The sequence below is a fragment of the Sceloporus occidentalis genome, unplaced genomic scaffold, assembly GCF_023333645.1.
Source record: "Sceloporus occidentalis isolate IW3139 unplaced genomic scaffold, rSceOcc1.0.p SCAF_6, whole genome shotgun sequence".
In the NCBI taxonomy this organism is placed as follows: domain Eukaryota; kingdom Metazoa; phylum Chordata; class Lepidosauria; order Squamata; family Phrynosomatidae; genus Sceloporus; species Sceloporus occidentalis.
This window is the reverse complement of record NW_028316986.1, coordinates 82,151,529-82,430,348: the sequence shown is the minus strand read 5'-3', so window position 1 is coordinate 82,430,348 and position 278,820 is coordinate 82,151,529. Positions and strand designations below refer to the sequence as shown.

The 278,820-nt window shown below is 41.4% G+C and overlaps 7 protein-coding genes across 16 annotated transcripts; 2 read left to right on the top strand and 5 right to left on the bottom strand.

Annotated features, from left to right (window-relative positions):
- Window positions 1-5,055: 5,055 nt before the first annotated feature.
- PPIL4 (peptidylprolyl isomerase like 4) lies at window positions 5,056-31,767 on the bottom strand. Of its 2 annotated transcripts, none has more exons than XM_089530215.1 (13): window positions 31,639-31,765; window positions 29,504-29,571; window positions 29,159-29,223; window positions 28,030-28,147; window positions 26,457-26,599; window positions 25,780-25,876; window positions 24,251-24,367; window positions 22,178-22,302; window positions 20,652-20,718; window positions 19,275-19,386; window positions 14,656-14,752; window positions 11,246-11,381; window positions 5,056-6,760 (listed from the first exon to the last, which is right to left on the bottom strand). In XM_089530215.1, the coding sequence occupies exons 1-13, from the start codon at window positions 31,706-31,708 to the stop codon at window positions 6,533-6,535; spliced, it is 1,443 nt and encodes a 480-aa protein (XP_089386341.1). In that variant the 5' UTR covers window positions 31,709-31,765; the 3' UTR covers window positions 5,056-6,532. The 2 variants fall into 2 exon arrangements, with proteins under 2 accessions (XP_089386341.1, XP_089386342.1); XM_089530216.1 differs by having other exon boundaries at window positions 6,677-6,763; window positions 31,639-31,767.
- Window positions 31,768-39,022: 7,255 nt separating this feature from the next.
- On the top strand, window positions 39,023-52,252 carry GINM1 (glycosylated integral membrane protein 1). Its single transcript, XM_089530213.1, is given in 8 exon segments — window positions 39,023-39,258; window positions 42,802-42,861; window positions 44,284-44,380; window positions 45,729-45,868; window positions 49,895-50,051; window positions 50,335-50,468; window positions 52,095-52,208; window positions 52,211-52,252. Coding segments are annotated over 8 exon segments (885 nt in total). The 5' UTR covers window positions 39,023-39,117.
- A 7,856-nt stretch (window positions 52,253-60,108) lies between these two features.
- KATNA1 (katanin catalytic subunit A1) lies at window positions 60,109-93,538 on the bottom strand. Of its 4 annotated transcripts, XM_089530211.1 has the most exons (12): window positions 92,474-92,997; window positions 90,207-90,317; window positions 87,926-88,099; window positions 85,196-85,353; window positions 84,081-84,264; window positions 81,437-81,558; window positions 69,301-69,406; window positions 68,632-68,790; window positions 66,644-66,770; window positions 63,989-64,123; window positions 63,225-63,351; window positions 60,109-60,462 (listed from the first exon to the last, which is right to left on the bottom strand). In XM_089530211.1, the coding sequence occupies exons 3-12, from the start codon at window positions 88,094-88,096 to the stop codon at window positions 60,264-60,266; spliced, it is 1,488 nt and encodes a 495-aa protein (XP_089386337.1). In that variant the 5' UTR covers window positions 88,097-88,099; window positions 90,207-90,317; window positions 92,474-92,997; the 3' UTR covers window positions 60,109-60,263. The 4 variants fall into 4 exon arrangements, with proteins under 4 accessions (XP_089386337.1, XP_089386335.1, XP_089386338.1 ...); XM_089530209.1 differs by lacking the exons at window positions 90,207-90,317; window positions 92,474-92,997 and adding an exon at window positions 93,379-93,538; XM_089530212.1 differs by lacking the exon at window positions 90,207-90,317.
- A 6,672-nt stretch (window positions 93,539-100,210) lies between these two features.
- LATS1 (large tumor suppressor kinase 1) lies at window positions 100,211-133,674 on the bottom strand. 3 transcript variants are annotated; one of them, XM_089530206.1, is made up of 8 exons: window positions 133,360-133,674; window positions 120,922-121,400; window positions 119,306-119,456; window positions 115,207-116,693; window positions 109,950-110,532; window positions 109,089-109,271; window positions 108,296-108,402; window positions 100,211-105,485 (listed from the first exon to the last, which is right to left on the bottom strand). In XM_089530206.1, the coding sequence occupies exons 2-8, from the start codon at window positions 121,378-121,380 to the stop codon at window positions 104,979-104,981; spliced, it is 3,477 nt and encodes a 1,158-aa protein (XP_089386332.1). In that variant the 5' UTR covers window positions 121,381-121,400; window positions 133,360-133,674; the 3' UTR covers window positions 100,211-104,978. The 3 variants fall into 3 exon arrangements, with proteins under 3 accessions (XP_089386332.1, XP_089386333.1, XP_089386334.1); XM_089530207.1 differs by having other exon boundaries at window positions 133,376-133,674; XM_089530208.1 differs by lacking the exon at window positions 109,089-109,271.
- Window positions 133,675-138,397: 4,723 nt separating this feature from the next.
- On the bottom strand, window positions 138,398-149,230 carry NUP43 (nucleoporin 43). Of its 2 annotated transcripts, none has more exons than XM_089530201.1 (8): window positions 149,052-149,230; window positions 146,719-146,841; window positions 146,462-146,539; window positions 144,955-145,123; window positions 142,494-142,629; window positions 142,202-142,353; window positions 140,050-140,172; window positions 138,398-139,128 (listed from the first exon to the last, which is right to left on the bottom strand). In XM_089530201.1, the coding sequence occupies exons 1-8, from the start codon at window positions 149,169-149,171 to the stop codon at window positions 138,929-138,931; spliced, it is 1,101 nt and encodes a 366-aa protein (XP_089386327.1). In that variant the 5' UTR covers window positions 149,172-149,230; the 3' UTR covers window positions 138,398-138,928. The 2 variants fall into 2 exon arrangements, with proteins under 2 accessions (XP_089386327.1, XP_089386328.1); XM_089530202.1 differs by having other exon boundaries at window positions 149,136-149,221.
- Window positions 149,231-151,845: 2,615 nt separating this feature from the next.
- Window positions 151,846-185,639, top strand: PCMT1 (protein-L-isoaspartate (D-aspartate) O-methyltransferase). 3 transcript variants are annotated; one of them, XM_089530204.1, is made up of 9 exons: window positions 152,371-152,393; window positions 153,754-153,860; window positions 159,269-159,373; window positions 165,478-165,509; window positions 171,147-171,251; window positions 174,282-174,402; window positions 176,109-176,194; window positions 176,711-176,933; window positions 184,861-185,639. In XM_089530204.1, exons 1-8 carry the CDS (start codon window positions 152,386-152,388, stop codon window positions 176,888-176,890), a joined length of 744 nt encoding a protein of 247 aa, XP_089386330.1. In that variant the 5' UTR covers window positions 152,371-152,385; the 3' UTR covers window positions 176,891-176,933; window positions 184,861-185,639. The 3 variants fall into 3 exon arrangements, with proteins under 3 accessions (XP_089386331.1, XP_089386330.1, XP_089386329.1); XM_089530203.1 differs by lacking the exon at window positions 152,371-152,393 and adding an exon at window positions 153,316-153,380; XM_089530205.1 differs by lacking the exons at window positions 152,371-152,393; window positions 153,754-153,860 and adding an exon at window positions 151,846-152,014.
- Window positions 185,640-188,525: 2,886 nt separating this feature from the next.
- On the bottom strand, window positions 188,526-217,007 carry LOC149311009 (low-density lipoprotein receptor-related protein 11-like). The gene is made up of 8 exons (XM_089530199.1): window positions 216,265-217,007; window positions 212,083-212,240; window positions 207,763-207,904; window positions 206,525-206,650; window positions 202,045-202,248; window positions 198,421-198,591; window positions 194,202-194,303; window positions 188,526-191,625 (listed from the first exon to the last, which is right to left on the bottom strand). Exons 1-8 carry the CDS (start codon window positions 216,851-216,853, stop codon window positions 191,471-191,473), a joined length of 1,647 nt encoding a protein of 548 aa, XP_089386325.1. The 5' UTR covers window positions 216,854-217,007; the 3' UTR covers window positions 188,526-191,470.
- Between the last annotated feature and the right edge of the window lie 61,813 nt (window positions 217,008-278,820).

Genomic DNA, 278,820 nt, shown 5'->3' with positions numbered 1-278,820 from the left:
TGTGGGTGTCATTCACTTTCGTTGAGCACGGCTGGGTTGTACTGATTTTTTTCTCTCTTAGTGCAGTCACTGCTCTTGTAATTGGAAGAGTACTGAGCATGAGACAGGACACAGACCACGACTTTTGTGGCAAATTTGGGGCACAGCAGATTCTAACAAGTGCCTCTACATGTCATACATTTATTGACCACAAAATTCCAGCACTGTGTGGGGAAACAATTGAAAGCTGATATTCAAAGCCACATTTAGCCTTCAAAAAACAATGGTAACTTGAGGAAACTTACTGATTATGTCTCTCTGAAGCCTTTCTCACCATTCTGACCAGCAGTTGCACTCTGACAGCAAAATGCCTGTAATGACCACTAGAAGAGGGTCTATTTGGAAATTTGGAAATATCCCTGTCCCAGTTCTTGCTTTTACAACTTCTACAATAAATAGACACTATTCTCAGCACAAACCAAAGACACTTAACAGGAGTGAGAATAATAGCAGTTGGTGCTACAGTTTGTTGAAAAATTATATCAAACGGCAGCATGACAGGGTTAGGACAAAGCTACTTTACACTACTTACTTTGGTTTTGCATGATTAATTTTTCTACTTTAAATAGCATCAGAAGGTCTGTTTTCACAGGGATCACAGAGTGGGAGTAAAGAGTTTTACAAAGGCATTCTCCCATTTGCAGCACTCCTAGTCCCAATGTGCTCTCTCCCCTGGCTGCCATTTGTTTGAAAGGCAAGCTGTAAGTGGTGCCAATGAGTCACTGGAGCTCTCTAGACCAGCAACCTGGGGACCTCTGCAAGTAAGTGACTGTGTTCTAAGGACTATTGAGAGGGTTGATTCCTTGTCCACCATTTCTCCCCCCTTTCCCATGTATTGGCTACTGCTAAAAGAATAAGATAAGAGTTAAGAACAACAGTTGTTTAGCCATGCTAAAGCACCTGCACAAATCAGACAGAAAATGCAACCTCCGTAACCTTTATTCTGCAAAATGGTTTGCTTCTTTGAGCTGACTGATGTGGTTTCCTTCTGGTCTCTGTGTTTACAGCATAAAACCTGAGCAGGAAGAGTTCTCAGCCTGTTTAGCACTGTATTGGCTTCTCTTTTACAGGCATCCTCATAACAATGGCTGAGTGCAGCTTTGTAAGAGGGATGTGCTGAATATGTCCACTTTTGCTCTAGCACTCAAAGACATTTTTAAAAAGTAGGCCAGAGGAGAAAAAAGTCATCATTTGACATTTTACTAGCCTTGGAGGTAAAATAGGGGTTGGGCTCTCAAAGCAATACACTCCATTCCCTTTGCCAAAACTATTATTTTACTTTGTGGACAGACTCTTTTGTAAATGGGGAGCATACTGCCAAATTCTTAAACATGGCATTCTCTGCTGAAAGGAAGTAAACCTATCAGTTTCAAACTACAGTGCAATTGTGCCTTCTTGGGTACAGGAATAGGGGTTGCACATGCTTGAGTGATAAACAACAATCATTTACCTATGTCTAGCAAACAGGCATCCTGGGTTTAACAAAACATATGCCTCTTCCTTCTATGCCAGGCAAACATAGGATGTGGAATGGAAGAAGGTATCAACCAGGTCAGAGATGGGAAACCTGTGACATCCAGTTGCTGCTGTACTGCTTTGCCTATCATCCCTCACCATTATCTAGGCTGGTTATTATCAATGGGAGCTGCAATGCAGCTTAATCTGTAAGGTTCCCTACCGTGCACTGGGCATGTCAGAGTAGGGGAGTGCCTAATCTATGTCTGTCCAGTATAGTTGAGAAGACCTGTCCATAGGCCTATGTGTAATCTAGATGCTTGCACACAAGAAAAAATGGAACTGGCAACAGATGTGGAACTCTTACTCTTTTCCTTCTTTATTTAAAGCAGAGTTTCTAAGGATTTCTAACCCTTATGGCTACAATCATATAAGCACAAACATGCATGATATAGTGCCCCCATGCCTGGTACCATATGGCGAAAACTGGATGAGGGGGTGGGGGAATGGTTTCAGTGCCCAGCCTAATTTCCTGTACTCTACCATGACTAGCAAAAGCAGAATATGTGATACAAAATCAAGCACAGATATAAATGTCTTTCCTGTGCATGACTGATGCAGGTTGCAGAATTATATTCTCTTGAGATGTAATTAATTACAATATTTAATCCATAAAACTACCTAAAATCATCAACAGAAGCCCCTTCTCATTTGCTGACCATCCTAGCTGGTTAGATTGGTGAGCAGACGGGATGGAGACTTTCCCATACTGGCTCCTCAATGCTGGATTTATCTACTGCATTTGTATGTATTTTGGAAAATATTGAAATGTCATGTGTTTCCATTGCATTTTTCTTAACTCTTGGGATCCTGGTCATATTTTAATCCCTTTAAATTGAATTATATTTGATTGTACAATTACAGTTTCTAGTATGCTGCCATGGCATATTCTTAAAGGTAGCTTTAAAATAATGTGCAGAAGCATAACTGCAGCTCATTTACTTATCTTTACACCGATATGAACACACATTAATTAGAGTGCCTAATGCCTAACCAGTTTCCAGCACACCTCACACTCAGATAGAGCCCAGATGGAGGAGAAAAATAACAACAGGAGTGACTGGATTCCTGATAGGATGCACTATACAGTACATTTTGCAACAGGGCCCTGATTTTTTAGTTTTAAATAGAAACCTTTTGCCAAAATCTTCTGGGCTCTTTAAAAAATATGTAAAAGAGGCAGAGTGTGACAGACAGACCATTGTGTTTTAAAAGCAGCTCCATGACTGCTACTGGAAGCATTTTAAAATAGCTTCTCAGCAAATGAGCTGTCCAGTGGGGTGGTTGTGCCTAGTTTAACCTCTTCCTTTCACTTCCATTCTTTCCCAAGTCCTTGAATTCTCTGTCACTAAGTTCCCAATATCCTTTGGGCCATATCCTCCTGTCACCCACCCACCTACCCACCCCGATCTTCATGGCCCTATAAAAACATGTTGTTATCCAAATATCTGCAGATATTGTTGTTGTGCATGAGTGCCATCACTTTCGTGAACATGGCGAAACTTGAGTTTGTACAAGTACTAAAAGATACTGCATGCAATGTTATAGGTCAAATCCAATTCCAGATGGATGGAAGTTTTGATATCTATATTCAATAGCAAGAAGCTCTCATTTGAGTCAAAGGTATTAGCTGAACAGCATACACATGTGGATACTAGGTCTGAGCCCTTGTTTAAATTAAGTCCTGCTATTCTCACCCACCTAACTACCCTTGCTGAAATGGGTTACAACAAATTGTACTCACAGAAAGCCTTCCTTTAGTGGCCGCAAACATACCACACTGGCTGGGCCATTGCTGTTATCCAGCAGCTCACACAGCAAGCTGTAGTGCACTGGAATTTTATTCTCTCAAGGAAGTGAAACCTGTTTTTTTAAGGCACAGTATTATTGATGTCAACTGAAAGTGCAATGTGCAAATTACAGCTTATTTCCTGGGAATAGTTTTACTTCCGTAATTGGCTAGGTCATACAATTTAACTAATTAAACTTTGGTTTTTACAAAAGCGGGAGGAGAAACACTGTGTCAGCAAAAAGCCATTGCCATGTAATGATAAGCACAGATAATATTTACAAAGGTAGTTTTATCTTTTATTGGAACACTTATTATTGTTGGCGTATGCAAGCTTTAGCTTTAAACAGAAGTCTTTATAGTTTTCCAGCATTTGTTTAATGTAATTGGTAAGTGTTCTGTTTTCTTTCAGTGATTTGAGAGGACTTATGATCCAGATTTAGCCATGTGCAACCTTTCAGCATTCACTTAAAAAAAAAAAACTGGCCACAACTTGCATTACATGCTCCTTGACACAGAAAGCATAAGGCCACATGAGAAGTGGTAGAAGCTCACTGTGCAGTCCTATTGATAACATGCTCACTGTGCAGTCCTATTTTTAACAGCCACACAGTGGAAACAGATGAGTGGTCAGATAGCTCAACTGTTTCACGGTGTTGCAGATCTTTCACTTGGAGATACAAATATTTCAGTAAACAGAATTAAAATTCACTCATCCCTCCCAACTCCAAGTGTTGGGGTGATTAGAAACTAAACTGGTTGTAATGAGAAGCATACTAGATCTTTTGTAACTTCCTCCATAGCAGACTATAGCAAATTTGTACAGTCAGATAAAATGATTTGGCCAAATTCAATTTAATGCTGGTGGAGCAAAAAAAAAAAAAAAAAAGCCTCTTTTTGTACCTAGGCAGGATTGGGATAGTCAGATGCAAAAGAGGAGGATGCAGTGCAGTGGCTGGGAGCTTCCTGGCACTCCTTATGAATTAGCCATCTGGTCTTCTTGGGAAGTGTGAAGCATAGTGGCATTGCTAGACCCTGGCGACTGTTTTGCAATGCAGATGCAGATCACAGGCTTTTTTAGCTGCTGAACTACAGTAAAACTGTTTCAGTACTAAAAATCTTAAATTTAATTCTGTTTCTAATACTGGCCAGAATTCATGAAGACCAATACAAAAGTTAAAAATGCATATGTATCCAGGAGTGAATATGTGGGGTCCATGAAAGTCTCTCAATCCTCACCAACTAGTTAGCAACTGCTACAAGTTAAGGGGGTCTGTTCCTGTTGATCAGGAAGCAACTAATTGATGTTCTTACCCTTGCCTCACACAAGCAATCTCCAGCACCGTGTGTGTGTGTGTGTGTGTGTGTGTGAGAGAGAGAGAGAGAGAAAGAGAGAGAGAGATAGGGACCCTACTTCTCACTGTTGTTTCAGGGGACTGCTTACAGGATAGGGTGGAAACATCAGTCAGCTGCTACCTGTTCAACAGAGGAACTCACAGTAACTGCTATCTGGTAGATGGGGATTTGAAAGGTCGGGCTGGAAGACACTACCTAGCTACATAACAAAGGTGGTTACACATTTGTAACTGCCTTAGTGAATTCTGGCCATTATACATGCTTACTCTCTCAAGCTGAGTTCTGTGAAAACTTGGAAACATTGCAGAGAACTGATAACTCAGACATCAATATCATTACAAATTATTTTCCTTTCACCCAGTTCTTTATTAAGAAAGAATAATCTGCAAAACATGAGATCATATGGAAGGACTTTCAGATGAAAAACAAAGGAAGCACTTTTCACAAAAATGGCAACAACCCTTTCTCAGTATTGTATAAAACACAGTATTTCAAGCACAGGCAAAAATCACTTGCCAGTTACTAGTATCTGGAAAGGATGTCCTTAACACAAAAATAAATAGCTAAAATCATTTAACACAACTTTTGGGAGAACCTGTGTATATATCATTGCTTTGTAGTTTTCACATGTTAACAAGTGGACCATACGGTGTCTACTCAAAACATCTGGAGATGCAGCAAACTGATGTCAGTCCATTCCTGCAGTATTTCATATGTAGGGTTGTGGTTTAAATAAGCATTTCCTTTTCTGCTGGTATACTGTCTGCTTTCAGAAATCAGCTCTTTCAACACAGAGTCTTGCTTTTTGAATCTAGGCTTCTATCAATGGATGGGTATAGTTAGATTTTGAAAGTATTAGCAGCAAGCTAAAAAGCCATATGCTAATGTATATTCCTATGTTGGCCTGTTTTTTTAATTAAGCATTTATATTGTTACAAAACATACTTTGTGAGATATTTTTACCATGCTGTTTTGTTTTGTTTTTTGTTGTACTTTCCCAGTTCATATGCATTACAGCATGTCAACTGGGACTTTTTAGATGCAGTGCAAAATCCCAGTGAAACTTCTATTCTCATCTGGACTTTGCTTGGAGTTATTATTTGCCCTACAATAAATATGAAGTGAGAATACCTCTTTAAAAATACAGAAAACTATTCCACTAAGAACTGAGAGATATAGCAAATACATGGGCATATGTCTGAGTTACAAATTTTATATTATGAAGGACTGCCTTTACAAGAAGGGCCCAAAATAGCAAAACAATGTAGAACCACTTTATACTTGGTTATCATTTCTGGACAGGAAATCTAATGTACCCTCTCTATGCATTCTCTGTGCTATGATGAATGCACATAGCTGTTTCAATATGCATGTACACAATGGAAAGATCCAGATGGCAGTAATTTCCTATATCAAAATAAGTATACCTTACTTTAGTTAAATGCAGTTTCCTCTGCATATGATGACAGAATAGGAAATTCATCATGCCTTACAGTAAACAGGTCAATTCAATGCCTTCTACAATTAAAGGCTGACATTAGGTAAGATTCCTTTTTGGTGGTAGTGATGGGTGACAGCTATAATAACCAGAACACTGCAAATTTCTCATCACTGTTCAAGTAGGGACTTGAATTCCTTGACTCTGTAACTTGCTATAACTCAAATGAAAAAAATGAAAAACAAGATTTTTTAAACTTCAAACTCTATTAGCCTCCACACAATAAGATGTCCTCCTATGAGCCTGAGAAGGAAATGTCATCAGAAGACAGAACCTGAAGTCTTTGGGGGGCTATACGTCAGAGAAATACTAGGGAAGAGTTTCTTTATTCCCTTTCATCTGTATTTGGATTTGTCCTTCTCTCTGGTCTTCTTAGGGCTTCTGGATTTCCTCCTTTCCTCATGTTCTCTTTCCCAAGGCTCCTCATGATGTTTATCTTTGGACTTCTTATAGCGGTTGTCTCTGTTCCGTGACTGGCTACGACTACGGCTCCGATGTCTCTCTCGCTTGTCACTTTTTCTTTTCTCTCTACTGCTTTCTTCCTTGTGCCTCCGATCAGGATCCTACTATGAAAAATGGGAATCAAGATGTTATTTGCACATTACATGAAGCGTTGTAAGGATTTACTTAAAAGGTGTAGGAACAGTTCCAATGCTTCATGTCATAACTAGATATTTCTATGTTGATCCTAGAGACTATGCCAATTAATGGGAAGAGTGTGCAAGCTTACAAATTTCTCAAGAATTAATTTACTTTAAGAATAAGGAAACAATTAACTGTACACTGATATGAAAGGAAAGTTTCTATTTTCATGGTATTTTTTACCAATAATGTGAAGTTCCTGAATAGATCCAGAAACATGCAAGAATATTTGTTTTTCCAAAGGTAAAAGTCAGAAGCATTTAGAATTATCAATGGTTACTGCTATCCTTTCTAATAATGTTAAATGTTAGATGCTATGGCTTAATAGAAACTAGAAGTCAGTTCATCTAATTAAGGACAAGTAATCCTAATTCAGAGAGAATTACAGGTGGAGAAGCCTTGTCAGAGCAATAAACCTTGTCTTCATTGCATGGCTGTTCTTGTTCTAACATCAGGGACCTAGTAAGGAGAGGCCCTGAATTAATAGCCATTCTGTTCTTCCACTATGCCCTAAAAAAAGGCAGAAAAGGCTATCCAAGCCCTGGAGCAGCTGTAGTTATTTCTTCTCCCACTGAAATACAGTAGATGAATATAAGAAAGGGTATATAAATACAGGGGAGTGGGTAAAAAAGAAATGGGGAGGAGTGCAGAACCCATGTATTTTGTTCTGGCTAACAGGATTAAGGAACTGGTGGTTTGCTCCTTACAGAACATCCTCCACACAATCTCCAGAGCTTCTCTCTGTGAGTATATAATGAAGGCCCAGAAGTAGGCAAACAGGTTAAATGGTTCTCTGAACAGGAAAAAAAAATCAGTTTTCGGGAAGTGTGTAAGAATAAAAACCTTGTTGACTAATGAAATTGTATAAATTTTCCATATTCAGCTGCTTTTATGTAACCTGTATTTCTTATTCAGATATATTAACTTGCTATAGTTGACAGTGTTTCACTGTTCTTTGTATTAACTGACTGGGGACATAATGAAGCCATGCAGGACAGTATTAATGCTGTAAAATAAATGCAAAGGTAAATCAAAACAGGGATACCTCAGAATCAAATGCAGGCATATTCAGAGCCTACAATGTGCAGGGCCTGCGACAACATTAGCATAACCTTAAATATTCCATTACAAAAGGTTTTGTTTTTTTAGCAGTCCTTAATGGAGCCCCTTCAAAACAGAGCCAAGTGGATTGCAGAGGGCTCCAATCAGTCAAAATTTATCTGCCCAATTGAGAGAATTCACTTTTTTGGAATAACGTAATCAATTCTGTTTGGACGTCCAATGGTGGTCCATAAGCCCCCACCCTCCGCCAAAATGGATTTTTGTGGAAAGGAGAACAGCATATTTTCACTTAGACCACTTTTTAATATAACCCATTATTGTGAATTTACAACTGAACTGAGTTAGTTGCATTGTTCATCTATTTTTGAACACCATGTTTTTGAACTCTCAACAGAAGCACCACTTAGTTTAGCAAGAACCAAAACTGTGTAACTGTATAACAAGTTATTTCCAAAACATAACATCACTCTTCCTTACATAGGCATGGGACCTCCCTATCATCATTTTTCCATCTCTTATCTTATGTATGATATGTATGCATCAATATTCATGAAATTTTACCTCAAGCTTTTTCTGACATGTTTACTTTTCGTGCAAGATCAGCCTGATAATTTGAAATAGGCTACTTTTTAAAAAATGGTTGGCTGTGTTTTAAATCTTGTACAAAAAGCTGTTGGTTTTGGAGCTGTGACTAGTACTTGCTATTTTGATTTGATACTTTACTTTATTTCTGATGTATATTGAATGCATAACTATTACTTTCTTATCCTCCCCCATTTTCTGTGCATGTCTACTTATTGCTTAACTAATTTTTGTTTAATGAATTTGTGTTGGATACTTATAAATGTGCATATATGTGTGTTCAGGGACTTTATATGCTGATCTAAAATACCTTTTCACTCAAATCCATCTACAACAAAAGTGCTAATCTAAGCTTTAAAATAAATTTCTAATAAACTAAGAAATGTATTTCATGAATACAGTAATGCACAGAAATATCAAAAATGGCTGGAGAAGGATAAAAATAGATGATACAAAATAAAAACAGGATTTAAAAAAAAACAGATTTTCTTCTTATAATAACCAACTTAATGTAAAATAATTTGGATATAAGAACCTTAGCCCTAGGGTTAATGTCTGAATCAGAGAGATTGTTAAGTATTCTTTTCTAGGTTAAAAAAAGCAGTTGATACTTAAATATTAATTTTTACTCTACCAACTGACCATGGATCTTTATATGATTCAGAGGAAAGTACTAACCCAAACACCAGCTACTCCTCATCTTTATTTCCTCCACAGAACCTCCAGCCCCTTTAGATCCACTTGAATTTCCATGATTTTTATATCCTGTCCCCTATCAAAGTAAATCTATTTACTTGAACAATAAAACTTAGTGAACAATAAAAATCATAGATATTGCACTGCTGTGGGGAGAAAGAGGTGTGAGAACTAGAAGGCAAAAGGAGGGGAGCCAGCTGACTAGCTCCTGCTGCTACTTCTTCTCTAGGTCAGTGGTCCCCAAACCCTTTAAGAGATTTTGGATTTCAGCTCCCAGACACCGCAGCCATATTGACCAACAGTCTAGAATTCTGGGAAGTGAAGTCCAAAATCCCTTAAACAGCACAGTTTGGGGAACACTGCTCTACAAGGACTCCTGAAACACAATTGTGAGCTGCTTCTTTACAAAACCAAAATCATGATGCAGCTGTTCTCAGCAGGAATTATCATCCCACTGCCAACCCAACTGTGCCTCTGCCTTGGCTGGTGAAATATAAACTGGACTATTGTGAGAATAAGCCCATTACAGTAGGATCGCTGCCAAAGGGATATGTGGTTCCCCTTTGGGGAAACCATGTCTGTCTCCCTACTCCACAGAGGGTCACATTTTCATGGGAAAGGGAACAGCAACAGTTAGTGGATATTCTCAACTTCTTCAATTCAAATTACTTGATAGCCTTGGCAATATCCCCCTGCATTGAAAATGCTGCTGATGGATGCCAAGTCAGTGAAGGTAAAGCAACTGCTATCAATCAATAAAACCAGCTGTGGACTAAACTTCCTGCTTTGATTATATTATTCCTCAAAGAAGAATTTCTGGGGCTAAGGCAGCCCACAGTTGTTCCTAAGACAAAAAACTGGACCATTTGAACATGTCCACATCTCTTGACATGCAGTTGCTCATCTAAGACTGAATGGGAAGGGGCACAGAAAGAGATATGATCTCCTAGTAAGTAGAAAGAAAATCGCAAAGGCCCAAGGGTGGATATGTGAGGACCACTACATCATGCTGGATTTGTTGATATGTAAATGAACAATTAGATAGCTAAGAGAAATAACTGAGAGTAGTCACTGACACTCAGGCACAAAGGAAGTCAAACAAGTAAGATCAAGTGTCATTTTTGAACTCTCCTTCATGGAAAAAAGCTTACATTCAGCATAGACAGTGTTCTTTGGCTGACTCCCTGAAAAAAGATGGCTACTCACAATGTGTAGGTGGGGAACAGTCATAAAGTCATAAACTGAAATCCTGACTGGGCTGCAACATGGAGATCTGGGATTAATCTTAAGCACTGCTGACTAATTCACATGCAAACATACAGTCTTGAATTTATCCCAAAAAAGAGAAACAAGAAGACTTAAATATCTGTTAGTATAATATAGGTAGCTTCCAGAAGCATGGCATGTGAAGAAAACTTTAAGAACTGTGCAACAAATAAACTTAACAGTATATCTATTGTGAAAAGTGACAAGCACCAGGTGCATTCTGACCATAGCTTCACTGACAAATGTCTGCTCTGGCAGCTTGACATATAAAATGAAAGCTTGTACAAAGTTGAAGCTTTCAAAGGGGAGTCTCTGTGCAGAGCTCCTGAAATGCAGATGGGAGAGAGCAAGGGTAGCTGTGCAGAACAAAAGAAATATACTGGGGAGAACTTTATGCGTTTTTCAGAGGACCATTGTCGGGACACAGTATGGAGAAACAAAATGGTTTCCAGTTGGCAAAAGTCACCATAGTTAAAGCCAACGTGATGGAAAATAGCAACATTTCCAGTCGCAAGCCCACATGAAGGTGGGATAGGGAACCAAGTATGAATATTCAGTGAGATGTAGGAAGCTATGCACACATGAAGGCAGCAAAGCAAAGAATCAGTAGAGACAAGAGCAGAGTAATATATGAATGGACACTGGGGAAATGTTTTGTTAGAATATTCTTGGTATTGGTATGGACAATAACATGCTTTTAAGCAAGCTGGGAAAAACACTCATCCTCTCTGTCAAATGTTTTCTTGACATAGTAAATCATTAAAACATATTCTTAGGCTGAAAGAGCAAGAATCCAGCACCTTTGATTTTTTGGTCCTCTTCTCACCCTCATCATTGTCATCTGAATGGTGGTGTTTCTTCCTCTTCTTGTCAGAGTGCCTATGACTTGTTTTGGCTTCTGGCTCTGCTTCTTCCAATATAAGGTCATATTTTGAGCTGTAGTAGTGAGTTAAGGAAAGTGTAGTAATAATAAATAAATAAATAAATAAATAAAACTTTTATTTGTATCCCACTTTTCTGTGACAAGACAATCAAAGCGGCTCAGAACACATTAAAATCCACATTTACAAAATTATGTCCCAAATTCCCCCCTTTAAAACAGGATTAAACATGTTACAATTAAAATATCCATTAAAAACAATAAAAAATACAATGAGGACAGAGTGGTGGGCTAATACATGATGTGGGGGGCAGTCATTCTGTGGCTGGGCGCTTTTATTCAGGAAAGGCCTGCCGGAAGAGATCCGTCTTGACAGCTTTTTTAAAGGAAGCAATTACTGGGTATGTCAGAGGAGAGTACCAGGGAATTCCTGATGCATTCAGTATGGCATTCCTCACAAGATAGAAGCTATAACAAGACAGCTAAATTCAACAGAATCAGTTGTTTTGCTGCACTAGCAGGTATACATGTGAATGTATAAGATTCTGAAGAATGAAACTAAAAACATAATACAGTTGTCCCTCCATATTCACTAGCGTTAGGGGAACAAGACCTGAATATGGAAAAACCACAAATAACAAAAACACTTTTTTACCTGAGAGGACACCTCTCTAGGAATCTCTAGGTCTTCCAGTGCAACTCTGTGGTCAATGTCCAATATACACTGATCATAGAATGGCACTGGAGTAGCTACAAATGGTCTTTCAGTGCAATGTTTAGTTAAAGTTTACCAGAGTTGCACTGGAGGACCTAGACAGTCCTAGAGAACATATTAATGAAATCCGTGAATATTCAAATCCACAAATATGGAGGGATGACTGTAGTTTATTTCAATGCATTGCTGCATTTATCCTTCTCCATGTTAAAACTAGTGAATGTTTTAAAAATCCATTTTATACATATCAGTGTAATTTGAGTGAAGCATGATTTTTCAAAGGAACAGTTTAATCCTGATGAGCAGTTTAAACCTTATGATGGCTAGTTGCTGAGAAACACTTCTGCATGTTGATGGTGGTGGCAATCCACCATCCTTTGTGGTACAGCTAGCCTGTCCACAAAGGCAATCCCTAGAAGTACAGTCAGGAGTTTGAGAGATACAACCATTAGAGCCACCTGATCCACAGAGGAAGCAAAATACAACTAGCATTTGTGGTGGGGGACTCTCAGCATATGTAAACATTTCTTCTTCCAGTGTCAACCTCTTTCATTGCAAGTACACCTGATGGAAGGAGTTGTTCTCTTTCTCATCCCAAAAGGTTTCACTGAGACACTGAGATGAGCTCTTGTGTTTAAGACAAGAAACAACAAAAACCTGTAGAATGCACTTTTCAAAATCTTCTATATCAAACGTGGAGTGCAGATAAATACACTAACATTTTACATATATATTCCCAAACATTGTATAGCAATGAGAGTTTACATGCCCAGACTATCAGCCTCAGACAAGAAGTTACTGAAATCAGACAATATTTGCTAAATCCTGGGCAGTGGGCACCATGGTTCTGCCCAGTGCTATGCAACATATTTATCAACGACTTGGATGAAAGAATAGAGGGAATGCTTATCACGTTTGCAGATGATACCAAATTAGGAGTAGGTAATACTTCAGAGAAGATCAACATTCAAAATGGCATTTATAGATTAGAAAGCTGGCCCAAAACTAACAAAATGAATTTCACCACAGAGAAATGTAAGGTACTGCACTTAGGCAGAAAAAATGAAATGAACAGATATAGCATGGGGGACACCTGGCTTAATGAGACTACATATGAAAGGCATCTAGGAGTCCTAGTAGACCACAAGTTGAACATGAGTCAACAGTGTTATGCAACAGCTAAAAAGGCCAATGCAATTCTAGGCTGTATCAACAGAAACATAGGCCCAATACAGATGGGCGCTATGCGCTGGCCTGGGGCCAATTTAAGGGCTCGGGAGAGCAGAGCATCCCCACACTCCTGAGCCCTACTGCACTCTCCCAGCGCCATTTTTGCACATGTGCCTTCTGACGGTGCATGCACCGATGACGTGCATTGTGCACCTCATCCAAACGGTGTGGCACGCAATGGACGTCACCGCACCACTCCAGGGTGCTAATGGCACCTTGGCACCGGTAGAAAAAGGAGCTGTGTTTTGCAGCTCCTTTTTCTGAGCGTATTGTTGCCGCAATGTGCAGTCACCATGGCAATGATGCGTGGGATAAAGGGGCAGCCTCTGTCCACCCCTTTCCCCCCCCCCCGTCTGTCCAGCCCCATAGTGTCTAGATCAAGGGAAGTAATAGTGACACTCTATTCTGCTTTGGTCAGGCCTCACCTGGAATATTATGTCCAGTTCTGGGCATCACAATTCAAAAAGGATGTTGACAAGCTGGAGCACGTCCAGAGGAGGGTAAACAAAATGGTGAAGGGTTTGGAAACCATGTCTTCTGAGGGGGGACTTAGGGAGCTGGGCATGTTTAGCATGTAGAAGAGAAGGTTAAGCGATTATAAGATATTTTAAATATTTGTTTTATTTAAATTTTTTATTTTATTTTAAATGTTTTATTTGAATATTTGTTTAAGTATTTGAAGGGGTGTCATATCGAGGATGAAGCAAGCTTGTTTTCTGCTGGTCAAGAGAACAGGACATGGAACAATGCATGCAAACTACAGGAAAAGTGATTCCACCTAAACATTAGGAAGAACTTCTTGACAGTAAGAGCTGTTTGACAGTGGAACACACTCCCTCGGAGAGTGGTGGAGTCTCCTTCTATGGAGGTTTTTAAACAGAGGTTGGATGGCCATCCGTCAGGGATGCTTTGATTGTGAGTTGCTGCATAGCAGGGGGTTGGACTGGATGGCCCTTGTGGTCTCTTTGAACTCTGTGATTCTATGATTCTGTGAAATCTATACTTCCAACATGGAGATAAAATACTTTTAACAATCAGGTGGCCAGAGTTCTGTCTGTTCTGATGCTCCTATCCCAAAAACATTTTCTAGTTATGTTGTGCAAAAAATAGATATTATTATTATTATTATTATTATTATTATTATTATTATTAAAGTTTATTTATAAAGTACCCGAGGTTTTACACGGCACTTTACAAAGTCATACCAAAATATAGATAAGGACCTTCCTACGGCATATAATATAAAATCAAAAGTAGCAAAATACAATCCAGAAGTTCTGAAAGATATTGTATACATCCAGATTTCAGCTTTTTTATTATAATAAAAATGTAATCTAGAAAAATAGTTCTAACACAAAACACAAACATTTAGTTCTGAAGGATACTCTTGTTTAGGCTTTGCCTTCTCCTTGAGACTCAGTTTAGAAGTTTTGTCACAATCTTTTTCATATTCTTTGAAATCATCTTTTGTGTACTTCCCACCTGTTTATAAGAGGAGATATTGATCTTGAACATGAATCCAAATAGGACACAAAGATAGAACCCACTCTAAAGCAAAACCTTAACATCAGTTTTGTAACCACTGCATAAGTCTTTCTGTATCTTCCAGGAGAGATATGACATGTTGACCTCAGAAAAACAGTTTCTAGAACAAATACAGTACAAGCTGCAATGTTTATAACAGTGATACCATACGTAAGGATTGCTATATTCAAATCATATAAAATGAGCCATTACATTGCAGATTCTGATGAGATGGGTTCCATAGGAAGATTGGGCAGTAACCAATACTGGGCTTCTGCTCCTGGAACAAAAAGAATCAGGAGGGTGGCAACCTCCCCTTCTCACTACAGTTCTGCCAGCAAGCCCAAAACCTGCTGTGGCAGAACTGGGAAACCTTCCAGAATCTGCTTTTGCGCTGCTCAAGGAGCTGATGCGGGGAGAGAAGTTCTGTCACACTAGTGATGCAGCAATCATGAAGCTAGATTTCAGTAATGGCAGGAAAAAGCTCGCCTTTTCTCTTGCCATCCACGCCCAAGAGATTAGCAATGTAGCTAGTCTAAATCAGGTCAGATTCCAGTTGCCTTTTTTTCTCCTACTTTAAAATAATGCAGCAGAAGGAAGCTAAAAGTTGCAGGTGAACCAGTTCTTGGCATTCCACAGTGCCTCATCAAGAGTAGCCCTCCAATAATATTGATTTTTAATCAGTACTGCAAATGATTACTTATTATTATTATTATTATTATTATTATTATTAAACGTTATTTATGGAGCGCTGTAAGTTTACAGAATGCTGTACATGAAATATAATAAAATGGACCTGCCACTGGCATATATTCTAGAAAATAGAATAGAATAGCAAATTGATACACAATATCATTCAATAAATATATACAAATAAGAGATTAAAATAAAACATCAAATAACAATCAGCTAATGTCTGAGAATGCTTCCCTGGACAGAACTGTCTTTATCTCAGTTTGTCATAAAAAAACATTGTCATGGATGTCATACATATGCTATATAACCTAATAGATGACAGACAGAGCATCACCCACATTCAAGTGTATGACCGTATTATACCATAGTGTAGTAAGGCTGCAAATTAACTGGAAGCATCCATACTTTATCCATATTGTGTGTTTGACACCAGAATAATTTACTTTCTAAATTCTTAACAGCAAAATTTAATGCTTGTGATGTTTCAATGACAGTAGCTCAACATGTTGCTTAAAAACAGAATTCAGTGGCTGAAATGCTTTTGAAGATCTAGTATTGTATATTGCAAGAACAGGGCACTTCTGCAAAACTGGGAGAGGGAAAAAAGTCTTTGTCATCACCATTGAGAGGCAAAGCTCCTGGCTCCTGAGCAGCCTACTTTGCAGTACTAGCTTCCAGATCCGTCTGCAAAGCCAGGGTATTCTGGAAAGGCCAGCGTGGAAAATTACCTCTGCCACAATAAGCTGCCAAAATAGCCTTTTCAGAAGCCAACACCCTCTCATCAGTAGTGATGAAAATTTCTTCTCCCTTTACTTGTTGCTCCTGTGCATGAAACTTTTTAAAGTCCTGCTACATAGGGCCTAAATACCCTAAAGGCACCAGATCTCATCTGATCTTGGAAGCTAAGCAGGCTCAGCCTGATTAGTACTTGGATGGGAGACAGCCAATGAACACCATGTGCTGTAGGCTAAATGAAAGGAAGGAACTGGCAACACCACCTCTCAGTATTCCTTGCCTACGGAAACACTATGAAAAATTCATGGGGTCGCCATACGTCAACAGGCGACTTGAAGGCACACACAAAAACACAGCTTGTTGGTGGAGTGTGCTAACAGAATCTCAGCCAAACCTTCAAGTAAGTGCTGCCACCTATGGTTCAAATTGGCACATCAATACTAGTGACTGGAATGGCCAAAACACCAAGTAAAAAAGTAGTGTAATGGGAAGAATATGGAGACATGTAAACTACTTGCATTAATAACATTTAGCAGCTGAAATTCTGGGTATATGCTCTCAGATCTAACAAATATTTCAGCAAGAATGATAACTAGCACTTTACCAGGCCATCGGAATGCCTGTAGAAAATAACACCAAAGCCGTGGTTGTAATACTATTTAACAACACTCCCTGAAGGCAATAGGAGATACGCAAACAACATATAGTAATACCCCTTAGCAGTGTAGCTATAGAAAAGAACAGACTACAAAATCTGCAGGAACTGGAGAGCTCCAATGTTATAGAACACTGCATTTCTTCCTCCTGGGACTCATGTCCAGGAAGGCCTGCAGTTATTCCTCCCTGCATGTCTCTTGCCAAGGGATATATATATATGGGTCTTGCTCTACAAGTGGGCTGAGAATACTTTTTGCCTATAAAATGAGTTGTTGTTGTTTGTTGCTGTGTGGCTTCACATAGTTTCCAACTCATGCAGACTCTAAGACGAACCTATTATGGGATTTTCTGGGCAAGATTTGTTCAGAGGGTGTGTGCCTTTGCTTTCCTCTGAGGCTGAGAGAGTGTGACTTGCCTAAGATCACCTAGTGGGTTTTCATGGAATTTTGGAAATTCCGTGATTTTTAAACCATGCCTTGTACTCTTTAAAACCAATTATCTGTGGAAAAAACTTTTTCAGCATTTTGAAGCTTCTTAACCTCTATCCATATTTTAGGGGATCTTGCTATCTGGTAGGAAGCGCTATAACACTTCCACTTGAATTATTTGTTTACAGCTCATAAATAACTTTAGAAGGCCATCAAAGCCTTTTCTTATTTAGGCAATGGACAATGAATCTTTTTGTTTGTTTCATTCCCCCCCCCCCCACAAAAAAAAAAGAAACATTTGTCAAAGGGGAAAATACTACAACTGCATTTTCAATTTTATTGCATTTGCTGTCAAGATGCAAGCAGAAAACATACATCAAATAAACACATAACCACAATTAGAGCAGCAGCCTCAGCTAACTTGCCCAAATCCCAAAGAACCAAGTTCAGATGAGGTAGAATCAGAAACTACAGTAACAAACAAGGAGATCATAAGGTCAACAGGGTGATCCACAGATAAACTAAGCATGATTTTTATTCACAGTAATGCCAGGAATTAGCCATCCATTAAGCGAACTCTAAACACTCAAGAGTCATGAGGCAATTCTTATTTATTTAGCCTATTATCTAGAGAAGCCAGAAAGCTCTTCTGCTGTTGCCTCTGAAAAACTCTAAGCCTTTCATGATGTGTACAGAGAAAAAGAAAGGGAAGGCTTCCCAAAAAGAACAAACTGATTCTCTCATTTATCCATCTTGTATTTATTACCAATTATTACAAAATCAATCTGTTAATCTTAAAGTTACCACAAGAACCCCCCTTCCCCTTGTATATTGTATTGAAACAGATTAGCCTTGCTATCTGAAAATGAAAGCCTTCTTGTTTTAGAAGCATTATGAAAATGAACAGAAAAATTCTCAGCTTGTAGAAAATGCTTGTTTCTGCTCAGACAATTCTCTGTTTACCATGTGACAGCTCATTCTTCCCTTCTGATGAAGGAGATGGTCCAATAGTGTCCTCAGAAAATATGTTTTGGAACTCCCTATCTTCCTTAGCAGTCTTTATTGTCCCTTTTATTTCTTAGGGGAAGAGGGCTGATGCAATTAATTGCAAATCAGGTGAGGAATTCCCTTATCAAGATATACCAACATGGGGTAATCTAGGCTAAAATGTTCTGAGGAATTTCCTTATAACTCTACCAACTTTGTGGAAGCACCCTGTATTGACAGATCAGAACGAGGAGAGAATAGGAGACAGGAGAAATCCCTTGCCCTTTTCCCTGTCAGACAGGAACATGGGCAACTTCATGCTTCATTGCAAGGAGAAGGACTAAGGGGATTATTACACGGGAGGCTTACCATGGGTTAAACACCAGCAAAACGCTCCAGAAGCGTGGAGGTGTAATAGCTGGTTGAGCATTCTGAAGTGTCACTGAAGCATCCCCTCACTCTTGCGTCAGCACAATGTTCACGGAGCAGCCATTTCTTCAATAATGGGAACTTTCGTTATGAAGAAATGGCTGCTCCATGGAGGCTTTGAGGATGGGAGAGGAGTCAGGGAGTGTCACAAGCATGACCAGCCATTAAGCCTTCATGCTTCTGGAGCATTTTACTGGTGTTTAACCCGCATTAAGCTCGGGTGTGATAATCTCCTAAATATCAGAAAATCAGTGAGATTCAAAGTGGGGGAGTCTCCTTCTTTGGAGGTAGAGAGAGAGAGAGAGAGAGAGAGAGCGCGCACCTGGACAGCAATGAGACTTACCCCACTATTATATGAATCTTTCCTGAAGTCTGAGGTACTTGCTACTATCCACTTTCAGAAGAAATGTCTTTACTGGTTGCCAACAGTAAAGAGTTAGTATTTCAAGTAAGTGAACTTAGATATGAGCTAAATACTGGTGCTTGTGTACATTTAATGAAACTGTAATAAAGCAGTTAAAGACATGGCATGTAAAATAAAAAGTTACCTTTTCCTTTCCATTTAATCTTTGCAACCGATTGGCTAAAATCCACATGTATTCTCCTGTCATCTATTAATACATTATCCATCTTAAAGTAAGCTTTCTCACAGTCTTCCTCCTGGTGTGAATTTCAAGGAAAAAGTATAAGTTCAAGTTAGAAAATATCTTAACAGTTTCCATTCTAATACGAATGGAAAAAGGAACTGCTATAAACAAAGGAGTCCAATAAAGTCTTCCTCCATACAACCAAAGGATTCCAGGACATTTCAGTACCAACTCCATAATGATTTTCTTAAGTTGATTTCTGTATGGAACGGTAATTTCTGCCTACCAGATATCCCACCACCACCACTGTTCTCCATTATCATTTATCATCATCATTTCTCTAATTTGTTATTTAAATTTTGATATATAAAAACACTGGTAGTTGCAACCCCTGAAAGGGTCCCTGAGTTTGCTCTTCTCTGCTTTGTTTGTTGGTGGGAGAGAGCTGGTTGTGTCTGCAGCACCCGATATTCCAGAAAAATAGACATCTGTCACTTCAGACAGCTGACTGGCTTTTAAAGTCAGTTTCACAATCACCTGCAGTTATGGCAATAGTACTACGGTCACAAACAAGAATATGAAGCAGTACGTAGAGATCTTGTAGCACCTTTGAGACTAACTGAAAGAAATTGGCAGCATGAGCTTTCATAGACTACAGTCTACTTCCTCAAATGCATCTGGTGGAGTGAAACAGACTAACACGGCTATATCTTTGAAGAATATGAAGTAGTTATGATGTCCCAAGTCTAACTTAGGACATCGTGACTGACAGGGTGCCAGCCAAAACAACAACAACTACTACTGCCACTGTTACTACTACTACTACTACTACTTATTATTATTATTATTATTATTATTATTATTACTGAGAGTCTATTCTTCCCACAAATTAACTTTCAGCCTGTTTCTGACTTCTGATTTACATCTTGAATGTATTCTTCCAGGATACTGAACCATGTAATCAAGCAATCAAAATGGATCTGTGTGTAAATGGGCCACCTCTATACTAAGAATATAATGACATTTTCATTGGCCAAACTCCTTGCAAGGTGAACGTATCACCAGACTTTCCAGAAGCTCCTCTACTGTTTGTAAAGAACATACATTTGAGTCATAGGCTCCCTAATAAATTTTAAACCAATGCACTTGACTAGTTTCAATCGGTAAACACAAAAGGTCAAAACAAAGTTTTATTATGGAGTACTGGGGGTATTCCAGGAATTTATGTTGATGTTTGGAATGTCTTTCAGGTAAGGTGGTATATAAATTTTATTCAAAAGAGGAACAAGTAGTGCTATATAAACTAATGAACAGCAATGCATTTTCAAGGCCACATACCTTCTCAAATTCAATGAATGCATAGCAGAGGGATTCACCCGTTTTCCAATCTCGAATTACTTCACAACTGAAAAAATAGAATATTTCCTTCTGAATATTGAAAAGCAATAACAACTGTTCAACAGATACTGTTAGGAAGTAAAATGGCTAAGAAACTGCTTTAACAAAACTCTAAGGAAACAACCTGCACCCATTCACATAGATTGCTTTCATATTAGTGGTCAAAGAAAGGGGTCCCGTTCTACAGCATAAATCTGGACATGGATCTCTCCCACAAAACATCTGAAGATGAAATATGAAAGCATAACTCATATAACATGTGACAAAATTGACGGGTACTAAGAAATTCCAGATAGTATTCACATCTTTAACAATGTTAGTTATGTGTACTCAGTACTCTCATTCCACTCTTATATAAGTGACTTGTGGGTTGAGAAATTAAGTTAAGAAATGATTTTAGATACACTAGTTGAGTAGGCAAAGATCACAGGGGCTAGCCTTGGAAATATTAGACAGAAAGTATATAGCACTAAGCTTTTAAAATATTGCCAAATTAATACTTGCTCCTAAATACAGCACTGTATTTTCTGCTTAGAAGTACAATTATTTGGTATGCAAAAGAAAGGTGTGTTACACTCTACATTCTTCTAATATACAGCAGCCCTTTTCCCTTATGCGGGGGATCCATTACGGATCCCCCCGTGTAAGAGGAAATCCGCATTTGCTTGCGCCCCATTTCAAACAACAGAGTGCATGCTCGCAGCGCAAGGGAATGTGCGCACCCAATTGTCATGTGGCTTCAGCGTAAACTCGAAGCCGCGTATAGTGTGCCCATGTATGGCGCAGGCACATTGTATTCTGATTCAAAGCTTTGTTCTATTGGAAGAAGAAAATTATCTGGCTCAAGAGGACCTCTCCTAAGAGTTCAGTACTGGAAGTGGAATTCTACTCAGTGGTTCACTAGCTAGAGATGAATTTTGAAGTCTAGTATTACATTACAATGAGACACATTTGTCTCAAAAGATTAAACCACAAGTGGGGGTGGGGAGATATACAGAAAAGAAAAAAGGACTCTGAAAAGATGCCACTACAATAGACCTTGTAGTGTCTGTCTCTCTTCTATAATGATGGTACAACAGATGAAAAATGCAAGCACATCAAGTGCTATTGCCTATCCATGAAAATAAGTTTTTTGTGGGTTTTTCGGGCTATGTGGCCATGTCCTAGAAGATTTTCTTCCTGACAACAGGAAGAAAATCTTCTAGAACATGGCCACATAGCCCGAAAAACCCACAAAAAAACTATGGATACCGGCCATGAAAGCCTTCGACTTCATATCCATGAAAATGTTTTTGATTTTCAGCTACCAGCACCAGCCATCTCTGTTCAATCTTGTTCATTCCCAAGAGTCAAGTGTTGAAACAAAATATTTATGACTGGAAAAAATGTAAACAAGCCAATCTTGAAAAAGAAGGATTTTAAACAGATTTGCTAACTTCTTTCTTGTGCAGATTTTTTATAACTACCTTTTTATTGACCCAAACCGGGAAAATATAATTTCAAGATCTTCATCGGTTGTTACAGGATTAAGTTTACAGACAAAAAGAACATTTTCTGGTGGTTTGATATCTGCATCGGGCAAGTCTCCAACCTGAAGTATAAAAAAATGATACAAGTTGGTATATGAGGTCTACTTTATGCAGAAACTGGCAATTCACATTTATAATCCAAGACATGGTTGTATAATATACAAATTTTTAAAGGTTGTTCAGAAGTGTATAGTGCAAATATAACAACTGTCTATCATTATGCTGCAGCTCTAAAGATAAACAAAATGAGAAATTTTGTTTTATACCCTTTTAAATCATCACTGATCTCACGTTCCAAATGATAAGGTGCTGGAAGACAGTTACTCTAGTGAACTTGTAGCTCAAAAGTAAGGCAAAACTGTTCTTGTTATTTGAGAATGTTATAACATCTAAACCAATATAAGAGGTAGGCAAGCTGATGTCCTACAGACACCTTGCACAATTCTGATAAGCCTCAACCAGCATGGCCAATGGTCAGAGATCATGAGTTATGGACACATTTGCCTTTCCTCCTCCTCTGCAGCCCTTGTCTGCTCCTCTGGAGAAAACCCAGCGGTAGTGGAGACTCAGGGTCAAGCTTTCGCCCTTACTCCTCTGCTGTCCCCTGGCCTTCTCCTCTGGAGAAAGACCAGCTGCAGAGGAGGCTTGGGGGCATGCATTTGCCCTTCCTCTCCCTCTGCAGCCCAGCTCTTTCCCGGGAGAAAGCCAGGTGGCAGAGGAGCCTCGAAGTCCCTATGGGCTGCCTGAAATCCTTTGGAGGGTTGCAAGCAGCCCATGGGCTGTATGTTGTGCAGGCCTGCTCTACTGCATGCTCACTAATCCTCACTATATGCTCACTAATTCTTATGTTTTTGAAGTTCAACATATGAGCCTGCCTGACTTTTAAGTTCCTGAGGGAGAGATTTCTCAGACTCTCAGCCCATATTTGATGAGGACATGGAAGAAAGTCTTCTTGGTGCCTATCCCAGACTGTGGAATTCTCTCCTACAGGAATCTACATTGGCTCTCTTTCCACCTCTTTCTTTCCACTGAAGGTGAAGACCATTTTGTTTGCCCAGACCTTCGAGTGTTGACTGTCTGTCACATTAGGTCTTTAATTGAGAAGTACTGTGTCATAATAATAACAGTAATGATAAAAATACAAGTTAATTGTCTTTTAAAAACTGTTTAATGTAATATGTATATGATTGTTTGTTTAATTGTTTTAATCTTTTGTATTACCCAATGTTTGAGCTGTATTTGTTTTAAAATACTGTGGGATACCTTTGGAGCTACAGTGGGAGAAAGGAGGGGGTAGAAATTAAATAAATATACAAACATTTTATGCTTTAAAACGGATATGGGCTATAGCAGAATTAACACAGGTGCTACAGACTTACAAAATCCTAATTTGTCTTATAAAATGTGCAGTTATGAACAAAATCATCTGACCTCTTATATTTGACATATGAGGAACAAGCTAAAGGAACCAGCCTCACAAGCTGCCATCCCAGACACAGAAGGAGTATAAAAGAATGGTGGATATGACCAGGAATCCACTTTGGGGAATAAGAATAGGGACTTACGTTAACACTCTACATCTCCTCCTGATGAGCGGTCATGCATAAAATGAATTGTCAATCAGTGCACTGATTCAGCCATAGCTATACTTTTAAAAGGTACTTTATTCATGCCTAGCTACACCAATCCATAAATGAGCATATAAATTTGCACGTGAAGTTCCTGTTCCAATAACAATACATCTGTTGAAACCAGTTTATAATTGTGTATCTCCTTAAAATTATCTGGGCATGAAACTGTTAAATTTATATAGATAAAAACTCCCATTTATCTTTCCCTCTCATTACAAGATGAGGTACTTGTTGCTGAGAGACAAGAGATGTGATAAAAATTACACAGTGAGTCAGGATTTCAATTTAGATCCATTTAACATGAAATCCTGAGCACATGAAGCAAAGCAGGTGCACATCTCGGAGCATTACTTTGGGTGAATAAGCCAAACATACTCACCATTTCCAAAAGAATAGCTTGTGTTTTTGCCTCTTTCTCTGCTAGAATTTCTTCCACTTCATCAACAGACCTTCCTTTGAAGTCATCAAGTTCCTCATCAGCTCCTATTCTTCCACTCTGTCTTACATTAAAATAAATAAAGACAACAACTATTTAACACAACTCATATATCTTGTCACTGGTTTTCCCCAATCAATTAATAACTTAAGAAGACATAGCTAAATAAAACAGCAGAAAAGTAAGTGAATATACCAAAATGCTAGGAAGGGCAGTCATACAGATATACTTTAGAATAAGTGTAAATGCACTTCATTTTAATCAGATACCTACACAGTAAAGTGGACAAAACTGTGCTTCAACCCCATAAATATTACACTGTTGATAATCCATGCACTGTTTATTTGTTTCATTTCATTTATATCCTGCCATGCTCCTTACACAGGACACAGGGCTGCTAACATTGAATTGAAAACAAAGTACAGGTAAAGAATACCCCTATTAATACAAAAGTTTTAAAAAATTAAACAATTGTATTAAAAGCATTGAGTTAAAACAGTTTAAAAGATAAAACAACACTACCATTTAAAGTCCCTTCTACTACATTAATTATGAGCCAATTCTCACTTTCCACTTGCAACCAGCTTCTGATTTATGCTTCCCCTCCTCCCACAAAAAGTCTGTCAAAGAGGAAAAGACAGAAGAGGTGTAGGCTGCCTTTTGACTGATAACACTAAACCAAGAGTGGGCAACTGTGAGAGGCATTAGCAGCCCACCTTGGAGGACCACATCTTCCAACCACACACTCACAAAAAATCATGGGTCTTATCGTACAGGCCCCTGGAATGGGCCTGGTGTGTTACAAAAGAGGATGTGATGGGAACAGAAGGAGGCATAGAACACAGTTTACTGCACAGGAGAATGCCGCCACTGGAAGTTCCCATCGCGTTCCAGATGCGTCCCAGAGTGGGCGATTTTCAGGAATGCTTCTAAAGAGTTCCTGAAAATTGCCTCCTGGCGGACGCATCAATAATGCAATGGAAACTTTCGGCAGCGATGGTGATTTCCTGTGAGGTAAACTGTATTCTATGCCGCCTTCCATTCCCATTACACTCCCTTTTGTAACGCACCAGGCCTGTTCCAGGGGCCTGTGCGATAAACTCCCATGTGTCAGTATAGGTTTAGGTTTTTCTCATGGATAATGCATACTGGAAACAACAATATAAGGACCTTCTAGATAAAGCTCCCTTCATTTAAAAGGTCCTTATCTTGTCATTTCCAGGATTATCAGTTATCTAAATAGTATCAGCACAAGATAATTTTTGATCCCTCCACCTTCATAATGAAAAAAAATACTCTTAAACATCTGAAAAGGCAGACAGGTAGACTGACAACCAATTCTTCTTCCATCTTTGGTGTTACATCTCTGTCTCTCATGGGAAATGATATGGACATGCACTTAAGCTTTCTCTTCCCTTCTCCCCTCACCTTCCCTCCCCTCGGTATCACAAGATGTTAATAGCAACACTCACATCCAACTGTTCCTTTGTAGGCTCTGGTGAATGATCTGGTATTGTCAAGCCAGGGGGATCATCAAATGGATCATCTAAGATCACTGTATGGTTTACTCTAAATAGGAAATATAAGAAGTGTATATTCATTTTATTATCACATCACCTTTTATTTATGAAGCAGATACATTTGTTGACATATTAAAAAAAACACCCATCCACCCATCATCAAATAAACTATAAGCAAATATAGGCAAATTAACTGGGAAGGGTGCAAGTCACTCACAAACAGAACTTTACTATGCAATTTATTGCAGTAAGTTCATGACAGGCAAAAGAAAATACTTAATGAAAAACACATAATTAATGTATGGAATTCACTAAAATGCAGAGTTGACCACTGTTTCAAGGACTTTGAAAAGTAAGTTCAAAGGTACAGATCAATCCAAATTTTTAAGCATGATAACCAAAGGAAAGTTCAGAATGAAAAGAAGTGTGCAGATACAGGTTCCTGGAAGGAAAATGTGGGAAAACCTATAGCCTCCCATGTCTTACTACTGGACTTCCCAGATGCAACTGGCAGACCACTAAGAGGAACAGCATGCTGGATGCAATGCTGGACTTTAATTTGTTCAAGTGGAAACTTCTGACATCTTGTTACTTTGTGTGGCTTTCTATATTTTACAATAAAGTCAAACCTGATGTCTTGATAGGGAACAAAATCCTTGTCAACGAAGGCCTCATTAATTTTCATCAAGACATCCATGCCTTCTGTTATTTCACCAAACACTGTATGCACGCCATCTAGGTAATCTAAGTTTTCACCTGTAGTAATAAGAAACTAAAGACAGAAATATGTTTTAGAATTAGGAGAATGGAGAAGACCTCCATGTAATTTATATTTCATTTGGGATCAATTTGCTTATTTTCTTGACAAGCACTAGAGGCAATACACTGTGGTAGTATATTAATCTTTTGGACATTAATTTTATAGATTTTATTCACTGCTTTATCACTGCATTTTTCTTATGGTTTGTCACACACTATCCACAATCTCAGAGGAGCTAATATAAAAATGTTGTAAAATGTTATAAATTTAGTCTTTGGCACATTCTGTGTGTTCTTAGCAACTTTCAATAAAACAGCCCATTGCTGCTGTGGTCTGTAAGAGAGAAGAAGAACTGAATAACAGAGAATAACACTGGCTATTATTCACAGTGAGTGGAGTTATATGTTTTTGACACAGCTAAATGACACTTATCAAAATATACTTAATCTGAAGAAACCTGTCAATTCTCCATAGCATCAGAAATAGTATTACTACTCCCTTCATACATACTAACTGTTTAGCTGTTGCAGCACACCCACACCCACACAGCAGTCATTCAGTGGCTGGTGAGAAGTGGAGGGGAGAAATCAGAAAAGAATCTGGCTATGTCTCCATAGCCTCCTTCAGAACAATGACATCTTCTGCTGAGATCCCCTGGGTCCTGCAGAGATCCTGGCAGATGATGTAATCATTGTGTGTCTGGCTATGGAGACTCAGTCTAATGCTTCTCCACTGAATGGCCATGGGGGAAGAGGCTATCACAGATCTCCATTAGCCACTGAATCATCACAACAAAACAGTGAGTTGAGAGGGCTAGATCACTGCAGAGGGAGGAAGAGAATAGCAATCCCTGAAATTACTCTAGTCTTCCACTAGAATTTGTCATTAATAGGATGCCAGCCTAAGAATGTCAAAAGGCAATATAATGTTGCAGATTAGAACTGTGATGTCATTTGCTCTTGAGAGCTACACATTTTTTCACAATTATCTACCAGTAATTCTCATTTACAGTCCACGGTTCAGATCACTCAAATGCATAATCAAACATCTACAACCACGTTTGGAAAATAGCATGGACTCTGGCAGGCCTTTATTTCCTTACAGACAGCCTTCTAATTTCCTAACTCATCTAACAAGAGGAAACAAACAAGCTTCATTTATATATCGCTTCATACCATCTAAGCAGTGTCTAAGCGGTTTACAACTGTAAGCTAATTTCCCCCCAACAATCTGGGTACTCATTTTAGGTTTTGAACTCGCAACCTTGTGGTTTAGAGTGAGTGGCTGCAGTACAGGCATTTAACCACTGCGCCACCAGGGCTCCTATGTTAAGAGGACAGTTAACATAGATGGAAATACAGGGACAAGACTCTGGTACCAAAGAGAAACTTTCAGCTTCCATTCATCATAATGTTTTATTTATCACAATAATGTGGACTTACCTGAGATCCGTGCTGGTCACTGCCATTGTTCACCATTGACACTGTCCCTTTTTTCTTGTGTTTAATTCTTGGCACTTTTTCTGCTTCAAAAAATCTAGCTTGGTCCCCATATAATTTGCTGGAACATACACATGGAGATTAACAGTTATAAAACTGTTGAAAAGTTATATTCTACCAATGAGAAATAAAATAAAATTTGCTGACTTTGGAACATTTATAGCTACATGTTGTGAACATCTACCCATACGATCATTTTTCAAGTTATTGCTCAATTTCTGCACTAAGCAAAGAGATTTGTTTTTAGCCACTCTTCAAATATTCCTGGTTGGATCTTGAATTTGTGGACAGAATCGCACTTTTGATCAACAGAGGACTTCTGATTTTGTGGAGCATTTCCACTAGTAGAGAGGCAGCCATTTCTGACTGCTCCATCACCACCACACACATTTGTAACTGAACACATGTCAACTCATATACAAGGCCTAGGACAATTCTTCATGGAAAGAGCAGATGGAAAACTGCCATTCGATGTGCTGAGGCATGTGGAAAGTGGCTGCTTTTGGAATGCATCCTCCTTCCTTACCCCCCTTCCTTTTAAATGAAGTGGGTTTTTTTCCCCAGGAGTGGGGTGAGATGGTTTGGGGGAGTTGGTGGGAAATGGCCTCTGGTCCCTCTGAAGTTCTCCACTTCTGTTTTGATGAAACTAATGTAACTCATCAAGTACAAAGAACTTCTTGTTTTCAGGGGAAACGCTAGGACAGCCCAGTTGAAATATACCAGTGCTTCATATGAAACTTAGGTCCAAAACACACTGCAGAAATAATCCAATTTGAGACCTTGGTTCAATGCTAAGGAATTCTGGAAACTGTAGCTTTTTTGAGACATTTATCCTTCTTTGCCAGAGAGCTTTGGTGCCACAATAAACTACAGTTCTCAGAATTCCCTAGCACTGAGCCATGGCAGATAAAGTGGTCTTAAACTGGATTATTTCTACAGTGTGTTTTGGACCTTAGTTAACTAATGGATAGCCAAAACAAATGCACATTTAAAACGGTCAAAATCCCATTGCAATGAAAGGGACTTGTTTCTAACTAGATATGCACATGATCAGAGCTTAAATGACACTCACCAAAAGATGGATTCACCTCCACGGCCAGTTCCCTGTGGGTCTCCAGTTTGTACAATAAAGTCTCTCTGAAACAGTATAAGATATAAAGGTACCCTTATATTATTTATCAATATCAACTGGATGTTCCTTTTTGCAATGCATTTCACAGTCTTCATTGTTTGCCCTGATAATAACTGTACTGTGCTATTATTCTCATTTCATAAATGAAGTGACAAGCAGAGAGGGGCACACACACATATCTCCTACTGTCATTTTCAATATTCATATTTATAACACATTTATGATACATATTTTAAAAGGATTGTTCCTTAAATGCCTAGGAGAAAAAAAGTTTAAAATGCTTACCTGTATGTTATGTATAAGGCAGTAATTGTAGTACTTGATCTTGCATAGTTTCAGAAAATTTAGACATGCTGTAAAAAAATTAAAACAATTGAAATGTGTTGTATGTTCCTAAGAAAAATTCGTCCCAATTAATTTCTTTAAAAAGTGGTGTCAAACTAGATTATTTCTGCAGTGTGGATGCAGTCTGAATACAGCAAGGTTGAATATGCAAGGCCTGACTGCATGGTGCAGTGTCAAGCCATGCTGCTGGGTATTATTTTTGGTTTCTTCCTCAGCATGTATGCACACTATCACCACCTGTGATGTCCAAGTACCTCCCATGTCCACCCAGAGGCCATTCCATTGGATGGCTGCCCTTCTGTCCACAAAGTGAAAGATACAATGCTCCACCCGTACAAGGAATTGGGGAACTGGACTGTGATTGATACATTGGTAAAGTACAATCATCAAGGCCCCCCACACTTGTCCCCTTCACCCCATCCCTGGTGTTGGACTGCCTGGTCTGTGTATGTTATTACATCCATTGGAGTTGTTGCACTTTCACCTGTTTGCTTTGCTGCAGCCTCTCACTCGCATCAAGATGTTTATATGCAGCAGGGAAGATGCACATTTTCTGAGCTAAGCCGGAGTATGCTTCTTTTTCACTCTGGTTTTAGCACTGGAGGTGGCTTCATTTCACTTTCCACCTGTTCTGGAAGCGTGCGCCATATAAATGTCGGAAGCTGCTTTATTTTGTCCTTCTGTTTCTACCCAGTAGTTTTTCCTACTGGGTAGATAAGCCCTGAGGAAGGGCCAAAACACACTGGAGAAATAATCCAGTTTGAGACCTCTTTAACTGCCCAGGCTCAGTGCTAGGGAATCCTGGGAATTGTAGTTTGCTGTTGTGGCACCAGAGCTCTCTGACAGAGAAAGCTAAATGCCTCACAACACTACAGTTCCCAGGATTCCCTGGCCTTGAGCCAGGGCTGTTGAAGCAGTCCCAATCTGGATTATTTCTCCAGTGTGTTTTGGCCCATAGTCTACAATTACAATCAGCCCTCCTTATCCACGGATTCTTTATCCATGGATTCAACCACCCATGGCTTGAAAACATTTTAAAATCCAAACAAACAAATTTTACTATTGTCATTTTATACAAGGGACGTCATTTTACTTGTCCATTGTATTTAATGGGACTTGAGCATCCATGGATTTTGGTGTCCGTGGGGGGTCCTGGATACCAAGGGCCCTCTGTATACCCCCTGACAACTGACCATACTGTCTATAGGGCCAACGGGGGCCATAAAAGAGGGGCAGGTTTGCAGCTGGGCCTGTCCAGAAGGAATCCCCTCCTCCTCCTCCATGACAGAATCAGACAGTTGGAATTTGCCAGTTGAGAGATGGGAGTTTATCTCGTATATATCCTGGAAAAACCGCGTAGTTATGCGTAACGGTTTCACACATTGCACAATATGTGCCATTAAAGTGGTCCCAAAGAAGCATTAACATGCATCTTTTTAGTTTTGGGATTTTGGTGAGAACGCACTTCCGACATTGCTTGCGATAACCATTCATGCAACTGCACACCACTTCCCCTTTGTTTGCGCTTTAATGTCTCTAAATGCGCTTCAGTCTCTCTTTAATGCCAGAATGGCCCTGGTGTGATAAGCTCCACAGTCAGCTTGAAGGGGGAAGTGGCGGCGGAGTCTGTCTAAGGCTGCATCCGCACTGGAGAAATAATAACCTGGCTTGGCACCGCTTTAACTGCCCTGGCTCAGGGCTATGGGATTCTGGGAGATGGAGTTTGTTGTGGGGCCCAGAGCGGAGCTCTGCTCCCAGAATTCCATAGCCTTGAGCCAGAAAAGAATTAAAACGGTGCCAAACTGGGTTAATTCTCCAGTCTGGACGCACCCCAAGAATGGATCCCAAATGGACTGGATCCAAAACAACCCAGTTTGAGACTGCTTTAACTGCCTTGGTTCAGTGCTAGGGAATCATGGGGACTGTAGTCTCTTGTGGCTCCCCCACCACCAGAGCTCTCTCTGGCAGAGAAGGCTCAGCGTCTCCAAGCACTGCAGTTCCTAGGGCTCCCTGACACGAGTGGGCGCCGGGGAAGGCCTCCGGGGAGGGCAGGGCAGGGCAGGGCCGAGGCTCACCTCTGGGCCTCTCCTCGGCGTACAAGTCCACCACCAGGTCCCCCAGAGTGGTCTCCAGCAGCACCGCCATGGCGCCCGCCGCCTCGCTTCCCGCCCAGATCACTAGGGACTTCTTCCCCCGGAAGGAAGGAAGGAGGGAAGCCGCCGCCCCCTCCCTCGCAATCCCAGCATCCCTTTCTCTCCTCACATGCTTCCGCACTGCTGAAATAACCCGGTTTCGCAGCGCATAGTGAGCAGCTGGGCGGGAAGCCGCTCTGGGGGATTTGTACTCGAGGAGAGGCCGAGAGGCCGAGAGGCGAGGCTTCCCCGGCCTCCATTCGAGGCGCAGTCCAGGGCTCCATCCGCACTTCATCTGCTCTGAGGCCGCTTTAACTGCCCTGGCTCAGGGCTAGGGAATCCTGGGAACCGTACTGTTTGGCAGACATTGAGCTTTCTCTGTCAGAGAAACTCTGCTGGTGGTGTAATAATAAACTAGAGCCCCCATGATTCCCTAGCACTGAGCCATGGCAGTTAAAGCAGTCTCAAACTAGGATGTTTTGGATCCATGCTTGGGCTGCATCCACACTGGAGAGTTAACCCGGTTTGGTGCCGCTTTAACTCTTTTGGCTCAAGGCCAGTGGGGGAGTTGGAAGAGACCCCAAGGGCCCTGATCCAGTCCAACCCCCTTCTGCCATGCAGGAACTCTCAATCAAAGCATCCTTTGTGACAATGGCCATCCAGCCTCTGTTTAAAGACCTCCAAGGAGGGGGACTCCACCACTCTCTGAGGGAGGAGTGTGTTCCACTGTCAAACACCCCTCACTGTCAGGACCATCTCCCAAATGTTGAGGTGGAATCTCTCTTCCTGAAGCTTGAATCCATTGCTCCATGTCCTAGTCTCTGGAGTGGCAGAAAACAAGCTTGCTCATTGTGACACCCCTTCAAATACGGCTCTTCTCCAGGCTAAACATACACAGCTCCTCCAAGATCCTCTGTCCTCCACTGCCCTGCTTAGGTCCTGCAAAACTCACACCCAGGACCCCCTTAATAGAGTCCATGCACCTGGCATGTGGCCTTCCTCTCTTCCTACTTCCCTCCAGCTTCCCAGCACTATCGTCTTTCCCAATGAGTCCTTCCTTCTCAAGATGTGTCCAAAGTCATCTAAAAAGTCCTGTCCTCTTGGCTTCTAGGGAGGTTTCTGACTTGATCCGTCTTCTGTTTGTTCATCCTTTTGGCCCTCCGCGGGATCCTCAGCACTCTTCTCCAGCGCCACATCTCCAAGGCATTGGGTTTCTTCCTATCTTGTTTCTTTTCTCTTTTTTTTTAAAGTTTTTTTTATTGTCAAAACATCAACATCAACCTAGACATCAGCCTAAAACATCACAAACATAACATTCATAGACAATCTTAGACATCCGTTGACATAAACCATGTCCATCCCACATGAAACTAATGTAATCTAAAATCCTCCCTGATTTCAGGAGCCTCTTAAAAGAAAACAATAACAAATATGGATCTTCTACTTCATACACTTTGGTTGGTTTCCTAAGTACCTCTGTCTCATTTATAGGTTGATCCCTTAAAGACTGATAAGATTCCATAGGTATTTCATCTCTCTGCATCCTTCACCTTGTCAAACTCATTGCCAGTAGCATTGGATTATAAGACATCATGTTCCTTACATTAATTTGTCTGGATATAGTACTGTACATCTACATTTTATATATCATATTTATGTTGAATTCAAGTATTTATACATTCTACCCAAATCTTTGTCAAATTTTTCACCTGCTATGTTTCCCAAAAAAGATGTTAATTTCTCATTTTCCATACAGTCGTATATCTTCATTTTCCATTCTTGTATGTCAGAGATCTCAGTTTCTTTCCACCTTTGTGCATATATGATTCTGGCTGACGAGATCATATAGAATAATATTTTTCCAAATTTCCTTTCATGATTATTATCTACTATCTTGTTTCTTCATTGTCCAGCTTTCACAATAATAATGACAAGAAGAAGTGGGGTTTTGAGCAGGCTAGATGGCACGTCATAAGAGTTTATCACACAAAGGAGATTGAGAGTTTGTCCTGCGAATAGCCCGGAAAAATCATGTAATTACAATAAAACCTACCATTAAAGTGATCCCAAAGAAGCATTAATGCATATCTTTTTACTTACAGGATTTCAGCAACAGTGCATTTCCGATATTGCTTTATTTGCACAATTGCATATGATAATCATGTGAGCAATTACTCACCATTTTTTGTTTATTTGAGAGATGCTTTAAATGGGCTTTAATCTCTCTTTAATACCAAAATTAGCGAACAGTATTATTTTTCATGAAGTGTCTAGCCACTCCTTACAGGCAGCATACAAGTTAGGAGACTCACAAGGATCTTAATCTTACAGTGGTAGTTCATAGAATTATACTAGAGTTGGAAGAGACCAACCTCCTGCCATGCAGGAACTCACAATCAAAGCACACACACACACCGATAGATGGCCATCCAGCCTCTGTTTAAAGACCTCCAGAGAAGGAGACTCCAAAGAAGAAGACTCCACCACTGTCAAACAGCTCTTACCGTCAGGAAGTTCCTCCTAATGTTGAGGTGGAATCTCCTTTCCTATAGCTTGATTCCATTGCTCTGGGTCCTATTCTCTGGAGCAGCAGAAACCAAGCTTGCTGCCTCCTCAATATGACACCCCTACAAATATTCAAACAAGGCTACCATATCACCTCTTAACCTTCTCTTCTCCAGGCTAAATGATCCAATGTTTGAGGGGAGCATGAGGACAAAACCAGAGAGCAAGGCTGCATCAGCACTGCAGAAGTATTGGCCGCCCCTCTGGCCACAAAATGAAACGTACAAACGTATGATGCTCCATCCATACAGGGCATTGGAGTGCAAGTAATACATTGCTAAATCACAATCATCAAGGCCCTCCATACCTCTCCCTTTCACCCCATCCCACGCATTGGACTGTCTGGTTTGTGTATATTGTAATTACTGTACATCCATTGGAGTTGTCACACTTTCATTTGTTTGCTTTGCTGCAGCCTCGCACTCGCATCGAGATGTTTATATGCAACAGGGAAGATGCACATTTTCTGAGCTAAGCCGGAGTATGCTTCTTTTTTACTCTGGTTTTAACACTGGAGGTGGCTTCATTTCACTTTCCACCTGTTTTGGAAGTGTGTGTCATAGCCTTTAAAGCATCTGGAAGCTGCTTTATTTTGCCCTTCTGTTTTTCCTACTAGGTAGATAAGCCCTGAGGTAGTCTACAACTACAAACAGCCCTCCTTATCCACAGATTCTTTATCCATGGATTCAACCACCCACAGGTTGAAAACATTTTTTTAATCCAAAAAAACTAAATCTTCCTGTTGCCATTTTCTACAAGGGACACCATTTTGCTTGTCCATTGTATGTAATGAGACTTGAGCAGCCATGGATTTTGCTGTCCATGGGGGGTCCTGGATACCAAGGGCCCTCCACAGATACCAAGGGCCCTCTGTATAACCCCTGACAACCCTGAAATAACCCTAAAAGCCAAGATGATCAAATTGAGTCTGTTATACTTTGGCTGCATCGTGAAAAGGCAGGGCTCATTAGAAAAGACAATAGTGCTGGGAAAGGTAGTAGAAAGAGAGGAAGGCCGCACTCCACATGGGTAGATTCAATTAGGTCACAGGCCTGAATTTGCAGGACCTGTCACCTGAGCAGAGCAGTGGAGGACAGGGGTTTTTGGAGATGTCTTATCCACAGGGTCTCCATGGGTCAGGGCCAACTCGAGAGTAGTTAACAACAGCAACAACACTTGCAGCAGCTGAGGAGTGGTTTGCGTGGCCAGAGGATTTTTAGTTGAAAATCGGAGTCAGTCTTTACTTTCCCCATTTGCAGTTGTGGAGGGGGAGCTCAAGTAAGATGCTTGCTTTCAGTCACCACCACTAGAGGGGAATAATGGGCTATACTGGCATTGCCAGGACCTTTTAAATCAAGGATGGAAGATTGCTGTATCAGGGTTCGATTGCCTGCTCTAGTATAAAAAACTCACTGGCTGACCTTGGGCAAGTCACACTCTCTCAGCCACAGAGGATGGCAATGGCAAACCCCCTCTGAAGAAATTTTCCAAGAAAACCCTATGGTAGACTCACCTTAGTGTAGCCATGAGTCAAAAGTGACTTGGAGGCACACAACAACAACAATGAAGATGAGGAGCCCAACACCATTTGAGACCATCTATGCTACTGATGAACAGCTCTTACAGTCAAGACGTCCTTCCTAATGCTTAGGTGGAATCTCTTTTCTTGTAATTGGATCCTATTTGAATATAAATGGGTTCAAGAGCAAATCAAGCCTGAACTTTCATTAGAAACCAAGATGACTCAATTGAGACTGTCATACTTTGGACATATGATTCATTAGAAAAGATGATAATGCGTGGTAAAGAAGAAGGCAATAGGAAAAAAGGAAGGCTGTATTATAAGTGGGTAGACTCAACCAAGGAGGGCATGGTTGCCTTGAGTTTGCAAGACCTGAGCAGGACAGCTGAGGACTCTTATCATTCCTAGGTGAATGGCAACTTCATGACAAATAACAATGCAGAATCCTGAGCCAGAATGCTCTTCTACTACCTCCCTCCCCAAATTACAAACCCCAGGTTTCTTTAAGATGCTGCAGGCCATGGAAGTTGAAGTAAACTCAAGAGTACTACAATTGTGTAAGGCTCCCGGTCTATCTCCTTTGGAAAAGGACAATCTTCATTTACACACACAGAAAGAACTTTATTTTCTGGCTTTTTATTATCCGAGAACAGGCCAAGCTGATGGGATGTCATGGCCGGCATCCATAGTTTTTTGTGGGTTTTTTGGGCTATGTGGCCATGTTCTAGAAGAGCTTATTCCTGACGTTCCGTCTCTGAAGATGCCAGCCAGCGATGTCAGGAATAAACTCTTCTAGAACATGGCCACATAGCCCAAAAAACCCACAAAAAACTAAGGCCAAGCTGACCTGGCAAAGCATGTGATGGGACCTGCATAGGTCTTGTTTCAGAGCATGGTTTGTGTGTATTAGAGAGAGCACTGCTAAGACTCTGTATATTATTGTTGTTATTATTATACCATTATTTTGCTTTGCAAAACTGTATTTATGTATTGGAAGTTTAGAATAATACCTCGTGCATTTGCTTATTGTGTTTTGTGAGTTTGGGTCAGGTTTACTGTCAGCATTGGACATTCCCACCTCCTCCTCCCATCCATACAAAGGGTCTTTGCACTGTTCTGTGGGAACAGCACAAAATCCAACGTCCACAAGTGGGCGATGTGATAATGTTAAGACCAATGTAAAGTAAATACATTTAGGTTGTGCACATTATATTGTAATTTAAAGGTGTAATTTTTAAATTTGCTAGTTGTTTATGTCACTACTGGTGCCATTACATTCAGTGATATACAGGAATTATGATTTATGAGTAACATTAGTACAAAAAATAACACTAAGGATTCTGTATCGTCTACTATGGGAGGAGATCCATGGGTTGTCACCAACCCTAATGTCACCAAGTGTGTCGTGATCTGGGAGCACCTTCTTTTTCTAACATATAAACTTAGAAAAATAAAGTATGTACTTGATATATACCTGTATCCATGTATAATTTACGTCTTGTATGTTTGCTTTTAATATAACACTGTGGGTCTCCCATTATGAAATAAAGCTCTCTCATGGTATGTAGCCCATGCTCTCTCTGATGTCAGAGCTACCATGTTTTGTCATTAAAGGTAACAAATTATTCAACAAATGTATTGGTAGCACCCTGTGGAATCATGGGATTTGTAGTTTGGTGAGGTGTTCAGCCTGGCTTGTCAGAGAGGTTTTTGATGCCTCACTAAACTACAAAGCCTAGAATTCTGTAGGATAGAGATATGGCAGTTAAAATGGTCTCAAACTGTTTTAGTTCTGCAGTGCGGTTGCATCCTTGGTAAACAGCAATGTGTGATGAAATTCCCACAACCATTAAGACTGTGAGAGTCTTCTCCAGTTTTATTTTACTCTGGCAATGGTTGCATAGGTTTGCAGTGTCAAATGTTGCTTGCTTTACAGTACCAGGTATTTGTATGGAGTTTCCAGTATGGATTTCTAAAGCCACAGGGATGATGGCTTTGAAGGACAAGGCAGATGGACTGAATCAGGGAGATGTCCTAACTGCAAGGGACCACAAATGAAGGACTGACCAGTAAAATGTAGTGCACATTACCCAATAAAAGCTAAAAACACTACTATAAATATATAAATCATATTTCCTAGTCATGGTCCAAATGATGGACATTTTGGAATTCCTGCTGGACAGAAGATTAAAATGTAGAGCATGTCCTGGAAAAGGAGGACCTGTGGTCACCCTCGCCCTAAACACAAGGAAGGGCAGAGCACCACAAAAATGGTAGGACATTCAGGAAAAATGGAGGACAGGGCCAAACAAAAGCTAAAGACACTCATAGAAATAACATTCATGCTTCTTAGTTCTACTCTAAATGGAGGACATTTTGGATTCCCTCCTGGACTGAAGGAGCTTGAAATGTAGGGCATGTCCTGGAAAAGGAGGACCTCTGGTCACCTAGGTCCTCACCACAAGGGAGGACAAAGCACCACAAAATGTAGGACATTAAAAATATAGGGCATGACCAAATAAAAGCCAAAAACACTCATAGAAATGTAAATCCATGCTTCTTAGTCCTGCTCAAAATGGAGGACATTTTGGAATCCCTCCCAAACAGAAGGCTGAAATGTCGGGCAGATCCTGGGGGAAAAGAGGACCTCTGGTCACCCTGAGGTAAAAGCCCTCCTAGAAATGTCAGCCCATGCTTCTTAGCCATGCTCAAAATGGAGGGCATTTGGGAACTGGCCCTGGACAGGGAGACTGAAATGTAGGCCAGGTCCTAGGAAAAGGAGGACAGCTGGTCAACTTGAGGTAGAAACACAGCTAGCAATGTTAGCCCATGCTCCTCAGTATGGAGACGAGGGCCCTTATGGCGCCTTTGAGACTCACTGAAAGAAAGAGGTTGGCAGCAGGAGTTTTCTTAGGAAGGCGCCCGACGGAGGGAAAAGGGGGCGGCCTCTTCAAAAAGACCCTCCTAGAAATGCCAACCCATGCCTCTTGGCCCTGCTCAAAATGGAGGACGTTGGGGGCTCCTAGTCCTGGAGAGAAGGGGGCAGGTCCCGGCCGGGGAAAGGAGGAGGCCGTTCCTGCCTGGCCCCTCTGCTGCTGCCTGACTAGGCGGGCCTCCATTGTGACCAGGAGGAGGGGGCCTCCCTTCGCACCCCTCCATCTCGCCCCCTTTCCCCCAGGAGGAGGAGGAGGAGGGAGGCCCAGCGACAGCACCCTCCTTCCCTCCTTCCTTCCTTCCTTCTCCCGCCTCCGCCAGGCTCCTCCTCCTCCCTGCTTCCCTCTGGCTGATTGTGATGTTGTTCCACTCCTTAGTCTTAACCCCGGCTGGCTCCCAAGATGGAGGCGGCGGTGCCAGGGCCAGGGCCAGTGGCGAGGGGGCCTGGCGGGGCCCTGTGGCTGTTGTCGGGGCTCCTTCTCCTGATGGCCCCCCGCCCTCTGGACGCCCAGGAGACCCCCACCGACGCCGTCCTCAGCCAGGTAGCTAGCGGGGCCCGGGAGACGGAGGCCCCTCCAGGACGCCCAGGGAGCCTCTCCCAGCCCCCAGGCAGAGGGAGAGAGGCAGGGAGCCCTTAAAGCAGCCCCCAGAAACATGGAGAGAGGGGCGAAGAAGGGGGAGCCCCTTGGGGCCTCTCCAGGGCCCTTTGCGAGGCTGGGGGAGAGAGGGCTTCCTGGTGGCTTCTGCCCACGCCTTGCATCAAACGCTGACCAGAAGGAAAGACAGTCAAATCAGGAGAAGACAATAGGATTAATCTATATGGCTTCCTATACCTTGGAGATTATATATATATGAACCACATAGGATTGGTCTGTATGGTCTCCTTCCTTATGGCTATGTATCCGAATTCAACCTGCAGGGAATAGGGATGTGTCCAGCCTATCCCTCTGTTACAGTAGATGGCTTGGCATTTTGTGGTACCTTGCCAAGTGCCCTGAGAAGTCTGAGCATGATGTACCAGAGCTATACATATGACCGCATGATGTTAAAGTATGCAGACGAGTGACATGACCTTTCTACACATAGGGATGCTTTGCCTGTTAATGTTTTTATTTATGCAGATTTGCATAGTGCTGTGTGGCGCCAGGCCTTGCGTGGCTTGAATTCTGAACAAAGTACAGTGGGGCTATATACCTGCGGTGTGTAGACAGGTGTGTAGGACAGGGATTGAGTGCCTTATGCCATAAGCGTAGTGCCAGAGCAAGTTGCCCTCTTCAGTAGATCAAGGGAAGCACATCAACATTGCCAAAACTATCTGTGACTATCATCTGATCTACCTCCTCTTGGACTAGAGCCTAAACCTTTTAGCCACCTTTCTCTAGTTGTCACTAGGCTTCTTGCCTGGTTGACTGTAGTTAGCATTTAGCTTAACCAGATAGTCATGTTGAGAATTAACTGAATGTTGTGGCCCAACATCTGTCCACTCTCTCTGTAAAGGAGATAGCTAGCAAACTCTTTTGTTGTTGGTAATAAATTGCTCTCTTTGTCCATCATTGATCCTTGGCTTGGCATCTTGGAGAAGCAACTAAAAAAGGTTCAGGCAACATTTCTCTCCTGGCGTATGTTCCTTCTAACTTGCTGGACCTGTAGGAGTTAATGGAGAGTGGGAACTGTTGTCCAGCGTGGCATCACCTCCGCTAATTCCACAAGAGCAAATTTTGCACATCTTTTTCTTTCATGCGCTGTAAAAGCTTGACATATCAGAGGGGTTTATTTGGTCAGTAGAACCTACTATACTTTCAGAGTATAGTGTTTTAAGAAACAGCTCATTCTGAAAAACTGTTGGAAGGAATAAAAAAAATGAAAGGCCAAATTTTTTTAAACTGAAGAAATGGCATGCACACTTATTTGCTTTTGAGGCAATCCTCCTACATATCCACTGTTTCACAATCTCTGCATCTTTCCAAATAACTTACGCAACACAGAATTTCCCGCTGTTGCAGAGCGGGAATAGACTTCACAGCTGCCCTCTCCTTCCCCTCTCCCTTGTTGACATGAGGCTGGCCATGCTTTGCCTTTAAGTCAGAAAGGAAACATTGTGGAATCTAATACACAGAATTATAATGCAAAGGCACAGGGAGCTTTGGTTAAATAAAGTGTAACCAGGAAACACTTTCACCTAATCATGTAGCATATGTAGAATGTACTTGGCAGTGAATTCTAGGAAGTCACAAGGGAAAGAGACCAGTCACCACTGATGCACACATGCACAGCTTGTAAAAGTTACTGTATTGGACTAATGCTTCCAGAATCCTCCCGGCATACCATGGGAGTTACGATCCAAAAAAGTAACTTCCACAAGCTCTAAATAAATTTAGTGTTTTTTAGTGTTTTAGTGCCACATTACAAAAGAATGTAATGTGGCACCTACTGGTAATACAGTGCTGATATTTTCCTCAAGTGTTCCTGTACTCCTTTCTGGTATTTTTTAAACACCTTCTGTGAAAAATTTCATTTAAGTGAAGAGGACCACAAATGTCTGAATGTTGCTGTTTCTTTAAACAAATCTCCTACACAAGGAGAACTTCATGCCCATAACACAGTGTTGTCCACAGTAGAATTTATGTCTCATCTATGTTTATTTTCTATTAAATTGAGCATAATATAATAATGGATATAGCCCATTTTTGAGATGTAAACTTATTCAAAGCAACTGAAATGTCAAAACTGGTTAATGAATCTGGTAATGTTTCAGATGCCACAGGTCTCCTTGACATATAAGTCTGCAACAGACTAATATAGGCACCTCTTTCAGAAGTAGTTAAATGTCTCAAAGGTGCTACAAGATCTCACTACGTACTGATTCCACAGACTAACACGGCTATATCATTGTATAACTTTTGTTATCATTGGAAAATTAAATGTGTAAAAACAATCACAGTGTGATGTCACATAAACGTCTTGCGAAAAATAAAAAGTACTGTATAGGAAAATAAACATGGTTTAGATCCAAACTTTGTTTCCTCTTCCTCTTCTAGCATCCAGAGCCACCTGCCATGCTTTTATAATCTTGTATCAGCAGGATTGATCTGAGTACTTCATTTCCCCTAGTTTATGGCTATATTCAAAATGAATGGACCAGACTCTGTGTGAGGAGAGAAACCTGTGATTAGTCTCCTAATACATATTTTTAAACAGAAAAGCAGTGTGGGACTAGGTGTGTGGGAATACTATGGATTTTACTGCCGGAACAGGAATGGAACAAGGAACATTCTGTTTAATCATTTCCTTGCGGATTATTTTTGTGATCAGGTTCCTACCTGAAGCTAATTTCTCAAACATTGAGAGCCTCTAGTTGGGTGAAAAGATAGCTTGAAGATAAGGTGACTTTGTTTGCAAACATGACCCACTGGGATGAAAGAGCTAGAGTTCTGACATCCCAAGATAAACTTTGGGTTCTCCCAAATGACACACAGCACCAAGTGACTTTCTCTGTGAGATGTCCAAGCACTGTTTCTGACCCACAGCTACATATGGACCTCTTTAGCAGGGATACGAAACCTCACACTGAGTCTGGTCCTCCTGGAGGGAAAACCCCATCTCTTCCCCCAGGACATATTCTTGCAGTTTCCAAATTTGTACTGTTCTTGCCCCTACTCTAAAAGGTTAAAATGCTTCTCCTGTGGTTTAAGTCACTGGCCATGCCCAACACTGGTTTGCAGAACTCCAGTAACTTTTCTTAATTTGAATTCAATTTTTGGGCTCCCAACCTTTGATCACCCATCCTGAGCCCCTTTCACACTATACAACTATAGCACTATGGTACTTTAATTGCCATGGCTGCTTCCAGTGGAATCCTGGAGTTTGTAGTTCGGTGAGGCACCAGAGCTCTCTGGCTGAGGATTCTAAATGCCCCTTCCTTGACTACAAATCCCATTATTCCATAGAATGTAACTATGACAGTTAAAGTGGAATAACAGCACTAAAATTTCATAGTATGGAAGGAACCCTTGTCTTCTTTGTGACTCCTTATCAAGAAATCTATATAACATTTCTTTCACAACTCTTTCCTTATACTCCTGCAGGAAAGCATCAAAATTACCGTTAATATGCTGGGAGACAATGGGAATATTCAGGAAGAACAGGTATGTCAGACTTCCTGTATTTGCTTTAGCACACCCTACTTTATTTCTAAATTGTGGTTCCTCAGTAAAAAATGAATAATTATTAGGCTTGTGCTGAACATTGTAATAGTCCAAAGTTGACTTCTGTTGAGCTTCCAGCAGGCACCAAACTATATTTTCATATGGCCATTGACTTTAAAACTGGTCTAGCAATTGACTTTTAGGACTGCTTTAAATCTGTTCTTAAAGAAAATCAGGTGGAATCCCATACACACATATCTTGTTATATAGCCATGGTAGTTACATAGCTAGGTGGTGAATCCTGGTTGAACCTCCATCCCTCCCCACTTACTGGTCATTAACCACAGAGATCAATAAGGTCTTTTCCCCTGCCATACCCTCATGTCAGTGATCTTTGCTGTGACAGGCAGCAACAGGGTCCATGTCACAATCTCCATTTGCAGCAAAGACTGCTTACAAGAGGAAGGAGATGAGGATATTGGGCAGTTTCTTCCAAAGTGACAGGGGAACAGACCCCTTTTGAACACAGTGGCTTTTGTCTTGTAAGTGGGGATCAGGGCACTTTTACAATCCCTGTGTGTTCCATAAATGAGAGCAGAAGGGATACATAGGGACTGTGAAGCTGAAATAATCATGGGTGTGTAACTCTTGGTAACTACCCAATAGGATTCCAGCCATTAGCTTTTGTTGTTGTTTTTTAGAAAAGATAATCTGCTTTTTTCATTCTGTTTAAACAAAAAACCTGTTTCATCCACTTTTTCTTGTGTACTGCTTTTAGAGTTGTGGAAGTTAGAAAAGCAATAAATAAGTTAAATAAATACTTTATAAATCTTTGCAAGAGTCTTGCAATAGCTCTAAACTAGGCATTCCTTTGAACGAATAGTTGTATACATGCTGTCTTATAGTTGGATACATACTCTCCCATAGTATCTTGCGTAGCCTATAAAGGCTAGATGGTATCTTTTTTGTCACTTTGCACAAAAGCAGCTGATATTATTATTATTATTATTATTATTATTATACAATTTTTCAACCACAATGTTTTTAAAAAGCAGTTCATAATAATACAATTAGATTTATATTATCTCATGGGAGGGCTTTTTCAGTGGCTGCTCCCAGGTGCTGGAACACACTTCCTGGAGGTTAGATTGAATAGGTGTGTGTGCTTGAGGCGTGCGCACAGCACCACATGCAGGAGCATGCGTCCATTTTAACTGATGGGTTTTGAATATTTGTGAGAGGGTCCAGAACGAATCACCCGCAAATTGGGAGGGATGACTGTGTAATTAAAATGCACTCAGTAGATAAGTTCTTAATTTTATACCCAAATTCTGACTATTGCTGCCATTATTGTGTAAAATAAAGAAAATTTACACTTCCTCTTGCTTTTCAAAATGTACATGAGTCTCTTGTTTTCTTTAGGTTGTCCTTAATATCACCTATGTTAATGGACAGGTGTATGTAAATGATTTTCCACTGAGAACAGGAGTTGCACGGATAAAATGTCAGACTTTAATATGTAAGTATTGCTCAATTCCTGGTTGCTTTAGTGCAGTTTGCAGCTCATGAAAAAGTAGTAAAATAAGTATGTGGCTTTATATTCTCTGCACGTTATGTTATGTTAGAAAAAATTAATCATTGATACCAGGATTAATATGTTTTAAACAGAGGAAAGTCAAAAGTGAATGTCTTTTTTGGTTCTCATTTACAGTGCTCACATATTCTGTCCATAACAAAACATAAATTGAGTTCAGATCCTACATTTATAGAAGTCTTTAGCAAGGTTCCTGTTCAGTTAATTTATTTGTAGAAGGCAAAGCATTTGTGCAAGAGAATGGGCAGTATAAATGCAAGGATGTGACTCCACCCTGATAAGTCCTGTCTGTCTCCTCTTTTAAGCTGGCATATGTTCAAATTTGTTGCTGTAGAGGAAAGAATAATACAGGCTTGTGAGAGTAGTCTGCAAAACACTTTTTTTCTTGAAGTTTTCTCAGTTTAAACTGTATCTATTTATGCTAGGACTGAAGGTTTTCTTGAAAGGATTGAAGTATTAATCAATAATTGCTGTTGCTATTCACAGGAAAAATGTTATTGCTTCCTTTGCATTCATTTACCTTGCATTGAACAGAAACATCCCAATCTGTGTGCGCAGGCAGCATTGTATATAATTAATGAAGCCAGAGCAATTACATGCCATTGAGGAACTTTTCATGAATAGTCTCCCGATATTCCAGTTATAGCTGGTATTGTTAGCTTCTGAGATCATCCCCTCTTTATGATCACCTCTTCTCTAAACGATCTGCTAATGTGTTTTTGAAATTGGCTTTTGAAAACCTAAAACATTATGCATTAATAACAAAACATGGATTCCTTCAGGGAGACCAGTGAATGGATCATAATTGTGTCCATTGGCTACAACAATTTCTGTTGCCAGGGACTGCCAATCAGTGGTTCAGGACCACCACTTTGAATAGCACTACAATAGAGAACATTATGTTTTCCCCCACTCCCACATATAGAGTATCATGCCTACTTAGGCCCTGTACAGACCAGCATTTTGGCCCGGCTGTGGGGTGGAGTCGGGGTGTAGCATCTCCATGAAGGGAGGAAAAGCCCCATTGTGTAATGTCAGATCCCAAGATGGACATATGGAGAAAATGTTTATTTGGATCCACTAAAGCTTCTGCAGGTCATTGGGTTCTTTGACCATTTCTCTTCAAAGCAACAAGCAGTGTCTCCATACCACATTGCCTTCTTGTGCCAGATGTCGTCTGCCATTCATCAGTCACCTTTTTGTGTGTGACTCGTTTTTAGAGATAATGTCTCTCCACATGACCCCTATTTCATACAGAATTGTTTATTCATAGTGGTGAATGGAAACTCAGATGAGCAGCGATTAGGAACTGTAAGTGTTCGCATTATGGTCCATGCATGGCCAATGGCATCCAGCTCCAACTTGCAGTTGATTGTTGTTCAGGAGGAAGTGACAGAAATTGATGGGAAGCAGGTAAAGTATATTTCATTATACTATTGTATTTGCTGCCTTGGTAATAAATTCTCTGGAGCCTGTTTCACCTTCAGTGTGAACATGCAGCTTAGTTCTCTGCCTTGGCTACCAAACCATTTATTGTGCTGTCTGCCTGTCTGTCTACATATGCTACTACATACTTTGTTTGAATGTAGACCCTTGTGTCCTTAATATATTTTATTTTTTAATCAACAATTTACCGTAGGTATAAGTCAGCCTCATGTATAAGTCGAGGGCAGGTTTTGGGGGCAAAATTATGGATTTTAATATCACTCGTGGATAAATCGACGGTAAAATTAGGGGCATGTAACAAAGGATGTAAAGGATAAAGCAAAGGAAAACTATGCCAAATAACATAAAATTCTAGGAGGCATAAATGTACTTACATTAAAGGTTAGATGGATGAGAATACAGAGAGGGGTCAGTAGTTTCAGGTCAGATTATACTCTTGCCTTTCACCAGGACATGTTTCCTTTTTAAATAAGAGTTAAAGTGCAGTACTTACATTAAACGTGGATAAGTTGACTCAGTTTTTTTGGGGTCAATTTTTTGACTAAAATTTGTAGACTTGTACATGAGTATATACAGTAATTAAGTAATTGAAAGAAGATGGCACACAACCTTTCAACTGCCTTACAAGGATTTCTATATTCATATGGGCAATGGTTCAACAGAGCTGTTGATTCTTGGATCTCTTTTCATCAATTGTAGTTGTTTAGTGAAGGAGTTCTGCAGTAAATGATCCACATTTTGAACAGGAAGAAAGATTTCTGCTGGATGATGGTATCTGCTTGGTTTTGCGAGCATTTAACAGAAACAAATGTTTTAATTCTTCATCTAACATTTCCTCTGTGTGGAGCTTGGAAATGTTAGTGTTAATGTTGATTGGCTGCCATTAATATTAATTCAAAGATCAATTCATTATCATTGTTTTAATAAAAAAATGAAATTTATATAATAATGAAATATATATATATATATATATATATATATATAATGAAATTAATGAAATGTTAATTGTTGATAATGTGTTAGTATCATTTACTTTAAATTTTTAAAAATCAATTGAAATTACTAAAAATATCCACCCCACAATTACCCCTGCTTTGAGAAACAAACTTAAACAATATTAAACATATTTACTGACTCTATTGATGTCATTGCTGTCTAAAATTTAAATGACATCTTTTAAAATTGCTTTTAATATTTTTAACAAAATAGGAGTAACATGTTGTAACATGTAAGAAATATATATCCAAGCTCTGGTTATTTGTTGACCATCAAGCCACCCATGACTCTCTGGGAGGAAGGGAGTAAATGTAGAATAATGTATAAATATAGTAAAATAATCTTTGCAGGTTGGATTACTGAATATGAAGTAGCTTCTCTTGAGTGGAAGTATAATGTAAGGTTGGATTTTATGATATAAATAATGAATTGTTAATAAATTATGCAAGTGAGGCTTGCAATTCCCATTACGATGTAACTATCATTTTCATAGAACTTTTGACATTCTTAAAAACAGATGCATTCAGTATGGAGCACAATACATGTATACTCGGTGTTAGAAGTGATTTCCGGAATATACCTCTTTTCAGCTGTAATTAAATTTTACTAGCAAAGCCACTGCTGTACTAAATGAAACGGTTATTGTAATCAAAAACTCAAAAAAGCATTTCCTCCTACTTTCCCTTCCTTCCTCTATCTCCTGATTGCAAAGATAATTCAAAACGGCACTCTACAACAAGAAGAAAAATCTACTGATGTGAAAGACTCAGAATCCATTGTTCTGAAAATTAGTTTCAATAACTTTTTGACTTGCTTAGGATGCATCACAGCATGGGAGAACCTGCTATGCCCAATTGTGTATTATGTTTAAAGTTTACCAGTTATACAGTAATGGTGTGTTGTGCTACTTTTTAGCACTCCCATTGTTTAATGCAAGACATTCAGACAAGTGCAGGGAACTAAGTGTAATCCCACAAGGAAGCAGTAATTAAACTCCTTAGTTAAGTCACCAAGTGTCTCATTTCAAATTTTCAGTGAACCAATAATTGTTGATTTTGCTGTTACCAGTATTCCAAGTTCAAAACTTGGAAGCCTACTAAAGTGACAAGTTTATGGCAGGAACAGCATTTTAATATCTTCCTCTTCATTAACAAATCTCTGCATTTTATTTAAGGCCCAGATAGTAGCATTCTGGCTGGGAAACACTCCTCTCCCATTTTACAATTTGTACTTTAGCTTTGCAAAAGTAAGCTTCAGACTAGTGGTAATAAATAATTGCTATATAAAAATAATTAATATGTGACGATGTTCTAATTTTTGTTCCAGTAGTTAGTCAATGAACACTCTTGTGTGGCATCCCTTCTGCCATTGCTCTTTCATGTGGCTCTTGATTCTTTTTCTTCTCATTTTAGAGGAAACCATCCAGCATCTTAAACATAACTAGCTGAAGCTGAAACAACAACAAAAATAGCCACTCATTACCACATTTATTTAGAAACCACTCTTTGATCCAGTCATTTACTTCCAGTTAAATGCGCTTCATAGAATTCATAAACTTCTTCATTTCACAATAAAGGCTATAGTTTTATGAAGCATGAGTCACCACTCGCGTCCATCATTGTAGTTCAGTTGGCTTCTGTAAAATGCATTGAAGGCTACAAGCCACAAACTACATAAAGACTGAACAGTAGAATTGCAAATGAGATTTGCTGTAAAGTCTAAAGCAAGACATGTTTGGACAGATGTCCTAGTTATACCGCAGGAAAATGAGAAGCTGCCTTAGACTGTGTCAGAGTTAGACCATGAGTCTAGCCCAATATTGTCAACTCTGACTGACAGCAGTGGCTGTCCAGGGTTTCATTTTGGATTCTTTCCCAGCCCTACCTGGAGTACTAATCAGATTCACCTTATTCAGTTTCCAAAATCACAGGAGATTAAGTGTAATATGGTAGTGCCGTGTTGGTTATGACAACCAAGGAATATTCTCTTGAGGCTATAGTGAAAAAGCTTGCAGGGGAATAAGCTGAGTACATGGTGACAGCTAGCACCTGCTGCTGTCCAGTGAGACCAGATTTGGAGGATTGGGCAAAGATGCTACTTAGTTATGTAACTAATTTTTAGTTATGTCTCTCTTAATGGTTAAGTGGTATTTACGAGAGCCAGCATGGTACTGGTTTTAGTGTTGGACTCAGACACTGAGATACCAGGGTTTGAACTCTCACACAGCCATGTAAACCCACTGGGTGACCTTGGGCAAGTCACACTTTCTCAACCCCAGAGGAAGTCAAAGGCAAACCCCCTCTGAACAAATCTTGCCAAGAAAGCCCTGTGATAGGATTATCTTAAGAGTCACCATAAGTCACAAATGATATGAAGGCATGTAACAAGCATCCTTGATTATTACCCTGTTGTTATTATTATCTTCACTCACAAAAAGTGGGAACTGAGTTCTTCCACTGAAACTGATAATTCAACCCATGCCACTGTGGAAATTCACATTTGATGCAGAATTCAGCTAGATTTTTTTCCCTTTCATTATTCCACCCCCCCCCCCACACACACACACAATTCTCTGAGTTAGCACTTCACTGTTTGTTTTTCTTTCCTTATGCTCATCCAAATAGAGAACAGATTTTTAGCCTGTTTATGATGGAAGGGAATAGTACACTTCTCTGATAATGAATATTTGAAGAAACAATTAAAAGAGAAGTAGTAGTGGTGTAGGTGAAACGAGGTTGGTGACAGAGGAGAAGGAGAATGGGTTGTTCTTCAGGAAAGGATATTATATCACTTCTCCTTCTCTTTTAATCGCGTCTCCAAATGGGACTGGACAAAAAATTAAAATTGCCTGTTTCTTTGTTAAATCAAACCAGCTTCTCATCTTCAAATTATATACACCTTATATATACTTCCTCTTTGTTTTCATCACCTCAGAACAGCCTCCATCACTTGTTCTCCAAAGGGGTTGCTCATATCATTAACATTTCTCTTTTGCAGGTTCAGCAAGATGAAGTGACTGAAATAGACATATTGGTAAAAGATGTACAAGTCCTTAGGCATACAAATTACACTGTTCCTCTGAAAGAAAGCATGCTGTATTCTATCCCCAGGGACAATGATGTCTTATTTACACTTCCAAACATAGCAGGAAAAGGTATCTGGTTATGTTTATCATCAACATCTTGGTTTCTCTTATAGAGGTGGTTATTATAATTCAAATTTATTTTCTGCTCTTGGATTTTACGTTTTCCTGTAATGCTTCTTAGACTCTATGTACCAGAAGGGTGAAAATTTAATCACTTAATTATTTTTACAAATGGGGATGGGGTGTCAGGCTAATTTCTGACCATTCAGTGGTTTTAAATCAATGCAGTGCTGGATAATAAAAGCATAAAACAGAACATAACAATCCCCTGTCCTTTTAAATTTTTCTTAAGCAGATATTGAAAGTCCATTACAAACAACCAGTCACTACCTTCTGAGACAAGTAGAAACTACAATAGATGAAGAAACTGTGCATGGCAAATTGCCAGAGACACCTCTAAGAACAGATCCTCCATCATCCTACAAGGTATATTTTCTGTCACTGTCCTTCTTTTGGTGAAATGGAACACTTGCAGACCCTTCAGGTGGCTAAAAGATGCAGGAGGGAGAAAATAGGAGTACTTAGTACTGTTGGTACACTGTCTGATACCAAGTCAGATCATTGTTTTTTCTAGCTCAGTTCCATGTACAGACAGGAGATGGCCCAAAACATATCCCACACCTTAAAATATCATGGATTGAACCTGGCATGTTTTGTATACAAATCATGTTAACTCATGCTGATTTGCAGGAGGGAAATCGGTCACTCTTGATTTTAGAATATTTTCCTGCAAGAATAGCACTTTCTCCAAATTAGTAAGGAAGGCCAAGGACTGCATGTGGCACCTCTTAAATGCTAGAAATGGACAGTGAGTCAGAAGTATAAACCATGAAAAAAATACTGAAAGTACACTGAAAAGCAGAAAACAATGAAGAGAGAAACTCCACGTTCTATGAGTTGGTCAAAATACTGAATAAACAGCTGATCATCTCAGCATGTGGAGCTTGTCTCCTCACTGTTGTCTGCAGAAGCCCTCAGCTGGAGTTTAGAATGGCAGGTGCTTGGATTGCATATTCTGATTTCTCAGGACACAAAAGTCTTCCAGTCTCCTTTTACACATTTAGCTGAATTTCCTGAAGGTTGTGGACCTGACCTGTAGACATGTTCCTTCTCTTTCCTATTCCATGTGGCCATTGAACATACAAAGGGAAGGAAAGTGAATGGGCTCATGCTTCTTTGCTTGATCTCAGGGCTGGAATCATGCAACCCTTAAAATTGTCATTTCCAACATTCCTTACTATTGGCTGTGATGGCAAGGGCTGATGGGACTTGTAGTCCAACATCTGGAAGGCTGCATTTTTTACACCCCTACTCCAGTAGAAAACAGGGTAGAAATTTGATAACCAAGAAAATGGAGAACTAACCCAACAATCAAAAGTATCCTAATAAAAATTGTAAGCAAAGAGCACTGATTCCAAGTGAAATCTTGGATGTTTGTACAGCGCACCTGTGTCATACGCGGGTGCGCCTTACGCGGCTTGAGCATACACGCTCAAGCCGCGGGGCGCGCACGGGGCGGAAGGGGCGGCACATCCCATTCAATTGAATGGACGCGTGCGCCCGTTGCGCCCCGTGCCGCCCGCTGCCGTGCACGAGCCCCATTGTTTACAATGGAACTTGAGCATAGGCAGAATTCGCCTTATGCGGAGGGATCCGGAACAGATCCCCGCGTAAGGCGAGGACCCACTGTATTCTCGATGTTGGCATATCTTCTTGTTACACCAGTGTATATACTTTTAAGGTAATTGTGGAAGGAGATATCCAGTACCTCCTTGTATAGCTACCACTCTGTGCAAAACCCAGCTCATGAGCAACTGCCAGTGGCTTGGGGGGACATTTTTACATGCTTGGGACCCATGTAGCCTGCAGCAGACCCTTCCAAAATGCTTCGGTTTTGTTGTCCAAAGCAAGGTATATGGTGCTTTGCAAAATGCAATTTAATTAAAGGGAATGAGTTGGGGAGGTTGCAGACGTAGCCTTGGAAGGAGACAGATATTTCCCACCTGTGATTATAAATGTTGAACTTCAGTGGCAGTTTTGTTACTCCTTCAGGTAATGTGCCAGTGGGTGGAAGACCTGAGGAAAGAGCTGTGCAAATTCTGGCTTAAATCCTTCCCAGTGTTCTTTAACTTTATGGAAGTCGTTGTGGTGGGAGTTATAGGAGCAGCTTTAATCCTAAAAGTCTTAACATTTTTCTGTCCTGCATGTGATCCCAGGTAAGTACCTTATTATATTCCTATATATTCCTCTAGAAGCAAACCTATTTCTGGGATATGTGTTTGATTTTGTTTATTAACAAATGCAGAATACTTCCTCTGCTACAAATGTTATGAAGCACATTGCAGTTTTGTAAATGTAGTTCTGCCAAGATTATTGCTATCGTAAGTGGGAAAGGAAATTGAATGTAAGTGTACTTTAATATTTTAAGGTCATTTTTCTGTGTGTTCTAAATGTGTCTGTCTTATTCTTGTGTCTTCATAGTTCCAGAGACACAGTAGAAGAAAATAGCAAGGGTGGTAACTGGTAAAAGAAAAGCAGGAAGCAAAAGAAAGGAACTTCCATGTACATAGGCAAAACGATATTAAAACACCATATACTTCACAAATTTGTGTAAATACAAACAGAATAAACCAATACAATATTTCTATAAGCTTAACAAATGTATGAAAAAACTTGGGATGTTGTCTGAATTAATCAACCAGAAATGGAAAGGAATAACTAAGTTCTTATTCATTTAAGATAACCAAGGATGCATCTGCGCTGCAGAAATAATCCAGTTTGACAGCACTTTAACTGCCATGGCTCAAGGCTATGCATTTCTGGAAATTGTAGTTTGTTGTGGCACCAGAGCTTTCTGACAGAGAAGGCTAAATGTCTCACAAAATTACAGTTCTCAGAATTCCATAGCAAAGAGACATGGCAGCTACCGTGCTGTCAATCTGGATTATTTCTGCATTGCAGATGCAGCCCAAAACACAATCAAATGGTCCGAAACACGTCCAGTTTATAAAAGAATCTTAAGACAAATTTGTTAAGATTCACCTTCATTTTAGCTTTCAGTGGGGGTAGAATTCTAAGACATAGCCATGTTAGGCTGGAATATCAGTATCCAAAGGGATCTTGCAACACATTTGAGACTGTGGTAAAGAAGCTATAACATGCTAAATACTACAGTTTCATTGACACAGTTAGTCCCTTTGTATACATTCATTTTAAGAGAAGTTTCTGAACGTAATTCTGCTCACACAATTCCTGTTGGGAGGCAATCCTTGTTTAGCTCCCTTCCTACTGCTGCGCCTATCACTGTTCCAGAGGACCCTTTTTCCCTGAGAGAAAGTAGGGCCATAGGCCAGACAGACTTCAGGCTTTTGGCATCTATTGTTTCCTAGAATGCAGAAGTCTACAAACAAGAGCCAAACACCAAATGATACTTCAGTAAGCTATCTACTGAACCCCATTAACTGCAGTGGCATATATACAAATATAGATGTGAGTCTCCAGAGGGAAGAGATTGTGATGCAACACTCCAGAACTGTCCAGCAGAGTTGAACAAAAACCTGGTCAAAATTACTACTTGTGGCTTGGTACCGAGGCTGAGACACAGCAGTTAGCACTAGCTAGGACTAGAAGTTTTGCCCCCTTGAAATCTGTGTTCTCATTCAAGTACAGTAGTCAGAAGCCCTTGGGATCAACTACAAATCATCCACAGAGTTATTGGTAAATTCCAATCTACCTTTGGCCGGCCCCTTATCAAAGGGGAAAATCAGTAAAAGACAGCATCCCTCATGTCACTAATTCCTTTGCTAGATCAGAAGCCTTACGTACATGGAAAGAGTTCTTCAAATGTGGAAGGGAGATTCTCAATCCCACTTGGTTGTATCTTTCAAAACAAGCAGCTTAGTTTTATTGAAGATATGCACACAATGTATCTCTCTATATAGAGGGTTATCTTGCCTGCTTCTTTTGGAAAAAGTATACACTCGGCCCCCGGGTTACGAAATTAATTCGTTCCACCGCCATTTTCGTAACCCGGAAGGCTTCGTAAGCCGAAAAAGCCATAGGCGCTAATGGGGAAAAGCCGCGATTCCGTGCAAAATAGCGCCGAAAAGCACCAAAATTTTATTCGCAACCCGGAATAACCTTCGTAACCCGGAAATATTTTTTATTATTTTTTTTTTCGTAACCCGGAAATTTCGTATCGCGGCGCATTCGTATCCCGGGGTAAGAGTGTAATTGTGTGACTGCAGGCTGCACCTGGCCACCAGAATCTCTCCTGCCAATCACAATTTCTAGCCAAAAGTAGGCCGTTTTTCACTTACATGTTATGTGACACCATCCTGCACTTTAAGACCCAAATAGCATGTATTGTGAAACAGATGACCTGCTTTTTTTAAAAATGGATGCATTTGGCTGTATATGGAAAACTGGGTGTTTGTACTCCAGATCCTGCAGTTGCATGCCACATGCTATAAGACAGTTTTAGTATATTCCACGTTGAAAACTGTGTTCAAGAGGATTTTTTAAAAATGTATTTAACATCTTCAAGTAAACAGGATTAAAAATTTTGCAGCTTCACTTTTTGCATCTTTAAAATTCATGTTTCAGTATTCTAATTATTTAATCTTTATATTGGTATTTAAAATAGTTTGGCTAACTGCTTTCATTATTTTCTTGACAAAATTTGAAGGTTTTATAAAATTTTCAGAACCTTTTAGCTAAGTTCATGCAGATAGTTTTACTATAACTTTAAATTGTATTTAATATATCCATTCTTCACCTGTTAATCAAAAAAGACTTAAGAGTGGCCTGATACGATGAATAAAACAGAGCATGTCCTTAGGCTTACATTGTAAAACTTGTGACACACAAGGAAAAGGGACTGGGGAGAAAGATGGTCAGTGGGGGCAAACTAAGCCACCAGTTTTCAGTTAGAAAATATATGACCAATTGCCTACATATAGTTCAGATAGATAGCTCAGCACAACATAAGTCCACATGCAGATATTTATTCTATGATGAGTTGATGTAGGATTGAGGCATTTCATGTCTGAAGCTTAGACTTTAATGACAACTTCTCTTCTTTAGGGGAGTCCTTCAGCTTGATGTCAACGTCATACCTGTGGCTGCAATCAGTTTACTTCCAGAAATGCCAGAGAAGACAGACATAGAGGAGAAATGTATTTAAAAACACCATTGTTGCAATTGACTAAGTTTGTTCACCTAATATTTGGCACTTGATTCTTAATATATTGTGTACCTTTCCCTATATTAAGCCTATGAACTATCAGTACTTCAGGATACTTAAGTATGACGCCCAAATTAAATCATATTTCTTTTTATTGCAATCATTCTTGACAAAAGACAGAAAAGGTAACTGTTTCCTTATAAAAGGACTTCAGTAAGCTTTTAACTTCTGTGAAGTAATTTCTCTATTCCTATATACAGTTAATCATCCCAATTACAGTGGCTGCATAAGCCTGCCATGCCAATCCAAATAACCTCTGCTTTGAAATATTCCGAGAGAAAGATGATTCCACATAAATGTGATTTAACATAACAGCCTTAAACTCAACATAGCAACAGAAAGTAATTAGGTCCTGTCAACACTGGATTTTGCTAAAATGCGAACAGGATTACGCACATTTGTGACAAAAAAGAGAGCTAGTTGAGGCCTGCTGTCCTTAAGTGTGCCTTATGGGAGAAGTCAACCGAAGAGCTTTCATTCTGCTCCTTAAAATAAATGAATTATTAAATACTTTGCTACTTTTGTTCCAAACAGCTATCTGACCTTACCAGCACTTTATTCACACATCTAAAATAAGGCCTCTCTGCACTAAATTGTTGCAAGTGTTTCTAAAACTGTGTTTCTTGAAGTTGCAGTGCAATATAAATGTATTTCAACCAAGAGCACAATAAAAAGATGTTGGTTTACTAGGAACGGTTTTACATACAGATTTGTACAAGCACAACTTTACAATAAATCCTTACCTGTTGAAACTGGAGATTCCTTTCTGAATGTGGAGTAGGATTAATGCCTGCAAAATTGTTGTAAGTAGTATGTATTGGAGTGGGTACTTAATTTCACAGCAATTTTTGACCAGTAATGGAGAACATGCAGACCTGAAGTTGTTAGACTACAGCTTCCATCTTCCCTAGCTAGAAGAGCCAATGGCAATATAATGGGGCTTGCAGCTGAACATTTGAAGGATCACAATATTTTTAAATAATCACCCCAGAATAGCAAGGATTATAAAATATAAAAGTCACAGCATCAGATAGCAACCTAAAGCCTCAGCAACAGATTCAAAGCTGGTTTGGGGAACATTTTTAAAAGGCCAAAAATGGCATGAAGAAGTATCTACTGGTAAGTGTGTAAAACTTTTTAAAGCCCTAGGAAAATCAAGATTTACCTCAGATAAAGAAGAGACCAGAATTCTATATTACGGTTTACATTACATACCTTTATGCATACTTAGCTACATAGCAGAGATGCTAAGAAGCATATTAGGGAATTGCAAAGCAAGTGTTCTGATATGCATTGGCATTCCCTAAGCCATGGGTCGGCAACCTCTGGCCCGCGGGCCGGATTCGGCCTGCGGGCGCCTTTCCGCCGGCCCCCGGTCCCTCCTGCCGCCGAAATCGCCGCCGATTTCGGTGGCTTCGGCCGCCATTTTGTCCTTCAAAATGGCGGCGCCCATTAAGAGGCCCGCTGTGGCAGCCGGAGCCCTGAAACGGGGCTCCAGGAGCCGCACCAGAGCTCTGGGAGGCCCGTTGCCGTCGCTGGGGCCCTCCAGGAGGGCTCCAGCGGCGGCAGCGGGCCCCTGGGAGGCCAGTTGCCGTCGCTGGGCCCTCCAGGAGGGCTCCTGTGACAGCAGCGGGCCTCCCAGAGGCCCGTTGCCTTCGCTGGGGTCCTCTAGGAGGGCTCCGACAGCGTCAGCGGGCCTCCCAGAGGCCCGTTGCCTTCGCTGGGGTCCTCCAGGAGGGCTCCAGGGCGGCAGCGGGCCCCTGGGAGGCCAGTTGCCGTCGCTGGGCCCTCCAGGAGGGCTCCGACGGTGGCAGCAGGCCCCTGGGAGGCCAGTTGCCGTCGCTGGGGCCCTCCAGGAGGGCTCCTATGATGGCAGCGGGCCTCCCAGAGGCCCGTTGCCTTCGCTGGGGTCCTCTAGGAGGGCTCCGACAGCGTCAGCGGGCCTCCCAGAGGCCCGTTGCCTTCGCTGGGGTCCTCCAGGAGGGCTCCGGCGGCGGCAGCGGGCCCCTGGGAGGCCAGTTGCCATCGCTGGGCCCTCCAGGAGGGCTCCGATGGCGGCAGCGGGCCCCTGGGAGGCCAGTTGCCGTCGCTGGGGCCCTCCAGGAGGGCTCCTGTAACGGCAGCCGGCCTCCCAGAGGCCCGTTGCCTTCGCTGGGGTCCTCTAGGAGGGCTCCGACAGTGTCAGCGGGCCTCCCAGAGGCCTGTTGCCTTCGCTGGGGTCCTCCAGGAGGGCTCCGGCGGCGGCAGCGGGCCCCTGGGAGGCCAGTTGCCGTCGCTGGGCCCTCCAGGAGGGCTCCGACGGCGGCAGTGGGCCCCTGGGAGGCCAGTTGCCGTCGCTGGGGCCCTCCAGGAGGGCTCCGGCGGCAGCAGCGGGCCCCTGGGAGGCCAGTTGCCATCGCAGGGGCCCTCCAGGAGGGCTCCGACGACAGCAGCGGGCCCCTGCCAGGTCCCTGCCAGGTCTTTCCCGGCCTCTGAGGGCCTGGGCCCCGTCAGGGGCCAGCAAAGAGGAGGTGGCCTGGCACCTGGGGGTGGAAGCTCCGCCCCAGAGGGTGGAGGCTCCACCCCCGGCACGCGCCCCCGCCCCTGGGGGTGGAGGCTCCACCCCCGGCACGCGCCCCCGCTCCTGGGGGTGGAAGCTCCACCCCCCCGGCTTCGGCCCCCCAGTTGTCTGAGGGACAGCAACCTAGCTACCGGCTCAAAAAGGTTGCCTACTCTGCCCTAAGCTGTGTCCAATTGAGCATCCTTTCTAGTGTGTATATACATACACACACACACACAGAACATATATTCATGCTCCCCACAGATTCACTTCTGCAAATGGATGGAGCCTGTCCATTTGTTGAAGAGTGAATGTTGGTCCAACTTATCCACTCCATTTATCAAGTGTCATTTAGTTTTTATAATGGTACACTTACAGCTAAATGCCCAAGTATTCAGCATCTTAACACTGATTTTAGTGGGATTCTTACCTAATGTATGATGTGTTAGAGAGAAAAAGCAACAACAAATAAAGGTCCTTGATGGATCAGAGCAAACACACATCTGGTTCCCATGTTCTCATTTCCATAACAGTCAACCAAATGCAAGGCTTGCAGGTAACAGCTTTTCCCATTCTTGCACACAGCTGATTTTCAGCAGCATACTGCTGTCGTTGTTGGGGTCCATTGATAGACCTGATCCATGTAAAGCTTTTTAATCCCTGCTTAAAGCCATATAATCCTGTAGCCATAAACACATCTTTTGGCAGTAAATTCTCTAAGGACTTCCATGCATGCTAAGTAGTTATTTCCTTTTGTTTTTGTACCTGTCCCTCCTAATACTAGAAGTGGCAGTTATACAATTACATGGAGAGGTAGTAGACTAGTGCCTACCCATTGTCACTGAATTACCCCTATACTATTAGAATGGAGGGAAAAATACCTTTATTCATTTTTGCCTTACTACATAGTTGTATAAAACTTCTTGCACCACACCTTCATTGGAAAACTTTTCCTAAACTGCAACATGTTATAAAGATTTTTTTTTCACAGAAAAGTTCCCTAATACTGATTAACTTGGTGGTCCCTTTTTTGTATCTTTACTAACTATATATTTTTAATGGTCAACAAGAATCATTACATTCATTCTTAATGTAGTCAAACATATCTAGTACACAATTTATTTCTTACATAAGTCAAACTTGCATTTGTGGAACTTAAGCTTTTAGCACAGCTGGGTTGGCAAATGTGGGAGGCGATGGGGCTGAATTAGCCCCCAGGAGATCTTGTCGCGCCATCCGCAACTACACCCCCAATTTTTTGTGTGCCTTCAACTGCCCTCTAGTGGGCATAGGGAATATTTTCATCATGTACTCAGGACCTCCCTTGCCATTTTGGGTCTAGGAGAGGTCCTTTTTTTTAAACAACAGAAAATAAACAGAAGTCACCTCCATTTTTTAAAGAAAGGTCTCTTCCAAGCTTAAAATTGTGACTGCTGGAGAGCTGCAAGCAGCCCACTGGTTATACTTTGCCAGCCTAATCTACAGCTTTGACTCTGCTTAATCATTTGGGAATCATTTTGAATTTGCAGTACCATTACTGCAATCTGTGGTATACAAATTCACATTTTTAGAAGTACTCCCTTTGAAATCAAATGCAACTACGTCAGATTTTGACAAATGTCCACTTGCATTTTTAATTTTATAGCACTATGTGCCTGATTTATTCAACACTTAATTTTGCAGACACCTGGGCAGCACTTCGGATTAAATCCAAGTTCATCTCCCTTTGCCACAATTTGGTGACCAACTACCTTTCATGTTACACGAAAGAACTGTCGTGAGCTTCCCTTATTAGAGTGCTTACTACATCAACTCAGCACTTTAGTCCATTATTTGCTCACTTGGCAGAAATACCCACTTTGCCCCATCAAGGGGAGAACACACTGAGTATAAGCCACACAAAACTAAGCATACTGTAGCTGGGTAACAGATATGAGAGATCTTTTTTCCCCCATGATAAAACACTGTTGTGAGACGATTTCTTACCACAGACTGGCTAGAGGGTGAAAGACATTTTGATCTGCAGCAAAGAGATTTTGATGTAAGAATTTCATAAAACATCTCTTGAAATTGCAACCAGTGAAAAAAATGGAAAGTTTTGGCACATGCTGAAACTTCAACAAACAAGTAAATAGAAATAAAGCTTATGTGGTAAGGCTGCCAGAACCTATTCAATTTATCTAGTAAGCATCTTGCAAACAAAAGGCTTTTTTAAAGTTCAACAACATTTTAAAATTCAGTTGTACAGTGGGGACAACTGGTCCAAGAGGAAAAAAGTGAGCTGCAGGTTAAAAAATTAACTTTATTATTAAGTGTATTGCTTTTTGGTGTAATTACAAAAGTTAAAAAAATAGTACTCAGTGCCCAGGAGCACTACTTTTTCATTACTTCTGGAATTGTTTGAAGACCTGAGGCAGCTTTCTCAAGCTAGGAAGGCTTAGCATGATCCAAATTCAAATATCCATTTCTCATATTTTTCTATGTCCACAGCAGAGACTGATTTTGAAACTTTCTTTAAAGCCATTTCAAAATCTTCCATTGTTGTTGGCATATGCATTTCATCTCTGGAAAGATTTCTGATTTCTTCTGGTGTCAGACCTTCAATACGTCTTCTCATAGCCATTAGTGAAGCATCCCTGTTGATATGAAAGTGTTGCTTTAATGAGAATATATAATGCCAAACAACTGCTTATTAGCAGTTATAGATGAACACTTGGAATGATCAAAAAATCAAATCAGGTAATCAGGAAAGTAGCTGTTCTAATTTTCAACACATGACCGGAAGCCTGAAGATGGCTATGCTATGGGTTCAGTGTGCTAAATCAAGTTACCAAAGTAAATGCAATTTTTTTGAAGTTCATGCTTAACGTACAATTTTACTTTGCAGAAATCAAACACAGAAATCATAGGGATTATTATAAGGTTTCTAGGTTCTCCCTTTTGAACCAACCATCAGCAGAAAGTCAAAACTGTTTTTAGGCAGAAAGAAGAATTCAGCATCTTGCTAGTGCTTTAAGCAATATCTAGAAAATCAAACAGAGAAGGGGAGGCAGGGGAGTTCTGTAGGCATGTTAGTACAGGATGCATTCCCACTTTGAGACCGATTTTACTCTGCAACATGCTGTATGGATTCAAGTATGTGAAGTGACCTGTTGGACAACTAATGAAATACTGTTTGGAAAAAGAAAACCATCAAGAAGAGGAGGAAGAAAGCAGAAAACAGCTGAAGTGGATGAGGAAAGACTATGGCAGTGATGGCGAACCTCTTAAGAGACCAAGTGCCCAAACCCAAAGGTGGAACACTGTGTCAGGTGTTATCTGGTGCCAGGGGTGGGACTTCTGGGCAAGCGACAGGGCTTTCGGGTTGGGATGTGGTGGGACTTCCACCTTCTGGGGGCGGAATTCCAGGGGAGGGACTTCCCTGGGGACAGCTGAAAGCCTGGGAGGGTGAGAGGAAGAGGAGGAACGGGTGCACACCTGTTCCTACTTTCCCCCCATCCTCCCGTCTCTCTGCGTGCCCTCAGAAATGACTTTGTGTGGCAGAGACGACATGCATGCCATAAGTTCGCCACCACAGGACTATGGCTAAGCACAAGGATGCATCAAAATCTGAGTTCAGGAATCAAAGCAGCTTACAACAAATTAAAAGCACACCTCTGCAAAACAACTAGAAAAATCCAGTACATTGTTTAGGTAGAATGGGCCTTAGATAAGACAGTAAAGAAAAATTAAGAATCAAAAAACAAAATGCAAAAATGTGGCGGATAATGAAGACTAGAGAGAAATGTGTATTACTGAGAACAGAGACATGCATAAAAGGGATAAAAATGAAAAGAAGATCACAGAAAGCAGAGAAAATCAGAAAGAAAAGGGAGGATGGTCTAAGTTAAGCAAATTAGGAACTGAAGGAATAGAGGCAAAGAAAGGTAAAAGCTGAAAAACAAAACTGGGTAGAAATAGATGTAGGATGGAAAAAAGATGAAGAGGTGAACAAAATACAGATTTTCAAGGAAATGACTAGGGAGAGACTAGTGTATTAAAGAAAAGAAGTAGCTTCGCATTTATGGCTTTTCTACAGAGAAAGGACCCAAGGAAGCACCAGGGCTAACTACTTTAACAGCTTCTAGGAGTTGTTTGGAAAGGAGCATGGGGTTCCTGCATTGAGAGAAAAGTAGTTTTTGTACATGAGGTCTCCTGGGCAGGCAACCCGGATAACTGCTTTCCTTGCAGTATGTTCTTCAGACCACCAGCCTAGCCTTCACACCAATCTGGCTGCTTCTCTAGCACTAAAGGTCAGAGGGTAAAATTAACATTGTACACATAGGAAGCTGTTTCACTACAAAAATATTTTGCTGTAAATTGTGATAGTAGAGCTAGTTAAACCAGTGATTAACTATAGGACTGATACGATTTAAATCTCAGTTTGATATCCCAGATTGATATGATTTAAATCCCCACTAGTAAGGAAGATTATCTTTCAGATGTCATTTTTAGTTGAAGTATATTAGTGTTTAATATAATCTTAAATATTCAAATGTAGGTTTCACCAATTATCCTGAATGGTTTTCAGGTTAATTCCCATGCCTATAAATTGCTAACCTACTCAAGGAATATAACTAGGATTCATGATTACATCTTTGACTTTTTTTTTCATAATGTTTAAATCTGGCTTTTTTTAAAAAAAGATTTAATTTTAAAAAACTAAAGTATTTTAAAGTAATTTTTTCAACCCTGATTAATTAATACCTATGCATCAGTTTGGGCAACTTGTTGCCCTGTAGATGTTGTTGGATGAGAAATCTCATCTGTTCTCAGTGGTGTCACTAGGGAAGTGTGGCCTGCACCAGTGACATCCCAGAAAAGAGGTGATACCTGGTTTCATCCTCCTGCTGCAGGGTGAGGAGAGGGAAGTGCACCCCTCATGGTTTCACCATGGCAGCAAAGGAGAGCAACAAGTGCAGCCCCTCCCCCAACCTTGCTGCCACAGTATCGCTCTAATCCTGAGGAGGAGGATGGTTCAGCAGTGAAGGAGAGGGCCCTCTTGATCCTACTGCCACAGAGTTGCTCTACTTCTGAATGGAGTAGCGCTGCAACAGTAGCAGGAGCGGAGATGGGAGGAATGCATCCTTTTGGCTACCCCCAGAAGCCCCATCCCCTGCCCAAAAGCCTTCCCCTCTGCACTGGGTGACACCAGGAGCGGGGACACCACTGTCTGTTCTGACTAGAATAAGCTATGATGAAGGGTCATGAGAGTTGCAGTTTAACATTTGTTGAGGGTTGCCTCCCCCCCAGCTTTACATAAGCAGCGTCTGGATTGTGACAAGTGTCCCAACAGAATGATGCTTAGAATTGAAGCCTTAGTGAAAATGGTCTTATAAGTGCTGCAGTCTCAACATACCTGCACACATTGGTAATGTCAGCCCCAGAATAACCATCCATATTCTGTGCTATAGTGGCAAGATCAACATCATCAGCAAGCTCCAACTCTCGCAGGTTTATTCTTAGAAGTTCCTCTCTACCTTTGGCTGAAATGAGTACACAGACGCATGAAGAAAAAAAAGTTAAGTTCCTGCACCACATAATAGGCAGAATTTGGTTAAACTGAACCTGTTTGTGTTGTTTCCTATATTCATTTTAATTAAAACACTGAAGATTTAAACACAGGCTCCTAAGCACACGCTTAATTTTGCTCTTTGACATGCTTGAGTTTTTGTTAAGTGGCATAATTCAGCTGTACCAATGTCCATGTAAGCCCTGTGGAACACAGACAATTCAACTGCCTGAAAACATATTGTGTCTGGATTCCTCTTGGAAGCATTTCTTTCCCCTTGTCCAAGTCCATATACAGTTGGCTCTCCTCCATATCCAGGCATTCTTTATTCACGGATTCAACTATCCACAGCTTGACAATATTCCAAAAATATATGAATTCCAAAAAGCAAAACAATATTTTGCTGTGTTATGTAAGGGACACCATGTTTATACCATTGTATATCATGGAAATTGATTTTGAATGATTTTGAAATCCATGGGAGGCTCTACAACTAAGCCACAGTGGATACCAAGCACCCACTGCAAATGGCAACAATCAAGTCAAGTTTGTTATTGGACATTCAGGACAGAAAAAAAGGTTTGGGTTTTATTGAAATGAAGGCTCAATACCTGATGGTAAAGGAATGTAAATTCTCTTCTCCAACCTACGTCGTAAAGCTTCATCGATATCCCATGGAAAATTGGTAGCAGCCAGTACCATAACCATTTTGGAAGGATCATCATTTTCAGAAGCCCCTCCAACACCTAAATCAGAAGAAAAAGAGAAAATTAAAGAAAAGACAAAAGGTTACATGTGCAGGTCCACATTTCTGAAAGTAATTCCAAGTCATTATCATCAATGTAGATTTTGATTACTCACATTCATGCTTTTGCTTAACTGTCTGAATGAAGGGCACTCTAATGTCCCTAATGAGGCTGCTCCTCTAGCTGCTTAATTTAAGTTTTTATCCAAAACACCTAGGAGTATAACCCACTGAGCCCAGTGAGGATTACTTCTGATTAAATATGAAGATTACAGAGGCCCGTTACAGACGGGCCTGAAAATACGGACTGGGTCCGTATTAGGGTTAGAAAGAGGCGTCACTTCCTGACGCCCCAACCCTAATACGGACCCAGTCTGTACAAAATGGCGGCGGCCGTTGCACACGGCCGCCGCCATCTTGACATAGCGGACGCGCTGCATTCACAAGGCACGCCCCAGAAATGACGCCGCGAGAGCGCACTTCAGCACTTGCGGCGTCTCTTCCGGGGTGCAAGAAGGAGCGCGATTTTCGCAGCGTCCGTTTGGCTGCTGTGGTTCCCGGACGTTGCAACTGGCTGCGGCAGCAGACCGCCACTTTTCCGCGTCTGTAACCCGCCACTGTTACCTTTTATAAGGAACTAATCAGCTCTGCCAGAAGGAGAACACTTATTTATGAAATTTATATTTCATCCTTCAGCATGTGACCTCTGGGCTGGTCACAACAATAAAACCAGATGTGACTTAAAGAAGCATCAAGCCTTAAAGGCCTTCTGGAAAGGAAAGTTTGAAAATTTAGCAGAATGCTAAAGACCAGAGAAATATTGGCTGGCATCATTTTCAGTATTTACGATATCATATGCCAGATTTATGACATCATTGATTTTGGTATTCACATTATGATTGTTGCATACCCACCTTTTCAGCAGTGCAACCTTGCCAACAGAAGGATTCTGGAGGTGCTGGAGAGCATTGCTGTGGGTGATGATGTCTTCAACCCTTTCCTAGCAGTGACACATGATGCAACAAGCCTCTTGCAAAGTACCTTGTTGCCAAGAGAGGGCTGGAGGCATCACTGCACACTGCCTGCTCTCCAGCACTACGGAAATACTTCTGTTGACAAAGAATATTCCTGGAAGTACATTCAAATCCTTAGACAAACACGTGTGGAATCTGTAATGCTTTCTATAATCACCCCTTCCGTAACTGCATTCTGACAAGTTTAGGTAAGTGGGCAAAAGAACAGTAACCAATAAAACACTCTATGCTCATTTCTGGCCTTCACTTTTTGATCAGAAAAAATAATAATGATAATTATAGTGACTTCCACTTTTTGGTGAAAAAACCCTGTTTAAGTTTCAAACATGGAAACCCATTTCCACTACTGCAGCAAAATGGCCAATTTCACTTCTTGGGGGTTGGGGAGTTGAGGACACATGCAGCTCACAACAACACTTCCTCCCACTCATTGTAAGGTGGGGGGTGCAGACCACACCAGGTGACACCCAGCTGAGTGCACCCCCTCCCTCTTGCACGCCAGTTTACTCCTGAGTAAACTGGCGCGTGGGAGGGACGGAGGGTGCTCTGGGCACATTGCCTCCCTCTCACACACCATTTTACTTCCAAATAAACTAGCGCAAGGGAGGGAAGGAAGGTGCTTTTTTCGGCTCCGCCCCCACAACCTTTGCCCTCCACACCAGATGACACTTAGTGCAGGAACGCCACTGCCCCCACTTGACAAAGCAATCTAACACAGAAATAAGACATCTGAAATAGTTCTTAAGGTGGATAGCCATATTTTGGCTGAATAAAATGTCTCAAAATGTGTGTCTTGTTTTATAGCACTTTCCTGCTTCATTTTCAGGATACAAGATTAAAAAGTAATGTCAAAAGTGATATTGGGGATTTCAGTCTGCATCTGTCTACACAGCTCCACTTATTCTGAAGTCCAAAGAAAGGCGCATTTTCTTTCTTTTTTTTAATTAAAAGGTCACCTAGATTGCATCTAAAATATTTTACAAATATTTAACTAAAAATAAACTCAAAAGTGAAGAGAAAATCAGTGGCATGACAGAAACTCAGGTCCCTGCCCACTAACGTATTTTTTCCTCTACACTGTGATGGCCCATGTTGACTCTCTACATGTTTTTGGCCTATCTACAGTGTCCATCAGCCTAGCCAACACAGACAGCCAAGGATCATGCTAACTGCAGCCATGAAATATCTGGAACTCAACAACATAACTATCCCTGCTCTACATCTTTGATTATGTATCCTTCCATTTATGAGTCCCATTCTTATCTCTCTCTCAATGGAATCCAAATGTAGGTTCAATAGGCAGCATAGGACATCTCTCAGTCTAACCTAACAATGAAGCAAAAATGTCACTGAGCTTCCTTAAAGAACAGCAAGGCACAAATTCAACAAGCACACATATGAGTTCAATTTATAAATTTTAGAAATATAAAACTGCTGCTATGATAACACTATCAAAATTCCTACAAAGTGTAACTAAGCTTGCTTACCATCCATTTGAACTAATAATTCTGCCTTCACCCTTCGACTAGCTTCATGCTCCTCAGAAGTTCCTCGACGGCTACAGATTGAATCTATCTCATCTATGAATATTGTTGTTGGTGCATAGAATCGAGCCTGGTAAATATAAGCAAAGAACATCAGTTTGTTTCAATTGATGTTCATGGTAGTATACTGAATAATACATTTAATTTTAAATCTTGCCTTTTAACACATATAATTTATTTGTATTAATTTAATTTTTGAATGTTAGTACAGGTATACATTTTTAAACCAGATTTCTGACCTGTAGCAAAAGGCGCAGTTCAGTAGCCACCAGCATATATTATTTCTCTACATGTTTAATTAACATTCAAGCCAAATAATCTAGAAACCATAACTTATTATAACAGGGCAACTCAGTATGAGATTAGGTTCAATAAGAGGTGGGGAGTACAATCAACTTATCTTAATATATCATGCAATACTTAGCCTTCTGCTGAAACCAAGAGATGTATTTATATCTGTGTGCATACTGGATTCAAGTTTATTGAAATAGAAGCAGTTTTCAAAAATTTAAACAGGAAGCTCACAAGAATATAAAATACTCATTTAGAAATGTTTAGTGGGGTTTCTTAAACAACAAATGCCCATTTATTGCATCCTGTGAAAATATGAATACAGACAAAAGGAAAATTGATCATTTGTCATGATATAATTAAGGTATATTTCCTGTGTTCAATGTAAGTATCCTAGGCCTCATTCTCACTGGCTTATAAAGCGGATCAAGACGCGGATTATGGGGGCATCGTTCCCATTTGAGCACGCATTCGATCCTCATTGTGCCGATTTCATTCCCATTGGAGTTCAGATCTGATCCCCATGTAATTGATTTTTCCTGGAAAAACCCGAATCAGTGGTGGATAATCCAAGTTAATTTGACTGCACATTTTTAGAGGTTTTTCTTGCGCCTCCCGAGTCTGATTTGAGGCAAATGAATGGGAATGACAAGTGTGTCTGATTCGGGAACTTGGGGATGGGAAGAGCAGTGCTCAAGGGGTTAGCTTGGGGGTGTCACCCACTTTGTTCTCTTTCCTGCATTACCAGCGCCATTTCCCCCCGTTCGCATAGCCTTTCCCCCTGTGGAGTGGGAAGCAGGGTAAGGCGATCGCACGTGTAAACAATTTTTTTAAAAAAAATTAAGCTTTTGATTGCTTAGGCTACATTGACCTCCAAACGCAGTAAACACATTATGCCCCCTGCAACCTTCCCCTGCTCCACATTCATAAATTGATGTGTGAGGAGACCCATTGAACACCATTTTTTAACCTTTTTTTTTCTTTTTTCCCCTCTGCCTGAGCAGCAGAATGGCTTTGCATTACATGCCTGCTTGATCACCCCCCAGGCAGCCCAGGGAGCAATGGGGGAGGCAAAGAGACTTCGGGGCATAGAGGATCCTTTCCCCTTTCCCAGAGAGGCTCTGGGAAGACACAGGAGAGCGAGGGGGGCAAAGGGACTTGGAGGGATAGAGGCTCCTTCTCTCTTTCCCAGAGGGCAAAAGTGCCTAAGCGATTGATTGGCTGTGATGTCAAACGCCTAGGCTCTTGATTGACAGCTGCTTTTTTTTTAAAAAAGAGGTTCCGGAAGGGCAATGGGAATGGGGAGAAAAAAAGTCCGCTTTAAATTACAACCGAGAAAATTTCAATGGGAACGAGAACATGGGTCAAAAAACCCTGAGTCCATTTGCACCCTTTTGTAATGGGAATGAGGGACTAGATTTGAATACAACTCGGGGGAAAAATCTGAGTCAGAATTATGGCAACATAAGCCACTTTTTTTGCCCAATGGGAATGGGGCCAAAGATACAAAAAGGAAGTGTATTTTTCCATAGGGTGAAAACACAGCAAATTTTATGTGAAATCACAAGTTCTTAAAAACACTTTAGGTTAGCTAAAGCCTATTATTCTTCTACAAAATTGTAAAAGAATAACTAAATCACCATTTCAAATAACAGACGAACAAGTTTTTCAGATTCTCCTCTGTATTTTGAAGTAAGCGTTGATGAAGATATGTTGAAAAAGGTTGTCTTGCATTCAGTAGCTACAGCTTTTGCAAGGAGAGTTTTTCCAGTGCCGGGAGGCCCAACCATCAAAACACCCTATTGAAAAGGTTACAGAAAAAAGCAATGAGAAAGCCATTTGTTTAAAATTTCTGGAATTCATTTCCCACTATAAAATTAGAAATATTTTAATAACATAGGCTTAGCTACAATAATGAAATTCCACCCCACCCACTACCACCCCACCCCCAAAAGGCTCCTTATAAATCCTGAAATTTTGCTCCAGAGGGCTATGAAATCCTCTGGAGCAGATTTTTATCAATGTGAAAGGCTCAGGAGAGGAAAAAAAATCAGTGGAGCTAATGGACTAGCAGACATCCAACTGTTCTAGCATGTATGTAGTACTTTAGGTAATAACTCTTGTTTAATTCAATATATGGAATAAATGGAATAATTCCATTACTGTTTCTTACTGAAATAAAAAATCATAGTAAAATAAATGAATACAGTTATAAATAACAAAAGATTGCTCATCAACATATCACATTTCTGAAACTGGAGGCAAGAATCTTGTAAGTAATACTTCAAAAGTAGTCAAAATGGTATTACCTTCCAAGGCCTTCTAATGCCCTTAAAGAATTCTGGCATCCACATAGGCAAAACTACTGCTTCTTTGAGTAACTTTTTAGCATCCACTAAATCAGCGATATCATCCCTGAATTAAAAAATAATAATAATGGTTGACTTTGTAATCTGAGTGTTTTACAGACATTGTGAGTTAGATAGTAACAGATCATTTCCCTGCATCTAAAAAGTCCACTCTTTATGAAGCTCCACAGTGGAATATGAAATTATTTTGTACTGAAACAACTTTCACTCTTGGAGGGCAACACTCTATCAAAAATATATTTGCATTTTGGTCTGTAATTTATTTAGAGGCAGAAGACACTTATGCAAAGAAATTGCTAAAGTTCTATGAACAGAATAGACACCTATAAACAAAATAACTGGAACTTCCTTCAAAATTCTACTGGTAATAACATACCAAACTGTGATGCTTATTTTATTTAAACATTTCAGTTATATCAAATGTGCCTTTAAAATAGCCTGAGTTAAAATATTCAAGTGTAAAACAAAGCCAACATTATAAACTACACTTGTCCCTCCCTTTTCGCGGAGTTGGAGTTCACAATCTCACTCTTTACAGGAGGGACAAGCAGGAAGGGACAAAATGGCAGTGCATGCCCGGGTGCACCTTGGGCGCACAAGCCATTATTTTCAATGGGACTTGAATATTTGCGTGTCACCATTTTCGCTGGGGGCTACAGTATACAATGAATAATACTGTGAGCCCTTGGTATCCACTGGGGTTTAGTTCCAGAATCCCCCATGGATACCAAAATCTATGGACGTTCAAGTCCCATTAAGTACAGTTCTGTAGTAAAATAGCGTCCCTTATATAAAATGGCAAAAATCAAGGTTTGTTTTCTGGAATTTAATATTTTTTTTAAAAAATATTAAAAATGTCAAGCCATGTATGGTTGAATCTGTGAATACTGTATGGCTGACTGTATACCTGTTACTGTCCACACTCACTCAGAATGACTAGTCAGGAATCTGATAAATCCTAGCATACCAGGTACAAGCTGTGTGCTGCTTTTTGTCTCCTTTGCTTATATGGACTGTTTGCTGCTCCTTTGCCAAGTAAATGTGTAAAACAGATTCTAAACTACGATTGCTTTTGGGTCATCAATCCTTGCTTTAAAGGAAGCAACAAACGACAATCCCGAATTCCGATTACAAACTAAACACTTTCTGATTGCTCAGTATCCTGCACAGCAGCAAGAAAGGAGTGGTGAATAAACTGGCTAATTGCAACTTAGTTCTTATTAAGCTAAGAATAAATCTCATGAACAATAACTTTATTTCATCCAGACCTGACTTAGTGTTCTCCATGTGAACAGAACCATTGACTTGAAACCTGCTTTTACAAATAAACAAGGGGCAAATAAGTGACTTGAAATGAACCTCTTTGTTTAATGTATTTAGAAATATAGATTATAAATATTAAAATAAAAAGCATGAACACTTTTACATTCTGTTCCATGGAGAAAGAAACATTGGTCTTACTTGTGACAGCAGTGAAAGATAAATATCCTGAGATGGTTTGCTTTTCCCTCTCATCCCAATAGGCAGAAACAGTACAGAACTTTAAGGAGAGCACTCTAGTGGGAGCAACTCCTGACAAGGCCAGTCAAATGATCAGTTAACACTCCAAAGAAAATAAAAGGAATAAAAGCAAAGAGAAGGCATAGCACAAGAAGAGAAGAGGCTTTACCATGCTGACAACAAGCAGTGTAATAAGCCAGCAGCAGCAGTAAGAGAAGAATCTCTATGGTGGGTGAGGAAGACAGTCATCTTTCACTGCTAGAAATGAGCATATCAAAGGTAAGACCAATGTTTCTTTTCCCAGCAGTGAAAGGCTAAACATCCTAAGATAGGGCATACTAGAGTTCCCAAAATTAAAAGTGGGAAAACAAACTGCTGGTGTCATATATGTGTGTGTATGAGAGAGAAAAGGGGCATGTATGCACAGACACACGTGTGTGCACCTTCACACTGCCTGTCAATTTATGGTGACCTCATAAATTTCACAGGGTTTTCTTAGGCAAGGAACACTTAGGCAAGTCCCTTCATCTGAAATATAGTGAACAGCATCTAGTATTTGCTGGTGGTTTCCCATTCAAGTACTAACCAGGGGTATCTTGCTTAACTGGTATCTTAGGCATAAACTATTACCAACAGCTTGTTGATCACTCTCTTGTTGAATGAAGTTTAGCAGAGACAAAGACTCTCCACTTCCAGCACCTCACAAAGTGGAGAATGACTTCCAGGTGTACAAAAGCCTAGTCGGCTAATGCAAACAAACTTGACTTGTGTGTGAGTTCCAGGTGGCTGTTTTCTGGCAGATGTCCACCAGAAGAGCCATATTAGCAAGAGCCGCTGATGTAATAGCACTGTCAAGGGGGTGAGCGATTTCTTCATATAGCAAGGATTAGAAGGGTAACTGGCTCACAGAAAACCACGCAGGGCCTCACTGAACCTTGGGACTGCTTACTTGTCTAAAATACATTCCGGTGGATTCTGCTACCAATCAGAATGAAATCTGATCCAAAACCTGGAAATTATTCCAACTAACACATTATCAATTGGTTGTATTAACTGCAGACACTCCATCTTGTAAGCAATGAGGAGTACCACTTTTGAGGAGGAGATAGTTACCCCCACTGCTATCTAAATTAATGTTAATACTTGATGTAAAGATAAGGTGAAGGTATTCCCTGTTGACAAGGTTGTCAAGTCATGTCCAACCATAGAGGGCAGTGCTCCTCTCTGTTACTAAGCCGAAGATCCAGCGTTGTCAGAAACTACTCTGAGATCATGTGGCCAGCATGATTGCACAAAATGCTGTTTACCTTCCCACTGGAGTGGTGCCTATTTATCTACTTGCATTTGCATGCTTTTGAACTGCTACGTTGGCAGAAGCTGGGACTAGTGGTGGGAGCTCACCCCATCATGCTGCTCCCAGGCCTCGAACTGCCAATCTGCCCATCTTGCAATCAACAAAGCCAGCGTCTTAACCACTTGAGCCACCGCATCCTGATGTACAACAAATATTTTAGTCAGAGTGAGAACTTCTGTACTGGATTATCTATGTACCTGTAAATAAAATAAGGCTATTGCCATGGTGAGAGGCAACATGGTGTTGTGGTTTAAGCATGAGACTATGACTCTGGAGAACCCTCTGAAGAAATATTGCCAAGAAAACCCTGTGATAGGCCTTAAGGTTGCAATAAACTGGAAATGATTTGAAGGCACACAACAACAACAAATTGCCAAGGTTAGGTAAAGGAGAAATTATGTTAACATGTACTTCCTGTAGATACTAGTAAGTCCATACAAATGCGCCTTGTGTTAACAAAAACTGTACTCAGAATTACAGTGGGCCCTCTCCTTAGGCGAAGGATCCATTTCGGATCCCCCCACGTAAGAAAAAATCCGCCTATGCTCAAGTCCCATAGGAAATAGTGAATTTATCCTTCCATGCTTTGCCTTGCTGAGGACTCCAATGGCTGCTGTCTGGAAATAGGGGTTTAATTGCACCTAATCCAACACAGGGGCTGCAGGGGCTTATCCTGCTTCCAAGGCTGAAGGACTGCCCGAGCCACTGCCTTTCTGCCCAGGTTGAAGGAAGAAACAACATGCAGGACAGTTCCCTCCCTTTGGGTATCTGTGGTGTTGGCAGCAGGTCTCCTGCTATCTTATCCTCAGCCTCTCCCTAGTCTCCTAACAGGCTTGAGCCTTGGCAGGGCAGAGACTGCAGAAGGGAGAGATTTTCTCTCACTTGCTAGTCCTGCACAGATTCCCCCGTTGGCTCTTCTCTGAGGAAGGCAAAGCCTTGGACATACCTGGACTAGCCTCTTCGGCTCACGATGAATGAGCCATAGTGGATAAAAAGACCTCCCCATGTGAGAGGACATTCTCACTGGAGGGGGGGAGTGCACAGAAGAAAGATAGAGTGTCTTCTTGATGCTTATGTCATTGTTGTTGCTATTGTTGTGAGAAAGCCCTTGTGAAGCAGAGGAGTAAGAGAAAAGCACAACCTATTGGATGTGAGGTATGAATGGTAATTGGCATTACCAGTTGCTGCTCCCACTAAAGGGTACTTCTCAAAGGTCTGCATCATTCCTGCCCATCAGGGTGAAAAGGAAGATCAACCCATCTCAGGATGTTCAGCCTTTCACTGCTGAGAAAATAGTGTTTTGCCAAATAAGTACAGTACAACCTTGTTATCCGTTGGAGTTTGGTTCCAGGATCCCCCGTGGATAACAAAATCCGTGGATACTCAAGTCCCATTAAATATAATGGCAGAGCAAAATTGTGTCTCTTATATAAAATAGAAAATCAAGGTTTGCCAATTGGGATTTATACTTTTTTGGAATACTTTCAAGCCGTGGATGCTTGCATCCGTGGATAAAAAAATCTGTGGTTAAGGAGGACTGACTGTATTAGCTCCTGCTTTTTGGAAATTCCAGGTGTATACAGTTCAATCATATTTGTACTTATTCAAAAGTAAACCTGACTGAATTCAATAGGGCTTACTCTCAAGATGCTCTCAAGAGCAACGTGCTTTGGTATTACTATCCAAATATTTTTTTTACAAGAAAGATTCAGGAGAAGGACAGGTTGCTTACCTGTAACGGTATTTCTTCGAGTGGTCATCTGCGAATACATACAAATGGGTTGTACTGCGCCTGCGCAGTGCCTTCGGAAACTTCTGGAATCACTAGGCAAAGTACACTTTGCAACATGTTGAAACTTTTTGGCGGTAACCCCGCCCATCCCCTATAAAGCCTCCGTTCCCGCTCTTTTCCCCAGTTCCGCAATTTTCCGCCGTGCAGGCAACACAAAAGAGCCAATCAGAGCAGGACACTGAGGGGAGGATGGGCGGGATTTGTATGTATTCGCAGATGACCACTCGAAGAAATACCGTTACAGGTAAGCAACCTGTCCTTCTTCTTCGTGGTCTCTGCGAATCATACAAATGGGTTGAGACTGGCAAGCTAAGGTCAGTGGAGGTGGGAGTGTCATAGAAATCAGTGAACCAATAAGTAATGGACAATAAAGATAACTGAAACAAGTATAAGAGTTGATGGTTTGTTTATATACTTGTAAAGAAATCCCACCTCGTAAAGGCAAGCCCAAAAGGACCTCGAACCCCAGCATTGAGTCATTCGAGAACAGTCATATTGATGCTGTCGGTATGGAACACAGTCAACAGCGAACACAATCAATGTAGTCCTGACACCAACACAGCCCTCCCGAAAGCTGCGTCCTTTTTGGCCCTAGTGTCCAACCTGTAGTGTTTAATAAAGGTTAGGGGCTGAGACCACACGGCAGCCTTGCAAATCTCGTCCAAAGGGATACCAGACAAGAAAGCAGAAGAGGCCGCTAATGCCCTTGTGGCATGGGAGCGGATCCTGGTCGGCAAGGGCTTGCCCAAAAGCTCATAAGATAGGGCAATAGTACTCGAAATCCACTTAGAGAGTCTCTGGGCCGACACGGGCAGTCCTCTTTTCGGCCCCGAGTAACACTGGAACAGTCTCTCCGAGCGGCTCGAGTGTCTAGTTCTGTCCAGGTAAAAGGCTAAAGCCCTACGCACGTCCAGGGAGTGGAGGGCCCGCTCGGTATCGGTAGTCGGGCTGGGTGCCAGAGTTGGTAAAACAATGTCCTGGCACATATGGAAAGTGGAAACAACCTTGGGTAAGAAGGAAATATCTGTCCTGAGAACTACCTTGTCCAAGTGGAATCTAAGAAAGGGTTGGTCCCGACGCAGGGCACAAAGTTCGCCCGCCCGGCGGGCAGAAGTGATAGCCACCAAAAACACTGTTTTCCAGGTTAACAGTCTAATGTCAGTGGTGGCTAAAGGTTCAAATGGTTTAGACTGCAAGGCCCCTAACACCGTCTCGAGACTCCAGGCCGGAGTCGGGACCGACACCTGGGGGTATAAATTATTGCAGCCCCTCAGGAATCCCTTGACAAGGGGGTCTTTAAAAAAGGAGGGCTTCCCATCAAATTGGAAGGACGAGCAAATAGCAGATAGATAGCACTTAACAGATGTGGTAGAGAGGCCCGCATCGATGAGGGACATTAGGAACTCCAGGACCACTGGCGTATCAACCTGGGCTAGGGAGAGGCGTCTGTCAGACAGGAACCGAAGAAACCTGTCCCACTTGAGTCTGTAGGATTTTTGGGTGGCCGGTTTCCGGGCAGCCAAGATGACTTTCCGTACCGAGGCCGGTAGCCGGGCTAGGGATGGATTCTCCACGCCACCAAGGGAAGGGTCTCGATGTCCGGGTGTCGAACGCGACCTCCTTGAACCGTGAGGAGATCCGGTCTGGGCTCGAGCCGGAGAAAGTTGGCTCGAGAGAGGTGAAGGAGGCAAGGAAACCAGGGCTGCCCGGGCCACCAAGGCGTGATCAGGATCGCGTCCGCTGAATCCGAAACCATCTTCGAGACTGTCCTGGTGATCAGCGGGAAGGGGGGAAAGGCGTAGAGTGCTATCCCCGACCATCGGAACCCGAACGCATCCCCGAGGGAGTCGTCGTCCGGCGTCCGGGAGCAGAACTGGGGACAATGGGAGTTGTACACGGTCGCAAACAGGTCTATTTGTGGGGTTCCCCATCGGGCAAAGAGGTCGTGTACAGTCTCCGGGTGGAGCCTCCACTCGTGGCACGACGAGGGGGACCTGCTTAGCAGGTCCGCCTGAGTGTTCTGGGTGCCTGGCAAGTGTACCGCTTGGAGCAAAATGTTCCGGGCTATGCACCAGTCCCAAAGCCGAAGTGTGATGTCTAGGAGGGTGCGTGACCTGGTGCCACCTTGTTTGTTCAGGTAGTACATCACCGTGGTGTTGTCTGTTCTGAGCTGAACAACTTTCCCCGACAGTGAGGACTCGAAAGCCCTTAAGGCCTTTTCCACCGCCAACAGCTCTAATGCGTTGATGTGGAGTGTCTTCTCGTCCAGGGACCAGATGCCTTTGGCCCATAGGTCTAAGGCGTGGGCACCCCAGCCGTCTTCCGATGCGTCTGTGGTCAACACCAACTCTGGTTGGGGCGGTGAAAAGGGCATGCCGGCGCAGACGTTCCGGCAGTCGAGCCACCAACGGAGGGAGCGAATGACTGGTCTTGGCACGGTAAGTCTGCGGGAAGGGGGGTCTCTTTCCAGATCGAAGACCGACAGGAACCATGACTGCAGTGGTCGAGCCCGGAGCCTTGACCACGGAGTGACAAATGTTGTCGACGCCATGTGACCCAATGCCACCTGAATGTCCCTTGCCATAACCCGCCTTCGGGTGGTGCACCTGCTGACGGCCCGGGCCAAGGCCTGGAAACGGTCCGGAGGCAGAAAGGCCATACAACTGTTTGAGTCGAGGAGGGACCCGATGAACTTTATCTGCCTTGTGGGAAGCAACTGAGATTTCTCGAGGTTGACCACTAGGCCCAGGTCCCGTAAGAGCTCGAGTGTCTCTGAGGTGTGTCGTTGTAGCTCTTGACGTGAGGGGGACACGAGGAGCCAGTCGTCGAGATACGGGAAGACTCTCATGCCGCGGCGATGTAGGTGAGCAACCACGGGCGCCATGCACTTGGTGAAGATGCGAGGAGCGGTAGATAGGCCGAAGGGGAGGACGTTGTATCTGTAGACGTCCGTCCCGACGGCGAACGCCAGAAACCTGCGGTGGGACTCTCGGATGCTGACATGGAAGTAAGCGTCCTTTAAGTCTATCGTTGCAAACCACAGGTCCTGCTGCAACAAAGGTAAAATAGAAGCAAGCGTTACCATCCGGAAACGGCGATAAGACAGGTAAGCATTCAACTGTCTAAGGTCCAATATGGGCCTGATTCCCCCATCAGGTTTCGGGACCGTAAAATAACGGGAGAAGAAGCATCTAGGGACGTCGACGGGATCGACAATGGAGATGGCGCCTTTGGCGAGAAGGGTGCGTACTTTGTCGAGAAGGGTGTCTGAGGGGGGAGTGGACAGAATAGCTCCAGTTGGTGGGAGCTCCTCAAATTCAAGGGCATAACCCCTACAGACGATGGTGAGGGCCCAAGAATTGGTGGTGATTGAGGCCCAGGTGTTAGAAAAGGGCCTCAGTCTGTCCAGAAAGAAAGGAGCAGTAGAAGCGACGGAGTACGCTAAGTCCCATCAGTTCCTCTTCTTAGCCGGGTCCGAATCTTGCCTCCTGTAATTCTTTTTGTACTTGGGCCCCGACCGACGGCCCGAGGAGGAGGAAGACTGGGACGGGAAGCGTTGCCTGCCCTGATCCTGGCGCTGGAAAGGCCTATCTTGTTGGTAGGGCCTCTGGCCCTGGCCATACCACTGGCGTACGGCAGTGAAGCGCTTGCGAGAAGACGACTGGGGGGAAGAAGACATACCGTGCTTCTTGGCAGCGGTCCTCATCCTGTACTTAAAATTAAGCTTTTCGTCCGTCTCACGATGGAAGAGGCCGTCCTCGTCGAAGGGCATGTCTTCGATGGTCGAGCGAGCATTCTGGTTCAAGTCCGAAGACCTTAGCCAGGCGTGCCTGCGGAGTGCTATGGCAGCCGCCATAGACTTAGCGGAGCAGTCCGTGGCGTGTCTGGCCGAAGTGATGAGCCATCCTCCAATTGAGTGGGCCTCGTCGCGGACTTCCGAGAGGATAGCCTGGGAATCATCAGGTAAGTCCGGAATGAGAGGGGACACCTTTTCCATGAGCCACTGTATGTAAGCGCCCATGCACGCGTTGTAATTTGCCACTCTCATGCCCAACGCCGAGGAGAAATACGCCTTCTTGGCCAGGGCGTCGATCTTCTTAGCTTCCTTGTCGGATGGCATCAAGGAAGCTTTCGGGGTGGACGCACGCTGCGAGCCTTCTACGATGGCTGAGCTTTGCTTGGGGTGCCCAAACAGCCAAGACGGAGTCGGTGGAGAGATTCTATAGAGGGACTCAACCTTCCTGTTGTTGGACGCCGTGGATGCAGGGGCCTCCCAAGAACGCCTGGCTAACTTCTCCAAGGAGGGAAGAAGAGGTATTGCCGGCGGGGTGGGCAGTCTTCCATGGATCCGTCTCTCAACCGGGTCCGAGGCCTCCTCTTCAGCTTGGGAGATCTTGATGTCCAGAGCGTTGCCCATTTTGATGACATGCTCCGCGAAGGTTCGGACATCGTCGGAGGGGGACACCGCACCCGGCTGGGCAAAGTCCTGGTTGGCCGACTGATAGTCATCGTCCCGGGAAGAAATTGAGTCGTGTCTCGGGCGGTAACGGGCCTGGGAAGCCGTTTCGTCATCCGACTCAAGGTTCACGACATCCGGGTCGGTAGCGGCCTCCACTCGGTGGGGTGAAAATGCAGACACCCTGGAGGGTCTGGAAGAAGCTCTTGGTCTCGGTCTCCGATGTTCAAGGAGGGACTCCACATCCTCTTGAGGGACCAGTCTGTAGTACCTCCCTGTTTCAGAATCGTAGTAGTACTCAGGCTGAGGGTCCCTGGGTGGGGATGGAGAGACGGCTCGACGTACGCGGGTTGGCATTGGAGTCGGAGAGCGACGGTCATCCCTGGAGCCCGCAGGGGAAGCCGGTTCCGAGAGGAGTTGAGCAGCTTCCTCGGGAGCATGCCGGAAGGTAGACAGGGGTCGGGACCCCGAGGCTAGATCACGAGAGCGGTCCCCACGGCTGGTGCCTGTGACGTGCGACCCGGAGGTCGAAGTCTTAGCTCTTTTGGCCGCCAGGCGTGGATCTGATGGTCGGGAGTCGGCCTCCGACGGTCTACGGTCGGCATCCGAGTGCCTGCGTACCGAGTCAGAACGGTCTTCTGGGCGAGCCTGTGGAGTGTCCTCCTGGCCTCGATCCAGGGAGAGACGTCTAGACGGCTGACGGTCGTCGTCCAAAGAAGAAGATCGGGGTCTCTTGGATGACACGTGAGCCCCAGTTGGAGGTTTAGTTGCTCCCGTAGACTTCGAAGTCTTAGTAGACGAAGGCCTCGAAGCAGAACCCGACTTCGGAGTGGTAGAAGTGGGCGCCTTCGGGACAGAGGAGCTCGAGGCAGAACCCTTATGGGAGCTCGAGTCCTTCTCGGTGGTCCGGCTCTCCTTAGGGACCTTCTTATGCTTTTTATCCTTCTTGGAAGCTTTGGGGATGGGTTCAGCCGGGCCCTGTGGTTCAGACGGACCATCCCCGGGGAGGGTTGACGGATCCACCGGTGGCGACTGAGTCGGAGACTCGGCAAGGGTCGGTAGGGAAGTCGCGGCCGAAGATGAAGCCCCCACCGAAGACATCGCCCCTGAGGTGAAGACTTTAGTGTAGATAGCAGCCTTCAACCTCGTCTCCCGATTTTTCCTCGCTTGAGGAGTCAAAGACTTACACAAGGCACAAGAGGCCGGAACGTGGGTCTCTCCCAAACACAGGAGGCAAGAGGAATGGGGGTCCTGGCCAGGAATCTTACCCCCACACACGGAGCACTTTTTAAAGGGTACTGATGGCATGATCCGAAGAGCGAGGTCAGGCGGTCCGGGTCGGCAACGAGCGAGGAGACAAGTCCGAGGGAGAAGCAGGTGCGAGGTCAAACACGTTCCGGGGTCTAAATGCCAAAATCAGATCAAGGGCTAGTCGCAGAGAAGAGTCAAAAACGGTCCGAGGTCAATTTCCAGTGATTCCTTTTCTAACACAGAGAGCGAAGTTCCTAGTGGCAGCTAACGCGGCGGAAAAAAGGAACTGGGGAAAAGAGCGGGAACGGAGGCTTTATAGGGGATGGGCGGGGTTACCGCCAAAAAGTTTCAACATGTTGCAAAGTGTACTTTGCCTAGTGATTCCAGAAGTTTCCGAAGGCACTGCGCAGGCGCAGTACAACCCATTTGTATGATTCGCAGAGACCACGAAGAAGAAAAAGAGAAACCAATCAGCTGCTTGTATGTGACAAGTAATGATCACTTATGAAGAATTAAGCAAGGAAGGATCAGTAACTCGAAAAAGTATTTTTTGTCCCCTTTCAGGTCACAAATTTCTCCACAGAAAAGCTACACAAAAAGTAATTTAAAAATGCATAAATTAATTTTTCATTATGTAAAACCATTTCATGTAAGATTATAGGGGGGAAAACTATTGGGGTAAATGCATCATCTTTTCGACAGAATTAATTACAAATCTTGCTTCAGGAATGTATGACATGTCTTAGCCTCACTTTTATGGTTTCCAAGAATATTCTATTAAAAGTCTACATTTCTAGACTAACCAAAACTGCCTTTATTTAGATGATTAGTAGGCCTAACAACTGTCAAACATCACTGGGTTAAGTTCTGCAATAATTATGCCTCCGAGCCCCCTGTTCATAGTAAATAATGTAGGTATCATGTAAACATCCACACAGAATGTTGTGTGTTGCCATGAAGGATAGCTTCCATGCAAGGAAGCTTCTGTAAGAGTATTCTCCTCCCATCTATTTCAAGCCACTAATGTGTCAAAAATCATTCGCATAGTAAGTGCAGGCAAGCAGGCAGGCAGGCAGATACAAATTTTGTGGATAATTAACAACTTGTTTGTGAAGCTGTTCTTTACCTATTTTAATCACCAATGAACAATTATACTAAACAAACAAACACAAACAAGCTTCATTTATATACCACTTCATACCGTATAAGCAGTGTCTAAACGGTTTACAACTGTAAGCTAATTTGCCCCAACAATCTGGGTACTCATTTTAGTGACCTTGGAAAGATGAAAGTCTGAGTCAAGCTTGAGCCCTTTTGCTGGTCTTGAACACGCAACCTTCTGTTTTTGAATGAGTGGCTGCAGTACAGACATTTAACCACTGCGCCACCAGGGCTCCATACTACTGATTCTGGCAGTAAGATAGATACATAGCTCATATGATAACCTGTTCTCTAGATATAAAAGCCTTTTGCTTGACTCAGCTGATCTTTGCAGGGATTTCCAGGTCTGAGAGAAAAGTTATTTAATTGATCTGGACCTGCTATGCTAGATCTCACAAGCTTTGGCTCATGCCACAAGATCACTTCCTTTTGTAAGATCTGTACTTTGTTAACAAACTCAATTTATTTTTAGTGAAATGCTAGGTATTCTTCTGAGAAGCCTTTCCAGTTTATATACAGATCACCTCAGTTAAAAAAAAAGATAGAAATATCTTTCACTTACCATCGAACATTGGGATTTTGGGAAATTATATCTCTTTCCAAAGCTTCTACCAAGTCTTTATCATACCCGGTACTATCAAATTTTTTTGGCTCAGGTTCTGAAATATCCGGTGAGGACTTATTCTGCATTACAAACAATATTTTTATATTAAACATGTACCTAATTTCCAGACTTGATTTAATACTTGTATAATTAGAATACAAGTAGAAATTTTGACCTCAAAATACCCCTTTAGAGAATGAGGAAACTTTTGCCACATTTTGGGTCCTTTGAATTGCTTTGGCCCCAGAAAAAGACTTTGTTTTCAACAGAAGTGATCTGGAAGTCATTTCCCGTCACTTTCCTGTCCCTAAAGGCCACTGGGGTCAATATTTTTCCCAAAAAAATGTTTTGGGGTTGTGGGGGAAGGCTACAGAAATGACCCTAGATATGACATGCAGCTCATGGCTTGCACTTTCCCCAGGCCTGATTTATATCCACATGAGGATACACGTTATTTAATTTAGGACAGAAATATGGGAATTATACAGAATAAAATCCATATTCTTTTGTGAAGAAACCAATGTATGCCAAATCTGCCTATGATAATGAGTGTTTAGAACACAATCAAAAAGCATCACAAGTTTGTCAACAGGAGGCAAGTAGAATTTTTTTAATGTTTATCTTCAGTTAGTCTCAAAGGTCTCTCTACATACTACAAGATTGTTCTACATAATGATTCTATAGACTAACACAGCTAAATCTTTGAAGTCTAGTGACAGGCCACTTGCATTAGATCCAGGTTATGCACACATTAATAGAAGCTACTGTAAAACTGAGCTTTTAAAAATGAAACTCAGAAGTCATTCAAATAAATGACTCAAGAATCCTGTTGTGTTCGCACATCTTCTCCAGAAAGTTCTTATACCTGCTAAGAGTGTGTGTATATATATTGTCTTGAATATCTTTTAGTCCAGACCAGCTTCTGCTTTAAAAAGACCTTATAAGTTCTATGCAAAGAAGTAAGTGTTTGAGGAGCAAAAAACCAATCTTAGGGTTAGACTGGATGGCCCTTGTGGTCTCTTCCAAATGTATGATTCTATTATTTCTAGCTCAAACTTGTAAAATATTGTTGCTTACTCCTTTTTCTTTCTTTCCTGTAAATAAATGGTTACATTTTTAAATAGTCAGCATATGAAATATAGGTCCTCTCTCTGCCCCGTTCACCATTGTGAAAGACAGGTCTATATCCTAAAGTGTTTGGCTATGACCCCTACCAAATTATTAATGTCAGTAACAAGCTTCATTTATATAATCGCTTCATACAGCCTAAACAGTGTCTAAGCAGTTTATAACTGTAAGCTAATTTGCCCCCTGTTATCTGTAGCCACTGAAGTCTCTTCACCTTAATCTGCCAACCTGAAGCATTTAAGTGTAAGTATTTATGTGTTCTTCTCTGTTTACTATTACCACATCTTTGTCTAATGAAGTAAAATTAAATAATATAGGCCCAATCCAGACCGGCCTAAAGTGCGCCCTCGTGACGTACTAGGGGTTGGCCGAGGGCGAACTGCCCATACATGCCTCACCCCTAGCACGTGACAAGGACGTAAAAATGGTGGCATCCTGTACATACGGGCGTCACCATTTTGACACGACAGACGCCTAGCGGCACACTTGTGACATCACAAGTGTGCCATTGGTGTACTTGGGCGTCACAAGTGCGCCAGGAAAAGAACCCACTTTTTGCGGGTTCTTTTTGCTCTGTGAGGGAGCCGCGTGGTTTGTCTGCTGCTGCTTCCTTGCAGAGCAAAGCAAGGCACCGGCAGACCACCCTTTTTGGGTGGTCTGTATCCCGACATAGACTCTTTTTTTCTTACATCACAGAATGTACTATAAACAGTTTGGCAACTCACTGCTTATATATCAGGTGTATCTCAGAAAGATTTTCTGAAATCATAATCTTGGAGCACTTAAGGTTCCTGTTGGGTAGTTTTATCTAGCGTAGATCCATCGAGTGGATTGATAAAGGGAGAGTTAAGACATGAGCCAGCATGGCATAACAGTTTAAGTTTTGTACTACGACTCTGAAAACCAGGTTTCAATTCCCAGCTCAGCCATGAAACCTACTGGGTGTCCCTGGGCAAATCACATGCTCTCAGCCTCAGGGGAAGGTAATGGCAAACCTCCTCTGAACAAAACATGCCAAGAAACCTCATGACATGTTTGTCTTTATGGTCACTATAAATTGGAAATGACTTGAAGGCACAAAGTGACAATAATGAGTCAACACACAGGTAATTGATTCAGCAGGTCTACTCTAGTCAAAGTAACAATAGAATTTATGTCCAAGTCCCCTACTGACATCCCAGGTTTAGCCTACAAAAATTCTTTCCTCTACCAACCAAATCACTGTAATTGCTGTAGTCCCTGACTAATGACCCTTCTAGTTGAGGATTATGGGGGATGGATCTCTATGGGGTTTACTTCCAAGTAGCTTCTTTAGGCTTCTTGTTAGGCTTCTTTCTCAGTGCATCTTCACCAAAGCTTTATACTTCTAACTGTTAGGATGTTCACAGTGCAGGACCTAATACTGAGAGTACCAAATGGCAAGAAGAGTATCTGTAAGAATTTAAAATGTTGCGTTCACACTTATGAAACTCACTTTTTCCTCTTTTCCTTTATTTTGAGGATCCTTTTTTTCCCGGCCACGGACTACTTTGCCTTTATCGTTTGTGTTTCGGGAAGAGGGACGTTGAGGAACTCTAGGTGCTACACTTGCCCGGTTGTTTTGAACCCTGCAGTCACTACACTGAGCAGAATGACGTTTCCTGGGTCCTGGTGAAGATCTGATTAATTGGAAAATATAGAAGAAAAGGATTAAGCACACTAAGGTATTTAACATTAAACCTAAAATACAGAAACTTCTCACATATAATCAAGAGCATAACCAGATTCACAAGAATCAGAATAGTCTGCATTATGAAGTTTTAGAGATGTCCCGGGAATTACTTAATATTTTTATTTATAAAATAAATAAATAAAATAAAGATGTTTTACAAACCAGATTAACTAAGGGAAGTATTAATGCAATATAATTGAACATATACTTAATGAATGTTGAAGAAAATAACTTAAGAATATTGGAATATGCTACATGAGATAACTTTATTACTGTAGACGTAACTTTTTATTATTTGTTGTCATAAAAATAAAGAGGGGAAAAACAGGAATTACCCTTCCCGGTAACATTCTAGGTATCTGTACAGATGGCTCACAATTCCACACAGCTGAGACCACATATGAATACGTTACCAGCCTAGGGGCCTTGACACTTATTTACAGTTGCAAACTACTTATGTTGCAACATGTAATTCTGGATTGGTAGACTGCCAAGCTATATTCACAACCAGTAAATTATTTTAATGAAAGGTTGGGGAGGTGTGTGCCCCATGTGCTACATGTGGCTTGCCGTATTCCCCCATGACGTCACTAAACATAAATTGGCCAAAAAATGGCCAGTTGTGCAGCCAGAGGCCTACAAGTGTACAGCTGGCCATTTACAGCTATCTCCCCACTTCCAAACTTGTTTTAGGCTTGTAATAGCCCTTTTCCAGAACTTTAAGTGCCCTTCTGGTTACTTCAAGTGTTGGAAAAGCAAAGTGGAGCCATGGAGGCCTGGTGTGTGAAATGGAGCAAAAGCAGCCCCCAGACCATCAGTGGCAGCTCACTCATTTTAAAGTAATCCCAGATCTGCTTTAGGCTCTCAGTGTCTCTTACCTACGTTCAGCAGGTACAGGCAATGACCAGACTTCACCATCGTGTGCTGGTAATTCTTGCTGTGCAGCTTTCAAAGGAGTGCTGTCTAATTTAAAGCCTTCTAGTGTTTTCATGATATCCTTCACATGCTTAGCTTCTACACTTATCTCTTGCTTAACCTGATTAAAATCAAGAAATAGAAACATATATTGTTAACTTTTGGAAATCTGTCAAGTTAAGATGTACAGTAAATCTCTTCACTGACTATATATAATGGAAAAAGTTTTCTGGGGCTCTCTTATATGTAGAGCTGTTGATTTAAAACTTGTTTGTAGGAAGTTGACTAGATCACTGTTAGGACTAATTATAATTCCACAATAAAGTGGAAGATTCTGAGTTTTCCATAATTCGTAATTAGGCTAGGTGTGGGCAACTTGAGGTGGGGGGTTGGTAGAGGAGAAGAAGCACTGAAGTTCAAAATTGGCTACATGTTTTAAACCATGAGATCTGCAGTAAAGTTCAGTCTCAAGATGGAAATCACAGACTAGATGAGTTACAGGAAGGTGTACGCAAACATGGGCAAAATGTGCCCAAAATTCACTGCAAGCCAAACTAATAGCAATTAAAACAAAAGTGAGCTTCTGTCATTGAAACTGGAAATTCAGCAGCAAAATATGGCTACACTTCCAAGGAAGAGAAAATACCATTTGGCGCTCTTGTGCCACACCCAACACAATTTCAAGCTAATTATCCCTATTACTCCAAACCCACCCCAAGAAGTGGGATGCTAAAGAGGTTACAGCCAAATGTATTTTGTACTTCGACCAGCACCCAGCTCACACTGAATGCCCCAATTCTGTGTGTCTTCAGAGGCAGATTCTGTAGGAAGATCTGGACAATTAGGACTACAGTATTGCCTGTGTTGCAGCACTGACAATTTTCCTACTTACTCCACTCCCTCCTACAGAGCATAGCTCTACAGACTCAGAGCCAGACATTCAAGAAAATAACTGGCTCTATAAAACATAGTCAGCTGTGGTAACAGTGTAGGACTATGTCTTTTTCTGGGAAGGACTCTGCAGTGCTACTGCACCACTACTGCCTCTTCTGGTTTAAACTTGAATTTGAGAGGAAAAGAACGATTAAAACATGGCTAAACAAGGCACACAAGAAAAAAAAGTGCAGCTCCTATGGATTTCCACAACATGGCTGCAATTGCCCAACCCAGGTGTACAGAGATGCCTCCTGGGATAAAAACAAAAGGATATATTCTCATCTCTGGAAACAGAGACTGGTGGAAACCAGACATCTGCCTCTTGTCATAGGCAACACAAAAAAATCCTGAGGTAGCAGCCTGAAGTACTCATGCCCTGTAAATCCCAGGGATTTACAAGCAAATGCCTTCATGGCTATATCCTACCTCAGAAAATCTGAAATGTGCAGTATTTGGAAAGGTATGTTAATCTGAAAGTATTATTTGATATTAGAGGGCATAGCTTTACTTCCTTTGGACAATCCAAGTGTTGTTGGACTCCTACTCCCATAAGCCTCAAGTAGCCAAGGATAATGTGAATTCTAGGCCAACGTTATCTGGGAGTCACAAAGCTTCCATTAAAGATAACCCAGGCTTTCTTTAATACAGTTATCCCAGAACAATCTCTGCTGTCTAAAGTTTATAGCAGGAGTGAAAGATGTGTGACAAAATTCTCCATTGGTATTTACCACCAGCTCCCAACCTTACCTAAGTCAGTGAAGGAATGTCCTGCATTAACTGAGACCTAACAGTTAATAATTATTGCATTTATATTCAAACTTTCCATCAGGTTCCCAAGAGCATTCCAGTCCATACATGGATCAGAACTTCATCTATTTAACATAAGCAAATGTGCTGTATCTTGTGGTTTTGAACCATGACCACTAGTACTAAGGAAAATAACTACTCCAGCAAGGTAGCATCTGCTCCTCTGTTTATTCCTTCAAAAACTCTCTAAGGATATATACACTTGAATCTTTATAACAGAAATCTTATGTCTCTCTGTGTGAAAGTTCAATAAAACAGGAGGAAAGGGTGTTAAAAACCACAACTTGTGGCCTGAAATGAAATAATCCAGGAAGAGTTCACACACTTTTGTGAAATTTACGGATTCACTAAGATGCATCAAAACAACAGTAAACTGAGTAATCAACTGAGGCTGAAAACAAATGGGCCAAAAGATGCAGTTTCCAGCTGCTTTGGGGGCATGGTGCGCAGATGACACACATCCCAAGTGGCCAAAAGTTGTTCTGAGGCTGCTCAAGCCTCGGCAAAAGGAGCAGCAAAAACCTGCTCCTTGGCAGTGGCTCGTTTGGGATTGCGGCAGCGACCCACTTTCAGGCTGAGTCATCCAGTTGCTGTGGTCCCAGGCTGATTGGGGCCTGATCACAGCTGTAGCTGCCAGAGGCCGCTCATCTGCTTCACCTCTAAGGTATTAAGTGGTGACAGCACAGTTTAATGAAGTGGGGCATCACTATTTTGGGGTCTATTTTAGGGTTACTGTAATAGAGATAGCTTCTTCTTTAGCAACAAGTGGCAGCTTATTTCATAAAATCGAAATTATTTTACACTACTATAAATAATTTAAGAAGTATCCACAGTAATATGCATTTTACTAACTTTAATGTATCTGTTAACAGAGAAAGAATAATCAATAACATTTTGTTGACATCCTTCTACAGAAAGTGAAAGCAAGAAAATCAGTAAAAAGCACTCACCTGTTGCCATTTCTGCTGCAGATACACATCTTTGACAGAGGAGAGGTATTTGTTCATTTGATCAAGTACTCCTTGGTAGTAGACCATTGCAGAATCATAATTACCCAACAAGGCATATTCACGGGCCAGCTTTATATTCTCACTTATCATGACAAGACTCATGGTCAACATAAGCTGGAGTGGGTGAAAATAAAAGACATGTGGGAAATGTAAGCTAGTAAAGCTACAAAGCTAAACAGTCAACCTGCGAAATATGTCAGCTATTAAAATAACAGAACGGTTAAGAGAAGGGTGCTGTATTTTTCTTTCTCTCTTTTTTAGAACATCCTTTAAATGGTTTAACGATTTAGAAATCTACATCTGGCACATTTTCTGTGTATTTGTCATAACACAAATAATAAGATAGTATAAACTGAGTAACAGAATAATTAAACTATAATTATGATTAGATGTGACTTAGCTTCCTCTACTTGGCTTCCTCTACTTTTATTATTATGCTGATCCTTTAAAAGGATTTGAGGGCACTGTAATCTCTTCTGTTATTACTTTTTGTTTTGCCAATAAGTATGTTTTTCTAATGGAAAATATGCGCAAATGCAGAAAAGCTGACACTGCTTTGTTCTACAATGACTGTTCTCCAAAGGGGAGGGAAAGTTTGTACCTATAGTTTTCAAGCTGTTTTACCAGAGATTGCCACATTTTACCATGTATATTGTGTCTCCTGATTCTCATTTAGTGGCAGTGTGAGCTAATAAAAATATAATAATTTTACATGCTGGAATTACAGCATGTAAGAGCACAACCAGGTGCTTTTGAACAGACATATAATAGGATACTGACTGGCAGAAGATGTCCTGCCACAGCTAAATGTCTAGAAAGGTGTTAAATATGCAGAGCGGTCGACACATATTACTATAAATATTTTACTAAGAGGATGGTTGATCATAAATAAGAAAAAAGCAGGTTGTACTTGCTCAGATTGTGATTTCTTAAGAAAACTTGGATTTCAAACAACAAGCTAGAAATGATCTACTCATTTAAGTTATGTTCACTGAATGTTCTATGTCTTTCAAAACTTTTCAAGCTCTATAAGTGCCACTCTTTGTGAACACAATGGCCTGTTACAGACTGCCAAAATAAAGCTGCTTCGGGTCTCTTTGGAGGTATGCTAATTTAAATGATGCATGGGTCCTAAGAATCTAGAGGTCGCACCAAAGCCACACTCCATTCCTAAGCACTGGAGTGCAGCTTTGGTGCAGCTTCCGGATTCTTAGGATGCATGCATGATTTAAATAGCATACCTCCAAAGAGACCTGAAGCAGCTTTATTTTGGCAGTCTGTAACAGGCCAATAGCATGAAAATAGAAAGAGGGCTATCTAATGGTACCTTTATTATTGACAAGCTATCAGAAAGAAAGAAAGAAGATAATACTAAGTTGAACTGGACTAGGCAAAAGACATACAAACCGAAGAGAATGTGAAATGACAGAGTTCTGTACATTAAATGAATTCTTCCATACAAATACACAATGAACCAATCTTTTTGTAATGTAGTCTCTACTGGTATGTGTTTAGATGAGTTCTTGTTTCAGGGTTTAGAATTACAGGTTGAGAATCCCTTATCTAGGATTCCAAAATACTCAGAAACTGTCCGCATGAGTGGCTGAGATGGTGATATCTATGCTTTCTGGTGGTTCAGCGTACACAAAATTATTTAAAATATTGTGTATAAAATTGCCTCCAGGCTATGTCTATACATTTTATGTTTAAATTTGGGTCTCAATTCCAAAATGTCTCATTATGCATATGCAAATACTCTAAAATCTTAAAGAATCTGAAATCCAAAGCACTTCTGGTCCCAAACATTTCAGACAAGGAATATGCAACCTGTAACACATTTCAGGAATTCTGTTTGTAAGGCATTTTTAAAAAAAACAATGAGGTTATAATGATAGATATTTCTTAGGTAACATAATATTTACAGATTCCTTTTCTTTTAGGCGGGTTAAAAGTATTTCTTCTGTTTTAGGGAAATTTCCCTCTCTTTTTTAAAAAAACTACCAGGAAAAAGTAATATTGTAGTGAACAATGTAGCTACTAACAAAATGAGTTATGAAAATGCCCTCACTTTAACAAGTTCTTTGTAACAAGTAACATACACATTTGGTTTTGGAAAGTAACTTTCCAAACTCTGCTTTCCTCCTGGTATGAAATTGATGGGGCCACCATAAGCTGACAGGAGACTGGAAAGCACAAGCAAACACGTTTGCTCTCTTCTCACCTTCAACAATGCCTTCTCTCATTCTATACAGAATAGAAGATGAGGTTTTGTCTTTTCAGATTTATCATCTGTTTGTCCCCAATCTTTTGCCATTTCAGAATCTTTAGTAATCTGCATTATCAGCAGGAGAAAATTGGTTTTGGTGAGGCTGTGATCTTCTGTCCATCCTGCACCAGTAACAGCCAATATGACTCTGACTTTTATTCATTTAGGTTCTACGGCTGGAAATATTTTCTGCAGTGAACTTTAACATGTTTGTAAATAATGTAGTCATGAGCTGATTGCCTACCAACTCTGAAAATAATACTTTTATTAAGTTTACAATCATAGAACAGATCATTGTGTCAAACCCCTTTTTAGCTTTGACTTCTGTTTTAAATGGGTATATAGAATACACACACAGAGACAGAGAGATTATCAGCTGTGACCATTCCCTGAGTTGTGTTTTCTTATCTTTCACTGTGAATGAGCAGAAATGAGAAGAGCAAAATGTAGAGTCACCATTGAACTGAACACACTGCAGAAACTAAGAATTATCTTGCATTTGTTTTAAGTGCAATTCCATGCTAAATCCCTCTTCCCTGGTAATGGGATTATTTTATTTAGGGCGTAGCACTGACACCTGTAACATTTAAAGCTATCTGAAGAATGGTCTTCTAGTGAAATGCTAAGTACTATCCATATAATATATTTATTTCTAATACAGACTGTGGGATTCATTTAAAGACTGGAACCCGAAAACCTAGATCAGCTTAAGACTTGTCATTGCTTGCTTAATTGTTCTCATAATCTTGCCAAACTTGTAATTTCAAACCAGTTTAGTCATCAGTTTGCAATGGCAAACAGGTGTATCGTGTGTGAGAACCTCTCTTAACCCATCCCAAACATCTAAGTGAGAGCTCATTGAAAACTTGGGAGTATGTTTCTTTGAACTAAAATATGCTTGCTGACAGCATAGCTGTTTCCAAGACTACTGTGTTAATTTTGGCAGACTAAGAAGTGGGCCAAAGAAGTGGGGAAAACTGATTTGATGTAGATGGAAAATGAGTGTCTCAGTCTTGAGCTACAACAGGTGAGAAGAGGTCTGCCAACATTTCCCCCTTCCCACTCATCTTGTCCCCTCGCCTTTTGTAATATCTTGCCTGATGGAGATGAAGAGATCTGGACACCTCAAAAAGCTTGCAATCCTAGACTAACTGTTTTGCCTCTTGGCAAATATATTTCAAGCTATTTGTAGAATGTGTGAACCTATTCCCATGTTGTGTATACACCAAAATCTATTTGCAGTGACAAAAAATCTGGAGTAGAATACTAGAGTATAAAACTAAGCAGCTTATTCCAGAAACGGAAAAACATACCGTAAATAAGCAAAAGGCCCACAAATTATGGATGAATACACTTCCATTAATGTCTGCTAGCCAGTTGTGACATTCTCTCTAATTTAACAGCAGAACAATATACATTATCAATAGATATTGCTTGATGAAGTTAAGTAACTCACGTTGTATTTAAATTCATTTATTTGTTGTTGTTGTTGTTGTGTGCCTGCAAGTTGCTTTTGACTTATGGTGACCGCAAGGCATGGCGTTTTCTTGGGAAGATTTATTTAGAGAGGGTTTGCCTTTGCCTTTCTCTGAGGCTGAGAGTGTGTGGCATCCAGTGGGTCTCCATGGCTGAGCAGGAATTCAAATTAATGCAACGCTCAAACTATATACATTTCATTATTTACTTTTACCTATCCTTTCTACAACTTCTCACAAGCTTTTTCCTCTTCCCTCAAAATTTTTAGAACTGTTTCCCCCTGAGGACACACAGAGATTTAGATCCATGCTGGTGCAGTGCTTTGAGCGTTGGACTATGACTCTGGAGACCTGGGTTCGATTCCCCAATTGGCTACAGAAACGCACTGGGTGACCTTGGAGGAGTCACACTCTCTCAGCCTCAGAAGGGAAAGGGGGGGTAGAGGGCAGAAAGGGTTACTGACAAAGATCTCCCACAAACCTGAGGAAGAGGGAAAATGGTGCCAAAGGGCTCAGGAAACTCTGAGGAGGGAGAGGAGCAGCAGTGCCTCCACTCTTGCTGTTTAAATGATGAGTCCAGAAGCCACGTGAAAGCCATGCTCCAGTCCTAAAGAGTGGAGTGCAGCTTTGGAGCCGCTTCCAGACTCTTAGGACGCGTGCATCATTTAAGCAGCATACCCAAAGCAGTATGACAGTCACCTGAAGCAGCTTCATTTTGGCAGCCTGCATGGGGCCTCTGTTACAAACCTTTATAGCTTGGCTCTACTCCTCAATGTCAATGCTTTGCAACCTGAATCACTAGAGTGACCTGTAGGTCTGGCAAAGTTGCACCAGGGTTTATTTTTAAACAGAGCTAATTATGAAACAGAACGTGTGGCCCGAAAGCGCCTTCATCCGGAGTCCGCAGAAGGATCGTGTATTTCATGGCAAACAGTGTTACCAGAGTCATTAGTTCAATGCCTAGAGAGAATATTCAGGACTGAAAAGACACAAAACTCATTAACGCCGATGGTTAGCATCCTCATATTTCCGTCAGCCTCCTTGGGTCCCTCCTGGCTGTAAATCAAATAAATGAACACACTCCTAGAAAGTGTTAAGGCACGCGTAACACACTTTAAAGAGTTTACAGTTGTTATTGTGTTGACTTTCAGTTATGGATTGTCTGGATATGGAGGGCCTGATTGGGGTTACTGGTAACTTAATGAATGTTATTATGGATCATGTAAGATGTTTTATGAACGTAAGTCGCCCAGATCTGCAGGGAGAGGCGGGTTCAGGTACATCATCATCATCATCATCATTATTATTATAGTTATTATTATTATTATTATTATTATTATTGTCCTGCCCAAAATGGAGGGCGTTTGGGAATTGCTCCTGGACAGAAGGCTGAAATGTAGGACGCGTCCGGGGGGGAGGACGCTTGGGACCCACAACCAACTCCAACTCCCAGAATTCCATAGCCCTGAGCGAGACAAAGAGTTAAAGCGCTGCCAAACCGGGTTATTTCTCCAGTATGGATGCAGCCCCCGTGGCTCTCAAACCTGAGGGGGCGGAAAGGGGGCTCGGGAGGCTGAGAGAGGGACCCTGGGCGCCTCCCCTTTGGCTCTGCCTGGACGAAGACGGAGGGAAAGACCCAAGGAAACACTCACGCAGCTTCGGCGTCCCTCACAGAGGAAACAACGACGGCGGCAGCGGCGGGGGCGCGCACGGCCCGCTCATGGCTGCAGCTGCAGCAGCGACGCGGGCGCGCGCACGTACGCAGCACGCTCACTGATGACGCTTCCCCTCCGCCTCTGTATTCAGGCTTCTGTTCTTCTTTTCCTTCCCATCCTTTTTTTTTACTGTTTACGAGCTCGTCCAATCAGCTCTCGCTTACGTCATCGCGGGGCGGGGCGTACTCACGCTACAGTGAAGCTGTCTCTCTGGAGGAGGGTGGTTCCAAAGTAGTAAGGATAATAATGGCGTTGGTTTGACACCCCTCTTGAGTGCAGTGGTTCCGTCCAGTGCTGGGATTCAGGAGGGTGTGGAGCGCACCAAGTGTATATATGGAGGGGGGGGGTGACAGCACTGCTTCTCAAGCGTCTGCCTTTTTTGCACCTGCGTTGGTGTGAGTGGGGCCAGACTCAGCTGGGAAGAGAAAGGAGAGGCCCCAGGTTGTCCTTGATTACATTTAAAATTATTTTTTTTAAATTAATTATTTTAAGCAAAATTTTGAATTTTGAATTAAAATTAGCTTTTTTAAAAAAAATAAAATATTATTCAAAAAATAAATTATTTTAATTAAAAAATTAAAATTAAATTTAAATTTTAAAAAATAAAACTTATTTTTTAAAAATAAATTATTTTAATTAAAATGTTATTGTTAAAAAAATTAAAAAATAAATTAAATTCAAAATTTTAATTAACAGAACATAAAACAATCAAACCAAAAATACAAAAAGCAAATATATATATATATATACACACACACACAACACCTTTTGCACAACAATGTCACTATTAATCTAGAAGCCTTGTACATCATCATTAATTCAGTCACGCTAGACATAACATTTTCCCTTCCTGTTTTCAGTAGTGTCTCAAATAAAATGTCATAAACATACCTTGTACTTAGTCCACTCTCTTATTTTCTATGTAGCTCTATCTTGTATGTGCACTAATTATTTCCAGACTGATGCTTTACATGGTCCCCCCCCCCCCCCTTTTTCTGGATTATGTATATTGTTGAGCACATAACAAAGTTATCACAATTATCAAATATCAAAGTCAGTTCTTACAATTCCTTCCTGTGCCTGTATATAAGTTAAAGTAGAATTTAAAATTAAAATTAATTAAAAAAATAAAATGTAAATTAAAAAATTAACTTAATTAAAAATTAAAAATTCAACAACAGATCAACACAGAGATTAACATTTAAATCACTTCCTCTCCACCAACACTCACACAATATATATATATATATATATATATATATATATATATATATATATATATATATATGCCCCACTCCCTTCCATACCAGCATTCTCTGAAGATGACAGCCATAGATGCTGGTGAAATGTCAGGAATAAACTCTTCCAGAACACAGCCACATAGCTTGATAACCCCACAAAAACTATGGATTCCAGTTGTGAAAGCCTTCAACTTCACATTTGTTGTTGTTGTTGTTGTTGTTAGCTGCCCATGGGTCAACACTGAGCCATGGCGACCTGTGGATGAGACATCTCCAGGACTCTCTGTCCTCCACTGCTCTCCTGATTTCCTGCAGACTCATGCCTGTGTCCTCCCTAATTGAGTCTGGCCATCTGGTGTGCAGTCTACCTCTCCTTCTTCTGCCCTTAACCTTCCCCAGCATCACTGTCTTTTCCAAGGAGTCATGCCTTCTCATGATCTGGTCAAAGTAACACATCCTGAGTTTAATCATCTTGGCTCCAGCGGTATTTCTGGCCTGATTCACTCAAGGACCCATTTCTTTGTCTTTGTGGCTGCCCAATGTATCCTCAGCACTCTTCTCCAACACTGCATCTCTAATGAGTTGATTTTCTTTTTATCTGCTTTTTTCATACTCCATCTCTCACATCCATACGTAGTGATTGGGACTACGATGGCTTGGACGATTCTAACTTTGGCGCTCAGTTGTATATCTTTACTCTTAAGGATCTTCTCTAGCTCTTTCATGTCTGCCCTTCCCATTCCTAGTCTTCTTATTTCTTGACTGCAGTCTCCATTCTGGGCAATGTTTGATCCCGGATAGAAGATTTTTTCTTTTTTTTACTATTTCAATTTCCTCATTGTCTACTTCAAATTTATGTAGGTCCTCTGCTGTCATTATTTTTGTTTTCATTACGTTTAGGAGTAGGCCTGCCTTTGCACTTTCTTCCTTGACGTTCCTTAGTAATTGTTCCATTGATGTTTTCTGCTATTAATATTGCATTGGCCACATATCTTAGATTGTTGATGTTCCTTTCAACTGTCTTCACTCCTCCTCCTCCTCCTCCTGAGTCTAGCCCTGCTCTTTGTATGCTATTTTCTGCATACAAGTTGAACAAGTATGGTGATAATATGCAGCCTTGCCTGACTCCTTTGCCTATTGGGAATTATTCTGTTTCTCCGTCTTCTGTTCTGACAGTGGCCTCTTGTCCCAAGTATAGATTTCCCAGAACTACCAAGTCTATGGGCACTCCCATGTCTTTAAGACTCACTGGTTTTTTATATCAGCATGATATACTACTACTACTACTACTACTACTACTTTTTCAAAAAATCTTTCCATTGCCCATTGTACCTTTATAAGTAGGAAGCCAACCATACCCAGGAATTTCCACCTGCCAACAAAGTTGAGTTGACCTCTTGTATTAGTAGCCAAGCAGAAAACACCTTCGGGGGGGGGGGGGGGAAGTATACAATTAGAGCATTATGATATTATTTTAATTGCTGAGATTACATCCTATGGAATCCTGGGATTGGTAGTCTGCTGAGAAGTCTGGCTGAGAAGTCTAAATAGCTCATGAAACTATACGCCCCAGGAATCCATGAGCGCCATGGTGGTTAAAATAGTATCAGAACACTATTGTGTAGTGTGACAGAGTCCAAAGCTTCCACATTTCCAACTTCATTACATCCCCAACTAAAGTTAACACATTCTTGTACATCTCCTGCCAGATCTCTGAATTGGACTGTTGATCTGAGTTGGCCAGTGGAGACAAGAAAACTAGATTATACCTAGTTGATGCCCACTATTCCTCTTGCAGTCTTCCAAATATTTCAGGACACTGGAGTCTAGGGTCTCTTATATACTGCACAGTTATAGAACTTTAATGCCACATAGCTCCATCCTGTGTAGTTTTGTGAAGCAGTCTCTATCGGAAAGCTATAGTATCTCATGATACTACAAATCCCAGGATTCCATAAAATGCAGCCATGACAGTTAAAGCGATATCAAAATGCTATAATTGTGGAGTGGGATCATGTTTGTATGAAAAAAAAGTCTGCTGTTGGAGTTAGGGATGCCTTTTTGAATATCTAACAATATTTTAGGATGCTAGCTTTTTTTAATGACCAACCAGTGAATTCCAGTGGTCTCTCTGTTGGACTATTTGGGCTGTACTTTTACCTATGAGAAGCAATGCAGTGTAGCGGTTTGATGACTGGACTATGACTCTGGTGAGTAGGGTTTAAATCACTGTTGAGCCATAGAAGCCCACTGGGTGACCTTGGGTAAGTCACACTCTCTTAGCCTCAGAGGAAGGCAAAAGCAAACTCTCTCTGAATTATTTTTGACAAGAAAACTTTGTCATAAGACCACTGTAAGTCAGAAACACAACATTTACCTATATCTAACATTCATATAAATAAATGCAAGTATTATATGATAAACATGGGTTATCAGTTATCTTTTCAAAATCAAAAATCAAAACCTGGGCCATCAGTTATCTTTTCAAAATCAAATTTTTAAACTTAATTTTAAATGTAAAAAAATAAATATGTCTTGATGATGCAAAGATACACAGTATGCATACAGCTGGAACCTTAATTCTTCATGTATAAACACTGTATGAGATAGTTGCCTGAGGGCTGCAACGGTTGAGGGAGAAACACTAAGATTAATAATATATTACATGATTTAAGAATGACATTTATTTCCTTACTACTAACTCTTGGAGAAAGTAGTGAACTTTAGTGAAGTATGATAGCATAAAGAGAAAGAGGTATGTTTAAAGAACAGGGACACAAGTCTGGATAAAATCTGCATAAGCAAATATATCTATTTTGTAGATGTAGGAGATCTGGGGTTCAGGCTTAACAACATCCCAGGTGAACATGCAATCATGTGCATCTCATGTACATATCTGAAAGCATAATTTTATATTTACTCAAAAGTAAAACCCACTATGTTCTTCAAAGCCTATTTCCTAAACATATTTAAGATTGCTCACCAAGAATGGTGATCATTTTAATTTAAGAAATGGAGTTTGATTAAGAGAGGGATGGTATGGCTATGCCAATTGTATGTGGGAAAACCCCTCTGAACTAATTGCAGTTGTTGAGTAGATCTATACAGAGCAACACTAAGGCCCCATTCATACTGGTCTAAAAGACCTGGAAGGAACTGGGCTGATCCGGATGCCCCTCCCCCGAATCGCTCCGTTAGCAAGTGCCCACTACAAATTTGAAATCGAATGCATTTTGACCTGCAAATTAGAAATCGAATGCATTCTGTGTCTGCTGGCGAGGTGGCTGCTGCCAATCAAGCTATCGTCATGGTGACGTTTGCAGGGCATCGGGGAAAGTGTCCTCCCTTTTTAAAGAGCCAGGCACAGGGGTTTCAGCGGCTGAAGCAGGGAGAGAGATGCCTCTCTCTCTCTCTCTTTTTTTATAAACCTGTGGGCTTTGGGGTCAGATCTGCCCCTGTCCCAGGCAAAGGATGGGATTGCCATGCATTTTTTTATGCTTTTAAAAGCAACATTAGCTTTCCCTTTGCTTCCCTTGCTGTATCTGCTCAAGAAGACAAACCATGCGCATATTTGCTCCAAAAAAATTGTTAAAAATGTAACTGATTGTTTGCAACATTTGTAGCTTCCCCCTCTGCAGAAGGCAAGGAGATCCAAGGATATAAAGTGCAAGCCCAGCTCCATCTGCCTCTGGAATACAAACATAATGTATTCAATGCGCATATTTGCTCAAAAAAAATTGTTTGAATTTGAAAAGGGGGGGGGGGGTTTGCCTGATATGAGCTCCGTTCGTGACCTGAATTTTTTCCTCCTGCAAGGGAAGGAATGCCCAGCGACAGAGGGCTTTGGGCAGGGGATGCAGGGAAAAGAGGCTCCTAAAGAATGCCTTCCCTTGCTCCCTTCTTCCCAGGGCTCTTTCCTCCTCCCCCTCCCCTCCGATGAGGGGAGGAAATGCCTTGCCCTTTGCCCACCCTCTGACCTAAATCCCTCCCTCAATTTGTCTCGATCGTGATCGAGGCCAAGTTCTCATTCCCAGGACCTGGGGTTTTCCAAAAGAAACGGTATTTGCGCCGATTTCAAAAACACTGCGCTAGGGGCCATTTAACACGGAACGGGTGTGCAAGCCCCGGATTCGCTTGTGTGAGATTCGGGGTGAGTAGGAACTTCACGTGATTGAATCGGTTTCAGAACCGATTTTTTTTGTAATGTGAATGGGCCCTAAAAGTACCTATTCAGTGCTTTAATGGCAGGGTGCCATCTTACCCAAGTCTGCATAAATGTTCCCTTCATTATACACATACACGAGAAGAGATGGTTGCATATATCAGTCTATTAATGTCCCTGCATCAGAACTAGTTTTGACAGAAAACCGCAGACAGTATGTAACTGAGGCCTGCAAGCAAGTTCATGTGAAATCCTTTTCACTCCCACATCCTTAGGTTGGTTCAACAAGGGGGAGTAGCAAGACAGAGGGAGGGAGGGATGATGCCTGGGTTTGGAAATTCTGTATCCGATAAAGTTTTCCACATTTCTGTTTTGGACATTTTTTAAAAAATACTACACAGTGCTGTCACTAAGGTTGGTGTCACCTCAGTGCAGTAATTCATGCTATCACCCTCAGGCTGCCTAGCACATCCCCTAGCCAGGCTGATGATTCTACATGAGTAGATTAGGCCAAGGAGTGGATTGGGATGCCCAAAAGGACCTTCTGTGTTCCAGGCTGTTATGGTCTGCCCACCTTGTTTGCAACTCCCAAAGGGGCCCAGGCACCATTCAGTGAATGGAGTGGCCTCCAGGTTTTCATCATATGTTGCTAGTATGGTCTTCACCCCCACTCCCTCCCCCCACCCAGAAACACCCCTGATATTTATAGCAGCAGGTATGGATAACAAATGCAGTCTATCCCAACCTGTTCACTTCCCAAATCCTTCCAAGAACAAGGCATGCCCAAATCATTTTCCTTTTAAAATGATGACTAATTATGTAGAATGTCAGGTTTCACAGTACTTTGCACCCAAACAGTTCAGGGTCTTATCATCATGGATCAGATTCTACAGTTTAGAAACTACAGATAGCCAAATCTAGGTTCAGTTTAGTGCAAGGGACTTTCACATACTCAGTTCTGCACAATAGCTTTATTCATTAGAACTGGACATACCAAAGAAAGGCCATACCAAAATGCTTTCCACTGTCTAAGTAGTTGTCAGGCCTACTGTCTTATATCCATTTACCTGTTTCCTAACCAAGTTTTAACATTATTACTATTGTATATTAGTTCTAAAATGAATAAGCCAAGTAAAGTGTGTGCTTTGCTATGAGTTTTTGTTTTAAGCTGGATTTATGTTAATTGTATTCCTGTTTCTAAAACAGAAACACTAAACTATATTGTTTTCTTTTGGAAATAACCAATTAGTTTATGTAAGCATGGAACACAACTGGGTAAGAGATAGTGAAACAAATACAATACCACATTAAATGAATAGGATATCTATATTCCAATTCAACACAGAAGAGAAAGACAAAATCAACATACTTTCAGTCAATATAAAATTATATTTGATTAGCAGCTTATTCACTGAATTTAAATTTTATTATTCCAGCGAACAGTACACTAGAGAAAACTGATTTAAAGTGGAAAGAAGATCCATACAACATTTAAGGAATTTAACAGATTATCAAATAGCTATTACATGCAAAAACAGGCAAAGGTGTTCTGCCAAGGCACCTATCTCAAGCTCCTTTTTATAAAAGTGTAACATTTATCAGCAGAATGTTTACAGTATAAAAGTCATATATACAAAATGTAATATAAAAGTAAACTTGAGTAGTGCCTTTCACAGGAAAGTATTTTAAGGCGCTCAAAGTTTTACTAACAGATGTTGACCCAAACATACCATCACTTCACTTTGGTTGCATTGAAGCAGACAATGTCTTGATTCAAATATTAGAGATATTTGCCACCAAAATTTTATTGGTATCTTGGGTAACAGCAGCAGCATCTATTCACCCATTCACACTGCATTCAATAGCAGATGTATAGTATTAAGTCCAAACAACACATTCTCCATTACAATTTTGCACATTGAAACAGTGAATATTTTCTCAAAAAATGAAGTTTAGTAATACATTCTAGAGGTTGTTACAAATATGGTAGAAAAGATCCAGCAAGAGGGCCTGCCCTAGGATAAAAAGTAAGAGAACAGTACAACAATATTTACAATACAGTTACACAATTAGAACAGATTTCATAAATACAGTGCATATGTTTCTATGTGAAAAAGCGAAGCAATGCTATTTTAAAGGTTTAAATGAAAATGGTTTATTTGGAAACCAAATATGGAGTGATTTTGTATTTTTACACTTTGTTCAGTCCTACTCCAAAAGTAAAACTATTCTGATATATTGCAAAACTGAAAATAACACGGGACTGAAACCTGAAAAATGTGGATTGTGCAGACAACATACCCTGCTTCGGTAGTAGAGAGTATTTAGAAAGAAAGTGTCAAACATTTTACACATGAACAAGATGAGCCAGAGTCCTGCCTCAGATTTAGACACCTGCAGCAACACAAATGATTGTGGAGTATGTCTTCTCCTTTCTAGCATACAAAATTTTAGATTTGGGAACAATTATTTTTTACAAATCCAGGGGGCAGCCATGAGAGGCCCAGAACTGCGAACTTGTATAGGACACAAAACTTACCATCTTATGATGTCAGCTGTTGATAACAAAGTTTAAATACTTTCTGAAAAGTTAAAAAGGGGTAGTTCACCAAGGCTGTTAACAAAACAAACCTCCATCACATCTTTAAGACACATTACACATTTATCAGGATTGCTAGTATTTGTTAACCTAATTTAGCATCCTCCTCCACCATAATACAACATTCATCTGATTTCTTTTCAAAACAATAGGTTTTAAATGAAGTAGTTTTATTTTTAAAATTTAGAAAATTTACATCATATCATATGCATAATTTTTTTGCATATATAAATGTAAGTAGGCTTAATTAAACTAACGGGGGTATACATTTGTAAATGTTTAATCATCATTCCTTAGCTGGAAATAGTTATGGGCAAGTTCCAAAGAAAATTAATGGGTCCAAATGCTAACAGGTGCACTTAAAACATTAATTTCAACAGGATAGCTATTTAACTAATTCTGGACTGGACTCGATCGGTTTAAATGGTGAAAAGTCTATTTTGAAAGTCACAAACAATTTCATATAGATACTTACCTGCAAGCAGCAGATTAAATTTATCTTAATATATTACACTTTATTGCAAATATAATAAGAACTTGCCAGTTTAACTGGAAGATCGAAATATCACACAAGAAAGAACTCCCATAGTCCTCTTTTAAACAGGACTTATTTTTAAAAAACAAATCTCAAAGTAACTGTAGATTGTATCCTAGTTTGCAGTGTCCAAGTTAGAAATGCTAAGGTCTGATTTACAGTTTAGCTCCGCAGAGAACTTGTTCTGTGATATGCAGAAGACTACTTAAATGTATGCAGAATAGTGATAAACAAGATACCTTTGTTCATAAAGAAAGCACCTCCCCCCCCCAAAGTGGGGGAAACCAGAATTAACTGTTTTCTATACCTGTCATTTCTAGAAAATGTGGGGCCAAACTCAAGTGGACATTAAATGGAAGAGGTGTTGGAACAATAAAGCTGTAATCCTATACATACTTAAAGAGCAAACTCTACTGAAAACAGTGAGTTATACCTGCACAAACATGCACAGGACTGTACTAAGCTTCTTTAATACCACTACACAAAATCTGGCTTCTCTGATTTAGGCGGGTTACACACCGCCATGAAAGTACGAACTCAGTCCGTACTAGGGTTAGGAAGGTGCGGTGCTTCCGCACCCCCCTAACCCTAAGTACGGACTGAGTCCGTACAAAATGGCGTCCCCCCTTCCACATGGGGGCTGCCATGACGACGTCACGACTGCACCGCCTCTATACGGGGCGGCGTGGACGTGACGTCGTCGGTCCGCGCCAGGGCGCTTAGTGCGCCCTTTCCGCAGACCAGGAAGGAGCTCCGTTTCGGAGCTCCTTCCTGGTTTGCGGCACCGCTTTGATTTGCTGGGCGCAGCCTTCAGACGGCTGCACCCAGCGAAGCAAGGGAGAAAGGGGCCAAGCGGCCCCTTTCTCCTCCTCCCCGCTGCCATGGGGTGTCCTTGGGGCTTGAAGCCCCAAGGACACCCCTTTTCAGGCTGCGGGGAAGCAGCATTTTGCTGCTTCCTCGCAGCCTGAAAAGCGGTGGATCGGGGCCTCAGCGGCTGCCGTTCTAGCAACTGAGGCCCCGGTACACCGGGGAAAGGGGCGGGTACAGCCCGCCCCAAATGGGCAGTCTGTAACACACCTTACTCTATTCTGTCAGAACCTTTTAAAGCCTATCATCCACAATACATTAGCATGGAGTAGTGGTTTTAGCGTCAGACTAAGATTCTGGAGACCATGGTTCAAATTCCCACTCAGTCTTGGAAACCCACTAGGTGGCCTTGGGCAAGCCACAATTTCCTAGCCTCAGAGGAAACCAAAGGCAAACCCACTCTGAATAAACCCTGCCAAGAAAACCCTGTGATAGGTTCACCTTAAGGTCTCCATAAGTTGGAAATGACTTGAAGGCACACAACAGCAAATACACTGCACTAATTATTAACAAATCCCTACACTGCACTATTTATTTCATTTAAAGATTCGGTTTATGTTTTGTATCTGTTGAAAAGAAAAGCAGCATAGACAACATTCTGGAGGCAAATGATTCAGTTCTGCTAATGAAGCTATGCCATGAAAAGCTTACTAGATGGAAGGTTACCCAAAAGTTACTTGTGAGTTGTTCTGTCCCTTTTAGAAATAGAACAGGAATTAATAAATAATAAATAACTTGCTGCAAAAAGGAACATTTTTCAAGACATATCAAATTATTTTTCAGAACCAGAGAGCTATATACATATTCTTAAGCACTTCTGTCATATGGAGCTCAGGATATTGTTTGGTAATTCTTCAAGAGGAAGTAGCCTAGCACAGGGCTTGAAAGAGAATGTAACACAATTAACTACTTATACATTTCAGCATTAGAACCAGAAAGTTCAATATCAAGAAGGGACAAATGCATTTAAGAAGAAAGCAGATCTGTAATTTTTCTCCCATTTATTTCACAGGCTATGATTCTGGGGTGAAGAATAATTATTTTGCTCAATTATTTGTAGTAATCATAGGTTTGCAGCAGAACAACTTCCTGTAACAGAAACATCTGCACTCCATTCAAGAGATAAGCATGCAGAAGTATAGTCATCCTAAAATACTGAATTTGGAAAAAAGAGGGCCTTTGGTTGGAATGATTCAGATCCAGGACAGTATTAATGGAACTATAGATACTCTTAGTCATTTTGACTTGCTCAGTGCTATGCTAGTATTAAAAGACCTTAGCAACTGGGCATTACAGAAGCCCATCCATTTTCATGTGTGTCCTGTCAAAAGCTAAGGATGAAAAGCAACTTGTAAAAACCAAAACAAGTTTATTTAACATTAATGACACTTTGTGATAAGCCAATATCATTTCATCTCACTACCACCACCACAACCAGCCTGAATTCTGTGTTATTGCACAGCACCACAAATCCAATTATGTTTCATAAAATGTTAGGCAAAATTACAATTAATTAGCTAAAATGTTATTGTTTATTGTCAGAAGGAACATGGATGAATAAAACAATCCTACACATATTTTCTCTGTATTCCTAATCAGTGTGTTGAGGGCTGCTGCTATAGGCTTCCTGGTTCCAAAACTGGAATCCTTGGCAGCCAGTCAGTTTATTCTCTCCAGAATCATTCATAGGGGACTTAATATTATAGGAAGCCAAACTGTTGGTCTACTTCAGTACAGGGCATGTACAATATTTGGTCAATGCAAGGAAAAGATAGCATTGCATAATTATGGGAGTAAAATTGTTGTACACAGTCTATATACAAAGAGAAAAGTTTCTCATTTCCTAATGAAATCACTATATCCTAATTAATTCCCTACAAAAAGCTTAAATTTTATAATTTATTTTTTTCTAGCATTGCTCTTTTCTACACTTATTATTAACAATGCTGGAATAAATTAATGTTAAAAAAGACTTGCTTGAGTGGGGGAGAAAAGTTACAGGGGGAGGATATTGGACCAACAATAATCATATTTCCTTTCCTCCCAACCCAAGTGTGCAGAATCAGCTCTATCAGGTATTCTTGCAGCATATATCAAGAAATCCCAAATAATGGTTTCATTTCAACTTCTATACTAAATATACACTAGACCACAATTCTGGGCCTCTCTGCTGGTCCTCTCGTCATCTTCATCTGACTGTGATTCCAATCTATGAGGATTACTGTACTCATATTCAATCGGCTTTGGATAGCTGTATGGGTACCCATTGTCATCAAAAAACCTTCGAAATGTGAATTCATAAAAAGCATGTTCAGGATGTTTACCATTTTTGTACCACCCATTAAGTGTGTCATTTACATTTCCTTCTTTATCCTCACTCCATAATTTATCTGGATCAATTGGGTCAAAATTTGATGTGTCTGTGGGATGGGCAATTGTAGGAATATAGGAAGCAGGCTGCTGCCGCAAATCACTTGAAAAATCAATAGTTTTAAAAAATGGATGTGCTTTTATTTCATCAGCGCCATTCTTGCCCAAGCGGTCTTCTGGCCCTCGACAGAGCTTAATAATAATGTCAGATGCTTCTGGAGATAGTTTTGCTTGTACTGGGATATGCAAAGATGTTTTCCAATTGATAACCTTTATTTAAAAACAAAGCACAGAAACATTAGATTACTAGGTTTTAGCTGAAACATGCACTAAGGCAATTAATGAGAAGAAATGTAACTCTTAAATATGAGCACATCCATAGTGAAAGGTATATAAACAGGTACTCCCATAGCACCACTACTGTGTTTGGAGAAAGAGCAGGAGCATTGGCAGGCACATAAAATAGTCAAGGCTAATGCCCATTAAAAAAATGGATAAAATTTACATATGCTACATAGCTTTATCAATTTATGAATAAACTGTGAATAATTCATAGTTCTTATTTAAGTGGTACAGAAGACAAAGCCAACCAATCAATTTCTCATACAAACAGTTTCATATAAATTATCCAATTAAGCTGAAAAAACATCCTAGCTCATCCTGTATCAGTAGTAATTCCCCAATGTCAACTGTCTCACATTAGACAAAATTCCCAGTAAGAACTGCAAAATGTCTCAGGAACCACACATTCCAACAACCTGCAAACAAAAATAAAAGCTTTTCTTTTTATCTTGAGTGGAAACATAGTTCATACAGGAAAAATCAGGGCCAAAGGGCCATTTTGAGGGGCCGAAAACATGTTAACTTATTCCAACTACATTAATACCGTAACTCATAATTGGAAGTGACTGTTCCAGAAACAGTATCAATGCTGGTCACTTTTGGAAAGCTCCTCCTCCCCGCTCTGGGGTAGGGTGAGGCCAAAATAATACTTATGAGAAAAATAGTGTCCCCAGAGGCTGCTTTTAACGTGACAAAGGCATTGTCAGGCCTTAAAAAACAAAACCAAACCAGGATTTGTGTGAGTGGCAGTCGAGGGGGGGCGCACACATGTGTTCCCTGTGGTCCACATAACTCTCACCCCAGAGTATGCTAGAGAGCACTGAAAACTGACCTATCAGGGAGAACGGCCCTTAGTCTGCACGTATTCCAGCACAAGGGCCTAGCTTGCATCTGAGCAGTTAATGGTACCTTCAGAGACTTGACAGCACATTAAAATCTTTCTCCAGAAAGTCCCCCTTCTTACCTTCGCCCATCCATACCTTCACCAGCTGGGATCTGTCATTTCTAATAAAATACTTCACCAAATTATATCTGAAACAAGTATATGCTGGTCTACTATGTGGAAGGTAATGTTCTTGATGGGCCCTATCTCTCCAGAACAGAAAACCTCAGGCCATGCACGTCCCTAACTAGATTCTATGACAGAGAGACACTGGGTTGTCTAGGTATGTGTTCCTTGCAAGTATAATCTCCTTGCGGACATGCCCCTCTCTTTCAGGACTGCTTGCTATCAAAACAGAAGTTAAAAGAGGTAGGCCTAATGTCCAGTCACAATGCTACACACAAAAGTTGATTTCTGGAAAGGGTAAAATAATGAAACATAGGAGTCAAAGGAAGAGGTGGTTCCACTGCTTCAGTACATTGGATCCACACTGGATTTTATAGGAACTACTCTGGGTTTTATGAAGGGCATCCATGATATGGAACCCTTGTTCCAAATAAGATCCAGCACCTTCGATAGCTCCCATAAACTCCATCATGGATTTAATGTCCTATAGCAATGGAGCCTTTGGAGACCAAAGCAAGAACACAGACATCAAAGCATTAAAGTGGGAGACTGAGTACACCAGTCATTCCATTAGTAAACTGACCATTTGAATGCTTCATAAAGAGGGTAGATTCAAGTTACAGTGAAATAAGCAGCAGCAAGGTGAAAATAATGCGGGGGGGGGGGGAGGGAAGGATTTTTGCATAAGCATGTAATACTATTTGAAAAGAATTAACTGGTAAAATATGTTGATCCTACATGCAAAGGTGTTCTGAGCCTCATATTATAGTGCAAAGGTGGACAACTGTGCAGGAGCAAGGACCTGATTTTCTTTCTTCTGTCCTAACCCCAATGAATATGCCAAAATAACTTGATTTTTGTCTGTGCCACTCCCAAAATGTCAACAGAAAATGTCATGTCACTTCAGATGACCATTTTGGTAAGGAAGTGGATGAAAATGGAATTAGTTTGGCAGGCTCTGTGTGGGGCTTTGGAGAGTTGTGTGTGTGTGGTGGTGGTGATGAGCTTTCTGCATGATTTTCAGTTGAAAATTGTGCCAAGACATTTAAAAAAAAATTCAGGGGCTTTGGGGACCTGGTAAAGGGGTTTACAGATCTGCCAAAGTGGAGTCTGAGGGCTACACTCTTCCCACTTCTGACACAGTGAATATTTAAAAATACTTTCAATGTCTAGTTCCACACATCTCTTTATAGATCACACAGTATAGCACTCCAGTGTCACAAGTACAAATCAGATTAATTCATCTGGGCTGCAACACACCAATTTTTTAATTTTATTTTATTTTTGCTCCCAATATGTACTAAAATCTTCATTTGATCCACACAGAAGGTAAATGAAGTACCAGAACAGGTCATTGTTTATTACCATTTAATCACTCTGCCCTTATAGAACAATAGTTAAATTGCACTAGGAATGGACACTGAATGTGTGTCCCAGGTTACAAATACTGCAAAATGCAGCCCATAGGAAGTTCTGCTCATTTTTGGTTTTGAAAAAAGCTGCCCTTGCCAGCTGGGCCTAAAATGGCTTGGTGTGAAGTGTCAAAATTATCCTTACACACCATAGTGGTCCAAACCACCATCTTGGGGAAGGTGTACAGAAAAGGGTTCCAAGTTTTGTATTAACTTTAAAAATGGAAGAATTCAATGGCAGGATAAAGGTTGTAGGATTTGTTATATATTATTTTTTTCTAACTGCTTCTGAAGCAGATTGGATGTTTATCAGTTACCTTCATCTGTGTTTCCAACGGTGTTTGTGCCAGGAAGGGGGGCTGCCCCACTAACATTTCAAAAAGAATCACCCCAACACTCCACCAGTCACATAGCTGTGTATATCCTGAAACAAAAGAGAACTCAATAATTACCTGCATCAATGCTAGTTTTAGATTATTCCCCCCTTCAAAATTTCTTCTACATTTAACTTTATTTATAGTGCTGAAAAATGCAAACCATCAAGGTTTATTCTTCAATAATTAGTCCAGTTATTAGGAAAATACTAACAGATCAGAATATGGGGATGGATGATTGGGTATCACATTATGTGTGTTGCGTGCCGTCAAGTTGTTTCCGACCGATGGCAACCCTAAGGCGAACCTATCATGGGGTTTTCTTGGCAAGATTTGTTCAGAGGGGTTTTGCCATTGCCATCCTTTGAGGCTGAGAGACTGTGTCTTGCCCAAGGTGGGTTTCCATGGCCAGGACGGGTGGGGTGTTTTTTTTACCTCCATTTAACTGAATTTACCACAAAAATGAGGAGTCAGCACTGTTGCTTGTATAGGGTTCTCTGGCAAGAATGAAAGTATTAAGTTTGATTTCCCCAAAATCTTTCATGTGTAATAAATGACACTTTATAGGTTTCTATTCTGTATCAGTATGCTAAATGTTCAATAAGAGTTGAATGAAATAGTTCTACAACATAATAATAATTCCATATTATAGGACCAGTTGACTTATTAGAGGAATAATTTTCAGAAGCTAGCAAACACTACTTTGTCAAAGGTTGGAACAAATGGAAAGATTTACCTGTTCGTAACAATACTTCTGGTGCAATATAATTTGGTGTCCCAACAAGTGAGTGTGCTAGACAGCGTTGATGCTGACGAGCTGCTCTACGTTCAAGTGGCTTTAGTCTGTCCCCACATCTACAGCTAGCTGGATCACCCCATTCGTTACTGAAATCCATACTGTCTTGACGTGGGTGGTCTCCTAAAATGCAAAGACCTAAGTGCTAATACCATGTTTAAATTTCAGTTGACAAGCCCAAAAGCATCTATAAAACACTTAACACATTCTTTGAGAGAGTAAAATTATTTCTACCACTTATGTTTCAGTACAATCCCTGAATTTTAAAGCATTTTATGCTAATTTTAAAAAGCATCTGGGAATCATTAATAAAGAAAACAATGTATTGGGGGATAAGGTTGGCTGAAATGTGATATAGTAGTCATTCTGCCTTACAGTAAATTTGTATTATTTATAACATGTTTATCTCACATATCCTTTCACCTGATTGTTGCATGCACGTAACTGACATGGAAGAATATTCTCAGCTTTGCAAATACATTCACAAAAGTTGATAGTCTACAAAGCTCTTTGCTAAGGTTTGGAAACTACAACATTTTCTCAGTCTATGTTTTGTAACATATTTTTCATATTTATATGTTTTTGCAATAGTCATTGACATTTTTGAAGAAGAGCATTCTGTGTTATAGAATGGATGGAGAATATGTTTGCTTTGATCACTATCTAACCAAATGTTATGATTCCCAACTAAAACATATGTGGATGGTACAGAAAATGCATCTTTTATTAAACATTCTCTTGCTCAATAGGTTAAAAGTCTAGCAAAAAAAAGGACATTTTAGGACAAAATGTTTCTCTTACCACTCTGGTAGTATTTGGAATCATGTGTCCACCGAAAGCCAGTACAAAGCCCAAAGTCAGTCAGTTTAATGTGGCCATCACGATCAATCAAAATGTTGTCAGGTTTTATGTCCCTATGAATGAAGCCCATCTTATGAACACTTTCAACTGCACAGGTCAGTTCAGCTATGTAGAAACGAGCCATATTTTCTTGAAAGACCCCCATTCGAATTAACAGACTCATCATATCTCCTCCTGGAATATAGTCCATCACGAAGTACAAATTGTCTTTATCTTGGAATGAATAATACAAACGAACTACCCACTCATTGTCAGCCTCTGCAAGGATATCACGTTCAGCTTTAACATGGGCAACCTGGTTCCGAAGCAACACATCTTTTTTCCGTAGAGTTTTTGTTGCATATAGGGCATTTGTATCCACTTTTTTTGCCAAGCAGACTTCACCAAATGCTCCAATTCCAAGAGTTTTAATCTTAACAAACATCGATTTATCCATTTTAGCCCTTTTGAGCCGAATATAGTTGGACTCCTTCTGGCATAGCATTTTCCTCATTTGATCCTGGGCCTCTTGGGATAACCCAACCTGTGCAATGAACAAAAAAAAAATTGAAAAATGAAAAATAGCAAAGCTGTGTTAAAGAATGTTTAAAAGCTCTGGTTTATGATAAACAAATAAAATGTGCTGGTATTGAAGCAGATAATATGTTTTCTTTTTATTGTTTTAATTTGTGTAATACAATGTTAGATGTCAGTGAAAACACTGCAAAACAAAGTGTGACACAAAATGTGCAATTTTGGAAGGTGGTTAAAAGGAAATATTACAAACATAGCCATACATCAAGAGCCATGCATGAGAAGGCTCACAATTTAAGGACAACTGCTTTAATGAAAGGATTTCAATTTGTGTAAATAGGCAAGCTGAATGCAAAGTTATATTACTCCTCAAACACACACATTTTTTTTTAGGGGGGGGGAGACTGCTATGACACTCTCCTTCACAGAATGATCAGCTTTACTTAATCTGCTGTGCTCTATTTATTTACAGAAGTGTTAAGGTAAATGTTCCTTGTCACAGCTAAGAACTACTAAGGGATAAGAGTTCAATTACATTGAACACATTTTTAAAAGATGCATCATGAGTAAGTACCTGACAAAAGAAACAAAATGTGTAAATACACCCATCACTTTCAGCTATACAAAATGACCAAACTATAATACTGTACTAAACACAATATATTCATTCCATTTAGTAAATATACTGCTTGTGCTCTGCAATTGCACAGAACTAAGAACAGAAAGCTATAAAACAGGGAAAGGAAACCAAGATTAGTAATTTCATATAACGATATCCAAGTACTATGAAAAAAACATGCTTAATTTGAATGCAGGTAAGCATGCAGAGTCCCTAAAAAAGGGTCCATGCTATTCTTTAAATATAACACTTTTCTCCAAAATATTACTTGCCTACTCAGTAATGAAGGTTACAGATGTCAGGAAAGCTCCAACACCTTAACAGTTTAAACCAGCTGTTAGTGAAAGTGAAAAGGAAAGAGACTAAGAATGAATATGTAGAAAGTACAAGAAATTTAATTTGATTTATATATCAGTTAAGTTGCTATTTCATGAAAATATAGAGAATTTTTGAAAACAGTTAAAATAGCACTGCTAAAGAATTGACACAGAAGAAAAGTATCACAGATTGGTGGTACACTGTAATATAGAAATAAATGTCACAACATTGAAGCATATACACCTATTTTTAACACTGATAAAAGCACAGAGGTATTTCTACTGCTTGAATCAACATATGTCAGTAACAAATTGAGGGAATACAAAACACAATAAGGGAATTCTTCTTACTAGAATATAATTAAAACAAACTTTTGAAGTTTTCTTCTTCATGACAACATGCAGCTTAGTGTAAAAAAAGTTATTACTGTAGTAATGGAAAACGTGCCGAATCACTCAGCTTTTTCAACATAATATAAAGTAAATGTCCCAATCAACTGAGATGTTCCTGTTTTCAGTGATGACACAGACACTACAAAGATTAGACTCAGAAAAAGTGATCTGGTGAAATTAGGATTGCTGATGTTTGGAGAACAGATGTTTAATTACTCTGGCACAGTCCTATGGAAACAGCTTGGTTCTAATTGCATTTATTATGTTTTCATCTTTTAGGCACTATAAGTTCTCCCCTCTTTGTCATGGACAATGAATTACAAAGCTGGTATATTACATTTCTTGACTGCCAGTTTCTTCCATGGCCCATTCCAACAGTTACAGTGGATAGGTTACAATGGGCCTGAACAGACAGGCCAAAATAAAGCTGCTTTGGGTCACTTTGGAGATATGCTGTTTAAATGACACACGCATCTTAGGAGGCCAGAAGTTGCGCCAAAGCTGCGCTTCAGTCCTTAGGACTGGAGCATGGCTTTGGTGTGGCTTCTGTCCTCTTAGGATGCATGTGTCATCTAAACAGCACACTTTCAAAGTGGCTCAAATAAAGCAGCTTTATTTTGGGCTGTCTGTTTAGGCCCAATGACACATGTCCAAGTAACATTCTCTTTGGATTACTGTAATGTGCTCTGAATGTTCAGAAACTTCAACTGATCCAAACAACAAAGGCCAAACTACTACTGGGATAGTTACTGAAAATATAAAACTCCCTTGTTACAACATCTCCACTAGCTACTGATCTATTTCTGGGAACGATTCAAAGTGCTGTTATCTAAGAAGTCCTATACAATGTGAGTCCATATTACCTGAACTGCTGTATTTTATCATATGGGCCTATGTTTTGAGATCTTAATGGAAGACCCTTCTATCCATCCCACCACCCTCTTAGGTACATCTGGTAGTAACATGGGAAAAGGCCTTCTTGGCTCCCAGGCTCTGGAACTTCCTTCCCAGAGAGGCTAAACTAGCACTCACCATGGGGTCCTTCCAATGGGAATCAAAGGGGTGAAACAGATGGGCAGGGAAAAGTGGCTTGATGCTGCCTTTTCTGAAGCCGTATTGAAACCCCACCAACCACACCACCGGCTCCCGAGGCAGCTGGAGTGCTCATGTCATGGTCACATGATATGGCTTCAAGCCAGGAAGAAGCGGAAAAAAACTGCTTCTTTTTGAAACAGCTTTTCTCTGCATAAGGTGCACTTTCCTGCTGGCTTCAAGGCATGTGTCATCTAAACGCCACACCTTCAAGTCAGTCTGAAAACACCTCTTTTTGACTGTCTGTTTAGCCCCAAAGATTCTTCTGTGAAGTCAAAGGATTTCATGGCCAGCATCTGTAGCTTTTTGTGGTTTTTTGGGGGCTATGTCAGGAACAAACTCTTCTAGAACATGGCCACATAGCTCGAAAAACCCACAAAAAACTAAAGATTCTTATGTTTTGTCAGGCTTCGGAGAACTGACTGCTCATGAGGAAAGGGCTTTTAATAATGCACTGTATTATCTTTATTTTTAACTTTTTAAAATGGATATGCTTTACAATTGCTATTCATTGTATTGATAGTTTAATGATATCTTAACTTTTGCATGTTTTTGTGATGTGAACCTTCAACTATATGTGTTTTAACTTTTGTAAGCTGCCCTGAGTCTCAAGGCTAGGGAAAAGGCAGGATTTAAATAACTAAAATAATTATAATTCTTAGATTTTATTTTTCTTGGAGAATCTCAGACTATTTATTCCTTTGTGCAGGTTTCAGATGGCAAAATATAAAACCTTCTAACAAAGCTAAGTGCTATATTAACAATGTAGACCAGAACTTGATGCTAATTACGAATGCCATGTCGCATTATCTGTAATTTGAACTACAGGCTAGCAAGTCCAAAATGAACAGTGAAAACAACAGGAATCATCTAGTAGAATATGGCAGCATCATGGGAATAGTGCCTGGAATTTTAAACAATGACTAAGGTATATTGAAGATCATGCAAATACAGGCTTGGCTTCTGGGTTCATGTGAGCACAACTCTGTTTGTGGGAAACTCTCCCTGAAAAAAGCACAGAGTCAGTTTTTACTGATTCTCCTGTAATCCCTCAAATACCCCTTTTAGAGAATTGAGGACTCTCTGGAATGGCACAAGAAGAGACATTGTAAGTTGTAGGAAAAAAGTGGCAATAATCTCTGCTCAGTCTGAGTATCTTCCATAACTCCCTGAGTGTGGACCATAGAATTCTATGGTCCGTGTCTGGCAGATGTTGACCACAGAGTTGCAATGGAGGACGTAGAGATTCCTAGAGAGGTGTTCTCTCAGGTAAAAACATAGTGATTCTGTTATTTGTGGGTTTTCCACATTCACGGGGGTCCTGTGCCTCTAATCCCAGCGCATGTGGAGGGACAAGTGTATATTTATAAATATATCAAATTTCTACTGAATCAGACTATTTATACCAACCAACTGTGGGCACTTAGCATAACCAAATCAAGCTAATCAAAGCACACTTTTATAAGTAATTATAAGTCCCTGCATGTGCGTCACCCTGATACAACTGTGAGATATGTTCAGTGATATGTTCCATCACTGAATATATCTCACAGTTGTATCAGGGTGACCTGATATGCATCTTAATTAGTCCCTTAATTCACAATCTTTATCTAGGGTGCTAACTGTCCCAAAATGGCCCCCCTACTCAAACATGGATAGTCTTGGCAACAGAACCTCTGGACTGAAAATGTTGCTGCGGAATGCCAGGTCGGTGAAGAGGAAAACAGCTGAGCCATGGCAGTTAAAGGAGCGTCAAACTGGATTATTTCTGCAGTGTGGATGCAGTCAAATTTATAATAAAACTGATGTTTATAAGTAAAGATGTACTCCAATGCATATTCTCCAGGACTTAAATTCAATTATCTTAATAAAACCTATTTCTGAGCAGATAATGCAAAAGGTGTCTCTTATTACAAAAGATCAAATTCATTTTGCTTTCCAGCCTTCTGGATGACACACTGTATCACAGGAAAAAATAACAGAGATTAATTCAATATTATTGTATCTGGACATGAGGGACCTCACATTAGAAGAGTATGGTCAATATTTGCACTGAAATCCTAAATCCACACTTACCTTGAAATAAATTCTACTGACCTTAATTGGTTTATCTCCTGAACAGATACAAATAGTATTGCATGACTAATCTCTATTAGGCTACTGTACCTCATAGGTTTGTTGCAGTGTTAGTATTAGAAGAATCTTAAAATATATTTTACAAAAAAGTGAAAGTAACAATAATAATATTATTAATAAACTTTACCCGCATCATTTCATTTTCTAGTTGTTTCTTACGATGTAGCCGTTGTTGGTGAGATTTAAGTATGTTTTCCACATGCTGCTCCATAAAGAATTTAAAAGCCTGAGGAGAATAGCTTTGAATGCGGGACTCTCTTCTTTCTTCATCTCTTTTATTTTTTCTCACAGGGACAGGTGAGGTTGTTATTTGCTTATTTTCTCTGTCTATTGCCTCAGTATTCTCATTCTTTTCAGTATCATCTTCTTTAGGGAAACTAGGCAGATCTTCTTTGCCAGGCTTTGCCACAGTTTCATATGGTGTGACGGATGCGTTTGACTGTAATAAGTGCTTTGGATAGGGAGGTGGTGGACCTTGATAATTTGGAGCCTCTGCTGCAGGTGACATGATTGCCATATTTGTACACGGACCCTCAGAAAAAGAGATGGGCTGGACAGCTTGCATTGGTTGTGAAATCCAAGAAGGATGAGTAGGGGCTAAGGCAGTTTGCAGCTCAGGTTTTAATACACGCATGCTTTTTACTGGCTGCTGTATAGGTGCAGGAGTAACAGCTGTTACTGTGGTGGCAGAAGACTGTGAATTAGTAGCATGACTTTGTCTGTTTCCAAGGGGGTTATTGAAGGAATTTGACCTCACTGGAATATTGGATTGCCATGTTGAAATTTCATGTCCATTGCCAGATGGTGGCTGGGGCCAGGATGCTGGAATTCCAGGCATATTAATATTGTATAGTTCCATATTGTGACTATTTCTGTTTGGCACCATCATAGATTGAGGAATATTCCCATTAGGATATGCAGATGGGGCTGCAGGTCCTCCTGCTTGCATCTGCAAAGGTGTAGGGCTTTGCTGGCTTGTAGGAGACATTGGATAAGGAGGTGGCGGCTGACGACCTGCTGAGTTACCAGTCACAATATTTTGGTGAATAATATACTCAGCCTGACAATTGCCATTTTGTATTGCAGCCCTTCCTGATGAAAAATTATATTTACTGTTAACTGAACTCTGCATGATTATTGGTTGCCTACCAACAGGAACAGAACTAATGCCTCGTTGACTCTGGGAAGAAGGATTCATTGATGGGGGAGGATAGCCATCTGGCCATGCTCCTTGTGGTACTGGAGAAATCCGTGAGATCATATATTCCATGCTACCAGAATACCGTTTTGTTTGGGAATTTGTTTCCCAGGAAGGAGGAGGTGGTGTTGTTCCTCTGGGAGGTGGAGTTGTTCCTCTGGGAGGTGGTGGTGGAGGAGTAACACTCCTTACTTGTGGTGGAGGAGGTGGATTCACTCTTTGTCCATTACTAGGATGAGCCTGAGTAAATGATGCTATTCCCGATCCAGACAAGGGTCTTCCTACATCACCCTGGGATAAAGGACTTTCCGAATGAAAAGGCAGGCCATCTCCCAGTGCAGCAGCATGTCTCTGGGGCACCAAAGATTCTTTAGAACCTTTCCAACTCTGCCTTCGGTTGACTGATGGCTGTACTCCTATTTGTTTTTTTAAAGGTAAAGAAAAAACACATTACAATACTTTCACTACTGAAATAGTCTGCCAGAGTAGGGATTTTCAACAGTTAATATTTCTAATTTATTTGATAGAAACAAAGGAAAATTTCAGATATAAAAATCCGAGTAAATAACATCATACAGTCACATTTTTAAAAGCTCAGGATTAACAGAGTTGTTATATTGGGAAGAAGAAACATTTTTTTTTAAAGTAGAGCTTGGAGGTTTATAGCAACTCCAAAAATGTTTATATTCTCAGGAATTTCTGAAAAGCAGAGTTACTGATTTTATGTCAAATAAATAATAGACCTTTCTGACAGATAGGCACACTGGACTGGACTGATTTAATAATCATCAAGATGACAAATTGAGATGAAGTTTTTCATTGTGTAATTCATACATTTCCTCAAACACACAGACTCTTGTAACAATTAAAGTAGGTGATCTGTAACCATGAATCCTTTTTACTATGTTGAAATACAGGGCTGGGGATACCAAGCAGACTTCTGTTCACAAAATAGTCTCATCATGGAAAGGAAACAAAGAAGAGACTTCCTCTGAATTTTTCTTCAGCACCGTACTCACATGTGGCAAATTGGCTCTGGAAAATTGTTAAGCAAGGAGAGGACCTGGCAATGGTTACTTTCCTCTACCATGAGCAGCGGTATCTGCTGGTATCACAGATCCTTCCACAAATGGAAGGATTCTTTTCATCCACAGAACATGGATCCAACCCATAATAAAAACCACTCAACATATGGTCTATAGAGCACTGCAAAATTATATGCTTTGATGTTAATAGATTTATTTGGCTTTCTCATAAGATACACGTTCACTAAATGATATTATGTTCTCGATGGTCACACAATGCCCAGAACTTTTCAAAAATATGTCTGAAAAATGTTCATGAATGAGACAGAAAGTAAGGGCACAAACCAATCAGAGATAGGTATGCTTGACTCACAACTATTTTCTATGGAAGACAAAAGGCACAGGGCTCTTTTCCTAACCAATGAGACTGAAATTTGTTCAGCTTGTTGAATCCTCCCCTTAATTTATTTCATTTTACCAGCTACGATTCATGATGTACCAAAACATGATCTATTGTCACATTTAGAATACCTGACCTCAAAATCCAATTATCTCTTACTATTTTTAAAATACGCAAAAAGGAAGAGGTTATATCAGTGATTCAGTTTTTCAAGTGTAATCTTCAACCTATACCCTTGAATTAAAAAATATTAAAATGTCAAGTTATTTAATGTAGTGACTTTGAGACTAGTAGTAGACGCACTGGAAATAAGGCTCACTATGCTCAATGATGCTACATATACATAAGATGGCAGGCCACATTTACAAAATAGGAAACTTACAAACTGCATAGTCTCTGTCATTACCATATATACTCGTGTACATGTCGACCTCATGTATAAGTCGAGGAAAGGTTTCAGGGTAAAAATAACGTATTTTGATATGATTCGTGGATAAGTCAAGGGTAAAACATACAAGGCTATAACAAAGGATGGAAAGGGGAAAACATCACTTCCTTCCCTCCTTCTCTGGACCTCTCCTGACCACCTGACACCACTTCCCAGGTGCTGGAAAGGTTTGAAAATCAGATTGGGAAAGAAGTGGAGTTAAATGTGGTGTTTCTTTGATAGGAAGAGAAGGCTTTAAAATTGGATTGGCAAACTCTTTCACACACACTTCTGCCTCCAGGCACAAAGAGTGGGGAAGAGTGGGGCATCACAGCGGTGCTTATTTCAGGACCTTTCTAAGCAGTACTAGTGTACTGACCCATATATAAGTTGATCCAGGATTTTAGCATCAAGTTGGAGATAAATTTCTTGACATATAGTCAAGTATATACAGTAATTCATTAGACAGCCATAAAATAGGCACATGCAACTGCCCCTCATTTAGCCCCCAATTCTGTAATATGGCAATAACTCTTGTCCTTCTCTACAAGCTTGTTGTAAGCATTACTGAAAATAATTTATACTATATGAAGTGCTCTGAAAACCATAAAGTATATGCATGCCAGGTATTGTTCAAGATCTCATTTTACTTCCTTTGTGTTTAAAATTTGAGACCATTACTTATAAACATTTGCCTGAAAGTAAGCCCCATGAAACTCAGTTGGGTTTATTTCTAAGTAGATATGAAAGACTGCATTGTCGATACAATTGAAGTTTAGGGGAGGGGGGAATCTGTTTTTAAGCAAATGTTATCCACTTCTACAGACACATGTAACTGCTATAAGATTCTTAATTGGTGTGATTTCTCTTATGCAAAAGGAGTACGTATTTACATCTTCATTTTCTAAAGTTTAGCTGCACTGACCATGCATTTCAAAGACATAGCCATGTTAGTCTGGAAAATCAGTATGCAAAGGGGGTCTTGTGGCACCTTTGAAACTAACTGAAAGAGAAACGTTGATAGCATGAGCTTTTGTAGGCTTGAGTCTACTTTCTCAGATGCATGGGTACCTCTTAGTTTCTTTCCTTCTTCCCTGCTAGAAGTCTATTCTGCCACAAAATAAAAAAAAATAGTTTCATCTCTTGTTTTCAAGATTTGATACTGGATACACTTACCTTGTGGCTTTGTGCTTGCATTAACTGGTCTAGCTGCTGCTGCTGCCATTTGTTCACGCCGAGGATCCTGATAACTCATTTTACTTATGAATTCAATTGCTGCTTCTATGCTGCGGCTGTTGGTTTGCCTTAGAGCTTGTATTACCATATCCTGTTTGGGGAAGGGGTGGGAAGTAAAAAAGGTTTCAAAACATTTAATAACTCACACCAAAAACTTAAAGAATCATCACACTCAGATCTTCGACAAGTGGAAAAAAGTAGGAAATTGTTTTCTTTAGATGTTCACAGAATTATTTATTTAAATCTATTGTGTTGCTATAATCTATAATTCTCAGTACTATATGGTCAAGCCATTATGCTAATAACACTTAAGCCAAATCAGGGAGAAGGGCTGTATTAAAAATAATTCAATTTGCATAATTGAATATGCAAATATGCAGAAGTACAAAGAAAAATTCTGAAAAGCAAGAGGAACCAAAAATTAACTCAAGAAGCACTCAGCATGTTCACTACCTTTCAGGGGAAATGGAATGCAGATGGGAAGTAATAGTGCCACTCTATTCTGCTTTGGTCAGGCCTCACCTGGAATACTGTGTCCAGTTTTGGGTACCACAATTCAAAAAGGAAGTTGACAAATTGGAGTGTGTCCAGAGGAGAGCAACCAAAACGGTGAAGGGTCAAGAAACTGTGCCTTATGAGGAAAGACTTAGGGAGCTGGGTAGGTTTAGCCTGGAGATGATATGATAGCCCTGTTTAAGTTTTTGAAGGGATGTCACATTTGTTTTCTGCTGCTCCAGAGACTAGAACATGGAAGAATGGATGCAAGCTACAGGAAAAGCAATTCCACCTCAACATTAGGAGGAACTTTCTGACAGTAAGAACTGTTTGACAGTGGAACACACTACCTTGGAGTGTGATGGGGTCTTCTTCCTTGGATATCTTTAAACAGAGTCTGGATGGCCATCTGTCAGGGATGCTTTGATTGTGATTTCCTGCATGGTAGGGGGGTTGGACTGGATGACCCTTGTGGTCTATTCCAACTCTACAATTCTATGAAATAGGGAAAATACCTTGGGATAGCATACTCTCGTAGTCTCAAAGGAAGGTGATGGCAAACACCCTGTGAACAAATCTTGCCAAGAAATCCCCATGATAAGTTCACCTTAGGGTCGCCATAAGTCAGAAATGACTTGAAAGCACAAAGCAACAATAAACTGCAAATAAATTGGGTGAAATCCAGTGCAGGGTGAGCTAGCAATCAAAATCATCTGGGTAAAGGTAAAGGTAAAGGTAATTAAACACAATCAGTCATCTTTGGAAAATCAGTGGGTCACACTCATAATAAACATTACAAACCTAAGCATTTGGGGTTGAACTTATGTTTATTCTGGTTTAGCTATATTTATTATGTTCAACAGGATTTGTGAGCAACCTATTGAATTCTGCACAAAAACATTAAATTTACACTGAGAACATTTGTAAGAAACTGCATGATCTTACCTGCAACACAGTTTTCCAAGTTCCCTTCCCTTAATATATTTCAAGTAAATTAATATATTTTATTCTAAGCGTCTTTCACTAACATTAAAACAAGAAGCCACCCAATCCCATTTTACCTCATCAAAACCAGCAGCTTGTAGATCTTGCATCATTTGTCGATTAACTTCTGATGTTCCTCTTGCTGAAGCACTTGTTTCATTTGCAAAGGGTTCTAGAGAATTTCTGATTTCTTCCAAAGCTTTATGGTAAGTAACAAATTTAGGAGGATTTCTACCTTGTCTGGGATCTTCAATAGCTATTTTACCCATATTTTGCTCAACTTTTGCAGCATCAGAGGGCTTAGGTAAATTTTTAAGGCTCTTTCGTATTTCTTCTAACATTTGCTGACTGCTGCCAGTATAATTACTGGCAGGAAATGTCTTAGGCCTCATTTGTCTATATCCTTCTGGTTTCTCACTTCTCTTCATGAAACCTATAGTTTTTAACAAAGATTCACTTTCAATGTATTCAAGAACAGCTGCTTCGTAACTTTGAAGTTCACTGTTGATGTTGGTTCCAGTGGTATAAACAGTCATTCAAGTGTAAGCCAGCCAACCTAAATAAAATAAAATATTCATTGTTACAAGATTAAAAATAATGGGTAGAATCCTTTTGCTAAGTCTAGATGATACATGCTGGGTATAGCAATGAATGTATTTTGGGGACCCGGAGTGTGCAACAGCAACCTAAGGGCTCATAGGTATACCTGGGCACTGACTAGAAGCATGAGGTGCACTTAGACACATTTCAGCTGGCCCCATGCACCCAGGGAAGAAGGACCCTTATGCTGGGGTGGAGGGTGGTCTTTCTTCCTCTGGTGTGTAAGGGCAGCTAAAAGGTGCACAGGCACACTTGTGCAGCCAATCAATGGCCATGGGGACAGCTGTGCCCGCAAGCTCCCAAGTAGCTATTCTGTGCTGGGGAGGAAATGGGAAATGGGGAACAGGGAGCACCCTCTGCCCACCCCCACCCCCCCAGTGCTGGAAGAGAAATGTGTTTACTGAATCTAAGCCATTACATTTACTCTTTTTAACTCTAACTGCATAGTTCTCTCCATGTTTAACTATAAATAAGTCTCTCTCTTTTCAATAGTAAGTGTACAAAATACTGTAGTCATAGTTCTCTTTATGAGTCTGTTTCCAAACTATTTGGAAGATCTTTGAGAGCAGACAAATGTGTACCTGACAAATTTAGTACAGTGGGTCCTTGTTATCCACTAAGTTTTTGCTCCTGGACCCCCTGTGGATACCAAAATCCATGGATACTCAAGTCTCATTATATCGGGGTAGGCAACCTTTTTGAGCCGGGGGCCAGGTTGCTGTCCCTCAGACAACTGGGGGGCCGAAGCCAAAAAATAAATAATTAAATTATTTTTTTTTTATAATTTTTTTTAAATAAATAAATAAATCGGGACAAATTTAGGACAACATTTTCAAATGGTGGACACTTTTTTTAAAAAAAGTGGAGGACACACGAAAAAACTTGCTGATTTTTAAAAAAATGTTAATATAAATGCATGTTTCTGAGGCTTCTATAGACAATTGCCCCTGTGCGTGAGAGGCCAAAGGCCCTGGTGGCAATCGGCAGCAGGACCAGGCTGGGGCTGATCCCAAGGCCTTGCCGGGCCGCATCTGGCCCGCGGGCTGCAGGTTGCCTACCCCTGCATTATATACAATGGCACAGTAAAATAGAGTCTCTTATATAAAATGGCAAAATCCAAGTTTCCTTTTTGGAATTTAAAAATATGTATGTTCAAGCTGTGGATGACTGCATCTGTGGATACAGAAACCTTAATATACACTTATTAATTTTTGTGAGGAATCCAGATCATTTAACACAAGGGCTCATTTCTGCCTGGGCAGGTTGTACTCAGTTTTTTGAGAGTGTGAACTTGGCACTCAAGCAAAAGAGCTCTTAGGCGGACCTTTTTTAAAAAGCAGCAAGGGTAGTCCAGATTCAATGAGACTGCTCTTCTGTAATTTTTAATTATTGTTGTTGTTGTTGTTGTTATTATTATTATTATATTTATTTGTATCCCACTCTTTTCCCAGGACTGGGACTCAGAGCGGCTTCACAGCATTAAAAACAGTACAATTAAAAGCATTTTAAAAAGTACATTAAAAAGGAATTAAATTATTACGGTATTAAAATAAATAGTTATTAAAAAGATAAAACATATTTTAAAAGGTAAAACTATATATAGAGAAAAAAACTGTATCAAATTAGTTTTTAAATAGTACTGGCACGTCTGACAACATTTTAGAAAACACAGGGTGTTTTTTCTGTCAGACTTGGTGGTGTAGTCGATAAACTATACAGTCCTCCCTCCATCCTCGCAGCCTTCAGACTCATGTCTGTCGCTTATGCGCAAGGAACGAACGGAGGGGGAATGAATGGGGCATGCGCCTGCAGCATGTGCCTGCGGGCTTGAATATAAGCAAAACTCCATTTTCGTGAGGGGGATCTGGAACAGATCCCTCATAAAAAAGGAGGGGAGACTGTACTTAATAGGGTCAGAAACCCTACAGGACAGAACCAGAGAAGAATCAACAGACTGCCAATTATTATCCCTTACGATTTCTAGTAAAAATAACCTGCTCAAATGCCCATAACAGACTAGATGCCAAATCTGGCCCTGTGCCTTAAAGGGGGCAGAGTCAGGGCATAGCGTCCACATGACGCACGCCCCATCTCCAGGGCAGTGTGATGCTGTGTGCTGCACTGCATGGCACATGGCATCACGGTGCTCCTCTGGTCATGCAGACGTAGCGCCAAAAGAGCACCATAAAGCCGCAGCATCGTCGCTATCACGCCCTGGAAAGGTCAAATCTGGGCCGCAGCATGTGATTGCCATGGTCTTGATTTGGCTGTAAAAGGGGTGGCTGGAGGCCACCCCTTTGGGGCTGTCTGCAGAGCCCCTCTCTCCCCATGTCTACTCGAAAAATATTATTGCAGGATGCAACAATATAACCTGCAGGGGATATGTAGAGCCTGAACAGACAGGCCAAAATAAAGTTGCTTTGGATCACTTTGGAGGTATGCTGTTTAAATGACACACACATCTTAAGAGCCCAGAAGCTGTGCCAAAGCTGTGCTCCAGTCCTTAGGACTGGATAGGGTTGCCATAACTGTCAACCTCCAAACTGGGACAAATGGGCGGAAAATGTAGGACAATGTAGGACAAAATTTAGCCCCAAATGTAGGGCATATTTTTAAAATGGAGGACATGCAAAAAATTTAATGATTTACAAAAAGTACTGATATAAACTCATGTTTCTTAGGCATGCTCAAAATGGAGGACATTTTGGCATTATTCCTTGACAGATGGCAGAAATGTACTTCCCTTTCTGGCCACCCCCCCTTCCAAAATTCCAAAACACACACAACAGCACAAATCCAGGCATCCTTAGCATTTGAGCCGAGGTAGACAGGCAGCCCCTTTGGCCAGCCTTTGGCCAGCCACCCTGAAGGGCAGGAGCTCCTGCTCAGCCCTGCGCGTGGCCGCGCAAGAGCACGAAGGGCCAGGGCAAAGCGAGGCAGGCGGTGAAAAGGCTGCAGCAGCAGCCGCAGCAGCAATGGTGGTGGCGGCTGCAGAACAGCCGTGGTTATTGCGGCGGCAGCGGCAACCAGCTCAACCCGGGGCAAAGAGCCAAACCGGGCCATGACCGTGCCAAGTGGCCAAAAATCGGGTTTGTCACGGCCCAAGGGGGGTTATAGCAACCCTAGGACTGGAGCATGGCTTTGGTACAGCTTCTGGCCTGTTAGGATGCATGCATTATTTAAACTGCATACCTTCAAAGTGACCCAAAGCAGCTTTATTTTGGCCTGTCTGTTCGGCGCCATAGCTACTAATCATCCAGTGTGATATATGCCACAATTTGAGTATTTGCTACTACATTTTATATGATGGCAACAACATGTCAGTCTCTCAAGATACTTTGCATCTGACCCCAAAATTCATACTGAAAACAGCTAAACAAGAATTCATCAAAAGGTTCAGTTCTATCTCCTGTTGCTTTTTATCTCATTTTTATCTTATTAGATATGTTAATTGGCACATCTATTCAGGGCTGTTTGTCTTATCACCCAGACTTTGTTTATTAACATTTGTTTAAGTAATTTCCCCTTGTACTTGGTAATGTACTTGGGTAGCTCACAACAGTAGGGAATGTTTAGGCAATGTGTTTGGGAACTTCACAGCAGTTGGAAATAACATATTGGCTGGGAGCCTGAAAACCTTATCAAGATGGCTTTAAATTGAATCCTGCTGGAGAGGTAGGCAGTATTTCAGAAGACAGGGGGACATCAAGCACTGGGAACAAAAATACCAATGATGCATGGGAAACTGGCTACTGCTATGAGAGTCTGCTAATAGGCAGGAAAAAATCAGATAGGCATTTAAAAGAGATCAACCATGTTTCAGATATCTCTGTACCAGAGGTCCTCAACCAGGGATCCCTGGAACTCGAAGAGTCTGCAAGAAGCTGCTAACAGTTGCATGAAAGATCATGATTGGAAAAAAGAAGAATAAGGGTTTGAGCTGCAGATATACAGTTGGCCCTCTGTTTTCACGGGGGATTCGTTTTGGACCTCCCAGCGAAAATGGGGACTCATGTCTATTCAAGCCTCATAGGCTTGAATGAGGTGTGTCCCCATGCACGTGGCGTGCACAGCATTGCAAATAGCTGAGGTCACCCCTCCATGTAAAATCAAGGGTGTGGATCTCAGATCCGCGACTTAGAAGGAGTGACTCTAATAATTTTTATGTATGGGTCCCTGAGACCTCAAAATTATTTCAAGGATTTCTCCATGGTTAAAATGGTTGATAAAGGCTGCTGTATGTGAATACATAGAACATAGGAAAGATACAAGATGAACCTGAACTCTTAACACAGCAAGAAAAATTTAATGTAATAGGTATTAGTGAAATCTGGTGGGATGAGGCACAACACTGCAATGTTGTAATATGAGGGAATATAACAGATTCAATCAGAACAGACCAAAATATGAAAGATATTTCATTATATGAAAGATACATAAAGGATGTTTAACCTCTGAGGAGGTTCATGATATCCATGTGGAGGTCTGTTAATAGACCTCAAAGTCAGCCTGAAGGCTTGCATAGTTTCACATAACAGATTGCCAAACATTTAAAAATGAGGGAGTGATAACAACAGTTGTGAGATACTTCAACTACCCTGATATCTCTTAGAAGTCAAACTCTGCCAAGAAAGTAAGGATCAAATTACTCGTTTGCCTTGCTATTGATTTCATATTCCATAAAGTGAAAAAAGCAATAGGTGGAATGACCATCTTGGTCATGACCCTACCAAAAGGAAGATCTGGTGAAAGTAGTGGGAACCTTAGGCAGAAATAACACTCTCTTGGCCCCCTCTGGATTGTAAGAAAGCCAATTTCAATAAACTGATATACTGGGTGACAGCCCATGGCTAGAGATATTGGATGGGAGGGTCTTTTTTAAAGGTGAGCTGTTGAAGCCACATTCTGAATCAAATGCAATAAGGGTGGCCATATAAGGAGGTTTTATATGTATGGAGATTTAAAGGAGGCATGTATAGGAAATGGAGGAAGAGTAAAAAAAAACACCAAGGAAGAATAATAAACAACTACATAGTATTTGTAAGATCAGAAGGACTAAATTTTCGAATGACTTGAAAGAACAAAAATCTGTATTCAAAGGGATCTTGTTGCACCTCAGATGTATCTAAGGAAGGAGGTTCAAGTCTACAAAAGCTCAAGTTAGAGCCTGAACACACTGGCAGTAAGCGCCGGCTTGGGGGTAATGTGGTTAGATGACACATGCCCTGACACCACCCCCAAGCTGGTGTCATGCTGCCCACCCAACCAGACAGCAGGCAGCGTTGCAGTGCTCCAGCGGCACAGCATTCAGAAGTCACACGCTGAAGGAGTGCCGAAGAGCTGCCACTGCGGGGGAAAGGGCAGCTTTTTTCCACCCCAAAAAGGAGCGACATTTTGCTCCTTTGCTGCAAAGGAGGCAACTTTGCAGTAATCACCACCAGAATCCCTGTTGAAGACATCATTGCCCAGGTGGAATCTGCCCTCCACCATCTCCCAGAGGAGGAAGCAGAAGAGATAAGAGGGGAAACAGCAAGGATTCTGCGCAAGGCAAAACCACCTCCCAGCAACATAACCAAAAAGGAAAGAAAAGCCATCAAGGACCTCAATTCGTATCCGGAAATCATCATACTCCCAACAGACAAAGGCAATGTCACAGTAATCATGGATACAGAACAATACAAACAAAAAATCAAGGAACTCCTGGATCCTACAACATACAAAAAGCTGAAACAAGACCCAACCAGCAAAATCACCAGAAAACCTAACACCCTGATCAAAAACTCAATTCAGCCAACCACAAGACAAAATTTGTGCAAATCTGAGGCTCTCCCACCAAGACTCTATGGACTTCCCAAGATCCACACGGATTCCATTCCACTCCGACCCATAGTGAGTGCTATTGGATCCCCCACATATGACTTGGCCAAGTTTCTGGCCACACAGTTACAAACCCATATAGGGCAGAACCCTCACTACACCAAGGACTCAGCTCACTTCATAGGAAAAATCAAGAACCTTGAACTAAAACCTGGAGACATTTTAATCAGCTTTGATGTGGTCTCCCTGTTCACCAAAGTCCCCATAATGGACACCATGACACTCATCCAACAGATTTTTCCAGAAGACATCACAGCCCTGTTCAAACATTGCCTCACCGCAAGCTATTTCCAGTGGGACAATGGATTCTATGAACAGAGAGATGGAGTAGCAATGGGAAGCCCTCTAAGCCCGGTGATTGCAAACTTTTACATGGAACACTTTGAAAAGCAAGCCCTGGAAACAGCACCGAAAAAGCCCACAACGTGGTTCCGATACATGGATGACACTTTCACCATCTGGAGCCATGGAGAAGAAGACCTGGCTGTATTCCTGAACCATCTGAACAACATCCACCCCAACATCCAATTCACTATGGAAAAAGAAAAGGAAGGAACACTGCCATTTTTGGATGTCCTAGTCATCCACAAACCGAACCTACGTTTGGGTCACACAGTATACAGAAAACCCACACATACAGACCGATACCGGCACAAGAACTCCAACCATCATCCAGGACAAAAAAGAAGCACAATCAAAACACTGGTAGACAGAGCAAAACGCATCTGCGAACCCCACTTCTTGGAAGATGAACTGAAGCATCTGGACTGGGCTCTACAGGTCAATGGTTATTCCAGCTCAGACATCAGAAGGGCTGCCAGGCCCAGGAAAACCCAGAGGAGTGAAGACAAGCAGCCACCCAAAGAGAAGGTAGTTTTACCATACATCAGAGGAGTCACAGACAGAATAGGCAAAGTGGTGAGGAAGCACAACCTTCAAATGGTTTACAAACCGATGGAAGAAAATCCAGAAAATGCTTCGCTCAGCCAAGGACCAGAGAGAACCTCTCACAGCCTCAGGAGTTTACCACATACCATGCAGCTACGGACAAATCTACATAGGGACCACCAAACGCAGTGTGCAAACAAGAATCAAGGAACATGAGAGGCACTGTAGACTGGGCCAGCCAGAAAAGTCAGCAGTACCAGAACATACCACAAACCATCCTGGGCATAAAATACTGTTTGAAAACACTGAAATTCTGGACCATGCCAATCACTACCATGTCAGGATGCACAGGGAAGCCATTGAGATCCACAAACATCTGGATAATTTCAACCGGAAAGAAGAAACCCTTACAGTGAACAAAATTTGGCTACCAGTCCTGAAGAATAGGGACTTAGCAAATGCAAATGGGAAACCATTCAGAGTCAGGGGCTTTCCCAGCAGATAATGATCACCAATTAGCAGACATTAACCCTCTTTTGCATTAGCCTCCCAGCCTGAGGCTGGCCATCAGCACAGAACAATACACATGCAAATCACTCCTGCATTCCCAGGCTCACACAGTATATATACACCCAACTTTTTCCAGGCAAAGCATTCTCTGAAGATGCCAGCCACAGATGCTGGCGAAATGTCAGGAAGAAAATTTTCTGGAACATGGCCACATAGCCCGAAAAACCCACAAAAAACTATGGATACCGGCCATGAAAGCCTTTGACTTTACATTTTGCTGCTTCTTTTTGGGCTGGAGAAATGCCAGATCGGGGACGACAGTATACAGTTTTAGGGTTGTCTGTTTTGGCCCTTAGCCTCAAAGGTGCTACAAGATCCCTTTGCATATTGATTTTCTAGGCTAACATGGCTACACCTTTGAATTCTATTACAATGAGAACAAAAGTGTTTTACACATGAACAATTACAAGGAAGTCGTAAATCTGCCCTATGGAGAAGATAGAGAAATGCTAATAGATGTCAGAGAGATATCAGAACTTCTCAATACCTACTGCCTCTGTCTTCTCCCATAAACATTTTTCAGCTAGGTGAAAATAGAATAAATGATGTTATGAATGGGCTTTAGCCCAATAAATAAAGAGGCAATATTGAAACACCTAGCTATTTCAAATTAATTCAGGTTTCTAGGGCCAGATGAACTGTATTGGAGAAAAGATGACTAGGTTGTTCTCATATACCAAAAAAGGAAGAAAGAAAGACAAGTAAAGAAAAGAAAAGTAGGGTGAGGCAAGAAGATCTGACCAATTATAGACCAGTCAGCTTCAAATCAGTACCAAGAAAGGCTCTAAAACAGATCATAAAAAACAGGTGGTCTATGAGAACTTAGAACAGACAAACAAACTGAGTTTGTCAAAACAATTCATGCCAGACTAGACACGTGAAGCCTGGGGTGGGGGAATGATATATATATTTTAAAAAATGGAGTATGGAATGTGTCCATTTAGTATGATACCTACGATATTTAAGGTCAGGTATTCCTATAGTTGCTCCACCCACATTATTTCTAAAAATTATCAACTGTTTATTTCTAAAACCCCTCAACTGTCGATGTTCCTCTCCCCAATTTCTTCCTCTGAGTCTGATCTTGCATTCTGTACGTGTTCTGCATATAAATTAAGCAGACAGGGTGATAATATGCAGCCTAGTCTGATCCCTGACTATTCTGTTTCTATTCTACCATTCTGTTTCTTCGTATCATATCCTGATAGTGGCCTCTTGTCTGTTAGTATAAGTTATGCATCAGGGCAATTTGATGTTGTGGTACTCCCATTTCCTTTAGAATAAAGCATAATTTCTCCTAATTTATACAGTCAATGTTTTTGCTGTAATCTCTAAAGAACAGGCTGATTTTCTTTGGGAATTTTTTTTGGTGTGTCCCATTATCTAATGTATGTTTGTGATATGATCCCTAGTGCCTCTTCCAATTCTGATTTTCACAGAATTACTGGAACCTGTCTGTAATTTGCATGTGTCAGAAGAGTGAACCATCAGGGAGTAAGTTGTCAAAAGCAGGAGAACCCTGTAACTTGTTGGCTGCTCAGAATTATGCATACAGGGTATAATCCCCATCCTATTGAATGTTCAGATTTGACTGCTTAACATTTCACACTCAGTTATTCTCTCATTTTACAGAATTAACAGTTAGAATCTAAACTCTTCAGGACAGTATATTCATTTGTTTCTTAAACACAACGTATTTAAAAAGCAATTTAACAAGCTGCCATCTTTCCTCAAAATACAATCCACAGGATGCCATCAGGCAATTTTGTAGATACATTGGCCTGTTACAGACTGCCAAAATAAAGCTGCTTCGGGTCTCTTTGGAGGTATGCTGTTTAAATGATGCATGCATCCTAAGAATCCGGAAGCTGCACCAAAGCTGCACTCCAGTGCTTAGGAATGGAGTGTGGCTTTGGCGCGACCTCCGGACTCTTAGGACCGATGTATCATGTAAATAGCATACCTCCAAAGAGACCCGAAGCAGCTTTATTTTGGCAGTCTGTAACAGGCCATTGTATCCTAGCTCATACAGCATAAAGGCGAGGCGTAAATGTAGTATTTCCAGGAGAAGCCTGCCATCTCAGAAGATTTCCTGCTGACACCTGAGACCACTCTGCGTGTATTTTCTTCTGTTGTTTTCACCTAGATACTTGTTGTATTGATTTGTTTTATCTACTCGTGTTTTATATTGTGATGTATTATAGATGGAGTTTTTCTATTTATTTTATCGTTGCTAGTTGCCAAGGACTTGTTCTCTTGGAATGGTACGATTTAATTAATTAATAATGTGAAAAATGAGCAAGAAGCAAGTCAGGTGTCATCTGGTTCATTTCCTGGCTATCAGATTTGCTATATACTATACTCTTCTTGTTTCTTGAACCATCTATTATAGTTTAACTATTGCCTTTTGTTGTGCTGGCTAAATGGCTGTAATAAAGTTATTATTATCATTGCCTTTTGAAAATATTATTTTTACAGTCAGCCAGAAAAGGTGCTACTTGGTAAAACAAGTGGCCTATGCTGAAAGAGATAACATAGTAAATCACTTGTATTGACCAATTACTTTCAGAATTTCTCATCATCTGAAATGGCTACTTTAAAGCTGTTTCCAGTTGCACACAACTAGGGCTGCCATCACAGACAGTCTCAGTAGCAGCCTGACAAAGAACCCATACAGACAGGCCAAAATAAAGCTGCTTTGGGTCACTTTGCAGGTATGCTGTTTAAATGACACACACATCTTAAGAGGCCAGAAGCCACGGCAAAGCTGTGCTCCAGTCCTTAGAGCTGGAGCATGGCTTTGGCATGGCTTCTGGCCACTTAGGACGCATGCATCATTTAAACAGCTTACCTGCAAAGTGACCTGAAGCAGCTTTATTTTGGCCTGTCTGTACAGGCTCAAAGTCTCTGCCTCATCAGACTGTACCATAGCTCTACTGCCTCTTGCTATCCCTGACTATTCATATGCCCAGTCTGAGTAAAGGCAGAAGCAAGAAGAAAACAACGTAATTTCCACTTATCTCATCCGAATTCCACCATGCAAACTGGACACAATTAAAGACTGTAAGTAAATGGGAAGTACTGAGAAAGGGAAGCATCCATTTGACTTCCAAAATCTATACCCAGCATTATACACAGCTGCTATATTTTATATACTAAGCAAAGTTAAAACAGTGCTACAGATCAAGGTTATCCATGTTTACATGCAGTAAAGCTCTGAGTGAGATCAGCTCCAAGAAGATCTGCACAGGGCAGACCCTTTCCATTTGGCAGAATGAGACAGTTGCCGTAAGGTGTAGATTTTAGTTAGACTCAAAAGGGCAATGACAAGTTTATTTACACAACTCTTATTATGTTTGGCTTCATGTACCCAAATAACTTGGTTGAGGCAGGAGGCACCACTTTATTTCAGTGTAAGCCTCCTCTTTTAAAGCAGCAAGCTTACTTCAAAGTAAACATGCATAACACTAGACCAGGGGTAGGCAACCAACGGCCCGTGGGCCAGATGCGGCCCAGCGAGGCCTTGGGACCGGCCCCAGCCCGGTCCTGCTGCCGATTGCCGCCGGGGCCTTTGGCCTCTTGCGCAAGGGGGCAAGGGGGGCAATTGTCTATAGACGCCTCAGAAACATGCATTTATATTAACATTTTTTAAAAAATCAGCAATTTTTTTGTGTGTCCTCCACTTTTTTAAAAAAAGTGTCCACCATTTGAAAATGTTGTCCTACATTTGTCCTGCTTTATTTATTTATTTAATTTTTTAAATTTAATTATTTATTTTTTGCCTCTGCCCCCCCCCCCCCCCAGTTGTCTGAGGGACAGCAACCCGGCCCCCGGCTCAAAAGGGTTGCCTGCCCCTGCACTAGACTGTGAATTCAGACAGAAACAGTCCCAATATCTCATAAGAGCCAATGCAGAATGGCAACCTTTGGGCAAAGGATCCCAGAGAGTGGATTTCTGTCACGGTCAACAACTGGAAGATATCTCCTTGAAGCTGTCATCATGTCTTTAAAACAATCTGTATTTTATTTAGGTCCAGCAGAGTCACAAAAGGGAGAGGCCCAAACCCCAATATGCTGGACTGAAGCCTTTTCTATGGGCCCAACAGACAGGCCAGAATAGAGCTGCTTAGGAGGTATGCTGTTTAAATGAGACAGGCGTCTTAACACAACTTCTGGCCTCTTAGGACACGTGAAGCATTTACAGAGTGCCCTGAAGCAGCTGTATTTGGGCCTAAGCCTACTTTCCTCCTCTGAGCAGACAGCCTGGCTTTCCTCTCCTCTCCTCTCCTCTCCTCTCGCCTTGCACCTGTCTTCCTTCGGGGACCAAGGCATCTATGCAAAGCCATGCCTGCTCCCTGCCCAGCCTTGGCGGAGTTTTACTCACTTGATAAGGAGAACTACGCTCAGCCAAAAGCAGAGGAGCCTCGCTCTTCCTTTTCTGCCCGAGGAGACCCAGCGCTGCTTTGACTGACTGCAGTCCAAGTCTGTTAAAGGCCACAAAGCATCCGCATGATGCAGCCAAAGGGGCTTCTTTCTCAACCAGGCGGAAGGCTGGGAGGAGGACCGGGGCTGGGCTCCTACCTTCAGCACAAAATACCTTCCGCCTCTGGCCTGCGTCAGACGGAGCTTCCCTTCAGAACAACCCACCCCCAAAACGGGGAGCGGGAGCAGGACGAAACCGTGTCCCTTGCGCTCTTGGAGGGTCTCCGTCCAGACGCCCTTCCTTTCCTTCCCTTCCTTCGGGGCCTTCCGCCAGGCTCCCTTCCCTCGAGGGCGAGGTCTGTGGCGGCGGCGGCGGCTACGAGGCTTCGGGCCCCAAGGCGATGGCAGCCGCTTCTCCCCTTCCTCCTCCTCCTCGTCCTGGGGTTCAGTTCCGGGCCGCCATTTCCTCGGTGGGCCTCTCGCGGGCCCAGGCTCCCGGATATAAAACCCTCTTGCTTCCCGGCGTCCCTTGCGCGCCTCGCCGGTGGCTCCGCGGCCTCCCAGTCCCCCTCCCTCCGCTCTTCATGCGGGCCTCCAGAGCCGTTACTTCCCAAGAGCAGGCCTTGGCGCTTGGCGCAATCCTGGGGCTCGAGTCGCTCCGGCTGCCGAGTCCCAGGCCCCTCCAAAGAGGCAGTCAGCGGAGGGAAGGGCGCCCAGGCGTCTCCTCCTTCCCCCCGTGGCCTGCCTGACACTTCAGCCTCCTTCTCCCCAGCAGGAGCCCCAAAGCCACCTCCATTTTGTCCAGGAATGAGAAACGTTCATTTCCCCGAGAGCTCCTGCCTCCTCCGGGGACACCGGGCCTCCTCCTTTCCCCAGAACCTGTCCTCCATTCCAGCCTCCTTCTCTCCAGGGGCATTCCAGCAGGGATAAGAAGCATTATACTGTTATGACTGAGTTTAGCTATTATTTGCTCATTTCATACATGTTTTGCGACGCAGCCGCCTTTTCTAGGATGTGGCCCACATTTCAGCCTTCTCTCCAGGAGTTCAAAAACGTCCTCCATTTTGAGCAGGACTAAGCAGCATGGGTTTACATTTTGTTGTTCTGTGGCATCAAGTAATTTCTGACTTACAGTGACCCCAAGCCATACCTGTCATGGGTTTTTTTTTTTTTTGGAGATTTGTTCAGAGGGGGCTTTCTGTTGCCACCTTCTGAGGCTGAGAGAGTGTGACTTGCCCAAGGTGGGCTTCATGGCCAAGCATTGAACCCTAGTTTCCAGAGTTGTAGCCCCAACATGCGAACCACTACACATCACTAGCCCTCTAAATTTACATTTCTGAGTGTTCTGAGCCTTTCTTTGGTCATGTGCTACATGTTCCTTTAAGATCTCACACTTTGTGGTGCCTTGTCCTCCTTGGCAATGAGGGCATCAGGTCACCCTGGGAGTGGGGGCCAGTTCAGGAGCAGCTGGTGCCACAGCCGCCTCTCCATCGCTGGCCTGGCGTTTCTGCAGGTCCTGCCCCCACAAATCAGATTCCTTGCCTCAAAGGAGGAAAAGGCACCACAAAATTTAGGACATCCAAGAAAAAATGGTAGAACATGACCAAATAAAAGCTTAAAAACACTCATGTGTAAATTCATGCTTCTTTGTGATGCTCAAAATGGAGGACATTTGGAATTCCTCCTGGACAGAAGGGTGAGATGTAGGACAAGCCCTGGAAAAGGAAGATCCATGCTTGCCCTGCCCAGTGGGGCCAAAAGGGTGCCCTTGCCAGAGTGGCCACATCCTAACTGCAAGGCACCACAAATGTAGCACAGTCAATAAAAGCTAAAAACAGTCCTATGAATATAAATTAATGCTTACTCATGCTCCAAACAGACATTTTGGGATTCTTCCCCAACAGAAGGCTGAAATGGAGAACATGTCCTGATTAGCCCAGCACCAAAAGAGTAGGTGACCAAAGAGAGCAGCCAACTACTGACCATAACAAACTCTGCTGGCCAGTGGCTTGCAAACACTGAGTCAGGAGGAGAGTAACAGATGTGGTGCCTTGGAGAAGGAGCAGCACGTTTCTTGCAGTGTCCCTCATTGCTCACAAAGACACTAGAATATCACTGCTTGCTCTGTACACTGCAGGCCTTGCCAGAAAACAGGTGAGCAATTGGTGGTGGCAAAAGCATGCACTGCTTCTTGTAGCTGTCTCCCTCAGCCACCTGCGGCCTCCTCCTTGGTGAGCAAAGGATAGCAGGGAGAGAACAAGAACTCCAGGTGGAAGAGACAGACCCAGCATCTTCTCCTTTGGTTTTGAATTGGCAGGATTGGACCCTCAGGCAGGACTTAGTTCAGTCCTCTTGAGGGAACTCATTGCAAGTTTTTCAGACTTATGGCAATCCTAAAGCCAACCTATCAGACTTTTCTTGGCAAGATTGTTCAGAGGTTTGTCGTTGCTTTCCCTGTGGCCTGCCCAAGTGGGGTCTCATGGTAAACTGGGAATCAAAACCTGGTCCATTGTGCAACATTCAAACCACTATACATGCTGGTTCATTCACTGCAGTCACCTGTTGCTAAGTAACCCCCAAAGCCTGAATCTCCTTCTCCCTTTCCCACTAAGTAACCCCATCTGCAAACTGGCACTCTGTGGACTGAGTTCCACTTCTCTCCCCATGTCATACATAGAGTTTGAAAGAGTCCTACTTCCCATGCTACATAGGCCTGTTACAGACTGCCAAAATAAAGCTGCTTCGGGTCTCTTTGGAGGTATGCTGTTTAAATGATGCATGCATCCGAAGAATCCAGAAGCTGCACCAAAGCTGCACTCCAGTGCTTAGGAATGGAGTGTGGCTTTGGCGCGACCTCTGGACTCTTAGGACCCATGCATCATTTAAATAGCATACCTCCAAAGAGACCCAAAACAGCTTTATTTTGGCAGTCTGTAACAGGCCTTAGTCTGCAACACTGTGGTCAAATGATAAGCATCTTAAGACTGAAATTCTATCCCTGTTTACTTGGAAAGAAACCCTAGCAAATTCAAAGGAAACCTGCTTTCAAGTTAGCATCCATGAGACCAGATTATAAAAATGAGTGCCTGAAAAACTTTGCCTCCTTCACATAAACCATGTCGCTTACAAACTGCAAGTCTTACCAACTGATTCCTGTACCTATTGTTTCCTGTGTATGAGCAACTGGAGCAGATCTGGAAGCTAATTTCTGTCCTGGGACTCTGAAGTCTACATGGACTTCCAAAATAGAACAGGAAATTGCCAGAAGTAAGACGTCTTGTTTTGAAAAATGAGCACTTTTAAAAAATATTAAACAGCATGGTGGGGCTTTGCAATCTATTTGGTTAAGTCAATTGATTCTTCAGGAAGAGGAGAAACAATTCACCTTTGGAGGAGGGCTAGAAAAAGGATAAGCTGTGGCTGGAAGGGCTGAAGGCTACAAAAACAGCCTTGGCAGGCTGTCCCACCCACACTGACTCAATAGTATACAGAATATGGCGCAGCTCTTTAGTCAATTATAATATACTTTTATCCACAGATAAACCCTATACAGCATGCTCAAGCAATCTGATGTGGAGAACTGGCACCATATTTGCACTCGCTGACTACAATTGTTTCTTTCTTGAAACTCAACAGAAACTGAGCTGATAGTTCAGGAACCACCACTGTAACACTGCCATATAGAGTGACCAGAGCTCATATGATTTCAGCTGTCTGTCAAACCCCCCCCCCCCCCCACTGCCCAACCAAGGGAACTCTGTGATGGATAACTGTAATAAAAGGCACTTTGCAAAAAGATCTCTGAATTGTGCACCTTGCTAACACTTCTAGGCACAAACACCCAAATAGGTGGGAAAGGGGACTGCCAAACACTCCACTACAGCCACGAGAACCTGTTTCACTGGAGGCAGGACACAGTGTCTCTATAGCCTTTGAGAGGCAGTGGGACGTATACGCCCCAACAGTGGAGGCTGAGCACTTACTGAAAACTCCTCATTTCCTCTCACACAGGCTTACATTAAAGTTTGGGACTATGTGCTCCAGCTGCTGAATGCTACATTTTCTTGCTGTCTCTTTCTCCCCTAGTAAAGGACAAATATCCTGTTCTATAGAGATCAGGAATGAGGCTCACTAACTGATCGGTCGTAGTAACCAGGACACTTTTAACTTTCTCTGGGGGTTTGCTAATTTGCTAGCTCTCCCCAGGCACCAATCCTGCATAGTAGCCTTTGCCTTACAAGTTCTAGGCCAAATGCAGTGCGTTAAAGGTTTCAATTTAGCCACAAGATATTTCTAGCTTTTTACGACCAAGTTTCACTCACGCAAAATGCCAGGAACTAAATAGTATGAATATTTATATGTAAGACAGTCTATCAGATAAGTCATTCCTGTGCTGTGAATACATACACAACACTCAAATCTTATCTTATTACTGCCATCTTCATAAGCTGTGGTAGCACTAGAGTTCAGTATTTTTAATACTGACTAAAACTACGCAGCATGTAAACATTTCCCCCAGCAGTCTCTAATTGGTGGGTTGCAGAAGTATTTTCAGAAATGCTAGAGGCATAACTATTGCTTATTCACTCCTGTTATATTTTCTTTTATAATATTTTACCCTTTCACTCCAGGACTGAGAAAGTACATGATTTCACAACTGTTCTAACCTGCCTTATCTCAGAACAAGTAAGAAGGGCTGAAGGAGACTGGTGGCTTGGAATGGCCTCTGGCCACTCCAGCCCCAGACCGTGGTGATCGGATGTCACGGTCCCAAAGCTGGCCACTGAACAGGCTGCCAGCAAGAAGTGGCTTTTTAACACTCCTTTTCTGACCGGCTTTGGGTTGCTTTAGGCAGTTGTGGAGCAGCCTCTGCCCAATCCAGGGCTTGTGTTATCTGCCTGCCACACCCCTGAAGCATCCAAAAGCCGTTCTTTTTTGCCCATGTGTTTCGGGTCTCAGTTGTTCAGATTTTATAGGATAGTTCTTTGAGGGTGATAAAATAAAAAAATATCTAGTGACCATTTAATAAAATTATGAAAAAGTTTCTTATAACAGTGCAAAAGGTCTGGGACTGAAGAGCATTACAAACAAGTTTTAAAAATTAAATCATGAAGATGACTAAACCTCAGCATACTGAATGCAAAGTCATTCCCACTGAAATCCATATTTACTGTCAAGTAAAAACTTAGTAACAGGATAGCAATATAAATGAAGTGTATTTATAGATCAATTATTGCTTCACATTTTATTGCAAGAGTAGGGAACTTGTAATTCTCCAGATGTTGGGTTTCAATTCCCAGGTTGGTCAGTGTTTCAAGGATAATGGAGTTGGTTGATAGTTTCCTCACGTTTGCTTTAGTGAAAAAAAATGAAAGAATTTTATACCCAATAACCTTATTTCTGTTCTCCTTTACCAGATTTTCTTCTTAGTATTCTTAGAATGTTAATTTGTTGCCACTATAGTTAATACATAATACAGGATAGTTAATACTGTTGAAGTGATTACTTTATCATTTGGTTATCTTTATGGGGAAAAGGTGTAATCAACCTGTGAACAATAATGACATTTTTACTTTATGCAAGTATTAGATTACAGAACTAAAGCAATAACATGGATTGTATTCCATTTGCCATGCCAAATTATATTCCTAATTGACATAAAATAGCATGGATTTCAGTATTTAGAAGTTGAAAGTTATAATTGCAGACCTATTCTAATGAAAAAGAGCTATGAAAAGAGATTCTTCTTAACATAGATAGATTCTGCATCAGTTCCATATACAAGACAGGATCCTAAGACATCTAGACTATTAACAGATAGTGTTGGATTTGAAATTAAATTTGTGATTTCCATGCGGTCTTTAGTAGGATCGTTGCTTAACCATGCACTTATTACAGACTGCGGCAGAAATGTAGTACTTCTTCCACCTAAAAACAAAACACAAAAATAGTTATCTTCACAAATGACAAGTGCATATTATGCATATTAAATATGATAGTTAAAATAAACACATGTAATTTATAATCAACATCATATAGTTAACACAGCAAATATTTAGCTTTGTCCTAATGCAGTGATGGCGAACCTATGGCACGCGTGCCAGAGGTGGCACTCAGAGCCCTCTCTGTGGGCACACATGCTGCCCCCCTAGCACAGAGTTTGCCAGAGTTTCTCACTAGAAAGCCAGAGAGACGTGGCACTTCGCAATAAATAAGTGGGGTCTGGGTTGCAGTTTGGGTACTCGGTTTGTAAAAGGCTCACCATCACTGTCCTAATGTGACCAAAACAGTCTATGCTTTCTATATCTCCAGAACCTTTAAACAGTGGTTCTTGTTGCTTCCTGTGAAGCTAGAGCAACAGTAAATATTTAAATTTGAAATAGGTATAATTTCTTTGTTGTTCTCCCCTGCAAATACAGGTGGATTCAATGTTTTGAATTTAAAATATAGATTATTGTTGTGCGCTTTCAAGTCATTTCCAGCTTATGGCAACCCAACTTATAATGGAGTTTTCTTGGCAAAATTTGTTCAGAGGGGGTTTCCCACTGTCTTCCTCTGGGGTTAAGAGTATGTGACTTGCCCAAGGTGATTCAATGGGTTTCTATGGCCAAGTGAGAATTTGAACCCTGATCTCCAGAGTCTCTAGGTCCAACACTCAAAGCACTACACCTTGCTGAAATATAGATTATACTAAGTTTTATTTCATATGTACTGGAGAAGAGTCACGATGCTGAAAACCAACAAAACATACCAAGTTTAAAATTACTGTGGTAAAGGAAGATGACAGGGACTCTCTTGCCAATGCCATCATATATGCTTGTTCACTTACTTAAGAGGTTTGAAATTTACCTGTATGAAGATAAGATTTTCTTTCAGATACGTCAATGGAAGCATCCCAGTGCCACAGAGTTCCATCCTCTGAACATGTGAACAGGTGATCAGGATTGGAAGGATGAAAGTGCACTTCCCACACTGAACAAATAAATATATTGCAAGCTTATTTTTGTAGTCTGTATACATATTATGTTTTAATACACAGCTATTATTCAACCTTTTGTTGCCAGAGGATGCCAACATGTTTCCATCATCTCTCAAGATAATAAAATCCAGGAGGCCAGGATACAAGACACCTAATCTTTCTAGCTGAAACATTATCTTGCAATGAATGTGGAGTTTTTACCCTTTATAATGAATAAGACACAGTGCAGTCTTTGAAACTGTTCCAGGCAGTGTTCCAGGCTCCATAGACCACCTTTATTCTGCCCCCACCACACCCCAAGTGAACAGTATCTCCTGGAAACTTCCAGGAATAGCAATTTATTTTTTAAGTAGATTGCCACATGCTTGCATCATTATATTGTTTAATTTAACATTAAACAATACAAAATTTCCAAAATCACAAGTACACTATCAAACATCTTCAAGTCCTGCCCCCTTTTTTGGCAGACTTTGTGTTCCCAGGACAGAAATTGCCTCCCAGACCAGACCAGATCAGTTCACCCAACCCTATTCTATATATTGTCATGGGTCCCCTTGGAATCATTAATGCTTTATTTTCCATTGCTTAATTCAAACAAGTCACTTATCAGTTGTCTACTGACAGACTATTTTTATAAGTACTATACTGTAATCCTGACGTAGCCTTGATGGTCCCAAGCAGGAAAATAATAATTAATTTTCATAAATGTAGAAACTATCCATTGCAGAGCTACCCCACTGTCTTGTGAACCTTTGTTTTTAAGACTGTTGATTTGTCTTCAGCATCCTCAAGAAGCATGTCTTTTTCGGTGGCAAGACACTGACACAGGCAGTATCTTCCAAGGGCAAAAACAGCGCCTGACTAGCTATTACAGTTGGCCCATTCTTGTACTTATAAATTCCTCGGTAAGTCCTTTCTCACACAAGCATAGGTTGTGTCCACACTGCAGAAATAAAGCAGTTTGACAACATTTTAACAACCATGATTTGATCCTACAGAATCCTGGAATTGTAGTGTGGTGAGGCACCAGAGCGCTCCCACAGCCCAGGCTGAACACCTCACCAAACTACAAATCCAGGGATTCCACGGGATGGAACCATAACAGTTAAAGTGGTGTCAAACTGCTTTATTTCTGTAGCGTGGAAGACTAAAAAGTGTCTGGACTGATCTCCAGAAGGCTTCCAGCCCAGCTTCTCTTCTATTATGACAGGGTGGTTTTATATGGGGTGTGTGTTTTAGTTATGTTTTAACTTTTTGTAAGTTTTTATGCTAATTTTATACTATTTTACCTGATATGCTCGACTATAAGTCAACCGAAGGTTTTGGGGTCAAAATTGTGGATTTTGATAAGACCCATGGATAAGTCGAGGGTAAAACTTAGGGCCATGTAACAAAGGAGCTAAAGGATGAAGCAAAGGAAAACAACTCCAAAAAAACTGAACAAAATTCCAACAGGCATAACTGTTTGTGCTCATCCTAAAAGCTGGATGGGTAAGAGAACAGAGCAGGGTCAGTGCTTCCAGGACAGATTATACTCTTGCCTTTCACCAGGGGATGGCACCTTTTAAAAAAATAAGAGTTAGAGTACAGTACTAACACTGACCCATGGATAAGTTGACTCTGGTTTTTGTGGTCAATTTTTTGACTTAAATTTCTAGACGTATACATGAGGATATACAGTAATTAGATTATTTTAACTGTTTTAAAATCCTTACTATAAGTTTTAAAAAAAGTTTTTATGTTGTGAGCTGCCTTTGGTCCCATTTTGGGAGAAAGGTGGCATAAAAATGAAATAAATAAATACATAAAATAAATACCACTGAACACGCACATATAGAGTGTTAACTGGGAATACAGAAGGCAAGTGCAGACTACCTAAACGTCTCCATACACATATGCCAAGGAGTAAAGAAAGGGGACTTTCCTGAACACTATGGGGATTTTTCTTGCACACATGGAGCATTTTACATGAAGTGGTTATGTCATCAAGGACTAAAGAGTTGCATCTGTTTAATTACTTACATTCTGCTTCATGAGCATTTAGCAAGGAAACTGGCATGCTGCCTTGTCTCACATCCCAGATACTCAACATTCCATCTTGGCTACCTGTGGCTACAATGTGCTGTTGACTGGGATGCCTATCCACGCAGTGTAGTGGAATTCTTTCCCCTGTTCTGCAAGAAGAGAGCAAGGCATATTATGATGAAAAATCAACAAGGACAGTAGTCAAACTCCTAACTGATCAAAATGTCACATAGTTATAGTGTGAAACCTGGCTTTAACAGTGCTTATTAACTCAGAATGAAGTGCTTACAATGAAAATATTTGTGAAGGTTCATTTCCTTGCTGTCTGAAATCCCATATTTTTAGCTGACCAATAGAATTTACTGTCAGGATTTCTGTTGTGCGGAGTCGAGTCACTGCATGGAGTGTACTGCTGTCAGCATTGTCTGAGGAATTAGAAGAGACACTCATATTAGTCAATTTTATTTAAAGTATTTAACTTTTTACAGTGCTATTTTTAGAATGTTCGAAACAGTGCAGTGAGAAAACTTAAGAACAATTCAAAGATACAGCTGTATTAGCCTGGAATATCAGTATGCAAAGAGACCTTGTAGCACCTTTGAGATTAACTGTGTAGAAGACATTGTAGCATAAGCTTTCATAGACTTGGTCTACTTTCTCAGAAAAACTGTTCTCTAACAAGCAATTATAAAGTCCTACTAGCTGATTAAATGTCCTTTATAATATGAAAACAACTACTTCAGTACACTCTTACAGTATATCCTTGAGCACCATTCTTGTGTCTCCAACACTTCTTACACCAAGAACATACTGTACAACTTTTTAGTACAACAGAAAGATGAGTGCAAATAGCCCAGTTAGATAGAAACTGCAAAAACACAAAAAACAAAAACAAAATACAATGAAATTCCTAGCATTGATTATTTGTGCTATGTCTAATACAAGGCCTTCTTTTTCAGAAACTAAGGGGCAAAACAGATCAGCAATAAAAGTTGGCTGGGGGGGCGTGGGACTGCCTGCTGACCACCTTAACTCCACCCCCAATCCAGAGTCATGCTGCCTGCACACCTGCCCAGACAGTGGGCAGCATGGGAACGCTCCTGTGGTGCAGTGATTAGACACTGCAGGAGTGGAGAAGAGCTGCAGCGGCGAAAGGGGAGCCCTTTCCCCAGTGCAAAAAGGAATGGCTTTTTGTTGGTACTTTTTGCGCTGAGAAAAGACCAGATCAGGGTCACGGTGTGCGGTTGCCACAGCCCTGATCCGGTGCACAAAGGAGCAGAGTGACATCACCCCTTTAGGGCCATCTGTTTTCAGCCTAAATGTATTTTTAATTCAAAGATAGACTTTTTAATCTGGGTGGGGAAAAATACCAAGACATTTTTGGAGGATGTATTGAAGAGCCAGAGTGGCATAGCAGTTTAAGCACTGGATCATGACTCTGGAGACAGATACAAATCCCCACTTGCCCATGGAAACCCACGGGGGACCTTGGGAAAGTCACACTCAGCCTCAGAAAACCTTTTGATCAGTTTGATTTAAGAGTTACCCATAGCTGGAAACAATGTGGGGGCACACAACACCATTCACGAAGAATTCAATAAATAAGACGGATACTAACAACTATGGCAAATCAAGTCTTTCTATTCCAAAGTCAAAACATTTTGCTTCTAGAATTTGTATACTGAGAACTGAATGCTTACATAAAAATTATAGATACTTGTTAAAAGTTATGACTGTTGAGATGTTATTAAATGACAAACTTTTGGGAATTCTGTCAATAATAATGATTTTGTCATCTAGTGCTCTGCTTATTGAAACCAATAGCTAAAATGTCTTAGAAATCATTAAAAAATACTGTCTATATTAAAGAAAATGCCTGAGTTTGTATGTGAGCTTTGAGCCAGCTAATTTATAACAACTGATAATAAGATGCAGCCAGCCTCACAGAAATTTATACAGTGAATCAAGCATGGCTTCCATAAAAAGGCAAAAAATATTAATTGCTCCAAAAGCAGCTAACATATAAGGAGAAAGATTCCCAGGCAGAGAGGAGCAGTGAAACCTCCCTGTACGTATAATGTAAATAACCTGCTTGCAAGTTCTGTATAATCAGAATGAGTGCTGCTATTCAAAGCTGGTCATAGCTCATAGGGAGCCATGCCAGAAGCAGCTAGTTTACTGCAACCCTCAGGATGGGTGAGAATATTTTATTTATAATAAAATAATGGACAAACAGATTGAGCCTCTACCTAGCATTATGTAACTGCATAAGCTACTTATTTTCCTTAATAAAGATATATAAAATTATAAAGCTGCACAATTATTCTACTCTCATATACATTTTGCAAATTCAAAATTCAAGTTTAAGAGAATATTAAGGGGAATAGCAATGTTGATTTATCTATTAGACAATACTGTTTACAACCTTGGGAACTCAGGTCACCAAGACGGTATCTCTAAAGAACTTTAGTTAGATACAGTTTACAGACATATGGCAAAGACTCTTCAGTACAACAACAGAGGAGAGAACCGTACCTGCTTCACTATGTTCAAAACAACATAGTTATTTTTCACATTATTGATCCCACTTAAATTCACTTGAAAATAGGATTAATATATTGGTACACTACTCAGGCCAAATACAAATTATTTCACTATTATCCTGAGTTTAAGGGGTTCTGCATTGAGGTTTGCAATGGCAGGTTGATATAGTAGCTTAGGACTTGAGTACAAGGGTCTTAGCTGCCTACCTACAGTACGCACAGCTTCCTTCCGGTCAGTAGTGAACACATTTATCCTTCCATCTTCACCAACTGTAAAAATTTCAGGGCTGTTACAGATAATCCCAGTGCAGGGTGCATTTCCACAAGATTGATCATAGAAATGTGCATTTTCCCACTTCTGGCTTACAGAAAGAGTCTAGGGGAAAAAAAGGGAAAATAATGCAAATAGCCAGCCTATGTAGGAAAATGTAATGGCTGAGACTTAGAAGAGAAAGATCACAAGAGAGTCATGAACCTTGAAGTTAGAACTATTCAGGCACTAAAGGTTGTCTGAGGTGGGGAGGGATCTTCCCCTCTTGAATTTGGAGAAGATGTGGGATTTCCTGAGAGCTGCCAAAATGAGGCCATACTTTACCTATCCCTGCTATACAAGTAGGTTTGTAGCTGGTGTATCAGCCTAAGCTGGTAAAGGCTGACTTGTGAACAAACTTTGTATTGTACTTCCTGTTGTACACCGCTTTGATCTAATTTGGAAAAGCGGTATATAAATAAACATTATTATTATTATTATTATTAAAGAATACCTGTATCCTGAATGGTAAAGATACATAGATCTACAAGCACCTGTAAGTTACCAGGGTGACCCTTTAGAAGAGCAACAAGTTGAACACCTGAACAGACAGACCAGAAACAGTACCTCACTGAACTCAAATACTGGCCCTAATTCAGTCCTGCAGCTAGTCACTGATTAAATACACCCAATGACTATTCTTGCTTTGATGAAAAAGAAGACAGAACTGCATGCTGTCAGCATGCTGATGACACTGAAATCTAAATTTCTAGATAATGTCATTCAACAGTTTCACAGAGTCGTTGTCTAATCTCAGAAGCTAAGTACAGTTGGGAATGATTAGTACTTGAATGGAGGCCAGCAGGGATCTCTAGATAGGGCTAGGAGAAAAACCTAGCTAGAGAGCTGCTGCTACCTAGTGTTCACAATACTGGGCTAGATCTACCAATTTATTTGACTTCGTATAAAGCAGCGTTCTATGTCCCCATGCATGGGAAAGAAAATGAAGCCCAGAAGAACCTCAATACATAAATGAAATGTAGCTGAGAAGAAATCTCTCAGCCCCTCCTTTAGGAAATGGCCATTTAAGTAGGAGCAGAACTACCTACAATATGCATCTCCCATATCCAACCTCTCCAAAAAGATAACATGGCCAATGGCAATGAAAACTACTGGGAGATCCAGAAGAATCAATGGGGTCACATTGCTTTCATCTCTCTCCCAGCACAAGTTATCCTACAGGAAGACCAAGGCAATTTCACCTCCGAAACCAAGCCTAACCCCCAACTGATCTAGAAATGCCATCTAATCCCAGAGCATCTGGATCTGATCAACCACAGCTTACTTGACTACCCTGCCCACAAAGCAACTTCTTTCTGTCTTGGGCATTCTTGAAATTCTGAGAGCTCGGTAATTTTTTGGTACAAGAGTCAGAATAGTTGAAAGCATATATTATCTATTTACCTGATTATTTTGATGATGACGGAAAATGGTCACACTTCCAGTGGATGAAGCAGCCACAATTCTCTCCTGATCCAAAAACTAAGGAGAAAACATTTAGATATGAACCCATATTTGATAAAGTATCAAACAGAACCAGTATCCCATTTATAAGTTTCCCAAACTGCAGATGGTTCCTTTTCTATTGTGACACTTGCAACTTCCCTGATACCAATTACACACAGCTTGCAAAGCTTTAAAGTCATTTTATAGCCTTTTACCTGCATATCCATAACATCACCATTATGTTGAATATCACATAGAAGATGCGGTTCTGCATGATATTCTCCATTTGTGCTCAAAGTTCCGAAGTCTCCAACAGACCAAATGGAAACCTTATTTTCCTGTAAGATTACAAAAAAAGTACTAGCATAAGGAAATAATATTTGCATAGGAACCTGTTCATCAGTTTGCAGTCTATTTTAACATGATCAGTTATACTACCATTTTAAGAAGCCAAGATAATCATAATCAATAAATCTAAAGAGGATTGTTTTGAATGTATGTTTGGAATGGTACATTTGGCATGTAACACTCAGGTAACTACCAAAAATATACACTGAACTGCTGGATTTGTTCTCTTATTCACAGAACGGTCACTGCATTGGTAATATACTATTTTCTAGGATTTTTTGTGTGTGCAAAACCTATTGGGGCAATGAGATGCCATGAGATGTATTCATCTACCATATTTTGGAATAATAATAATAATAATTGTTATTTATATTCCGCTTAATCTCAGGGAATCCAAGTGGATTACAGCAATAAAATACTGTACAATTAAAAGAGATAAGATTAAAAATTCCAAAATCTCCCACCCTCCCCCTCACATAAAAACATTATCAAGTCCTAAAAAGAGATTAAACTGAAAAAGAGTTAAAACATTAATATACAATAGGCTAAAATGAGATAAAAAATTAAAGTGGAGTCCAGGTAGGGTACACAAAGATAAGAGATGAAAGGGGAAAGGGGGGGCAGGAAAGCAGGGGTGGTCTAGTCTGGAAAGGCCTGCCGGAAGAGATCCGTCTTAATAGCCTTCTTGAAGGTATCCAAGGTGGTGATCTGACGGATCTCGTCCAGCCGGTCGTTCCAGAGTCTAGGAGCGGCTGATGAAAAGGATCTCTGGGACACTGCAGTAAGTCTAATCCTCTTAGGTTGGAGCAGATTCTTTCCAGTAGAATGAAAAGTGTGGGGTGGATTATATGGGAGAAGGCGTTCCCGCAAGAAGCCAGGGCCCAAGCCATGTAGGGCTTTAAAGCTTAAAACCAACCATCTTGCCCGGAAGCTAACAGGCAGCCACTGAAGGGATTTTAAAACTGGTGTGATGTGGGCAGATCTAGGTGTGCCAGTAACCAACCTGGCTGCCATATTCTGTACTAGTTGAAGTTTCCAAACTTGACACAAGGGTAGCCCCATGTAGAGCGCATTATGTTCCAAAACAGCAAACGGGTCTTTGATCAGATCAAGTCTGAAATCTCCCTGGAAGCCAAAATTATCATGTTGAGGCTGTTATATTTTGGCCACATCAAGAGAAGGCATGATCCACTGGAAAAGACAATAATGCTAAGAAAGGTAAAAGGTAGAAGAAAGAGAGGAAGACCAAACACTAGATAGATTCAATCAGAGTGGTGGCAAGTACGAATTTACAGCATTTAAGGCAGCATGATGTAGCTAGTGGTTTGAGTGTTCGACTCGGGAGATCAGTGTTCGAATCCTAGCTTGGCCATGGAAACCCAGTGGGTTACCTTGGGCAAGTCACACTCTCTCAGCCTCAGAGGACAGCAATGGCTAGAATACAGAGGCACAGGACAAACAGAACAGTGGAAGACAAGGGAGTCTTGGAGGTGTCTTATCTGCAGGGTCACCATGAGTCTGGCAAGGGCAGTTAACAACAACACGCAGCCTCCATGGCTCTGCCATTTTTAATATAAATGTTCCTAGTTTCCCACCAAGGTTTAAAGGCCCAGGACAGGTATTTTACAAGGAGCACCCACTGAAGTGGCCTTCTACCTGGCCCTTGACTCCCGCTCCAAACCAGGACATTGTGGGCTTTGGCTTTGTTTAAAAACAACAACAACAACCCTAAAATACGGGGACTAAGATGTCCAGGTGAGAGCAAGCATAGAGCAGTGGTTTGAAATTCACCATGGCAGTTAAAGGGGTGTCAAACGGCATTGTTTTTAGTGTAGATGCCCCTGCATAAGACTCTTGAGGTCACACTCTCTCAGCCTCAGAGGGCGGCAAGGGCAAAAGCCCTCTGAATAAAACCTGCCAAGAGAATACTTTAAAAGGGTCACAGAAGTCAGAAACCAAGAAGAAGAAAGAATAGCCTTCTGTCTAGGAGGGACCCCATTATTTGGAGCAGGACTGAGAAGCATGGATCTTTATCTCTAGGAGTGTTTTGAGCTTTCAGGGCTGCATCCACAGTGGAGGAATAATCCGGTTTGGCACCGCTTTGACTCTCTTCTGGCTCGAGGCTACGGAAACCCCCCCAGAATGCCATAGCCTTGAGCCAGGGCAGTCCTAACGCCCTCCCTTCCAGGGGCAGACCGACCTCGTTGTCCCAGGAGCCCGTGGCGAAGACCTCCGGGGGCTGGAGGGCGGCGGGCGGCAGGGGACGCCAGCGGGCCTTGCTGACCTTCTGCGAGACGTACTTGGCCAGCACCTCCTCCATGCTGCCGCCTGCCTGCCTGCCTGCCTGCCTTCCTTCCTTCCTTCCTTCCCGCCGAGCGACCAGGAGCAGGAGGACACGCCTTCCCGGCGCAGCAGCCTCCCTTCCGTTGGAGGGCCAGGGCCACGTGGGACGGCGCCCGGCCAGGGACAAAAGGCTACCGAGGAGGCTGACCCTGACCCCAGAGACCATGCCTAGGGTGGCTGTTGTGTGCCTTTAAGTCCAGAGGGCCTGCATCCACACTGGAGAAATAACCCGGTTTGGCAGCGCTTTAACTCTTTGTCTGGCTCTTTGCTATGGAATTCTGGGAGTTGGAGTTTGTTGTTCACTTGAAATCATAGGGTTGGAAGAGACCAGAAGGGCCATCCAGCCCAGCCCCATTCTGCCATGCAGGAACTCTCCATCAAGGGTCATCCAGCCTCTGCTTAAATAAAGACCTCCAAAGGAGCAGGCTCCACCATTCTTCAAGAGAACATGTTCCACTATCAGACAGTTCTTACTGTCAGGGAGTTCCTCTCTTTTCCTGCAGCTTGCATCCATTGCTCTGGGCCCTAGTCTCTGGAGCAGCAGAAAGCAAGCTTGCTCCCTCTTCAATATGACATCGCTTCAAATACCCATATCACCTCTTAACTTTCTCCAGGCTAAACATCCCCAGCTCCCTAAGTCTCTGCTCGTAAGGCATGGTTTCCAAGCCCTTTGCCATTTTGGCGGCCCTCCTTTGGACACATGGCTCTGTTTCTCAGTCTCTTTTTTGAATTGTGGTGCCCCCAGACTTGCCCAAAGCCAAGTAATTACACTGCAAGTCATGTTCTTGTGGGCCTTCAAGTCGTTTCTGACTTTCGGCGACCCTAAGGTGCACCCATCATGGGGTTTTCTTGGCAAGACTGATTCAGAGGGGGTTTACCATGACCATCCTCTGAGGCTGAGATGGTGCGACTTGTCCAACGTCACCCAGTAGGTTTTCCATGGCTGAGTGGGGTTTCAAACCCTGGTCTGCAGAGCCATAGTCCAGCACTCAAAGAACCACGCCACACGGGAGGAATTTCTCTTGATTTCGAATGAAAAGAAAGTGGGGCCAGAACGCATTCACATGAATTCACTAGTTCAGCGAGTTTACATGAATTCGAGTTGCGTTTGAACTCACTTCTCATTGCCCCAAAAAAGCTTCCCATTGCCCGAAATTGCGTGTGGCAGCCTATCACGCAATAATGTGAAACCCCATGATTGCATTTGGATTGCCATTGGATTATACTTCCCATCTCCCTTGTCTGATAAACTCCGATGTGTTGTTCCCTGCCTCAATCCATGTGGAGAAGCAGGTGAGAAATGATGATGATGCTGTTGTTAATTTCTTACCTATTTCTCCTCATAGATCGAGGCAGGAAGCAACTACAATTCACAGAAAAACAGTATCAGTTAAAAATGCATCGGTTAAAAGGGCAAATAAGGTGTACACATGTTAAAAACAACCCATATTTAAAATGTTTAGCAGTTAAAATTCACAGTTTTAAAAAAGATTGGCTCTTCTTGCAGGGTGAACAGGGTGTCCTCACTGCAAAGGAGGGCAAGGCACCACGAAATGTAGGACGTGCAAGGCTGAAATGTAGGACATTGCCAAATAAAAGCTAAAAACACTCATAGACATGTGAATATATGCTTCTTAGTCATGCTTATACTGGAGAACTTATTCCTCCTGGAGGACAAAAGGTTGAAATGTAGGACGTCCTTGAACAGGAGGGCATCTGGTCACCCTGATCACATCCTTTTCCCTCGTGGTCAAGTAGAGCAGCAGTCTTTTTGTGTTTCCCAAAAGCTAGAATGACAGGCAATTCCAAAATGACAAGGACAGTGTTGTGGTAATGCAACCTGCACCACATCCTGGGATTCACAGGCAACTTGTTTGCTAAAGGTTAGCAAAGCTTTCCACAAGGAGTTCTGTGGCATCTTGGAGATGAACTGGCTTATGATCTGAAAAACATACCCAGTTGGCCATATAGCCAAGTACAACAACACCCACAAAACAGCAAAGCCTTTATTGAACCAACCAAAATGCACAGAGCACATGTTGCAGGCTTTCCAAGTTCCACTGGCTCCTTCACCAGGCAAAGACGAAGAAGCAGGAGGAGCTTTCAAAGCTCGCAACACGTATTTTGGGCATTTTGATTGGTCCAATAAAGGTTTATGATCTGTTTGTCTTCAAGATGCCACAGGATTCTCTACTGTTTGTCGTTCACTGCCCTCAAGCTGATTTTTATTCAAGGCGACCCCATGAACGAGAGAGGCTTCCCGGTCACCCTGCCACCAACAGCCCTGCTCAAGCCTTGCACACTCAGGGCTGTGGCTTCCTGGATTGAATCCACCCATCTGGGTAATGCAGTCTTCTTTTTTTCCTGCCGCCTTCTACCTTAATAAGCGTTATTGCCTTTTCTAGAGAGTCATGTCTAATGACTAGTGAATAGTTGTGGAAAAGTGACAGTTCTGTGACTGCTCCGTTCTCTACTCAGCCCCCCTCTGTCCCTCACTGCCAGCCGAGGGACCTGTCACGGCCTTTTATAGCCCCCGCCGCGCATGCGCACAAGGGCCGCGTGTGCCCCGCGCGCGCGCACATTGCTGCCGGTGGCGGTTTAGATTTAGAATGTTGTCTAGGGGCGGCGGGAGGGGGGAGGAGGAGGAGGAGGGGGAGGCGGCGCCTGTGTCGGCGCTGGAGGTTGTGTCCTTCCTGGGGAAACTCCTGTGCGCAGTCGCGGCGCTGAAGGCGGCTCTCTACCTGCTCCGCAGAGTCTGTCTAGCCATGGCCTGGAAGTCGGGAGGCGCCAGTCACTCCGAGCTCATCCACAACCTCCGCAGTGAGTGAAAGAGGAGGAAAGAGTGGAGGGAAGGAAAGAAGGGGGTGGGAGGGGGACTGGGAATGGGAGGGGGAGCGAGGGAGGGAGGAGGAGGCGGCAGAGGGGAGGGGCCAAGGCGCGCGCCCCCATTCATGTCGCTCGCTCGCGCGCGCGCGCGCAGGGGGTCCCAACCGTCGCTAGGGCCTGCGCGCGCCTGGAGGGAAGCCAACTGTCACTGAGAACGAACGGGAGGGGGAGGGGGAGGAGGGAAGCCCCTCTCTCGCGCGCCAACTGCCCCAAGGCTGTGGAACGCTGGGAACTGTAGTTTATTCTCTCTCTCTCTCTGACAAGAGAAGGCTCAACGTCTCACACAAAACACTACAGCTCCCAGAATGCCCCAGTATTATTATTATTATTATTATTATTATTATTATTCGATTTGCCCAGCGCTGTACATACCAACAATAAAGAGGGTGAGAGTAAACCTGCCCATGGCGCACGATCTGTAGCAGGGAGGGAGGGAGCCAGAGGCAGGGAGAGGCGGCCTCCTCGGCGTCTCCGTCCTGAGGCGGAGGGCGGGTGCCTCTCCCTCCCGGCCCTTTTCATAATAACAACAATAATAAAATGTTACGCGCTTTTAAGACATAAAACACACACAACCCCCGAAAAAGACCTCTGTTTCTCACATAAGACCCCGAAATTGCCCCTACGCCTATGATTAATTATCTCCACCTGTTGTTATTATTATTATTATTATTACTAGTTATTTCTCAGAAGCGAGATCCGTTCCTCTCTTTCCATTCCTTCCATTTCATACTTACTCCTACTTTTAACATAAAACCCCCTCAGATTCCAGCCCTTTCATACCTTCCTGTTTGTGCTCCTGTCTATTTCTGTCTTCATCACTTTGCCAAATGCCTTTAAATTTTCACCAAATCTTCTACCAGACATTTGTATTATTTATTAAAGAGTCTCCAACTTTTTACTAAGATTCTTTATTCTTCACAAATTCCCATCATTATTTGCTCTTTTTTCATTTTGCATATAATTTCTCCATAAGTTCCATTCTTTATGGGAGTCCTTTAAAGGTTGTTTCTTCAGTAACACACTTAGTTTACCCATACAGATCCCTTCAGCCTCCATTCCTCCACTTTCAGGGTTTCCTCTTTGTTCCAATATTTCGCTAATAACAATAATAATACCATTCTTGCTGCCACTGTTGTATGGAATAACGGTTTCCCTTCTTGCTCTTCCAATTTATTATCTTCAATTATATTCAGGGGCTACATTTTGGGATCCACATATTTCTCAAATTTAAATATTTTTCTCATTTCTGCATGTATTTTCTTCCAATAATTTTTACCTTTTCCACATTTCCACCAGCAATGTAAATAAGTCCCAACCTCTTTATGCATTTCCAACATATATTTTTCTTATCTTTATTAATTTTGGATAGTTTATACGGGGTTAAGTACCACCTGTATTGAGACTTATAGATGTTTTCTCTTACGCTCATACTTCAAGTTTGCTTTATTCTCCTTTTCCAAATTCTCTTTTCCAATTTGTTGCCTGCTTTACTTTATTGAACCCTTTCCTGTATTGTTTTGTATTATTCATATGTAATATGCTATTATTTCTTAGCTTGTACGCCATGGGCAGGTTTACTCTTATCTGTTTTATTGTTTGTACATACAGCGCTGTGTAAATCTACAGTATTATATAAATAAAGCATAATAATAATAATAAAAATCCTTCTGCAGAAGAGTAAGAAGAAAGACAAGGAAAATAACCAATGGACTCTGTTCCCTTTCCCTTGACTTCTGCACCAATGAGGTTTATCACACGGAGATTTTTAGAGCTTTTGCAGGTCAGTTCCAATGTGACCGCGCTTCCAATGATGCGCATTCACATCCTAACATGAATGTGTTATGAGACACCATTCCTTTCTATGGGAGCTCCTTGCGAGGTGCTTCCGCAGTGATTCCAAAGTGACCCCTCATTTTGGTAAAACCAGAAAAAAGCAACTTCACAGAATTCACTTCCAGGCTTACTTCGATTGCACTGCGAATTGGTCTGGTGTGGAAAACCACTCCGATGTCACCCCTCTTGGCCCCCTGTGTCCTGCTTCGTCAGCCCCTTCCTCCTCGTTCATGCCATCTTACCCCCTCTGCCACCCTGCAACCCATCCCATCATCCCCATCATCACCTGCCTTCTCCTGAATCCCAATCGTGGCCCCGGCGACCCCCAGCAACCTATCCCATCATCTTCTGCCTTCTCCTGCATCCCAGTCCTGGCCCCAGCGACCCCCAGCAACCAATCCCATCATCCTCTGCCTTCTCCTGCATCCCAATCCTGGCCCCAGCAACCCCCAGCAACCTATCCCATCATCCCTTGCCTTCTCCTGCATCCTGATCCTGGCCCCAGCGAACCCCAGCAACCTATCCCATCATCCCTGCCTTCTCCTGCATCCCGATCCTGGCCCCAGCGAACCCCAGCAATCTATCCCATCATCCTCTGCCTTCTCCTGTATCCCGATCCTGGCCCCAGGGATCCTCTGCCATCCATCCATCATCCCCCGATTGCTCCTGCATCCCCATCTCACCCTCTCTGCCAAACTGCCATCTATCCCATCATCCCCTGACTGCTTCTTCATCCCGATGAAGGATGACAGCTAAGGAGGGGTCAGGGAAGGAGGACAACATCCAGAGCCCCACTGAGCATGTGCAAGGGTGCCAATTTGAATCATTGAACCCTCCGGTGTGGTAATGAAATGTGCACTCACTCCCCTTTGCTTGAATCCACATCATGTCACTTGCTTGCAATAGAACTGACTCTGCTTCCCCCTCAGTTTGGAAGGGCAGTGGAAAGGCAACCAGGTGTGGTAAAACATCACGTTTTAACCTTAATTCACATTGCTAGACAGGAGTGACTCTGGACCTGGTGTGAAAAAACATCACGCTTTGCATTGCTAGAACAGGAATGACTGCGGATCTGAGCTGCAACCCCCCCCCCCCCCCCCACGTGTGATAAGGTCCAATGTCTTTCTCATGGCTCCCTTAGAAAAGCTGGGCAAACAGATTTTGAGCCCTCAAGGCAGACTAGGGTTTCTAGCTCAATGGGCAGCCCCTGTCTCTCTGTGTGGTGTTTTTGACTGCTGCTCGGAGAGTGTGGCAGCTGCCCTTCTTTTCTTCTCTCTTCTTCTCTTCTTATGCAACTCAGCTCTCTCTGGGTGGCTCTCCTCAGTTCTGCTGCTGCCCTGATCTCTTGTGTCTCCCATCTCTCTCCATGTCAGCTGGAGGCAGAGGGGCAGTGGCCCTGTCAGCTCCCTAAGAAAAAAGCCAGACAGAAGGGGGAATAGCGATATGCTTCAGTTGGCCGAGTCTGGTGGCGTTGTTGTTCAGTTGTGCCTCCCAAGTCATTTTTGACTGAAGGCAACCCTAATCATTCACTGTTTTGATCTTAAAATATAGATGATGCTTTCAATTCTTTTCCAGTTTATGGCAATCCAACTTATAATGGTGCTTTCTGGGCACATTTCTTTATATGTGGTTACCATGGCCATCCTCTGTGGCTGAGACAGTGTGACTCACCCAGTGGGTTTTTTATGCTCCAGCGGAGAATCAAACCCTGATCTCCAGGGTCATAGTCCCAGCACTCAAATCACTACTACACCATACTAGTGTGTTGTACGAACTTCCCCATTGTATTGAGTTGCTGTTAGTGACAGGCCTTTTGTAGTTCTTAAAATTAAATCATTTTATTATTATTTTTATTTTATTTTCTTATATCCCCCCCTTTCTCCCAGCATAGGGACTCAAGGCAATTAGTTTTGTTCCTTTGCAGTGGTTTTTAAGAAAGAATTCAGTTTGTGTCTGAAGTTTGTAGACCATCTCTAAAACTGCTTTGCATAACTAGATTCATGATTAAATAAAAGTTATCGTGCTTGTCTTGGGGTTGCTCCTTATGAAAGCAGTTATTAAATTATGTGGGATTGTACAACTGGCAACAGCACACATGTGCTGTAGTTTTGAAGTATCAGCCACATGAGAATCTTGTGCTCCATGAGAAGATCTTGTGCCAGACAAAGGAGAACCTCGCAAGCAAAGATGTACCTTGTTTATAGGCCTGTGTCAGAAATCAGTTGCATCAACTTTTCCTTTCATCTTGTCAGTCAAGCCAGTGGCTTCAATATACTGTTTATTTTGTCTGTATAGGAGTAGTTTTATAAAAGAAGCAGACAGTTTAGAGCATTACAGATTTCTTCCCTTTCAGGACCTCTTATGTATCAGTCATATAGATATAACTAGGCTGCTAAAATCATAGGACCCCATTTACCAGATGGTTTAATGTAAACGAATTGTGTGTGTAGCTGTTCTCATGCATCTGAGAAAAAGGATAAGACTTAAACATATTTCTGTATGGCAAACATGATTTCACAACATTCCAAGTGAAATGTAAATATGCATATGATATTGGTTGCCTTTGTTTTTACATATTTTATTTATTTGTTTGTTTGTTTATGGTATTTATACCCCGCCCTTCAGCCCTAAAGGCTATCAGAGTGGCTTACAATTATTATTTTTAATTAGACGGTTCTCTGCCCTCAGGTTTACAATCTAAAAGACACGACAAAAAAGGAGAAGGGAATGGTGGAGGGAAAGGGATTAGGTCCAGTGGTTCCTCTCTCCCTCTAAGGCCTGGACCAAGGCAGATGGACTGGAGGGAGGGCTCTTCTTCTTCAGGCTAGCCCTGGTGGAGCTGGGCCAGCCTGTTCACTCCCTCACAGGCCGGAGGATGGCAGTTATTTTTTGTATATGATTTGTCTTATTTCCAAAATATGTATCTTTTCTTTCTAAACACACCTGCACATGCACACACACCAACAGCTAACAAGGATTTGGGTCAAAATAATAATAAGAAGTAGCATAATTAAAATTACATTAAATACAGTAAAAATTCTAAAAAGAACTTACAGTAATCTAATTTAAAATGAACGGCTTGCTTTCCTAGTCTTTCCTAGTAACTAAATGTTTAAAAATATCTTCCTTACTAAAACCCCATACATTTATGACCCTCCAGCTTGCTTGTAGCTTCTGGAAATGTAGTGATAATGTTTAGTGCAATTGCTTGTTTTTAAAGTCTTCTTGAGGACATTGGTTTATGGAACACAGTAGTAAACATAAGCTTGTATTCCCCACTCGCATTCTTATTCTTGATGCACCATCAGTTTTGAGCTAAAAGCTCTACTATAGTTTATTAATGAGGTGATGGTGAATTTGTGAATCACTTAGATGAGATGAGCCTTAGAATTTCTTTTAGGGGTTGCTTTTGCAAAGCAGATATGTATTGTGCTTGTAAGGGGACTATAATGTGAAGTTTTTTCATTTTTACTCTTTCACGCCCTTGAATGATGGACATGAATCCTAGTACCTGAAAAGCTCTGGAAAGGTTCTGAATGACAATTTTTTTTCATTTAAATTTCACTGTAAATACAGACGGTTAGTTGAAATCATCCCACAAATCTTGAGTTGTCCTATAATACTCAGTAGAAAATCTTGGGGATGAAGTCAAGACAGTGGGTTGACTATATACAATACATATAGATTTTAATGTTCCCCAAGTGAACTGCATTTTAAAACATTTGAAGCTTAGAGATAGCCGCTAATTCTTATACTGTATTTAAATATGAAAAAAAGAACAAACAGAGCGAAGTCAGAAGAAAGCACTTAACATTTCTTTTACCTTCACTAGATACTAGTAGCAATAATGAAATGGGAGCAAAACTGAATATAAAGGATAGCAATGTTGATTGTATGCCAGAAAGTTAAGGTACAGCTCCTGTTTCTACTTTTGTTCCATTCTGAAAAGAAGAATAGATTCTGGATTAGGATTATTGGGAGAGGGGGTCCATTATTTCTTAGCCTACTGATCAGGAAAGTGGACCAGTCCCTTCTTTTAGTCACTTCTTCAAAGAGAATGTCCATTCCAGGGCAGGTCAGATCAGGGATACAGGCTCAGGGTTCAGTCCCCTTTCAGTTTATGTACCTTCCTCATAAAAACTGTGGCACATTCTTAGATGTGCTGAATTTGTTAAGATGGTGTAGAATGGATTCGCTAGACTTTATATAACTGAAAACATTGCACTGTTCTATTTCTTGCTGCGGCTAAGGACAAGTATAAAATACATGGATATTGGTTATACACATCCTGTTCCATAGTCCCAGTCTTTCCTGGGTTTCCTCTACCAATACTATCTGTGCTTTGCTGCAAACAGAATATATAAAATGTGTTGCATAACTTTAGGAAATGAATGCCAGTCTTAATTCAGAGGATGGTGGCACAGAGGAAAGTGGCGAGAGATAGTCAAACATGTAAGATCTGGCCTGTCCAGAAACCACATTGGTTCTAGAAGCATTTGTAGGAAGCTACCTAAGGAAGAACAAAAAGGTTTCCTGGGATGGGTGAGGTAAGGTGAAAATATGAAGAAAAGAGGGAAAGGCAGATCACTCAGAAATGGCCCTTTTCCCATTAGGCCATTTTCTTACAGGTACCCTTAGCAAAATTTTGTCATTCTTGGATCTGGATGAAAAGTCCTGATGTGTATTCTTCAGTATTTTGGCTTATGACTTTATAAATCTTAATGGTCATTATAAGTTATTTTAAAAAAAATTATATGCTGAAAACAGATATGATAATCAACGCAAAACATACCAAGACATTCTTGGTTTAACTTTTGACTAATTGGAGAATGTGTTTCAAAGGGCCTGAACAGACAGGCCAAAATAAAGTTGCTTTGGGTCACTTTGGAGGTATGCTGTTTAAATGTTGCATGCGTCCTAAGAGGCCGTAAGCTGTGACAAAGCTTTGGCACAGCTTCTGGCCGCTTAAGATGTGTGTGTCATTTAAACAGCATACCTCCAAAGTGACCCAAAGCAGCTTTATTTTGGCCTGTCTGTTCAGGCCCAAAATTATTTTGAAGTTAAGTAATTCTTGACTGCCATATTTTAAAAATAAACTGATGTGGTAATAATGAAAATGGTTACTTCAAGCTGCATTTTCAAGTGGCATGATTATATAGATTACACTTCTCTTAATATGTCATTTCCTTCCTTATACTGAGTAATGTAGACATATTAAAAATACATGCAATGTATATTAAAAGTTACAATTAAGCATTACATCAAGTCAGTTTTCTAAAGACTCTTTGGAATTTGATATGGTAACATTATGGAATAATACTGTTTTAAGTTTTGACTTAATTTCCTCTGTTTCAGAAAATGGAATAATAAAATCAGATAGAGTATTCGAAGTAATGCTTGCAACAGACCGCTGCCATTACGCAAAATGCAACCCATATATGGATTCTCCTCAGTCAATAGGTAGGATAACTATTTATCCAATATTTTTAACTATGTTAAAGTTGTATTTTATTAATAAAGACTTCCAATCTGTTAACTATAATGTAAGCCTCTATCCAGAAAAAGGTATCATGGGAACTGGATATGGTGGATCTTCTGGCCTTTTGGGTGACAGCCAGATTTCCCCATGAGATGAAGAGCACTAAATTACACAGAGACTTATTTTATCTGAGAGCTAGTGTGGCATAGTGGTTTGAGTGTTGACCTATGACTCTGGAGACCAGAGTTTGATTCCCAGGTTGGTCATGAAACCCACCAGGTGACCCTGAGCAAGTCATATGCTCCTAGCCTCAGGGGAAGGCAATGACAAACCTCCTCTGAACAAATCTTGCCAAGAAAACACCATGATAGGCTTGCCTTAGTATCACCATAAGTCAGGAATGACTTGATGGCTCACAACAACATATTATCTATTCAAAGCAGGGGTACAATGGGGCATCAACGGATGTATCCTACACGAGCTGTGAAGGATGAGGCCAAGCTGTTGTAAGCAAAGCAAATGCCTCCTAAGAAGTTCTGAACTGCAAAATCTCAGGAAGAGGGATATCTTTAGAGTGGCCTCTTTGATCCAGTATAGATGTATAGCACATGAAAGAAAATAATACGCATTTGAAAAAATAAAATACAGTCTATCCAGTTAATGCAGACTGTGCTGATATAGTATACAAGTGCTGCTTAAAGATAATCTAAATCCATTAAGTGTACCCCATTTATGTATAATTACTTCAAGGCATTTCTATATCTTTTTTCTGGGCTACTAAAAATCCCTGAACTTCAGGGTTCTATCGGTTTTAAGATACTAAAGTTCTATAATAGCTATCCTATAAAGATAATATAATTTTATAATATCTAGATTTCAGGCATTCAGTGTTTTAAAGCTGCTCTTGGGGAAATTCTATTTCATTTTATATTAATAAATTTTGGAAGAACCTGTACAGGCTGCACTTAAAGAAAGACGAGGGATAGAATTCATGTCTGTGGATGTATTGACACTGCAGAATTAAAGCAGTTAGACGCCATTTTAACTTCAATGACTGTGTCTTACAGAATACTGGGATTTGTAGTTTGATGAAGCACCAGAGTTCTCTGATAGACCAGAATTAATACCTCACCAAACTGCAAATCCCAAAATTACACAGGATGGAGCCATGACAGTTAAAGTGGTGTCAAACTGCTTTAATTCTGCAGTGAGGATACACCTTGTGTGTCTTAAACGCAGTTTGGTTTTACATATTCAGGGGGAACTGTGGTTCAAAGTGCTTTTATTTCAGATACACTTGATAGGAAGTTACAGCTTTTGCTAGAGGAGAGGAAATTTGGCAATCCATGTATCTGAGGAAGTAGACCCAGCCTGTGAAAGCTAATTTTGCACAGTTAGTCTCAAAGCTGCTGCAAGATCCCTTTCCATAGTTGTAATTTTTAAAATTGACAGTGGCATTGTACTATATGAGGACTGTCCCATGCTAGTGCAAATTTTTTGTGACCATCTCCTTATCTTGTATATGGCTGGTTACATAAAAAAACTGTTCTGAGAAAAGTACACAACTGTTGATTTGCTTCTGAAAACAATTTAGAGTGGTTTTGTCCACTTACAAATAATTATATTCATTTAATGGATTTAGGGCCCTAGATGTTATCATTTAGATGTTTAAGCAGGCACCAACCTCCACTATAGATTTTCCAACCTAAAACAAAGGAACAGACTTATAATTATGCCTGATGTTTACTCATATATTTAGCCATTTTGAATTGGGTAGTGAGGCAAAGACGGGTCTTCCTTCCTAATCAAATGCAGGAGGAGGACAGTATCTAGGACAGGACTGTTGTTGATTCACTGTTCTTCCATTAGAAGAATGGAACTTGATTTCATGGGCATTAGTTGACTTGATGGAACTTTATAAAGCCCTAAATTAGTCTTGAGCCTGCATAACTTGAGCTGTCTTTCCCTATATAATGAATCTTCCATCCATTGATACCTGTGTATGCGTTTGTTATTTGTTTATCCATCATGAGAACATAAATTAAAGCCTTCTGCCAAGGAGGTGTAAATTTACAAATTCCTTCCCTAAAGAAACTTAACCAGATGCTATTTTTTATGGATTTGTGCTTTCTTCTATTATTATTTCTTGATTTTTGCCTGGAAAGAAAAGTGAGATAAAAAATTCAGATAACATTCAATTATAAAAATATTAAGGTTTTTTTTTTGTTCCAGTGAAATATGTTATCCAGTATACATTTTTATTTGATTATGCTCATTTTAGTACTTTTAAAATTTTTTGAAATGCTTGTTGCAGTACAATTTTTAATTGTTTCTCTGAAGTCATGCTGAACTTTAGAAGTTTTTGAAGTGACTGTTTCTTTTAATCCACTTATTGGGTTTCATGAGAAAGTGATCCTGTGGAGCAACAAGCTGTTTTCAGCTGTGTAAGCTAGCGTTTTCTGTATCGAGATAATATGTGAAGCAACTGTGAAATGAGAGTTTCAACTGTGAAACGAGAGCTTGAATTCTGATAATACAATACTTCCTCCTTTTATAACATTTACATTTGGTAGTGGCAGGATCATTTCCTTAAAAAAATCAACAATCTACCTAACAATGGTTTGCCTTTGATTTAAAGTATGTTAAAATGTTAATATATATGCATTAAGTACTTATATCTATCAAGAAAAGCTGAGTCTTCCCTGTTCCTTGTGATCTTACATTTCTGCTAGATTGGCTCCTAGGCCAGTGAATCTAAATTATGCAGCTTGACAGTTATCCTGACTGTCTCATTATCTACTGGGCACACTTACAACATTATAAATCTAAATTTTAGAATTTATTTTAGCCATTAGAGATTCTTGGGTTATGAGATTAGACGGTTGACCATATCAACAATAAAATACAAAATACCAAGATACATACGCAGAAAAACATAATCACTATCCTAAAACTCTTATAAAAATTAACTATATCAAAGGTATGAGAGTATTTAGTTGAATTCCTTGTGAGAATATATAATTCTTAAGGTATGTTCTCATGCCAAAATGTGATGGGGAGACTTGGATTGCATGGACACTGTTTTGTTTCTGTCCTTTCTTCCTCCAAAAGAAGAAATCTTAGTGTTTCTTTGAGAAACATTATTGATAATTTTCTACCTCATTCATAGCTGTCTCTGTTTTCATTGTTCTTTTACTTTACCTTCCTACTGGTCTCTCCTAGTGCAGATTTTTCAAAACTCACAGTTAAGAATATATAACACACTTCCTCCATAATCATGATTACAGTACTTAACAAGGAGAGGTAATTCTAATAAATATTTTAAAAGTTTGTAGAATACATAATGAGAAGGGGAAGTGAGAGGAGTCAAAGATGACATTAAAGTTGCAATAATACTTATAGAAAGGGATGCCTCAGTGAATGACAGATGGAACTCTTCAAGGAGTTAAGGACAAAGAAGCAAAAGTGAAAGGTGACAGAAATAAGATCAGAACTGTGATTGCAACTGTTCTGCAACTTGTGCACAGGTACCAAGAGAACTACTACAATAACCAATACAGACAAATAAAAGATGGTAACAAAAAAGAAAGAGATCTCTTCCACAATATCCAAGAAATCATAGGGAAAATTAAACCAAGAGTAAAGATGCTATACAACCAGTAGGGCAACACATTACATTACCAAGTACAAATAAAAAGAAGATGTAACCAGTACACTGAAGAACTACATACTAAAGAGATGAAAGATGACAGATTCATTCAACGAAGAGCCATTTAAAGATGAACCTACAATTTTAGAAAGGGAAGTGGAAGCTGCACTAAGAGCACTTAACAGAAATAAATCACCAAGAAAAATGGCATACTCTGTAGCTGCTTCAAGCTACAGAGATAGAAGCCCGGTATAGACTGTGGACAAAGTCATGGCAGAGCATCTGCATGCTGGATGCTGTGACTCTGCCCCCCTCGTGCCATGATGCCACCGGCCGTCTAGATCAGTGGTGGCAAATCTATGGCACGCATGCCAGAGGTGGCACTCAGAGCCCTCTCTGTGGGCACACCACCATTGTCCCAACACAGAGTTCACTAGAGTTTGTCACTAGAAATCCAGAGGGACGTGGCACTTTGCGATAAATAAATGGGTTTTGGGTTTCAGTTTGGGCACTCGGTCTTTAAAAGGTTCTCCATCGCTGGTCTAGATGATGCAGCGCCAAAAGGGCATCACAAAGCTGCACTGCTGCGGCTGTGACGCCCTTTAGAGAGCACAAAAAGGAGCTGCATTTTGCAGCTCCTTTTTATACCCTCCAGAAGCTGGATCAGGGTCGCAGTGTGGTGTGGCTACGGCCCCAATCCGGCCAGTAAAGGGGCGGCTACATGCTGCCCCTTAGGGGCTGTTTGTACAGCCCCAGAATCTACTCTAGTTCTAACTAAAATCTGCCAACAAATGTAGAAAACAAAAAAATGGCCCACAGGGTGGGAATGCTCAATATACATTCCAGTCCTCAAGAATGGGGACTCAAGGGCAGTAACCATACTATTATTGTATTAATCTCCCAGCAAGCAAAGTGATGCTCAAAATTCTACAACCAGGACTTTAACCATATATGGAATGAGAAATACCATATGTCCAAGCTTAATTCAGGAGGAAAGAGCAAACAGGGATCATATTGCAAACATACATTGGATAATGGAGTGTCCCCAAGAATTTCAGAAGAAAATCAGGTTGTACTTTATAGATTATAGCAAAATCCTTCATTGTGTAGATCTTGAAAAACTATGGAACAGTCTTAAAGAAATAGGTGTGCCACAAGCAAATGATTTCCAGTTGGCAAGGGAGTCAGGCAAGTCTGCATTTTATCATCCTATTTGTTTAACTTGTATACTGAGCATATCATACATAAAGCAAGATTAGACTTGGAGCAAGGAGGTGTGAAAATTGGAGGAGAGAATATCAACAATTTAAGCTATGCAAATGACACCATATTACTTGTAGAAAATAGCAGACCTGGAATAATTACTGAAGAAAGTCAAGAAAGTCCAAAGCCTGGTTTACAGTTAAACATTAAGAAAACAAAAATAATGACCACGGATGAGTTACCCAACTTCATGGTAGAAGATGAAGACATTCAAATAGTTCATTATTTTCCATACCTTAGTTCAGTTACTAATCAGAATGGAGAAATCAGAAGAAGACTGAGATATGGAAAGGGCAGCTATGAAGGACTTAGACAAGATTCTGAGATCTAAAGATATACCCTCAAATAATATAGTTAGGTTGGTCCATGTCATTTCAGTTTCAAGCCATTTTATGTATTCATTTTTACCAATAAAGTGACAAAAAACAAATGTAGGAAGCTGTACCATCTCTTTCAGAAGATCTGACCAGAATCAAAATGCTAGGAACTGAAAAAAGCAAGTGAATTTTTGTCAGCTGCAATTAACTTAGTCGTCATGAGATATACAGTTAATTGCTTTATTAAAAATGGATATAAAATTACAGAGAGGCACATAGATCAAACTTTTCATTGAGTACTCCCAGAAGAATTTTGTTTAATATAAAGGTCTAGAAAGAATTTCACTGGCATTATTTCAACAATGAATCCAGCCTGGCAGGAGTAATGCACAAATTTGGCCCAAGGCAAAATTAGATACAAATGGTGCTTCCAAGATCCTGGTTCCAATTTTGTGATTGTTGCTCATGTGTTAGGTTCACTGATACGTGATTTCAAGGTTCTGCTGGTTTAGTCGATGTATATGAATAAATAGAGACATAGCACTGTATGAACAGCATGATGAAATCGTAGGAATCCTGACATTAGGCATTGTGTTTTGAAAGGAAATAATTAACAGTTATGGAAACAGCATTATGTAATATTTAGCACTAAATTTGTTAGTAATTTATACCATTATTGCTTTTCGTTTTTATGTTATGTTATGTTATAACTTCCTGTTTTTCATTTCTTTGGCTGATAGTATTTGTTTTTATGATATGATTGCTATTCTGGAAAATGTTTATAGCATTTTAGATATGATACCTGGGTTGCCAAAATTGTTTGATTTTCTCATGTAATACTTCCCTTGCTTCACAGGATTTCAAGCAACCATCAGCGCTCCACACATGGTAAGTTTTAGCTTTAAATATTTGATGTAAACCATCTCACAATTTTCTAGTTTTTCTCTATTTATCATTCTTTGGTTTGAAAGATGTGGGTATTGCCAGTTATTAACTTGCTGGATTACAGGAGATGAAAAAGCATCCTCATCTTTCCTGGTGGAAACATTCTATACATAGGAAGATTTTGGCACTATTTGTATTTTAATTCACAGTATAATCTAGCCTGTTGAAAATCTGGAGTTGCTCTAAAAATATTTTTCTTCCTTTTTTCTTGCTTGTTGACATAAATTCACTCACTCTTTTATTCCAGAGAGTAGATTGTAATCCAACACAGTTCTGGATTTTCTCCAGTGTCCATTTGTTAAATGGAAAAATGACACTTTCACACTAGGTTTTTATCATTCAATAACCCTGTTTTAGTCATGCGGTTTTGTTAATATAACTGCTGAGCCCAATAACTATTGGCAGAAAAACTGCTGGGCTTATAAACCAGTTGTGGAATATAGCAGAGTAGTTGACAATTTTGCAGAAACGTGGTTCACAGACCTCAGTGAAGATGACAGGCACTGGATGTCTTCCAGAAGTGAAGGAATTGCAGGAATCTCGGGAACTCTCCAGCAATCGCTGCTGCTCCAGCTCCAGCTAAATAAATGACCAGAGAAGCCAGGCTCCCGAAAGTGCTATCTTTATTTACAGAGTGCTAACCATAAATCACCAATGCTACTATACAGATCAAACGAATACCAACTCCTACTCAAACCCACAAGCAATTACTGGAAGCTCTTGAGTTTATATACACTCTAGACCAGGGGTAGGCAATCTTTTTGAGCCGGGGGCCGGGTTGCTGTCCCTCAGACAACTGGGGGGGGGGGGCGAAGCCAAAAAATAAATAATTAAATAATAAAAAAAATTAAACATATAAATAAACCAGGACAAATGTAGGACAGAATTTTCAAATGGAAGACACTTTTTTTAAAAAAATGGAGGACACGCAAAAAAAATTGCTGATTTTTAAAAAAATGTTAATATAAATGCATGTTTCTGAGGCTTCTATAGACAATTGCCCCCCAAAGACCCCGGCGGCAATCGGCTGCAGGACCGGGCTGGGGCCGGTCCCAAGGCCTCGCCGGGCCGCATCCGGCCCGCGGGCCGCAGGTTGCCTACCCCTGCTCTAGACTATGTGGTCTCCCAAACTCAGTCACTTCCTGTCCCACACTGTAAAGTGTCCTCCTGTCTATGCAGACACATGTTTCATCATCCAGGCTTTGCTGCACGCAGGCAAGCAGAGTGACCTTATGCCTATTAGCTTCAGCTGTGGCTAATTAGCCTTGTCTTTCTGGTGCTGGATGTTCATGGTCAGACACACACATCTAAGCATTTCTCAGTTTGCTGGCTTTAACCCTTAACAAGTTTTACTGGAGGTCCAGACATGGTTGTACTCCACATAGAAACTTTGTTAATTATTAATAACTGCTGTTTCTTTCCCTCACTCTATCGTGGAACAAAATATGGTATAGTTACACAATGTCCTTTGATTGGTAATTCTAGGAGTCTTTCATTTGAAAGCATATGGAAGTCTTGTGCACTCTCAGGTCCTCTGGGAAAAACCTTCTCCAGTCAAAGAAGACCAGTTTGACCATGCTTTCCCAGAGGACCTTTTCATCAGCTGCTCCAAAATTGTGGAATGACATGCCGGAGGAGATCCGTCAGATTACCACCCTTGACGCCTTCAAGAAGGCAGTCAACGGATCTCTTCTGGCAGGCCTTCCCTGACTGACCTCCTAAAATAGACTGCCCCCCTGCCCACAGCTACTCCACCATCTGCTATCCTTTTAACTTTTTAGTTAACTTTAGCTTGTAAATGTAATTTAAATGTCTTTTATATATGAAATTGAGTGTTTTTTATGTTGGTAGTGGGTTGGGGATTGTGGATTTTTATGATTTACTGTATTGTGTATTGTATTTTTACATTTTTTGGAACCTGCCTCTATCCGAAGGGAGAGGTGGGCTAATAATAATAATAATAATAATAATAATAATAATAATAATTGTGGCACTTTAAACATTAATAGATGTATTGCGGTATTGTATACTAGGGTCCTTATTATTGTCTAACATTTTAAAAGTGTATGTTTTATGCCATCACCTGTACACACACATACTAAATGTGGCTGAATGATTGCATAATAAAAATTGGAATGATTGTATAATAAAAGTTATGCATGGTTGTAAAAGATAGACAGTGAAGAAAGCTGAGAAGAAGAGAATCAGCTCATTTGAAATGTGATGGTGGAGGGGAGTTGTGGATGCCATGGACTTGCAAAAAGACAATTAAATGTGTCTTAGCACAAATCAAGCCTAAATTTTTCCTAGTAACCAAAATGAGGCTGCTATGGGTCATTTGACAAGACAATAATGCTTGGTAAAGTGAAAGGCAGTAGCAAAAGAGGAAAAACCCATTACATAATGATAGATTCAGTCAAGGAAGCCACAGCCTGGAGTTTGCGAAATCTTAACAGGGTGTTAGTAACAGGATGTTTGGGATGTTTTTCTTTCATAGGGTCACTTTAGGTTGAAGCTGATATGATGGCAGTTAACAACAAGAAACACCCCTTGTCAATTTCAACTATATTTTGCTAGTTTATTAATTTTAAATTAATAAGTTTAGACATGCTTTCTTGACAAAAAAAGAAAAAGAAAGAAAAAATCAAAGCCTATTTGAAAGCAAAAGATAGGGAATTCCATAATATTCTAGTGAGTGCTAAAGGAGATCACGCATGCAGGATAATATGGGGATGAAAAGAGGACCATTTAACAGGATTAGGCAAAGTTAAAATAAAGAATGGGTAGAAACCGGGCAGTGGGAGCTGCGGACTAGGGAGAGCCTGTGGGCATACATTTGAACTGCTGATTGTCCTTTAGGACACTCCTGCTTCTTGCTCTTTACTTGTAGACTCTCCTAGCTGCTGTACTGCTCTGAGGCACATCTCTTCCTATCTCTTCCTTTGTTTTTATGTAATCTCTAACCTTCCCCACCCAGCCTCTTTTGGCTGTATTTCTTCATTTGCTAACCTATACTGCTGTCTTTATTTTCTTTTTAGGAGTATGTTAAATAGTTGCTACAATGGGGTGGTGACTTCCTAATCCTTTTTGTTGTTGTTAATGCTGCATCTAGAAACATTATTACAAATAAAGATACTAAGCTGAGAAGCAAAAAGGGAATAGCTTATTTGCCTCAGAGGAAGTAGTAGTAATAATAATAATAATAATAATTTATTTGTATCCCGCCCCTCTGAAAACAATCGGGGCGGTTAACAAGTAGTAGTAGTAGTAATAATAATAATAATAATAATAATAATAATAATTTATTTATAGCCTGCCCAATCACAAGGAATCCGGGTGGGTTACAGCAATAAAAATACAGAGAATACAATACAATAAAATAAGATAAAAGACAGTGACCTAAGTCACAGAATTTACAGCTAGACCTGATGGAACTGGGCCTGTCTTTTTCACTCCCTCCCAGGTCTGATGATGACAGTAGGTACGGAGGGAGGGTTCTTCATCTTGAGGCAAGAATTTTATGTAAAGTCGAAGGCTTTCCTGGCCGGCATCCATAGTACAGTCATCCCTCCATATTTGCGACTTTGATATTTGCGGATTTGATTATTCATGGATTTCATTAATATGTTCTCTCTAGGATTGTCTAGGTCCTCCAGTGCAACTCTGTGCTCAACTTTAACTAAAAGTTGCACTGAAAGACCATTTGTAGCTACTCCAGTGCCATTCTATGGTCAGTGTATGTTGGACATTGACCACAGAGTTTCACTGGGGGACTTAGAGATTCCTAGAGAGGTGTCCTCTCAGGTAAAAACAGTGTTTTTGTTATTTGTGGTTTTTCCATATTCACAGGGTTCTTGTTCCCCTAAGCCTAGCGAATATGGAGGGACAACTGTATTTGTGGGTTTTTCGGGCTATGTGGCCATGTTCTAGCAGAGTTTCTTTCTGACGTTTCGCCAGCATCTGTGGTTGGCATCTTCAGAGAATGCTGATGAAACGTCAGAAAGAAACTCTGCTAGAACATGGCCACATAGCCCCAAAAACCCACAAAAAACCAAGAATTTTATTTTAATTAATTTTAATTTAATTCTTCTCATTAAATTTAAGAGAAGAATTGGTGGACTTTCTCTTGTTTTTCCAAAAACGATCTTTGCTACATTTAATAAGGAAAGATGAGAGAAAACGAATCTATGTTGTAGAGGTCTTCTTTGTAAAGAATTAGGACTGTTTTGACATGATAAAGAGGGATAAGGCTTCTTTCTTTCTTTGTCATTCATAATTGATTGAAAACAGGATTTATTCTTAATAATGTTGAACTGTCCCAGCTTCTTAATTTTTTTCTTGACATACCAGTGATTTAATTTGAAAGTTTTATATGGGAAGTATTTGTTTAGGCTTTGTGTATATAAATCAAGTGGGACAGAATTAGTAATACGATTTGCCTTTATCGAAGGTCTGGCCCACCTGCAACAAGAGTCTTTTAGTCCTCTTATGTGTTGAGAGTTTAGGCCTTTGGGTTTTTCAGACTTTTTGGAGTGGGAAAAGAGTAAAAGAGGCCTTCCCTTGCTGTGAACCTTCTATGTATAATGCATAGGGGAGAGATACACATAATTCCAACACTAATTCCCCCATTCAGGATTGTTGTTGTGTGCCGTCAAATCATTTCCAACTTATACTGACTCTAAGTGTCAGGGGTTTTCTTGGCAAGATTTGTTCAGAAAGGGTTTGCTTTTGCCTTCTTCTGAGGCTGTGAGAATGTGAAATCCCCAAGATCATCCAGTGAGTTTCCATGGCCGAGTGGGGATTTGAACCTTGGTCTCCAGAGTCCTATGTCTGATGATGCAGCCTTCCAGGATCTTCCAGAGGCCCAGTGCACCCTCATCCTACCTCTGGATATTTGTCTTTCCCTGCTTTAGAGAGCCTCTTTCCCCTCTAAAGGATAGCACAGCCGCCTAAGTATTCTGATAGGTTACACATTCTTATTGGTTAGTTTTTGGAGAGGGAATATTAAAATACTTTCTTCTAGTTCACAAATTTGTACCTGGCATTTGATCTACTGAATTAATTTAGGGGAAATGGAGAGCCCTGAACTGAGATTTGATACGTTTCTTTTTAATGCATTTACTTTATCTGTGTGGCTTGAAATTTTAGTCTCCAAAGGAGAGGTTAGAATTATACAGCCCTCTGATTTTGTCAGATTACCAATACCAGGAGCCCTATCTGCATAGCCAGTGGTGAGGAATGCTAGAATGCTGCATGATTACCACCTGCCCCAAAAGTCTGACTTTTTTTAGATCTGCTGTTTTTGTACTTAAAACACTGGGTTATTTATGGTATTCTTTGAATTAATAGTTTACATACTTTATAAACAATTATTCCTTCTTTGGAGATTTTTAAACAGAGGCTGGATGGTCACCTGTTGGGGTGCTTTTATTGTGAATTCTTGCATGGCAGGGGGTTGGACTGGATGGCCTTTGTGGTCTCCTCCAACTCTATGATTCTATGATTCAGTGTACAAATCCAAAAGCAAAATATGAAACTTGCTCTCTCTCTCTCTCTCTCTCTGCCCTCCCCCTTGATCAGCATGCATATGCTCTAGAACTCCTATATGAACAGTTACATGAAGGAGCCAAAGCCCTTGATGTAGGATCTGGAAGTGGTATTCTTACTGCCTGCTTTGCACGGATGGTGAGTGAACGAAATTTTAAAATCTATGTTAACGACAAAATGTTTCACCTTATAATGTCTTTACAAGCAAATTAATAGAGCTTTGGTTAAGAAAAATATTATTTTCTACTCTTAAAAATGGTTATTACTGTATTTTGGCTAGTCATTCCAAGTTTATCTTGTCAAGGAAACACCCCTAAACGTCTCTGTAAATACTGATTCTGTTCCAGTTCTGTTTACTTTTATATTTAATGTTACCTAGTATAAGGCATGCTTCAGTTAACAAAGCCTTTGACAAAGCCACTCCTTTCTACGAACTATTTTTACAAGAGCCCAGCCCACCCACCTACTTTTTCTTCTGTCTAGCTGGAAGGTTCCCGGGCCCAGCACTGACATGTGGGGGATGCTGAAAGAGGGCTGGTGAAATACAGACTTCAATGTTGGGTTGCAGTAATGTGTCTTCAGTATTTATTTATTTATTTATTGTATTTATACCCCGCCCTTCAGCCCTAAAGGCTCTCAGAGCAGCTTACAATTATTATTATTTTTAATTAGACAATTCCCCACTCTGAGACTAACAATCTAAAAAGACATGACACACTGGAGGGAGGGCTTAACTTCTTAATCTAGGCCAGACCTGATGGAGCTAGGCCTGCATCTCTTCCTCCATGGCCAGATGGCACTAGATGAACTGGAGGGAGGGCTCTGCTTCTTAGAAGGCACTTGGAAGACAGAAATCCAAGTACCAGTAGAACCAGCAGCTGCTTCTTCCTCCCGGACTCCTGATAGTCACTGTGACCCTCCTTCTCTCTCTGCTGGGGTGTTTTACGCTCTTCTCTTCCTCAGAGCCCACAGCAGTGGCAGTTGGAATGGAGGGAGGGGGCCTCACCAGCTGCTGGGACTGGCAATGATGAATGTCTTCTCCCTCAGAGCCTCAGTGGTAGTTGAAATGGAGGGAGGGTGTAGTAAACAATGCAATAAACATTGACCTAGGAAAGAATGGGATTCTGCTCTAGGTGATTCTACTGCATCTGTGGCCTCATTCCCACTACCGGATCACAATTCGATTTGAACCAGTTCAAACGACTCTGGTTCCTACTTAAATCAATTCACTGAAGCGATTTGGTGAGGGGGATCATGCACCAGGCCCATTTAACCTGCGTCTTTTTGATGCTGATTTTTTTCTGCATCTTTTTCACCAACCAAATCAATTCAAGGCAAGTGTGAACCATAAGTGACTTGGAATCGATTCAAATTTGCCCTTCAGCTGGCTGGAGCTAAATCATTTTGAATCGATTCATTCGTGAATGCGAACCACAAGTGGGTTATTTTGATGCCAGAAAATGACAGAAAATGTGATCAGGGCAAATGTAGTGGGATCCACGCTCCTATGTCGAATCAATCCATCGATTTGGATCGCACACTGATTTATCTGTAAGTGGGAATGAGGCCTTTGTGTACTTGACATGCAACAGGTAAGTTAAACAGCTGTCTCCAGTATGAACAGTAAAACAGAAAGAAAAAGCAAAAACAGATTAGCCTGCCTCATCAGCTACCCTACAGCATATATATATATATTGAGAGAGAGAGAGAGCATAGATCTATAAGTTTGGCCATCACAATGAAAATCATAAGAGAAGTGGAGGCTGTTGAAATTAAAAAAAAAACAATAATCCTAGGATGCATTTTGGAAGAAGCTTGCAAGTGGTGTCTAGACGATTAAAAATGTTTTTGTTTCTCCTAATCCCAAAGTTTCTGTTAAAGAAGTAAACCTTAGAAACACATCTACAAAACGTGCTGCAGAAATAATCCAGTTTGAGATCGCTTTAACAGCCCTGGCTCATTACTAGGGAATCTTGGGAATTGTTTATTGTGGCACGAGAGCTCTCTGAGACAGAGAAGGCTAAATGTATCTCAAAACTACAGTTCCCAAAATTCCCTAGCAATGAGTCAGAACATTTCTTAATTGTGGTACACCTGTAGTTGAATGAAATATTTTGAAGCAAGAAAGGCTTATGAAAATAGTTACCAAGTAATGTATGTCTTGAAGCAAAATTCTATAAAACCTTTTCTAGTCTGTTTTTATTACTGAATGCATATTTTTAAACTAGAAGGTTAGAGATCTGGGTGGATTGTTCAGTGTGTTACAAAAGGTGTTACAGCATGAGTGCCTGTTTATTTCCTCTGACAGCCTGGCAACATTGTACCCATTTTAAATTTTTTAAAAATGTAGATCCTATTTGTCCTTTTCTTTATCATTATTATTTTTCACTTACTATAACTCTATCTTATAAGAAAAAGAACTACTGTCCTTGTTTTTAGATTGTAAGCCTGAGGGCAGGGAACCATCCAATTAAAAAGATTGTATGTACAGCACTATGTAAATTTACAGCGCTTTATAAATAAAGGTTAATAATAATAATAATAATAATAATAATAATGTAGTTTAGCATTCTGTTTTTTAGCAGAAGCTATACAGTAGCTTCTTAACCCTAACACTTAAACCTTCTGTGCCTCTAGTGTAACCTTCCTTTGGTGAAGCTATCGCCAGAAGACCAGATTACATTATATTCCATTTCAGCAAGGCAATGGAAATAATAAACTGAAATAAAACAAAACTCTGTGCCTTGCAAAATAAGCAGCCATTTGTGAAGTTCAGTGCAAAATATCAGTTAACTAGATTCCAGCTCTGAAGAGATTTATATGTTCTAATCATGTTGATTAATAATGTTTTTGCATGAAAGCAGAATGTTGTTGGAATAATATTTTAACAGTGCAGATGGTAAGAAATCCAGAAGTATTTATGATGAAAATCTGAGAAGAGTAGAAGTAGCCTATGTACTTAACAGGTTTACATATTAAGTATGCTGAAATTGGAGTTAGGTCTGTGTAAGAGAAATGGATAGGCAGATAGTAGGATTCCCTTATTAAATTTAGTCCAACTCCTGAAGCCTTTAGTTGTAATTTAAATTCAGACATAATTTAATTTAAATAAAAGGTAATTTAGGAAATGTTACTGCACAAAAATTAAAATCTGGCTTTTTGTTTCAGGTTGGTCCCAAGGGAAAAGTTGTAGGAATTGATCATATCAAAGAATTAGTAGATGACTCAATAAATAATGTCAAAAAGGATGATCCTCTGTTGCTATCTTCAGGAAGAGTGAAACTGATTGGTAAGTACTAATGGAGGTTAACAAACAAATCAGATATAGGACTATGCATGTTTAATATCATTTTTAAATTATTTTGTATTAAGATATTCTACACCAATAGCTTTCCATTTTACAATAACTTAACTTTCAGATAAATGTTTCTAGGCTTGCACTATTGTATGGCACAGTGCAGTATGATCTTGTAGGATCTGGCACAAAGACTGTAATATTAGTATGACAAGTGTAATTCTCTAATTGGAATTTACTTGTAGGTTTCTTTTCCTCTTTATGCCACTGCTCCATCATATTTCTCAGCTTTGGTAGAGCAGAAAGGGTGACCCAGCACATATTCAGGTATAGCTTAGCCAACAACAGCTTCAGAGACTGGCCCAAATGTTCACCAACTACAGGGATGGAGTATGACACAGAACTAGTATGATGTTTTATTAGTATTTTAGCAGAAGGAGGAAGGGCTAGGGGTTTGGGATCATGTTACTACTGTATTTAAATGTTATATTGGATTGTTGTTACCTGCTTAGATCCTCGAAAGAGAAAGGCGGGATATAAATAAATATTTTATTATTATCATTATTATACTTTTGTTGTTCCATCCCATGGACTGACAATTGTAAGATAGTGATTCCATTTTAATTCTTGCTTACATCCCATGGAATCTTGGGATTTGTAGCTTGGTGGGGTACTAGACTTCTCTTGCTGACAATTCTAAATTGCAATCCAGAGATTCCATAGCTTGACATCATGGGAGTTAAAGTGTAATCATAGTACTATACAGGTTGAGTATCCCTTATCCAAATAGGATCAGAAGTGTTTGGGAATTGGGAATTTTGGAATATAAGCAATGTAGTACATATTTGTATTGTATTTGTGAGGCTGGAGAGAGATGCGGGACTGGAGAAAGACATCTGAGAAATGGCAAGAATCCAAACATAGTTGGGCACAAATCCATGCCTCATTTCACAGATCCTCATGTCTCTCTCCAGCCTTGTGTCTCTTGTGTCTCTCTCCAGCTTCATAAATAAAGTACATACTATGCTACTTGTATTGCAAAATATCAAAAATATTCCAAAATTGAAAGTCGAAAGATCATATTGGTGGTCAGAAACTTTTGGAGTTTGGAGCATTTTTGGATTTCTAGGTAAGAGATACTCAACCTGTAATCCAGTAGTGCAAAAGGGTCTATTCTTAATCTAGAAACATTTTACTCAGAAATACCTTTCATTTCCTGCAAATAAAACTCTTCAAAGTAGCTTACTAGAATTAGATGTAATGGAGATCAGCATATTGTTGCCACCTCAGTGCTCATTTTTAGACAATCTCATTTAGTAGTATATCAGGAGTGGGCAACTTCCACGGTCTAGGCTCTAGGGTCTGCTTTGATCTATGGAGGACTGTATCCACCCTGAAACTGCCATTTTACTTCCCACAAAAAAATTGGGAAGGGGGAAAGGGGCCTCTTGACGGTGCAGTAGGCCATTTCAAGTCTATAGGCTCCTTTTTTCATACTGGTTTTGGAAAAAAGCCCCCTTGGGCTTCAGCAGAGCTGCCTTCCAAGTGGTCCATAATAGCTAATTTCAGGAGGTACAAGTAAACATTTGTCCATCCCCTTGAATTTAAGGGTGATTAGAGGGCCTGGGAGTACAAAACAATCTGGAGCACACTTCATGATACTTTTAACATGAGCTGTACCCTGGCCATTTTTCTTGCAGTGGGAGATGGAAGGATGGGCTATACAGATGAAGCACCATATGATGCTATCCATGTAGGAGCTGCTGCACCAGTTGTGCCACAAGCAGTGAGTAGTTTATATGTAATAATATTGTTTGCTGTGCAGTATATTTTAAATTAAAATGGTAGGCAGGGTACTTAAACCTTCTTTAAATAATGAATTCTTTAATTAGGTTGTATTAACTGAAAATATTACAACCCAGGAACTATTTGATTTAGTATATCAATTTAATAACTGCTGACTTCTAGAATCGGAGGTTATGTTAATTTGGAAATAAAAAGCTTATTATAGTACAGGCCCCAATACCTTTACATTTTTACTTGGTTCATAAAATGGAACTATTCCATTTTTCCGCTTTCCCAAACATATCTGGCAAACTGCTGAAACCAGGGAGTGCAGAAAGAGAGGGCTTTATTAAGTCTGAAAGCCCATCACAAAGTTCACAGAAACATGTTATCTGTAATGTTCTGGGCTTTCTGGGACTTTATACTACACAATTCTTCTTTTTCTTCTTTTTTGTATGTTGCACCAAATAAGAATTTAGAAGCACATTTACTGTGACTAACTTTTTTTAAATTGTAGCTTATAGATCAATTAAAGCCTGGTGGAAGATTAATATTACCCGTTGGCCCTGCTGGAGGAAACCAGATGCTGGAACAGTATGATAAGCTAGAAGATGGCAGTGTCAAAATGAAGCCTCTGATGGGAGTGATATATGTGCCTTTAACAGATAAGGAGAAGCAGTGGTCCAGGTGGAAGTGATTTTCTGTTCGACTTTCTTCTTCCACACTCTTAAATTTACAAGGTGAAAGGGTCTTCATTCTTAAGAGGGTAGCTTGCAAGGCTGCTTTGCTCTCTCTGCTTTCTGCTTGACTACACTACTGAAAGCAACCCTTTGCACTGTTACATCACCATGCATGTGTTTTTGACCCTGTCACATTAAATGCTGAGAAAAGATCATTGCATGGATTGCACTTATTTCATAATAGTCTATGGCTTCTTAATGTTCTGTAGTGGTCACTAGTACTACAACTTCTCTGTAATATTTCTTCATCTTGAAGCTCTTACTGCATTGTTGATTTGGATTTGGTAGATATGCATGATAGATAAAGTGAAATACCTCTGAAAGCAGACTGTATTTTATTTCCCTATACAATTTGATCAGGTTTAGAACTGCTGTTCAGCAAATAGAAATCCCTTTCCCAGTTTAAACATTGTTCAGGAATCTTTTATAAAAAGCAGTATCTCAACTAATTTTATTGAAAATCTGATTATCCTGGTTTAGAACAAATATATTGTGCTTGATCTAAAGCATCCCAAGCCAAATTCTTAATATTCAGAATTTTCAAAACATCTGTTCTTGAAACTGTTAGAATGTTTGCAATCTTTCTTCAAAGTGACTGGTAGTTTTTTCCAATTCATTGAGCCATCAAGTCACAATCAGTCTAAATAACTAATATTGAGAGTTGTCTGAGCTTGCTCAGTAGTTCAAGACAGATTTAACAGAGTAATTGGCAGTAGAATTCTATGATTCTAAATGCACCCCAGTTTAGCATACAAATGGGTCACCCAGTATCACTTTGCTGCTTGGATCAAAATACATGTATGGCTTTGTTGACAAGTGAACCTATCTGCACTATAGACTCTAAAAGTGTGAGGTAAATTTAACATTAAGTAAAACTGAGCATTCACAGAAATGGAAAGAGATAGAAACATCTTTGTACAAATTAACTAATTAATGAACTGATTAATTTTGCTGAGTTGTTTTCTGTTGAAGGTCCATTGTATTGTGGGAGCAGTATCAAGCTACTATTTTTAATATAAAAATGCTGGAACAGTATGATAAGCTAGAAGATGGCAGTGTCAAAATGAAGCCTCTGATGGGAGTGATATATGTGCCTTTAACAGATAAGGAGAAGCAGTGGTCCAGGTGGAAGTGATATATATCACTTATATTTTAATTCTTATAAAGATTCGTTCAACTTATTTGTCCTATGTGGGAAATATATACTGTAGCCTGTGGGTGATTAAAGCCTACCAAAAACTGGTGTAGAAAGCTTATTTCATGTTAACAGGCTTAAATGGCCACAGACCTAGTTCATATGCCTGAATTGCCAAGGAGATATAAATGTTAATAATTTTATTATGTTATTATATCATTATATTAATCTCTGGATGAATATTTTGAAGCTTTCTAATTTATTACAGTGGGCCTTTGGTATGCACTGAGGTTTGGTTTCAGGACCCCCTATGAGTGTCAAAATCTGTGGATGCTCAAGTGCCATTAAATACAGTGGTGTAGTAAAATGGTGTTTCTGATATAAAATGGTAAAATCAAGGTTTACTTTTTGGAATGTATATATCTTTTTGAATATTTTGAAGCTGTGGATTTTTGAATCCATGGATAAAAAATCTGTAGATACAGAGGGCTGGTTGTATTAACAGTTGGAAATTTTATTACTTGTTTAAAGTGTTTCTGACAGTTGTTTCCAGATGAAGAGTGTATTCAGCTACTATATTTATACTAGTTGCTGAGTTCATAGTAGAGCCATAAATTTGTTACGGGTTCTACTTGTGTCTTCTTTAGCCTGAAAAACTACTGGCAATGGGTAGATTTTTGTAGCTCTAATCTTTGTTAGATTCTACGGAGGTTGCATATAGGGCTATGTCTTCATTGCTGCTGCTAAGATTTGGGATAGCAATTTGTGATGTGTGACTGTGATTAATATGGGTAAGAGAGGAGAGTGGAGAGAAATCACACTGCTGCATTAGTAGTTGGGAAGGCAGAAATCTGGTGCATTGCATTACATAGCATCACATTTTCATAAATCTCATTATTGAACTCGTTTTTTTGTTTGTTAATTGAAGAGGGGGCCTCAACAAGAAGTTCAGTTGAGAATGTTCCTAGATATTCATAATTACATATTTTAGCAGTCAGAGGGCAGTTAAATCTTGAAGGTTTTGTAGTATTATTATTAAGGATATTGTTTAATGGAGTTCAAAACATTAGAACAGTATTTTTCAAAATGGCAGCTTACAGTCATAGGGAAACAAGCCCAAAGCCAGCGTGCTGAGGAAAATAAAATGAAGAATGAAAGGCTATGACTGTTGACTGAACAGGCTGGCCAGTAGAGTTATACAGTACTTTACATTTCAGAGACTCTGTCATAGGCATCTTCATGCTTGGAAGGATCAGCTATGTTTGTAGTGGTTTGCACACAATTAGATTTGGGCTTGTTCAAATAACACCTTTTTCTTCAAAAGCCATAACTTTTTCAACACACTCCTTTGGTGGTAGACATGGCTGTCATTGCAAGGTAATGCTAAAAACAGCCCATACTAATATCAATCATTGAACTAAAGAACACATAAACCCAGTATACCAGTGCTTACCATGTATATAAAACATTAAACATTTTAATTGAACACATAAATGCTGTCATTAGGAAATAATATTATTTTTTGCATTTTCCAGTCTCTATAGCTATATTAAACATTGATTGTGCAGAACAAACATTTAAAGTGCTATGAAAAAGTGGTGAAAGTTGTTCGGCCAGAAAAAGACAGCTCTTCACAAGACCATGACAAGACAAAGGCTCAGCAATCTCTGCTGCTGTTACTTTGCCACACTGTGCACTCCAGATCATTGTATTCCTTTTACTCTTACAGTATCTTCCTCAACAGTCATGCCACTTTGGATTCTCATTTTGCTCTGTAGTCTGGCCTTCAGTTTCCATGTATCCCACAATTTGGACCTGCAACAATTTTTATTTATGACCTCTGTTGTTGTTCCTTTAATCTTTCTATGGGTGAATGGGGAATTTTGGAGGGTCTGGAGGCCCCTTTTCCATTTGTCAACATCCACTGCTCCAAAGTTTGCTCAAATGATGGAGGAAAATATAATAACTGGAAGTCTGCTTCAACCAAGGTAGTTTACAACAAAGTGTTACTAGGTACAGTATGCCCAGTCTCTCATTTAGATGTTTCATGTGTTGAACCCTCTCTACTGCGTACATTTCTGATTATTGGATTTTGTCTTTAAAGGGAGAGAGGAGAATGAATACAGAGTATCCCAGCAATTTTATTAACCTGCCCACCACAGGAAAATATGGAATTAAAAAGAAAAATGCCTGAATATCCAACATTTTAAAAATTAAGAAAAACCCCTCCCAAAATGGCAAAAAAAGTATTTGAAGATGCTTTTTTTTGGTTTTCAGTAACTAAAAGAAGATACTGTTGGATTTCGGGAGTTGCTGTTCCAGAGGCCCTCATGATTCCCACAACTGTATTTAAACAACAGCACATTAGACAAAAATTAAACAGAGTAAGGTCCAAAACACGCTGCAGAAATAATCCAGTTTGAGACTGCTTTAACTGTCCTGGCTCAGTGCTAGCGAATCCTGGGAATTATAGTTTTACTGGATTATTTCTGCAGTGTGTTTTGGACCTGAATCTCTTTTGCCAGAATTGCATATGCATATGTAGCATTAGATGGAATTAAAAAGAAAATACTTCTTGTTCATTTTTATAGCCTGTTGTAAAAGAACAACACTTTACTTTCTTGTTTTCCTCTCCACCCCAGCATCTTTTAACAAGCTTTGCATTTGAAAATGGATATTCCTCCCCCAACACACTTGTATCTCAATTTTCTGAAAACATATGTTAATTTAAATTATGTCAGATTTTGATCCTGCAGCACTGTGATTGCAATACTAAACTGAGTCACTAATAATAGAATCCCTGATGACTACATCAGTGGGAGGAACCACATGATATCCCACTTATTAATGTAGACTCTAGGCCCCTCCAGAAAATGGGAGAAGGGAATGACTGCTCCTGGAAGCTTCCAGGAATAATTCTCCTTAAGGCAAGATGCTACCACCTCATGCTTTGCTCTTCCATAAGTACGTAGTTTTATAGAACCAGAAGTTCCAAGGGAGGGCAATGGCCCTTCAACCCCCGGACTCTGTTCACCTCTGCTTTTAATAGGGGTTGCTAGGTCAGGAGCATCCTGGGCCTTGAGATTTTGAGCCCAAGCTGAGGTCTAGAGATGGCTTATGTTGAAGTCACAGGAGATAGTAATGTTATTAGGATGAGACATTAAGATGTCATTAGGCATTAGACACTTGCTTAAAGCATATAATTCAAATAAACACTGTGTCCAATGAAGGAGAAATAAAATTGGCTAAAAATTTTAAGTTTTCCAGGCTCTCCTTTGAAGGAGAGTGGGGAGACCAACATTTTCCCCAGTTCCATTTTGCAAGTATTGCTCTTAAGAACACATGTGAGTTGTGGTCCCACTCAAGGAAGTTTTCCAAGCTCTGTTTTGAACTGAAAACATACTACAGTAATTGCTTCAAAGCACACTACAGCATCAGCAGCACACAAGAAAGAGTGAGAGAAGAAAAATTCCAAGGTGATGATATCCAAGGTGATAACTCATATAACAGTTAACGTGATTTAAAGAAAATGTTCCCTTTGTTCTTGTGACATATTGCCTCTGTAAGCACACATGCTAATGCAATTGCTTTGGTTCTCTCAAAATGAAACTGGCTAGTGTTATGAATAATCCTGTGTGATGATCCTGTGGGCCTACAACTACTGAAGTTGCCCTTTCCTTCCTCCCTCAAAGATCCAAGCTGTACAATACTTTACTAGCCTGATGTTATTTAGAACTGAAACATTATTTCCTTTGTATCACTTTTAAATGCTTATTTTTTTAGTTACACATAGCTCTTTGGAGCTTCATATAGTACAGGGGTAGGCAACCTTTTTGAGCCGGGGGCCGGTTTGCTGTCCCTCAGACAACTGGGGGGGGGGGGGAGAGGCAAAAAATAAATAATTAAATAATTTTTAAAAAAATAAATAAATAAACCGGGACAAATGTAGGACAACATTTCAAATGGAGGGCACTTTTAAAAAATGGAGGGCACGCAAAAAAATTGTTGATTTTTTAAAAAATGTTAATATAAATGCATGTTTCTGAGGCTTCTATAGACAATTGCCCCCCCTTGCCCCCTTGCGTGAGAGGCCAAAGGCCCCGGTGGCAATCGGCAGCAGGACCGGGCTGGGACCGGTCCCAAGGCCTCGCTGGGCCGCATCTGGCCCACGGGCCGTTGGTTCCCTACCCCTGGTATAGTACAATCCAATATAGGTCTACTCCTAAGTAAACGCTGATTTAAGTGAGACATACTCTCAGGCAAATGCATATAGAATTGCAATTTCAGCCTTAATCTTGGTGAGAATAGCAGGTGGAGAATATGCAGAAATAAGTCTTATTGTTTTCAGTTGAATTTACTGTCTCTTGCTCAGAAGGTATCCTTTCTGCTCCCTTACCAAAAGGAAAAAAAATTGACAGGGATCTTGTGCCTGTACATAACTGATATCAACACCAAATGGGAAAAAGCCTAATCATCAATAGTGGATCTCCTCCCTGACCAAAAAGGGAGAGGAGAGGAGAGGAAGCTATGGTAGGAAGAACAGAGAGGTGCTGTTGCTTGCCCAAGATGGTTTCTGTGGCATGAAGACATGTGCACATGCACATAGACCAGAAACTGACCATCTGTGACGGAGAATGGAGAGAGACATGACTTTGCTAATGAGGCAGGAGATCTCTGGTGTGGGAGGGGAACAAAAAACGTGAAGGTTCATGGGACAGCAAAATGCCCCAAAGTAGTAAATGTGGTCAGAACTGACTTAAATTGTGCCTTTAATTCAGCATAGAAAATGTGTTATGATTGTAGGAGTGGTTGATGATGACCTCAGATATTGGCATATATCGTGAATCTAGGATTTAAACCTTGAGAACATTAGTAGCCACATTTAGTGCCACAGTAATGCTGTGTGAATTTGCCTGTTTTTTTCAGTAGCTTCTATCTGAATGTTTCCTCTTGGTTCTATAATTAAAATGTAGTGTATATTAGTCTCAACTGTGTACAAAACTATGTCTGGGTATTTGGACGTGCAACAAATACTTTAAAAGTATCTTTATTTCTACTTCTGTTACTTCAGAAATAGGAGACGCAGTTATTTTATTTAATTCAAAATGAATTTCATTTGGAAATTTGGTTCAAAATTAAGTAAAAATTTCATTAAAAAATAGTGGGCATTTACTTAACACATACCATGAGATTACATAACTAATTGGAGCAAACAATAATGATCTGTAAAATAAAAGGCAGTGGAAAAAGAGGAAGACCATATTACCTAGTGGATGGAATGGTTCAAAGAAGCCATAACACTTGAGCTTGTTGATGACCAGGGCTTTTGGAGTTCTGTCATTCATAAGGCCATTGGAAGTTGAAGATACCTTGATGGCAGATAATGTGAACAACAACAGTTCTGCTTATGTGTTGGCAATGTTAATTGGCAAACCATTTAAGAGATAACTAAAATGTGTAATTTTGCTGTTATAAAAGATCTTCAGGCATGTTTGCAATGTTTGGTGGGAGGGGGTCTGATTATCTTATCAAACCATAAAGCCTCATGTACTAGTTCCTTGGTTATAGGCTTGGCAGACAGTGTGAATCCACCTGATTGAGTAGGCCCGTGATATGAGATAACAAATGCTGCATAAAGCAGTAACTTTCTGGATAATGTTTTTCACTTTTCCAGCTATGCCTTTTAGAATTCAGTTGTGCATGCTGCCATTTCATGCTAGAATACTGCAAATGTAAGTGCTTTTGGATATAGATGCTATGTGATTCATAGGCATATAGTGGCATTTTCTATGTGCTGATGGCGTCAATGGCTTTATTTAGTATGTTATAAATGTGGACTTAAAATAGCATGAGTAAACATTTCTAGAACTGGTATCCTCATAGAAGTAAATTAAAATACAAATTAAAGATCAACTATAATACAAAATCAAGCAAGCATGATTTATATGGTGTTGCTAATCATTTCACAGGTATTTGAATACTAAATCTAATAGTTCTTGCTAGAGGATCTACAAAAATCTGTTCCTGTCTGAGCCTAGTCTTCATTTCACATCTGTTATTGACACAGATTTTATTGAATACTAGACTTATAAATTTAGATGAGGGCACAACTAGCATTAGTTTTATCATTTGTGGAACACTAATTGCCCAGCTCCTGCTGACATCCTTACCTCATTGTCCCATGGTTGACAAAGACATCATTCTTCCTGATAAGGAGTTTAAAGTGAGGTAAAGCAACTTCTCAGAGTCACATCGTGAGACTTGAACTGAAAATCCTTGTTTCTGAGTCCACCATTTTACTGAATCCACCAGATTAGTATAGAATTTCTTCCAGATAGTCCATCCTGTCCCCCACCCCCACCCCACCCCCCAAAACCAGTGATGGGAGGCAGTGAAAACTATAATGAATAAAGAGAGGATTTAACCCTGTTTCTTCATGCTTTTCTACTCCAAATCTTCTCCTCGTTATAGAGGCCACCACCACACCAGGGGTTGCATGCATTTCATGACTAATGGCCCATAATGATCTCTATGTTTTGGACAGGAGAAATGTCAGTAAAAGGAAATACTGTCAACATTATTAAGTCTACATTTGAATTCAGTTTCATACTTGGCAGCTTTTTGTACCAAGAATAATTGGACCATAATTGCAAAGTAATCTCTTCAGTAAAGGGTTTGCAGAAAGAAAGCAAAGGCATCCATTTCAGGGAAAACTAGGTAGCCATATAATTTATTTTAAAGAGCAAATTTAAAGACTAGACGTGTAATTTTTGCTTTTTTGTATTTTTGCAGGGATGAAATGTAAAAGCTACATCATCTGACCCAAACATAGTGTTAACAGTGGACTGCTCATCTCCAAATCCTAAAAGCTTTTTCAACACCAACAGCATTGCAGCTTGTTTTGGACTCTGTTACACTGTTATGAGCATGGAAAAGTGTGGTGTTTTTATTTTGTAGAGATTTAATGCAAGTTAATGAACTGATGGAAATTTAAATTTGGGCATGTGTTTCTTTTCAACATGCCCTTATTTTCACCTGTTTAAGAAGTGAAGTATGTCTGGAGAAATTCAGATAAACCTGCAATTTCTTTTATTTTGGACTTGGAAACTTTTATGAACACTTATTTCTGTTCATCCATCAAACTGCTTATCTGCACTTTCTGACACTACATGCACACTATAAGATTCTTTGTGTTCAGCTGTCTTCTAGATGCTACTTAAAGGAGATGAAGTTCTCCAAAGCTGTCAGCGTGGCGTCATAGATTAGCATGTAGTTTATACAATCAGCTGCTTTCCTCTCTTTACAAATCAAAAATCATGTATATAAACTTCAAGACATCAGAAGTGACAGCTCTTGTTGTAGACACTGCTGTTCAGGATGGACATAACTGACATAGTTTTCTCCCCTTCCCTTGTACAGTAACTTGGAGATTCTTAGTTATGTATTGTTTCTAGCTGACTTGCAGACTTGATGTACCTGGGTTTAAAATAACAAATACTGTGTAAGCTATGTCCTAATCGTTGAACGGTTTATGCAGTGCTGCTTTGCCAAATAAAACTGAAAACAAAAAAGTGTTGCAAATAATTTCTTTGAGTGGGAAAGTTCCTTGGTTGTTGACCAGTTGCTATGGAATTGAGCACAGTTCACTTTCAAAAATCTGAAATTATTCATGTGATCTTCATATTGCATTTGTTGTTCTGTGCCTTCAAGTTGTTTCTGATTTATGGCAACCTTAAGGAGAACCTATCACAGGATTTTCTTGGCATGTTTCTTCAGAGGGGGCTTGCCATTGCCATGCTCTGAGGCTGAGAGAGTGTGACTTGCCCAAGTTCACCCAGTGGGTTTCCGTGGCCGAGCAGGGACTTGGAACCATGGTCTCCAGAGTTATAGGGGCTGAACAGACAAGCTTTTAATGCCAGCCTCGGGACACAGTGATGGCGGGGTGGCCACACAACGGACACCCCGACTCCATCCCAAAGCCAGTCATGCTGCCCACCCAAACATATGGCGGGCAGCGTTATGGTGCTCCTTTGGCGTGGTGTTCAGAATGACGCATTCCAAAAGGAATGCCAGAAAGTGCTGTGGCAGCGGCAAAGGCACCCTTTTTCCGGCTCCAAAAGGAGTGGCATTTTGCCATTCTTTTTAGGGCTGGAAAGACGCCAGATCAGGGTTGTGGTGTGTAGTTGTTGCGGCCCCAATCTGGTAAGGAAAGGGACGGTGGGACACTTCTCCAAATGGGCAGACTGTGTAGCCCCATAGTCCAACATTCAAACCACTACACCACACGGACTCATAGTGCACTAGGAGTCAGCAAATGGGAGCCTGTGTATATTGCATGTGGGTTTGTTTTGCAGTTCCAAACTTTAGTCTTCCAGATATTTTGGACTTCAGCTCCCAGAATTCCCAATTGTAGGCCAAACTGGCCGAGGCTTCTTGGAATTAAAATCCAAAACACCTTGAGGAGCAAAGTTTGGAAAACACTGTCCTAGACCATCCCATGGCCCCTGCATCTCCCAGTACTGAGGGAATGAATTTAGCTGATTGGCATTGGTGGCTAAAATACATTCTCATCTGAATTTTTTTTTTTTTTACTGATTTTTAGGGCAGGGCAGTCCAGCATAGGTGAAAATAAGTCCTTTCACACTGCATTTGCTAATCAGCACTAGTAAAATATCTTCATTTTCTCCTGGTACATTTATCACTGATAAACCACTGAAAATAGATCTGCTGGGTGTGTGTGTGTGTGTGTCAAAGTAAATGGAAGATTTGCATTTTCACCAAATTACTGTATTATTCTACAGTTACACCACTATAGTGCTGATTGGGAAGTCCCATTATATTGCTGGGGAAGTAGAATCCAGGTAATTCTAGAAAAATATATTTTGAGGGGAGGAAAAGCTTTGTTTTGCTACTGTTATAGGCCAGGCAAGGAGGTACTGGTTTTACGCCTGCAGAAAGAAAATCCAAATCTATTGTTCTTCAACTGCCTTACTTTAGTCAAGTTGAACAGGATATTATGGGAGCAAGGAATACGTATTTGAACTTGATAGAAGCATAGTTTCAACATGCTCAAAGTTGTGCTGTTTTGGGGATCAAGATCCAAAAGTGTATGTACTATAAATTTACTGCCAGTCAGCATGGTATTAGTGGCTAGGAAATTTAGTAATGATGAGCGCGTGCTAGGGTTAGAAAGGGGCATCCTTTCTGGACGCCCCTAACCCTAGTACGTGCTCTGCGCGTAGAAAATGGCGGCGTCCGTTCCACACGGCCGTCGCCATCACTATGTCACGACCGCACCGCCTCCAAACGAGGCGGCGCGGTTGTGACGTATTGGGGCCGTGCCAGGGCGCCCTTTCCGCGACCCCGGAAGGAGCTCCTTTTCGGAGCTGCTTCCTGGCTTTGTGTCACTGGGCGCAGCCTTCAGACGGCTGCGCCCAGTGATGCAGAGGAGAAAGGGGCCAAGCAGCCCCTTTCTCCTCCCTGCCGTCGCGGGGTGTCCTTGGGGCTTGGAGCCCCAAGGACACCCCTTTCCAGGCGGCAGGGAAGCGGCGTTTTGCCGCTTTCCCGCGGCCTGGAAAGCGGCGGATTGGGGCCTCAGCAGCTGCCGCTCTGGCTGCTGAGGCCCCGATCCGGCGGGGAAACGGGCGGGTGCAGGCCACCACTTTTCGGCGGTCTGTAACCCGCCAATGTAGCCATTTATCACTGTTTACCAATGTAGCAAAACAGGTTAGCAGGAAATAAGTTACTCCACAAAAGCCTAGTTTTCACTGAGGTGATAAATAGTAAACTGCATGCCAAGTAGGTTTCTAGCCTAGACTTAAGCATATGATAGTCCTCTAGTTTTCTTGGAGTGCAGTTGAATTCACCACTGAAAAGGGAGAATACCCAGAAACCATAAACAAGGAACCACATGAATATCCTAGTTTCTTGTAGAAAAAAAGCCTGTTGGAGCATATTGCATAATCATTCTAGCAGTAGTGGCTAAACCATAGACCCCTTAGACTGAGAACATTCTTAGGCCTATAGCTTCACAAAGGAAAGAGATGCCTTGGAACCCAAGAGAAGTTGCTTTACTGCTGCTAACAGAGTTTACATTTCACGGTCCTTTTAGTTCCACATGGTCAAGAGGGGCCTCTGCCTGCACTGAGATTCTCTAAACCAACTGAACTACAACAGAGGAAACATCTGATACAAAATGTAGGCCTATCACTCTCAACATTATCACTTTTCTTTCGTATGATTTCTTAAACATCATTTGCCTGATCAAGAAGCCAGTGGAGAGCTTTCAAAGCTTGCATGATGTATTTGTGCATTTTGGATAGCCAATAAAGGTATCACTCTTTTGCAGATGGTGATTTTTATTTCAATACATGGCCAGCACTGCTACCCCTGAATATGTTTCCCAAAATTATGTAGTTCTTGTCAAAAGAAAAATGAATATTGTGCAACACACTGTATTAAGAATAAAATAGGTTTATTTTCTTTCTTTTTTTTACATAATTGGATTGGAAAATTGGGAGTCTGTGGCAAGATTCAAAATTATGATTTCATTAAAATAACATACTCAATAGTTGCATGCCTCTTCTGTAGTGATACCTGGGCCCTCAGATTTATGAAGTTGGATAAAGAAGCGAGTTCACATATAATAATTTATACTCAGGAGTTCACACTTCACATTATAACATTTCTTACAATGCAGTCAATATCAAATTCTTTAAACAAATGGACAAGCTTTTAACTGGTGTAGCTATTGCATATTTAACTTTGCTGTGAGGGTCCAATGAATAAGAGGCTTTGAAATGTCTTGGAAGTAGATAATGTATCAAGATTAAAAGGCAAACTCACTGTCCCCAGAAACAGTGGAGCAAGTTGTTGAAATGGAAACCTGGACTGTCTCTGTATTAGAGACATGAATTCTTAGAAGTGGCAGTGCCAGTTCAGAAAGAAGGCAGATACCACATTTAATGTTAATTTCAGTTTACTAATTAACCCCTAATCATCCCTGTAATTAGAAAACTAGCATAGTAGAAGGCAAACTTTGCTATTGTATTTCTCCATGCTATGCTAATTTTATAAAAATTATTCAAGGGATGATTTGTGTAAGGGAATATTTTAAGTGTACCCTCAACAGTTGTCTAAAATGATCCATTTTCTTCTACCACTTTGATGTTCTAGTACCTCTTTCTAGGCAGTAGGGCCTAATCTGCTTTTATGAAATCCAGCACTTCCATGCTGTAGTTTATTCCCTATGGCAAGGAAGAAGCATCTTCCAGAAGAAAGACAAAAGGTCAAAAACATTTTCTTTTGGGTTTTTCTCCCTTCAGGCTGCTAAAGTGCTATAGTATTTCTCCATGCTGTACAAATTACTAACAGATATGGATGGACAACTATATTACCAAAAACATGGACTGGTAACTGTTTGAGAGGCAAGGTAAACACTATTACTAATTTTACCACAGTCACTTCTTTTAAAATCTGAAAAATGTAGGGATGAAAAGGGAATAGACTGAATAGCTTTGAAATGGGAGGAAAGGAGTATAAACTTGAGATGACACACTTCTATCTAGAGCTATTAGGTAGGGCCACAGTAATCTGTTACATACTTATTTTAAAGCAGTGTGATAGAATTGTCATGTCTTGCTGCAAAAGACAGGAAGAGAGAAGTTTAACAAATATAAATATGAAGGATTATAATAAAGGCTCCCAGTGTATAAGCTAAGGTTGCACAGCTTTTCCCTGGACCATTCAACAGTGTATAGACAAGAGTGAGAATTTTATGGCTCTTCAGATGTTCTTGAACTCTAACACCTAGCATTCGTCACCACTGGCTCTATGGGCCAAGGTTGCTGGGACCTGCAGTTCATTGTGTAAAGGGCAGTTTTAAATCTCATTCCAGCTACACCTTGCAATGCAGCAGGAGCTTACATCACTGAGAATAGCAGGGCAAAATGCTGCCAGGCATTTTGCCTGCTATGTCACCACAAAACTGTATCCCAATTTTAATTAAATATAATTTAACTAGGCCACTTTCTAGTCTGACTAGGGCCTCTGGACATGTAAGTTTAAATGAGCGGTTACAAACTGAGGTCTAAACCCAACTCCCAGCTGTGAATGGTAAGTCAACATTTATGTAAGCCTGATAGATTCAGTTGGATTTAGGCCAAAATATCCTGTTGTAGCAACTTCCTAAATTCAGCAGTTTCTACAAACAGTAACATAACTTCCATTTGGACACATCTTGAACTGATAATCATGGCGGGATACATACCACCAAAAAGAGGTGCCTCCTCGGTGCCTCTCTTTCCTGCACAGGAGCGCCACAGCATACAAACTGCGCAGCGCTGCTGCGCAGGAAAAAAGCCTGAAAAGACGGCTCCTTTTTGTGGTGCGCAAAGCGCCAGAGACAGGGTGGTTGCATCGCAGCTGCGCAGCGCCGTTTGGAGGCTGCACAGCTGTGACGTAACTGTAATGCGCCGCGTCTGGCAGGCATGCTACAGCGGTGGCGCCCTCATCACATGCGAGGGCTCCCAGGCGTGTGGGCGCTCCACCCACCAGGCAGCCCTCGCACGTGACGAGGGCGCCTCAAATGCCCGTCCATGCAGCGCACATGCCAAGTAATTTTTAAAAAATAAATCCTGTAAAGAACTAAATTAGTAAGGAAACATCCTTATGGGAAGAAAGGAGGGGGAGTACTTTCTCACTTAACACCTGATCCTGTGAGCCAATGCAATAGAAAATAATCAGAATCTAGTACCACTACGGGAGTTGTGCATTTCAGATATTGCAGAACTAAAACTCCCAATATTCCTCATCAGTGGCTATGCTGATTAGGGCTAATGTGAGTTGCACTCCAACAATTCTCACTCCTGATTAATATGACTGATGGAATAGTCCACAGCCTGATGTATTCCAGTTACTGGCACCATGATATCAGTGCTTACACTGGTACAGTGACATGGCATAACCATTCCAGAAATAGACACCAGTATTGGTGTTGTAACATTGCACAAAGCTATTTTACAAAACGGAATTGGGTAAATATGGTGCGTAAAGAGAGGGCAGCAGGTTTAGGAGTTCGAAAGACATTTCAGAAACCACAGAGGAAGCTCAAGTGGCATGACCCTGCATACCCGAAATTGCAATAAGATGTTTCTGTGAGAAATAATAAATTTGGTATTCATCTTACTGCCAATCAAGCTAGTCCTAGAACTCTGCAGGGAAGCAACTCAGTATGCTGTTGCACATATATGCACTTACTCTACCACAGATCTCAAAAGAAATTTACAGAAAGTAGTTGATGCTTCTTCATCTTAAACATGAGTTTTTCATTGTCAAAAATGATGAAAGAGGCACACTTTCATTTTGGAAAGCTTGAGAGAAAGGAAGTAACCTGAATCCTGCTTTACAGATACATCCCATTTATGAGGTAATCTGATTCCTCTGACATAATGGGCCGTGCTTTCTTAAGTTTCTGTCGCACTAAACGCAATCGACAAGCTACCATGAGCAGCAGCAAAGTAGTGATGGCCAGCCCCAAAGCCAATGGCAGTACTGCACCTGAAAGAAAACAGCAGCTAATAAACATTAACACTGAAACTCTTAAAAATGCTATATTGCCGAGTAACATAATTCTGAAGCAAGTGTATGTATACCAGCTCATCTGACATCATCCTGCATTGGCCACTGGCCCACACACTGAAGGATTAGCAAAAGACTAGCAGGCAATCATTTTACTATGTGCTGTAATGCAGTTTCAAGTTTTGTTGAGCACCATTCAAGTTCAGTCCTGGAGCTTAGGAGAAAGATCGTGAACAACCTGGCAGATACTAAGAATGAAGTGGGTGTTTCCTCCCTTTGTGCATGAATAATTTAAGCATAAATATATTTGTTCTCACATACAAAACCCTGCTGTACAAGATCACAGGGGATTATGTACAGTTTCTGAGCACAATTCAAATTTTGGGACTTGGTTGGGGGAAATTCATTTGCACAACATGTGGTTTTCCTGTGTAGAAAGTGTGCATTTTGCACAAAAGACATGTATTCTTGTGCAAAAAAAAAGTTTTTGAACAGAAAATACACGCAAGCATCTCCTATGGGTTTTCTGCACAGGAAATGAAATATATATGTGCAAGTTGTATAAATGTTATGCAATTTGTGCACCTTAAGACAATTACGCAGATTTCTGTAGATAAAAAACTACATATAGTTTTCCTATAATCTAATGTTTTGCAGGATCTCTGAGTTTTTTGTGTGTGCAAAGTACACATTTCCTCTTGCAAAACACATCTTCTGTGCAGAAAGAGCAAAGGTATTATCATGCAAACCAATATTCTCCAATGAAATCTTGAAGTGTGAACACTCTCACAGTTGTTCTTTTTTCCCCTTACTAAGGTCTCTCAACACTTTTGTTGTCAATGGTGTGAATATCAATAAGTATTCTTCACATTCCCACTTTAGTCTAATGAAATCGTTTTTGAAAACTCTTACCATTCAGACACACCAGATGCTCATGGGAGTGTTGTGGGTTTTTGTACTAGTGGGTGTGAGACAGCAGATATGGGAAGAGCCATTTGAAGCTCATACACCTCATTTTTAAAAAAAAAAAATCAATTTTTTATTAACACTAATATGCTTTTCTGCTTCTGTTAAATGAAATAGCTTCATAATACTTCCATGCTATAATGTTCATTTTTCTAAAACGGTACTAAAATTACTATGTTACTATAATGCAATTATTTAAAATATATATTTAAAATGATTTAAAATGCTTTCAGGTTACCATGTAACATGGGATACTCCCAGACAAGAATTTATTATATAATCAACCTGCTTCATTCCCAGGAGGTCAAGAAGGTGTCGTTTTCTACTTTTAATCCACCCATGTCTTTTGCTCATTTCTGCCTCTTAAAGAAGACAGATTCACAGTGTCATTCCATTTATAGCACTAGAAGCTATCCATCTGGAACCCCTCTTGATTAATGCTGATGGCCAGAAAATATTCACTTAAAATTATTAAATAATAAAACCTGAAAGCAAGACACTGTTGTACTGCTATCACTCTTCCACACACACACAAAATAAATTTAAAAATAAAAAAAAAATCCAGGGAAGCATGTTAGCATAAAAATATCAATAAAAAGGGGGAGGGAAATGGGCTCCTAAAGCAATCCCTACCACAATACCCTAATGATACCAGATCCTGTCTGATCTTGGAAACTAAAAAAACAGGGGGTCAACTCTAGTTAGTACTTGGATGGGAGACTGTCAATGAATACCAGGTGCTGTAGGTTGGTAGAAGAAAATTCTATGAAATTTATGGGGTTGCCATGCGTCGACAGGCAGCAGTGAAGCCACATGCAGATCTACACACTGCAAACGGGTACAAAACAATCAAAGTGCTAGAACAACCTCCCTATGAGACATTTGGAGCTGTTTTATCTTAGAAAAAAGGCAAGAAAAGATAGATTTCATGTGTTGGAGAGAACATGGATAGAGATATATTTCTTCTTCTTCTCTCATACCAGAAACCAGAGTTGTCATCTGAAGCTATGGGAGGGAGATTCAGATTTGATAAAAAGACATTTATAGGCTGTATCCGCAGAACAGAAACAATCCAGTTTGACACCACTTTAAATGCCATGGAATTGTGGGATGCATAGTTTTGTAAGATATTTAGCTTTCCCTGGTGCCATAACAAATTACAGTTCCTAGAATTCCATGGCACTGAGCCATGACAGTCAAAATTGTGTCAAACTGGATTATTTCTACAGTGCAGATGCAGCCATAGAGTGCATAATTAAACTACTCAGAGATGTTGTGATGGCAACCAACTTATGACAGCTTTAAAAGACAGATTCATGGAGGATAAGCCTATCAGGGGCAAGGAGTCACAATGGCTATACATCACTTCCAATATCAGAGGTCACATGTCTTTCAACACCATTTGCTGTTAAACCCAAGGAGGGTGCTTTTGCATTCATGCCCAGATACATGCTTCCCAAAAGCATTTGGATGGCCACTATGTGATCAGAAGTCTGGAGTAGATGGGCTTTTAATCAAGTCCTACATGGCTCTTAAATGCTTAGCTCAAACCTAATTCCATGGTAAGGAAAATGTAATCTCATAATTACCTGCTTCTGGAACTGGATGGCTTTTTTCAGTTTTAGTGCCCTTTAACAATGCAATGTCAGTTTCATCCTTATCATCTGTGCCTTTCCCTGAGGTTCTAGACTCTGAAAACATTAATTAGATGATTATATCTATTATGATTCAGGAATAATTTGCACCATAATCTGTATTAACGCCTCCATTTCAGTTACTACAGTAAATACTGACATTAATTTTCTTAAGATTTATAAAAAGAAAACTTACTAAATATTAGAAAGGATTAACAGAATATAAAAAATTGAAGAAATAGAAGACATTTGCTTTTTGTTTCTTGCCCAACCATATTTTGTATTGTGTTAACATTATATATGTAAGTTAAAGCTCACGGAAAACAAACAACACATATTAGCATGTTAGACACTGACACAGCATGCAGGTTGCATGTTCTAGGCAGAGCTTTTCAAAATGCCCTTTGTTTAGGGAGGGTTCATATGAAATTAAGCCTTCATTCAACTGAAATAAATGGTATTTTAAAAATACAAATTTGTCCTGAGTAACATGTTCTACTGATTTCAGTGGGAATGTGTCATCAAGGCTGCAGTCCAATAAATGAAGGATGAGAACTGTGTAGTTCTCCAGCTCTTGCTGAACTATAGCTCTCAACATTTCTCCCAGTATTGCTGGGAGTAGCAGTCCAGCATCATCTGAAGGGGTGTATAATGTGTATCCCTTGCTATACATTTATGTATGTATGTATGTATGTATGTACTGGATTTATAGCCCACCTTTCTCTCCAAATGGGATTTATCTAGTGACACTTACTTCTAAGTACACATGTATAAGATTGTACTATTTATTCTTGATCACACTCACTGTTTATATACTGACTTCCAGGTAAAAACAAACAAACCTGCAAGTGGTTTACACAAACCACCAAAAACAATTAAAACATAGGCTGCTGCCACACTGCAGAATTAATGCAGTTTGACATGGCTTTAACAGTCATAGCTCCATCCTATGGAATCCTGGTATTTGTAGTCTGTTGTGGCTCTGTGGCAGGAAAGGCTAAATATCTCACAAAATTTCAAATCCCAGGATTCCATACCATTGACCCATGGCAGTTAATGTGGTGTCAAAATGCATTAATCCTGTAGTGTATATATACAGCTATAGTGACATATTTAATCCACAAGTTTTACTACAGTTTAGCCTCTGCTCATTCTCTTAAGTCTCATGGACCTCACTGGTCTGATATTACCAACAGCTTATGGAACAGATGATTTTCTTCCAAGTGCTGGGGAAACAGTAAAAGTTGCTCTTTCTCAGCATTCCTGTTGCTAAGACTACAGTGGCCAAAGGGGAATAAGTCTCCTGCTCTGGCAATGTGATACCAAGCACCAGACCCGATAACATAAAAGGTTATGTGTCAGATGTGGGCAAGCTTCTCCTCACCTTACAAAAATCTTAGACACGCTTTAGGAAAGTGGCAATATAATTGGTCCAGTAAAGAGTCTGAGTGAAAAAAATAGATAGGTGGCTGGGCAAGGAAGCAGATTGGATGAATTCTTTCATAGCCCATCAAACTATTATGAACCTAAAAAAACAATGTACAGTAGCTGATTCAGCACTAGTGTAACATCACACATTCTGGCACTGTGCTGTGCATACTTTCCAAGGACAGTGAGAGAGAAAACATTCTGTCAGTTCCACACAGTAGGAAAGACAGAAGTTTGGAGAACTGTCCTATCCCTTGTGGCTGGGAGCGATAAATGCTGAGGAAGCAGCTGTATCAGAACCTGACTCCTCTAGTCATAGCAGGGCCCTAGAAAAGATGAGGCTATTCTTCATCCCATAGGGCATCAGTTACAAGTGCTGGGATTCACCCTTTGAAAGTTATCTCCTTTGCTGAAAATTCACCATGATGTTGAAGTATAGGTATATCTCAGGTCCCAAACATACTGCAGAAATAATCCAGTTTGAGACCACTTTAACTGCTCTGGCTCAGTGCTATGCAATTTTGGGAATTGTAGTTTATTGTGGCACCAGAGCTCTGACAGAGAAGGCTAAATGTCTCACAAAGCTATAGTTCCCAGAATTACCTAGCACTGAGCTTTTGTAAAGGTAATGAGTTTAGTCTATACAAGACCAAGCCACCCCCAAATACTTTGGATTACAGCAGGGGAGGCTCATAATAGTACCTTATTGCTGACACAATCCAGTTGATCTCCAGCTACTATAAGGACTGTAGCTACTCAGGGAAAACAGGCAAGCTGAAAATGTGAGACACTGCTACTCAAAAAGTCATGGGGCTTCAACTCTGCAAACCCTGGTTCCACTACACCATTGTACACAAGTACTGAGATCCTGCATCATCAGAAGTAATTACTTTAATAACTTTATTACAGCCATTTGGCCAGAAGTAATTACAATGAGTGAACTCTGTCATTACATCTGATTATGCCATTCCAACACTCCACCAAAACCCAACCCTCTACCTTTTTAGTCTGGCAGGACGCCACTGAAGGGTTTTTGATGTGCTGCAGGTCAGGGCACTGTAGCACTTTCTCTTGTTTATGCAGTGTGTTTAGAACAAGTTCCTGATGCAACTGCTTGTCTCAAGGCATCCTGCAACTGGGAGAATGCTACAGTTGTCATTTCACTGTGTTGCTGCAACCCGTTGCTTGGGATGATGCCATGCGGAAATGGTAGGATCATTTGGGTCACATGCAGTCATTAACAATTATAAATGTGAATCTCTAGCAGTTATGAGATGATAAATCTCGTATCTGCAGAACAGGATTGTTGTTGCTATGTGCTTTCAAGTCACTGAAAGGCAAACCTATCATGGGGTTTTCATAACAAGATTTGCTCAGAGGGGGCTTGCCTTCAACTCTGTGGTACAACTCTGGAGACTGAGGTTCAAATCCTTGCTCAGCCATGAAAACTGACGGGATGACTTTGGGCAAGTCACACTCTTCAGTCTCAGAGAGTGTGATGTGCCCAAGGTTTCCATGGCTGTGATGTGTCCATGGGTTTCCATGGCCAAACAAGGATTTGAACCTCAATCTCTAGAGTTGTAGTGCAATGCTCAAACTACTACACCACACTGGCTGACATAAACCAGCTTACATTCACTGGCAACAACCTATCTGCAGTGTGATTGCCATAATTTACACATTCTTCCATCCAATGTTAAGAATTAGCAATATGTATCAAAATACATTGGTCTTGTGATGTTTAACATGTAACTATCACTGGCTCCCTCATTTTGGTATTAGACTACTACATTCCTCTCTTACAGTCAGGAAACATTTGCTTCATATATCATCTAGAATACCCTGAGACTGAAAAGGAAATAGTTCCTCATTTAGCATTCAAAATGTTGGAGGGAAAATGTACTTTATAATGGTGACCAGCACATCAGAATGAAGCAAAGACAAGACATGGGTTCATGACATGCACACTACTGGGAGCTATCTCTGCATATATGAACAAGCCTTGCATTGGGGAAATGGGGATTTGTAATGGCTGCCAGGAATGTAAGTTGTAATCCTATTTTGGATCAAGCCACATATGCAACTCAAAACATTTATTATGATTAATTCTGAATTCTAGTTGATCTTTCTCATGGTTTAACACAGTGACGCCCAAACTCTGGCTTTCCAGGTGTTTTTGGACTTCAGATCCCAGAATTCAGACCATTGTCCAAGATGGCTGAAGCTTTTGGGAGCTGAAGTCTAAAACACAAGGAGGACCAGAGTTTGGGAAACATTGGACAACTGCCTTTCTTATGAAGCTGCAGAATAGGAAAGTACAATATAATCAGCAAATCTGTTGTGCAAACATGGTTATCTTCCTGGATGCCACTGCTAAGTGAACTGGAGCACTTTCACACTACACAGATACAGCACTATGACTCCACTTTAACTGGCATGGAAGCATCCTATGAAATCCTGGGATTTGTAGTTTGTAGTTTGGTGAGACACTTGAGCTCTGTGGCTGAGAATTTTAAATACCCCTTCCTAAACTACAAATTCCAGGATTCCATAGGATTTTGCCATGACAGCTAAAGTGAAATCATAGCACTATAAATGTGTAAGGCCCCTGGTAAAGAAGCTCCTGCATTGTGCAGGGGCTCTGATAAAGCAGTTTCTGCAATTCCAGTGGATCTACATGAGAACAACACTGGACAATCATCCTTTTTAAAAAAAAAAAAAACACTTTGAAGTGATTGATTATTACCATGAACTTTTACACATTCAGTAAGGCAGTCAGATTCTTGAAGGAAATTGTTTTCATTGCCTTTGCAGCCACCATAGATGAAATGTATACAAGTCCCCGAAAACTCATCAAAATGCCAGCGAGGGAAGTGTCCATTACATGGGCCAGCATCAGGGTGCATCAAGCATTGCCCTGCAATTGTAATAGGAAGAGTAAGCTATAAATATGAGTATTATCTGCTGACATATAACAATAAGCCCCAAATGAGATGTTCTAATATTTACTCTTTTATATAATTTCTTTAATAGTAGTGTAACAAAATGCCCTCCCTGCCACCATCTGCCATCTGCATTTCAAGTTTTTAAGGTGGCATAGACTACGCTCTTGGTTGGTACAGGCCTGGAGAACTTATAAATGTGTCCCTTTCTTGCTCCTGTAGCTCTGAGGGGAAAATTAGGATTGGAAGAAATTTGACTGTAACTAATACAGTGATGGTACTTCTCAGGTTGTTTTCCCTTGAGAGGAGGAAGGTATGGACACACACTAGGTTGCAAGACATCAACACGGTTTGATCATGCTTCACATTCTTGTCTAAGAAATTGGTTGTTGGGGTTTTTTTTTTTGTCCCCCCCCCCTCTCTCTCTCTCTGTCTTTGTATATGCTTTGATATGCCCTATTTCTTCTACTGTAGCATCTTGCTAGAATTTTTTTTTGCTCCCCAAAATGCTCATCATATGTTATTAATTCAATCATAGGAAAAAAGTGATCTGCTTCTGAAGGTAACAGAATGTAATGTAATGATGGCTTTTGGCAAGAAGAAAACACCTTGTTGAGAGGAAAGGCACCCAATTTTTCCTAACCTCTTTTACCTACTGCACCTCTCTGTGTCATATCCCATAATACTGCAAAGCCCCCCTTGCACTGCAGAAACAACTTTGTACCCTGGTGGTGCTGGTGGGGAAATGCTGCGGTAGGCATACAGAACTAGTGTTCTGACTACCACAATTACACCACTGGATACAATTTGATATCTTTTCTCAAAATCTGTAAAATGTAAAATAGAAACAACAAAATGTAAATACTCTACAACATCTTGAAGGTGATGTTCAGCTACGTATGTTTCTCACACTATGATTTTATATGTGTGTTTGTTAAGAAGCAAGTGCCATTAAATTCAATGGACTTATTTCCAAATGTGTATGCAAAATTTTTACTGGTCCAACTGCAAAATCTGTTGTTACGTTAAAGCAATAGGGAACACCATTTTTAGTACAGAAGAAGCCAGTACAAGAAATCAAAATAACATAAAGTGAGTTCTCTCATCTTATGAGGCTAGCTGATCATATCTTATTGCCAATTGGTAAGAAGAATTTTTCCATCCTTTGAGGCCATGATGAAATGTGCACTGGAACACTGATTAACGTTTAATCTGTTTGTGTCTAGGTTCTTTTCTACAGTCTTTTGCATACGGAAGACAGGAGCATGTCATGTGACAGCAAAGGAATTATTTCTACACAGGCACTAAAACACTTGATCTTGCATAAGGCTATGAAGTCTAACATTAGGAGATGCAGGATACTTGTCTGATTTTATACATAAGATCTATCACAACTAATATGATACAGAATACTTGTTTACTGTGCTAAATATTTCCACATCTAAACTCAAGAGAACCAATATTTTCTTGACATTTTGAGATATATATATAATATATATAATAGCATTTATTTATTTATTTATTTATTTATTTATTTATTTATTTATGGTATTCATACCCCGCCCTTTAGCCCTAAAGGCCAGAGCAGCTTACAATTATTATTCTTAATTAGACAGTTCCCTGTCCTCAGGTTTACAATCTAAAAGACACGACACAAAAGGAGAAGGGAATGGTGGTGGGAAAGGGGACGAGGTCCAGTGGTTATTCTCTCCCTGGACCAAGGCAGATGGACTGGAGGGAGGGCTCTTCTTCTTTAGGCTAGCCCTGGTGGAGTTGGGCCTACCTGTTCACTCCCTCACAGGCTGAAGGATCACAGTTATCATAGAGAGAGGGCTCTCTTTCTTCAGGCTAGCCCTGGTGGAGCTGGGCCTGCCTGATCTCTTTCTTTGGGCTAGCCCTGGCGGAGCTGGGCCTGTCTGCTCTCTATCTTCAGGCTAGCCCTGGTGGTGCTGAGCCTGCCTGTTCGCTTCCTCACAGGCCGAAGGATGACAGTTATCATGGAGGGAGGGCTCTTTTTCTTCAGGCTAGCCCTGGTGGAGCTGGGCCTGCCTGTTCACTCCCTCACAGGCCGAAATTATATTGAAATTATTATATATAAGTTGAGAAATTTTAGTCAAGAAATAGACCCAAAAAACCTGGCTCAACTTATCAATGGGTCCATGTAAATGTGAGCAAAAAATTGGAAAAGGAAATGATATTTGGACACCCCCTAACTCAAGGGGCATAGTTAACATTCAGGGTGTCAGTGTCAGAGAGGCTTCCTCATGAGTAAGCCTGGGTGCAGGATCAGGATAGATTGTTTCATAGCTTGTTGTTGGCAGAAGCACCTCAAATAGCTGGCTATGGTGCAAAGCTCTCCCAGGAGGCTCCCTTCCCCTTCCCTCTGATTGAGCTCTCTAGGTCAAGGAGCAAGTGTTATGTTTCTGTCTCACAACTGAGCAGATAAATAGACCGTTCCCCTCTCCTTTCCCCAAGACATTCTCTCATTCATGCTGGTGAAATCAGCCAGAGTCATTCACCAAAGCTGCTGCTATTTTCCCATCCAGCCATTCAAAAAGGCCAGAAGTGGTGCTGGCTCAGGTGAGTGAGCCTGGCAGATTTTGCCAGCATGAATGAGAGAATGATGGGGAGAAAGGGGAGGGAGATGAAGTGTCTGTTTATCTGCTCTGTATGTTTGTTTTTTGCAGAGAAAAAGTTAACATGACAGAAACCTAACACTCACTCCTTGAGCAGAAGAGCCCAAACTGAGAGGGGAGAGGAAAGCAAAGCGAGCCTCTTGAGTGGGCTTCATACCACAGCCCATGGTTTGAGGCATTCCTGCCAACAATAATCTGTTAAAGAAATGGAACTCCAAACACACTTCACCCACAGAGGTTGTCTAATGTGCAAAGGAGACTGACCAATAAAGCAGCAGAGGAATGAGACAAAATGGCAGCAGTGGTTCTTTGACGCTTCCCCTCAAAGGAACGCCAAGAGGCAAAGGGAGCAGAGCACGTGGTGGCAGCATTTGCACACATGACTTACCCATGGATTATATCAAAATCCATAATTTTGGCCTCAAAACTTTCCCTTGACTTATACATGAGGTTGACTTATACACAAATACAGTAATACAGCAATAATGCAATGGATATCAGCAGGCCTAACTGTGATTCCTTTTGAACTAAAGGAAATATGTTTGCCCATGTCAGTCTTCCAAGTACAAGTACTCAGCAGAGTAATGTTTCCTGCTGAAGTTATACTGGTATGTAACTGCTCAGAATTTGACATACTGAAAAATATATTTATGCTACATATTGAAAACCATACTCATGCCAAAAACTTGACATTAAACCAGCATTGGATTAACTGTGTTAGTGTCACATCTATGCTAATTTTCATGACTGGAGTACTGGAACTTTTTCAAGCTATACCATTATTAACATTACCTGGTATAAATCCAGCAGTTTGTTTCTTTGGTCCCTGAGAGGGCGATTGCTCAAGCTTGTCTGTTTTGGCTGTTTGAGAGTTTACAGCAGTTTTTTGGGTGATTTCAAATGCAAGTTCCTTGTTGGTGTCTTTATTTAATCCGATGTTATTTTGCTGAAGAGAGCTAATGGCTGTATGACTTATTGTCTTTGGTCCCATATCAACTGAATGGATAGAAAGACAAAAGTATTGTTTTTAGGATGACAGTGAATGAAATAAAACACTCAAACAAGGTTTTCCTTGCAAAAAGAAAATATTTACAGTTGGACCCCCATGTTTGTGGGGTTTGGGGGCACAGCTCCCACATGAAAGTGGAAAAAACACAAATACTGACTGATTATTTTTTATAAATGGAGAGAACACTTTTCTAGGTATCAATAATTTCTTGCAGTGTGGCTCCCTGGTCAACCACCAGCAGAAGGTGGCCACAGAATTGCGCTGGAGGACCTACAGATGTCTAGGCAAATACAGTAATCTGCAAATAATCAAATCTGCAAATGCTTAACCTGCAAATGTGAAGGAATCACTGTATTCTGGTCTGCCTGCAGAAATGGGGTTTGCCTTTGTAGATCTTGCCTTCCATTTTGACAAATGTTTCTAAGAAGCACAAAGTGTGGGCACCCTGCTTTCAGAACCTGTGATTAAAACCTGTATCCTTCAGTACAATACTAAACAGATAGTCAGAACTGTCCATTTGGACAGCTTTAAATACCTGTAGGTGGGGGATGGGAAAGCCAGGGCCCACTTCTCTCTAATACTAGGACCTAAAAGTGCAGCCTGCCTATCTACAAGTCAATGGACTAGGATGCTACCAAATGTAAGCATTTGCTTCCATGGAGAAGGAGAATATAACTCAAGTATATTGGACTCTGAGAGGTAAGCAGAAATTTTTACTGAGAGTCAAATTAGCACCTTTTTAGAAAAGGTGCTCCCTCAAATGGAAGTTGTCCAATAACACGTGATCTCCCCTAATTATGTATCTTCCATTTACAGTGCTTTGTTTTGTGATTGGTCATTGAATGGTAAACAAAGATTTACTTCCAAATTAGATTGTTGAAGGCTCCACCTCTCAGGAAATCCCACAGATCAACATGAAGAAATACACAGTATCTTTAGCGTGACTCTGAGAATCCAGATCATCCACACTGCACCTGACATATTAACCATATCCTACACTGTAAGGCTGCATAACCTGTACAGTTTCCCAGTAATTATTGTTTCCTCCTCTTGCATACTGACTCCATATAATCAAATCATTATGGAACTATCTCGAGGGGAGTTTCTAAAGATTTATTATAAATCTTCAACCTCAGGCAACCATCAGTCTCTTTCCTATACATGGATAGAGAACCTGGAAAATTAGGTTTTAAAAATAATTATTTAATACTTATCATTCCAACCCCTCCATCCAGGTTGTTGGTCCCTTTTATAGTTATAATTTTAAAGCAATTTTGTTATCCTTTTCCTAAATCAATTTTAGTTGTGTCTGAGGAATCCTGGATGTTACAAACTGCTGGCTTATGGTACAAAACAGTATCTTCCTTTTCACCTCACTGTTGTCACAATACCTGCAACAGAGCATGAGCAGTAGCACAAAGTGCAGCAAAGCATGAGCCAGTACTTGAACCACAATGTATATTTCTCCTCTGCCATTTAATGAAGTGGTACCCTTATTACTATAAAAAGTAACTATGATGTTACTTTTAGGTATCCTTTTAGTTATGATCATAATGTGGCATATAACTATGGTTATAGCTTTGTTACTAGAAAAAGTAATGAATAATAAGTAACAAGCTTCCTTAATATTTGAAGGGATGTCATATTGAAGAGGGAGCAAGCTTGTTTTCTGATGCTCCAGAGAACAGGACCCAGAACAATGGATACAAGCTACAGGAAAAGAGATTCCACCTCAACATTAGGAGGAAATTCCTGACAGTAAGGGCTGTTAACTGTGGAACAAACTCCCTCGGAGTGTAGTGGAATCTCCTTCCCTGGAGGTCTTTAAACAGAGGCTTGATGGTCATCTGTCGGGGATGCTTTGACTGAGATTTCCTGCCTGGCAGGGGGTTGGACTGGATGGCCTTTGTGGTCTCTTCCAACTCTTTTCAGCTCTGCATGCAGTGGGCCCTTGGTATCTGCTAGGATTTGGTTCCAGTTTGGTACCCTCTATGGATACCAAAATCCATGAATGTTCAAGTCCTGCTATATACAATACCATAGTAAAATGGTGTCCCTTAAGTATAATGGCAAATCAAGGTTTATATTTTGGAATTTTCGCAGGGAATAGTCTTTTGTGGTTTTTTTGGGCTATGTGGCCATGTTCTAGAAGAGTTTATTCCTGACGTTTCACCAGCATGTGTGGCTGGCATCTTCAGAGAATGCTTGCCTGGAAAGGAGTTGGGTATATATATACAGGACTGGTAGCCAAACCTTGTTTACTTTAAGGGTTTCCTCTTCCCTGTTGAAATTGTTCAGGTGTTTGCGGATTTCAATGGCTTTCCTGTGCATCCTGACATCGCAGTTGTTGGAAACACTGAAATTCTGGACCATGCCAGGATGCACAGGGAAGCCAGTCCTGAAAAATAGCAAGATGAAGACTCAACAAATGCAAATGAGAAATCTCCCAGGGTCAGGGGTTTCCTAGCAGACAATGGGCACTAATCAAGCAGAAACTAATTCTCTTTTGCATACCCTTCCACCCTGAGGCCTGCCATTAACAACAGAACAATACACATGCAAATCACTCCTGCTTTCCCAGGTTCACACAGAGTGTGTGTGTGTGTGTGTGTGTGTGTGTGTGTGTGTATACATACCCAACTCCTTGCCAGGAAAACATTCTGTGAAGATGCCAGCCACACATGCTGGCAAAACATCAGGAAAAAACTCTTCTAGAACATGGCCACATAGCCCGAAAAACCCACAAAAAACTATGGATGCCAGCCATGAAAGCCTTCAACTTCACTTTACAGGCAGGGATGCCACAACCTGGCTGCGCCCGTGATTGTAACGTTTTTGGGGGTACGGTCATGGTACGGTTCACTCTAAATCCTGGGTTTGGGCCCCGGCCGGCAGTGATTGTGCCTAAAGGGAACACTCGTCCCCTTGAGGCTGGTTGGCCAATGGCAGATCAGCTGGGGCGGAGCTGTTTCCAGCCCCACTCTGCCATTGGCCAGCCTCAAGGAGGAGGTGGACCCTTGGAGGAGGAGGAGGAGGAGGAGGAGTGAGACTCTGGGCCAGCCATGGGGAGGGAAAAGCGCCCTTTCTTAGTGCATGGCGAGGAGGAGGAGGAGGGGGAAACAGGAGGAGGAGGAAGTGGGTGCCCATTTTCAAAGGTATTTCCCACCCAAAGTGCACTTTCTGTGTAGAGTAGAGTCTCGGTGAAGAAGCATGGGACGTCGGATTGGGGACAAAAGTCCCTTGCCTTGCCTCGCCTTGCCTCCTCCCTCCCTTCTTCCCTCCCTCCCTCCCTAGTTCCCTACTTACCTTCCCTGCTTGGGTCAGGCTTCTCCTCGGCGGCTGCGTTTTCTGCAGGCTCCCTTTGGCCTGACGAAAATGAAGCCGCAAGGAGAGTCCTGGGGCTGTCCTCCGCAGCTGCCGAGTCCTCGCCTTCCCTGCTCCTTTCCCTTCAAAGGGCTCCAAAAAGAGCCCTTTGGAGGAAAGAGGAGGCCTGGGAAGAGCAGGACCAGGCTAGTGCCCAGGTCTCTCCTCTCCTTTCCTGCCTCCCTTCCCTTCCCCTCAAAGAGCTCCAAAGAACCCTTTGGAGGAAAGGGGAGGTCTGGGAAGAGGAGAGTAGCCTCGGAGGACAGGCCTGGGCCGAGCACACAAGCCCCTCTGAGGAGCCTGCATCCTCGGTCTAGGCTTGTCCCCCGTGGGCTCGGAGGACAGGCCTGGGCCGGGCACACAAGCCCCTCAGAGGAGCCTGTGTCCTCAGTCTAGGCTTGTCCTCCTCCATTTTGATCATGCCTAAGAAACATGCATTTATATTAACATTTTTAAAAAATCATCAAATTTTTTCGCATGTCCTCCATTCTAAAAAAAAAAAATAAAAAAATAAAAATCCTACATTTGAAAATGTTGTCCTACATTTGTCCCGGTTTGGAGGTCCTGACTTATGGTAACCCTATTTACAGGGAATATTTTCAAGCTGTGAATGGTGGAATCCATAGATGATACCAAGGGCTGACTGTACAGATTTGGCTCTTCCTCTATGAGTACAGAAGACACAGATTGGTATTAGAAGGAAGGCTGACTTACATGTCTGTTGTTTTGTCTCTTGCGTGATTGTTCTTCAACCCCTCCTCATTGTTTGTCTTCAAGGGAGGCACTGTAAACTATGTGTTCTCCCCCTGGGCTATGGCCTGTCTGTATGTGAGTTGTGACTCTTGAGACTCTTGTACATAAAACAGATACATACTACAACTCAAATGTGTGTACACTCACGTTTCTGACAAAAAGCTTCATCAGATCCATCAGGACAGTGCTCCACTCCATCACAGGCATAGGTGATATCAATACAGCAGCCATCATCACAGAGGAACTGGTAGCGTGAACAAACCCCAAGACATCCTGCAAGAGACCAATGCTCAAATTTAAAAAACAAACAAACCCTAAATCACTGAAAATAGTTATTTAAAAATGGAAATGCAGGAATGGAGACTAGAAGTATCTATCTTCTCAACTGTGAAATGTCTCTTACAGTCATATAAGAGTAATTTAAAATTGCTAAACAAATCTTTAAAAAGAAAAAGCAGCAAGATATCTCTTTAAAACACAATTCTGCACTCTGTAATCAATAAATGTATTTGGGAAAATGGCATCTCACAGATCATGCTTGTACAGTACTATAATTTGTCAGGGCAAATGGAACAACATATCAGTAGCACGATCAGATGCAAAAATGGGGCCAGACCCCAACTTCTTTACTAGTCATATAACACACATAGGCGGGTTACAGACCGCCTCTTTGAGGCGGGCTGCACCCGCCCCTTTCCCCGCTGAATCGGGGCCTCAGCGGCCAGAACGACAGCCGCTGAGGCCCCGATCTGCCGATTTTCAGGCTGCGGGAAAGCAGCAAAACGCCGCTTCCCCGCAGCCTGAAAAGGGGTGTCCTTGGGGCTTCAAGCCCCAAGGACACCCCGCGGCGGCGGGGAGGGGAGAAAGGGGCCGCTTGGCCCCTTTCTCCCTTGCTTCGCTGGGCGCAGCCGTCTGAAGGCTGCGCCCAGTGAAGCAAAGCGGTGCCGCGGACCAGGAAGGAGCTCCGAAACGGAGCTCCTTCCTGGTCCGCGGAAAGGGCGCCCTAGGAGCCCTGCCGCGGATTGAGGACGTCACGTCCACGCCGCCCCGTGTAGAGGCGGCGCGGCCATGACGTCCTCATGATGGCGGCCATCTGGAACGGCCGCCGTCATTTTTTACACGTGGAGCGCGTATTACAATGGCGGTCTGTAACCCGCCATAGTTTCAGCAAGTGTGGTTTGTCAATCAGATTATACCTTTTGAAATTTCCTCTTTCACAGAGCTACTAAAGGTGCAGGATTCTTAGCCCCTTTTGCAACTGGCCACCCTACTGGCCAGTGTATACCTCACATGATTTTATCATGAACAGTTTCAATCCCAATTACACTCCAAAACGTTTGCTAGACACCACACTTTCAGAATATATGTTTCAATTATTTTCTCACCTAATCTGGAGTGAACCATTGGAAGTACCGTCACTGAGACATTATCTGAGCTCCTTTGGCCAGCAGTGTCAGTCACAGTCAACTGTAAGATGTATTTACCTTCCTGCAAATGAGACAGCTTCAGAGTTCCTGGCTGAGGCACCTATCCCAAAGAAACCAAGACATTAATTTACAGAGCTCCTCACACTCTCGTTGACAGATTATATTGTAAAAGTCATAAACCTGTAGGAAGAATAATAAGCACATTAAACACTACTTTGTCCAACTTAACTGGATTGTTTTAGATACAGACAGAGGGTAACATTATTATAGCACTATGCTAGTGTCTGTAAATCTGATTATCCCTTTCCTTTGGATGTCTAAATTCTAACTTTAAAAATTCAACTGAAGTTTTAAATTACTGCAAAGCAAGAAATTTAAGGGCAAAAGGAAAATATCATTTGGGTAGTGGAATTCTTGTTTGAGGAGTAAATCCCCCCCTCACACACACACCAAACCTCTGATGAGTGAGACAAATGGTACATACTCAAACCAAAAACATTTAACTCTAAGAAGTGCAGTGTTATTCTAAAAGCATGAAGCATGTATCAAAATTGTCCAGGATGACAGTACTGTTGCTGTTGTTAATTAAAAGAAAACCCAACCCAGGGGTCAGAGTCTGGAAATAATGTCACAAGCTATGATATTAGTGTTGGTTATGGATGCTGGTAATGCTTTAAACTAAAAAGTATAAGAAACTCCCCTCTGTAAATAAAGAAAAAACAAAAGTAAAGTTTAAAAAGATGGCAAACATCATATCCACAATCTTGGTTTGGGAGCAGATACTTTGTAAGGTACAATAACCTCCTCAGGTGCTGTGATTTATAATAATCTTAAAATAGTATTATGGGTTTAATACACTCATATCTTAACATGATTTGTTACCATCTATTTAATACAGAGCAAGGCTGTTCATTATAGGGTGACTTGGACATCTCTCATTTATAGGGTCACCATAAACTGAAGTTGACTTGACTTCAATTAACAATACAACATTTAATACAGGAACTTTAAAGTTTAATTATGATTCCCCCCCCCCCCCAAATTTAACCATACTAAAGAGGACATTCAGATTATCTGCTTTAAGATGCTGGCCTGGGGGTGGGTAGGATGGAGAAAAAGAAAAGGGCAGAAAAGGGGGTAAATGTTTGAGTTTATATGTTTGGGGAGAGAAATTACAGCAACTAGATTTCCACATGATCTGAAACTCACATAGAGATTCTGAATGATGTACAGCAGAGAGGAGCAGTTAATAATACACCTCTACAGTTCTATTTTATTAAAAATACTAGCTCGTTGTTCTGTTTTTTCCAGGATTTGGGGGAATCAGTGAAATCAAGATCTGCGTTCCATATAGAGCGGTGGTGTGCCTTCCAATGATTAGCTCCAACTCAGATCTTCATGACCACTGCAGAGGTCCCCACACCAACCAACCCTTCTCACAGAATAATCTACCATGTTTGTTTGGAGTACATCACATTCTGTCTTGTGGCTGTAAGTGCCCCAACAGGGACAAAGAGTTCTCTTAAATGAGTAACAGTTTCAAGTGAGTTAGGCTTGGGTTGGTGCATGGAGTCCACAAGAACACTGTTGTTTGGAGGAGCTGGTAAAGAGAGTGCTCAGTAAACAAGCCATTTGGGTAATAAATAATTCAATGTGAGAAAAATGTGATAGTCTAGGAAGGCAAGAAGATGTAGTAACAGGAATCCAGGCATGCCAGGGATCAGACACCAGGGATCAGGCTAATAAAGGCTAGTGTTGAATTCAGCAACTGATGGCTGGAGTCAAGTCTATATTGCCACTGTGTATAGCTATTCTCATAGACAAGTATCACTGATGTGGCTAGATTATTGCTGTATCATTCTTTGATGAAACCAGCTGTATTGTCTTGGCTGAATCAAGCCTCATTAGATACTGTCTGGCCTCAGTGCTTGTTGGTCCCTTTTTGAAAGTATGTTTCTGTTCCCTATTTCTTTGATGGAGACGGATCCTCTCTGGAGGTCTCAGCTTCAACCTGTAAAAGTTTCAAAAGTCTGTTGTCAGGAGCCTCTGGTTTAGCCTCTGATGAAGAGTCCTCCAGCTGGAGCATGTCTTCCTAGCAGTTGTCCTCCAAACAAGGACTCCTCTAGGTAGAGCACAACACCTACTGTGCTCCAAGGTGTTTACAGAATACAGTCTTGGAACTGTTTGACTTGTAGTCCAGCATTCAAGCACACTAGTTTCTACCATGGGATTCTATCACCTGATTAGGTTTCTGTTCATGTGTATATGAGGACATGGTTAGAGCAAATGTGTAGGACAAGGATGAAGAAGAGAACAGGATGGTCTTTAAAGTCCTGCTGGACTGTTAGAGTCCTGAGGCAGTATTACATCAGGTACACAAATTCCACACATTTTACCAAAAATACTATTACAGAAAGAAATTCTGCCAAGGTCCTCCCACTTCCTCTTCCTGCTCTAAGCTTGTCATTACATTATTTGTTATGTGACAAGATAGAACTAAACACTTTATTTCTAAAGTGTAGGAATAAAATGCCACATTGTAGAATTAAATGACTTTACACACATTGGAGCCATTTAAGAAGCAAGCTCTCCTTTACTCCAAGCAATTACTGGCTGATCTAAATAAGTATTACATTTTCTAGTCACAAGGTAATGGCAACAATCTGATAACATTAATCTGATAATTGCAAACTATGCCTTGTTCAGATCGAAGGTGACTCAAGCAGTACAGCACCTGCCTTTTATCTTGTTCAAACACACAGTTCTATTCACCACTGTACCTCTGGAAAATGGACATTCAGTTACTAGCTAATGTATGATATTTGAAATATCAGCTATGAGCAAATAAATCGTAATTGACCTAACTGTGGGGAATAAATTTAATAAAAGTGATAAATGCAATCCATAGCATCAGGCCTGGGGAATTTTGGGCCTCCAGATGTTTTGAACCACAACTCCCACAGTCCATCTTCATTGTCCTAGCTGGTTTTGGCTTCTAGGAGTTGAAGCATCAAATATCTGGATGCTCGAACGTTTCCCAGCCCTGATTTATGATCAGATAAGCCCTATGTAAATATTCTGCTAGTGCAGAAGGCAAAACTGGGTATGGCAATATAGGCTTGCACATAACCCCATTGCCCAATATAACCATATGCCTGGCAGGTTTCAAGACCTTTGAGGACTGTGTGCAAAGTTGTGTATAGGGCTTTATATCTGCATTTAACTGAATATAGTTACAGAGCTTGCATGATGATGAATCTTGCCTTATCAGGGTGCCCTAACAGGTGGGACCCAACCAATTATGTTTACTGAGACTTCTTTCTTTGCCTCTCAGACTGAAGAATGCATATCATAACCAAGAGTTATTGATAGACATCCTCCAGGACCATGAGCATATGTATTCCTCCTAGCTCTGTTCAGATACTTCCATATACACAAGGAAGGCACGATAGGTTATGTGGACACAGGTGTACATGTAAGCTCCAACCCCATGCACCTGGCAGCCTCCTAGATGTTTCTGTGTTGTGATTTTTAAATGCAGTTGAACCCCAACTTTACTCCTTTGTGGTTTTGGCTACAAATAATGGCAGGTGCCATATAAACACACCTGGGGGCCACCTGCAGCAACCTAATTGGGAAGAGCTAATAACTGAGTATGTGTTACATAGAGAAGGAGCCAGATGCAAGTTCTGTTATGTCCAGTTAGGAGGATCAAGTAGGAAGGACCATGAAAGACTTGATAGCCTCTGTAGGCAGAGCATACAAAGGTCTGACCTGTGCAGGGCAGTTATCTATGCAATATACTAATATATATTAACCTAATATTTTAATAAGTAAAGACTTTAGGAAATAAATACTAATTAAGAACTACATTTCATGCCTTTGAATCATAATACTCTTCCATTTAAAAAAAACTGGTTACAGTTACCTGTTTATCAACAATTGGTTCAATGGGCATATTCTACTGGGTTATAACTAACAGAATACAGGAAATTGTGTGCTGTCTCTAGATGTAATTTATAGTTTGTATTTTGTTATTTTTAATGTTTATTGCTCAGAAAACTATTAAATTCAGGTGGTCTAAAGATGCAATAAATAAAAATGAACAAATTAGAATAGCCCAAAATAAAATGAACAGGCTTACAGGCTCAGCCCCCTCCCCCCACTTTAATTTACCTTATTTATCTATTTGCACAATTAAAACATTATATTGTGATTTTTACAATATCAACATTACGTGCAGGAAAGAATTAATGTGCATTGCATAGCTTGATGTACCTTCATGTCAAATGACGGGGGACCCTGAAGCAAAGTCCATTCATACTGTATGATGCCATGGTCATCCATACTTTCTCGGCCATCAAGAATCACCCAGTCAACAGGCAACTGAAGTATAACATCTTTACCAGGTTTGCTGAGGGGAGGCTCATCAGTTTCTAAATAAAATATAGTAGTTTAGTGACTCGAAGAGAACACATCCCATATTTATTTAAAGTTGAGGTTGCTGCTATTTTCATGACACACTTTCATTGCCTAGCTTTCAAAATTAAGAAAAGCACATCCCAGCAACAAAATACAGTGTGATGTTAATACTCTTACAATTCAAAGTTCCTGTGGCACAGATGAAAAGATTTTGGGATTAGGAAGCCTAGTTTCTATGGCAGATGGGGCAATTTCAAAGTAGTCTGAATTCTGGCACCTATCTGACTCACACTTGCTTTCTGTTGATCCAGCTGTCAGTGGGTACACCAGATCTGGTGAAGGTATATCCCAGATAGCAAAAGTTTGTACCATCAGCATTATTCCATTGAGCACTCATTTATGAAACAAACATGGTAACCAAAAGAATCAGTACATATTTCTAGAGTGCTAAATGGTATGCTGCAATTTGGGATGCTCTTATGGGATATTCTGGTAAGATATCATTACAAACTTCCCCCAAACCCTTAGAGTATATATGCTGACTGTTGACTTATCATAATAAGTAGAACAAACCAATATATTGTCCTGAAGCCTCTAAAGTTTGAGATTTCCCCCCCAAATCACTCAGAAGTGCTCTCAAACTGCTCTCAGAAATGGCCATCTTAGAATGTGAACACTCTCAACTAGGTTTGAAAATATCATGTTTATTGGCCCTGAAATTAATGGTCATTTGGATTACTGTATTGAGCCCCCTTTTGAAGACTGTTCAGGAACTTCAGTTGACCCACAGAGCTCCAGTCAGAATATTCAAGGGGCTGGTTACAGGGAGCACACAATTCCCTTGTTAAAACAGTATCATGGGCTACCAGTCTCTTCTGGGCCAATTCAAAGTACTGATTCTGGTGTATAAAGCCCTATATAATTTAAGGTAAAGTCATCTGATGAACCATATTGTCCCATATGAGCCTACCTGCACATAATCTTTGTGAGAACCCCTTCTCGCATTCCCACCACCCACAGAGACAGGTCTGGTGAGAATGCAGAAAAGGGCTTTCTTTGTGGTTGCTTCAAGGTTCTGGTGTTTTCCTTCTGTCTGCAGGCAAAGACTTAAAAAAAAACCCAACAGGCTTTTGGGAAATGTTTTTAAAGAAAAGGCATTTAATACAGTGCTGTATCACTTTTAACTGTACTGGTTTTAAAAAAAACTTTAAAAAATGTTTTACAACAGTATTCCTTTTAATATATGTATTAAATGTTTTAAAATGCTATTCTTAGTTAACTGGCATTTTTATGATAATATTTTGTATGTTTTAGCTACAACATATCCATTTTAATTGGTATACCACCAGATGTCCAAGTCCTACAGGAAAAGATGGTATGTAAATATAGTGAATCACAACAACAACAACAACAACAACAACAACAACAACAACAGGAGCAGGAGCAGCAGGGATTCAATGCCGGCTTGAAGAAACCAAAGAGGTGTGCAATTATAAAAAGGCCATTTCCATAAACCTGTGGTGGGTTTGGTTATGTATGTTCATGCTGAATAAATCTGTTAAGTTGTGGCCTACTATAGTCACAGGGCAATGTCTTGTATTCAGGTTGAGCCTATTTTTGACCTGAGCCTACAAATGGGATTGCAGTTATGGGAGCAGCCACACTACACAGTTATATCAGTTTCATATCACTTTAACTGTCACGGATCCATGCCACAGAATCCTGAGATGAGAAGTCTGGTGAGGTATGTACAATTGTCTTCTAGAGAAATCTAGTGCCTCTCTAAAGAAACTCCGACATACCTCACTTAACTGCTAATCCTAGGATCTCATACTACAGTTAAAGTGGTATCAAGCTGATGTAAAAGTTTTGTGCAGATACCCCACTGACCATCTGAGGAGCTTTTCAACTAAATAGATTTTGGGATTGCTACTGAAAACCTTCCTCAAGTGGACAGGATACAAACATGTACAAATCCTGATCTGTTCTGCATGTCTGGTCTCTTATGGCCAGTCTTTGACATCTCCAGTTCAAGTGAACTCAGGTAGCAGGTTCAGAAAAGGCACAACCACCTGTGCACTTGAAGGACTGCTGCCACTGACAAACAGTGAAATGCCCAAAGTGTCCTCCTGTCTGACTTCCTATTTATAAGTGACATCTTTCATTTGCAAGGTAGTCCGGGACTCATTTTCACCCAAAAGGCAATATAACCACTCTCCCAAGATACAGCCAAACTGCACCTTTCTGACTGCCTCCCTGCTTGGTGTTTGTACACTAAATGGACTATTCTGAAACTAAAACGATATCCTAACATTTCACAGGTGAAAATTGTGACATGTGTGGCCAAGCAACAACAGGGTGTGGTCAAAATGGCGAAAGCTATTAATGAGGAAGAACATACAAATTAGAGAGGCAATATCCCACCCCTTCTCTCTCCCAGCCAGGTAAATTGACCATAAACCACTTTGTACCCAGTTTGCAGCAACTGAAGCTGAGGGCAAAGGGGGAAAGTGGGAGGAGGCAAGAGAAACCAGAGTATTTTAAAAAGCAGCTGAAAAAGCAGGACAGTAGAGGATTGGTTGAGACCGGTGGCATCACTAGGGTTGCTGTCACCCAGTGCCATAATAACCCATGGTGTCAGCCCCCACTGACACCATACAGAATCCTTAGTAATATTTCTGGTACTAATGTTACTCTTAAATCGTACTTGCCATATATCTCTGAATGTAATGGCAATAGTTGTGGCATAAACAGCTAGCAGAAATTTACAGGTTACAGTTAGATGATAAATTACAATACCATAAGCAGAGCCTAAATGTATTCACATGTACATAGCTAACATGAAAATTTGGTAAGAGGGGATGTTTGTAAAGAAAATTTTAAATGTCTTTAAAACATGGGGGCTTTCTTTCTCTTCCCAGTGAACTTCAGCATTTTTAAGGCACACAGGTAAACACCAACCACATCCTCTTTCTGCCCAAAGGCATAGGTTTGGGGAGCAATGCCCACACCCTCATTTAGGTGTCACCTGGTGCAGCCTGAATCCCCTGCATACCCCTAGAGATGTCCCTGATTGGGGCTGCCTGTGCCAAATTGGGACTCTTGGGGCGCTTCTAAAATGAAGCGGCCAGCTTAAAACACACACACAAACACACACACACAGCCAAGCTGTACTTGTTTGGTAGCTCTCACTGCTCCCATATGTGCCACCCACCTCCACCAATGTGGGCCAGCCAGGGATTCAATGCTAGAAGAAGAAACCAAGAGGTTGAGTGCATAATTCAGTGCACAACATGCAGATTTCTGCCCCCTTGGCCATGCGCTTAGGCAAGAACAGAACCCTAGACAAGGCCCGGCTCTGGACTGGCCTACCCAGGCAGATCCCTAATAGAAACCCCAGAGTTCCCACCCATGGCTATTGCTCAGTTCCAGGGCTTAAGCTGATCACTTTCCAGGAGCCATCTGGCCACATCAGGCAAAGCGCCTTTTACTTGACAGGCCCAAGAGCAGCTGGCGGAGCATTCCTGGTACACCCCCCCCCCCTTTCCTGAAACTACAGTAGACCACGTTTCATAGGGCCTCGTCCTCCCTTGCTGTTAGCACCAGGGGGACCAGAGTCCTCCTTTTCTAGCACACATCCTCCACTTCAACCTCCTTCTGTCCCAGTTTGGTCCTGTCCCTCCCTTTCTCTTGCATGCCCTACATTCTCTGGTGCTTGGTCCTCCTTTGTAGTGAGGACAGCTGGTTACCCGGCCTTCTGCTCCAACCCCACTCCTAATTTCTAGGAGGGTTCCGGGCTCCGTCCCTGAGGAGGCTGAGGGGGGACTCCTTCCTTCCCTCTCTCCTTCCTCCTTCCTTCCCTCCCTCCCTCCCTCCCTCCTCCCTCCCTTCTTCCTCCCTCCTTCTCTTTCCTTTTTCCTTCCTTCCCTCCCTCCCATCTTCCTCCCTTCCCTCCCTTCTTCCTCCCTCCCTCCCTCCCTTCCCTTCCCTTCCCTCCCCTCCCTTTCCCTGCTTCCCTTCCCTTCCCTCCTCCTTCACCGGCGCTGTCTCGGTGGGGCCCTGCTTCCCTCCCTCCGCGGAGTCCGTAGCTGGCGTATCCCTCTTGGGGGGCGAAGAGGCAGACGGGGCCCTTGGGGCGGGGGCCGGCGGCGGCGGCGGCGCTGCAGTTGAAGAGGAAGCATCGGGGGCGGAGGAGGGGCCCTTCTCCCTCTGCCTCTGCCTCTTGGAGGACGGCGACGGAGCAGCCCCTTCGGGCGCAGCAGGCGTCGAGGCAGGCCCTGGCCCCGGAGACCGGCCCCGGAGGGGAGCCCAGGAAGGTGGCGCCCAGGGCCAGGGAGTCCCGGGTCCGGATGATGGCTCCCGGGCGGGACCAGAAGAAGCCCCCCGGCGCCCCTCCGCAGCCGGGCTCCTGGTCCTGGTGGGCCTGGGCCGGGGCCGAGGCCGGGGGCTCCTCCGCTCCGCCAGGGGGCTGCTGGCGCCGGAACTCCTCCAGCAGGGAGCCCAGCCCCGGAGGAGAAGAGAGCCTGGCCTCCCCAGAGGCCCCCGGGAGGAAGAAGAGGGAGAAGGAGAAGGAGAAGGAGAAGGAGAGGAGGAGGAAGGGCAGCCCCCTCCTCCTCCTCCGGGCCATGGCGCCTCTGCTGCTGCTGCTGCTGCACGAGGGAAGCAGGCAGAAGGAGGCTGTCAAGGCCCCGGAGGAGGGGCCGCCATCTTGGAAGGCCAGCCAGGAGCCCGGCCTCAGTCAGCACCAAGGAGGCAGAACAGTTCCTTCCAGGCGGAGGGCCAGGGACAGAGGGGGCCGACCCGCCCTGGCCCCGCCCCTGGCCCCGCCCCCAGGCCCGCCTTCCTCCGCCCCCTCCTCTCCCGCCATTTTGAGCGGGACTTAGAAGCATGGCTTTACATTTCTACATTTACATTTAGAGGGTTTTTTACCTTCATTGTGACTAAGCGTCCTCCTTTTCCCAAGCCATGTCCTACATTTCATCCTCCTTCTGTCCAGGAGGGATTCCCAAACGCCCTCCATTTTGAGCATGGCTAAGAGGCATGGATTTACATTTCTAGCAGTCAGTCAATCAATTGCCTTTACTTTAACAAACCATAGACAACTTCTAGCAGTGTTTTTTACCTCAGGGGTATCCTCCTTCTTCCAAGCCGTGTCCTACATTTCCTTCCCTTCCTTTCCCTAATTAAAACTTACTATTCAAGCCTCCTTCTCTCCAGGAGGAATTCCAAAACATCCTCCATTTTGAGCATGACTAAAAGCATTGATTAACATTTCTAGGAGGGTTTTTACCTCAGGGTGAGCTGGCATCCTCCTTTTTCCAGGACATTATTGTTGTTGTTGTTGTTGTTGTTGTTGTTATTTTCTTATATCCCGCCTTTCTCCCAATATAGGGACTCAAGGAGGTCCTTGTATAAAACAATACAAAATAGTAAAAATACATAAATATGAAATTTTTAAAACTAAACGACTCAAAGGATTAAAACAGTCATAAATTAAAATATAATATGTTAAAACACAAACCATTAAAACTTATACAGCTCAGCATTAACATCCCAGTCCTTCTCAGCTGAATAGAGCCCTACATTTCAGGCCCCTTCTGTCCATTTCTGCCCTCCATTTGGAGCATCACATGAGAAGAAACATCCATTTATATTACTCTAGCAGTGTTTTGAGCTTTGGGACATGTCCCTCTATTCTTCTGGAAGGTCCTCCATTTTGCAGTTCCTCATCCTCCATAGTGGTGAGGATGCCTGGTCACCCTGGAAGGGGGCCATTGTGACCAGGCACGTCCTCTTTTTCCAGGACCTGTCCTACATTTCAGCCTCCTTCTTTTCCAAGAGGAGTTCCAGAATGCCCTCCATTTGGAACAGGGCTAAGAAGCATACACTTATATTTCGAGTGTTTTTAGCTCAGGGCGACCGGATTTTCCCTCCTTTTTACTGGGTAATGTGCTACTTTTCTTGAAGGTCCGACATTTTGCAGTGAGGTTAGGACCAGGATGACCAGAGGTCCTCCTTTCCCATGTCCTCCATTTCAGCCTTCTGTCCAGGAGGGATTCCAGAATGCCCTCCATTTTGAGCATGGCTAAGAAGCATGGCTTTACATTTTTATGTAAGTGTTTTTATCTCAGGGTGACCAGGCGTCCTCCTTTTTCCAGGATCTGGCCTACATTTCAACCTTCCTCTCTCTTGGAGGAGTTCCAAAATGTCCTCAATTTGGAGCAGAGCTGAGAAGCATGAATTTACATCTTTATATGACTGTTTTAAGCTTTTATTGGATCACGTCCCTCTATTTTTCTGGAAGGTCCTCCATTTTGCGTTGCCCTGCCCTCTTTTGTTGTTAGGACTAGGGTGACTAGAGGTTGTCCTCCTGCCACAACAAACTACACATTTGTGGTAGTTGCTTCCCATGCCCCCATTATGTCCTTACATTCAGGACTAAGGCAGCCAACATCATGCCCACAACCTTTGTTGCGATTTCTGATTTCTCTGTTCCCACCAGCATCTTTTACCTTTTCATATTACCTAGCTCAGTAAAGAGTCCCATAGAACTTGAAAGCTTGCACACATCTGTGGCATTTTGGTAAGTCCTAATAAAAGTATTGCCCCACTGTAGGTGCTTTTTCTCCTCATGTACTAGTACAGCAATATTTATTCATATTTATAGAGCAATTTTAGATTCTATTCAGAAGATGGCAGCAACTTACAACCTACTAAGATAGATTCTCTCTCTCTCTCTCTCTCTGTGTCTGTATGCATGTGCACACAAGTTTGTGCATGTGTGTGTGATGTTTATTATCAGATATGTTTAGGTGTCCATCCTATTCCCCCCAGTAATTATTTTTAATTGGTACTTCAGAATTAATTCTTTGTTATTTTAAGTAGATATGTATATTATTTGTTTCTCTGTCTCAAAATAGAGTCTCACCCAAAGACTTCAAAGGGAAATGAGAATGGCAGCCAAATGTTTGGTAAGGCCATTTAGGAATTTTCAAACATGACCCATCAGTCAACTTGTTTTAACATTATCTAAAAATGAATTACAATATGATCTCATTTTTATTATGTAGGTGGTGATGATTTAGGTTTTTGTGCTATGTTTTAGGTTTTTATGCGTTATGGTTTCATCTATGTTTTGTGAGCAACCTAAAGAGCTTTGGCTATTGGTCAATACAGAAGTGTAATAAACAAATAAATTGTTGTCTCCTTCACTGGCAGCTGGTAAGATTTAACTTGTGTGACTGCAACCCATATACCTGTTTAACCTTAGGTTGCACCTTTACCTGTAGTTTTCTTCATGTTGCCTAAGAGTTAAACCAGATCTTCGGAGGAGGGTGTATGTTTTGCAATTAACACTTATCTTTTCAGCAGCCAAGAATGTCCTCAGCAATCAGCTCATACATTATGACTCTGCTTAGCTTCCATAGAACAATTAGCAAAGCATACTATATGCAGGTGAGAAAAAGAAAAGTGGCTTTCACCACTTGAGGGAGCACCTCTTCTAAATATGTGTTACGTTTGTCATATGCAGTCAGTCTTCCACATCCATGGATTCAACCATCCATGCCTTTAAACTATTTCTCCTCAATTTTTCAAAAAGCAAGCCTTTAATTTGCTGTTTTATATAAGGGATATCATTTTACTACACCATTAAATATAATGGGATTTGAGCATCATGGATTTTGGTATCTGCAGGCGGTCCTGGTGGCACCAAACCCCAGCGGATCCCAAGGGCCCACTGTAGTTTAACCGTAAGACTACCAAAGGGAAGCCAATATAGTTTAGTGGTTAGAAAGATGGACTGTGACTTGGAAGATTGAGATTCTGGTCCCCAGTGAGCTATGAAACTTACTGGGGGACCTTGGACCACTCACTTGGTTTCTGCCCGACCCATCTTATAGAATTATTGTAAAGATGGGAAGAAATTGGGAAGATGATAGCCATGTATGCCATCATGAACTTACTGAAGGAAAGGAGGGATTTAAATGTAACCAGTAAATAAATGAAATACCAGAACCTGTAAACTACCAACATCATTCCTGGCATAATACAGAAATTGAACAAACCAATATGCAGCCCGGATTCCATTAGTGGGTAACAAATATAAAACAGTCTAATTACTGACCCTATACTGATCACTGTACAGTTGCGCATCTTCAGATTTATGTTTATGAAGATACTACTTGACAAAAAAGCTCTCTGCTTGCTGATGTTGGACACTTTGCTTTATGTATTTCTAATGCTCTCCAAAATTTCACAGATGAAAGCCAGGAGACGTGGTCAAAACAACAACAGAGTGTGGTCACGATGGCAAAACATATAAATGAGAAGGAACACACAAGCGAGTTGAGATTGAAGCCGTTTGCTTTTGCCTGAACCAGTTGGGAATGGTAAGGCTTGCCCCCTTCCTCACTTCTCTCCCCCCCCCCTCCCCGTTAAGTTAATTTAGTGCAAACTACATTTGGACTTTCAAATCCATTTGCACCTATGAAGTAAGCTTAGGAAAAAGGAGGAAAGTGAGAAGAGGAGAGAGAAACTGGGAAATTTTAAAAAGAGCTGAAAAAGCTCACTTTCAGTTAAAAGACTGCTTTGGATTTCTGAGAATTTTTCTCTGATTTAGTTGGACAAATCCTGTTTTTAATTTTTGTTTTGATATGATACTTTATAAAAATTCAAATCTCAAACTAAAATAGTCATGCTGGCTGGGAGGCTCTTGGAGTTGTAGTCCAAAAAAGTAATTCCATGCTCAACAAGAGAGTAGATTGTAGCACAGCAGTGATGAAGAGGAGCTTTATTTGTCCACTGAGTATTTGCCCACTGAGTATTTGACACTCAGTGAAGATCAATGGCTTGGAATTGCAATGGATCAGCAAGATGAACTGGAAGCTCCCCCTTGAGGCAATTGCTCAGATCATTTTTATATGCAGTGGTGGGTTTTTTTTTTTAATATATCAGTATATACTCTTCTCTCTTCATCTTATCTGGCTAAGTATTCCAGAGGGAGGTGGAAAGGCAGGGAACCTTGATAAAAGACAATAGGAAAGTTTTAGAAATTTCTGGTAGCAGATAAGAAAATGGATGCAAAAATTCAAATATCCAAGTACAAACATACAGTTTAATAGAAGGAGGAAATAATTATTTAAGAAAAGTTATATCTTGTTTTCCCACCATAAAAACAGTGGTCAGAATAGATTTTTACATCACTTAAAAACAAAAAGATTGACTTGTAATTTTGTAATTTCCTTTTAGTAATAATAAAACATTTTTATTAAAAAGTAAGGAAATGACTAAATGACAAATCAGACACTAGTAAAAGAAGCAACCAATTGAAAACAAGTAAAGGTAAAAGTTTGATTGTGACAAAGGAGGTGTAAAACGGAGACCAACTAGAAAGATAACATAAGATTTCTGTCTTTATACAAATAATATAAAATGGAATGAAGAAGTAGCACATAACAACGGCATCTCACGGACTCTGGTGTGCATTTGTAATATTTACATTTATATCTCACCTTTTCATTCAGTGTGGCAACCATGGTTTTCCTCTTCCCTTTTTCTTCTATTTTCTTTAATGCGGAATTGAGCGTTAACTTGGTACTTGGGCATCCTGGCCCAGAACATCTTTCCAAGTCAGAATACTAGGAATAAGTGAGTGCAGATTCATTCTAAACCAATAATAATCGCTAAGGCCTGCCCAAATAAAGCTGCTTCAGGTCTCTTTGGAGGTATGCTGTTTAAATTATGCATGCATCCGAAGAATCTGGAAGCTGCACCAAAGCTGCACTCCAGTGCTTAGGAATGGAGTGTGGCTTTGGCGTGACCTCCGGACTCTTAGGACCTGTGCGTCATTTAAATAGCATACCTCCAAAGAGAACCAAAGCAGCTTTATTTTGGCAGTCTGTAACAGGCCTAAGACAACTGAGGCAAGTTTTATGTTTCAAGGGAAGGAAGACTCTAGGAACTTCACAGAAGAAGATTGCTCCTCTTTTATCTTATAGAATCATAGAATCGTAGAGTTGGAAGAGACCACAAGGGTCATCCAGTCCAACCCCCTGCCATGCAGGAACTCTCCATCAAAGTATCCCTGACAGATGGCCATCCAGCCTCTGTTTAAAGACCTCCAGAGAAGGAGATTCCACCACACTCAGAGGAAGTGTGTTCCACTGTTGAACAGCCTTTACTGTCAGGAAGTTCCTCCTAATGTTGAGGTGGAATCTCTTTTCCTGTAGCTTGCATCTATTGTTCCGGGTCTTGTTCTCTGGAGCATCAGAAAATAAGCTTGCTCCTTCTTCAATATGACATCCCTTCAAATATTTAAACAGGGCTATCATATCACCTCTTAACCTTCTCTTCACCAGGCTAAATATACCCAGCTCCCTGAGTCTTTCCTCATAGGGCACGGTTTCTAGGCTCTTTACTATTTATTCGCCCTCCTTTGGACACGCTCCAGTTTCTCGATGTCCTTTTTGAATTGTGGTGCCCAGAATTGGACACAGTGTTCCAGGTGGGGCCTGACCAAAGCAGAATATAGTGGAACTATTACTTCCCTTGATCTAGACACTATACTTTTATTGATGCAACCTAAAATTGCATTGGCCCTTTTAGCTGCCGGATCGCATTGTTGACTCATGTTCAACTTGTGGTCTACTTGGACTCCTAGATCTTTTTCACACGTCGTTTAATTCAGCCAGTTGTCCCCCATCCTATATCTGTGCATTTCGTTTTCCCACCCTAAGCGTAGTACCTTACATTTCCCTTTCACATGTAGTTTCATTCAGCCAGGTGTCCCCCATCCTATATCTGTGCATTTTATTTTTTTCTCACTTTCCTGGTACTGATGTCAGACTAATTGGACAATAATTGTTAGGATCCTCTTTTTCCCCCTTTTTGATGATGGGGACGACATTTGCCCTCCTCCAGTCTGCTGGGACCTCTCCTGTTCTCCAGGAGTTCTCAAAGATTATTGCCAATGGCTCCAATATTACATTTGCCAGCTCTTTTAATACTCTTGGATGTAATTCATCAGGTCCTAGAGACTTATATTCATTTAGATTAACCAGTTATTCCTGTACTATCTCTTTACTTATTCTGTACTGAATTTCCCCTATTCTATTGTCTGCTCCATTTTCCTCACGTTGAGCACCCTCTGCCTTTTCTGAGAACACTGAGGCAAAAAAGGTATTGAATAATTCTGCCTTTTCTCTTTCCTCTGTTAGTATTTTGCCATCTTGCTGGTCTTTCCCTTCAGCTTTACTGTTCTCTGAGAGGATGTGACTGAAACTCAGTTAGTTCACCAGAACTATTCTTCTTCAAGAAGAAACTGTTGGTTAAATCTTAGTTTAGCTTAAACCATATAAATAAACAGAAAAATAAAATAACCACTTCCTATGCATTGTGGCTATGGAGAGGTGTGTATGTTTGTACCTTCAAGCCAACTATTGACTTGTGAAGACCTCATGAATTTCACCAGGTCTTTGTTGGCAGTTTCCCATTCAAGTATTAATTAGGGCTGACCCTGCTTAGCTTCCAAGTTCAGACAGGATCTGGTGCCTTTAGGGAATTGAGTCCATTCATGGATATGGAGATATGGATATATACCCCCTCCCAGTTTGCAAAATGGCTTCAGAAACAATAATAAGCACTAACAGGTGCACATTATTCAGTTATATGAAATAATGTCAGGCAAGAGTCCTTTCACATCAATATGAGTTGTTTTCAAAGCTGTCCTTGGCCTTGAGTGCAAATGGCACTTACATTTATAAACAACATTCCTGTTCATATCTTCCTTCTCTGTGCATTGCATTTTGTATTTTCCAATGCCATGCAGGATATTAATGACAGGGAAAAGTGCAAAAATGTGTTTTCATAACTGTTCTCTTCCTTGCAGAAGAGAGATCCTCCTCACTAATTCTATTTGAAAAAAATAAATTTGTGTCACATGTTTCCCTATATGTATGGTACTTGTGAGTGACACTATATGTGTCTATGAGAAAAAAGAGAGAGAGATGGGGGAGAGATTGAGAGGAGAGAGAAAGAGGGAGGGAGGGGGGAAGAGAGAGATTGCGCACAGGAGAGAGAGAAAGAGAGCTGACTTTCTCTGCCCAGATACTGCATAATTGACTGCACAGCATTAGGTAGACACCACGTGGTATAGAAGATGAGTACACTGAGAAATTGGTGCCAGGAGAAATCCTTCAAATCTCGTTTCAAATAGCACATGGGAAGCAGAAAAAACAATTTGTTTGAAGGGTTTATCTTTGAATTTGTCAGTTGCTTAAGGGAGAAATTCACCTATGACACAGAATAGACCAACATGGCCAAAAGTCTGTAAGCACCTGCCGAGGGTGGTTGTTGACATTGCCAAGTGAATGCTACAATAGGGGGGAGGGACACTCTGATCCACAACAAGAAAAATCCTGCCATACAGATGTTGCTCAAGTAAGATATGGTGCAGGAGAGAGCCATTTTGAAAATCACAGGACCATTCTGATCAGGACAGATCTTATGGTTTGCAGACCCTGGACACACGGGATCCTAATTTCAGTATATATGTGTATTCAGACCTGAAGAATGCATGGAATCACATCATAGCTTTACTTCAATAATAGTCCTGGTATTAGTGCAGCTTTCAGATTGTCTAGATTATCACACTACACTCTTATAGTGCTGCTATTCCACTTTAACTGCTCTGGCTGCTTCCTGTTGCATTCTTGGATTTGCAGTTTAAGGAGAAGCATTTAGAATTCTCAACCAGAATGTTCTTAGGCTTCACTAAACTACAAACCTGAGCAGTGGTATCATCCAGTGTGGGGAGTGGGACTTCTGAAGGGTGGGATGTCCGGGGCCCAGGGAGCAGCTGTGTGAGCCTTCCTCAAGAAGGCCCGATTTATACGGGCCTTTGCAGCCCCCCTGTCACATGCTAGGAGTTGGCCGAGGACGCACCATCCATATTGGCCTCACCCCTAGCATGTGACGGGGGCGTCAAAATGGCGGCGCCCTGTACACACGTCCGCACATCCCGGCGCCTTTATGATGCTGCAAGTGCGCCATTGGTGCATTGCGGCGTCACAAAGGTGCCACAAGAAGCCGCTTTTTGCGGGTTCCTTTTGTTCTGTGACAGAGCTATGCTATTTGTCCACTGCAGCTCCCTCGCGGAGCAAACCAGGGCAGCAGGAGACCGCCCTTTGGGGGCTGTCTGTATCCTGCCGAAGTCTCCACGTTTTTGCATCAGGAACATTTTGTTGGTGTAGAGGTAAAACATGCAACTTCAGTCCAAATTTAAGAAGAAAAATTTTTTTTACCTTGGTTGGAGGTCCTAGTCCACAGGCCACTCTTCATGGTTCCCCTGTTACAGTTACAATGCGCTGTCTCACAATACAGAAAACATGCAGGGGTAGCTGTGTTGGCCATTTAAGAAATGCAAACAAAACTCCATCAGTGATACCTTTATTGGCCAACTGAAATATACAATATACTTGTTGTAAGTTTTCGAAGCTTCATGGGTGTCTTCATCAGGCAAGATGTTACAAACCAAACAGGAGAGAGCGGAAAAAACAATCTAAGATATGCATATTGTTTCAGTCCTTAGTAAAGATGGTATACTGGAGAGGATATAGTTTGTGCAAGCAGGCTCCTCCTCCTTGTGGCCCTGCGGCAATCAGGAGATTTTCAAAGTCCAGGAAATTTAAAGTCCATTTGCATCTCAACAGGGATCCCTCTTTTGCAATTTAGTAAGTCTCCATTCCAGTAAGGTCACAGGCCTGTTCAGCACTTAATTTGTTTGGCTAACAAAAGCCTTAAATCCGAAACAAAGGTCATTCACAAGCTTCAGGTCCAGCAAGAAAGTTCAGCAATATCCAAATCAAGTAAACGGTGTCCAGAGTCCACAGCACAGTTCAGGTCAAGCACAACTGTCAAGAGCATGACAGGGAGCCAGATAGGTCAGATAATTTCTGACAAACGGAGGGCAGGGTTGTAAATGTAAAGACCAGCAGCTTAATGCTACTGCTCCTGAATTAATTGCTGCTTCCTATAAATACTGTGAGACCACCTCAATCCACCTTTGTTGTCTCTGCTCAGCAAGGTAGGTAAGGGTAAGCTGTCTTCTGTATATGAATGGGCAGGAATCTTGTGCAGAGCTTATACTACACTTTAGGTGGTCTCTGAGATTTGTGGCTCTGGAATCTCCTGCTGCTCAGGTTCAGCAGCAGGTGCCACCATGTCCACTCCTTCAGCTTCTGAGTCAGAGTCCATTTCCATGTTCTGGAAGCAGGGCAAGACACTTGCCAAGAAAATCCTATGACTTAAGTCAGCAGCAACATAACAACAGTAACAGCAAAACTAAAGTCTGAAAGAAAAGTAAGCAGAATTAATAATATTCTAAACTTGTTTCCTGCCCAACAAGTCCCCCCTTCCCTTTTTCAACTGTCAGCTGACAAAAGTCCTATCACCACCCCAACTACCATTCCACACAGCTCACTTCCACTGTCTTTCCTCCATATTCCTTACTGTCAAATGATTGCCCCTCCCCAAATGCAACCCCCCAAATGCAACCCCCAAATACAGGTGTGGTGATCAAGGTGCTAGAGAAAAGACCTTGACTGAACTAATTTGATTTTTGCCATTCAGTTTTACCCCTTAGTGCAGATATTTGGACGTTATGCCTTTAGGGCTTAATTTACACTAAATGTACATGTACATTTACAGGTAATGAAGGAGATGCATTATTTTGTTTAACAGAAATCTTGGTACCCAGAGAAATAACTTGGAAAGAATAGGGATATGTCCCTACACCACCATCACCAAAAAGTAGAAGAAGCAGTTCAACATGTTTCAGCAAGCATTTTTCTTAAAAACTAACAATATGTACATGTGAAATGAAACAAGTCAGTCAAGTAAGACTGCATAATTCTGGGATTTGTAGTTTTACAAAGCCGTTTAGCTTCTCTGCCAAAGCTTGCTGATGTCTCACAAAACTACAAATTCCAGGATTCTGTATGATGGTGCCATGAATCTGTCAGTGTTTGAAATTCAGTGTACAAACTTCTGAATCACACAAGAATACTGTTTTAGATATTAAAGTGGATGTTGCTAAAAACAGAGAACACAAATTTGGCTCAATTTTTGTAATCCAGTTCTTCAAATGCATGCTGTGGAGCTTCCTTGCATTTTGTGCAGAGATGTTGTTTACTGTGGAAGGACTTTAGTGATTTTTAATATCCTGGCATTTCACTCCCATCTACAGGATGTAACACACAGCAGAGGTTGCTGAAGCAGTAGACTGATATGGGTAAAAGCAGGTATGAGTTTTTTGTATGTGGGCAAAGACAGAGAGTTGGAGAGAGATGTGCACTGACTGAAGATGAAACTCCTTAAGGCACAGTTGCTATCTTTGGGATCAGCTGTGTTGTCTGCTCAAGGAACTCATTATACTCTACTTGTATACTTGTAAACAAATATCTATTATAAAGATGACACAGATCTCCAGTGCACTGTCTTAACCCTGTGATGCCATTCCTGGATTTCTTTTTGCTAGGCAGCATAGGCAAAATACAACAGTATGAAACAGTATGAAACACAGACACATGTAAACACATGGTAGGCACACATACAGGAGCCCTGAGCATTTGGGGCTTTCACAGAGCATAACACATAAATCTAAATTATCTTGCTAGTCCCAAGTAGATTAGAACTTTTAAAGAAGTAAACCTACTTATGTATTAACTCATCAACAATTGATTGGTCAGCCTACTCTAGTTGGGGTTATTTAACAAGATCCCAGCCATAAAGTGTGTGCTTTACCACTGTAAGTGCTAGTTTATATGTTGATCATATACCATGTAAATGAAAACTTTTTCAAACTGGTAAAATTGGAAGTATGATACAAAACTTCAGCAGAAAAGTAGAATTTTTTACTTTTGGTTTCTCTCTAGTAATAGAACTGACCATGTGAGTTTAATCCAGCAAGCACTACTATCACTGATGGTCCATAGTTCAGGCAATGAGACCTGCACCTTATCCCATAATAACAAGTTGGGGCATACTCCCCAACTTGGCCCACAGGCCTTTGGTAACTACTATTGTGTATCTCTTTGATGCCCTGTCCATCAAGGAATACATCCCTTCTTGAATACTTTGAGAAAACAAGATATTCTCATTCAGAATTGAAGGTGGGATGTGATCAGGGCAACCATCTTTTTTCTAATCCAAATCTGATGTTTCTATACCGACTAGTTTGGTATCCATTAAATATCTCTCTTTTAACTGCCTATATAGAACCAATTATGCTGTTTCCCCTCTTTTTCTAACTGTCTTGTGTTTTTAGCCTTATCTTATTTTCTTCATAGAATAATATATCTTAATAGGTGTACCAAGTCTTCTTTAACCATGGATCACTTCTATATAATGCCTCATGTGATGAGGCCCAAATTGGTATCTTCTCACTTATCATACGTCTATATTTTTTGCAAACATCTAGTAATTTTCCAAACATCTAGTCATTCTCTGAAGATGCCAGCCACAGATGCTGGCAAAATTCAGAAATAAACTCTTCTAGAACAGGGCCACATAGCCCAGAAAAACCCACAAATAACTATGGATGCCGGCCATGAAAGCCTTCGACTCCATGTCTAGTAATTGTTTCCTAATGAAGTGATTGATAATATCCTTATTCATCTTCACTTTATCATATAAGAAAAAAGCATGAAACCCAAAACGTAGTCTTAATAAATTTTTATCTTCAATTGAATCCAATCTTTAAGCCAATTTAAACATTCGGTCTCAATGTAAATTATTAGACTTTGTAATGATAACCCTTCCCTCTCTCTGGCATCTTGCAGATATTTTAAGTTTATTCTTGGTTTCTTTCCATTCTTTATAAAAGATTCCAGGTCTTGGTGCCATTCTCTAAAGGGAATTACATTCTTTATAATTGGGAGATTTTTGGAACAGAAATAACATTTTAGGAAGAATGTTCATTTTTACTGCCACTATTTTACCTAATTATGATAGTTGTAAACCTTCCCATTTCTTTAGATCTTTTTTAAATTCCCCCCAAATCTTTTTGTAATTATTTGTGTACATGTCCGTATTTTTATTTGTAAGCATTATACCCAAATATTTTGTTTCCTTTTTTATTTTAAAGCCTGATTGTTTCTCCAATAATACATTTTCATTTTTATTCAGATTTTTGTTAATATCGGTGTCTTGCCTGTGTTGATTTTTAAATCTGAAACCATACCAAATTCTTTAATCTCATATAGTAATTTTACCTGGCAGAGAAGATACCATTATCACGAAGAAGCCAGTGGAGCTTTGGAAGCTTGCAACATATATTTTATGCATTTTGGTTAACCCCATAAATACAGTATATCACTTTTTGTTTTTTTGTTTTTTGTTTTTGGAGTTTGGATATTACAGTATTGTACTTTGCTGCGGAATCTGTGCATGGATGTGCCTTCGTCTGTCAACTTATTGCAACCACATACATTTCATAGGATTTTCTGAGGCAAGGAATACTCAAAGGTGGGTTTTGCCAGGTCTTTCCCCTGAAATATAGCTTACAGCATCTGGTATTCATTGCCTTTGTCCAAGTACTAACCAGAGGTGCCCCTGCTTATCTTTCAAGATCAGATGGGAACTGGTGTCTTTGGGGGTTTTAGGCCCTATGTTTTGGAAGCTATCCTGATATTAAAAAACAGCTTCCCAAACAGCATGGAGAGTAGATAGGAGGGAATAATCGAAAACTCCTGCTAGTTGTATAACATTAGTCACAGTTCTCTGAATTGTGTCCAGAAAGTCATTGCTAAATTGGGTGTTTTTGGTCATTTAATATTATGCTCTATTTGTGACTTTGAACATATGAGAATGAGATTTAATGACAACACACAGTCACATCCACCCCCAGTAAGAATAATTTGGAAGGAAAGAAATTTCTCTGGGCTTATCTCATGAAAACACACCTACGTTTTCCCATGAAACAAGAATGACTCAGTGGTCTTGTTCAGCTGACAGTTGCCAAAGAATTACATTACTGCTATCTCATTAGCAGTGAAACAACATCACAAAACTAAACAAAGTGAATATTTCTGCTCTTTTTATCTGAAGGAATTTCATAGCATCATACAGTTGAAAGTGACTGCAATGGCCATCTATTCCAGCCCCCTGCTATGCAGGAATACACGATGGGACACTAATGGAAAAGTCATCCAAACTCTTTTTAAAGACATTCCCCCCCAATCCGGGTTGAGTCCTTGTTATTAACACATGTCCCGAATACATTTGATGCACATGGGGGGGGGACCACTTAACCCAGAATTTTCAATAGTGTCCCCCCCCTCAGAGTTTTCCTGAAAGATCCACATTGATCTGCATCTTAGGCAGTGTGAATAAGCTTCCACCTCAATTCGGATCTCTCTGTATTGTTCAAGGGAATGGAGGTGGCTTCATTTTATCCTGAAACAATGGCGTGTGAGTAACAAAGTGGTTACAAAGACTTGAGATTTGCAAACTCAAAACAAAATGGGAACAGCATGTATCAGTGTGGTGATCTGCATCTCCTCGGGACAAAAAACCCGAATGTGAATGCCCCCAAAGGAGAAGAAAGTCCACTACCCCCTGAGATAGTTTATTCCACTGTCAAACAGATATTACCTCCAGGAAATTCCTCCTAATGTTTAGGCAGAATCCCTTTTTTTGGTCATTTGAATCCATTGGTTCATGTTCTAGTCTCTGGAATAGTAGAAAACACATTCCTTCTATCTACTATATGACAACCTTTCAATTATTTAAATAGGGCTATCATATCATCTTTCAGTCCTATTCTCCAAGGATGATATCACATGAGTGAAATTGGAAGTATAATCCAGTGTCATCCTGGACGGAATCATGCATATTATATTATTGCGCGAAAGGTTACCACACGTGATCGCTGGCAGTCTGAACACATTCTGAACACAATCACACGCCAAACCACAGTTAAGTAAATTTGGTGAACTAGTGAAGTCACAAACTCTATTCCTAGGCAACTTCGCACTCAGTGCGCTGTTGTTTGGTGTGATGTACATGTCTGCTTTGGTCCTGGTCCCCCCCCCCCCAAATCTGGAAGGGAGGGGGTTCCCATGAAGCCACACTGCAATTCTGCTTCTATTTTGCTTCTGCTTGTGCTTCAGCATTGCTGAGGGGGGGGGGGGGGGCTGCCTGCTAGCCTGCAGGCTAGCTCCAACAGGCCACCTTGGAAGAAGATTAACCATCCATTAAGAAGCCAAGCCCTCCCTCCAGTCCATCTCCCCATATCCAGACCTCGGAGGTAGAGAACTGCTGGCCCTCACCCCCTTCCCTGCCACCACTCCCTTCTCCTTTTGTGTCGTGTCTTTTTAGATTGTAAGCCTGAGGGCAGGGGACCGTCCAATTAAAAAGATTATATGTACAGCGCTGTGTAAATTTACAGTGCTTTATAAATAAAGGTTAATAATAATAAATAATAATAATTAAGAGGCATGGACCCGGAGCTATTGGATAACCATTATATTCATGTTTTAACGTGACAAGAGTGAATATATGGTCATTTTAACATGAATAGAGCATGTTCTTTCAACCATTCTTCCCGCCCCCCCAACCTCTTTTGTAAATTGTGGTGTTCCTTGGTTCCTCTTTTTCATTCGCCTAAATATGCTATGCTCCAGTCATTTGGAGTCTCAGTAAGCATGCGCAAGGGTGCCAATTCGCAATTAAGAACCCACCGATGTGATGGCTTACTTTGCACAGAATCTGGGTTGCCTACAGGGAGGCCAATACAGCTAATTTAAGGTGTGATAAGTAACCACGTAATTGCATGAATTTTCAAATTGACCTTGCTATCTTTTCTTTCGAAATCGAGAGCCTTCCGTCCCATTTGATAAACTCCCAAGTTAAACACACCTAGCTCTCCTCCAGAGATTAGTTTCCAGACCTTTTATGATCTTGCTTGCCCTCCTCAGGATGCATTCCAGCTTGCCAATACTCTTCTTGAACTGTGGTTCAGTTTGTGGTGTGTTAACAGTTTCCAGGGAGCCCTGGTGGCCCAGGGTTTAAGTACTTCAACTACTCTCAGCCACAAGGTTATGAATTCAATCCTGCTGAGCTCCAGGGTCCACTCAGCCTTCCATTCTTGCATAGGTCAGTAAAATTAGTACCCAACTTGTTGGGAACAATTGGCTTATACACTGTAAACCGCTAAGGGAGTGCTGAGCGCATTGATAAGTGATATATAAATATACATGCTATTGCTATTGTAGTGGATGGTATTTCTTGTTTAACATTGACTTTTCCCCCTTGCTTAAACTTACCCAGGGACTCTGGACATACTCTGGCACATTCAGGTGGTTCTGAATCATGAGATCAGCCACAGTGTTTCAGCAGAGTCAGTCACTATGGTACAGATGGGTGAGACCACTCAGCTTGTATTCATCCTTTACAGAGTTCAGGAAACTTCACTTTCTTTCTTGCTTTTGGATATCAGCCTTCACAGTCTTCCAGATCTATTTCACAACATATCTAACCAACCCCATCCATATGTAGTTCAACACATCTTGAAAGTTTCAAGTTGGGCGGAAGGCAACTTTAGAGTGACAAACATAGCAATCTTAAAGGAGCCAATAACAAACTGTGCTACTAAAGGTCAACCTGCATGCCATTCTTATAAACCTCTCGGTTTGTTCTGAAGACTAGTTAGTCAGTTAGTTAATTTAATTCAATGGATTGAGGAATCTCAGTTGGTATTGTTAAAATCAATGAATTAACCTTCCTATTTCGACTATTCAGTTTAACTCGATCCCTGTCCTTCATGGCTGGCAGCTCAGGGGGGAACAGTTGTAACTGATATGTTGCGCCGTATTATTAATTCATCCTTCAGGGAAGGGCGGTTTCCATCTAGTTTAAAAACGGCCATTGTAAAACCTCTATTAAAAAAGCCCTCCCTAGACCCCCTGATTCGGAATAATTATCGGCCTGTTTCGCTGCTGCTTTTTTTAGGAAAGGTGATCGAGAGGGCGGTTGCCTTCTGGCTTCGAGGGATCTTGGATGAAACGGATTTTCTAGACCCATTTCAAACTGGCTTTCGGGCGGGCTATGGAGTTGAGACTGCCATGGTCACCTTAGTTGATGATCTCCGTCTGGGCATGGACAGGGGTAGCGTGTCCCTGTTGGTGCTCTTGGACATCTCAGCGGCCTTCGATACCATCGACCATGGTATCCTTCTGGAACGTCTGGGGGAGTTAGTTATCGGGGGCACTGCGCTCCAGTGGTTCTGTTCCTACCTCTCAGGTAGATTCCAGATGGTGCAGCTGGGGGACTGTCATTCCGATAAGAGGGCCCTTACATCTGGTGTCCCTCAGGGAGCGATTTTGTCCCCCATGCTGTTCAACATTTACATGAAGCCGCTGGGAGAGATCATCCAGAGATACGGGGCGTGGTGTTATCAGTACGCTGATGACACCCAAATATGTTTCTCTGTGTCTCCGACTGATGCAGTGACTAGAGATTGCATCTCTCCTCTAAATGCCTGCTTGGAGTCGGTAATAATAATAATAATAATAATAATAATAATAATAATCTGTTTTATTTATAGACCGCTATTCCGCAATGATCATAGCGGTGTACAGTAAAAATCATAATGCAATACAAAATACAAGGTGACAAAGGAGGGAGAAGTCTCATCCTTCAGGCAGTCCCTGATGTTGCTGGGTCTGCCTGATCGCTCCCTCTGAGGCCAAGATGACAGTTGAGGAGGGAGGGGCCTCTTCCTTCAGGCAGTCCCTGATGTTGCTGGGTCTGCCTGATCTCTCCCTCTGAGGTCAAGATGACAGTTGAGGAGGGAGGGGCCTCTTCCTTCAGGCAGTCCCTGATGTTGCTGGGTCTGCCTGATGACTCCCTCTGAGGCCAAGATGACAGTTGAGGAGGGAGGGGCCTCTTCCTTCAGGCAGTCCCTGATGTTGCTGGGTCTGCCTGATCTCTCCCTCTGAGGTCAAGATGACAGTTGAGGAGGGAGGGGCCTCTTCCTTCAGGCAGTCCCTGATGTTGCTGGGTCTGCCTGATGACTCCCTCTGAGGCCAAGATGACAGTTGAGGAGGGAGGGGCCTCTTCCTTCAGGCAGTCCCTGATGTTGCTGGGTCTGCCTGATGACTCCCTCTGAGGCCAAGATGACAGTTGAGGAGGGAGGGGCCTCTTCCTTCAGGCAGTCCCTGATGTTGCTGGGTCTGCCTGATCTCTCCCTCTGAGGCCAAGGTTATTTGTCCACCTGTCCTGAACGGGGTCACGCTCCCCTTGAAGGACTCAGTTCGCAGTCTGGGGGTGCTTCTGGACTCGTCGCTCCACCTTACATCTCAGGTGGATGCGACGGTCAGGAACACCTGCTATCAGCTTTGGCTGATACGCCAGCTGCGACCCTACCTGGGCCAGGGGGACCTGGAAACAGTGGTACATGCTCTGGTAACCTCTTGGCTGGATTTCTGTAATGTGCTCTACATGGGGCAACCCTTGTACCAAACCCGGAAGCTACAATTGGTCCAGAATATGGCAGCAAGGCTGGTCACTGGATGTTCCAGGACTAGTCATATAACACCTATATTGCAAGATCTACATTGGCTGCCTATTCGCTTCCGGGCGCAATACAAGGTGTTGGTAATTACCTATAAAGCCCTAAATGGCTTGGGTCCAGGGTACTTGGAGGACCGCCTCTCCCCATACAGTCCGCCCCGCACTCTCAGATCGGGCGGAAAACGTCTGTTAAGAGTTCCGAAGTCTAGATATACTTCATCTTCACAGAGGGCATTTTCCATCTCGGCCCCGCAGATTTGGAACTCCTTGCCCGACGAGCTCCGCTCTGTCACCTCTTTAGATCTGTTCAGGAAAAATGTGAAGACCTTTCTTTTCCATCAAGCTTTCCCCCATGTGCCTTAATACTATCCTCTTCTCCCCTCTTGCATATTGTTCGATCCAGCTATTTTGTTATGGTTTTTAATGCTATGGTTTTATGGTTGTAATATAATGGTTTTTTAGAGTATTTTGTACAGTTTTTAATTGGTTATGGGAAGTTTCTTTACACTGTTGGGGATATATGTTGTTATAATTGTATCATTTCTCTTGTAAACCGCTATGATCGATATAGGAATAGCGGTATATAAATAAATTTTCATTCATTCATTCATTCAACAAATTAATTTTCAAATTTAACATTTCAAGCCTGGAATAGAATCTAAATCTACATGAATGTTCCTTGACAGACCCCGTGTATTAGCCTGATTAGAAACAGACAATATATGTACAGGAATACATGATAGTTTTGCCTTAGGGTCACCATAATTTGAAAATGGCTTGGAGGCACACGACAATAAGAAATACCTCATTTAAGGAAGCCTCTCTTTTTATGCTCATGCAGATTCTGCTTTTCTTTCTTGTCCTCTGTCTAATGGAAGTTTTTAAGCAGCATAGGCACTGGGAGGAAGGTGAAAGAGTGCTAAAGAAACACAAGGCCTTCAGTGGTGGGTTGCAGCAGTTAGTCTATCATAACCAGTGCAATAAATCATGAGCTGAAAAAGATTGAGATTCTGTTGTAGCTGACTGTACTGTAGCAGGCAAGGTAAACAGCAGCTACCTCCAGAATCCCTTCCTGAGCATTCACGAGTAGCAACACAGACAGCAAAGAAGACAGCAAATAAGCCTGCTTCAACAGCTGTCCCCAGCATGTTAAAGAAGCCACCAAAATGGAAATCATAATAAAAGTGGAGGCTGGGGAAAGAAAAAAAATCATCCCTGGATTTGGGAGATGCCTTCAAGTGACCTCTAGAAGATTCTATATTTTTATCAATTTATGGAAGGTTTTGTTTATTTATACAAGGTTTACTTGATTATGTTGTTTGATTTCAAATGTGCATTTTGTTGGTTTTGAATAATTCGCTGAAAATGTTGAACTACTGTTCCTGTTTGTGGTGTAGGAACATATCCCAATTGTTTCCATATTATGTCTGCCTCTCATACCAAAGTTTCTGTTAAAAAAGTAATGTACAGTTGGCCCTCCATAGCCACAGATTCTTTATCCATGGATTCAAGCATCCACAACTTGAAAATATTGTAGAAAGTCTAAATTCCAAATAGCAAACCTTGATTTTGCCATTTTATATAAGGGACACCATTTTATTACCCCATTGTATTTAATGGGACTTAAGTATTCATGGGTTTTGGTATCCACGGGTATCTCAGAACCAAACCCTAGCAGATAACAAGGGTCCGATGAAAAGGAACACATCTGCTTTGTTAACTGAAATATGCACGTATCTAAATGCCGATGTAGTTATAGATATAAATATGAAAGTCAGAAGTGAGATGATAGAAGACCTTGTTATACCCACACCTTTATTTTTCCTCGTTGTCATTACTGAACATGCCTTGCAGGATTTTCTAAATACCACAAAACCCTGCAAACCTCTTTATCTGAGACAGCCAGTGGGATGATTGGAAATACGACGGGCAACAATGTTCTTCTCATACTACTTTCAACACTTTATCAACTATTTCAGTCTTGTGGAGATAAGCCTGCCAATTTGCCATTCCCATGGCAATGGCTCTTTTTAGGGAGCCCTAGCAACTGGCTAGGGAGCAGTGAATAGTTTATTATGCAATTTTCCAATTTGGCCCTCTATAAATATCCAAGAGATTTCCTCCTTCGCTTGGCTTTACTCATTGTGGTGGCTCTCAGTGGGCTGGGAATAAACAATTTCCCCCCCATGGGCTGTTTGTACAGAACACTTTTCAATGTGGAATTATGAGCTGCAAATCTCTTGGGAAGTAAGGGTGCTCAAGAGGATAGGGAGAGGTAAGTGAAATTCACTGCAAAAGTATGCATTTTGTGTGTCATTCAAGGGCAGTTGTTTGCTTTTGTTATACAGAAAATTGCTTTCATCATACAGAAAATAATGTTGCTACAACTGGACAATTAAAATACAACTGAACAATGTTGGTGTCTTTATTAAGAGAGGGAAATTAAATATCCACATTAATACTAAGTATGCAAAGGGATACTTTTGAATTCTATAAAACTATCTGAAACAACAAAACTGGTAGCATCAGTTATCATAGATGTGAGCCTGTTTCCTCAGATGCATGTTGAGGAAGTAGATTCATGTCTACAGAAGCTCCTGCTATCATTATCCTTCTTTCCACTAGTCTCAAAGATGCTACAAGATCCCTTTGCATATTGATTTTCCAGACTAACATGACTATATATTTGAATTCTATATTAATACTAGTTTAGCTAATGTTCTATACTAAATTAATGTATACATTAATTTAATGAATACAATTTTGGATATATTCATTTGCATCTTAGTCATAACTTTCACTGCACCAGCATACCCTGTTTTAGAATAGGGCATTAAACTACAACAGTGTAATGCTGCATCTTGAGAGGGTCATGCCAGCACCATAGGTAGGTATGGTATCCAGTGTGAGACAAATTACATTATTTTGTTCTCTTTGCAAAATGTGAAAGGGCAGTTCCTCCCCCAGAATCAGGAAAGTTGCATCCTAGCTTCTCAGTAATTGGTAAAGAAACATTGTAACTCATTGAAACTGGGAGACATAACTGGAGCTTCTAAAGGTTACATTTGGGGACTACAGCTCTCAGAATTCCCCAAACATCATGGCTAGTACAATTCTAAAAATTGTAACACAAAAGAAAAGTTTACAAGTGTTGGAGATAACTGGAAGCTTGATAAAGTACAATAAGCTATGTTAAGCATGAAGTTCAACGTCCAGAATTAGTTCAGATTTTCACTTTTGGTGTCAGGCCTTAAACCCTGGAAAATGCAAAAAGATAAACATCTTGGATGGGGAGTGAAATTGTATAGCATGAATGAGCCTTGGCAACTTAATATTAGAAATTTAATACAGCCTGAATATTGTAAAGCCTACTTTGCCCCCATCATACCCATTGATTTCTAAGTCACTGTTTTGTAATTTACTGAGGGAAAGCTAGAGACTTTTTAAATGAAACTTTAAGGATCTCCATATTCTTCTGTAAGTCCTACTTTTGAAAGAAGTCATCTTCCATTATTTTTCTAAGCCTTATTGGGAATGTCTATTAGACACTGAAGGGCAGAATATAGACACTTTAATTTTTTTTAAGAAGCACAATCTGTTGATGCCTTGCATGCTCTTCACTGTATGGTTTTCGTAGTGCTTGATTCTTTCAAATTAAACACTATTCTTCTTTTAATTCAAACAAGAAGAAGGGCTTATTTTAACTGCATGTGTTTGTGTGTGTGCCTTCAAGTCGCCTGTCAGGTTATGGTGACCCCATGACTTTTACAGGATTTTCTTAGGCAAGGAACACTCGGAGGTTGCTTTGCCAGTTCCTTCCTCTGAAATATAGCCAACAACATGTGATAACAATGAAAACGTTTATTGTGTTGTATGCAATCCTCTGCTGGTAAGCATTTTGTTGGAATTTCTGTGGCACAGTGATGACCCCTAAAGTTAACAAGGCTTGACTGAAAATTTGGTGCAGAATGTCTACATGCAGGGATGTTAGTGTCCCACATCCCACTGCTTAACAGGATTGCTGGAGTGAAAACTGGAGGTAACTCTTGCACCATTAATGGCTCTGTAGAAGAAGGATTTTCAGCAAGTGTTAATTGTTATCTGGTTGCATGACAAGCAACATCTACTGAATTTCCCCTTTCTACACAATGATTTAAGGTACAGGAGCCCTCTCCAGTTTCACTCCGGCAATCCAACTGCTAATCCAGGAAAAAAAGAAGGAAGGCAGAAGAAATGGTGGAGGAGGAGTTGTGATCTGACCAGTGATGAGTGATCAACAGAGAAACAATCCTTCTCGAGACAGATATTCTATGCTACTTCTGACAGAAAGCTTTCCCATCTTGGGATAAGGAGGTTGTTGTTGTCTGCCTTCAAGTTGTTTCTGATTTATGGTGGACCTAAGCTGAAACTGTCATGGAGTTTTCTTGGCAAAATTTGTTCAGAGGAGGGTTGCCATTACTTTCCCCTGAGGTCAAGAAGATGTGATTTGTAAGGTCGCTCAATGCGTTTCCATGGCTGAGCACTTGAAATTCTATTCTTCAGAGTCCTAATTCAATACTTAAACTACACTGCTTTTTAAAAGTTCTCTCCTTATTTTCCTTCAGAGCCCCATACCTGTTGGACCTGGCCAGACCCAGTGGATTTAAATACCATCATTGTGTAAGTTACATGAAGAAAGCTCATAGCTGTAATAAGGTAATATTCCCCCCTCCCCCCACTGTGACCTGATGGGTGGCACTGGCCATTTCAAGACCAGGTATCCTGTGAGACACTGTGTTTTGCATTCCTTGGCATATTTTTAACATCGGATGTATCATTTTTATAATTACCATAGAGTATTTTTTTAAATCTACAATTTTGAAAAATACTCTAACTTTGGGATGCTTTTTATTTCATTCACATAACAATATGAAGTTGATATTCTAAGTTAAGACACAATGAGTAGGAGAAAGGTGTTTGCACAGTGCCATAAAAAGCATTGAGGAATGTGTGTGGGGGTAAAAAGCTTCTAGCTTCTTTGCCAACCTTTGCAATGATCAACTCAGTAGACATGATACCCAAGCTGACTGGAGGGTGAAAGAAGAATCATAGCGAGCAGCCTTTTGAATGCTCTAAACAAATTACAATTTCAGAAAGACAAGGAATAACCTGTTGATATTTATAACAAAGCATCCTTTGACAGGATAAAGCAAACATGTTGGGATATCTCTCTCTCTCTCTCTCTCTCTCTCACACACACACACACACACACATATATATACCCCAAGAACTTGAAAATTTGGTTTTGAAACTATGTGCATCTGCTTGCCCCAGGCCCTAAAATATTTAAACGCAGGAAAGATAGGAGCATGTATCAGCATGTGTTAGAACATTACTACAGTGTCTTTCATCAAGCTGTTTGGAACATAAGATACTGCACAATGGTAAACAAAAGCACTATTCTTCTATGAGAAAGCAATTTTGGGCATTTATTTGTTTTTTAGTTTCCTTTCTTTCATATACTAAACTGTATCCTTGAAAATTATCTCAGATTAAGCTTGTAGGTCACTTAGCACTAAAATGAATACATGATCCAGGGTGGGGAAGTCAGAACTGAATGGAAAAGATTCTTGATCACGTTTCTCTCTGTATTTGTTACTCAAGCAGACCTCTTGCTGGCTGAGAGGCTATAAACAAAAATTTAAATATTTGTAATATAAAACTACACATTTTATGTAATTACAAGACCACAAACATCCAAGGTTTGCATCATTTACTTGACTAATAAAAACAGTGTTAAAGTTCCCTTGTGTTCATGAAGGCCCCTTCTTATAGCTGTGTGCAGCTACAAACTATAATAATAATAATAATAATAATAATAATAATAATAACAACAATTTGTTTTATTTATATACCGCTATTCCAAAGATCATAGTGGTGAACAGCAAGTAAGCTAATTAGCAAGTAAGCTAATTTGCCCCCAACAGTCTGGGTACTCATTTTAGCGACCTCGGAAGGATGCAAGCCTGAGTCGAGCTTGGGCCCTTTTGCTGGTCTTGAACTCGCAACCTTGTGGTTTCGAGTGAATGGCTGCAGTACAGGCATTTACCCACTGCGCCACCAGGGCTCCATATGTCTGTACTCATGACATTAACTACACTACCAAAAGATATTTATCCTGTGTATGGCTACCAGTGTAATATTCCTTGGCCGCTGTTGTATCATATCAAATTTTGGGGCTTCTTTCTTTGAATCTGTAGGATTTATTCAGTGACTGTGCCTTCCTGTTGACTATGCCTTTGGGATAAATCAGTTGTTCCAAAGTACAGATTGCTATGTTTATCCCATAAATCAGAGGATTTAAAAAAAAATTGAATAATTATTGAGGAGAAATTGTGTATATAGTTGGCTTAATATACCCTTTTCACTCTTGTAATAGCCTCATAATAGTAATAGGGATGCAGTGACTTAGTGATTAAGATGCCAGTTCTGAAGATCAGAAGATTGGAAGGTTGGCAGTTTGAGGCCTGAATGCAGCTCCTGTCATTAGTCCCAGCTTCTGCCAACCTAGCAGTTCAAAAGCATGCAAATACAAATAGATAAATAGGTACCACTTCAGTGGGAAGGTAACAGCATTCAGTGCAGTTATGCTGGCCACATGACCACAAGAGCAGTCCTTGGACAATGCTGGCTCTTTTCCTTAGGAACAGAGATGAGCAAAGGCCCCTATAGTTGGTTACGACTAGACATTCATGTCAAGAGACTACCTTTATCTTCACCTTGAATAGTCCCAGAACCCCCACCCCACCTCAGCTCCCTCAGAATCTTTATCCAACCCTCAGCTCCCTGGTGCATTGGATCGCAGGGGGTGGTCTCATTGTCTCGATGGGTCACAAGTACATCTCTTGAATAAGTCTGCCATGTGAAATAAGGGACAGGGCTCCTGTGCCTTTAATGGTTGTGTAGAAGAGGGAATTTCAGCAGATGTCTCCTGCATTACAAGCAACACCTGCTGAAATATGTCAGTCATTAAAGGGACAGAAACTCTGTTTATTATTCCCTGGCAACCCTACTCTTGACTATCCATGCCACTCTTTGTGTGGGCAACGTAAGGCACTCACATTTACATTCAAGTATCTGTAGCTCACCTACTCCAGCAAAGTCTCACCATTTCCCTTGAATTCTTCTCACTCCTTATGTGGCATTTATCTTTCCCCACTTGCATCTTTCTTGAGTTTTGTTATGACCAGGAAGGACCATGCACTGGCTCATGTCTCCAATGGAAGCCTTCTTCAACTTGTTACTATTCAGATTTGTTGAATCTACAACTCCCAGTGGCCATAATGTAGGTGGATGAAGAAAACTGATGTATAATATGAGTACAGTACATCAAGAGGGTATCAGGCTGCTGAAGCAGTGCTTGTGGGATGGTTATATAACCTAAGCATCATGTAATATATTTGCAGTACATAAAGCTTTTGTTATTTGCTCCGAATAGCTCTCCTCCAACCAATTTCCCTCACACAGAGTAGCTATTTTCTCCATTTAATGAAGATACTATGCATGAGAGTCCTTTTTCTTATGTATTTATTGTTGAAACATGTACATGTGAGATCACATGTCTGTGTGAATGAGAACAAGCAGCAAGGGCAGATTATTGTGAATTCTTAAATAATCCCAGTTGTTTGCAGCAGATACCAAAAATCTCCTTTCTTTTCACAGTCTCTGTGCCCATGCTCAAATGCTTACATTATTGCTTCCAGATAGGGAGGGATGTTCTGCTTTCATGCTCAGTCTTGTTCTGTTCCACTGCCTGTGTCTTCAGGCAAGAGCTAGTCTCTCAATAGGCTGATCTTGTTGCTGGGTGTTAAAATCTTCCAGAATTTTAAACGGCTAACAGACTGTGCCAGATTCAAACAAACTGCAGGGGTGGGGGTAGCGGGCAGAATCCTACACAATCTGTGCATATATCTGTAGACGTACAGTTGTAGTTGCTGGTAATAATTACATTATAGATAGTATATCCCCCAGTATGCTTTAGGCTTAGGAAACTCTTAGAACATCATACACTTTACTTGCTTATCTCAAAAGTTAAAAGCAAGGTAATGGAAGGAAAGATCTAATCTTAAAAGAAGCTATTAGTTGCTTCCACTTCCTTCTTCCTTCATCTTACAAGGATGCAGTTATTTTCTCTACAAGGAAAAGACTGGAAAAACATCCTTAACATGTGTTTATTAATGAGAGTTGCAAATATGTGGGATAGATTGACTGGTGTAATTAATTGATTCAAGTCTTATTTGCAGATCTGTAAGAAACATGCTGGTTAAAAGCATCAAGTTTGTGAACTGGACTGTGCCCCAAAATGAACATTCCCTTGAGCCAAGGAATACAGGTTGCAGAACTGAGAGCAATTTCCTATGCTACCTCCTTTGGGGGAGAGAAGCAGCAGCACTGAGTCAGCCATGTTTCCACAAGCCAGTTATACTTTTGGTTGCCACCTGTTACTTTTTGCAATGGAACTTGTGTGGGTGAGATGTACATCTGTACATATCTTTCCAATGTTTAAAGAAGCCCAGAAGGGTGCAGATTACAGAATTTATGATAGAAAACATGAGAATATAATACGCGCAGGAAACCCACTGTTCTTTCCAAGTGATATGTGAAGGGATATGCACCTTTGAGACATGTCTCACCTGATATTTAAATGTGTCTCCTGTACATCACATATTTTACTTGTCAGTGGCTTTTGCACCTTTCCTGTGCTGTTTGTGATATTTGCTGAACCAACTGTGCAGGAGAGGAATGAAAATACTACCCTATTTATGTTAATAGAGTGAGCCTCACACATGAAAATGTCATTTAACTTTGTAATAACAGCAAAGCAGCTTGCTTAAAATTATGGGTCAAGATTGCTGGCTGAGCAGAGTTGCCAATTTCTTCTTTAGCCAGTCTTTGTACTTGTTCTGCACATATTAGCTTGCATCCTTTTAGTGGCATATGCAGGTATAAGTCAATCTTACACTTGCACATGATTTTTTTTGTTTGTTTGCTACAGAGGCTGGCATTCCCTCATTTATTTCACAATAACTGAAGACCTCCCCCTCAATACACACTTACAGTAGGACTGCTTATCCTTTCCCCAAACACATTCAGTGACTGGTGGTGAACAGAGAGAGATCAGAAAAGTGCCTGGCTATATTCCCATGATATGATGTAATCTATAGATGATGTAATCATTTTTGAGTCTGGTGACAGGGACATATGCAGATGTTTTTCAGTTTCCTCTTCCACCAGCCATAACATAGCTATTGGGTTGGTCTGTAGTGCTGTACAATAAGTCTGGGGATGGTAATAAGAGTAGTGCTGTAGCATAGTTCTGCATGTAGAACTACTGTGCTATGCTGAACCATACAGGAGTTCAACCATTATTAGCTAATAATATCATATCATCCAACTGTTTCTATTTGGCTTGGATGGCTATGCTTAATCCTCCACTGTCCTACTTCCTCAGCTGCTTTTAAAATGTCCCAGTTAGTCCTCTCAGTTCCTCCCAACATCAGTAGCTTACTTCAATAGCTGAAAAGTGAGTTCATAATGCAATTAGCTCAAAATAAGGGAGAGGAGAGGAGGTGATGGAGTGTTGCTCTTCCCAGTGGACTCAGGCAAAAGCAAATTGCAGCACCTCTTCCTCACTTTTGATTGGAATATGCTATGCTGTGTGACTCCAAATTGTTTCTTGGGGCAAACAAAAGGAATAAACACACATAAAAAGCAGAGGAAGTCGAGAGCTTTGACAAAAGAGATTTTCCTTGAGGAACTCCTCTTTGAACTTGCATCATTCCTTTTGAATCACAGCACCCCTGGAATTGTGCGCCAGGTGCGTTCTCAATTTCTCTTTCTAACAGACACAGATCCCATTAATTTCCCCCAGATAGGATCAATATTGCAGAGGAGCATTCCTGGTTTTATTTTTCTTCAGTTCTGATTTACATTTGTTTTGAGATTTGCACAAAGATTATAGTTTAAGACTTCATTTTACTGGTTTTCTTCTCTCACTGTCCCTTTCTTTTGATTGATTAATTCTTTGTGTGTGGAAACGTTTTATAGTGCAACAGGAATGAAATTGTAAGTTCTAGAGGGCAGGCACTGGGAGAGATTTGGCTGTTGATGATGGTGATGATGCTGATACCATTTTTTTCCTCAGTACTGGGAGTCAAGGCAGCTTAAAAATCAGTAAAACCATACAGATTAAAAATACACAAAACAGTAGTAAAATATATATATTGGTGAGATTGTGCATCAGGAGATATAGCTAAGATAGTGGAGCTCTATCATCCAATAATAATAATAATAATAATAATAATAATAATAATAATATATTTATATCCTGCCTCTTCCGCTTGAGGATCGATGCGGGTGACAGCAAAGTTAATACAATATACAACAATAAAAACAACAAGCCCCACAAGACCCCGACCCAACCCTCCCTCCCAACTATAAAATTAAACAGTAAAAGATGGTTAAAAATTACATAACAATACATCAAAATTAATAAACAAACCACGGATAAGAAAAATAATAAAAGGAGGGGGATTCAATTGGTTCTGGACATTATCAATCGTGGAAGGCCTGCCGAAAGAGAAAGGTTTTTGTCGCCTTTTTAAAAGCCTCAAGTCAGGATAATTGGCAAAACTCTTCTGGCAGGTCATTCCAAGCTTTTGGAGTGATGACAGAAAAGGACCTCCAGGAGGTCACCGCCACCGTGTGGGAAGGATTGTATGGGAGGAGGCGTTCCTTCAAGTAGACTGGACCCAGGCCATGTAGGGCTTTATAGGTGATAACCAACACCTTGTACTGTTCCCGGAAGCTAATAGGCAGCCAATGTAGTGATTTTAAAATAGGTGTAATATGGTCAAACTTGGATTTTCCGGTGACCAGTCTGGCAATGTTTTGTATCAATTGGAGCTTCTGGACGTGGCACAAAGGTTGCCCCATGTAGAGTGCATTGCAGAAATCAAGACGAGAGGTTACTAGAGCATGTACGACCTTTTCTAGGTCCCACTGCTCCAGGTAGGAGCGCAACTGGTGTATCAGCTGAAGCTGATAACAGGCACTCCTGGCTATCGCATCAATCTGAGAAGACAGTTGAAGCGACAAATCCAGGAGTACACCAAGTTGCGGATGCAGTCTTTCAGGGGAAGTTTGACCCCATCTAGAATTGGCAAACTTATCTCCATACCTGGATTGCGGTTACCTATCACGAGTACCTCCGATTTATTTGGATTCAGCTTAAGTCTATTTTCCCTCATCCAATCCATTATCGACTTCAGGCAGTCATTCAGGGGGGAGACGTCCTCCTTGGTCACTGAAACAGTCCAAGACATACAGAAATAAAGTTGGGTGTCATCAGCGTACAGATAACACCCCGCCCAATAATAATAATAATAATAATAATAATAATAATAATAATAAAGATTTATTTCTAGCCCGCCCAATCATGAAGAATCCGGGCGGGTTACAACAGTAAAATACATCAAATTACAATAGAGTTAAAAAGAATCAAACCCTAGACCTCCCCCCCGCCATTCCCAGTACTAAAACAGAATTAAACAGTAATAGTATAAAAACATTAAAGACATTAAACAAACAAACAAAACAAATAGGCAGAAACATAGGCTGGGAAGAATAGACAGATGAGGGGACAAATATCTCTATATCTGGGGAGGGTAACTAATTTGGAAAGGCCTGCCGGAAGAGATCCGTCTTGAGTGCTTTCTTAAAAGCTGTCAGAGTGGGAATGTGATGGATCTCCTCCGGCAGGTCGTTCCATAGTTTTGGAGCAGTAATAGAAAAGGCCCTCTGGGAGACTGATGTTAGCCTAGATTTTTTTGGCTGTAGTAGATTTCTTCCAGAGGGCCTTAGTGTGCAGGACAGACAGTAGGGAAGAAGGCGTTCCCTCAAGTACTCTGGGCCCAAGCCATGTAGGGCTTTAAAGGTGATCACCAACACCTTGTACTTTGCCCGGAAACTAATAGGCAGCCAGTGCAGGGACTTCAAGACTGGTGTTATATGGTCATTCCTAGAGGTTCCCGTGATCAATCTGGCTGCCATATTTTGTACCAACTGAAGTTTCTGAACTTGGCACAAGGGTAGTCCCAAGTAGAGCACATTACAGAAGTCCAATCGAGAGGTTACCAGTGCATGTAGTACTGTTTCCAGGTCCCTCGGCTCCAAGAAGGGGCGCAGTTGGCGTATCAGACGAAGCTGATAACAGGCGCTCCTGACTGTCACATCCACCTGAGCTGTCAGTTGGAGCGACGAGTCAAGGAACACCCCCAAACTGCGGACCGAATCCTTCAGGGGAAGTGTGACCCCATCCAGAACTGGCTGACACAACTCCATTCCTGGATTCGGGGTTCCTATAGCAAGTACCTCCGTCTTACCTGGATTCAGCTTGAGTCGGTTTTCCCTCATCCAGTCCATTACCGCCCCAAGACAGGCATTCAGAGGATGATCTCACCCAGCAGCTTCATGTAAATGTTAAACAGCATGAGGGACATATCACATGGCTGGGCACCTTGTCCCTCATCCAGTCCATTACCGCCCCAAGACAGGCATGTTTCCGGATGATCTCACCCAGTGGCTTCATGTGAATGTTAAACAGCATGGGGGACAGAATGGCACCCTGATGGACGCCAGATGTCAGCTTTCTCATAGAGGAGCAGCTGTCCCCCAGCATCACCATCTGGAATCTGCCGAGAGGTAGGAACGTAGCCACTGCAAAGCAGAGCCAGCGATTCCCAATTCTCTCAGGCGTTCCAGAAGGATACCATGGTCTATGGTATCGAAGACTGCTGAGATGTCCAAGAGCACCAACAGGGTGACACTTCCCCTGTCAATGCACAGACAGAGATCATCGACCAAGGTGACCAGGGCAGTCTCCACTTCGTATCCCGACCTGAAGCCAGTTTGAAATGGATTGAGATAATCGGTGTCATCCAAGACTGCTTGGAGCTGGTTTGCAACCGCCCTCTCGATCACCTTACCCAAAAAGGGAAGAAGAGATACTAGCTGATAATTGTTTTTGTCCAGGGGATCAAGGGAAGGTTTCTTTAGAATGGATTTCACCACTGCTAATTTCAGACTCGATAGAAAACAACCTTCCCTGAGGGAGGCATTGATTATGGATTGTAGCAGCTTCAAAGTTGCCTCACCTCCCTGGATGGCCAGCCAAGATGGATAGGGACTGAGAGGACAGGTGTGTTGTGGCCTGTGTGCTGCACCCATAACCCTTGTTGGGACCTATGAAATGATGCGCAGTGTCCACCACGACCACCTGCAGAGTTCAACCACATCGACAGGACGCCAAGAAGAAGGAATCTGTGAAGATGTCTTCAACTAATAATGACTCTTACAAGTCTTCACTCTAAACGAGGGCTTTAATCTTCCTTTGCAGTATTTACAACATAGATATACACAGTATATTGGACATCCGCCTCTAATACACACTATTTACACCAACCAACAATAACAACACAACCTCTGAGACAGCCACATTAACACACAACCATCTCACTGCCTCTCAGTAAGAGACACAGCCCACTCTCAGGCACCAACTGCCTCTCTCTCCTCTCAGTGACAGTTGAGAAATGACAGTTCACAGTTGCATCAACATTCCGATGATGCACTTTTTGAATGCTGACACATTAGCTGCCACTGGAGCTACAAATTATCTGCACAACAGCTCCCCCTAGTGGCCACACCAATGTCATTTCCTGACAAAGTGCTCTTTTTTACCTTACCAAGCAGCTTGTCTACGTCATCAGTACTTATAGACTGAAATCGATCCAAGATAACCTAGGTATGTCTACCAATGACCCCCCCCCCAACCAACACGGAAGACATTAGAGTGATTTCTGAGGTACTAGAGAGCAGGGGGATGAGTGAGGAAGCATAGCACTAAAAAAAGCTCATACAGAAAGCTGGAATCCTTCAAACACAGACCTGAGATATATAGAACTTTAAAGGTTATAAATGGCACTTTGCATTGTGCCTGCAAACAGGTCAGAAGCCAGTGGAGCTGTTGCAACAAGGGTCTATGCTCCTTGCATCTAACATCTGCTACAGCTTTTTGGGCTAACTGAAGTTTCAGAACACTTTTCAAAGACAGCCTCATATAGAGCACATTGTAAATTCAAGTCAACTTTAACTTAAGGTGACCTAATGAATGAGAGATTTCCAAGATAGAGCACATTACAAACAGGATGTAGCCAAAGCATGTGATACTGTGGCTAAATCAGACATCTCCAGAAATGGGTGCAGCTGGTACACTAGCTTTAACTGTTCAAATGCACTCCTGGCCACTGCTGAAACCTGGGCTTCTAGGCTCAGGGCTGAATCCAAAAGTATGTCCAAATTCCAAAACCTGTATCTTCAGGGTGGATGTAACTTGATTTGCACAGGCTGGATTTCTATTCTCAGATCTGTCTTTTGATTGACCAGGAACACCTCTGTCTTGTCTGAAATAAGCCTCAATTTGTTCACCCTCAGTCACTCCATTACGGATGCCAGGCTCTGGTTTAGCACAGAAACAGCTTCCTTGGTATTAGGTGGAAAGGAGTAATAGAACTGTGTATCATTAGCATACTGGTGACACCTTAACTCTAAACTTGGGACTACCTTTCCCAGTGATTTCATTTATATGTTAGATAGCACAGAAGACATTGCCTGGTAAAAAGCGGGATAGAAATAATTTTTTTTATTATTATTCATTTTATTATAAAACAGAACTCTGAGGGATCCTACAGGCTAAGTCCAAGGAACTGGACATGCAGGAAATCCTTGAACTGAAAGGCCAACACAGGCTCCAGTTCCTTGCCCAATTACTGGAGATGATCAATAGTTATGCATAGAATCATAGAGTTGGAAGAGACCGCAAGGGCTATCCAGTCCAACCTCCCACCATGCAGGAACTCTCAGTCAAAGCATCTCCGACAGATGGCCATCCAACCTCTGCTTAAAGACCTCCAAGGAAGGAGACTCCACTGCACTCTGAGAGAGTGTGTTCCACTGTCAAACAGCCCTTACTGTCAGGAAGTTCTTCCTAATGTTGAGGTGGAATCTCATTTCCTGTAGCTTGCATCCATTGCTCCGGGTCCTAGTCTCAGTGTATTAGGATTCAAGGATAGCTTTTTTTCCCCAATAGAGGGCTTACAATAGCCTGCTAAAGCATGGTGGGACCTTGTCTCGTTGTAAAACCAAAACAAAACATTCATCACTCCCCTTTCCTATTCAGTTTGTTTCCCTCTGACCGGTTTAATAAGCCAGGAAGGGCAAGGGTCTAGTACACATGTGGTGGCTCTCACCTCTCCAGGGATACTGACCACACCTTTACCTAAACAAATGGAGAAGTATCCCTTATCACTGAACAAGCAGGAACCAAAATTACATCCACTGGATCTGGATAAGCTATAACATCCAAGCTGGAGCAAATCAGAATAATTTTACCTGCAAAATACCAGGCAAATTCATCACAGTAAACTGGTTTCAGTTCTCCTTGAGTCAGGTTGTAACAGACTCCTGACCACTCTCTACTACACAAATTTTCTGCAGAGAAATGTTCCATTTACATCAACAATGCAATCATATGAATACACAGAAATTTCAATGAGTTCAGTGACACTTACTTCTAGGTAAATGTATATAGCATTGTTGCCTAGGACGTTTTTAAAGGCCATTGGAATGCCCTTTTTAAAATGACTACCGTGCTTTTTCCAACATTATCTTTTAAAGCTAACTATGGCACTTTACAGATCACCTGTTTGGGGCGGCCTGTACCCGCCCCTTTCCCTGACGGATCGGGGCCTCAGCTGCCACAGTGGCAGCCTCTGAGGCCCTGATCTGCCGCTTTCCAGGCCGCTTCCCCACAGCCTGGAAAGGGGTGTCCTTGGGGCTTCATGCCCCAAGGAACTCGACGGCGGCGGGGACGTGGAGAAAGGGGCCGCTTGGCCCCTTTCTCATTTGTGTCGCTGACGCAGCCGTGTAGAGGCTGCGCCAGTGATGCAAATCGTGGAATGAGCTCTGAAATGGAGTTCCTTCCGGGGCCGCCGAAAGAGCGCCCCAGGCGCCATCACGCAGTGCAAGGACATCACTTCCGCGCCGCCCCGTTTGGAGGCGGCGTGGTGGTGACATCCCCATGGCAGCACCCGTGTGCATAGGGCGCCACCATTTTGTACGGAATCAGTCCGTACTAGGGTTAGGGGCGTCACTTCCTGACGCCCTTTCCTAACCCTAGTACGCAGTATAGGTGCGTCTGTAACGCGCCAATATTCTATTTATTTCCTGGAACTAAAAGTATTGTACACACCTCAGTTCCAAGAACAACCTTATGAAGTAGGCTAGACTGAGAAGCTTTGACTGGCTCAAAGTGATCACAGAAATGCTAGATTAATGGGGAAGCTGTGATTTTACTTTATCTGAGTTGTGCACTGGGCAGAAGAAGTAGATGTGAACACAGAGTTCATACAGTGGATCTGAGAGAAAGCTGTAATTTTGAGTAGCTCTAATAGAGGCATTTTCAGAGTATATGTACAATACATATATAATTATGCTGTGTGCATACATACACATACATACAGACACAAAGAATATTGCATTTAATGATCTGGGTGTTTTCCTTTTCAGGCTTTCTTAAACTCAGTACTTAAATTCCAGGGTATTTTTTGCTTAAAGCAATAATTCTGTCTTTTCTACTTCATAAATATCTTTTGCCATTTTGTTGCACAGCCAACTCTTTTACCCACACTCTGATGTAGCTTGTGCACAGTTTTCCTCTGTGAAATGTTAAAAGGTATATAATGCTTGTCTCTGGCAAAAAATTTTATCTTCTGATTATTCAGAGCTTCACTTAAATGTCTCTGAATCAAGCTGCTATTAAAGACACAAGTGCAGGTCATGCTTTTTTTCTGAACAGTTGGCAACCCAGTCAGCTGCTATTGTCCAACAAATAAAAAATAGTCAGACAAACTCTCATATTCAGAGAGATCATGCTATTTTTAGAAAGTAAATCAATCCAATCCAGCTTTTCTCTTCCTAAACAGTAAGTGGTAACTTTATTTCAGTTTTTCCTGCTTAAGAAAAAGTTTAACAAACATTTTTATTGAAGTGTTAAAGTTATCAGTTAATTAATCTATCACCTTGTTAAAAGGAAGATAGTAAAAAGAAAATAATCTTACAATCAGTCGATTGGCCCTTATCTATTCTGTTCTGTGACATCTTGAAATCTCAAGGTAGATAACCCAGTGCATCAAATATAAGCCAAATATGTAATAAAAATAGAAACTACAATTTTTTGGCTACAAAAAATGCCAAAAACCTACAGCCAGAAATTAACTTGGCTCTTCAGAGTAAAACTGTTGTCAATGATTTGTCTGCATATCTGGATGACAGTAACATTTTACTACTTGTTTTCAACTTGTTATTAAGCCAAGGCAATGCATAAATATGTTGTCTCATTCATTGTTGTCTGTTATTCTTTGGTTTAAAACTTTTTCTCTTTTGCAATGTTACATGGATTTGAATCTCATGTCTAGCCTTACTCAACCTGTTCCTCCCTAGAAGTGCTGAACTACAATACATATTGTAGTCAAACACATCTAGAGGACTTCATGTTGGGGAAGGCTGGTTTAGTAATTTTTATTTTTTGGGCACTGCTCTTTCTGCGATCGTGTCCAGATCTACATGTGCAACAGAATGAAACATCAAATGCCAAAATGATATGAGTGGACAGTGTCTCCTTAGATTGTGGCATATCATTTTAAAAATTCTTCCTTCATATAAAAACAAAAGTCTAGAAATAAACAACTTCAGGAAGAGAACTCCTATTCCGGTCCTTTTTGCCCTGTTTTAGTTTTCCTCCAGACCTTAGTGCCTTAAAGGGATCCCCACTGTAGTCTAAAGTCATGAAGTCCATTCTTTGCCTTACTTCCACCTCATTCTGTTGTTTGTGTAGATTTAGGCAAGAACGCTCTGGTGGTGTGACTGAGGAGATTATCACATTGTATTTAAAGTGATTAACACATTGTATTTAAAGTGACTTAATACAGTTGCATTTAATTTTAAAACCAGGTTTTATCACATGCAGCTGCAGCTGGGCAAGTGCAACCTGTATGCAGCCCGGATTCCAAATGCACTTATCCAGCAGATTTTCAAAAACGGCATGTCTCTCCTAAAGCTTAGCTAGTAGCAGCAAGAGCTTTAAGATAACATATGCTGGTATTTTCAGTTCCAGACTTTTGCCTTTGGCTCCACTCCCCAGAATGAAATTAAATATGGCCCATGAACTGGAAGTGGTTACCTTGGTGTAGATCTGGTTCCAACGGGGGGTTCCCCCAGAAGAGGGATTTTCCATTTAACTGCAATAGGGGAGGAAAGTTAAATTGCCCTTCTATCTCTGCTATGATCTCTTAATGACTACCCTGTACTCTACATGATTCAGTATGAGCCAAAACCCATAACCTAGCATATCAATACAAACACATATTTAAGATATGTCTAATTTGGTTTGAAGAGCCAGTATGGTGTCATGGTTTGAGTATTTGACTATGACTCTGGAGACTAAGGGGCTAAACAGACCAGCCAAAAGGGCAGGTGTTGGGGTGGAGTGGGGGCGTGAGAGCACATCCCAACTCCACCCTGAAGCCACCATCATGCTGCCCGCCTGACCACATGGCAGGTGGTGTTACAGCAATCCTTTGGCATGGCATTCAGAGGACACACACCAAAAGGAGCACTGGAAAGTGCCTTTGTGGTGGCAAAGGTGCCCTTTTCCCAGTTCCAAAAGGAGCAGCATTTTGCTGCTTCTTTTAGGGCCAGCAAAGTGCTGGACTGGGACCATGGCGTGTGGTTGCTGCAGGCCTGATCCAGTGGTGAAAGGGGTGATGTCAAGTTGCCACTTCGGGACCATCTGTTTTGCCTCTAAGATTCAGTTCCTTGCTCAGCCATGGAAACCCACTGGCTTTATTGACTGTCATAGAGTCATAGAATTATAGGGTTGGAAGAGACAACAAGGGCTATCTAATCCAACCCTCTGCCATGCAGGAACTCTCAATCAAAGCATCCCTGACAGTTGGCCATTCAGCCTCTGTGTCCTCATTAAATAAGCTATAGGGGGATAAAGATGGGCAGAAAGGGGCGGCGAGATGCTGCCCCTTTCTGCCCCGGATGGAGGCCACAGCAGACAAATGCTGTGGCCTCCGTGAGACCTAAAAAGAACCTGCTCCTGGTGGGTTCTTTTAAGGTTGCACACAGGACGCCATTGCCACTCCCATGCACAACTATGACATCTGTGTGGTGCTATGCTGTTTGGGCACTGCGCTGTGTGGATGTCATTGTTGTGTGCCCTATGTAAATGGCGGGGCGCCAAAATGGTGCCCGTGGCATGCGGTAGGGCTCGGGAGCATGCATATACACTTTGCTCTCCCAAGCCCTACTTTCGACCCCAGGCCAGAGCAAAACACTGGTCTGTACTGGGCCTATAACATAAACTCAGGTTTGCAGGGGTGAAAGATTAAAAGCAGAACTGTGTAGAATAGGGTTCCCACTTTTCTTCCTGGCATGAACCGAGACTCCTAAAAACTGCCTGATGTACTAGAATTTAGCAGGTGATGTTTATGTGTCAGCAGAAAGATCCAATGATGGGGAACATCCCATCTGCTTGAGAGTCCCCCTCTACATACAGTTTTTAACAACATAAAAGCTCCATTGAGGAGGGTTGGGTGGGAACCATTGTAATTCTGTGGCCAAGATCCTACATGAGTGTATTGCACTGACTGCACAGGTTCATGTCCTCTCACTTTCCAACCTACAAAATCTACAGAAATGTCTCTGATGCTGGCCTCTGATAGTGATATGGAAAGGGAGGGAGGACTCTGGTGATTCAGATCATAGAGAAACAGCTGGTCTCATCTCAAGTCAGGGAGAGGAAGAAACGAGGGTGCAGTCTCAAATGGAATGCAAAGGGACTCTGGTAGCACAATGGTTAAAGTGCGATACTGCAACCACAACATGGTGAGTTCAATCCTGCAGGGCTCCAGGTTGACTCAGCCTTCCATCCTTTCGTAGGTTGGTAAAATGAGTACCTAGCTTCTTGGGGGCAATTGGCTAAGCCATTGTAAACTGCTTAGAGTGCTTAGTTCATTATGAAGCACTATAAAATATAAAGTGCTATTGCAAAGTGCTATTGCTCTTCCATATTTTCCTTACCTCAGGCTGAGACTCAGAGCAGGCAGCACTTCATGGTCTCAATCACTTCCCCTCTCTTCCTATATTTCCTTCTTCAAAGAAGGAGCAACAATAGCCCCTCCCAGTCCTGAGAGCTTTTTGGATGGAGCATAAGAACAAGAGGAAAGCCCTTTCTACTTCATTAAAAATGGGCACATGTGTTCATAAGTTGCATTGAAGTGCATGTAAATCACTAACACTGATGCTCTCTCTCACTCTCTTTCACTGTCTGGAGAAGTAGCATCACAAAACTGTGATTGTTCAGGGTCAAATTTAATGATCAAGTTTCATGTTTTTCTATCATCAAACAACTAATATACTGTATTTTGTACGGACGTGGGATCTTCAATATTCTATCATAAAACAAGATTTATAATCCTATCTACTAAAGTAATGCATGTTCTGTTTTATACTTCTGTTGCTACTGACAGAGAAACAGCCCACTCTAAACATGAAGGTACATATTATGTACTTCAATGAACTTTATAGAATTTTGATTATACTTGCTGTTGTCATCTAGGTTCTTAACCTGGAGGTTTATCAGATGCGAGTTTTTGGCGATTTTTCCTGCCTATCGTGCAATGTTAGCGTCACCAACGTTGCGCAATAACGTGAAAGCACGATGTTCTTCCAGACGCCATTCATTTCTATGGGAGCCCGTTGCACAATGCTCCCGTAGTTTAAGCGTCATTCCTCCCCTTTTTGGGCATTGCGGGCAAAAGTGGAAGCCAGGCCATGGTCTCCCGTTATCTTGCGAAATGTGTTGCGAAATGGTTTGGTGTGGTAGGCAGCAGCGCGACGCAACGCTAAAGTTAGGAGTTTATCAGACTCAAGTTTTGGACCCTGCAATTGTGCTAAGGAAGTGTAAAGAATGTTGCGAAATGACTGTTTTGCGCGATGTCTTACCACATTGCTTGCTTTTCCGTCATTCCCCCGTAACATTATGTTAGCGCTACAATTGCGCGAAAGTTGCGATTTGCGTGATGCGAAACCATGCATAGCGGAACTGTCTACTACACCAGTGCCTTCCTTTTGTCTTTCGCATTTCGCATCAACATATTTGTGCATGCCCTTTGGAGGCTTTGGTGGCATCCTGACCTTTGTGCTTCCGGGGGAGCGAGGAGGTTCCCCCCCCCCCATCTCTAGGGTCCTATTTAGCGGAGGGGAGGGGGAGAAGGAAAGAGCCGAAGGAAAAAGGGGAATCTGGATGCAACAGGTGACAGAAGGCAAAAGGGCAAATCAGGGTGGCTTTTGGAGTGCAAATGCAGTATTTTCCCCCCATTATTTTTATTATTAAATATATACACCCTTGTCTTTATTTTTATTTATTTTTTCATTATTTTTATTATTAAATATATACAAAATGAGCGCATATTTTGTTGTGTTTTTTGCTGAGGAATATGTGTGTGTGTGTATTTGCCCTTTGCAACAGTATCCCTTTGCTGGAAGTCAGCTAATAAAAGTGAAAGGGAACAATAACAGGGCACTTTTTTTCCTTGGAGAATCCATGCTAAAATGCAAATGTTACAATCGAATGTTACATTTGTTGCTTTTGTCAATTAGGCAATTGGCAAAATGATACATGCTTTTGCAAGGAATTCAGTGACAGCTCTGAATTGCTTTTAAAAGTCATAAAATAATGCATGACAATCGCATCCTTTTCTGGCATTTACGGTGATGAATTTATTGTGGATCTTGGGGGGAGTGGACAGAAGCCTAATTCTCTTTAAGTGCTGGGTGAGGCATTCTAGCTCACCTTTTCCAAGAGGAAAGCTGGTTTACTCTCTCCATGTGCTTTGGTGAGATCTGACCTTTTTAAACTTGGGATATTGTGGATCTTGGGGGGAGTGGACAGAAGCCTAATTCTCTTTAAGTGCTGGGTGAGGCATGCAAATTGTTTATTTTTATTTTTAAAAAATTGTTATATAGTCAAGGAGGATTGGGAGTACATAGGACAGGGGTAGGCAACCTTTTTGAGCCGGGGGCCGGGTTGCTATCCCTCAGACAACTGGGGGGCCGAAGCCAAAAAATATATTTTTTAAAAAAAAAAAATTAAATAAATAAATAAACCAGGACAAATGTAGGACAAAATTTTCAAATGGAGGACACTTTTTTTTAAAAAAGGGGAGGACACGCAAAAAAATTTGCTGATTTTTTAAAAAATGTTAATATAAATGCATGTTTCTGAGGCGTCTATAGACAATTGCCCCCCTTACCCCTGCGCGCGAGAGGCCAAAGGCCCCAGTGGCAATCGGCAGCAGGACCAGGCTGGGGCCGGTCCCAAGGCCTCGCCGGGCCACATCCGGCCCACGGGCCGCAGGTTGCCTACCCCTGACATAGGAGAAGCTGGCCTGGGAACCTTGTTAGAGGGGGCCCTTTAATTTTCCACATTTTCTTTTCCCTTTTCCTTAAGGGGCTTGTGGGTACTTCTGCTCAGAGGAAGTGAGTCAGAGACTTGCTCTGAAAGGAGCTAGTCTACATAACTATAAGGCCAGTGAGTTGAACTCAAGGACAGAGTTGGGGGACAAAGGCCAAGCCATCAGGGGGTCTTTACACTTGTGTTTAGCAGGGGAAACCCACAGTTTTGTTCAGAGTTTCCTTAGGACTTCTCAATATGGACACTGAAGGCCCTGCTGCAGTCACCTGCAACACCTGTGGGATGTTTGTTTTCTTGCCTAGGGATATGGGGAACTTTACCTGCCCCAAGTGCAAGTTGGTAGCCCTCTTAGAAGAGAAAGTACAGCAGCTGGAGGTCCAGGTCGCTACACTTCAGCATCATAGTGTAGCCAAGGGTCCGTTTAGGGGAATTTTATTATTATTGTTATTAGCTCAAATATTGCAAGAGGGGCTGGCTACAAGAGCCCACCGAAATCGCCCTCCCGATATGTATACAGAGTAGACCAGGGGATCCCAATAAATAAAGCTGAGACGGATATTAATAACTAGATGTCTAATTTATTAAAACAGGGGAAAAACACATGCGTTGCGCATACACTCATACACACACTCAGGAAAATTAGGGTTGGAAAATGGGAACAGATTTCAGGCGTTACTAATGGAGATGCTTACCAGAATGTAGATTCCCTCCGGGAAGCGAATGGGGTGCTGGACAGTGAGACAAGTCTGCTCCGCAACCTGGGAGTGAGCAGAAATGCCGGCTACCAGAACAGAGGTCCGACTGACGTGGAGCAAGTAGACCTTGAAAATGGTGCGCTGAGCAGCCAAAGTGGGGACTTTTTATAGGCCAAATCTGGCCTGAGGCAAAGAGGCTGGCTTGGCCGAAACAAAGGTGTTCTAAAGATTTTCTTTTCACCTGGATGTCTGCTTTAGATAGTATAAAGGGCTTATGCCACTTGGACAATAAGTTCGAGGAGGAGGTTGATAGCTTCAGGGAAGGCAATCCTTTCACTCTTCCCAGCCTTGAGATAATCCCTTCATGCGACTTCCCCAGACCCTCTGAGATGTTAATATGGGTGCTCCCTTAGGGGAGGTGTACATGTCCTCTCACTTTGCCAGTAATGGAGGACAGGCTGCTAGAGTTCATCCAGGGGTCATTAAGGGTTATCATTGATTCCAAAATTTATATTGCAGCATGGGTAACAATAGGGAGGAAGAGGTTTTCCTGACCAGAACGGACCAGATGGTCCTGGACAGGAAACACACAGAGGAAGTTGCTGGGGAAGAGGAGGTCACTTCACACACAACAGAAGTAGATAGTTGGAGGAAGGTTACACACAGAAGTAGGGAAACCAGGGAACATTCTGTAAGCTTACAGCTACAGAATCGATTTCAGTCTCTCTCTACTATCAAGGATGATGAGGAACAACAGCAGGGACAGACCTCAGGGACAGAGCAGGGGACCCAGAGAGCTCCATCAAAGGGAACGGCCGCTGCTAAGCCTCGGAGGAGGCGTGTGGTGGTCATCGGGGACTCTTTGCTGAGAGGCACTGAACCAGTGGTTTGTGGGCCTGACAAGATGTCTCGGAAGGTGTGCTGTCTCCCTGGGGCAAAGATCCGTGATATGACAGAGAGGCTGACAAGACTGGTCAAGCCTACTGACCATTACCCCTTTCTTTTGGTTCATGTCGGAACCAATGATACTGCAAGGCATAGCCTTCAGCATATCATAAGGGATTATGAGGCTTTGGGTAGGAAGTTGAAAGGTGGATGCACAGGTTGTCATTTCCTCTCTTCTCCCAGTTGAAGGGCATGGGCCAGGAAGGGAGAAGAAAATAGCGGATGTAAATAACTGGCTCCGTAGATGGTGCCACCAAGAACGATTTGGATTCTTGGACCATGGGCTGCGGTTCTATGATGAAGGACTTCTGGCAAGGGATGGGTTGCATCTCACGCCAGTTGGCAAAAACATTTTTGCCAATAGCCTCAAGAATTTGATCAGGAGGGCTTTAAACTGAATTATGTGGGGGAGGGAGACAGTATTGTGGAAGGCAAAAAGGCTGGAGAAGATAGTCAAACTGACAGAGAGGGAACAAGACAAACAGTGCAAGGACCCAACAGTGGGAGGCAAAAGAACTTGCACAGGCAGCAAGTAAAGGGAACACATGGTCTTAGATGCCTCTACACTAATGCACATAGCATGGGAAATAAGCAAGATGAACTTGAACTCCCTGTACAACAAAGCAAATATGATATAATAGGCATCACTGAAACCTGGTGGGATGAGTCTCATGATTGGAATGTGGAAATAGAGGGGTATAACCTTTTCAAGAGAAACAGGCCAAACAGGAAAGGAGGAGGAATAGCCCTATATGTCAGAGATATTTACACCAGTGAAGAGATCCAGGACATCAATTCTGGAAGCCAGGTGGAGAGCATCTGGATAAAAATTAAAGGGCAGGGAAACAACAAGGATGTTATGGTGGGAGTCTACTACAGACCCCCAAGTCAGACGGAGGAATTGGATGATATCTTTCTAGAACAGATGACCACACACTCAGAAAGGAGAGATATAGTAGTGATGGGTGACTTCAACTACCCTGATATTTGTTGGAAGTCAAACTCAGCCAAATCCTCAAGGTCTAGTAAATTCCTCACTTGCCTTGGAGACAATTTCATGGTCCAAAAGGTGGAAGAGGCAACAAGGGGATCAGCTATTTTAGATCTGATCCTAACCAACAAGGATGACTTGGTTAATGGGGTGCAAGTGGTGGGATCATTAGGTGGAAGTGACCATGTTCTCCTGGAGTTTGTTATACAGTGGAAAGGAGAAGCCAGGCATAGTCAGACACGCATTTTAGACTTCAGGAGAGCGGATTTCAGTAAACTTAGAGAAATACTGGGGGCGATCCCATGGTCAGGAATACTAAAAGAGATGGGAGTTCAAGATGGATTAGAGTTTCTCAAAAGGGAGATACTGAAGGCACAAATTAAAACAGTTCCAGTGAGAAAGAAAAATGGGAGGTGTCGCAAGAACCCAGGATGGATGACCAAGGAACTTTCAGCTCAGCTAAATTTTAAACGGAACATGTATAAGAAATGGAAAAATTGGGAAATCACTAAAGAGGAATTCAAAGAAATAGCTAGCATGTGTAGAGATAAGGTCAGAAAAGCTAAAGCGCAGAATGAACTCAGGCTTGCTAGAGAGGTTAAGAACAACAAAAAGGGCTTTTTTTGGATATGTCCGCAGCAAAAGGAAGAAGAAGGAAACGGTAGGGCCACTGTGTGGAGAAGATGGCAAAATGCTAACAGAAGACAGAGAAAAGGCAGAATTACTCAACACTTTCTTTGCCTCAGTCTTCTCAGAAAAGGCAAAGGGTGCTCAACCTGAGGATAATGGAGCAGAGGACAGAACAGGGGAATTTCAGCACAAAATAAGTAAAGAGATAGTACAGGAATACCTGTTTAACCTAAATGAATTTAAGTCTCCAGGACCAGATGAGCTACATCCAAGGGTATTAAAAGAACTGGCAAATGTAATATTGGAGCCATTGGCAATAATCTTTGAAAACTCCTGGAGAACAGGAGAAGTCCCAGCAGACTGGAGGAGGGCAAACATTGTCCCCATCTTCAAAAAGGGGAAGAAAGAGGATCCCAACAATTATCGTCCAGTTAGTCTGACATCAGTACCAGGAAAGATTCTAGAGCAGATCATTAAACAGAGAATCTGTGAACATCTAGAAGGCAATGCCATAACCACAAAAAGTCAACATGGGTTTCAGAGAAACAAGTCATGCCAGACAAATCTAATCTCTTTCTTTGATAAAATTACCAGCTTGGTAGATGAAGGGAATGCTGTGGATATAGTATATCTTGATTTCAGTAAGGCCTTTGACAAAGTTTCCCATGACATTCTTGCAAACAAGCTTGTAAATTGTGAGCTAGACAAAGCAACTGTTAAGTGGATTTGTAACTGGTTGACCGGACGAACCCAAAGGGTGCTCAACAATGGCACCTTTTCATCCTGGAGAGAAGTGACCAGTGGAGTCCCACAGGGCTCTGTCCTGGGCCCAGTACTGTTCAACGTTTTTATCAATGACTTGGAGGAAAAAATTGGGGGAATACTTATCAAATTTGCAGATGACACCAAATTAGGAGGAATACCTAATACTCCAGAGGACAGGATCAAAATTCAAAATGACCAGAATAGACTTGAAAGTTGGGCCACAGCTAACAGAATGAACTTCAACAGGGAGAAATGTAAGGTACTGCACTTAGGGCGAAAAAATGAAATGCACAGATATAGGATGGGGGACACCTGACTTAAGGAGACAACATGTGAAAGGGATCTAGGAGTCCAAGTAGACCACAAGTTGAACATGAGTCAACAGTGCGATGCGGCAGCTAACAAGGCCAATGTGATTTTAGGCTGCATCAATAGACGTATAGTGTCTAGATCAAGGGAAGTAATAGTGCCACTATATTCTGCTCTGGTCAGGCCCCACCTGGAATATTGTGTCCAGTTCTGGGTGCCACAATTCAAAAAGGACATTGAGAGACTGGAGCGTGTCCAAAGGAGGGCGACTAAAATGGTGAAAGGTCTGGAAACCATGCCCTATGAGGAACGACTTAGGGAGCTGGGGATGTTTAGCCTGGAGAAAAGAAGGTTAAGAGGTGATATGATAGCCCTATTTAAATATTTGAAGGGATGTCATATTGAGGATGGAGCAAGCTTGTTTTCTGCTGCTCCAGAGACTAGGACCCGGAGCAATGGATGCAAGCTGCAGGAAAAGAGATTCCACCTCAACATTAGGAGGAATTTCCTGACAGTAAGGGCTGTTCGACAGTGGAACACACTTCCTAGGAGTATAGTGGAGTCTCCCTCCTTGGAGGTCTTCAAACGGAGGCTGGATGGCCATCTGTCGGGGATGCTTTGATCTGGATTTCCTGCACGACAGGGGGTTGGACTGGATGGCCCTTGCGGTCTCTTCCAACTCTATGATTCTATGATTCTATTATTATTATTATTATTATTATTATTACAAGTGCAAGAGGCATTCTGGGGTGGGGGATACAGGATGCATTATTTTTATTATTAAATATATACACCCCTGTCTTTATTTTTATGTTTTTTCCATTATTTTTATTATTAAATATTTACACCCCTGTCTTTATTTGTATTTATTTTTTCATTATTTTTATTATTAAATAAAATGGAATGGATGACTCCTAGGGGCCCCTTTCCTTTGCAGACTCCTAGGTGTTCATGCAGGACAGAGGAATGGGGCAGGTATGGATGACCCTTAGGGGCCACTTTCCTTTGCAGCCTCCTAGGTGTCATTGCAGGAAAGAGGAATGGGGCTGGAATGGATGACCCCTAGGGGTCCCTTTCCTTTGCAGACTCCTAGGTGTCCATGCAGGACTGATGAATGGGGCTGCAATGGATGACCCTAGGGGCCCCTTGCACGTGCAGCCGCCCAGGTGTCCATGCAGGACAGAGGAATGGGGCAGGGATGGATGACCCTTAGGGGCCCCTTTCATTTGCAGCCTCCTAGGTGTCATTGCAGGAAAGAGGAATGGGGCTGGAATGGATGACCCCTATGGGTCCCTTTCCTTTGCAGACTCCTAGGTGTCCATGCAGAACTGATGAATGGGGCTGCAATGGATGACCCTAGGGGCCCCTTGCACGTGCAGCCGCCCAGGTGTCCATGCAGGACAGAGGAATGGGGCAGGGATGGATGACCACTAGGGGACCCTGTCACTTACAGCCTCCTAATTGTCCATGCAGGACTGAGGAATGGGGCTGGGATGGGATGACCCTTAGGGGCCCCTTTCATTTGCAGCCTCCTAGGTGACCATGCAGGACAGAGGAATGGGGCTGGGATGGAAGACCTCTAGGCGCCCCTGTCACTTACAGCCTCCTAGGTGTCCATGCAGGACAGAGGAATGGGGCTGGGATGGATGACCCCTAGGGACCCCTTTCATTTGCAGCCTCCTAGGTGTCCATGTAGGACAGAGGAATGGGGCTGGGATGGATGACCCCTAGGGACCCCTTGCATTTGCAGCCCCCCAGGTGTCCATGCAGGACAGAGGAATGGGGCTGGGATGGATGACCAGAAGGGGCCTCTTTCATTTGCAGCCTCCTAGGTGTCCATGCAGGACAGAGGAATGGGGCTGGGGTGGATGACCCCTAGGGACCCCTTGCATGTGCAGCCCCCCGGGTGTCTATGCAGGACAGAGGAATGGGGGTGGGATGGATGACCCCTAGGGGCCCCTTTCATTTGCAGCCTCCTAGGTGTCCATGCAGGACAGAGGAATGGGGCTGGGATGGATGACCCCTAGGGGCCTCTTTTATTTACAGCCTCCTATGTGTCCATGCAGGACAGAGGAATGGGGCTGGGATGGATGACCCCTAGGGGCCCTTTCAATTGCAGCCTCCTAGGTGTCCATGCAGGACAGAGGAATGGGGCAGCCTCCTAGGTGTCAATGCTGGAAAGAGGAATGGGGCTGGAATGGATGACCCCTGGGGGTTCCTTACATTGGAAGCCTCCTAGGTGTTCATGCAAGACAGAGCCACCCCCCCTCCCTGGAGGTTGTCCTGGAAAAGGAAGGCCACCGGAAGGGAATGGTGTCAAAAAGCAGCCCAGCATCATGGGAACTTTGCAATCAGTAACTTTAGCATTGCGTTGCACTGCTGTCTACCACACCAAACCATTTCGCAAGATAACGGGAGACCATGGCCTGGCTTCCACTTTTGCCCGCAATGCCCAAAAAGGGGAGGAATGACCCTTAAACTACGGGAGCGTTGCGCAACGGGCACCTAGAAGGCTGTGACAGGGGCCCCTAGGGGTCATCCATCCCAGCCCCATTCCTCTGTCCTGCATGGACACCTAGGAGGCTGTAAGTGACAGGGGCCCCTAGGGGTCATCCATCCCAGCCCCATTCCTGTGTCCTGCATGGACACCTAGGAGGCTGCAAATGAAAGGGGTCCCTAGTGGTCATCCATCCCAACCTCATTCCTCTGTCCTGCATGGACACCTAGGAGGCTGTAAGTGCCACCCCAAAATGCCTCTTGCACATGTAATAATAATAATAATAATAAATTCGTCACCTCGTAAATGCCAGAAAAGGATGCAATTGTCAGGCATTCTTTTATGACTTTAAAAGCACTTCAGAGCTATCCCTGCATTCCTTGCAAAAGCATGTATCGTTTTGCCAATTGCCTAATTGACAAGAGCAACAAACGTAACATTCGATTGTAACATTTGCATTTTAGCATGGATTCTCCAAGGAAAAAAGTGCCCTTTCATTGTTCCCTTTCCCTTTCATTAGCTGACTTCCAGCAAAAGGATACTGTTGCAAAGGATACACACACACACACACACACACACACACACACACACACACACACACACACATATATTCCTCAGGAAAAAACACAACAAAACATGTGCTCATTTTGCCAAAAATAGTTTATTTAAAAAGGGAGGAAAGTGCCTGATGGGAGCTCTGTTCATGCCCTGCCTTTGACCTGACCTGAACTGCCCCCTTTCCTCCTGCTTACACTTTGCCATTGCCTTCCACTGAGGCTGAGACAGAGTGACCTGTCAGTTCCAACTGACCCATGGAATCAGTTGGGAATAAAATGGAAATGCAGCGCAGGCATTCTGACTGTAGCACCCGCATATAGCACAAACAATAACAACAACAACAACAACAACAATAATAATGGCGCTTAAGTTCCAGGAGCAAGAAGAAAGCAAGCACCCCAAAAATCATGTGCATAAACTGTCAAAAGAGGCTGCTCCTGCTGCATCCATTTCCCTACATCCCCAGCTTTTCTCCACAGTCCTATTTCCGTGGGCAATCCTCCTCCTCCTCTTCCCTCACCTCCCTCTGAGCTGCCCTGGGTCCTTCATCCTCCTCCTCCTGCTCCATTATAGGATGCCCTCCGTGGCTCCTTTCTTCCCACGGCTGCTTCCTCCTCCTCCTCCTCCTCCTCCTCCTCCTCCTCCTCCTCCTCCTCCTCCATCACTTTCTCCACTCCCCCCCCCCCCCACCAAAAGCCACCCTGATTTCCACTTTTGCCTTCTGTCACTCTTTGCATCCAGATTCCCCTTTTTCCTTCAGCTCTTTCCTTCTCCCCCTCCCCTCCGCTAAATAGGACCCTAGAGATGGGGGGGGGGAACCTCCTCGCTCCCCCGGAAGCACAAAGGTCAGGATGCCACCAAAGCCTCCAAAGGGCATGCACAAATATGTTGATGCGAAATGCGAAAGACAAAAGGAAGGCACTGGTGTAGTAGACAGTTCCGCTATGCATGGTTTCGCATCACGCAAATCGCAACTTTCGCGCAATTGTAGCGCTAACATAATGTTACGGGGGAATGACGGAAAAGCAAGCAATGTGGTAAGACATCGCGTGAAACCGTCATTTCGCAACGTTCTTTACATTTCCTTAGCGCAATTGCAGGGTCCAAAACTTGAGTCTGATAAATACTCTGGTAAAGAAATGCTGAAGGAATAGATCTGCAGCTGCACTAAAAACACTGGACAAGCACAAAGGATATAAAAGAAATAAGGACACAGTTTTGGTTTATGGAGATTAATTTTCAGGGTGCTGTGTGTTGCCAGTTTATCCAACCCAGCAAACTCCTTTGTCTCTTTTGACAGCTTTCATTTTTTTGTCCAGCCTCTGCCTCCACCTGCTGTGTGGCAAAATTAGAGTTCAGCATGCTGCACTGTCAGGACAAAAGAGGACCCATGACACCCCACATCTAAATCAAAGTTGCTGATCAAGATCAATGAAATGAAAATGCCTGAGCCAAGCACAAATCGAGGCTGGGTCCTGTAATATAGTCTCCAAGGCAGCTGCCTTTAAAAATCAGTGGGGAAGTTTTCAAAATTTTGGGAGAACACTAGCCAGTCATCTTGCCAGTTGACGTGAAATTTCATATAAAAGCTGTCCCACAGCAATGCCAGTCATACCACTGGGCAAAGTGAGACAACTGTTTCGGGGAAGAGATTTGGGGTGTCACGAAAGATCTTGAAGGGAAAAGGCTTGAGGAATTTTCTGCCTCCTATATCAAGATAATATGGTTGCCTTGGGGAACTATGCACCTTTGCTGGTTGTGAGAACACTCTTTGCTACTCCTTCCCCAACTGTAGTTGAACCAGAATGAGCAGGTCCTACTCCACAGGAATGCAGGGCATTCTGGACTAGGATTGTCACTAAACAGCCCTAGGTGGATATAAAGGGCAGTGTCTTGTCGGGGGCAGTCTCTTACAGCAACAGATAAGGGATGGACACAGAAACACACATACACTTTACCAGAGCATCCTTAATCCATATACACCTCTATCTTGTTCAAGAGAATTGGGCAATGGAAGAACTTGTCAGCATAGACTCCCAAGCTTAGATTTTACAAGACTGTGTGCTTATTAGAAGTAAACTCCACTCTATTCAGTGGAGGTTATTTTAGTTAAATGTGTATAAAATCAGTCTATTACTGTCTAGGATTCTGTGCTTAAACTCTACAAAGTGTAAATTAAGCATATTTCTGTCAATCTATTCAGTTGCATAGCACTGAATGTTAAGTATTTTCTTTCATCAGGCTGAATGTTTGTCAGGGGAAAGGAAGGATGGCTCATAAACAGATGGCATATTGGGGTGCATTTCAAGGAATGGCACAGTACCTTTTATATGCTAAAAGCAAGCTTCTTCAGGCATCTTTTTTTCTTTCCCTTCCCTTCTCTTCCATTCCAATTTCCTTTCCCTTCTGGAACTATGAAAATGTAAAGTTAAAAGAAAATCTGTTGACTGTGATGATGCCATCTGTATGCATGCCTATAAGCAGATGTATTTTGTTTCATTTATAAGGATGTGGATATCTTTTATTTTTATAGGGAGAAGTTGAGGAATCAATAATGCAGAAAGGTTTTTAAAAACAGTGCAGCTGTGATGGACAATTAAAGTCTCATAGGCTCTGGTAATATTGATTTTGTCCTGCCCTTGAGCTTTGCTGCTGTCTTTAAAGAGAAGTGTGTTAACCCTTTGATTTAAGAGCACTATGGAAAGAAACCTGTCAAACATTTATTCCAGTACAGTATAACTTTCAAGATGTAAGAGTTGCTAAATGCTAAGGGAGTGAATGGATATTCTGAAAAGGACTGATAAGGTTCTAAACATGCTGCTGTAACATTTCTTCTCACATGTGGTACCTTTCTTGCATGGCTTTCTTGCAGTATTGGGCTTTTCAGCTTGTTCATAAGTCCCCTAGAAACCTATCACAGTACAGAGCTATAGCATGATTCCACTAACTGCCATGACGACATCCTACGGGATCCTGAAGTTTGTAGCTTGGTGAAGCATTAGCGCTCTCTGGCTCAGAATTCTAAACATCCTTCCCTAAACTTTACATTCCAGGATTCCTTAGGATGGGGCCATAGCAGCCTTAGTATAATCATAGCGCTAGAAATGTGTAATGTGAAAGAGCCCCTAGAGAGTTTAGGGGGATGAATGAGGTGGTCAAATTGCTGATTATTATAATTATTCATGGCAATAAAAACAAAAAAAATTATATATGGCCCCAAAAGGATGTTGTTAAAATGGATTAAAGAAGAAGAAGAACCATGCTAGATTAGATCAAAGACAAATCTAATCCAGCATTATAAGAAATGCAGATGACAACTGCATTTCTTTCCCCCCTCCGACTGGGCAAAAATGCCTCTTCTGAGAGGCCTGTTAGCACACAGATGTGTGCCATGTAAAAACAAAGAAATAGTGGTTTTACACATATGAAGATTGAAGCAAATATAACTGACCAATTAAAATTAATTCTTAATTAATGAATGTGTATTAAATTGGGTTGAAGTTCTAGTTTTAATATGCTGTTTTAAACAATATTTTGCTTTTTCTTATTTTTTAAAAATTGTTCCTTAATGAATAATTGTTCATTATCTGTTTGTTAAGAGTGTCTCAGGGTCTAGATCTGCTGAGAACAAGAAACATGGGGTCTGCTCAGAGGAGATGCAAACCCCCTCCTGCCCTGCTAGAGACCCTTTGGGTCCATCAGTTCCAGCCATCCCTTCCATGAAGGGCAGGGTATAAATGCCATAAATAAATAAAATAAATAAACAGCAGAGATCTTAGTGACATTTCCTGGGTTCTTGGGAGTCTCTCAAGCCATCCTCAGGGCCAAAAGAATGAAGAGACTTCAAGGTAATCAGGAGCTTCAGGAATACCAGTGAAGCATCTGGTTAGGTGTATATGAATCTATTGGGAGTTTGGGGAACAGATGGAAACATATCCCAAGACCAGAGCTTGGTGGACAAGCAAGAATAGAGAGGTTCCAGGTTCTCACTCTAAGCCAGGAATAAGTAAGCTTTGTGGCCTACGGATCAGCTTGTTGCTATTGTGTCTTCAAGTCATTTTCGACTTATGGTGACCCTAAGGCCCCATTCCCACCAGGCAAAAAAAGCGGCTTACATTGCTGTGATTCTGACTCAGATTTTTTCCCCGAGTTGTATTTGAATCTGCTCCCTCGTTCCCATTATGAAAGGATGCAAATGAACTCGGGTTTTTTTGACCCATGTTCTCGTTCCCATTGAAATTTTCTCGGTTGTAATTTGAAACGGACTTTTTTTGCTCCCCGTTCTCATTGCCCTTCTGGAACCTCTTTTTTTAAAAGCAGCTGTCAATCAAACACCTAGGTGCTTGATGTCACAGCCAATCAAGCACTTAGGCACTTTTCCCCTCTGGGAAAGGGAAAAGGGAGCCTCTATCCCCCCAAGTCCCTTGCCTCTCCCATTGCTCCCTGGGCTGTCTGGGGGGGCCCAGGCGATCGAGCAGTCATGTAAAAAAAAGGGAGAAATAGTTTAAAATGGTGTTCAATGTCTCCTCACATGTTGATCTATGAATGTGGAGCAGGGAGGAGGTTGCAGGGGGGCATAATGTGTTAACCGCATTTGGAGGTAAATTTAGCAATTTGCTATGTTTGGACACCTGACAGAGTACCTAAGCGATCGAAAGCTTATTTTTTTAAAAAATAAATTTGTCTACACATGCGATCGCCTTACCCTGTTTCCCATTCCACCGGGGAAAAGGCTACGTGAACCGGGGGGGGGGGGGGATGGCATGGCACCGGTAATGCAGGAAAGAGAACAAGCAGGTAACCCCCCCAGGCCAACCCCTTGAGCACTGCTCCTCCCATCCCCAAGTTCCTGAATCAGACACCCTTGTCATTGCCATTCATTTGTCCCAAATCAGACTCGGGAGGTGCAAGAAAAACCTCCAAAAAAGTACAGTCAAATTAATCAGATTTATCCGCCACTGATTTGGGTTTTTTCCAGGAAAAATCGATTACATGGGGATCAGACTTGAATTCTAATGGGAACAAAATCTGTGCAATGAGGATCGAATGCACACTCAAATGGGAACGATGCCCCCATAATTTGAGTCTTGATCCACGTTATAAGCCAGTGGGAATGGGGCCTAAGGCAACCCTGTCATGGGGTTTTCTTGGCAAGATTTTGCAGAGGGGGTTTCTCATTGCCTGAGGATGAGAGCATGGGACTTGCCCAATGTCACCCAGTGGGTTTTGTGGCCAAGCTGGGAATTGAACCCTGGTTACTAGAGCCATAGTCCAACACTGAAACCACTATGCTTCATAAACCAAGAAGGGTTTAAAAAAAGCTTTGGTGGGGAAATAGATTTTTTCTGCTAGAATAAGTTATGGGGGGCACATTTTACTATAGAGGTTTCCAGGACCAGCAATAGTTATTTTTTAAGCATTTTATTCTGGGAAGGACCCAAGATCCTCAAGAAAAGCCTTTCAGGATTCATCCTGCCCATGGCCCCCATGTTCCTAACTCTGCTCTAAGATTTGCCACTCATTACTGGCTGAGGGTGGTGGGAATTTTACTCCATCAACAACAAGATGGCTGTATGATTTGCATCTCTGATTTGCACCAATGAGTGGCAATCCCTTTGCTGGCCCATAACTGAATTTACTTACAACAGCAAAGAGGAACTCCAACTGAGTGGGAGCTATGTTCACCCCTGCAAATGTTCCAGTGGGGGTGAGGAGCAGCTGGTTTCTTTTAATTTTCAGCTGACGTTTTGGTTTAGAAGCTACATGGTGGTCTTGGTGGGTATTCTGGGGGTAAAAATCACTGCATTGTGCAGCAGTTGGAGCCTTTTATTGTTGTTGTTGATGTTCTGCAGTGAAAAATTGCCTGTAAATATAAAAAAACATTTTTTGTGTGTCTGGGGCTGTGCGGGTGGGGGCTACAAATGCTACAAAATAGGTCTCTGGGTGCTGCATATGGCTTTCCTGTCACACTTTCCTGACTTACAACAATGGATCTATTCCTTTATCCATAAGAAGCTTTTTTTTAATGTAAATTATGTTTTCCATTCTCATTGTTTCCCCAGTCTTGGTACTTGATCTGCAGTTGCACATCATCAGGCACCATACTCTAAGAGACTTCAAGGGCCAGAAAATATAGAAGTAGTTTCCAGGCAAGAGATGCCAACCAAAGATTCTTGGTTAGCTTGGATAGCTGAGAGATTATATTTAACTGTTGGCCCATTATCTCTATAATGCATGTTCTTCTTGCACCTTCCCTTTTACATTCAGGAATCAATCAGCCCCATAACCTCCAAAATGGAACTGCCCTAATTGTCAACTGTCTAGTATCTATTCTACTTTCCATCCATCCCTTAGGTACCTGTGATCCCTCTTCACTCATACCTGGGCTTACAAGCACTATCATCATGCTAGATGTCAGTGGCAAGGCTGAATATCAAGTGGACCAGTTCCTTGACTATCACATGGTCATCATGGCCAGCTCCTATACCTCACGGATTGGCCAGGTTGTAGCCCAGAAGAATTACTGCAGCAGTCTGATGCCTATCACTTTCTTCCAGTTCCACCACAGCAATGAGCACAAGCCAAGCCAGGCCCAACCACTTGTCCATGAGACCCTTGGAGAAGAGAATGGGGTCAGGGTCCATCCCTGGCCTGCAACAAGTGGACCATGAGGGTTTGATCCCTCAGCAGATCTATGCTCAGATGCAAAGCCTTCTTGAACTGGGGAAATGAGCAGAGGACAGGAGAGAAAATCTCTTTGCCTATGATTTTGCTTAGGAGACAGCTGCCAAGATGGAATCATGCCAGGGATGGAATTAACAAGTATGCTAAGTACTTAAGTGAGCAAATTATAGTTTAGAGGTAGGCAACTTCCCAGAGCCATATTGGATCTGCTCAACCTATCAAAATTGGGTAGACACTGGTGATATTCCTGTCACCACTGCAATTGTTCCAGAAATATGGCAGCAATGCCTGCAGCTGTCTGTGGTTCTGATGGGTAGCTACCAGAGTCCCCGCTTGCACCATAGAGACACCACAGACAGAGTACAGAGCATTTGTTTGCACCAGATTTTTGTGGTGCTCTCCTGTTGTTAGCACTACTGTGATCATAAATGGGGTCAGCAAGACCAGTCCAGGGGTGCATGTATATATATAGTTCCTGTGTTCCTCATCCCTGTTCTAACAACTTAACTGAGCCCAAAGACAGCATTCTTTACAGAAGGTGCAGTCACTTAAACATTATTTCCTGTTGTCTTACAGATTCTTACCTTGCAATCACTTCAGAGAAAGAAGAGAAATAATGTGTGTTTCCAGTAAATAAATAAAATTAGTAAGAGACAATGCTCAACAGAAACAGAATAGAGGTGGAACTATTGATTTCATATCAGTACTGTCTAATTATTTCACTATACTTGCTAAAGTATATCAGAGTGGTTAGGACCTCTTACATGACACAACTTCTAATCATCACAGCAGCAATTACACCGCTAAACAATTCAGCAGTATATGGCTAACTGTGAAGCATTGCATTCTTCTCTATAAGCCACTGCCTACCTTTTATCAATGATGGATCTGCAAAATTGTCTACATTTTTCAGATGAGCAAACATGATATAACATGAAGGATTTGTTTTCCTCCAAATGTCTGCATTATGCTTATCAAAATTAATAGGAGGCCCACTTCTTAATGCTATTTCTAGGTTATATTTCTAATTTTCTTAGTAGTAGCCTCATTATTACATGTCATTCTTGTTAATACAGTGCATTGCCTGATCTGAGCTGTGAGTCTTAATGTTTCATCCATTAAGTGGCTAATTTTAACAATGACAGAATGGTCTCAGTGTGTTTCATGGTCTGTATCCACAGACTTTTCATTATTAACCTGAGACTGTCTAGATCAGAAACAAGATTGGCTTGACTCTGTTCTGCTGGCATCAGGCACAGATATACTACAAAATTATCTTGTCCCAGCTTTATTGAAATAAATGTGGCATTCCTACTAATCTCAGTGCAGAATACCTTCAGAGTAGATTCTGCCATGTGACAGATGTAGCCTTTTGTTAATTCCTAAACTTTACCCATTACTACAGAAAAAGGCTGTTCAGTGACATTATACTTTAAATGTGTGTGTGTCTGTGAGGAAGGGGCACATTCCTAACAAAATGTTACTTCATATGTTGTGGTTTTTAAGAACATGTCCCATCCTCTCCCACATCAGGTCTCAACCGAGGAACAGGGAACATGGATTTTGAGACGTATTCACGTTTTGAGAGACTTACTGGGCAAAAGCTGTTTTTTTATATATGGAAATCAACATAGGAGATGACAGCTAGTGTGGTGTAGTGGTTTGAGTGTTAGACTATGATTCTGGGGACCAGGGTTCGATTCCCAGCTCAGCCATGAAACCCATTGGGTGACCTTGGGCAAATCACACTCTCTCAGCCTCAGGGGAAGGGAGTGGCAAACCTCATCTGGACAAATCGTACCAAGAAAACGCCATGATAGGGTTGCCATAAGTTGGAAACAACTTACAGACATACCACAACAATAACATTGGACAGAGATTATTTTTCATGACATGTTAGTTGGCTGGAGTGTGCCATTATACAGTGTAGCCACTAAGTAGTACTCAGTGTGGTTATATCTGTGTGGAATCAGGTGCTCCCTGGGTAAGTTCTGGTTTATTTGCTCCTGACTAGCTTGTTCACTGAGGAATCCTCTCAGATTTCCATGAACAGATCTGTAGGGGTTCTGTCAGAGGGCTTGGGCAAAGCTGGTTTATGGTACAGTATACTATATATCATACATAGCCATTTACAAGACAGATTACAGTTGTGCTATAATCAGAAAGCAGGCAATAACCAATATGCAAAGCACATAACTCCTGAGAAACTGAGATGGATCCAAGCAGGGAGACAGATGTTACAGCTGGAGCCTAGATGATACAGCCTTGCTCTTCCCTCCACATGTAAGTTCTGGGTATTTATGGAACAACAACAAAGCCAATAACTCGGTGAACTGAGCCAAGCCTTAAGCCACTGATCCAAATCACACATATGGTCAAAGAAGAAAGCAAGTGGGAATTATTTATCCACCTTATAGCTGGATAACACTATCCCCATTTACAAAAGACAGCACCAAGGCATAATAACACACATCACTGCCATACATACATGCAGGACAGAAATATGCAAAGAAACTTGTGACAAGACACAAAACATGAAACATGGAAACAACATTCTTCCTCTTTCAATCACCGCAGAATCTTAGAATCAGAAGGGACCTCAGGGACCATCCAGTCCAACCCCATGGCCTGCAAGAATATACAACTAAACCATTCCTGAAAGATACTCATTCAGCCTTTGTTTAAAGACCTCAAAAGATGGAGAGACCACTACCTTTGAGGCAATCTATTCCACTGTTGAACAGCTCTTACCGTAAAACAAACGTCTTAAAGTTTAGGTAGATTCTCTTTTCTTGAAATTTGAATCCATTGGTTCATGTTCTAGTTTCTGGAGCAGCAGAAGACAAGCTGGCTCCATGTTCTACATGACATTCTTTTACATATTAAAAGATAGCTATCATGTCACCTCTCAGTCTTTTCTTCTCTGAATAAAAACATATCTAGTTTCCTAAGTTGTTGCCAATAAAGCCTGGTTTCCATACCTTTAATCATCTTGGTCACTCTTCTCTGGACATGTGCCACCTTGTCAATATCCCTCTTGTACTGTAGTGACCAGAACAGGACACAGTATTCCAGGTGAGGTCTGACCAAAGCAGAATAGAGTGGCACTAATATTCCCCTTAGTCTGAACCCTATAGATCTATTAATGTAGCCTAGCACTGCATTGACCTTTTTAAAAAAGGAGGAAAATCAATTCATTTGAGATGTGGTGCTGGAGAAAAGTGCTGAAGAAACAATGGATAGGCAAAAAGACAAACAAATGGGTGGGTCCTGGAACTGAAATCTCCCTGGAAGCCAAGAGGATAGAGTAGAGGCTGTTGTACTTTGATCATGTCATGAGAAAGAATTACTCATTGGAAAAGACAATAATGCTAGGAAAGGTGGAGGGCTATAGAAAGAGAGGAAGACTGCATGCTAGATGGATGGAGCCTGTTAAAGAGGTTATGGGTATAAATTTACAGGACCAGGGCAAAATAGTGGAAGATAAAGAGTCTTGGAGATGTCTCATCCACAGAGTTGCCATGAGTCGAGATTGACCTGAGGGCAGTTAACAACAGCAAATTACACTGTTGTGTCATATTTAGCTTGTGATCTTTTTTGCATGCTTTTAAGCCAGGTGTCACCCATTCTATATTTGTACCTTTGATTTTTCTTGCCTAGCTGTAGTACTTTACATTTATCTTTTTCAAAATTCATTTTGTTAATTTTTGCCTAGTTCTCCAATCTGTCAAGGGATTTTTTCACACGGGGAAAATTGGAAGGTTATCCCAGGGTCAATCGAGGGGCATCCATGTGGTTTGACATTATTTTGCAAGAGAATATCAAATGACACTGGAGGCAATGCAATCCCAATCTGAACACAATCCCCAGTCATCCCAGGGATAGGTAAATTCGGAGAAACATTGAATTTATAAATCCTGTTCTACTCCAAATGTGCAGTCAGTTTGCTTTTGCCTGGTACAGAATGCATCTGTAGAATGGCCTTGGATTGCCTTCATTAGAAACACACTACAAATCCCATGATCCTTGTTGCGATTTTCCCTCTCTGCCTGCCAAGAAGAAAACAGCTGTTTGGGAGCAAAGACAGAAGGGGGGGAGGCAACCCCCCTCTGAAGAAATCTTGCCCACAAAACCCCATGATAGGGTCTGGCATAAGTATGAAATGATTTGAAGGCACACAGCAACAACATAAAAGCTCACTTTAATGCTCTGAGAGGAAATGTTAGAAACAGACTACAATTCCCAAGATCCTTTGCTGTGATTTCTCTCCCTGAATTCCCTGGCTCCCTGTATTTTCCAGAGGAATTAGACAAGGGGAGGAAAAATAATGAGGAGGCTCAGTATGTCTCCTGCCTGCTCCCTTATTTCTCTTTAACTGGTGTGTGTGTGTGTGTGTCCTTGGGACCAGAAATGTAAAATACTCCAGATGAGATCCTCCCTTCCCTGAGCAGGCACAATCACGTTCATTTACAATAGAAAGTCGATCGGTATGTCCTCATGTGATGAATTCATTTGTATTGGCACTGCTTTCTCTTATGGATGGATGCTGTTCTCGTTTGTGTGTGTGATGAGGTAGTACGTAATGTGCATTTCCAAACTGGCCCCACTTTCTTCTTCTTTCGGAATGGTGATGCATGTCCTCCATCCAAAAGTCCAAGGTCATTTTGAATCCTGGTCCTGTTCTCTGGGGTATTAGCACCCCCTTCTTTAATATCTTCTGCAAATTCAGTAATGCTTTCTGTTCCATCATCTAGGTCATAACAATGACTTAGATCATTCTCCATTGGTCCATCAACCAATTACAGATCCACCTAACTGTAACATTGTCTAGCGTACAGTTCACTAGTTTGCCTGCAAGAACAGTCATGCTTCATACTAACATTTGGGGAAGAGGAAGTAATAGCTTGGTGCCAAGTCTCTTCACTGATCTGAAACATGAAGATTCAAGTTCTGAGTCTCTCTGCCGAGAAGTTCCTCTAAAGCGAGTGACCTCTTGTTGTTGAAAGAAACTGAGAAAGGATCTGGAGGTATGCTTGCCCATTCAAATCCAGCTATGATCTTTACAGGTTTGGCAAAGTTTGGTAGAGCTTCAAGAATCTAAACATGCTAGAGGAGATAGTAGTCTTCCCTCCAAAAGATGTGTTGTATGTTTATTATTATTATTATTATTATTATTATTATTATTATTATTAACCTTTATTTATGAAGCACTGTAAATTTACACAGCACTGTACATGCAATCTTTTTAGTTAGACGGTTCCCTGCCCTCAGGCTTACAATCTAAAAAGACATGACACAGAAGGAGAAGGGAGTGGTGACGGGAAAGGGTAAGAGGTCCAGCAGTTCCTCTCTACCTCCAAGGCCTGGACCAAGGCAGATGGACTGGAGGGAGGGCTTGGCTTCAAAATGGAAGGTTAATCATTATCCAGGGAAAATACATACTCTCAAGTAGGATAATACATATACAATACATAGCAATACAGGAAATGGATCGATAAACAGTCAACAACAGAACATCAGATAGTAAGCAACAATTATGCGATGCCTGGGAAGGCTTCTCTGAACAGGATGGTTTTCAACTCCGTTTTGAAGCTGGTTAAAGAAATGATGACTCTTGCTTGTGGAGGAAGAAGGTTCCAGGAGTGAGGAGCAGCAAGTGAAAAGGGGCGAATCCGGGATGGGGCAGAGGAAATCCTGGGCTGGGACAGGAACCCTTGACTACCAGAACGGAGGGCCCTGGTGGGAAGGTGAGGAGAAAGAAGGTCTGATAAGTAAGGAGGGGCCAGTCCATGGAGGGCTTTGAATGTCGACAGCAGGAGCTTATACTGAATGCGGAAAGGGAGAGGGAGCCAGTGAAGGGATGCCAACACAGGAGAGATGTGGTCAGAGCGGTGGGTGGAAGTGATAATGCGTGCAGCTGAATGCTGGACAGAGATTAAAGGACGGAGGTGAGAAAGAGGAAGCCCAGCCAGGAGGACATTACAGTATGCTTTTCAAACTGTCTTCCTAAGAATGCTGGGATTTTGTGGAAGATTCTCAATGAGAAGATGAATAATGATGACAGTGGTAGCTTTCATGTCATTGCGGCTGGGAACTCAATCTGAACTGTAAAGAAGTTAGCAACGGTGCTTGGCCTGTTTTGAAGGATAAAATTCAGCATCTTGTATGTTCCATTTGTGTGGTATAATAACAAACATAATATGCTTCCCTGGTTGGTATCCCATGTAAAGTGAGAACGGCCCTGGAATACACCCCAAATTTTGCTGTGACACACAGGGATCCCTCAGGAAATAGATGAAAAGTTTCTTTAAAGGAAGAACACAGGGATATATGACATGGCTGCATCTACAATGCAGAAATAATGCAGTTTGACAATATTTTAACTGCCATGGCTCAGTGCTATTGATGATGGGGTCTATAGTTTTGTGAGACATTTAGCCTTCTATGTCAGAGAGCTCGGGTGCCACAACAAACTACCAATCCCAGAATTCCACAGCATTGAGCTATGACAGTTAAAATGATGTCAAACTGCATTAATTCTGCAGTGCAGCTGCAGCCCATGAGTAATAATAATAATAATAATAATAATACTTTTTTAGGTTATAGCTCACAAAATGCCCCAGCCAGCTTTGCCAATGGATATGAGCAACATTGATAGTTCACCCAACTCAGAATCATCTCCATTGCTTGGCAGTGGCTCTCCACTGTTTCATACAGGGTGCCAATAAGCCCAGATGAACACAGAGTAAACATATACAGGATGGCATTGCACAAGAGAGAAACACAGCCAACATAGTGTGTAGTTTGGCCCTGGGACTACCTCTTTGATACAACACTCCAGCTATATACTAGCAGGGAAGTTTTGATTATAGCAAACAAACTTTCTAGCAATGTGTCTTCCTTTACCATCTTTCTGCCATAGAATCCTAGAAGCCTCTTGAATAGTGATTCTTAACCTGTAGGCTGCGACCCCTTTGGGGGTCGAATGATCTTTTCACAGGGGTCGCCATATTTCCAATGGTTTTAGGAATTGGAACAAATAATTTTATGGTTGGGGGTCATCCACAACATGAGGAACTGTATTAAAGGGTTGTGGCATTAGAAAGGTTGAGAATCACTGCTCTTGAGGTCTTGTTGCTTGACATTCACTGGGCTAATGCGTTGTGCCAGTTGTCAGTTTATGCCTCATACACAACCCATTTTATGTTCTATTGTCAATATTTTTAGATTAGCCTTGAAACAGTATTCTGAATCCAGGATCTGGTTTATCTGATTCTAGAGAGTTGTCACTGCAAAAGTAGGCAAATGTGAC

What these genes read in the sequence shown, in the direction of transcription:
- PPIL4 (XM_089530215.1), bottom strand. Translation starts at nt 31,708, where the DNA reads ATGGCGGTGCTGCTGGAGACCACTCTGGGGGACCTGGTGGTGGACTTG. An exon ending in GTGACCAGCACGGATCTCAG is followed by an intron (nt 26,600 to 28,029) that starts GTAAGTCCACAT and finishes TTCTGTCTTTAG; the next exon opens with TTTCTTATTACTACAGGTGA. An exon ending in CTACAAAGGAACAGTTGGAT is followed by an intron (nt 24,368 to 25,779) that starts GTGAGTGTTGCT and finishes AATGTAAGACAG; the next exon opens with AGTGGAAGAATAGGAGCTGA.
- KATNA1 (XM_089530209.1), bottom strand. Translation starts at nt 88,096, where the DNA reads ATGTTGACCATGAGTCTTGTCATGATAAGTGAGAATATAAAGCTGGCC. An exon ending in CCTGTACCTGCTGAACGTAG is followed by an intron (nt 84,265 to 85,195) that starts GTAAGAGACACT and finishes CCAATTAATCAG; the next exon opens with ATCTTCACCAGGACCCAGGA. An exon ending in GCATTAGAAGGCCTTGGAAG is followed by an intron (nt 68,791 to 69,300) that starts GTAATACCATTT and finishes CCTTTTCAATAG; the next exon opens with GGTGTTTTGATGGTTGGGCC.
- LATS1 (XM_089530206.1), bottom strand. Translation starts at nt 121,380, where the DNA reads ATGACTGTTTATACCACTGGAACCAACATCAACAGTGAACTTCAAAGT. An exon ending in AAGCTGCTGGTTTTGATGAG is followed by an intron (nt 119,457 to 120,921) that starts GTAAAATGGGAT and finishes TTCCCCAAACAG; the next exon opens with GATATGGTAATACAAGCTCT. An exon ending in AGAAGTATTGTTACGAACAG is followed by an intron (nt 108,403 to 109,088) that starts GTAAATCTTTCC and finishes CTTTTGTTTCAG; the next exon opens with GATATACACAGCTATGTGAC.
- NUP43 (XM_089530201.1), bottom strand. Translation starts at nt 149,171, where the DNA reads ATGGAGGAGGTGCTGGCCAAGTACGTCTCGCAGAAGGTCAGCAAGGCC. An exon ending in GTGATGTTATGGATATGCAG is followed by an intron (nt 146,540 to 146,718) that starts GTAAAAGGCTAT and finishes TTTTCTCCTTAG; the next exon opens with TTTTTGGATCAGGAGAGAAT. An exon ending in AAAATCTTATCTTCATACAG is followed by an intron (nt 139,129 to 140,049) that starts GTAAATTTCAAA and finishes TTTTGTTTTTAG; the next exon opens with GTGGAAGAAGTACTACATTT.
- PCMT1 (XM_089530203.1), top strand. Translation starts at nt 153,331, where the DNA reads ATGTATTTTCTTCCAATAATTTTTACCTTTTCCACATTTCCACCAGCA. An exon ending in GGATTCTCCTCAGTCAATAG is followed by an intron (nt 159,374 to 165,477) that starts GTAGGATAACTA and finishes CTTGCTTCACAG; the next exon opens with GATTTCAAGCAACCATCAGC. An exon ending in CTGCCTGCTTTGCACGGATG is followed by an intron (nt 171,252 to 174,281) that starts GTGAGTGAACGA and finishes TTTTTGTTTCAG; the next exon opens with GTTGGTCCCAAGGGAAAAGT.
- LOC149311009 (XM_089530199.1), bottom strand. Translation starts at nt 216,853, where the DNA reads ATGGCCCGGAGGAGGAGGAGGGGGCTGCCCTTCCTCCTCCTCTCCTTC. An exon ending in AATGGTTCACTCCAGATTAG is followed by an intron (nt 206,651 to 207,762) that starts GTGAGAAAATAA and finishes GGTCTCTTGCAG; the next exon opens with GATGTCTTGGGGTTTGTTCA. An exon ending in TGAATGTGTAAAAGTTCATG is followed by an intron (nt 194,304 to 198,420) that starts GTAATAATCAAT and finishes TAATGTTTTCAG; the next exon opens with AGTCTAGAACCTCAGGGAAA.